Source organism: Homo sapiens, chromosome 8 (genome assembly GCF_000001405.40).
Source record: "Homo sapiens chromosome 8, GRCh38.p14 Primary Assembly".
Lineage (NCBI taxonomy): Eukaryota > Metazoa > Chordata > Mammalia > Primates > Hominidae > Homo > Homo sapiens.
The window spans coordinates 26,456,482-26,743,481 of NC_000008.11; the positions used below are offsets into that span (position 1 = coordinate 26,456,482).

Here is a 287,000-nt window from a genome sequence, read left to right on the forward strand (position 1 = left end):
GAGATGAGATCTCGCTTTGTTGCCCAGGCTGGTCTTGAACTCCTGAGCTCAGGAGATCCTTCCACCTCGGCCCTGCAAAGTGCTGAGTGAGCCATGTGCTCAGCCCAACACCTGCATTTTTATTTTGTCATTTGGCAGAAATGTATCAGAGACCCAGGGACCAGAGTAATCCAGGAGGAGTGGGTGAGAGTGGTAGATATATCAAGATGGGAGTCTGGGCTGGGTGAGGTGGCTCATGCTTGTGATCCCAGCACTTTGGGAGGCGAAGGTAGGTGGATCATCTGAGGTCAGGAGTTTGAGACCAGCCTGGCCAACATGGTGAAACCCCATCTCTACTAAAAATACAAAAAGTTAGCTGGGTGTGGTGGTACACACCTGTAATCGCAGCTACCAGAGAGGCTGAAGTATGAGAGTTGCTTGAACCTAGGAGGCAGGGGTTGCAGTGAGCCAAGATCGTGCCATTGCACTCTGGCCTGGGCGACAGGGTGAGACTCTGTCTTGAAAAAAAAAAAAAAAAAAGATAGGACGCTGATGCCTCTTTCTTAAGAGAATGAAGACACTCATCATTATATTGACTAAGTTAAAATATATAAGTATAGAGAAGCAACTAGAAGGAAACACTCTAATATGTTAAGAGTGGTTATCTCTTTTGGTGGGATTATGTGATTTTAAAAAAGTTATGTGTTTTCTGAAATTTATGAAATGAATATTATTCAAATTTAGGAAAAAAATTTTGTTTTAGAAGGACGCTGGTTAAATTCAGTGTAACTCATTGAAAACTGCTCTGCACCTCAGCAGTTGGTGGTGCCTTTTTCTCCTGCCTGGATTCAAACCCTGGCTCTGCCTTTTACCAACTGGGGTGATCAGGGACAAGTTAATTAACTTCTCTGTGCCTTTGCTTTTTGTTTTGTAAAACAGGAGCTTACAGTGCCTAATTCAGGCTAATTTAGCAATTAAATGAGATACTGCTTATAAAGTACCCGGCACACATAAGTACACAAAAATGTTAGCTACGTGAGGTGCAGTGGCTCACACCTGTCATCTCAGCACTTTGGGAGGCCGAGGTGGGTGGGTCACTGGAGGTCAGGAGTTCGGGATCAGACTGGCCAACACGGTGAAACCCTGTCTCTACTAAAAATACAAAAAATTAGCCAGGCATGGTGGTGCATGCCTGCAGTCTCAGCTACTCTGGAGACTGAGGCAGGAGAATCACTTGAACCCGGGAGGTAGAGGTTGTAGTGAGCCGAGATCGCACCACTGCCCTCCAGCCTGGGCGACAGAGTGAGACTCTGTCTCAAAAAAAATAAAAAAGAAAAAAGAAAAGAAAGAAAGAAAGAAATATTAGCTACAATAGTATTGTTATTGCATGGGAAGGTCTGGAATGTAGTGACTGTTCCAGACCTTCCTCAGCTCAGGTATCTCAGAGGAAGAATTCTTCCTTCTCTGAGTGGCCTCAGCTATGCTGCCTCCTGGATTACTATCCTATTATTCACCCAAAGATTGCAGGCAGCTGGGCCTCCCGTGGGACAACAATCTGAGGCAAGGGTGACAAACCAGGCAGAGGAAGTGTTTGTTTTCCTAACTTCTTGAGCGGGATCCAAAGACATCAGTTGCTTAGCTGACTCAGCCTCTTTGCATTAGGAGACCATGAGTGGCACCCACAGGGCAAACGATATAGCTCTGTGTCTGAGTTGGTATCCAGTTTGGGATTTGTTATTTCATTCATTTGGTTGTTAAATTCACACATGTGTATTAGATGCCTGCTATATGTCAGGCACTGCTGTAGGCAATGAGAGACAATTAAAATGCAATGAATTAAAAATTAATTAATAAGGGATTGAACAAATATTTGTACACTTATGTTCCTAGCGACATTTTTCATAATAGCCAAAAGGCAGAAGCAACCCAAGTGTCCACGGACAAATAAATTAATAAACAGAATGCAATCTAGATATACAATGCAATGGTATTTAGCCCAACAAACCAAGGAAATTCTGGCCGGGTGCAGTGGCTCACACCTGTAATCCCAGCACGTTGGGAGGCCGAGGCAGGGGATCGCTTGAGGCCAGGAGTTTGAAACCAGCCTGGTCAACATAGCTGGCCCCTGGCTGTACAAAAGGAAAAAAAAAAAAAAAATAACCAGGCATGGTAGTGTGCATCTGTAGTCCCAGCAATTCAGGAGGCTTAAGTGGGAGGACGGCTTGAGCCCAGGAGTTCAAGGCTGCAGTGAGCCATGATTGCACTCAAGCCTGGGCGACACAGCAAGATTGTCTCAAAAAAAAAAAAATGAATAAATAAAAAAAGAAAGGAAATTCTGACACATGCTACTTAGAACATGGATGAACCTTGAGGACATTATGTTAGGTGAAATCAGCCAGTCACAAAAAGACAAATAACTGTGAAATTTCACTTATATGAAGTGCCTAGAGGAGTCAAATTTATAAAGACAGAAAGTAGAAAGGTGGTTACCGGTAGCAATGGGAAGTAGTGGAGAATGGTTGTTTAATGTTTACAGAGCTTTAGTTTGGGGAGATGATAAAAGTTCTGGAGATGGGTGGGAGTGATAATTGCATGATGCGGGTGTATGATAGGAGACCAGAATATGCTATCCCAAAATATGCCTCTTTGACATAAGGATTATTTTGAGCTGATTATTTTGAGAAACTGCAGACACAGGAGAAATTCTGAAAACAGAGTAGAAGTTACTCTTTGTAAGGGGAATTTACATCTATAAAGGAAATCTTTATTGTAAGGGTGTCTCAGTACCCGGAAGAGACAGGTGACAGGTAATTCTAAATCACTAGACTCTTATCAATGGCCAAGATGTGGATTTAAATCTGCATCACAAATCTCATCCTTGTTTACTGTACTTTTTCCTGGGCATCTTTTTTTTTTTTTTTTTTTTTTTTTTTTTTTTTTTTTGAGATGGAGGCTTGCTCTGTCGCTCAGGCTGGAGTGCAGTGGCATGATGTAGGCTCACTGCAACCTCTGCCTCCTGGGTTCAAGGGATTCTTCTACCTCAGCCTCCCAGGTAGCTGGGACTAGAGATACACGCTTACACCCCTGGCTTTTTTTTTTTTTTTTTAGTAGAGACAGAGTTTCACCATGTTGGCCAGGCTGGTCTCAAACTCCTGAGATCAAGTGATTGGCCCGCCTCAGCCTCCCAAAGTGCTGGGATTACAGGGATAAGCCAGGGCGCCTAGCCAACATCTTCTTCTAATGAGCCTTCTCCACACCCTTCTTTCTTTGTTTCAGTTGAAGATGATAATCTCGGCCTGATTTTCTAAGCCATCTCTTTGATATTCACTCATTTCTTTGTGTATCTTCCATATATACAGAAAGTACACGTTATTAAACTTTTGTTTGCTTTTCTCTTAATAATCTGTCTTTTTTTTCAGGGGTCAGCCGCAACTAAGAAGTATGAAGGGTAGAGAAAAATTTCTTCTCCTCTCCTACAGTTCTTAATTGCCACTGATCTGTACACTTAGCCAAGGTTAAAATGATAAAGTTTATATATATATATATATATATATATATATATATACACACACACACACACACATATACAGCACCATGATTTTTTTAATGTGAAAAAATCATAATAGCTTTAGATAGTGAAATCAAGCACAGAAACTAAGCTCATGGAAAAATTTACAGAACAGATTTAGCTTTTGCAGTTTGTTTTTTTTTGAAACTTCTTTTGAAGAGACAATTTACCAAACAAGATACACGGATAACAAACAAGCACGTGAAAAGGTACTCAGCATCCTTAGTCATGAAACCATCAGAAGGCTCCATGACACACCTCTCACGATGGCTGAAATGAAAAAAGATTGACCTTACCAGCTGATGACAAGGATGCAGAGCAAATAGAACTCTCATGCACTGCTGGTGAGAATGTAAAAGGGTACAACCACTTTGGAAAATAATTCAGCACTTTGTTGAAAAGTTAAACAGTACTACCCTATGATCAAGCCATTGCATTCCTAGATATTTACCCAGGAGAAATGGAAGTTCCTCTTGGTAGGAACACGATGTCCATCAACAGGTAACTGAAAAAAACAAACTGTGGTATATGCATACAGCACTATGTCACTCAACAATCAAAAAATAAAAATAAAAATAAAGAACTGGCCAGCCGCCGTGGCTCACGCCTGTAATCCCAGCACTTTGGGAAGCCGAGGCAGGCGGATCACTTGAGGTCAGGAGTTTGAGAGCAGCCTGGCCAACATGGCAAAACCCCATCTCTACTAAAGATACAAAAATTAGCTGGGTGTGGTGGCAGGCACCTGTAGTCTCAGCAACTCGGGAGGCTGAGGCATGAGAAGTGCTGGAACACAGGAGTTAGAAGTTGCAGTGAGCTGAGATGGCACCACTGCACTTCAGCCTGGGTGACAGAGTGAGACTGTCTCAAAAAAACAAAAAACAAAAAAAACAAAAACAAAAACAAAAACAAAAAAACAGGTAAACTCTGGTATATGCATACAGCATATATGCGTATGTGATTTCAAAAATGATTTAACGATTAAAAAAATGAACTGTTGCCACTCTACAGATGAATCTCAAAATAATTATGCTGAATGAAAAAAGGCAGGCAAAAAAGAGTATATGCTGTATAATTACACTTAATGCAAACTAGTATATGGTGACAGCCAGTCAGTAGTTGCCTGAGAAGAAGGAGGGGAATGAAGGAGGAAGAGATTACCAAAGGGCACAAGGAAGTTTTGAGGGGCAATAGATAAATTCATTATCTTGATTGTGATTTTTTTCATGGGTGTGTGTCTGTGTCACAATGTGTAGAACTGTACACTTACGTGCAGTTTACTGTATGTCAATTATACATTAATAAATCTGCTAAAACCAAAATGAAAAAAATGTAAATGCACACACAAAAAGTGCAATTAGGCTGGGCATGGTGGCTCACGCCTATAATCTCGGCACTTTGGGAGGCTGAGGCGGGAGGATCGCTTGAGGCCAGGAGTTCAGTACCAGCCCCACAAGATATTAAGATGTTGTCTCTACTAAAAATTAAAAAAAAATTAGCCAGGTGCGGCGGCATGTGCCTGTAGTCCCAGCTACTTCGGAGGCTGAGGCAGGAGAATTGCCTGAACCTGGGAGGTCAAGGCTTCAGTGAGCCATGATTGTGCCATTGCACTCCAGCCTGGGCGACAGAGCAAAACTCTGTCCCAGAAAACTTTAGAAAGCTTTAAAAAAGCTTTTAGAAAGCCAACCTGGCTGTTAGGAAATGAACTGGAGAAAAACTAGGGCACAGGTAAGAACTGGAGGGTCTAGGTAAGAAGAAGGGAGGACGTTAACTGGTGGGGGAATGACTGGAGTCCAAAGCCACATGGATATGGTCTGTTCCTATGCCAGCCACTTCCCTCCATTTTCAAGACCCTGGAGAGGTAGGAAATTTGATCCCAGCTTTACAGAGAGGAGGGTGACTAGGAGCAGTGAAGCAACTTGCTCAAGGGCACACAGCTGCTGGAGAGCTGGGGTTTCCAGTCCTGTGGGTTCTGAGTCCAAAGCCCATGCTCACAAGCCCCTCTCTAATGTAGATAAAAGCCATCGGGGAAGACTCTTCCTTGTCTTGCTGTCTGAAATTTCTCACCCTTACGGGGCTTTGTTGCATGACCATCTTTCCTTGGGAGGAGGCGGGGTGCCATGGGTGCATGAACAGAGGTCGTAACGTCATCTAGGCAGTCAGGAAGGGAAGGCTTCCTGGAGGAAGGGACATTCCAGCTGAACCACAAAGAATGTGCAGGAAGGGGAGGAGCTCAAAAATGAGCAAGGTTGAGGGTGGGTATGAGAAGGGGGAGAAGGCGTTCTAGAGTGGAGAGGAGGGGGTGAGGTGTGACTGCATGGAAATAAACCAGGGCAGGGCCCGCTTGAAGATCTGAACTTCAGCATCGCAAAGTGGTGGCGTGAGATGCAGAGAGAGGCACCAGATGCTGATGTTTGTTCTCTGTGTGGCGGCTTAGAGAATGGAGTGGATGGGAGGGAGGCCAGGTGAGATCCTGCCTGCCAGGCAACTGCCTATTGTGGTTACCATGGAAACATTAGACTGCAGACCCAGCAGCCTCTAGTTCGGCCCCTCTTATTAAAGATGACGAGACTGAGGACCAGACAGGGGAAGAGATTTGCTCTTTCCTGCTGGTGGCCTGGAAACCTCTGTCCAAAAATACTGCAGTAAAACACACTTAAGATAAAAGTCACTATTTACTTTGCAACCATTTTTATTTATTATTATTTTAGACAGAATCCCTCTCTGTCACCCAAGCTAGAATGCCATCTTGGCTCACTGCAACCTCTGCCTTCTGGGCTCAAGCGATCCTCCCTCCTCAGAATCCCAAGTAGCTAGGACCACAGGCACACGCCACCTTGCCTGGCTAATTTTTGTATTTTTTGTAGAGACGGAGTTTCAGCATGTTGCCCAGGCAGGTCTCGAACTCCTGGGCTCAAGTGATCCTCCCACCTCAGTCTTCCAAAGTGCTGGAATTACAGGTATGAGCAACTATGCCTGGATAACCATTTTTAACCATCTCTAGAATGCTTCTCATCATTCTAAACTGAAACTCTGTACCCATTAAATAATACCCACCTCCCCTCCCCCCCAGCTTCTGGCAACCATCACTTTACTTTCTCCTCCTCCTCCTCCTCCGTTCTCCTCCTCCTCCTTCTCCTTCCTCCTCCTCCTCCTTCTCCTTCTCCTTCTTCTTCTTCTTCACAGAGAGAGAGAAAGAGAGAGAATCTTGCTGTGTGGCCCAGTCTGGACTGTAGTGGTGTAATTATAGCTCACTGCAACCTTGAACACCTGGGCTCAATCAATCCTCCCACCTGGGCCAACCAAGTAGCTAGGACTACAGGTGTGTGTCACCACACACGGCTAGTTTTTTAATTTTTGTGTGTGTGTGTGTGGAGACAGGGTCTCACTATGTTGCCCAGGCTGGTCTCAAACCTCTTGCTTCAGGTGACGCTCCCACTTCAGCCTCCCAAAGTTCTGGGATTACAGATGTGAGCCACCACACCCAGCCTCTACTTTTTGCCTCTATGAATTTGACTTCTCTAGGGACCTCATGTAAGTATAATCACTTGATATTCATCCTCTTGTGTCTGGCTGACTTCACTTAGCATAATATCCTCAAAGTTCACCCATGTCGTGGCATGGGTCAGAATTTCCTCCCTTTTTAAAGGCCAAATACTATTCCATTGGGTGGGTAAACCACATTTTGTTCATCTATTCATCTGTTGATGGACCTAGGGTTGCTTTTGCCTTTTGGCTATTGTGAATGAGGCTGCCATGGACATGGTGTATTGGAAACCTCCTTCATAGACATCAATTGTTGGTACTTAGTGAAGAACAAAGACTTTTGTTAAGTTTTAAATATTAGGAAAAGAGCCCAGGAGTTCAAGATTAGCCCTGGTAACATAGTGAGATCCTACCTCTACACAAAATAAAAAATTAGCCAGGCATGGTGGTGGCGCCTGTAGTCCCAGTTACTCGGGAGGCTAAGGCAGGAGAATGGCGTGAACCCAGGAGGCAGAGCTTGCAGTGAACTGAGATCGTGCCATTGCACTCCGGCCTGGGCGACAGAGCAAGACTCTGTCTCAAAAAAAAAAAAAAAAAAAATTAGCCAGTGATAGTAGCATGGGCCTGTAATTCCAGCTACTAGGGAGGCTGAGGTGGGAGGATTGCTTGAGCCCAGGAGTTGAGATTCCAGGGAGCTGTGATCATGCCATTGCACTCCAGCTGGGGTGACAGAGCAAGACTTTGTCTCACAAAAAAAAAAAAAAAAATCTGTCAAATGAGTGAATGACTAACTGGACCGTCCATGGGGTCCAAGACAAACTTCCTTAGCTCAGGAAAGGAAGAACGCCATGGAGGGTCCAGTTAGTTATTCATCCGTTTGACAAATTCTTTTTTTTTTTTTTTGAGACCTAGTCTTGCTCTGTCGCTCCAGCTGTAGTGCAGTGGCGTGATCTCAGCTCACTGGGTAAATGACTCGGGCACTTACCCAGGCTCTAATTCTAGCAGGACTCTTCCTGTTTTCTTATCGCTCAGCTGGTGGAAATGACACCAGCTTGAGCCAACCTCACCAGGTGTCATGAGCAGGAGCATCCAGGGGACCATGTAAATAAGTGCTGTCCCAATGGATGTCATGATTGTCCCTTACCGTGACCTCTCCTCGCAGCACCAGCCCTGCATCTACCAGTAACCTCCCACCTTTGGGCACCTCTCAGAACTCAGAACCTCTCTGTGAGCAGCCCTCCTTTCTGCCTTCCTCTTTCCTTTCTCCTTATTAAATCACTCTTTTCTCAGTCTTTTGTGCTGGAAACTCAAGTCATATCTAGCTTTTCTCTCTCCATGGCCTCCCCTTTCCTGCTCCAAGTCTGGCTGCTTCTTTCCTTTCATGGCCCTCATTTCCTGGGCCGTCACCTCTAGGCAGGAGTCCCTCCCTCCCGTGTGACCATTGTCAAGGCCTTGACCGTCTTCTGCCTCTGGAGTTTCCTGCCCCACCTCACCAATGTGGCCAGAGAGATCTCCCAAAGTGCAGCTCTGACCTCATGCCCCTAATTCAAAAATAACTGATGGGCTGGGCACGGTGGCTGACACCTGTAATCCCAGCAATTTGAGAGGCCAGGGCAGGTGGATCACCAGAGGTCAGGAGTTCGAGACCAGCCTGGCCAACATAGTGAAACCCCCATCTCTACTAAAAATACAAAAAATTAGCTTGGCATCGTGGTGCGTGCCTGTAATCCCAGCTACTTGGGAGGCTGAGACAGGAGAATTGCTTGAACCCAGGAGATGGAGGTTGCAGTGAGTCGAGATTGCGCCACTGCAGTCTAGCCTGGGTGACAGAGTGAGACTCCGTCTTTAATAAAAAGAAAAAAATGACTGATGGATGAACCAACTGCACATAACCTCCTCTCTGGCTTTCCAGGGCCTCCCACCCCCTGGTCCCTCTGACTATTAAGAGGGACCCTCTTGGCCCCTGCATTTCTTCCCTCCAGCCGCAGTCAGCCCCCTGCCTCTCCTGAGCGTGTGCTGAGCATCTGCCTCCCTGCCTGTGCACACTGTGCTCCTCTGGCTGGATCATCAATTCTCTCTCCTCCCTGCTCTGCTGAAATCCTTTCTATGCTTTAAAATGCAGCTCAAATGCCCCACTGTGCTATTTCTATGCTAAATCCACACTCCTCTCACTGTACACACCACGTCGGCTCAGAAGTGTTTGTTTGCATTCCTTCCTTGGCTTCCTCACTAGACTGAATTCCTGAGAGTGGAGAGGATGTGTCTTGTTTCCACTCCCAGCACTGTCCGGTCCAACCAGCGAGAAGTGATTGCTGGTTTTGGGAGACTCCTTGCTCTCCTTCCTTCTTCGCCCGGGTCTTGGGTGCTGACCTTATGAAAGGGCAGCCTGGGGTTTTTCTTGGCATCACCAGCACATAGCTGGGTTATGCACACAGCACGTTGCCCAGTTCCTGGCTTGGAGGGAGTGTGCTCATGTTTGATGGTTACAACAATGGATGGGAACCCATAGCCAGTGGCTTCGATGCCTCTGTCCTGATGGGAAGCTGAGAAGGAATTGACGGTACCCTTCTTTCTTTTGGGTCACTACCGTCCTGCAGCTTCAGCGTTTCTTTGTGCTGGAGCAAGTGCAGTTGCCAAGACCGCAGAGGAAGGGGGTGGAGGAATGGCCTCAGCCATCTCAGAGGACGGCACTTGTTGCCCCCAGTGCCACTGGCCAAAGACCTTTTCAATTACACCAGACGCATTGGCTCTAGGCAGCCTCAGCTTCCTGTCACCACGGACTCTGTTTAATGTCTCAGCTGGACTTGGCTGCATCAGAGATTGCAGGGAATATGGCTGGTCCACTTGGGTGGATTTGCACATGGCCATCCTGTACATGTGCCCTTCTGCCAGCCTGGCAGCCTCTCCCTTCGTCTGCCTTTTCCTTGGAAGTGCATCAGCAGGGGGAGCTGGATCTATCCTCAACCTAATGGAAAGCAGACGTCCCCGCACGCAGAGGAGCAGGCTGCCTTGCAGGGTTTTTCTGGAATAGCTCAGATGGTTGTTATTTTATTCATTGGAATGGAGATGAATTGCTAAATGTACCAGTTAAATGTGATTTAAATTGTATATCTTTGTCAAGTTTTTCACATAAATTCACTCATTAAAAAAAAATTCTTTGCACAGACATTTGCCTTTATTTTTGTGTTCCATGAGCTGGGGAGACAAAATGTTCTAGCTGGGAAGACCATTTTCTGTTTCTAAACTACATGAAGGTTTGCCTTTAAGACATTAGACATAAGACACTAGAAGGCTAAAGTCAGCCTGTTTGTGGGCAGCCTTAAAGCATCCCCAGAGGTCCTTGTTAAAGAACTAGTAGGTCCTCATATAACCATTTATTTTATTTTATTTTTATAATTTATTTTTTAAAGGCAGGGTCTTTCTCTGTTGCCCAGGCTGGAGTGCAGTGGTGTGATTGTAGCTGACTGCAGCCTTGAGCTCCTGGGCCCAAGGTATCCTCCTGTCTTAGCCTCCATAGTACCTGGGACCACAGGTGTGTGCCACCATGTCTGGCTAACTCCCATATAACCATTTCTTCCCTTCCAATTTGCCAGCACTTTGACTATCCTTGTTTCATGATCCTCAGTTCCCATGTTGAACTGAAACTTTTGTATTCCTCACGTTGTTTTATTTTCTGTATTTGCTGATGATTTGGCATCTGCGGCCTTGCTGATCTTGGAGAGACCACCTTTCCCGGGGCCAGCTAATTCCTGGAGATGGTAACCACTTGCCTGCAAGTGTGCCTTCCATATTGGAAACCAGCCAATCCAAGGTCCACACCCCCACCTGTCTCTATGACAGAGGATGAAACTCCGGGCCTCTGCCCTAACTACCCTAGGGCCAGGTATGAGGAAACTAGGGGCAGCTCCTATGCTGCAGAGCCCACTGGCAGTCCTCAGCCTGCTCGCCCTGCCTTGCCTGGCCGTTACCATGGAAACCACAATAAAGGCTCTTGCTGGTGTTTCCAGCCTCTCTCCCTCCCCCTCCTGACCCACCCTGGTGCCTCCCCATGTGACCCTGCGTGGTGTGCCGTACTTCCTCTTTCTAGGGGTCTGTGAATATAAAAAACTTCTTCCCTCATGACAGCAATTTTCATGTTGCATGTTAAAACAAATCCTGGGTGTAATTTGCAACAACTTTTGACCTCTCTTCAGCTCAAATCTTGGTAATGACCACTCAAACTTACAACGGGACTTGGCTTCTTGTCCGTGGCCCTGACTCTTTAGCCAGAAAGTGAAGCTATCATCTTGTTAACAGAAAAAAGGTCCCGATCCAGACCCCAGGAGAGGGTTTTCAGATCTCACATAGGGAGGAATTCAAGGTGAATCACAGAATGCAGTGAAAGAAGCAAGTTTATTAGAAATTCTCCATTGCAGAGCAGGGTGACCTCAGAGAGCAAGCGGAGGAACGCACCATCTTTAAGTTTTTCTCATAGAGGGTCTTGTCTAAGTAGAGACTAAAGCTAAGCTGTGTTTAGGTGCAGATGGGCAGACAGCATGACAAAATGGATTCTTCTATTGACTTAAAGAAAACTACCCTTGACATTTAAGAGTGTAAGTACATCAAAGCATAACTCTAATTATCTTTTTTTTTTTTTTTTTTTTTTTTTGAGACAGAGTCTCGCTCTGTTGCTCAGAGAGTGCAATGGCACGGTCTCGGCTCACTGCAACCACTGCCTCTCGGGTTCAAACGATTCTCCTGCCTCAGCCTCCCAAGTAGCTGGGACTACAGGCACATGCCACCACACCCAGCTAATTTTTGTATTTTTAGTAGAGACGGGGTTTCACTATGTTAGCCAGGCTTCTCTCGAATTCCTGATCTCGTGATCCATCCGCCTCAGCCTCCCAAAGTGTTGGGATTACAAGCGTAAGCCACCCCGCCCAGCCGCATAACTGTAATTATCTTACAAGCACATATTGCTATGGGTATTGGGGCATGTGGACTTTCTGTTGTTATAGGGGTGTGTCCTTGCAGGTGTCTTTGACTTGTTTTCTCAGCTGTAAACATCTTATGACCATGTGACTGGCAAGGATGTGCCTTACTAGCTTTAAGATGGAGTTGATTGTAAAATGGTGTCTCTCTGGCTCTCCTAGACTCCTGCTTTCCTCATATCCTGACTCTGCAGGCTCCCTTCGTTCATTCCTCTCTGTCTAAGTGTCAAACCGGACACAACAAGCAGAGCTGAACTCATGCTTGGAAGAGAAGTTCACCTTTGTGTTATAATTTGAGTTGGCCTAAGAACTCTCCAAGACCCCAAATAAACTGGACTCTGATGCCTGAAAACTTCCCACAACAAAATTCCTTTTCCTTGAGTATAACCCTCTCCTTATTCTTTTTGAGACAGGGTCTCACCTGTTACCCAGGCTGGAGTGCAGTGGTGCAATCTCGGCTCACTGCAACTTCTGCCTCCCCGGCTCAAGCGATTCTCCTGCCTCAGCCTCCTGAGTAGCTGGGATTACAGGTGCGTGCCACCATGCCTGGGTAAGGTTTCACCATGTTGGCCAGGCTGGTCTTGAACTCCTGGCCTCAAGTGACCTACCCACCTTGATCTCCCAAAATGATCCTCTCATCTTTTTGTTTTAAAATGAGCTTTTCCAGTTACTTTCCCCTTATAATAACAGAATCGAGATTGGATCAAATTGGCAACCAAGACATCATGTACCTGTTTCTCCTCCCACCCCAAATCCCGTAAAATGAAAGAAAATACATCTTTAATAAGGAGGCCCTCCAAGCTCAAAGTCGTCAGTTGCCCACCACCCAGACTAAGAGTATTCAGTGGAATAATGTGTATTCTGATTAGCACTAGATTTTAACAGATAAAAATGAATTTAAAGGCTATCACACACAAAAAAATAGGATCATAATGTAGAATTCCCAAATCATTAGAAAACAACTGCAATCCAATAGTTGGAAATTAAAAAGAATAAGAAAGCATGGTAAAAAAAAAAAATTAGGAATAAAAGATAATTAGAAATAAATCTAAGTACACCACTACTCACAATAAATAAAATGGGTTTAAATGTTCTATTAAATGTCCCTCAGATTGGGTTAAGAAAAAAAAAACCCTCAAATCCAAGAATACACAGTATATAGGAGATCTTCCTAAACTAAAATGTTATAGGAGAGTTGAGAAAGAAAAACAAAAAAACATGAAAAAAGAATTCCAGCTGGGTGCGGTGGCTCATTCCTGTAATCCCAGTACTTTGGGAGGCTGAGGCAGGTGGATCACTTGAGACCAGGAGTTCGAGATCAACCTGGCCAACAAGGTGAAACCCCATCTTTACTAAAAATAGAAAAAAATTAGGGGTGTGGTGGCAGGCACCTATAATCCCAGCTACTGGGGAGGCTGAGGCAGGAGAATCTCTCAAACCCAGGAGGCAGAGGTTGCAGTGAGCCAAGATTGTACCGCTGTACTCCAGCCTGGGCGACCAAGTGAAATCCTGTCTCAAAACAACAACAACAACAAAAAAAAAACAATTCCATGATTTATACATGTATTGAAACATCACATTGTATCCCATAAACATATACAATTACTATTTATCAATTAAACATAAAATAAAACTTTAAAAAATTTGAAAAAAATATATTTTAAACAATAATAAAAAGAACATAGAGCATTATTTGTATCGAAAAAATAAAATTCAAAGTGAAACTTATCATAAGATAAGAGTGTGATTCTTAGTTATAAAAGTTCCAGTTTGCCAAGGAGTTATAATACAGTCATGCATTGCTTAACAAGGGGGGTTCGTTCCAGAAATGAGCTGTTAGGTGATTTTGTCATGCAAACATCATGGCGTGTACTTCCAAAAACTACATGCTATAGTCTCCTTCACATCTAGGCCATATGGTATGACCTATTGCTCCTAGGCTACAAACCTGTACAGCACGTTACTGTACTGAATACTTTAGACAATCGTAACATGATGGTATTTGTGTATTTGAATCTGTCTAAACATAGAAGAGGTAATGCATTGTGCTACAACATTATGATGGCTATGTCACTTGGCAGTAGACATTTTTTAGCTCTGTTATATTATCCACTATAATCTCATGAGGCCCATTCTGTGTATGCAGTCTGTCATTGACCAAAATGTCCTTATGTGGTGCATGACTGTAGTTACAAATCTTTATGTACCTAATAACAGCTTCAAAACAATAAGGCATAAACTGATAGAAATTCAAAGAGAAATGTATGAATTCATAATCATGGTGGGAAGAGTTAAAAAATTCCCCTTTCTCAGATATTGACAAATAAACAAAATTTAAGTGAGAATATGTAGGGTTCAAATCAATTAACACATTTTACAAATAACTCTATGTAGAATTTTATAGCTCCCAAAAGAGACTACATTATTTTTACACACTTAAGGTACAAGAATAAAAACTAGAGACCAGGCCATAAAGAAAAGCCGCAATCCAAAATTGCAGGATGTCCACAACAACAAAAATGACTGCAAAAGAGGAAATAAAAAATGAAATTATGCATATAGTAACTTAAGAAAGAGAATCCAAAACTATTAGTAGTGATTACTTCTGGGGAAGAGAGTGGGGGTGAACATGGAATTTTTACAATTAGCCACATGTATGAAGTATTTGCTTGAAGTTTTTATGTTATTTTATTATTTATTTATTTATTTATTTTTGAGACAGGGTCTCACTGTTGCCCAGGCTGGAGTGCAGTGGTGCAATCCCAGTTCACTGCAGCCTTGACTTCCCAAACTCAGGTGATCCTCCCACCTCACCCTCCCAAGTAGCTGAGACTACAGGCGTGTGCCACCACGCCTGGGTAATTTTTTTATTTGTTGTAGAGACAGGGTTTTGCCATGTTGCCCAGGCTGGTTTTGAACTCCTGGCTCAAGCAATACACCTGCATTTGCCTCCGAATATGGTGGAATTACAGGCATTAGCCATGGTGCCCAACCTGCTTGAAGTTTGTATTACTGAGTGTGTAATTTTCAATTGTTTAAGGTAACAGGTATACAAAGTAACAAATGAATATATAATAAGCTCCCTTTTCCAATTTACAAAAAAAAAAACACTGAAAAAATAAATAGTTTAGAAATAAAGTCATAAAAACCATTATATAGCAAAGCCTGTGGATGATGACAAAGCAGTAGCCTGGATAAACGTGCAGCTTCAAAGGTACTGATTAGACAGTAATAAACACAAATGAACTAAGCATTCAACTGAAAACAGCTTTTTAAAATCCTCCCCAAATTAAAGAAAGGCCAATCCAAATAAAAGGTACAAACATCAAAAAGAGATGACTATTATTTGCAGTTACTACAATTATCTACTATAAACACAACGTAGAGAATCAATGGAAACATCCAGTAGTCCAGTAAATAAGAATAAAACGAAGTGATACCTTTGCTCCTTATTTAGACAAAATTTAGATTTTCCACTGTTGCTAGGGATGTGGGAAACAGGCACTTGAATATAGTGTCGGTGGAGATATAAATTGGTCAACTTTTTAAAAGTTTTAGTTCTTATATATATATAATAGAGATGGGGGTCTCACTAGGTTGCCCAGACTGGTCTCAAACTCTAAGGCTCAAGTGATCTTCCTACCTCAGCCTCTCAAACAGTTGTGGTTACAGGTATATGCCACCACACCCAGTTAAATTGGTCTATTTTTGAGAGCAATTCTGGAGAATCTACCAAAGTTTCAAATACACTTATCCTTGGACAAATAACTACACTTATCGTTATTCTGTTAATTCTAGAGCAACAGTTCCACATCTGCTTGAAGAAACTTGTGCAAGGAATTTGGGGCAGCATTGTTTGAAATCACAGAAAATTAGGAGCAATCTAAATGTTTATCAACTTGAAACATATATTCTCGTCTGTTTATGCTATGGAATACCATGTGGAATGAAAAAGAATGATATCAATGTACTGACAGAGACTATGTAAGATATATTGTTAATTGAAAACATATAGAAATGAAAAAACAGATGTTTTGTCAGATACAGCTGTTGGCTGTCTGAAAAGCAATTGTCAACTGCCTTCTTTGATGTCGTTCCTTCTGGTGGTTGAAAGAGTTAAACACTGGCCTTTCTAGCTTCCACTGCATCTAGAGGTGGCCATGGGACACACCTGGCAAATGAAATGTATGGAAGTCTGTTGGTGGGCTTCTGGGAAATATTTTCCTGATGAAAGGCTGAATACAGCAGCCCTTTCCTCTTTTTCCTACATTGAACACACAGGAATGTAGCAGGTGGACTGTGGGAGGGGCCATCTTGCAGCCTCAAGGTCAAGAACACAAAGGAAAGCCCCTGAAAATCATTAAGACAGGCTGGGCATGGTGGCTCATGCCTGAAATCCCAGCACTTTGGGAGGCCGAGGCAGGCGGATGGTTTGAGGCCAGGAGTTTGAGACCAGCCTGAGCAACATGGCGGAACCCCATCTTTACAAAAAATAAAAAAATTGGCCCCGCATGGAGGTGCATGCCTGTAGTCCCAGCTACTTGGGGGAAAGAGGCAGGAGGGTCACTTGAACTCAGGAGGTCGAGGCTGCAGTGAGCTGAGATCGCGCCCCTCCTCTCCAGCCTGGGTGACAAAGTGAGATCTTGTCTCAATAAATAAATAAATAACAAAAAATAAAAAACAATCACTAAGACAGTGGGGCCACCTAATGTCACTGAGCCTCTGAGCTAACTCTCAGACCTATTTATGTACAGAATTCTTGGATTGTGAGTCAAATAAAAACACCATTTATTTAAGTCACTTTTAGTAAAAGATTCTAGATGAACGCATTTCTAATGGATACAACCCCTTATTGGTATAGGTACATCCATGTAAATGCATAGAGAAGATTTGTAACAATTCACACCAAATTGTATATGACTACAACTCAGGAATGAAATAGGATTGCCTTTTCACTCTAAATACTTTTATAGTATTCTGACTCTTTCTTTCTCTTCTTCCTTTCTTTTTTTTCTTCCTTTCTTTTCTTTTTCTTTCTTTCTCTCTTTCTTTTTCTTTCTCTTTCTTTCTTCTTTCTTTCTTTCTTTCTCTTTTCTTTCTTTCTTCCCTCCCTCCCTCTTTCCCTCCCTTTCTTTCTTTCCTTCCTTCTTTCTTTCTTTCTTTTTTTTTTTTTTTTTTTTGAGACAGGGGCTTGCTCTGTCACCCGGGCTGGAGTGCAGTGGTCCAATCAGCTCACTGCAGCCTCAAACCCCTGGGCTCAAGCGATCCTCCCACCTTAGCCTCCCAACTAGCTGGGACCACAGACACGTTCCACCATTCCTGGCTAATTTATTGTTTTCATTATTTATTTATTTTTTTAGAGATGCATGTTATGTTGCCCCGGCTGGTCTTGAACTCCAGGGCTCAAGTGATCCTCTTGCCTCAGCCTCTCAAAGTGCTTGGATTACAGGCTTGAGCCACTGCACAGAGCCTCTGAATTTTTTCAATAAGGAAGTTTTTATGTATCAATCATGTAATTAAAAAAATTTAGAAAACACAAAAATAAAACCTCACTGTTGGAATTTTGGGGTTATAGCCAAATAGAAACAAAAGAGTATCACTCATAGTTCCATCACAAAGAAAAAAAATTGTCAGTTTGCTCTGTCTTTTTTTAACAAAAAATAAAATAAAACATAAAATTAATAAAACAATTTCCAAAGCAGGAGTAAAAGTTCATTAAAAAGTTTTAGAACAGTAAGAAAAGGAAGGAAAGGAAAGAAAGGAAGGAAAGTGCACTAGGAAGAGGACCAAGTGAGCAGCTCGAGAAACCAAGCAAACAAGTGCATGGCGTGACCTCTTGACTCGTGGTTTTCTACATTGGCATATTTCTGGGGTCTTGCGTCACTTCTCCCCACTCCTGAGATCTTACTGGGAAGCTGAAGGTCAGTTTCACGTGAGGATCAGGTATCTGTTGGGAGACTGCCTTTCCCTGGGGCTGGCTGTGACCAGTTAATTAATAGATTTTATGTTTTGGGAGGTTTCGATTTATAGAAAAATTGAGCAGATGGTACAGATAGTTCCTACGTACTTCCTCCCACCAGCTTCCCTTGTTTATTAACATCTTGCATTAGTGTGGTACATTTGTCACCATCAATGAGCCAATATTGATACACTATTATTAACTGAATTCTATGCTTTATACCAAGGTCACTTTGTGTTATACTGTTCTATGGGTCTTGATAAATGCGGAATGTCATGCCTACATCATACAACATACAGTGTCACACTGAACAGTTTCACTGCCCTCAAATTCCTCTGTGCTCTGTCCACTCATCCCTCCTTCTCCCCACCCTCCATCCCTGACAACCACAGATACTTTTTTTTTTAAGACAAAGTTTCGCTCTTGTTGCCTAGGCTGGGGTGCAATGGTGCCATCTTGACTTACCACAACCTCCGCCTGCCTCAGCCTCCCGAGTAGCTGGGATTACGGGCATGCGCCACCATGCCCGGCTAATTTTTGTATTTTTAGTAGAGATGGGGTTTCTCCACGTTGGTCAGGCTGGTCTCGAACTCCTGACCTCAGATGATCTGCTGGCCTCGGCCTCCCAAAGTGCTGGGATTACAGGCGTGAGCCACCGTGCTTGGCCAACTACAGATACTTTTATTGTCTCCATACTTTTGCCTTTTTTAGAATGTCATACAGTTGGAATCATACAGTATGTAGCCTTTTCAGATTGGCTTCTTTCAATTAGCAACACACACTTAAAGTTTCTCTGTGTCTTTTCGTGGCTTGAGAGCGCATTTTTTTTTTTTTTTTTTTTTTTTTGAGATGGAGTCTCACTCTGTTGCCAGGCTGGAGCGCAGTGGCGCGATCTCGGCTCACTGCAACCTCCGCCTCCAGAGTTCAAGCAATTCTCCCGCCTCAGCCTCCTGAGTAGCTGGGACTACAGGCCCGTGCCACCATACCCGGCTATTTTTTTTTGTTTTTTTTAGTAGAGACGGGGTTTCACCGTGTTAGCCAGGATGGTCTCGATCTCCTGACCTCGTGATCTGCCCGCCTCAGCCTCCCAAAGTGCTGGGACTACAGGCGTGAGCCACCATGCTCAACCACAACTCACTTCTTTTTAGCCCTGAATAACATTGCATTGTCTGGATGTGCTACAGTTTACCCATTCACCTACTCAAGGACATCTTGGTTGTTTCCAATTTTTGGCCATTACAAATGAAGCTGCTATAAACATCTGTGTGTAGCTTTTTGTATGGGTGTACGTTTCAACTCAACTGGGTATATATCTAGGAGCACAATTGCTGAGTTGTACAATCAGACTATGTTTAAATTTGTAAGACGCTGCCAAACTGTCTTCCGAAGTAGCTGTACCATTCTGTACTCCTTGCCAGCAATGAATGAGAGTTCCTGTTGCTCTGTACACATTTGGTATTGTCATATTTGGGGATGTTAGCATTCTGATACGTGTGCAGTGGTATCTCACTGTGGCTTTCATTTGCAATGATCTCCTGACATATGGTGTTGCACATCTGTTCATATGCTTATTTGCCATCTGTTGCTCTCTTTTCAAAAAGTGTGTAACCTAGGTAACAGCTGGGGTCTTCCAGCCCCTTGAAAATCAGATAAGATTTATTAAATTCCTTATTCCAAGCTCTGTGAAGGTGCTAATGCCTATTCCAGATACATGTAGACTAGATTAGACAAGGAAAGACTCATAGCAGTGGATGAATTTTTAATACTTAACATTCTTTACACATGTTAAATATTGAGTGTTTTACAAATGCCTTCCCTGCACTATCTCATTTAGACTTGGCAATAACCTTGTCTCAGATAGGCGTGGCAGGTATTATCCCATTTTAAAAATCAGAATGGGGACCAGGTACAGTGGCTCATGCCTGTGATCCCAGCACTTCAGGAGGCAGAGGTGGGAGGATCGCTTGAGATCAGGAGTTTGAAACCAGCCTAAACAACATAGGAAGACCCCTTACCCCTACAAAAAAATGAAAAAATTAACTGGGCTCGGTGGCATGCACCTGTACTCCCACTTACTTGGAAGGCTGAGATGGGAGGATTGCTTGAGCTCAGGAGCTGGAGGTTACAGTGGGTATGATTGTGCCACTGCACTCCAGCCTGGGTGACAGAGCGAGACCTTGTCTCTTAAAAGAAAATCAGGGTGAATTTCTGTGAAAATTCGATGAATTTTCCCAGCTTATAAAACTCTAAGTGGCAAAGCTGGGACATGAACAAAGTCTTTTTTACTCTGAAGCTAGAGGTCTTTTCACTATGCCCCTAAATTCCTTCAGGAGGAAACCCACTTTTATCCCAAAAACCTGGGAGGGCAGTAGCTGTCATTATCTCCTGCTGCTGTGAGGGTCATTGACATTTCCAAGTCCACACAGCCAGGAAGCAGTGGGAAGTCTGGGTTCTTTACTACTGCATCCAGGAACTTGATTTGGGGTAGAGCTGGGGTGTGGGGTCTTAGTCCCTCCCAGAGGGGCTTTGATTGCATCCGGCTTTTTGTTGATCGGGAAGGCTGGACGTTCAGAGCAGGGTGTGGGGCAAGGGGTAGTCACCAGTTAGTGAGGGAAGAAGGGCACTAAAGCATGTTTTTCTCTCCTGATACTTTGACATCTTGGGGCCTTGCTGACACTTGGGGGACTGCCCCTCCCAGAGCTAGCCAGTTCCCAGAGATAATAAAGGACTCCTGCTCAGAAGCAGGCCTTTCATGTGCAAACCAACCAATCCAGAGCCCACACCCCACCAAAACCCCAAAGCACAAATTATAAGTGAACACATTGATGGATTTAAGCACATCAAAAATAACATCTTTTTTTTAAGCAAAGGACAACATAGGTAGGCATTAGTAATATAAGAGACTGAAAAAGTTATCTCTAACATTGAAAACATAAAGGCTAATATCCAGATTATATAAGCAAACTGCAGATCAAAGACAAATCAAATAGAAAAATGGGCAATGCTTATGAAGAGAATAATCACTGAAAGAGAAAATGGAATGACTAACAAGTCTGTGAAGAGATGCATAAATTCATTAGTAATCAGAAATTCAAATTAAAACAACAATGAATGCCTCTTCACAGTCATCAGACTGGTAAACTAGTAAATGGGATAATGCCAAGTGCAGAAAAAAATGTGGGAAAACAGAGGAGTGGAGACATGAACGGGCACTTCAGAGAGATTACCACCAGTACGGGGCAATGGAATATGGATATATTCTGTTGGATGGCTAACTTTATGAGTCAACCTGATCAAGCTATAGTACCCAGATATTTGCTTCAACACTTTATTCTACATATTGCAGTGAAGGCATTTTTTTAGATGTGATGAATGTTTAAATCAGTGGACCTGAGTAAAGCAGATGATCCTCGTTTAAGGTGGGTGATCTACTCAGTTGACGGTCTTAAGACTGAGGACCTGGGGAAGAAGGAATTCTGCCTCCAGATGGCCTTTGGAATTGAGCTGCCATATCACCTCTTCCCTGGGACTACAGCCTGCCAGCCGGTTGGCCTTCTGATATGATTTGGCTCTGTGTCCCCACCCAAATCTCATCTCGATTTGTAATCCACACGTGTTGAGGGAGGGATCTGTAATCCCCATGCGTCAAGGGTGAGAGGTGATTGGATAATGCGGGTGGTTTCCCCTATGCTGTTCTTATGATAGTGAGTGAGTTCTCTTGAGGGCTGGTGGTTTTATAAGTGCTCGGAAGTTCCTCCTTCGCTCTTCTCTCTCCTGCTGCCTTGTGAAGAGGGTGCCTGCTTCTTTTTTTTCCATGATCGTAAGTTTCCTGAGGCCTCCATAGCCATGTGGGACAGTGAGTAAATTAAACCTCTTTCCTTTACAAATTACGCAGTCTCAGGGAAGTTCTTTATAGCAGTATGAAAACGGACTAATATGCCTTCCATGCAAATTTTAGGTTTGCTAGTCTTCACAATCATGTGAAGGAATTGCCATTCATTAAAATCAAACTCCCTCTCTCTCTCTCTCTCTACACACACACACACACACACACACACAATAATTTGAATGTGTCCCCAAAGTTCATATGTTAGAAACTTAATCTCCAATGCAACAGTGTTGAGAGGTGGGACCTTTAAGAAGTGATTTATGTCAATATCTCGAGAGTACATTTATTATAAAAGTGAGCTTAACCCCCTCTTGCTCTAACCCTCTCTTGTATTTCAACCTTCTGCTCTGTTACAACACAGCAAGAAGATCCTTGCCAGATTGTGGCACATTGATATTGAACTTCCCAACCTCCAGAACTGTGAGCTGAATACATTTTTATTGTTTATAAATTACCCAGTCTGTGGTATTCTGTTACAGCAGCACTAAGGCAACACCCAGTTGGTTCTGTTTCTCTGGAGAGCCCTGACTAATAAACTTGTGTTGCTGAAATCTCCCTTCTCTGGCCTGGCTCCATCCCAAGGCAAGAGAGTAAAGGTTCTCTCTTTGGAGGAAGGGGGCAGTTTGAGGAAAAAGAGCTCCAAATCCTGACACTGGCTGGGTTCCCTCTGTGTTCCACACGGTGAAGCCCATCAGTCAACAGGTCTCGGCAGTGCACCAGAACATTCAGTCAGTGTTTTTGTGCCTCATTCTTAAATGGTACATACAGAAGGTCAAGATTTCTGGATATTTGCAGAATGCATCCGGCATGAAAAACAGAGACCAAAACAAACAAAGAAAAGGGACTCAGAGGGAAAAGAAGCAATACTCGGAGGAAAAGACAAAGAAATAAAAAATTACCTACCTCCTCAGATGACAAAAGGAATGATCAAATTCATGGAACAAAACCAGGAGGACTTAAAAGAAATAAGAAGAGGTTTTGGAAATTTAAATATGAGAGCAGGAATTTTTTAAAATGCTAGAAGAGAAAGTTAAGGAAGTTTCCAGAAAGTATAACAAAAGATAGAGAGAAAGGATAAAAAAATGAGAGGGTTAGTCCTGGAGAATAATTTGTGTGTAGTGGAAATTCTACAAATAAAGAACAAGAAAAATAAGAGGGAAATAATTATCAAAGAAATAGCACCAGGCATGGTGGCTTACTCCTGTAATCCAGCACTTTGGGAGGACAAGAGAGGAGGATCACTTGAGCCCAGGAGTTCGAGACAAGCCTGGGCAGCTTGGTGAAACCCTGTCTCTACTGAAAAATGGAAAAATTAGTTGGGCTTGGTGGTGCACGCCTGTAGTCCCAGCTACTTGGGAGGCTGAGCTGGAAGGATTGCTTAAGCCTGGAAGGTCCAAGCTGCAGTGAACTGAGATTGCACCACTGCACTCCAGCCTGGGCCACAGAGCAAGACTCTGTCTCAAAAAACAAACAAACAAACAAATAAAAAACCCACCGACAACTACAAAAAACCACTCTGGGCCCAGGATAATGAATGAAGAGAAACAGACTCATACCAGGGCACATCTTCATGAACATTGGGGATTAAAGAAAAGATCCCAGAAGCTTCCTGAAAAAATATCAGGTCAAATAGCAAAGGATTTGGGAATCACAAAAGCAACTGACTTCTTGACAACACTGGTAAATATTAATGCCTTCAAATTCTGAAGGAAAATTATTTCAAACACAGTATTCAATAGTCGGGCAAACTATCAATCAAGTAGGAGAGGAAAATAAAGACACTTCGATACCTGCAAAGCCAAAAAAAAAAAAAAAAAAGGGACTTCCCATTATCTTATCTCAGGAAGTAAATGAAAGATTTGCTCAGTTAAAGGTGAAGAAAACAGGGACTGTGTTACATGAACGAGGTAAGGGGACTTCCCAGGAGAATGAAGCAGGCCCAGAGGAAAGCCAGGAGGAGGAGCTTGCAGGGTGTGTCTAGAGCAAACAAAACATACATGTGACAGGTTTCTAAATATCTTGGACCATAATGAGAGGAGTTTGAAAGTTGTATTGGAGAGTTTTGGGCCAAAATTAGTGAGCAGTACATATTTAATAAAAAGCTAAGCCAAATTGGCTGGGCACAGTGGCTCAGGCCTGTAATCCCAGCACTTTGGGAGGCTGAGGCAGGCAGATCATTTGAGGTCAGAAGTTCAAGACCAGCCTGGCCAACATGGCGAAAACCCACCTCTATTAAAATACATAAAAATTAGCATCACTTACACTTTTTGTGTGTTTCCTTCTATTCCACACATTTCTTAACCAAGTTCAGTCTAGCTTTCTGCTCCTCATGCCACCAAAACAGCCTCTGATAAATTCATCAGTGATCCCTACGTTGTTAATGGCAACTCGTACTTGAGCCTCATCGGACTTGAATTCTTGGCTGCATTTAACTCTATGGACCACTCAACCTCCCTTCTTGAGAGTCTCTTTCCATTGACCTCAGTAATCCAGAGCTTGGTCTCCTGGACTGCCAGCCATGGAGACGTTCCTTCAGGCTTTGCTGCCTCTGCTTGGATACCACATGCTGCTTTTCCTCAAGGGGTGGGGGCCCTAAGCTCTCCTATCTCTCCATGCTGTCTCCTAAGCCCATCTTGTTCAGTCACGTCTATAATCTGTCTACTACAGATGATGTAGAAATTGTCTCCGGCCCAACTTGTTCTCTGAACTCCAGGTCAGTGTCACCCTTTTGAACAGCTCAGAGCTTCCCTCAATGTGAACATGCTCCAAACCAAACTCCTGACTTTGACCCTAGTCCTGGTCCTCTTCCAGCAGCCTCTGTCTCCTTCACCATCCAGATGGGCAAGCCAGATGCTCAGAGCCATTCTCCACCACTCCTCTCCCTCATCCCCTTACCCAAGTATCATCAATATTAGTTCGAAAATGTTTCTCAAATCTGTTCACTTCCCTCTATGGCCACCATCACCACCAAAAACAGTAGCAACCTTGTTCAGACTGTTTTGTCTCACCTGAACTACTGCAAATGGGACAGCAGGCAGTGACCTCATCAACGCGGAAATCTCATGTCATTCTCCTGCTTCCAGAATAGGTAACGCCCCTAGCGTGGCCCCTGCACCACCTCCACTCACTCTGCTCCATTCACCTTGGCCTTATTTGGCTCCTCCTACCTTCCGTGTCCCCTCACACCACAGACCTTTTGCACACTCAGTGTCCTCCTGCCAGAATCCTTCAGCCTTGCCTCGATTCCTAGCAGTGCCTGCTCAGTCCTCATATCTGGACTCATGCATCACTTAGCAAGGAAGCTGTTCCCTGGCGGGGACAAAGCTCCTTATGACAGCACAGGCTCTTTCTCCTGTGAAGCGTCTGTCACAGTCTCAATTTTATACAGCATGTGCCTTGCATTTAGTGCCCGCTTTCACCATTAAATTGTGAGCTCCACGAGGTTGGAGATTATATCTGCTTTTGCTCACCATTTATCCCCAGGACTTAAAACACTGTCAGACTTATAACAGGCACTCAATAAATATTTGTCGAATGAATTGGTGACTACATAAATCACTTTGCTATGGGGCCCTCGACACAGGACTGACCCTCCCCATCGCCTTCTCCTGAGGCTGGCAAAATAATGCAAATTGTAGAAAAAAATAGCCTGAAAACCTGAGTGAGTCTAACACAGATGAATCCTATTAGACTCTGCTAAAAAGAATGGTTTTTGACTTTCTGGGAAAGGATCCAGTACAAGGAAATAGTGTTTCTTTCTCCCAGCACACGGCTGTGTCCAAAGTCCAGCTTGTATTTGACATCATCCCCGTTTCCTTAGAGCTCAAGCAAAGCTCTCGGTATTTCAGATGCCAAAGTCTGGACACATTTGTGAGGTTTGAATTTCTGCACCTTACTTACGTGACTCACAGGAGGAAAGTGCCTGGACTTGGCAGTGGCAGCCTCCTCTCCCATGTGGATCAGGTCGCCATATGATGGGCTCAGATGGGGACCTCTGTTTCTCCCAGGAGCCCACAGCCTGTCTCATCCAGGACAGGGCATGCACTGGGAGCATGTTTGGACCACAGACCCTCCTGCTGAGTCATCTGCCTCCAAACTTTGAAACAAATCCATTAAGGGCAGCTTTGGGGAACGACGTAATATTTTTAGGTGCCTGCTCACTTCATGCCCCCTTCTCCTGAGAATCCCTTCTGCAGAAGGGCAGGGCTCAGCTAGCACCATCTCAGGTCACAGTTGACGGGACCATGGCGGGACAACCCATGGACTGCAGGTAAATGAGATGATCCTCCTGGAATGGGCTGGCAGGGAGACTCTCTCGTAGACAAGTCAGGAGTCCACTTGGAGTCAGGGCTGGCATGATCTTTCCTTCTGCATGGACAGAGAGACAGGGCAGGCTGACATGCAGAGAGACAGGCAGGCTACAGTACAAGGAGACCACTGGGTCGCAGTAAGGTGAAGAGCATAACCTCAGTCCTTGGCCTTCTAGTTCTGGATTCCAGTCCCTTATGAGGCCTGGATGTGTTTCCTACCCTGATATTCCATGAGATACCCCTGAATCCTTCCAGTGGATTCTAATGTGTGCTGGAGCATGTTGCATGCAAACAGAGACAGAGATGAGGTGGGGAGAAGGGGTGCATTGAGGGACATTTCTTTTCTTTGCTTTGCTTGTTTTTTTGGACAGGATCTTTCTCTGTTGCCTAGCTGGAGTGCAGTCGTGTGATCATAGCTCACTGCAGCCTCGAACTCCTAGGCTCAGTCTATCCTCCCATCTCAGCCTCCCAAGTAGCTGGGACTACAGGTGTGTGCCACTATGTCTGGCTAATTCTTTTATTTTATGTAGAGATGAGGTCTCACTATGTTGTCCAGGCTGGTCTTGAACTCCTGGCCTCAAGCGATCTCCCTGCCTTGGCCTCCCAAGTCCCTGGGGAGAGACATTTCTAAGGAAGAAATGCCAGTTTTCCTGACACACTGGAAGTCGGTGTGTAAACGGAAAGAGAAGCAGGCCCTGCCATTGGCTGAATCGTGCCTGGTACTGTGTTAGGAACCTCCCAGGGAGCACCTCTCTTTTGAATTATAAGAACTTTCTGTGGTATATCTTATTATCCTCATTTGACAGACAGGAATCAGAGGCTCAGGAGGTCAGCCAATGTCTCTAGTTTCTAGGTCAGACAGCTAGTAAGTGACATGGAAATGGATGTGGAGCTGGCACTGGAAGCAAACACAGCAACTCTAGTGGCTCTGGCCCAGACTGAACAGCCGATGAGAAGTGGGGGGATGGCTGGAGTGGCCATCGTGTCCCTGTCCACGGAAGCAGCAGCATTTGTGTCTCCTGTCCTGGTTACACCTGGTCATTGTTTGTCCACGCTGCAGAATGCATCAAAGACATTGCCCTGTGGAAAACTCCTTCTCTGCCCCTCAGCCTTGTATCATTTCCTTCTCTGACATGACAAGGTGAAATTAACATTCTAACCTCCGCAGGCAGATGCCAGTCTGACCCATCACTCAGAGCAGCAGAGGTCTGTGCTCAAGTGACTGAGGGGCTGACATATTTCCCATTGTGGGTGGCAGGAGGGAGATGGGAGCAGGAGGGAGGAGGAGGATGGTGTGCGTTCTGATTGTAGGGGGCAGGCAGTTTGCTTTTCCCTCCTGACGCCTTGTCTGCAGGTTCCTACCTGAGGCCCCACATTCTCTCAGGAGCCAGGGCTGACTGTGCTACAAGCTGCCCTTTGGATGAGCAGCACAAGCCTGGTTTCCATGGTAACATCTCAGGAGGAGGATGCGGATTCCAGGCTCTATGTGGCCTTGGGTAAACAATGCGTTGGATGTTTCTGAAAATCTCAGAACCTTCCCTCTACCTTCTCTAACACTGCTTACAAAAAGCAGCTGAAATGAGAAATTAGGTCCATGCGGCTTTTAATATGTAAAAGGAAAATCCCATGTGTTTATTTAACAAACCAAATGTGAGTGGGGGGTTTCAAAAGATTTATGTCTGTCAACATGCTTAGAGAGTACAAAGAATTCTAGGAAGGAATTCTAGTGAGGTGCTGCTGGGTTCCTCCAGGCGTCTCTCTGACACCTGTCTGCTCAGTCACCACCTGACTTAGCAGCCTCTGCAATGCAGCTCGTGCCAGAGCTGGGGCAGTTTGCTCCTTAGCTAAGGGTTCATTCATTCATTCATTCATTCATTCATTCCCACATTCCACCACCACTTATGGACCACCTACCTGGTACCAGGGACTGTACCACCAGTTGGGGACATGAAGAACACGAAAGGAATTCACAGCCCAGCAAAGAAGACAAATAGTGGGAGAAGTGTAAATTACAGATGGATTCAGATCCAAGGCTGAAAAGATTCAAGCTCCAACTGTTACAACTCAACTGTCAAGATGTTTTTGTTAATGGTCAGCCCTTTACTTCCTGCCTTGGTGACTCCCGAGTGCTTTGGTGCCATAGTAAGAGGAGAACAGCCTTTCTCTTTTGATATGGTTTGGGTCTCTGTCCCCATCCAAATCTCATGTCAAATTGTAATCCCCCATGTTGGAGGTGGGGCCTTGTGGGAGGCGATTGGATCATGAGGGTGGATTTCCCCTTTGGTGCTGTTCTTTTGATTATGAGTGAATTCTTATGAGATCTGGCTGTTTAAAAGTGTGTGGCACCTCCCTCTTCGCTCTCTGTCTTCCTCCTGCTCTAGCCATGTGAAGATGTGCCTGCTTCCTCTTTGCCTTTCACCATGATTGTAAGTTTCCTGAGGTCTCCCCAGCCATGCTTCCTGTACAACCTGCAGAACTGCGAGCCAATTAAATCTCTTTTCTTTATAAATTACCCAGTCTCAGGTACTTATTTACAGCAACGCAAAAATGGACTAATAGATCTTTTTACACCACCTGCTAAAGATTGGAGCCCTGTTGTGGAGCCCCTGTGGTTCCCAGGACCTTGTTTTCAGCTGCCTTTCGGATGCTTTAGTATGGTGGGGCAAGACTGTGGGCTTTGAGTCCAAGATCTGGGGTCAAAACTATCCCTGTAATTTGCCACGGTGAGTGACGTCTGAATCTTGATGTCCTCATCTGTAAATTGGAAACATCTCATAGGGCTGTTTGAGGGATAAATGAAATATGTGCAAAGTTCCTGGCACTGAGCTTTGGCCTATGGAAAGAGCTAACTATTAGTCTCCTTCCCTTATACTTTGTCTCAGATTCCCATCCCTTTCCACTTGTTGCCAACTGTTGCCTGTGACCTGGAACTGTTGCTATCTGGGGCCCAGGGTTACTTGCAAAATGGCACCTTCCTTCTAATGGAACCTGCAATGGTTAATTTATGTGTTAACTTGACTGGGCCAACGGATACCCAGACTAAACATTATTTCTGGGTGTGTGGATGTTTCTAGGTGAGATTAGCATTTGAATCAGTGGACTCAGTAAAGGAGTGCCGTCTGCAGTATGGGTGGGTACCATCCAATCTGTTGAGGGTCTGCATAGGACAAAAGGAAAAAGAAGAAGGAATTCTCTCCTTTCTTTACTGCCTCACTGCTGGGAGCTGGAGCATCTCTTCTCTTCCTCTTCTGCCCTTGGAATGGGTTTTATGTCATCGGCTCCCGCAGTTCTCAGGCCTTTGAACTTGGACTGAGCTGCACCACCAGCTTTCCTGGGTCTCTAGCTTGCCAATTGCAGATTGTGGGACTTTTTAGCCTTCATAATTCCATGAGTCAATTTCTATAATATATCTACACATCTCTCTATATATATCCTATTAGTTCTGTGTCCGTAGGGAACCCTGACTAATACAACTCCAAAGCAGAGTGAGATCCCCCCAGCTTCTGGCTGGTCCCCATAGATAAATTGTTTTCTGCACCTTAGAATGTTCATGACTCCCCTGTGCTCTATTCAGTTGTAAGAGAATAGGCAACCACGAGGTTCCTATGAAGGAACTTAATGAAATAAAGTATGTGGGAAAAAGTGTGTTGAAAAGACACGCCCAGCCAGCAAAAGTAAGGTGAAGTTCTCCTCCTCTGTGCATTTAATTGATAATTTATGTTTCTCTTATTCCCTGAATAATCTCATTGCTCCACTTCCCTGAGTCTCAGTGCACAGAAGGATAAAAGTATATACCATATAAATATAAAAGTATATACCATATAAATATATAAGCATATAATTTTATCCATCCATGTTCACTGGGAGGCTCTGAAGAAAGCAAGTACGAATTCTGGGTCAGAAGGAAAAGTAGGTGGGGACTCTGGCTCAGAAAGCTGGGGAAGGACAGGAACAAAGAAGGACCCTAGGCACACATCGGGCCATTCAGATGCTTCCTTCCTCAAAGATGCTTGCCAGGGATTGGCTTTGAACACTTTCACTAGAAATGAATGAATTACTAGACCTCCTTCTATTCTAATTACTGCAGGCTTCTCTATGATTAATAATGTTGCACTTGAACAGTGCTCTTTGGGCCTTGCTTTCTCTAAAAATGGCTTTTCATATTCAAAGTTCCTTACCACCTCATGAGAAAAATTCACTTCTTGTAATCCAAAGTCCCTTCATTCCTGAATGTTTGTTGTTATTGTTGTCTTTTTTGTTTTTGAGGCAGAGCCTCACTCTGTTGTCCAGGCTGGAGTGCAGTGGTGCTATCATAGCTAGCCGCAACCTCAAACTCCTGGGCTCAATCTCAGCCTCCCGGCCAGCTGGGACTACAGGCATGTGCCACCACACCCAGCTAATTTTTTCTTTTTTGTAAAGATGGGGTCTCTTTATGTTGCCCAGGTTGTTCTCAAACTTCTGACCTTAAGCACTCCTCCTGCCTCAGACTCTCAAAGTGCTAGGGCTGACGTGAGCCACCGCATCTGGCCATTCCCAAATTATAACAGGTTCTCAGTCATAAAACAACAGGTACCATCTTGGGATAATTTATTAGAAAGGGAATTGAGTATGGGAAAATGGGGAGCTTGCTGACTCTCTAGGAGGGCTGGAGAACCAGGTTCAGAGGCTGTACATCCAGAAACAAATCATGCCACAGTCAGGGGGACTCCTGGGCTCAGACGTGATTTCCTTCTTTTTAAAGGCTGGATCATAGTCCTTTGTGTATATACAATGAATTTTCTTCATTCATTCATCCATCTGTGGACATTTAGGTTGATTCCATAACTTGGCTATTGTGAATAGTGCTGCAATAAACATGAGAGTGCAGATATGTCTTTGACATACCGATTTTATTTCCTTTGGATAAATACCCAGAAGTGGGATTGCTGGATCTTATGGAAGTTATATTTTTAATCTTTTGGAGAATCTCCATACTGTTTTCCCTAGTGTCTGTCCTAATTTATATTTTCACCAGCAGTGTGTAAACATTCCCTTTTCTCTACATCCTTGCCAACACTTGTTATTACTTTTCTTTTTGATAATGGCTATCCTAACAGGTGTGAGGTAGTATCTCATTATAATTTTGATTTGCATCTCCCTGATGATTAGTGATGTTGAGCATTTAAAAAATACATCTGTTGGCCATTTGCATATCTTCTTTTGAAAAATATCTATTCCATTCCTCTGGCCATTTTTTATCTTCTTTTTTTGAGACAGGGTCTTGCTATCACCCAGGATAGAGTGTAGTGTTGTGATCCTAGCTCACTGCAGCTTTGACCTCCCAGGCTCAGGCAATCTTCCTAGCTCAGCCTCCCACGTATCTGAGATCGCAGGTGCATGCCACCACACCTGGCTAATTAAAAAAAATTTTTTGAGATGGCGTCTTGCTATGTTGCCTAGGTTGGTCTTAAACTGCTGGGCTCAAGCGATCTTCCCGCCTCAGCCTCCCCAAGTGCTGAATTTACAGGTGTGAGCCACTGTGCCCAGCCCTTCTGTCCATTTTTAATGGGGTTATTGCTTTATTGCTGTTGAGTTGTTTGAGTTCCTTATCTATTTTGGAAATTAAGCCTGGACCAGACCCTCTCAAGGAGGGTCTAAGCAGTGCCTTCCCATGCCTGCTGTGCTAGCTTTGGTCCCAAGCAAAGGGGAACACTCCCTCAAGAATGCAGAATCTCTGCATGAGATTCTACATCCATCCTAGGCAGGAGTGCACACGTAGACAAGGGCATCTTGATAGTAGCTGCACAAATCCATATTGCGCGTTGGCTTGTATGATTTCTCTTATTCTGTGTGTGTTGGTTCCACTTCCCCAAAGAGCTTGTTAGCTCTCCAAAGCTACAGATTATGCTGAACTTTAGCAAACCCACAGAACCTAGCACAGGGCCGAGCACATAGTAACAGCCTCGGGAATGCTGAGCACTGCATCTGAAGGCTCCATGAGCACAGACCATCCCTTAAGCCAGGGGCCCACTCTCAGGGCGAATTTCCAACAGATGAGTGCTTTCCTCCCTGCCCCCATCTCTGATCATTCATTGTTCTTGTCACAGATTGAAGAGGAAAGCAAACAGCACTTAACAAAACCTGCAGCCCCGCTCTTGACACCTCCCGCGCAGAAAAGCGTTTGACAACTGGTTCCCATGGCAACAGTCTTTCTTTGAAAGAATGTCTTGTTTGGTGCACCAGACCCCCACCTCTCTCTTCTTGGGAGTAATGGCCAGTGTTGACAATGAGACAGATGCGACAAGCAGAGAACATCCGAGAGGAAGCCAGCGGGCGGGCAGGGGGCTCTCCTTGGCTCAAGGGTGGGGACAGCACTCTAGAGCCCTCTCCTCAGGGGCACGCTGGTGCTCACCAAGGGGTTAAAATACACCAGAAAGAGGTCTGAGAAAAACTGACGGCTGCGTCAACAGGCGCTATTTAGAGCAACGCAGTAGCACAGAGTGCGCTAATTTTGGAAAAGGGCCCTTTTTGCACATTCTGAGCGGCAGGGCCTGCCCTGGAGGCTGCCGGCTTCCTTCTCTTGTTTGGTGTCAGCTGTGACACATGGGCAGAGTTTTTCCCTCAGACAGGAGTGGACCTTGTCCCTTGCCTCTCATCCTTGTCCCCACTGTGGTAAGCAGTGGGAGTCCCAGGCTTGACTTCTGCTATGAGCAGAACTGTGCTCCTCAAATTTCTTTTCGTTTTCTTTTTTTTTTTTTAGACGGAGTCTCGCTCTGTTGCCCAGGCTGGAGTGCAGTGGCGCGATCTTGGCTCACTACAACCTCCATCTCCGGGGTTCAAGTGATTCTCCCTCCTCAGTCTCCCAAGTAGCTGGGACTACAGGCGCCTGCCATCACACCCGGCTAATTTTTTGTATTTTTAGTACAGACAGTGTTTCACAATGTTTGCCAGGTTGGCCTCAAACTCCTGACCTCAAGTGATCTGCCTGCCTCGGCCTCCCAAAGTGCTGGGATTACAGGCGTGAGCCACCACGTCTGGCCTGTGCTCCTCAAGTTTCTGTGTTGAAGTCCTAAACCCCAGTCTCTCAGAATGGGACTGTATTTGGAGAAAAAGGCCTTTAAAGAGATAATTATGTTAAAATAAGGTACTTAAGGTAGGCCCTACTCCAATCTGATTAGTGTCTTTATAAGAAGAGCAGATGAAGACACACAGAAAGACGCCAGAGGTGCACACGCTCAGAGGAAAGAACCTGTGAAGACACAGCAAGGCGGGGACTGTCTCAGTCTGTCCAGGCTGCTTTAACAAAATAGCATGAACTGGGTAATATTATGCCTGTAATCCCAGCACTTTGGGAGGCTGAGGCAGGCAGATCACTTGAGGTCAGGAGTTTAAGACCAGCCTGGCCAACATGGTGAAACCCTGTCTCTACTAAAAATATACTATAAACAGCAGAAATGTATTTCTCGGGGTCCTAGAGGCTGGGAAGTCAAGATCAAGGTGCTGGCAGACTCAGTGTCTGGTGAGGCCCTGCTTTCTGGTTCATAGACAGAGCTTTCTTGCTGTCCTCATATGTGGAAGGGTGATGAGCTCCCTTGGCCTCTTTTATAAGGACACTAATCCCATTCATTAGGGCTCCGCTGTCATGACCAAATCACCTCTCAAAAGCTTCCTCTCCTGATAGCATCACCTTGCGGATTAGATTTCAATTCATGAATTCTGAGAGCTGGGCTTGGTGGATACTGCTGGTAATCCCAGCAACTCAGGTAGCTGAGGCAGGAGGATCACTTGAGGCCAGGAGTTTGAAACCAGCCCGGGAAACATAGCGAGGCCCCATCTCTAAAAAAATATTGAAAAAACTTAGCTGGGGATGGTGGAGTGCATCTGTAGTACCAACTGAGGTGGCAAGATTGTTTGAGCATAGGAATTTCAGAATTCAGTGAGCTATGAGCACACCACTGTACTCCAGTCCAGGTGACAGTGCAAGAGTTAGACCCTCTGTCTATAAACAAAGTAACAGGTTGGGCACAGTGGCTGACGCCTGTAATCCCAGCACTTTGGAAGGTCGAGGCAGGCAGATCACTTAAGGTCAGGAGTTCAAGACCAGCCTGGCTAACATGGTGAAACCCCATCTCTACTAAAAATACAAAAAAATTAGCTGGGCGTGGTGTTGCATGCCTGTAGTTCCAGCTCTTTGGGACGTTAAGGCAGGAAAATCGCTGGAACCCGGCAGGCAGAGGTTGCAGTGAGCCAAGATCACACCACTGCCCTCCAGCCTGGGTGACAGAGTAAAGTTTTGTCTCAAAACAAAACAAAAAGAAGGAACAAACTCCCCCAAAACACGTGAGTTTTGGGAGAGGCACAAACATTCAGTTATAGCAGCAGCCATTTACAAAGCAAGGAGAGAGGCCTCAGGAGAAAACTGCCAACACCTTGATTTCAGACTTTCAGCCTCCAGAAAAGTGAGGATACAAATTTTTGTTGTGTCAGCCACTGCGTCTGTGCTATTTTGTTACAGCAGCTTGAGCTGACTAATAGAGCTCCCCTCTGGGCTGCAGAGGCTCCCTTTGTCAGGCTGAGGCTCCAGAAAGAGCCTGAAATGATGCTGTTCTGTGGTCATATTCAGAGAGGGTTGGGCTTGGTGAACCAAGCAAGCTGGCCAAACCCACTCCCCTCACCTCTTGCTGTGGGATACCCTTGTGTCTGGACGTGCCTGGGGATCTGTTCTCTCACTGGATACTCACAGCATTCTGGGAAGTCACTGATGGAGGCCCAGCCATCCACCATCTACAGCAGAAAAAGGCAAAGACAGATCTGAGAGATTCCCCTTAGTGGGGCGTGGGAGGCATCAGTGGATGCGTCCTTGATTCTTCCACCAGCCCACTTTTACAACTAGAAAAGTAAATCAAATAACACTTCAAAGGATGTTGAATATCAGGTATTTTTAATGTTTGTGCCATCCAATAACAGGTTTCCCTGAGGTTTAGGATGCTATCTTGGGTCTCTTTGTATTTCAGCCACTGGGAAGGTTCTTGTATTAGTCCATTTTCATGCTGCTGATAAAGACATACCCAAATCTGGGTAATGTAAAAAGAAAAAGAGGTTCAATAGACTCACAGTTCCATGTGGCTGGGGAGGCCTGACAATCATGGTGGAAAGCAAAAGGCATATCTTACATGGCGGCAGGCAAGAGAGCGCTTGTGCAGGGGAACTCCCCTTGATAAAACCATCAGATGTTGTGAGACTTATTCACTGTCATGAGAACTGGGTCCCTCCCATGACACATGGGATTTATGGGAGCTACAATTCAAGATGAGATTTGGGTGAGGACACAGCCAAACCATATCAGTGCTTAAGATGAAGGTGCTTAATAACTGTTTCTAAATAAATTAATGAATTTATTCTGGCCAAAATTCAGGAAGCTTCAGATTTAAAGTTAAAAGAGAGCTTGCTGATCTTTTGTTCCTAACATTCTTTTGCAGAGGATGAGACAAAATCTCAGGGAAGTGAAGTGAGTTGCCTGAGGCATGCATGCTAAGACAAAACCAGGACCAAAACCAAGGTCTCCTGAATCCCTGTTCAGGATGTTTTGCTCTGCCATTCAGTAAACTTAATATAGATGGCAACTGTGTATAGACCCATAGGTCTATACAGGAGATCAGAAAGAACACTCACCTTTGGAGTTAAACATATTCTCTTAGAGACAGCAACAATTAAAAAAATCACATCAAATAACATTATAATCTAATTGTTGAAAAAAACTGAGAAAGAGAACATTTTAAAGAAACTATGAAGATACACTGTATATAAGAGAACAAAAATTAGAATTAACACAGAATTTTTGTCAGAAACAGTGCAAGCCAGAAGGTAAATGAATGCCATTTAACATGCTGATTTTTTTAAATGCCAACCTAGAGTTCTATATCCAGTAGAAACATTCTTTAAAAGTAGAGATAAAATAAGAACATTTTTCATACAAACAAGCTAATTCATTGCCAGAAGACTAGAACTACCAGAAATTATTTAAAGGGTTTCCTTAGACTGAAGGAAAATGATGCTAGATAGAAACTCAAATGTACACAAAAAATGAAGAGTGCAAGAAATAGTAAATATAAAAGACATTTGTTCTCATTTTTTAATCTTTTAAAAAGAAAATGGAAGACAGAGGACTTGTGGATTCAGCCAAGATGGAGTAACAAGGATTGAATTTACATTTTTAGGGGGTTTAAAACAACTAGAAAAGTAAATTAAATAACACTTTAAAAGATATTGAATATGAAGCAACAAAGGCCAGTGATCTCTGAGAATCAGGAAACAATTCAACTGACCCTCTGATTGCTCCACTTTACTCCCCAGGGAGAATTTCCAGACTGCAGTGCAGACAGAGGGAACCCTAGTAGAAATCAGAGGTCTCCCTGAGTTAAGGAGAGAATTAAAAAAGGCCAAGATAGCCAGAGTTCACAAGGTGGCTAGGGTTCACAGGCAGAGTACTGGAGATGAGAGAGGTTTTACTGAGAGAATTCTGGAGATCTGCAGAAGGTCCCTTCAGGTATTCAGCTAACTCCTGATTGGCTCCAGCGTATGAAGAAGATACATAATGCTGGGAAAAGAACCACTTAAAAGGATGAGAGGGAACAGTCCTTAGTGCTATTAACATGAAGGTGCTTAATAAATCTTTCTAAATAAATTAATGAATTTGTTCTGGCCAAGATTTAGGAAGCTTGGAATAGTGGTCTAGGAATAGTGCCTGTTCCCACCAGCCAGAGTGGAAAGCCTCATAATTCATGGGACATTGGGTAGAGTACTCAAAGATTGTGAGTCAGTATTGGGGCAAAATTTGGCCTAGATTAAATTCATATTTGTGGTCTCTAACAATGCTTAAGAGCAAAAATCAAAAGCGTAAAGTTGTTATCAAGTAACTTATCTGCATCAAAGAACAAAACTCAAGAATATTTATAAGATTTTTAAAATCTAGCAGGCAAAATTCACAATATCTGGCAAAAATCACCAGGCATGCACAGAAGTAGAAAAATATCACCTGTAATGAGGAGAAAAAGAAATGGAAACTGAGCCAAAAGCAACTCAGAAGGCAGAATTAGTAGAAGAGGTCATTAAGACAGTTATGATGACTGTATTCCATATGTCTAAGAAGCTAGAGGAAAGAGCAATGTATTATATGCTATATGTTTAAGAAGCTAGAAAAAAGATTAACCGAGTAGGCACATGAAAGATGTAAAAAAAGACCCTAATGAAATTTCTTGAAGTAGAAAACAATAAGGTCAGAATGAAAACATACACTGAATGAGATTAATAACAAATTAGATGTTGTAGAATAAAGTATTAATGAACCTCAGACATAGCAATAGAAATAAACCAAAAAGATAAAGAACAATTAATAAAAAAAAAAGATAGAGCAACAGTGACCTGTGGGATAACTTTATGCAGCCTAATATACATGTCATTGGAGTCACCAAAGGAAAAAGGAAACAAAAAATATTTAAAGAAATAATGACCAAAATTTTTCAAAATATGATGAAAACTATACACCTGCAGATCCAAGACACACAATGAACTCCAAGCATAAGAGATAAGAAGAATCTACACCAAGGTACATAGTAATAAAATTGCTTAGAACCAGAGCTAATGAGAAAACTCTTAAAAGAATCCATAGATAAAAGACCCACTATGTATGAAAGAACAAATAAAATAATGACAGCAGGGTTCTCACTGGAAACAATGCAAGCTAGAAGACAGGAGAGCATACATCTTTAAAGCTCTGAAAGAAAAAAATTGTCAACCAAGAATTTTTTACCCAGCACAGATATCTTTCAGAAAAAGAGTGTGAAATAAAATTTTAGACATAGCTAACGGAACTCATCCAACAGAATTGCACTGCAAGAAATAATAAACAAAGTCTTTAAAAGACTTAAAGCAGAAGGAAAATGATACTAGGTGAAAATATGAATCTCCAAATTAATAAAGGGTGCTAGAAAAGTGCCCTAAATACGTGAGTAAATATGTTGGATTTTAAAATTGTTTAAATTGTTTCAACAATAATTGACTAAATTGTTTGTTGTTTGTTTTTAAGACAGGGTTTCGCTCTGTCACTCAGGCTGGAGTGCAGTGGCACAATCATGGTTCATTGCAGCCTTGGCTTCTCAGGCTCAGGTGATCCTCCTGCTTCAACCTCTCAAGTAGCCCGAACTACAGGCACATGCCACTATGCCCAGCTAATTTTCAAAATTATTTTTAGAGATGGGGTCTCCCTACGTTGTCCAGGCTGGCCTCAAACTCCTGGTCTGAAGGGATCTTCTCATCTTAGCTCCTGGGATTACAGGCATGAGCCACCACGCATGGACAATAATTGACCGTTTAAATTTTTTTTAATTTTGAATTTAAAGTATTCTATTATAGCACCAATAACTGATTGTTTAAACAACAACAACCACAGAAACCAACATATTTTGAGTTTATAACATATGTAGAAGTAAAACATATGATAACAATAGCACAAAGGCTAGGAGGGAAAAATGGAAGCCCATTATTATTGCAAGATACTTTAGTTATATGTGAAATAATGTAATATTTGAGGGTAGAGGGTAGTAAGTTAAAGATGGATGCTATAGACCATAAAGCAATTATTAAAATAATGCAACCAATAGTTGCACATAATAAGCCAACAAAGGAGCTAAAATAGAATCATTTAAAAACCCAAAGGAAGGCAGAGAAAGAGTGAAAGGGAAACAGAAAACAGATGGGCCAAATAAACACAAATAGCAATACCAATAATTACATTAAATGTGATCATCACATTAAATGTCTGAACACCTTAATTAAAAGGTAGAGAGTGCTAGATTAGGTAAGATCCAACTATATGCTGTCTACTAGTAAGTAACATACATTAAATAAAAAGATGCAATAGATTAAAAGTGAAAGGATGGAGAAAGATATACTACGTTAGCACTTATCAAAGGAAAACTGGATCAAAGTGGATTTCACAGGAAAGAATAATTCCGGAAATAAAGACAATAATTTTATAATGATCAAGTAGTCAATTAGTCAAGACAATCTTATATGTGCATGAATCTAATAACAGAGCTTTAAAATGTGGAGCAAAAACTGATAGAACTGTAAAGAGAAATAGATAAATGTACAATTTCAGTAAAAATATTTTTTAAACTCTCTGAAAATTAATAGAAAGGTAGATTGAAATTCAGCAAGGCTAGAGATGTCTTGAACACTACCAACTAACTTACTTTAATTGACACCTATAGAACACTTCACTCAAAAAGTGCAGAATTCACATTCTTTTCAGGAACACATGGAACATTTATATGTGGTGGGACATAAAACTAATCTTAATAAATCTGAAACTATTTTGATCACATAAAGTTCTTTCATTATAAAGAAATTCAATTGTAAACCCAAACCAGAAGATATATAGAAACACCCATATTTGGAAATGAAACAGCACACTTCTAAATATCCCATGAATCAAAGAAAAACAATCAGAAGGGAAACTAGGAAGATTTTGAAATGAATGAAAATCAAAATACAACACATCAACATTTATGAGATGCAGCTAAAGCAGTACTGAGATGAAATTTTATAGCACTGAGCAGCTATATTATAAAAGAAGACAAGCCTCAATGATCTTTCTGCCTCAAGAAAAGGAAAAAAGAAGGGCAAACAAAACTCAAGGTAAGCAGAAGAGAAAGAAAAAGTCAGAAAGATTAGAAGAGAAGTTAATAAAAGGGGAAACAAAAATTAGCGAAATTAAAGATGTTTTTTGAGGAGAGTGACAAAATTGATAAGCCTCTTGCTAGACTGGTCAGGAAGAGAGAAGAGAACAAATTACCAAGGAGAGACAGAGGAACAAGAAAGGTGATGCCACAGATTTTGCAGATATTAAAGGAACAATAAAGGAAATTACCAAAAATTGTGCCAATAAATTAGGCAACTTCGATTAAGTGGAAAAAACCCTTGAAACCCCCAAACTTACTCAAGAAGGTATTGATAATCAAGGTAGCCCTATATGTATTAAAGGAATTGAATTTATACTTAAAACTTTTCCCATAAAGAGAACTCCAGTCCCAGAAGGCTGAACTGCTGAATTCTAGGAAACATTTAAGAAAGAAATAATAACCAACCACTTCCAGAAAAATGAATAGGAGATACTACCTGCCCTCATGCTGTGGGGTCTGTATTACTCTCATTCCAAGACCAGACAATGATGTTACAAAAAAGAAAACTAAATACCAATATTCCTCATATACTCATATGCATAAATGAGAAAATTCACTTTTTTTTTTTTTTTGAGACAGGGTCTCACTCTGTTCCTGATGCTGGAGTGCAGTGGTGCAGTCTTGGCTCCTTGCAGCCTCAATCTTCTGGGATTTTAAGTAATCCTCTCACCTTAACCACCCAAGTAGCTGGCGCTATGGATGCGCACCACCATGCCCAGTTAATTTTTGTATTTTTGGAGAGATGGGGTTTTGCCATCTTGCTCAGGTTGGTCTGGAACACCTGGGCTCAAGCGATGCTCCTGCCTTGAGTTAAGAAAAAACCGGCAAGAATTATAGGGATTAATTGACAATTATACAATTACAGGAAGGAATTTTAATATAGCTGAATTAGAAAATGATGGGTAAAATAGTGAAAAATTAAAATATACAGGATTTGAACAATAAATTAACAATTAGGAATCCTACAACCAATATATAGAAAATATAGATATTTCTCAACAGTACATGGGGCATTTACAAAATTGGTCACATGTTATGCAACAAATGAAGCATCAACACATTTCAGAAAATTAATATGTTCTCGTCACAATGCAATTCCTTGGAAATATCATAAAATAAAGTACTTATTTTAACTACTTTATTCCCCCCCAAAATTAACTCACAGTTTAAAGAAAAAAAATCACAATAAAAATATTTAAAATATTACATATAAAATTGTGGGATGTAATAAACATAGTACTTGGACATACATACATTTCTATGCTTAAATACATTTATTGAAAAATCATGAAACAGAAAACAAGGAACTATCTTCAAGAAGGTAGAAATGAAATGGTATGTTAATTCTAAACATGGTGAGAGGAAAGAAATAAAAATAAGAATAGGAATTAATGAAATAATGATTCAGAGGATTAAAAAACCTAAAAGCTGATTGTTTGAAAAAATAAATAAATAAAATGGCCAACTTCGGCCGGGCACAGTGGCTCAAGCCTGTAATCCCAGCACTTTGGGAAGCTGAGGTGGGTGGATCACCTGGGGTTGGGAGTTCGAGACCAGCCTGACCAACATGGAGAAACTCTGTCTGTAATAAAAATACAAAAATTAGCTGGCTGTGGTGGTGCATGCCTGTAATCCCAGCTACTTGGGAGGCTGAGGCAGGAGAATTGCTCAAACCTGGGAGGTGGAGGTTGCAGTGAGCCAAGAGTGTGCCATTGCACTCCAGCCTGGGCAACAAGAGCGAAACTCCATCTCAAAATAAATAAATAAATAAATAAAATTTTTAAAAAAATGTCCAACTTCTGGATATATTTACCCAGAAAAAAAGAAAAAGAAAAACTGCAAATAATTAACATTTGGAATGACAATGGAGCCATAACTACAGAAGTATTAACAATTTAAAACATCTGAAGAGAACACTGACAAATTTTTGCCTATACATTTGAAAACTTAGATAAAATGAAAAAATTAGAAAATCTGAGTTATTAGAATTGATTATAGAATAAGATAGAAAACCTAAATACTTCAATCACCAGTCAAGAAATTCAATCAGTAGTTAGAAGTTTCTCCCCAATTGCCCCAGCTCACTTCCTACTTCCCTCTACCAACTACTTTCACATATTCCAAGTTCAGATAATTTTAAAAGCACATTTTTACTAAACCTTGACTGAACAAATAATCCCTACTTATCCAGTGGTATGAAGATGTTATTGCCTTTTGGTCTTTTGGTCTCCATATTTCTCATGATATGTGAGCACTAATTCCTATTGTTATTCCTTAGTATGTAATATGTCATTTTCCTCTGGCTGCTTTTAAGGTTTTCTCTTCCACAAAAAGAATACAACACCTAAGAATACAGCTAACCATGGAGGTGAAAGATCTCTACCGCAAGAATTACAAAGCACTGCTCAAAGAATTCAGAGATGACACAAACAAATGGAAAAACATTCCATGCTCATGGTTAGAAAGAAAATGAAACTGAAAATGGCCATACTGCACAAATCAATTTACAGATTCAATGCTATCCCTATCAAAGTACCAATGACATTCTTCGCAGAATTAGAAAAAAGTATTTTAAAAGTCACTTGGAACCAAAACAGGGCTTGGATAGCCAAGGCAATCCTAAGCAAAAAGAACAAAGCTGCAGGCATCACATTCCCAAATTTTAAACTATACTACAGGGCTACAGTAACCAAAACAGCATGGTACTGGTACAAAGACACATAGACCAATGGAACACAATAGAGAGCCCAGAAATAAACTCACACACTTACAACCATCCAGTCTTTGACAAAGTCAACAAAAATAAGCAATAGAGAAAAGACTCCTTATTCAATAAGTGGTGCTGGGATAACTGGCTAACCATATCCAGAAGACTGAAGCTGGACCCCTTCCTTACACCATATACAAAAATCAACTCAAAATAGATTAAAGACTTAAATGCAAAACCTAAAACTATAAAAACCCTGGAAGACAGCCTACGAAATATCATTCTGGATGTAGGCCCTGGCAAAGATTTTATGATGAAGATACCAAAAGTAATTGTAACACAAATAAAAATTGACAATGGGACCTAATTAAACTAAAGAGCTTCTGCACAGTGAAAGAAACTATCATCAGAGTAAACAGACAACCTACAGAATGAGAGAAAATTTTTGCAAACTGTGCATCCAACAAAGGTCTAATATCCAGAATTTATAAGGAACTGAAACAAATTAATAAGCAAAAAACAAACAACCCTGTTAAAAAGTGGGCAAAGGACATGAACAGACACTTTTCAAAAGAAGACATACATGCAGCCAACAAGCATATGAAAAAATGCTCAACATCACTGATCAGTAGAGAAATACCAGTCAGAATGGCTATTATTAAAAAAAAAAAGATGCTGGCAAAGTTGCAAAGAAAAGGGAATACTTATATACTGTTGGTGGGAGTGTAAAATAATTCATCCATTGTGGAAAGCAGTGTGGTGATTTCTCAATGAACTTAAACAGAAGTATCATTAGACCCAGCAATCCTATTATTGGGTATATACCCCAAAGAATGTAAATAACTCTACCATAAAGACACATGCACAGGTATGTTCATTACAGCACTATTCACAATAGCAAAATTATGGAATCAACCTAAGTGCCCATCATTGGTAGACTGGATAAAGAAAATGTGATATATATACACCGCGGAAGACTACGCAGCCAAAAAAACACACGATCATGTCCTTTGCAGCAAAAATAATGAAGCTGGAGGCCATAACACTAAGCGAACTAATGCAGGAACAGAAAACCAAATACTGCATGTTCTCACTTATAAGTGGGAGCTATACATTGAGTACACAAGAAGGGAACAACAGACTCTGTGGCCTACTTGAGGGTGGGAGGAGGGACAGGATTGAAAAACTACCTCTCAGGTACTATGCTTATTACCTGGGTGACAAAATAATCTGTGCACCAAACTCCTGTGACCATAATTTACCCACATAACAAGCCAGCACATATTCTCTTGAACCTCAAATAAAAGTTGAGCAAATTTTCTCCTTATCTTTGGTTTATAGCAGTTTGACTATGCTATGCTTGTATGTGATTTTCTTCACATTTATTCTGCTTCGAGTTGTCTGTTCCCATCTTATGTCTTATTCCACTTCTGATTTAAGTTTTAATTTCTTTCCTTTTTTTTTTTTTTGAGACAGAGTCTTACTCCATTGCCCAGGCTGGAGTGCAGCAGTATGATCTTGGCTCACTGCATCTTCTGCCTCCTGGGTTCAAGCGATTCTTGTGCTTCAACCTCTCTCATTCTCCTGAGTATCTGGGATTATAGGCATGAGCCACCATGCCCAGCTAATTTTTGTATTTTTTAAGTAGAGACAGGGTTTCACCATGTTGGCCAGGCTTGTCTAGAACTCCTGGACTCAAGCGATCTGCCTGCCTTGGCCTCCAAAAGTGTTGGGATTACAGGTGTGAGCCACCGCGCCAGGCCCTAAGTTTTAATTTCTGTTGCTTGATCTTTTGTTTCTGATGTAGGGTGGAAATGCCCACAGTGAGTGTTGGGGGAAGGTGTTAGGTATGATCTCCTCTGCCTCTCTTCTTATTCCTTCATCCATATTAATTACCATCTTACCCCTGGGTCTGAGTGCTCTAATCACCTCCTAAGTAGATGCCCAGTTTGGGTATAACCTGCCCATTCCTGGAAAATACTATATCCCCACCCTGGTAATAGTGGAAGTAGATGTGCCCAGCCTTACCCCTGCACTACAATTTTGATGGGGTCTTAAGTTGAACCAAAATATATCCTGGTTACGGGAGGTATACATTTCAGACCATGCCATCATGAATTCTGAAGCATCAGAGAACTTGTGGGCAAGCCTGGTCAAGGAGGAATAGCTCCTAAGTGGTTCAGCTACTGATAAACCTGGAGGTCCCAGTAGAAAAATATGATCTATAGATTCCAGGGGGCTGCCAAGCAGCCCCTTTAGTAATTTATGAAAACCCATACAAGGTCTTGGGTACAGCCTGTGAGACTCATACAGCTTTCTTTCTCATCCCACATTGCCATTTGTAGGCCAAACTCAGACCAGTGACAGGGCTTGTGAATCCTAAGAATTACTACCTTAGCTTTAGACCCATAAATCACCTTGAACTTGGAAATGGCCTTGTCCATTCTAGATTGACAGATGTTATTCCTAAGATGGCAGCACACCTAGCTCTAGACATTTACAGTTATCTTAGGCTCATACAGAAGATTTTTATTTTGAACATAGAAATGTCCACTGACCAGTACTTGGAATAGCGAGCAGGGTCGCAAAGCTCCACAAACGTGATCAGAGGCTGACACCTTTGTATGGGATGTTGCCAGGCAGTGCAATGCCACCGCTGGTCAGCAGAACCCAGTCTCCCGTACTCACCAGCCTGGTTTCCACTGGCTTGCTTATGCTCACTTACAATATAAAGTTTACTTTTGCGACAACTGCTTGTTAGTTCCAGAAAGCTTTTATTTTAGTTAATTGTGTTCATTGGGAAAGCTGTTGTGCCCAGAAGCCAGGAAAGGCCTTCAATGGGACTTTCAGGCAGGGAGCATCCGGTGGGATGGGATGGGGACCCCTTCCTGCTGTGGGACTACCCGCAGTGGCGCCCAGCCCCAGCACCCTGCACAGTCTGGTAACTCTTCCCCTTTGGTAAATTTTCCCTTCAAGTGGGAGGAGGGCACTTTGGGAAAAAGCCTCAGCTGCTGCTTCTGCTGCTTAAAGCAGTCCAGACGATTAATGGGCAGCTCCAGCTGCTATCCTGAAAGTGAGACTGAAATCTTACACCTTTTTTCCTTATGATAAAATTGATTTTGGCATACACTTTTGGAGTTGCTGTAATTTTTAGGAAAGTGCCCATCTGGAAGGTCAAGGAGCATTTGGATACAGCAAAGGAGTTGTGTCACACAGGTTAGGACCAGGACAGCTCCAGGACCTGGTACATGGGAAGGCTTTCTTTCCCTTCCCTCCCCTCCCTTCCCCTCCCCTCCCCTCCCTTCCCTTCCCTTTCCTCTCCTTTCCTCTCCTTTCCTTTTTTTCTTTTCTTCCTCCCTCCCTCCCTCCCTCCCTCTCTCTCTCTTTCTTTCTTTCCTTTTCTTCTTTTTGAGACAAGATCTCACTCTGTCACCCAGGCTGGAGTCCAGCGGTGTGATCATGGCTCACTGCAGCCTCGACCTCCTGGGCTCAAGTGATCATCCTGCTTCAGTCTCCTGAGTAGCTGGGACCACAGGTGTGCACCACTATGCATGACTAATTTACTTTAAAATTTTTTTGTAGAGACAGTGTCTTGCTATGTTACCAAGGCTGGTCTTAAACTCCTGGCTCAAGCGATCCCCCTGCCTCAGCCTCCCAAAGTGCTGAGACTACAGGCGTAAGCCAACCACACCCAGCCTGGAAAGGCTAGCTTCCGAGAAGCCTACTTATGGGCACCATCTTTCTCTCCACAAGAGCATCTCCATGAGCATAAGTCTTCTCTGAGCAAACTCAAGGAATTCCTGGCCCACCCTAACAGACAGGGGGTAAGTGAGATGTCTGCCCTGATCCTGGGCCTTCAGACCATTCAAAGATTCAGCTGGTGGCTAACATAAAACAAGCCTGCAGCACGTTCAACAACACTTGTCTCAGATCTTCTTACCTAGCTTCTGCATTTCATTTCAGGCTCCACTCCTTCAAAACGCTAGCTTCCAACCCTCTTTGCTATTTCAGTCTTGTAGGACTTCCTTGGACATGTCTCACGGTCATTGTATTTTTCTTCCTAGTCTTTGTTGCTTTAGGTAACACCAGGCCACATTCAGCCCTAAAGGGACCCCTCTGCCTTGACTCATTTTGTCATTGCTTTGTCATTGCCATCATCCAGGCCTGTCAGGGACACTCCACAGCAGGTGGTGGGACACAGTGGGTGAGCTTATGCCAGGAAGGAACAAATGTATTTGCAATGACAATGAGCTAGGAGGAATGCTACCACCACCTTCCAGCCTCTCCTGAGCTGGGGGAGACTGAGCCCCTTCCCCTCCAGGGGCTGCACAGGGAGGAGGACCAGAGTTCAGTGCAGGAAGATGGTGACAAGGTATTCAGTAAGGACTCTGATGTTCAGGCTGGTTTGTATAGATACCGTGGAATGTCCAGAAGGTAAGTTGGAAGCATGGCATAGCTGGGAAAGGAGAGCAAAGCCGAGAGCTGCTGAGCAAAGTCTTGCATTTAGGATGGGCAGCAGAACCCAAGAGGAGGGGTGGCCTAGTGGACATGGTGGGTGCAGGTGCATGGCAGGTGACACCAAAGGCCTAAAAAGGCAGGAGGCTGATGGCCTCAGTCTTCACCAGACAGCACTGGTGGAAAGTTATCCTCAGCAGTGATTCAAGAATCTTGGGGCCTGTATTTGAGAGTCAGGACTGGAGAAGTATGAAGTATAGGATGAGACCACCCCTTGGAGAGTTTGCTTGGGTGAGTGGGAGATGGCGTTGGGCCCCCTTGGGACATTCCTCTTTAATGGGCTGGTCTGCAGGATGTATGGCCCAGTGAAAGATACTCCCCCATTGCACTTTAGAAAAAAGAAGGAGAAGCAATTTCAAGAAGGCCAAAGGCAAGAGGAATTTCCCCCCATATACCTCCATAGAATAAAAGGTGACTTCAGGCTGGGCACGGTGGCTCATGCCTGTAATCCCAGCACTTTGGGAGGCCAAGACAGGTGGATTACCTGAGGTCAGGAGTTCGAGCCCAACCTGATCAACATAGTGAAACCCTGTCTCTACTAAAAATACAAAAACTTAGCTGGAACGTGGTGGTGCACCCCTGTAATCCCAGCTACTCGGGAAGCTGAGGCATGAGAATCACTTGAAGCTGGTAGGCAGAGTTTGCAGTGAGCCGAGATTGTGCCACTATACTCCAGCCTGGGTGACACCTTGTCTCAAAAAAAAGAAGAAGAAGAAGAAGAAAAAGGGTGACTTCAGCCCAGAAAAGCAATATTCGACCTTCAGGGTCATTCACCCTTGGCAGAATAGAGTCTGGGAATTTATCTGTACAGTTACTTTCCTAAGCAAATGAGCTGGGGGGTCTCTGAGGCAACTGACCTCCATCTGTTGTTTCTGTATATTTTAAAAGAGAAATCGATAATGGGTGGACCGAGCTCTCCCTTGTCCCCAGAGACATAGTTCAAGTATTCTTGTTCAAGCATTTTTTTGCTTTCAGGTTTTCTTGCCTACAGGATTCTAAGACCTTTTGGCTTTAGCTTGATTTTCTCAACTTATCTCTCAAAATTTTTCAGTAACAAAGCTCCTTCTTCAAGCAGTACTTTATAGAGACCACGATATAGGAAACAGAAAAACTCAGGATTTTATTAGCATATATTTATTTTATAACTTCACATTTATAACATTTTACTTTGTATACCGCCAATAAATGACAATGAAACTATTTTCATAAATACAAAAACACATGAAATTAGGGTGTCATGGTAACCACTGCATCACTTTGGTGGAACAGTATTAAAAATAGAATTTAGAAAGATAAATGATCACAAGTGATACCTTTTAAAAAATGCTTTTCTTACAATCTCAGGATATTCTTCAGTTAAACTGAACCACAATCAGAAAAAATAAGTAATTATTTAAAAGTCAAACCTCTAACAATTGTCAACAACTGCTGGAAGAGTCATCACAAATATAAAAAACAACAAGCACTCAAATTTACAATAAGAGATGAAACGGTTTCTAACACCAGGGTAGACTGGAAGTCAACTGGAAGCATATTAGCTTGTTACCACACAACTGTCAGAACAATAAAGAAAGCATGCATTGAGCAGACAGGAACATCGTGAAAATCCTAAGAGCTTCAATGTATTGAGGGCTTTCTGTGTTCCAGATGTCATGCAACGTGCTTAAAAAGCATTAAGTCATTTGTTCATAACAACCGTGTACTCTCATCTTCTTATTTTTCAGATGTGGAAACTGATGTCTAGAGAAGCTAAGCAATTTGCTTACAGTATGCACAAATCTACCACAAGACTACACATCAACTGTGTTGGAGATTTGCCTAGCACATATAACTAAATGGTGCTCATCTGCACTGCACTCACACACTTACGTGATACACAGGTCTGATCTAAATACACAGGTCTGATCTACACAACCATGTGGTGCTACCGCTTTTAAAATCTGTGAACAATTAAAAGAAGTTTGGATACGTACACAGATACCATAAAGGAAACTTTGCTCTAAGGTCTGCACAAAATGAGCCAATCTGAAAATAAAAGTAAACCTGGTGGTGAATGCTGATGTGTTAAAATTTGGTTATCAGCCCATTTGAATCTAGCTGCATTTACTAGAGACTTAAAGAGTTTAGCCCAGGCATGGTGGCTCACACCTGTAATCCCAGCACTTTGGGAGGCCGAGGTGAGTGGATCACTTGAGGTCAGGAGTTCGAGACCAGCCTGGCCAACATGGTGAAACCCCATTTCTACTAAAAATACAAAAATTAGCTGGGCGTGGTGGTGGGTGCCTGTAATCCCAGCTACTCGGGAGGCTGAGGCACGAAATCGCTTGAACCTGGGAGGCGGAGGTTGCAGTGAGCTGAGATTGCACCACTGCACTCCAGCCTGGGTGATAGAGCAAGACTCAGTCTCAAAATAATACTAATAATAATTAAAAAAATAAAGAGTTTAAAACACATTTTGGAGATGGCACTGCTAGAAAATCTGCAGAACTGCAGAGCACAATTTGAAAGTCATCGTGATGGTAGAGGATGGACTAGTGTGAGTCAGAAAGTTCTGGGCTTCTGTCTAGGCTCCATCACTTCTTGGCATTTTGGTGTTGAGGAGACCACTTAACTCATCTGAGCTTCGGTCTTTCTCTTTATAAAGAGCAAAATTATACCACAACAGGGTGGCTGTATACATTCAATGAGATATACATGAAACACTTTGCACACAGTAGGCCCTCAATAAATGTGAGTTCCTTTTCTCTCCTCTTCATCCTTTGTTGCCACTAAAAGCCTTCTCTAAGCAAACCAGCCTGCTCACTAAATCCAAACCTGCCCTAAACAACCCTGCTCTCAAGCATGCAGTCCCCTCATGTCCCCCTTTCTTTGGGGACACCTCTCAGGCTGTGGACCTCTGGAAAGTAAAGCTTAGGTTGAGTCATCTGTGTCTTCAGGGCCTGACACAGCACCTAGCTCTGGGACCATCTATCTGACACCTAGCAGAAAGGCAGGAAGAACACTTCCCAGGTTAAAACAACAACAACAATGACAACAACAACAACAAAAATCTGCAGGCAGAGGTGGTCCTATTCACTGGGTGATGACACTTTTACTGGGGTGATGAACTTATTTACACAAAGGGTTAGTTAGCCTTTTACCTGTCTAGATCAGCTCCTCATCTAGACTGGAACCTCTCTGAGGGCAGGGCCCATTTTGTAGGTTTATAACTGCTCAACTGCAGGTTATAGCTGTAGTCTTGTAACTCCTTGTACAGTGTCTCACAAAGCCAGGCACTCAGAGAGAATTTGCTGATTTGAGAAAGGAAAACACCTGACAAGTCAAACAGCTTTATTTTTCAAACATTACAAAAGGTATTTTTTTTTTTGACTGCCAATTCTTTCTTCTATGGTATGGGCCAATTCTGGTCTATTTGGGATTATTTAAAGAAAATTGGAAGTACAAGTGTTTCAGATTCCTTCAGGCTTACTATTTAATATTTGGAGTTTAATCTTTTGTTCATTAATAATCTACATAGGGTCTAAGAAACTCCTAGATATTTTTTTCTTAAAAAGAAAAATCAAGGGCCAGGCATGGCGGTTCATGCCTGTAATCCCAGCACTTTGGGAGGCCGAGTTGGGCACATCATTTGAGCCTAGGGGTTCCAGACCAGCCTGAGCAACACAGCAAAACCCTGTCTCTACCAAAAATACAAAAGAATAGCTAGGCATGGTGGTGCGTGCCTGTAGTCCCAGGTACTTGGGAGGCTAAGGTGTGAGGATCACCTGAGCCTGAGCCTGGGAAGTCAAGGCTGCAGTGAGCCGAGATTTTTGTGCCACTGCACTCTAGCCTGGGTGATGAGAGTGAGACCCAAGAAATAAAGAAGAAAGAGAAAAAGAAAAAAGGAAGGAAGGAAGGAAAGAGAGGAGAGGAGAGGAGAGAGGAGGAGAGAAGGAGAGAAGGAGGAAGGGAGGGAAGGAAGGAAGGAAGGAAGGTCAATAATTGGCTTTCATGGTTTGATTTCAGTCCCATACATTAAAGAAAAAAATTTTTTAAAGGTCTTAGCCCACTGGCTGTGGGTCCTGCCCCCAGGTGGTTTTCAGTCGTCTCCCTCATGATTCCAGCGGCCATAGCCATCTCGTTCCTCTGGCTCTTCGATACTCTCATTCTCAAAGGAGGCCTCTTCCTCCTCTTCTTCCCGTATTACCTTCATTAGCTCAAGGAAGCTGGGGGGCGGGCCCTGATCCTTCAGCTCCCTAAGCCGGCACCACAGCATCTGGTTAAGAGTGGCCCCAGCCATGACCTGCTCCAGGCGGACCTGGTCCGCAATACGCCGAGGGATGGCGCGTTTCTCCACCGCTCTCCGGAGCAGGGTTTCTAGCCGTAACACATAGGCTGAGACCTTCTCTCCTTCCTCCTGATAGGTCTTCAGATACCTCACCTGGGCTGTCCTGCGGCTCTCTAGGCTCCCAAACACTTGCTTAAAGGCCTCCAAACACTCTTCTACACTGATGGACGGGTTGTCTGCCTGCACTATGTGCATGAGGTCCAGGGCAGGGCCCCGCAGGCTTTCCGCCAGCCACCTTTTCTTTTCTGCCTCTGTTACTGGCCACTCTTTGACTATCTCCGTGGCCTGTTCCAACCAGACCTCAAAGGACTCTTCCTCTGGGGCTGGGACAGCACTCCCTGAGAATACTCGCAGTTTCCGGTATCTCATGGGTAGCAGGGGCTGAGGCGCATGTGCCATTGCCTGTCCCAACAAATGGGCCAGTAATTCTGGTGAGATGCAGGGCACTGTGGCTGGAGACACGCCCTCCTGCCCCAGGGCTCGAAACATACCCGAGACCGTCTGCCCCTCTTTTTCTAGAAACAGGTTCAATCTTTCAAGAAACTCAGTGTCCTGATTAGGGGTCTTAAAGATCACCTTCCAGACACCCCCCTTTCCCTGGACCTCACTGGGAATGGCCGAGACATCAGTATCTTCCAGAAGCTCTAGTAAGACAGCATTGGCATTCTCCTGCTTCCGGAATATCTTGCCAAGCAGTCTATACCTGCCCAGAGACTTTAAAGTCTCCTGAAGGACCTCCTGAATCTCAGCCTCCTCAAAGTCCGCCGGTATCCCCGTAACCATCAGTGACTTCTGCTCATCCACACTCATTATCCTGCACCAGTCCTCTAACAGTGCCAGCGCCATTGTCCTAAGAATTGACCCACTCTGACTCTACAGGCACCAATTTGTTAGTGGTGCAGCTATGCACTGACTTAATATTGAAAATATCCTGGATGAGCTTCTAACCTTAGAACCCACCAATGAATGGGTCCCAGACTAGGTCACTCAAAGACAGTCACAAAGTTTTCTGGACAAATGACCCTGGCCTACTCAGTGGCAAGAACTCAGGACTTCTTGTCTTTAGGCCTGACCCAGGTGGGCAGGTCGTATCTCAGTTCTAACCACACCTGTGCCCGCAGCTCTGAAGTCCGATTGCCAGTGATTTTCTCAAAGATGCTGGCAGCCACGTGACGCTGACCCTTCTCTGATAGTTGAGGCACCTGGGACAGCTGCTTTCTCCACAGCCTCCTGGTCTCTGATGTTTCGTCTCTCTCCAGTTGATGGGAAAATGCCTTCCACTCTGGGACCCAGAACTCTTGAAGAGAAGCCTCCCAGCAGGGCGGCTTGGACCCCTGGTGAAACAATGTTCAGTTTTACTACACAGCACTCTCTTTCCTTGGAAGCATCCATACTCTAATCTGGAATGGAACTGGGGGCAGATGGCGGTTCTGCTTTACACTGCGCTTGCATTTGTCCCACTCTGTCAGACCCCTTCTTTGCTCACTGTGACTTTTTTTTCTCTTGGGGACTCCAATGAAATCTGGTGTCCCCACCATATGCTCATCAGACCTGTTGATTAATGTCTGAGCCCCAGTTAAGGACAGGATTCAAGGTCTTTGCCATTGAAAGATGAAATCAGGAGATGTGGCTAAATACCTGTTGATGTGTTCCCGAGTGTTCCGCGAGAGGTGAGGAGCTTATTTATTCACCTTTTAGCACAGGAAGACATCACCCACCTCCACACAGTGGTGTGTCTGGCTCTTAGCTCCAGCCAAGCCAAGCTGCTCTGTTACACATAAACAATAAGAACAGGTATTTATGCTTCATTAATATTCAGTAGGAAGACCGTTAATGCACTTATTCAAAAATATGATAATCCTTCACAATACTACTCAATATTAAGTTGCTTTACCTCTTTGATTAACAAAACTAATGAGGAATCACTCAAACGTTTAAAAATAGTTTAATCTAGGTATAACAATTCAGGGAAAAAAATCTCAGGGCCGACTAAGTTAAATCGGGAATTATGAATTAATTCTCTTTTGTTGTGTCTGGAAGGCTTTGCAAACACACATTTGGGCTTTGCTTTTGCTATGAATGGTAAGTGAAATAGTTTGAAGGTTTGTCCCCTCCAAATCTCATGCTGAAATGTGATCCCCAGTGTTGGAGGTGGGGCCTGGTGGGATGTGTTTGGGTCATGAGAGTGGATCCCTTATGAATGGCTTGGTGCCATTCTTGGGGTAATGAGTGGGTTCTTGTTCTATTAGCTTCCTCGAGATCTGATTGTTAAAAACAGACTGCCACCTCCCTCCCCTCACTCTTGCTCCCTTTCTTGCCGCATCTGCTCCCTCTTTGCTTTCTGCTATGACTGGAAGCTTCCTGAGGGGTCACCAGATGCAGATGTCAGCACCATACTTCTTGTACAGCCTGCAGAACTGTGACCCAAATAAACCTCTTTTCTTTATAAATTATCCAGCCTCAGGTATTCCTTTATAGCAACACAAAATAGACTAAGACAATAAGTTACTAACACAACACTCTCCAAGCATTTGTTTCTGTTTCTGTTTTTTGAGACAGGGTCTCACTCTGTTGCCGAGGCTGGAATGCAGTGGTGTAAACACGGCTCACTGTAGTAGCCTTGATCTCTCCTGGGCTCAAGCAATCCTCCCACCTCGACCTCCTGAGTACCTGGGACCACAGGCACATGCCACCATGCCTGGCTAGTTTTTTAAATTTTGTGTAGAGACGCAGTCTCCTTACGTTGTTCAGCCTGGTCTCAAACTCCTGGGCTCAAGCAATCCTCCCGCCACAGCCTCTCACAGTGCTGAATTACACACTTGAATCACCACACCCAGCCTTTCCTAACATTTGAACTTTAACCCATCATTTGAGAAAAAAGAAAAAAGGAGGAAGCACACCTATCAAGGATTTTGTTCTGGAGAACCTGTGAGGATTAGAGAACGTAAAAAAGTTAGAGTTGGCCAGGCGTGGTGACTCATGCCTGTAATCCCAGCACTTTGGGAAGCCAAGGCGGGTAGATCACTGAGGTCAGGAATTCGAAACCAGCCTGGCCAACATGGCCAAACCCCGTCTCTACCAAAAATACAAAAATTATCTGGGTGTGGTGGCACGTGCCTGTAATCCCAGCTACTTGGGAGGCTGAGGCAGGAGAATCGCTTAAACCTGGGAGACGGAAGTTGCAGTGAGCCACGATTGCACCACTGCACTCTAACCTGAGTAACAGAGCAAGACTCTGTCTCAAAAAAAAAAAAAAAAAAAGTTAGAGTTCCTAATACCTCCCAGTTACTGCTGCGGAGTGTGTGTTAAGGGGCTACAACCATTTCCCCCTTGGCCTAAACATCTTCATCAATTCGAATGGGGGCCATACGCCACAGTGCTGTCCTGTAACTCTATCAGCAGTGCTCCTGCTGTGGGAAGATCTCCTGAGTCTTCTGGGAAGTGCTGAAGGCACCAGGGGTGCCAGAGAGCCAGGAGGGCAAAATGCTGCTTCACCCCTGTGCCCAGGAGCCCCAGAGACCTGAGACTGCTGACTTCTCCATGCCTGACTTTTCCTTTCTAAAATGTGGGGACTGTGGGGGAGGGCCAGGTGCAGTGGCTTACACCTGTAAACCCAGCACTTTGGGAGGCCAAAGCGGGAGGATCACTTGAGCCCAGGAGTTTGAGACCAGCAACATAGTGCGACCCTGTCTCTACAAAAAGGAAAAATAAAAAAATTAGCTGGGCGTGTGGCACTCGCCTGTAGTCCCAACTACTTGGGAGGCTGAGGAGGGAGGACTGCTTGAGCCGAGTGGGTCAAGGCTACAGTGAGTTGCGTTTGCACCATTGCATTCCAGCCTGGGTGACAGTGTGAGACTCTGTCTGAAAACAAAAACAAAAATAAAAAAACCAGCTGGGGGCAACCTTCCTCCCCACTGGGATATTTAGAGGAAACAGGGAATGTAAAAAGACACTGCCCAGGAAAAAGCATCTCTATGGTCTACAGAATGACTGCTATGCTGAAGTTAGGCTATCTTCAGATGACTCTTCCTCCCAGTGTGACCTGCAGTGTTACCTTCAAATAAAAACATGGCAAGAAACACCCTTGATATACAATAGGGCCATGGATGGAAATATCTGGATACGGTAGAAATAGAAGAACCTTGTATTTTCTCACATAAAGGGGGTCACAGGACAAGCTGGAAAAGAAGCCAGACTTTGAGGTGGAAGACTCCCACTGGAATTGCTGGATCATTTAACTAAATACCCAACCTTGGCTATGCGCCCCAAGCTCTCTAAATCTGTTTCCTAACCTGGAAAGCAGTGCTGATAAGGCACGCATCTCACAGTGGGGCTGTGAGTAGGAAATGATGTAATTCAGTTGGAAGCGCTTTTTTCAAATGCTTTATTCAAATGCAAAGCACATCTGCCGCTAAGTCCAAAATGCCCCCTCCGGTTCTCTCAGCCCCTCCACTCCTATATTCTTCTTCCCCAGTCTGTTTCTCATCCGGAGACGCCTTTCCACCTATCAAGATGGGCTGATCTTCAAATTGCGACTGATTGTCCAGCAGATGTAACTATATTCACCAAACTATCTCTCACAATTGGACTGTGGGGGTGGTTGGTAACCGCATTTAATCCTGGGCTGACAATGGGACTGGATCCCTGGTTACACGGCCCTACGCGGTGGCCCTGCGGTAAACGGCCTCTCAGCCCAAACCCACCCTGGTTACTGAGCATGCCCAGAACTCCCTCCCGGGCCACCAAAGGAGGGGCACCATTTCTGCAGGATTTTGCCACTGTGGAAAGAGAGGCGGAGCTGTCATCGCGCAGAGGCAGGGACTGATACGCGGAAAGGACGTGGAGATGGGAATAAGCAATGAAGGACCAGCATTGACCGTGTTAGGCACACAAATCTAATTGCCCCCTGGTTACTTACCAACCCGGTGGCCGTGGCTCAGCTACTGCACACACACACCAAGTTCCTACACACCTTTCCCCTGCTTGGCCCCACACAATTCATGGCACTCACAGCCCACATCCTACCTCCTACTCCGCACCAGATGCGCACCCGCACTTACTCCCCAAACACGTGGCATCTGGTAACCCGGGAAACGCTGCGACTGTGGCGCAGTGCGCAACAGGGGCGGGGGAACCAGGCGGGGCTCTGGGGCGCAGGGGAAAGCTGGAGATTTGGGAAGGGGGTTTCAGTTTGTTTTTTCTCTCTTTTTTTTTTTTTTTTTTTTTTTTTGGTGGAGGAAGCAGAATAAACCAAATCGCGACACGTTCCTGCGCCCTTCTTGGCGCAGTGGCGCAGACACGGTCCATGGCGCCTTGCGCAATAGAGTCGGTCTGCACCCCGTCTTTAAGTCGTGGCCCTGGGCTGGAATTCCCGACTGCACTCTTTGCTACACCCCCATAGACCGCAGACCTGCGTCTCTCTCTATATTCCTCTCCCATCTGCTACGCCCCTCTGAATTTCTTCCCGCCATGTTGTGTGCCCCCCCCCCACTCCCCCGTCACCCCAACCACACCAAAGTGGATGCACGAAGCGGGAACCTTCTCGTTTCAGTCTCTGCTCCCTGCAGCCTGCCAAGGCGAGTGGACAAACTGAAGCTGGGGTGTCCAGCGTCTTGGCTGCCCCCCTCCTGTCCACCCTGCCTGTGCTATCCTTGCTCATCTTCAGTGCCATCCCGCTTCCCACACCCTGAGTAGCCTGGCGCCCGGCTTGTCCCCTTTTCCCATCCATCAGCTCACACCCAGGGTAACGGGGCGGGACCCCTATCCACAGTGCGCCCTCGCCCCCGGCCCACCTCCGCCATGCGGCGGGGCAGAGGCGCCTGGGCCAGGCAGGTGGAGGAGAGGGGCACTGGGGCTGGGGGCTGCGTCCTCCGGTCCTCACTCCGCGTGCCCTGCCCGATACTTACCCAGGCGCGGAGAGCGGTCAGCGGGCCCTCCGCTCCGCATCCATTAGCTGGTGGTCTGGCCGCTTCACTTCCGGAGCGCGGGGCTAGGGGCGGTGCCGCCCTCCCCTCTCTCTCTCCTTCCCTCCCCTCCAGCCCTCCCCTGAGCACCGCTCCCCTCCCCGGCGCCGCGCCCCGCCCGCGCCTCCCTCCTCCCAGCGCTGCCGGGAACTGGCAGCCTTTCGGCTCCCGCAGCCGCAGCGGACGCCCTCCCAGATCCAACTTTGCCGCTTCCCCGAGCTCGCGCTGTAGCCGCGGGGGGCGTGGGCAGGGAGGGGAGAAGCGGGGTCAGGGGGAGGGACCGGGAGGGTGGGTCGCCGGCTCGCCAGCCCTCCTTCCTTTCTGTGCACCTTGCGGTGGGCGGCGAACGGCAGCCGCGGCAGCAGCTAGGGGGCTTGTGCACACAGCGAGGGAGACTTAGGGACTGGCAGACGGACGGACGGACGGCGAGGACCCTACCCGAGCCCCCGAGCCATGGCCGAGAGAAAGCAATCCGGGAAGGCGGCAGAGGACGAAGAGGTCCCTGCTTTTTTTAAAAACCTGGGCTCCGGCAGCCCCAAGCCCCGGCAGAAATTCTGTGGCATGTTCTGCCCGGTGGAAGGGTCCTCGGAGAACAAGACCATCGACTTCGACTCGCTGTCGGTGGGCCGGGGCTCGGGGCAGGTGGTGGCTCAGCAGCGGGACGTCGCCCACTTGGGCCCGGACCCGCAGCCGCCGTACTCGCGGCAGGGCCGGCGCGCCGGCGGAGAGCCATCTGTTGAATCGGGCCGGAAGGTGGAGATCCGGAGGGCCTCGGGCAAAGAAGCCCTGCAGAACATCAACGACCAGGTCGGTGTGGGGGTTGGGGGTGGAGACGGAGGACGGGGCGCGGGGATCGCCCCTCCCTCGCCCCTGAGCCCGGCGCGCCCGCCTTCATGCCCCGCCCTGGACCTCGCCTCCCGCATCTGCACGCGCACCCCGCCCTACCCGCCCCTTCTCCGCGCAGGGTGCGGCGAGGCTCGGGCTGGGCGGTGGGCGGCCGTGCGCCCACAAAGGCTGCCCGCGTCTCCTTGAGCTTGAGAGGTGGGGCGTGGGCATAGGGAATGGGCTGATCCCCTGCTGGGGCGGGCGGTGGTCGTCTGGGAGGGGGTTGGCCGCGGTTCCATTCTTCTGAAACCCTCCCGGGCGGCTTCCGATTGCAGCTGCGGCTGGGTGCCCCACCCTTTTTTTGAGCGGCTCAGAGCGTGCGGTGGAGGCTTTGCGTGAAGGCCCGCGGCTCCCCGGTGGTCGGGAGGGGCGGGGGTTCGGACGGCCGCTCCCTACAGCCTCCGCCCGCGCCTTCTGCGCTCACGTCCCGAGCTCCGAGGCCAGGACCATGGTCAGCGCCCCCCGGACCCCCTCCGAGCACCGCACCGCCCTTGACTCCTGCTCGCAGCGTGAGAAGAGCCAGGAAGGCTGTGGAGTCACCCGAGGAAACCGAGACGCTCCTAAATAGCCTATGTGGGGAACAAAGTTCCAATAAGTGTCTCAGCCGGGGCTTCACAGAGCGCTCCCCAAACCGCTATGTGGGAGGCGCTTTAGGAAGCGGGGAACTAAGTGGATTATGTTCAAAGGGTCAAAAAGACAAGAAAAGGGGGAAAACCCCTCGCACTCGAAATAGACTGTCGAAGAAGACTAAACCCCCTTTTATTGTGTTAATGGGGGAAACAAAGGCCAATTTGGTCACGCTTGATTTTAGAAAATGTTTGTCACTTTCTGACAAATATGAACAGTGAGCATTTTCAGCGCAGTAATAATCTCACACCACAATTCTTTCTTTATCTGAGTGATCCTTACACTAGTGTAATTCTTTTCCACAGCCTTAATTTCTTAACTGATAATTTACAATGCAAAATGTTTTAACACGTTTTCCGTTTCTCTCCCATGCCTGCTGGTAAAAATAATAAGTCAATCAATGAATGATTGTTGATTGAATACCTATTGTGCGCCTTGCCTTGTAGGGCAGAGGGAAGGTTAGTTATAGAAAGTGCAAGAGGTTTCTTCTTCTCAGAGGGCTTCCAGAGTAGTTGGGAGTGGTCTATACATATTCAGCGAGGGATTCCACAAGCATTTACATTTGTGTACTTACAGTGACAGCCTTTGAGAACAATTCAGAATTGGTGATGATGGTTGGGGCATGATTTGACTGTTTGCTGATGTGACATAGAGTTTTGCAGCTTTTGACTTTTGTAGGGTCAAGTCTAGGAAAAACAAGGCATTTGCTGTCATTTGTAAAAGGTGACACAACTAATAATTTATATCCAACCCCAGCCCTGCCCTCTAATTTATTCATATAAGGGAGTGTCTCATATCCATATTTCACTATGAGTCAACCAGAAGAAACTAAATCCAAAAAACTTGCTTTGTTCCAAGTGATCAGACAATTGAAGTAAAAGTTTCTAATAATGTAACTTATACTGAAAGCTGAGTGAGTGTGTGTGAAACACTTCCCTGTGTGAGTACATTGAGTGAGGGCCAAAATCATATAGCATCTTGGTTGAGTGAGTAGCCTCATGCATGGCGAGTTGTGCTGGTGATTGTGATGTCCTAGAGAAAGCAGAAAAACAACTGGAGAATAAAGAAGAAATCATGTAAAAAGTGGCAGATCAGAGGATAGGGGTTGAAAGTGGCCCACCCCTATCATGAATTAGAACTCAAGTTTGAAAGGCATAGTTTTATCGGGTTGAATAACACTTCTTTTTTCTTGGCCATTTAGAAGCTTAGATATATGAAATTCTAAATTGTAAAACTAAGGCACGCAGAGGGGGAGATTTGAAGAGAAAATACTCAAACAAACTGCAAGGGAGTTTTAGATTGCAATTCACATTGATTTCAGTTGCCCAGTTATTAGTAACAGAGGGCGATTCTAGCTTGGCCTTTCTGCAGCACCTTCCCCTGAATTTTCATGTTTAATCTTGCCTTATCATATAAGGCCTACTCAATGAGATTTTGTCATTCACGACTAAGAGCATTTACCTGGATCAGTACTTGCAATGTTTCAATATTTCATGTCTTTAGAAAAGGGGAAAGGCTGTGGCTATACATGTGTTTATATTTATAACAATGTGACTTCCGAAAAGCTCAACTGGCCCACCATTTTGACTGAGTTGACTTGTCATTAGTTGGTTTTCAACGAATGAGTTGGGTGAGTGCCAGCATCTCTGTGCATTCTAATTGGAAGCCCTGACGCAGAGAAAGGTGGGGGAGATTGAGAATGGGTGGATCCTGGGACCCTGACTCACACCATCCCTCCTCTCTTGCAGCTTTATTTATGTGTTACTAATGTATGGTCAGATGTGGCTTTGCTCATCTGTTGCACTAAGAGGCCTGCTGTTCCCCTAACAAGGCTTTGGGAAGGGAGAGAATAGGCTTCCTTGACCCACATGCCACATGGCTCATGGAAGATGAGAGATGTTGGACATGTGCATTTGCAGGAACTAAATGAAATTATATTCAGAGTATGAGCCAGACAGCACCAGAAAGCGATGGGTGTGGCTTGACTCGGCATGTCAGATTTTGGCGGAGGAAAAGAGCTGGCATAGTGGTTGTGAATGAGGAAAGCCTCTATCTTGTTACTCTCTTTTTCCTATAAGTCCACTTTGGGCTTCAGTGAGGTTACATTGATCACCACTGTGAAAGACTCTGAGCCTCTTGGAAGAGAGAGAAGAAAGGCATCTCTGTTGGCCCAATCCCCCCTTGTCAGTGCCCAGGGGTCCTTCAGCCTCTTCCCTTCCTCCTAGGAACTTCCTCCATTCCACTCCAGACACAGCGTAGCCAGAACCAGTGGCTCCACCAGCAATACTGGACCATAAGAATGCTTTTCAAAGGGGCCTCTAGGCCCTTTTCCCAGCAGCAAACAACCTATGCAGGCTGGAGTGACAGGGAGTGATTCTCCTCCTCTCCAGGGCAGGTGCCGCTGAATGAACTGCACAGTGCTGCTGAGCTTGGCAATGTTACTGAGTCTGTGAAGTGCTTTCTGGTGCTCCCTTCCATCTGGGTCCCCATCCCTTCTGCCTGTGTTGAATCTCTTCTGGCCCTGGGAGCCCAGTGCTGTGCTGCCCTCTAACTGTACAACGTCATCCCTACTCCATCCCCATAGCATGCCCCTTCTAGACCTTTCTTCTTCCAAAGGGCAACAGGTTCTAAAATCAGTCTTGGCTTCCCTTCTCCCATTCAGAATTCTTAACTTGCATTAATCTTAGTTAAAGAGAAATTCCAATGATTAAAGCCATCTGCTCCTCAGGCAAACAACTGATGCCCAAGTTGTCCCCAGAGATCCGTGTCTGATAATAGACTAGCCTGTTAAACAAAACGAATGTGTGGTTAGTGGGGTGTGTGGTGGAGATTTGGAATAAAGGCAATACCTTGATACTTTACAGGTCATATTGGTTCAAAACAGGAGATACAAGCATTTGTGTGTTCAGGATTCCAAAAAACCTAAGACCCACCCGGGTTCAAAAGGAGGAAAGTGGGGGTGGGGGATAATTGGAGAGGGGAAGGAAAGGATGAAAATCCATAATTATTATTTGCTCTTGATTTCCCAGCTGGTTATTGAACTAATCATATAATTAGTTAAATTAAAATAATTTTTACATAGCCTAAAATTTGCCACCTTACCCATTTTTAAGTGCAGCTCAGTGGTGTTAAGTGTATTCACATTGTTATGCAACCAATCTCCAGAACTTTTTCATCCCCCAAAGCTGAAGTTCTGTACCCATTAAACACCAACTTCTCATTCCACCTCTTCCCAGCCCCTGGCAACCACCATTCTCTTTTCTGTCTCTGCCAGCTTGACTACTCTAGACTCCTCATATAAGTGAAATGACACCGTTTATGTTCTTTGCGACTGGCTTACTTTACTTAGCATAATGCCCTTAAGGTTCATCTGTGTTGTAACATGTGACAGAATTTCCTTCCTTTTTATGGCTGAATAATATTTCTATAATTAGTTAAATTATAACAAGTCTTTAATGATTTAAAAAGTTGCTATTCAATTAATTGGCCTGCAATAATTAATTGTGGCAGGAAATAAGAAGGATTAGATTTGGGATGAAATAGGCTTCCCCAGGTCTGGGGCCTATAACCTAACTAGAAGAAAACTCCTACCAGCTAACCAGCATCTACCATCTTTCTCCTTGGAGCTCAAGGATAGAGAGGAGAATTGCTGTCATTGGACCGCCAGTGACAACTTCTGGCCATGACCTTTGCATATTGCATATGCAATGTTATGTGGTTCACAAACTCATGGCTCTATACCATGGAAATCAGGGTGAGGCTGGGGAGTTTTTCCAGCCTGGTAAAGACAGGCCACGTATTCCAGGGTCCTTTGATGCAAGCATCCCTCTTTACTTTCTTGAGCAAGAAGGGGAAGTCAGAATTGATTATAGATTCAAATGTGTACTATCATTGAATGTCAGAGCTTGCAAGAGACCTAATGATTGTTTAATTACCTCATTCTAGAAGTGAAGAAAGTGATGTCCTGAAAACTACTTCATTCCTTGGAGCCCAGGTGATAGTCCCAGGACTGGGAGAGAGGTCTCTTGTTTTCAGTCCCACTGCAGTCCTCTATCAGTAAAGCCATGTGATTTATGTAGCATTATATAACTCTAGAATGTGCTTTTAAATTCTAGATTCTACATTTTAGAATGTTTAGAGTATATTATTCTATTAATAAAACCTTGCCCCAACACTGTCTGATACAGGCATTATTTACTTTTTGTAAATAAGGAAACCGAGATTTAGTGATATTTACTTAGCCAATTCCTAAGGTCTTGCTATTTAGTAAGTATGTAAACTAGGATTTGAACTAATATTTCCTAATCTAGTATCGTATTTCTTCCAATAGTCAATTACGTGGCTCAGTTACACTGCCAGAGATATGTAGTAAACATAAGGGTACAATTTAATTTTGCAGGCAAAATATGTTACATCCCATTAAACTCCATATTTTCTATGGTGTAGGTCATGTGCTAAATGCTTGGTATGGACGATTTTGTTAATTCTAAGATGACTCTATTAAGTAGATGTTACTCTTATTCTTATTTTGCAAATGAAATATATAAAGGTAAAAGTAAATTGTAAAATGATATGGTTTGGCTGTGTCTCCACCCAAATCTCATCTTGAATTGTACTCCCATAATTCCCACATGTTGTGGGAGGGACCTGGAGGGAGATAATTGAATTGTTGGGGTGGTTTCCCCCATACTGTTCTTATTGCAGTGAATAAGTCTCACAAGATTTATAAGGGTTTTCCCCTTTTGCTTGGTTCTCATTCTCTCTTGCCTGCTGCCATGTAAGACATGCCTTTCACCATCTGCCATGATTGTGAGGCCTCCCCAGCCATGTGCAACTGTGAGTCCATTAAACCTCTTTTTCTTAATAAATTACCCAGTCTCAGGTATGTCTTTATTAGCAGGGTGAGAACAGACTAATACATAAAGCAACCTACTAATGAAAAGCCAGAGGCAGGGCCTGAACCCCGGGGATATGTGACTAGAGAGCTTTTTCTATCACTCTAATATATACTGATTTGCTTTTGATATTAATTATTTTTTCTCATTTTATCTCCAAATAATGTATTCTTGCAAAAAAGTTCTGAATGCCTGTTTTTTTTTTTTCAGTGTACTCTTTGGAGCCATTTATAAAATGGACTGTTGATCTGTCTTTATGAATGTGCCCTAAATTGCTGACATTCTGTCTATCATTTTTTAAAACACAAGAAATGTCTTCAAATATCCCTGGGACAAAAGCCAACTGTGATAGTATGAATGACATGCTTTTCTAAGATTAGAAATTAGAGCAGTGAGATGACAGTGTAATTTTTCTACTTGATGTAAATCATTGTCTTAGGCTGTGACAACAAATTACCATGACCAGGTGGCTTGAACAAGAAACATTTATTTCTCATGGTTCTGGAGGTTGGGAAGTCTAAGATCAATATGCTGGCAGATCTGGTGTCTGGTGAGGACCCACCTTATGGTTTCCAGATTGCCATCTTCTCCTTGTGTCCTTACATAGTGGAAGGGGCCAAGGGAGGTCTCTGGGGTCTCTTTTATAAGGTCACTATCCTGCTTATGAGGGCTCCACCCTCATGGCCTATGTTCGTCCGAAAGGCCCTACCTGTTAATACCATTCCACTAGGGGTTAGGATTTCAACACAGGAATTTTGGAGAAGGGAACACAAACACAAAGTCCATAACAATCATGAAATACAAGCAAATGAAACTAATGAAAGAGTCATCAATAAAAGCATTGGCAGGTGGGACTGATGGACACTTGATTTAGTTGGTTGCAGCTGGTGGTAACCTAGTACCATAGGTACTGCACACAAATACTGTCTTACGTGCAAGTGCCTGGTCTTAAAGGTGGTTTGTGTTTGTTTTTGAGAATATGCAGATAACCTGCATGGGCTCTGATTCTGAGGGCACTCTGCAGAAAGCACTGAGTGAAGCCAGCTGGTAGTCCTGGCTCTGCCATTGACTGACTGTGTGACCTGCACAGTCATCTAACCTCAGTGGTCATTGGGCTGTCCTAGGAATCTCTAATGCTCCTTCTATCCATTTCCACTGAAGGCTCTGAAAGAAAGCTATGCTGCCCATGGCTGTTCTTTTTTTTTTTTTCTTATAATCGAGGCAAAATTGACTTAACATAAAATTCTTATTTTGGCAGGTTTGAAATGCACAATTTAATGGCTTTTACTGCATTCACAGTGTTGTGTAACCATTGCCACTGTTTAATTCCAGAACATTTTCATCACCCCTCCAAAAGAAACTTTGTACCATTAAGCAGTCACTTTCCTTTTCCCATTCCCCCCATCCCCTAGCAATCACTAATCTGCATTCTGCTTTTTTTTTCCTGAGTGGATTTGCCTATTCTGGACATTTCATAGACATGGAACCATACAGTATATGGCCTTTTGTGTCTGCTTTTGTTTTTCACTTAGTATAATGTTTTCAAGGTTCATCTATGTTGTAACATGTATGAGTGCTTCCTTCCTTTTTAGGGCCAAATAATGTTCCATTGTTTTGTATGTATCCTATTCATTAGTTTTTCCAATTATTTGATGGACATTTGGGTTGTTTCCACCTTTTGGCTATTAGGAATAATACTGCTATTAACATTTTTTTACAAGTTTTTGTTTAAACATATGTTTTTAAGGCTGGGCACAGTGGCTCATGCCTGTAATCCCAGCACTTTGGGAGGCCAAGGTGGGCGGATCACTTGAGGTCAGGAGTTTGAGATCAGCCTAGCCAACATGGTGAAACCCCATCTCTACCGAAAATACAAAAATTAGCCGGGCACGGTGGCACACACCCGTAATCTCAGCTATTCAGGAGGCTGAGGCATGAGAATCGCTTGAACCCAGGAGCCGGAGTTTGCAGTGAGCCAAGATCACACCACTGCACTCCAGCCTGGGCAACCGAGTGAGACTCTGTCTCAAAACAAACAAACAAACAAACAAACAAACAAATGTTTTCAGTTTTCTTGTGTTCTGCCTAGAAGTAGAATTGCTGGTCATGTAATAATTCTATGTTTAGCTCTTCGAGGAACTTCCACACTCTTTTCTGTAGAAGCTGTACCATTTTGCGTTGCCACCAGCAACATTTGAAGGTTCCAACTTCTGCACATCCTAGCCAACACTTGTTATTTTCCTCATTTTGGTTATAACCATCACGTGGGTGGGAATTGGTATCTCATTGAGGCTTTAATTTGCATTCCCTAATAACTAATAATGTTGAGCATCTTTTCTCCTGCTTTATGGGCCGTTTGTGTGTCTTCTTTGGAGAAATGTCTGTTCAAAACTTTGTACATTTTTTTTAGCTGGGTTATTTATCATATTGTTAAATTGTATGAATTCTTTATGTATTCTAGATACTAGGCCCTTATCAGATCTATAGTTTGCAGATATTTTCTCCCATTCTGTGGATTATCTTTTTACTTTTTTGATGGTATGCAAAAGTTTTAAATTTTGATGAAATCCAATTTATCTATTTTTTTCTTTTGTTGCTTATGCTTTTGGTATTATACTATCCCCGGCTGTTCTTAAAAACTGCTGGATCATCTGAAATCTACTGAAAGAGTTCCAGTACCTAATTTCCTAGAATCATGTAACTAAATCCTTGGGGAGCTTTGAAATTCATTTAGAATAGCATTTGTAGTAGCTCAGTATTCTTGAGTGTTTTGTGCACTGAATAAGCCTGATTCTTCTATCTGAAGATCTTGTTCATATGTAAAAAACTCCTTCTTTGTGTGTGCATATATATGTATGTATACAGACATACATGTATATATATATATATATTTTTAAATAATATTTAAAATTTGCTTTCTAATCCAATGATTTGGGAGTGGCAGGGATGGTGTTGAGGAAGGCAGCAACCAACAAGCTGAGTTTTAAACTAATAAATTTGGGAAAATAAATGAGTTCAATTAAAAAAATTATATTGTAATAACTACACATAACATAAAATTTACTGTCTTAACAATTTTGAGTGTACAGTTCAGTGACGTTAAGTATATTCACATTGTTGTGCAACCAATCATCAGAATTATTTTCATTTTGCAAAACTGAAACTTTGTACCCATGAAGCAACAACTCTTCATTCCCCTCTCCTCCCAGCCCCTGGCAATCACCTTTCTACTTTGTGTCTCTGTGAATTTGACTACTTTAGGACCCTCATGTAAGTGGAATCAAAGAGTATGTGTCTTTTTTTAACTAGTTTATTTCACTTAGCATAATGTCCTCAAAGTTTGTTCATGTTGTAGCATGTGTCAGAATTTCCTTACTTTTTTTTTCTTTTTTTCCTTAAGAGACAGGGTCTTGCTCTGTCACCCAGGCAGGAGTGTAGTGGTGCCATCATAGCCCACTGTAACCTCAAACTCCTGGGCTCAAGCAATCCTCCTGTCTCAGCTTCCCAAAGCACTGGGATTACAGGCATAAGCCACTGCCCCTGGCCCAGAATTTCTTTCCTTTTTAAGGCTGAATTTAAAAAACAAGACTGAAGATATTCTATTGTATGTATAGACCACATTTTGTTTATTTGTTCATTTTTCATCAGTGGACAATTGGGTTATCCATCTTTTAGTTCTTGTGAATAATGTTGCTATGAACACGGCTATGCAAATATCTATCTGAGACCTTGCTTTCAATTCTTTCGAGTGTGTACACAGAAGTGGAATTGCTAGATAATTTGATAACTATTTAATTTTTAAAGGAAACTACTATATAGTTTTCCACAGTGGTTATACCATTTGACATTCCCAACAACAGTTCCCAAGGTTTCCAGTGTCTCCACATCCTCGCCTATACTTATTTTTTGGTAGGTTTCTTGTTTGTTTGTTTTGATAGACATCATCCTACTGAATGGGAGATGGTGTCTCATTGTGGTTTTGTCTCATTGTTGAGCATCTTTTCACAAAAGATTATGTCCTTTGCTGAACAGACATTCTGATTTCAATTTTTATTTTGTTCTTTTTTAAAGAAATAATAACAAAAGTAAGTACCATGTTTATTGTAGATGACATTGGTAAACAAATTTTTAAAAAGAAAAAAATCATCCATAATCTTACTGCGTAAAAATAACCATGGATAGTATTTTGTTGCATTATATTTTCCAGGCTTTAAATTCCCATTAAAAATGAATGAGGGCCGAGCGCGCTAGCTCATGCCTGTAATCTCAGCACTTTGGAAGGTCAAGGTGGGCGGATCACCTGAGGTCAGGAGTTTGAGACCAGCCTGGCCAACGTGGCAAAATCCCGTCTCTACTAAACATACAAAAATTAGCCGGGCATGTATGGTGGCGTGTGCCTGTAATACCAGCTACTTGGGAGGCTGAGGCAGGAGAATCGCTTGAACCTGGGAGGCGGAGGTTGCAGTGAGCTGAGATTGCACCACTGCACTCAAGCCTGAAGGACAGAGAGAGACTCTGTCTCAAAAAAAAAAAAAAAAAAAAAAAAAAAAAAAAAAAGAGAGAGAATTACTGTTTTTCAATATTCCTGACATCACTAGATATTATAGTTGTTGGAGCTATTTCCCAAGTTTATAGGTGGCAAATAGTATCCTATTGTTTGACGGTTTTCCTATCTGTGTTCATATTTCAGACTGTGATTTGTAAAAATTACATGTTAAAATGTATTCATTTTAATGTCATCTGCTACATATTTTTTCTTAGTTTTCCTCTAATTTTTAAACGGCTTTGATCTCTTGACATGCAAATTTAAAATTTACAAATTAAGTTGATCCATTTTTTCTGACGTATTTTTTGCCTTTGTAGTCATTCTGACTTTAAGATTATATAATTATTTACCTGTGCTTTCTCCTAAAATCTTTTTGAATTTCATGAGTTTTTGAAATTGTTGGGTTGTTTTTGAGACAGGGTTTTACTCTGTCACCCAGGCTGGAGTGCGGTGGCATCATCATAAGTTCACTGCAGCCTCGACCTCCTAGGCTCAAGCGATCCTCCCATCTCAGCCTGCTGAGTAGTTGGGACTACAGGCACATGCCACCATGGCTGGCTAACTTTTAAATGTTTTTGTAGAGATGGGATCTCACTATGTTGCCCAGGCTGGTCATGAACTCCAGGGCTCAAGAAATCCTCTTGCCTTTGTCTCCCAAAGTACTGGGATTACAGGCATTAGTCATCATGCTCAGCCTGAATTTCATTTTTATCTACATTTTAATCTGATAATTAAGTTTTGTCTTTAACTTGAAGTAACATGTAAGTTAATTTTTCAAGTAGACAGTTTTTCCAATGGCATTTATTGAACAATTGATGTTTTTACCACTTATATTTTAATATGCTGAACCTCTTATATACACCAGGATCAGTTTTTTAGCTCTCTATTCTGTTTCATTGATCCAGTTTACTAAATCCACGGTGGTTCAATACTGCTTTAGTTACTGTAGCTCTTTAATATCTTTAGTTTTCGTTTTCCCCGTCACTCAAATGTGCTTTCCATTGCAGATATTTTTAGTTACAGAAACCTGATATGATTTTTTAACCAGAATTATATTAAATTTATATATTGAGTTATTTTAAGACACATGTATTTTTAAAATAGTCTTTCTATTTAAGTTTATATTATGTCTTACCTCTTATTCAGATATTTCGTTTTATTTCTGTGACATTTCTTGTTAGATTTATTTCTAGATGTTTTGTTACTATAGTGAACGGGAAATTTCCCTGTTATATTTGGTAGTTTATTTTCTGGGAGACTCTGGGGTTTATTTTATTTTATTTTTTCGAGATGAAGTCTTGCTGTGTCACCCAGGCTGGAGTGCAGTGGCATGATCCTGGCTCACTGCAACCGCTGCCTCCTGGGTTCAAGCGATTCTCCTGCCTCAGCCTCCCAAATAGCTGGGACTACAGGTATGTGCCACCATGCCCGGCTACTTTTTGTATTTTTAGTAGAGACGGGGTTTCACCATGTTAGCCAGGATGGTCTCCATTTCCTGACCTCGTTATCCACCCACCTTGGCCTCCCAAAGTGCTGGGATTACAGGAGTGAGCCACCTTGCCAACTCTGGGGTTTTATATTAATTAGCAATAGGTCATGTTATTGAACTCACTCTTGGTTCTAATAGTTTTCCATTGATTCTTTTTAGACAGTTTTATTATCTGTGGCTAATAATAGTCTTGTGCGTTTTTTGCCAAAGGCTTTATTCATTATTTCTCTTCCTTGTCTGATTACATTGACTATAACTTCTAGAACCATGGTGATAATATTAGGGTTCCCTGTTTGATTTCTGACTGATGAAAAGGCCTCTTTTGTCATTGTTTGAAAGCGATGCTCTCTATCATGTTAAAGAATCATCTTTTAATTGCTACTTGAGCATATTGTCAATGTCCTTCAGTGAGTGACTACCAGGAACACAACTGTAGTCGATCCAGTTGGGTTTGTGCCTTGTTGCAGTGACCCCCATTGGTGTGTTCCACGGGGGATCCATGGGGCGCCTCTGTCCAAGGGTATGAGAAGGATCTGGGCTTTGGTTGGTTGATTTTGGAGGCCCAAGGAAGTGAGGGTGTCCTCTGGGTTGGGTGATATCAGAAAGTGGGGACAATCCTATGACTGGGCATCTCAGTGCATCTTCTGCAGAGCAGGGCAGATGAGACTGAGGCTAATGCTGTAGTTGACAAAGAAGCAGTGATCACTCCTATTAGTTAGAATGGGGGAGTTTGGCATTTTGTGGCTTGAGCCAATATTCAGATTTTATTAAATATGACTGGGGAGTGGGCTAGTTTTGTCTTGGTCCATCCTGGACAAGAGTGGCCTGGCTGCTGCTGACGGTCCCTGAAATCATTTCTGTTCAACAGGAGAATGCCCAACCCTGCTGTGACTGGCAGGTCAGCTCTTGGTGACTCTTTTTGTTTCTCAATATGCTGTTAAAATCAGGGATTGATGTGATAAGTTATATTCTCTGGTATTTTATTTTTGTTTTAGAGATATCTTCCTACCCTTCATTGAAGATGCTAAATAATTTCCTGAAAATTTTTTTAAGGATGATCTGTCCTATCCCTTGTGGTGTAGTAATTTTTCGTAAGCTTATTTTTTTCCTTTGTATTTATCTTCAATTCAGGTGAAATCCCTTTGGAATCCATGTTTTTGGCAGAAAAGTGTGTAAATTGTCTTTGGCCTCACTCTGATAACATACATTGGTCATTTCAAGCACCAGGTCCTTGTCCAATTCTTATTTTCTGGTGCAGAGATTTCTGGTTTGGGTTTTTACACGCACATTTCAAAAATGAATTGGGGGGGCTGTTGCCAACTTTTTATGTTGCCAAATAAAGACATTAAAAAATTATCACAATATTATTTCATAAAATAAACAACATCTTAGCACTGAAATCATAAAGGGAAATTAATCCCAGAATTAAAAAAATATGTATAATTTGGGCCTTATAAAAAACTGAATGTATGGTTCTTATTTGTTTATCCTTTTTTTTTTTTTTTTTAGATGGAGTCTTGCTCTGTCACCCAGGCTGGAGTATAGTGGCGGGATCTGGACTCACTGCAACCTCTGCTTCCCAGACTCAAGCAATTCTCTTGCCTCAGACTCCTGAGTAGCTGGGATTACAGGCACGCGACACAGCACAGAGCTAATTTTTGTATTTTTTAGTAGAGACGAGGTTTCACCATGTTGGCCAGCCTTGTATTGAACTCCTGGCCTCAAGTGATTCTCCTCGACCTCCCAAAGTGCTGAGATTACAGGCATAAGCCTCCATGCCCAGTGTCTCATTTTGACCCAGATTTGTGAACACTGCCTCACGCAACCTGGCATCAGCTGCTAGAACAGCACTGGTGAGGTGGCACCTCTGCCTCTCCTTGTCTGCCCCTAATCCCACTTCCTGCACGGTCCCTTTCCAGGAGTTGTGACTTCTGTTGAATAGAGAGACAGGGCCCCTGGCAGACCAGTATGGGCAATTGTTTCAAAATGCACCTGGGATCAGGTATGGTGAGACACACAGATATGTAAATGACTGTCATAAAGAAAGAAATGGGCCGGGCGCGGTGGCTCATGCCTATAATCCCAGCACTTTTGGAGGCTGAGGCGGGTGGATCCCGAGGTCAAGAGATCGAGACCATCCTGGCCAACATGGTGAAACCCCATCTCTACTAAAATCACAAAAATTAGCTGGGCATGGTGACTTGCGCCTGTAGCCCCAGCTACTCAGGAGGCTGAGGCAGGAGAATCGCTTGAACCCGGTGGGTGGAGGTTGCAGTGAGCCAAGATCGCGCCACTGCACTCCAGCCTGGCGACTAAGGGAGACTCTGTCTAAAAAAAAAAAAGAAAGAAAAGAAAAGAAAAAGAAAAAAAAGAAAGAAATAATACTCACAGATCCCTGGAAACAGGAGGCACTGAAAGCAGTGCAGCGCCACTCTGGGAAGCACCACGTTGGGCAGGAGGCAGAGGGAGCAGGGAAATAGGTGGCCAAGAGCCTTTATTGTGGTTTCAGGGAAGGAATAGGAGAGGAAGGGTAAACAGGTTTAGGGAGGCCAGTTTGGATAACATTGATGGGCCCTGGAGCATAGTGGCTGTCCCTAAATGTCTGGTTCCTGACCCTGGGGTGATTAGGGTAGGTGGATATTGGCCCTGAGTTTAAGAGCTTCCTGAAGGAGGAGGATGGAGTGTGAGCTCTGGATTAGTTGGTTTGCATATGAAAGACATGCCTGCAGGAGAGTCATTTTACTATCTCTAGGAATTGGTTAGCTTGGGAGGTGCAGTCTCTCCAGGATCGGCAAGGCCCCAGATGGCAAAGCATCAGAAAAACAGAATAGAAAGGCATGATTCATATGGCACTACTAGCTGGCAATAGTAGGCCTAAGATCGTTATAAGATTCTGGCCTCATATATATATAAATTTAAATCTATCTATCTATCTATCTATCTATCTATCTATCTATCTATCATCTATCTATCTATCTATCTATCTATCATCTATCTATCTATCTATCATCTATCTATCTATATATATATTTAGAGACAGGATCTCTCTCTGTCTCCCAGGCTGCAGTGCAGTGATGTGATCATAGCTCATTGCAGCCTTGAACTCCTGGGCTCATGTGATTTTCTTGAGTAGCTGGGACTATAGGTGTGTACCACCACACCTGGCTCATTTTTTAATTTTTTGTAGAGACATGGCCTCATTTTGTTCTCCAGGCTGGTCTCAAACTCCTGGGCTCAAGGGATCCTCCTGCCTCAGCCTACCAAAGGGCTGGGATTATAGGCATGAGCCACTGTGCTGCCTATAATTTTTCTTTTAAAAACTTGATGCATGTTCAGAGTTATAGTCACATCACTAAAACCAATGGAGTCCAAAACTGCCCATCCAACTGCTGGATTTTTAAATTTTAACCGTAATTTTTTTTTTTTTTTTTTTTTACAAATGAATTATATTTCTGACAGGACATATGATTGTGCCAAAGCTGGTGGTGAAGATGGCTGGAAAAGAATTAACTGGGGCCGGGCACGGTGGCTCACACCTGTAATCTCAGCACTTTGGGAGGCAGAGGTGAGGGGATCACCTGAGGTCAGGAGTTCGAGACCAGCCTGGCTAACATGCTGAAACCTCGTTTCTACTAATAATACAAAAAACTAGCTGGGCATGGTGGCCCGTGCCTGTAATCCCAGCTTCATGGAAGGCTGAGGCAGGAGAATTGCTTGAGCCCGGGAGGTGGAGGTTGCAGTGAGCCGAGATCGTGCCATTGCACTCCAGCTTGGGCAACAAGAGGGAAACTCCGTCTCCAAAAAAAAAAAAAAAAAAAAAAGGAAAGAAAGAAAAGAATTAACTGAAAAGAAAAAAAAACCAACAACTATCATCTACAACTCTGTTCACTAAATCTCCTCCAATTTCAGTGACGTGACAGAATTAGCAAAGCAGGATTTCCAAGTAGGGTCAGTTTTACCTTCCTCCCATGAGATCACCCTGTGACGCTGAGCACTGTAGTCACTGTGTTGTCTTGGCTGTCTTAGCTTCATCACAGCACACCAGCAAATGTATATCTTTGACATATGATTTCTTGTGATAACATTCAATTGGTCCATGGCATTTCCGTCACATCTTAATTGGATGTGGACTTTGAAATTGTCATGGAGCATTCAGGAATTAAGCCTGCATGAAGTTATCCAGGCTTAGAACCATAGAGAGAAATGTGCAGACATTCTACAAATTCCTCAATTTCCAATAGGACTCTGGACTGTTTTTAGGACCCTTTAAAAAATTTAACATGATCACCAGTCATTTCTTTGTCCTTCCTTCTGGCCATTTAGTTACGTAAGATGTACTTCTGTGAGGAAACCGTTCCGATGCTGTTTTTCAAACTTCATTCTTGAGATTTCCTGGAAAGTCACTGGAGAATGTGGTGTGCAGAAGATTAGGATGAGTTTCACCAGTTATAGTGAGCTCTTATGGTATACCAGATGGTGGCTTTAGCAAATCACCTATTTCTTTTAGATCTGCTACCTCCTTTGCAAAGTGGGTATCATGACCAGTTCCTTATATGCTAGGTCTTGACAGGGAGGTCTTGCTACTGAATGACTTCCCAGTTAGGTGTGGTGGCTCAGGCCTGTAGTCCCAGCTACACAGGAGGCTGAGGTGCGAGGACGGTTTGAGCCGAGGAGTTTGAGGCTGCAATGAGCCCTGATTGTGTCACTGCACTCCAGCCTGGGTGACAGAGCAAGACCTCGTCTCAAAGAAAAAAAAAAAAAAAAGGTGATGAGGGAGCTCAGCTGCTATGACCTAAGCACCTCTCCAAAACCCCCACCTCTTAACATTATTGCATTGGGGATTAGGTTTTCAATACATGAATTTTGGGGGACACATTCAGACCATAGCAAGGACAGAAAACAAAATAAGGAAACAGCAGAGGAAATTGAGGAGGCCCACAACGGAGGTCTGAAGAGAACACAGGGGCATTAATCCCTGTGGAAGGGCAGCTCGGGGGCTCATGGAAGTTCCCACAGGCCCAGCAGTAACACTCCTGGGTATGCAGAGATCACCTCTCAACCTCTGCAACCAGCTGGAAGTGAGCTCAGAAGAGATTTTAGGGCTGGAGATAGAGATAGGGTGCCATTGGCAAGGAGGTGGTGTCTGAACCCATGAGGTGGATGAGATCAGTCAGGGAGAATGTGCGAGGTGGTAGAAAGAACATGGATGTTGGAGCCATCTAGAGCTGGGATGAATCATTTATTCTGGGCCTTAGATGTAACTGATCTGGGCTCCAGTGCCACATAAGACAAATAGACAGAACCTCTGTTCCACAGCATTGTTCACACTGGCCCAGAGGACTGGTGAAAGTACAGGGCCTGGTATTAGCAGGTGCTTAATAAAGGGCGATTTTATGTTAATGAATATTTAAAAGTCAAGCCAGGGAAGAGAGACAACAGCATTTCAAGAGGTACATGATGGTCAGCAGTATTAAAGGCAGAAAAAAAATGAAGTAGGATGAAACCTGAAAGGACACCACTGGTTGGGCTTAGGTGCCGGTCTTGGTGGGAGCAGGCTTGATGGCGGGTGAGTGGCAGCTGCCATGTGCTGTGAGGTTGGGAGAGTGGTGGGTACTTGGGGAAACTCATCTTGGTGTCCTTTGGGAAGACAGGTGGTTTGCCAGGGATATGGGCACAGGGAGGGCACTTGTGCCTTTTGAAGGTCTTTTGCTTTTGGTAAGATGTGGAAGCCATGATCATGTTTGTGTAGAGAGAGGAAGGCCCCAGAAGGGAGAGCAGGACTGATAGAGATAGGAGGCAGGTGTGGTTCCCTGACAGGAAAGGAGGGATTGGCTTCAAGTACAGAGGAGGACACAGTTGCTGGAGGATGATCAGGGCTTTCTCTTGTGGCAGGGAACTTCTGTGAACCCAGGGATGAGGTCAGAGTTGGATTTGAGGGACTTTATGTCTGGTGGAGTTAATTTTTAGGTAAAAGAAGAGGGGCAGAGTTTCTTCCAAGGGCAAGTGGTAGCAGGGTCTACTTCAGGAGAGGAATGAACTTTGGTACAAGTATTTACTATTGAAATATTTTTCACATACCATAAAATTTGCCCCTTTAAAGTGTATAATTCAGTGGCTTTTAGGATATTCACAAGATGTGCACCCATTATCATTGTCCACTTTCAGAACATTTGCATCATCCCCAAAAGAAACCCAGTAAACAGTCGCTATCCATTTCTTCCACCCCTAGCCCCTGACAACCATTGATCTGCTTTCTATCTGTATGGATTTGCCTATTTTCACATTTTATATACATGGAAACATATACTATGTGGTCTTTTGTGACTGGCTTCTTTCTCTCAGCACAATGTTTTCCAGTTTCATTGGTGTTATAACATGTATCAGTACTTTGTTCCTTTTCGTGGTGAATGAAATTCCATTGTATGGATATAATACCTGTTTTTAAATTCATTCATCAGTTGACAGGTAGTTGGGTTGTTTCCACTTTTTAGCTATTATGAATAATGCTGCTATGAATATTCATGGTAGAATCTGTGTGAACATATGTTTCCATTTCTCTTAGTTATGTATCAAGGAGTAAAATTCCTGGGTTATTTGGTATCCCTAATTTTTTGAGGAACTGCCAAACTGTTTCCCAAAGTGGCTGCACTACTTTACATTCCCATCAGCAGTGTATGAGGGTTAGTGTATGAGGTTTCCAACTTCGCCGCATCCTTGTCTACACTTGTTATTGTCTGTCTTTTTGATTCCAGCCATCCTACTGGGTATGAGTCAGTATCTCTTGTGGCTTTGGTTTGTATTTCCCTGATGACTTGATGCCATTGAGCATCTTTTCATGTGCTTATGTCATTTGTATCTCTTTGGAGAACTGTCTATTAAAATTCTTTGCCCATTTTTAAGTTGGAATATTTGCCATTTTGTGGTTGAGCTGTAAGAGTTCTTTATATATTCTGGATACTACATCCTTAATATATATTATTTTTTTCTCCTGCTCTGTGGATTGTTTTTCACTTTCCTGATAGTGTCCTTGACGTATGAATGCTTTTAATTTTGACAAAGTGTAACTTATCTATCTTTTCTTTTGTTGCTTGTACTTTTGGTATCCTATTTAAGAGCGTATTTCCTATTCCAAGGTCACAAAGACTTACCCCTGTGTTTTCTCCTGGATGTTTCATAGTTTTTGCTTTTACCTGTAGATTTTGGATCCATTTTGAGTTAATTTTTCTATGTGGTATGAGACAGGGGTCTAACTTCATTATTTTGCCTGTGGATGTCCAGTTGTCCCAGCTCCATTTATTGATTAGCAAAAGCATTTTAGGAGATGGCAAGAAACTAGAGACAAAACATTGCCACACAGCATTAGAGAAACCACTGGTGCCAAAAAGGCTGCATCGGGAGTGAAGTCAATGACCACAGCTGTCAAATGTTCTCAGGTGAAGAGGTTGAGAGGACTCCTGGAGATCCCAGATGGAGAAAAGATGGTAGAAGAATTGAGGCTTGCAAGAAGTGACGTGCTGCTGCGGTGGCAGGGACTGATGGGGGAACCCAGTGACAGCCTAGTGACAAGAGGGTCTTAATTAATGCAACTGAAAAGCAGGTCTGGTGAGAATGAGTAACAGTGTGGGAGGAGAGGAATGGAAGAGCTTAGGAGTTAGGAATTGGGAAGAAGCTGGGAAGTCCATGGGCTTTGAAGGTCCAAGGAATGAAATGGTAGTGGGCTGTTAAGGATATTGAAGATCTTAGGAACAGAGGAGTTCAATGAGCAACAACAAGACTGGTTATTGGAATTATTAGTGACAACTAGTGGGTGAATCCTTCCTAGATACCAGACACCGTGCTAAGCCATTTATATGGACTATTTCACTTAATATTTTTTTTATTTTTGAGACTGAGTCTTGTTCTGTCACTCATGCTGGATTGCAGTAGTGCCATCTTGGCTCCTTGGAGCCTCCATCTCCTAGGCTCAAGTGATCCTCCCACCTTGGCCTCCCAAGTAGCTGGGACTACAGGGGCATACCACCACACTTGGCTACATTTTGTAGAAATGTTGTCCAGGCTGGTCTCGAACTCCTGGGCTCAAATGATCCACCCCCCTTACCCTCCCAAAATACTAGGATTGTAGGCATAAGCCACCATGCCCTGCCTCTCATTTACTTCTTACAGGATTTCCAAGATAAAATTGTGAGCTCTGGAGCCAGTTACCACTGCTAACAGCTGTGTGGCTGTGTGGCCTTGGTCAACTTACTTATTTTTTCTATGTAGGGTTGCCACTTTTATCAAATGAAAATATAGGACACACTGTATTTTTTTATTTTATTTATTATTATTATTATTATTTAAGACAGGGTCTCATTCTCACCCAGGCTGGAATGCAGTGGCACAATCATAGCTCACTGCAGCCTTGAACTCCTGGGCTCAAGTTATCCTCCTGCCTTAACCTCCTAAGTAGCTAGGACTACAGGCATCGGCCACCATGCCAGGCTAATTTTTATTATTATGTTTTGTTGAGATGGGGTCTATGTTGTCCAAGCTGGTCTCTAACTCCTGACCTCAAGTAATCTTCCCACCTCAGCCTCCCAAAACACTGGGATTATAGGCATGAGCCACCACAACCATCCCAAATCTTGTATTTTATCTAGCTACAGCATTTCTATGACTGTTTCCTCATCACTTAAATTAGGGTTAGAACAGTGTCTACATCATTATGTGTCTTAGTCCAAGCTGCCATAAAAAATTGTCATAGATTGGGTGGCTTAAACAACAAATATTTATTTCTCACAGTTCTGGAGGATGGCAGTCTGAGATCAGGGTGCCAGCATGATTGGGTTCTGTTGAAGGACTTCTTCCACATTGCAGACTTTGTACTTCTTTTCTCCTTGTGTGACAGAAGGAGTGTGAATTAGCTCTTTGTTCTCTTCTCACAAGGGAACTAACTGCAGTGTGAGGGCCCCACCCTCATGACCTGATCACCTCTCAAAGGCCCTACCTCCAGATACCATCACAATAGGGATTAGATTTGGCCATGTGAATTTTAGGGGAACATGAAAATCCAGTCCATAACATGAGGATTGTTTAGGGGATTTAAATATGTCATACATATAAAGTTTTGGAGCACGGGCTGGCACATAAGAAAAACCCAACTAGAGATTTTCCATAGAGGTCATACTCTGATGTTTCATGACCTTTTTCTGCTCTCATTTGAAACTTGAATTCATTTCACGGAACGTAAGTACAGAGATTGCAGTGGAAACAATAAACAGAAAAGCATGCTATGTTTGGGCCCGTTTATACAAAACAGACTGATATATATATATATATATATTTTTTTTTTCAGTGTAGGGAGCATGTGCAACAGTGTTATGAACTGGGATGCAAACTAATTATTATCTACTTAGATGAGCTGGTCAAGATGATATTGTTAATTTGCTGACATTGCTTTGAAATGAACGTGCCAGGACATAGTGCAGTATATTCTGTGGCAACAACAGAAACTCATGTTAACAAACAGTGGCGTTGTCCTTGTAAAGTATTGTTACAAATTAATACGACTTTCTTCCCATCAAAATTATAAGCTCTCTATGGGTTGTGTGTGTGTGTGTGTGTGTGTGTGTGTGTGTGTGTGTTTGAGATGGGGTCTCACTCTGTCACCCAGGCTGGAGTGCAGTGGTGTGATCATGGCTCACCACAGCCCCAACTTCCCAGGCTCAGGTGATCCTCCAGCCTCAGCCTTCCAAGTGGCTGGCACTACAGGTACATGCCACCATGCCCAGCTAATTTTTGTATCTTTTTCCTTTTTTTTTTTTTTTCTAGAGACAGAGTCTTGCTAAGTTGCCCAGGCTAGTCTTGAACTCCTGGGCTCAAGTAATCCTCCTGCCTCGACCTCCCAAAGTGCTAGGATTACAGGTGTGAGCCAATGCACCCAACCTTAATTTTTGTATTTTTGGTAGAGATGAGGTTTCAGCATATTGCCCAGGCTTATCTCAAACTTCTGGGCTCAGCCTCCCAAAGTGCTGGGATTACATGCATGAGCCACTGTGTTTGGCTCATAATGTGTTTTTTAAAAAGTAAATTATAGGCCAGGCATGGTGGCTCATGCCTATAATCCTAGCACTTTGGGAGGCTGAGGCGGTTGGATCACCTGAGGTCAGGAGTTCGAGACCAGCCTGGTTAACATGGTGAAACGCCGTCTCTACTAAAAATACAAAAATTAGCCAGGGGTAGTGGCACACACCTGTAATCTCAGCTACTCAGGAGGCTGAAAAGGGAGAATCGCCTGAACCCAGGAGGCGGAGGTTGCAGTGAGCCGAGATTATGCCACTGCACTCCAGCCTGGGTGACAGAGAGAGACTCCATCTCAAAAACAAACAAACAAACAAACAAAACAGTAAATTATTAGGTGGGCATGACATGAATAGTGAATTTATGAAAGGGAATAAATTGTGTTTGAATGAAGAGGAATCTGTAAGTAAGTCTTAAGGAAGCATACCAGAGACAAAAGAGAGACATTTGCAAATTATAGAGAAATAATGAAGGGCAAGATTCTGAATTGCAGCTGTATTGATGGGAAAGGCAGTGAGAGAATGGTGAGGGTGATGCAAATGAGCTACATCTTGACTCGGCCACCAGAGGGACTCTATTTGGGAATAGGTGAGAAAATGTCTACTGAATCTGACACTTCCTTCCCAACTGACAAGTATATAAATGGAGGTTATGGTAAATAATACGGATTTTTTTTTTTAAGTAGAAAGCCTTAAAAATTTGATTTTCTGATGAGTGACTTAAATAGATTAGTTTATGGCTAAATTAATGTCAAAGGGCTATTAGGAAGTATAGGTAATTCCTACAGAGTTGGTTAGGTAATATTATTACTGCCATTATCATTATTACTGCCTAAATATTTGGGTAATGAAATCAAAGTCAAATGTTCTGGGAGAAGCTGAGGAATGGCTTTGACCCTCCACGTTCCTATTTAGTGGAGCCTATTCTGGGAAGGCTGCCTTCGCTTGCTGCAAAATCAAGACAAGTTCAGGAGCTGCAGGATGATTCAGCATGGGGTCCCAAACTCCAGTCATTTGCTAGTTTTTGTCATATCTACCTATAACGTTTGCTATTATTTATCCAATATTGTGTAGAAAAAAATTGCTTGTGCTTTTAAAGCTTTTTAAAAACTATCTTTTGGAGAAATTTAAAATATAAAGAAAAGTTACAAAAATGATGCAGAATTTTTGTAGACCTTTCACCTAGTTTCCTGCATTGTTGGCATTTTACTGCATTGACCTTACTATCATTCTCTCTCTACACACACACACACACACACACAACTGTATATTTTTTCTCATTCGAGAGTAAGTTGCAGATATGATGCCCCATTTCCCCTTAATACTTCAGTGTATATTTCATAAAAGACAAGATTACTTTTCTTCATGACCAAAGTGAAACCATCAAAATCAGAAAATTCACATTGATACAATACTACCCTCTAATCCCCAGATTTTGTTCAAATTTCACCAATTATCCAATAACATTCTTTAGTAGGTCCAACATTCAAGTCAGGATTATCATTTACTTGTCGTGTATTTTTTCCTTCTATCTGGAAGCGTTCATCTTTCCTTGGCTCATATAACCTTAACACTTAATGAAAACTACAGGCCAGTTATTTTGTAGACTGCCTCTCAGTTTGGAATCATCCGATGTTGCTTCATGATTTATACATTTTTGTCATGACTATATCTGAAGCAATGCTGGATCTTCTGGGAGAATCCTATCATGAAGTGCAGGATGTCAATTTATCCCATTACTTGTCATCTTAACTCTGGTCACTTGATAAAGGAGGTAGCTGTCAGATCGATTCACTGTAATGTCAATTAAGAAAAATTTTATACTTATTGAGGAGGAGTGATGTCAGCAAGATGGTGGACTAGGAGGCACCAGTGCTTATCTCCCCAACAAAAACAATGAACAAACAGCTACTTGCCAATGAAAATAGTTATGGGAGAGCTCTGGAGTACAATAAAGGAACTATAGTAACCCAGTGGAGCATGAAAACTGAGGATGACCACATAGAAAAGTGTAGGAAGCATTTTAACCTATGCTACCCCTCCCTCAGTCTGGTATAGGTAGGTACCAAGAGCGATCCCTTGGCATGACCTCTCCCTGTGGGGGAAAAAGGGAGCGGGAGGACCTCAGTGGTCCTCATCACTGCCAAGGAACACTAACAGCTTTCTCCCCATGGTCTTCAGTGATGTTGAGCCCGTGTAATGAAGCTTCCTGGAGTCTACAAAGATGTTCCTGCCTTGAGGAAGGAGCTGCTATTATGTTTCCACAGGAGTAAGAACCACCACTGTGTCCTGCCCTCCTTCAGGGCCAAAGCCACTACCTCCTTCCCACAATCACGTGCATGCTCCAGAGCCTAGCTCTGTGGCTACTGTGCATGTTCCATGCCTCAGACACCAGCACAGTCACTGCAGTGAGTGTATTTACATGCCAGACCTGTTGCAAAGAGGGATTTTCTTGGGCATGACATTCCCCCAGTGAGATAAAAGAAGACCACTGGGCCCCAGTAGCCTTTAACACCAAGGACCCCAACAACCCTCATCACATCAACAGCCCTCTGCAACCTTGGCCACTAAGGACCACTATAGAATCCAACAATGTTTTTCAGCACTTGCTCCCCTCCATCCCTCCCCCTTCTAGTAGTTCCCAGTGTCTGTTGTTCCCATCTTTATGTCCACTTGTACTCAATGTTTAGCTCCCACTAATAAGTGAGAACACACAGAATTTTGTTTTCTGTTTCTGCATTAAATTGCTTAGCTACCTCTACTTTTAACATATTTTAGGCATTAGGACTTGCTTAGCCTTTAATACACAGGAATATTAACTAAAATGCACATATAAAACAATTGGTTAGACAATCTGAACTAATTTAGCTTATGGGTACAGAACCCTTCTCTCTGCATGGTTCCCTCTCCCCCTGCCCAGCACCACCCAGTGAATAGTCAGCATCAAAACATCCAGTTTCACAATTCCTTTCCCAAATTCAACCACTCCTGTGAGATAACAAAAAAATATTTAAACGGTGTTACTGTAGCCCTCTACTTTTAGCATACGTTGTGCACTTTTAAACATCTAGAAAGACTAGATTTTTCAAATAGTGCCTAAGTTTTCCACTACATACACAGTAACGTTGAATAAATGGTACACATGTAATAAAGGCTCTAATTTGAAAGTGTTATTTATTTATTTATAGACAGAGTCTCACTCTGTTGCCTAGGCTGGAGTACAGTGGTGTGATCTTAGCTCACTGCAACCTCTGCCTCCTGGGTTCAAGTGATTCTCCTGCCTCAGCCTCCCGAGTAGCTGGGACTACAGGGATGCACCACCACGTCCGGCTAATTTTTGTCTGACCTCAGCAGACAGAGCTCCATGGAAACTACACCACCATGCCCTTCCTGAAGGCAGAACTATTGCTACCTTCCCCGCCCTGCCAGAGTAGGATCGCTACACTCCACCCAGCCAACACCCTCACACCCACCTGCAGGTGTAGGTCTTTCCCCACTGAAGCCAGTCTTAAGTCTGGAAGAAGTGACTGTTTCCACAAGTGCATAGACACCAACACCAACATATGGCTATAAGAAACAAACAAACAAAAAATCAAGGAAACATAAAACCACCAAAAGGACACAATAATTTTTCAATAACTGACCCTAAAGCAATGAAAATCTACAAATTGCCTGACAGGGAAATCAAAATAATTGTTTTAAGGAAGCTTAGTGAGCTACAAGAGAACACAAGTAGACAACCCAATTAAATCAGGAAAACAATGCACAAACATAATGGGAAGTTCAACAAAGAGATAAAATAATCTTAAAACCTCAGAAATTCTGGGGCTGAAGAGTGCAATGAATGAAATGAGAAATTCAGTAAACAGCTTCAACAGTAGACTTGATCAAGCATAAGAAAAAAAAATCGGTAAACTTGAAGACAGGCCATTTAATACTATTTAGTCAGAGGATAAAAAAATGAAAAAAGTGAAAAAAGACTACAGGATTTATAGGACACCATTAAGTGAACCAATGCACATATTATAAGAGTTCTAGAAGGAGAAGAGAGAAAGGGGTAGAAAGCTCATTTAAATAAATAATGGCTGAAAACTTTCCACAGATTGTTGGAGGGAAATGGACATCCAGATTTCTGAATCTCAAAGATCCCCAAATAGGATCAACCACGGAAGACTACAAGTGCTCCTTAACAATGGATGTCCTGATAAACCCATTGTAAGTTGAACATATTGTAAGTTGAAAATATATTTAGGCCAGGCATGGTGGCTCACACCTGTAATCCTAGCACTTTGGGAGGCCAAGGCAGGCAGATCACCTGAAGTTGGGAGTTCGAGACCAGCCTGGCTAACATGGTGAAATCCTTTCTCTACTAAAAATACAAAATTACCTAGGCATGGTGGCACATGCCTGTAATCCCAGCTACTCAGGAGGCTGAGGCAGGAGAATTGCTTGAACCCGGGAGGCAGAGGTTGCAGTGGGCTGAGATCATGCCATTGCACTCCAGCTTTGGTGACAGAGTGAGACTCTGTCTCAAAAAAAAAAAAAAAAGGAAATATATTTAATACCCAATAAAGCCATCAGGAAGTCAAAAAATTGTAAGTTGAACCATCATAAGTCCAGATGCTCCTCAATTTGTGATGGAGTTAAGTCCAGATAAACCCATCATAAAGTCAAAAAATCTTAAGTCAAAACACCATGTTGGGAATCTTCTGCACACCAAGACACATTTTATTCAAGTTGTCGAAAGTTAAGGACAAATAAAGAATTTTCAAAGCAGCAAGAGAAAAGTGATTTGTCATTTTTAAGAGAATTTCTGTAAGAATATTAGTGGATTTCTTGGCAGAAACTTCGCAGACTAGGAGACAGTTGGATGATATGTTCTAAATATTGAACAAAACACAACTTTTAATCAGGAGTACTATGCCAGGCAAAATTATCCTTTAAAATTGATGGAGAGATAGTTTTTCTCAAACAAACAAAAATGAGGAGTTCATTACCACTAGACCTAACTTACTTATCATTTACTTGTCATGTCTTTTTGTTTCTTCTATCTGAAACAAACAATGCTTCAGAGACTTCTTCAAATTGAAATAAAATTATCCTAAACAGCAACACACACACATAAGCATATGAAAGCATAAATCACACAGGGAAAGGTAAATATATAGATGCAGACAGATTCATGTAACACTGTAAAGATGGTATGTAAATTACTTTTAACCCCAATGTAAAAGTTAATAGAGAAAATGTCGCTAATGGATATATGATATAAAAAGAAGCATTCTTTGTCTACAAGAATACAAAGTGCTTGTGTGGGGGAGTAAAATGGTAGTGTTTTTTTATACATTTGAACTTAAAATAGAAGGTTAAAAACTGTAAGATATTTTACACAAGCCTTTATCTAATAGCAAAGAAAAAAACCTGTAACAGATACACAAGAGATGAAAAATCAAAGCATATTACTACAAAAATCATCAAACAACAAAGACAGCGAGAAAACAAGAGTTAAAACAATGCAAGACAAATAGAAAATAATTAACAAAATGGCAATGGTAAATCCTCATTAATAATTACTTAAATGTAAATGGATTAATCTCACCAATCAAAAGGTGTAGAGGCTGGGTGTGGTGGCTAATGCCTGTAATCCCAACAATCTGGGAGGCCCAGGTGGGAAGATTGCTTGAGCCCAGGAGTTTGAGACCAGTCTGGGCTCAAACTATGTCTTTAACATAGGGAAACCCCATATCTACAAAAAAATTTTAAAAATTAGCCAGGTGTGGTTGTGCATGTCTGCAGTCCTAGCTACTAGGAAGGCTGAGGTGGGAGAATCGCTTGAGGCTGGGAGGTTGAGGCTGCAGTGAGCCAAGCTAGCAACTGAACTCTAGTCTGGGTGACAGTCTGAGTGACCTTGTTTCAAAAACAAAACAACAAAAAACCCACAAAAGGTATAGAGTGACTGAATGTATAAAAAACAAGATCAAGTCATATGCTGTCTATAATAGATACACTTTATTTATTGTTTCCAGGTTTTTAAAAATTCCCATATTAAAAAAATTTTTTTTTTTTGAGGTGGCAGTCTTGCTCTGTTGCCCAGGCTGGAGTGTAGTGGCATGATCATAGGTCACTGGAACCTCAACCTCGTGGGCTCAAGTTGTCTTCCTGCCTCTGCCTTCTGAGTAGTTCGGGCTACAGGCATGTACCACTGTGCCCAACTATTACAATTTTTAATTTTTTTGTAGAGATGGGGTCTCACTCTGTTTCTCAGGTATGTTTTAAACTCTGGCTTCAGGTGATCCTTCTGCCTCATCCTCATAAAGTGTTGGGATTACAGGAGTGAGCTACCACACCTGGCCTAACTTTTATTTTTAAAAAGTTAATACATGCATTATAGGAAAGTGAAAAACACAAGAAGCAAAGAACAAAGTTGTCCACAATCACAAGCAGCTTACAGTTTGCTGTGTCCTTCTAGGTCCTGTGTGTGTTTAGACACAACATCCAGTTTTATTGGATTGAGAGCATACAGTATGTATGTATCATGCTTTTTCACACATCATGAATATTTACCAATTTAAAATTCCAAAGTGATATGAATATTTTGATAACTAAAAATACATGACACCAGCTCAATCTGTTAGAAAAAAGTATAATCCCACCTCTTTTGGGACAAAAATTTCATAGAAGACAAAAATGGCAACGCTCCTCTAGATAAAGGTATTGGCAGAATTCCAATTAAAATACTGCATTTCCTTAATGTTCAATTTAAACTGAAACATAAAGCAACAGAGTACACCAAGTATAGTGTCTAAGATAATTCATTATCAGATCTATACCATTCAAATGTTAGCAAGGAGGTATATTTCCATTGAATTACTCAATTTACTCTTGCAGTTCAGCCAAAGAGATGCACATACGTCAGTTGGCTACAGTCAAAATGTAAATATGAACACATCTGCATACATCTCTCCCTTCACACTTCCTTCTGCTCCTCTGCTGCCTACCTAACAAGTCCTGATATACACTGCTCAGGGATAGGTTAACAATTCTGTATCCAAGCTTCATTTTTTGTATCAATTATAAGAAGATATTTATGAATTGGCTAATTCACTGGCTCTACCTTGGTTTTTTTTTTTTTGAGATGGAGTTTTGCTCTTGTTGCCCAGGCTGGAGTGCAATGGCAGGACCTTGGCTCACTACAACCTCTGCCTCCAGGGTTCAAGCGATTCTCCTGCTTCAGCCTCCCAAGTAGCTGGGATTACAGGCATGTGCCACCACGCCCAGCTAATTTTATATTTTTAGTAGAGACAGTGTTTCACCATGTTGGTCAGGCTTGTCTCGAACTACCGACTTCAGGTGATCTGCCCACCTCGGCCTCCCAAAGTGCTGGGATTACAGGCGTGAGCCACCGCGCCTGGCCACTAGCTCTACTTTTTATCATACATTGTTTGCTCAGGGTGTTCCTATTTAAAAGATACTTTCAGGCCGGGCTGGTCTTGAACTCCTGACCTCAGGTGATCCACCTGCCTTGGCCTTCCAAAGTGCTAGGATTACAGGCATGAGCCCTGTACCCAGCCTGAAAGTATCTTTTAAATAGGAACATTCTAGCCTAGAACCTTTTTCCTTCCTACTTCTGTCAACCCAATGGACAGATATAAGCATCTATAGTACTTAGCAGGGATTTTCACAAACAAAAGAACAGTCTTTTCTATGAATTTTAACACAAAACAGACTCAATGTATTAGTTTACTAACCCTACTTTTGTCATATGCTGGCGACCTCTTTAACATCTAGAAGGACTAGATGTTTTAAATCAGGACTTGCTTGTCCTTTATGTATGGTATAAACATAGCCAAGTAAAAGACAATGCATGGACATAAGGGACAGTAGCCAATTGTGCCTCACCATACACACACTGGTATCAAACCCTTTGGAATTCCTTCTCCTCCTTTCTCCCTGAACCAGCATGAATATAGTAATGTGTACTGCTCAGAGAAGTGGTGTGATCATTCAATTTCCAAAAGACAATATTTCATATGAATTTTACAAAAGGATATTTACAAAGTGTGTTCTTTATTACCACTACGTTTAATATACTTTGTGCACTTCTAAACACCTGGACAGACTAGATGTTTCATATAAGGACTTAAGTTCGTCTACTATATACACAGTAGTATTGAATAAGCTACACATGTAACAACGGTTATATCTGAAAGTATCATCTATATTGTTCTGGTCTAGAATCCTCCATTTCTTCCAGTTCCTCTCCACCGCCAATCTGATGGATATAAGTACATGTGTCACTTGGACGTGATGTTATCATTTTACTTCTAAAAGTCCTTTTGAGAAGACAGCTTTTCTGTGAATTTTAATACAAAGTGTACAAAATGAATAGATACACTTTAGAATTAAAGACACATGTAGGTTGACAGTAAAGGGATAGAAAAGGATATTTTATGCAAATAGTAACCAAAAGAAACCAGAGGGGGCTATACTTATATCAGACAAAATAGACTTTAGGTCTAAAACTGTCTGTAGACACAAGGAAGATCATTTTATAGTGATAAAAAGGTCAGTTCTACAGGAAAATATAACAATATAACAATCATATACACACTCAACATCAGAGCACCTGAATATATAAAGCAAATATTGACAGATCTGAGGACAGGAATTGACAGCAATACATTAATAGTAGGGGACTTTGATACCTCACTTAACAATAAGTGATAGAACATCCAGACAGAAAATCAATAAAGAAACACTGACTTGAACAACACTATGGAAAAGATGGACCTAACCACCATATGCAGAACTTCTTATCCAACAGCAGAAGTATGCACATTTTTCTCAGGCACACACAAAACATTCTCTGGGATAGATCACATATTAGGCCACAAAATGAGTCTTAACAAATTTAAGACGTTCAAAATAATTCTAAGTACCTTTTTCAACCACAATGAAATGTAACTACTAACCTATAACAGCAAGAAAACAGGAAAATTCACAAATATGTGGAAACAAAACACACTCCAGAACAACCATTGGCTCAAAGAAGGTATCAAAAGGGAATTTAAAAAGTGTCTTAGCGAGGCGCAGTGGCTCACGCCTGTAATCTCGGCACTTTGGGAAGCAGGTGGGCAGATCACTTGAGGTCAGGACCTCCAAACTAGCCTGGCTAACGTGGTCTGGAGTTCAAGATCATCCTGGCCAACATGGTGAAACCCCATCTCTACTAAAAATACAAAAAATTAGCTGGGCATGGTGGCATGCACCTGTGATCCCAGCTACTTGGGAGGCTGAGGCAGGAGAATCACTTGAACCCGGGAGGCAGAGGTTGCAGTGAGCTGAGATTATGCCACTGCACTCCAGCCTGAGCAACAGAGTGAGACTCCATCTCAAAAAAAAAAAATAATCTCAGCATTGAATTTCCCTGCTCCTTTATCAAAGATAATTCGACTATATTTATGTGTGTTTCTTTCTGGGCTCTCTGTTTTCTTCCCTTGATCTGTTTGTCTTGACAACCATAGCTTTATAGTAAATCTTGAAGTCAGGAAGTATCTGACTTGTTCTACTCCTTCAATTTCACGTTGCCTATTCTGGGTCTTTTGGCTTTTCATATAAACTTTAGATTTCATTTGTTGATATCCACAAACAATTTGCTGGCATTTTGATTGGGATTTTGATTGTGTCGAATGTATAGATCCAGTTGGGAAGAACTGACATCTTGACAATATTGTCTTCCAATCCATGAACTTGGGAATATTTCTTCATTTATTTAGCTCTTCTTTGATTTTGTTCATCAAAAAAATTGTAGGTTTCCTTACATAGATCTTGGATGTGTTTGTTAGACTTATACCTAAAGATTTCATTTCGTGGGTGCTCATGTAAATTGTATTGTGTTTTTAATTATAAATCCCACTTATTCATTGTTGCTATACAGGAAAGCAATGGACTTTTGTATATTAACCTTGTATCTTGCAACTTTGCTACAATTGCTTATCAGTTCCAGTTTTTTTGTTGATTGTTTTAGACCTTCTACATAGATGATTACACCATCTGCTCAACAAATATCAAAAATATTAGCATTTTGGTGTATATCTTTCTAGAGTCTTTTAAAAATAAATTAGACACCTTTATATTTATTGTGTGTATATACACATAATTGTATGTAACATAAATGTTACATAATTGGGATTCAGTGAGAAAGCTTCTAGTTTCTTATCTGAGATGCTAGACTTTTATTCTCACAACAAGAAAAATCCTGCAGAGGCCGGGCGTGGTGGCTCACGCCTGTAATCCCAGCACTTTGGGAGGCCGAGACGGGTGGATCACGAGGTCAGTAAATCGAGACCATCCTGGCTCACACGGTGAAACCTCGTCTCTACTAAAAATTCAAAAAAAATTAGCCGGGCGTGGTGGCGGGCACCTGTAGTCCCAGCTACTCAGGAGGCTGAGGCAGGCGAATGGCGTGAACCCGAGAGGCGGAGCTTGCAGTGAGCCGAGATCGCGCCACTGCACTCCCAGCCTGGGCGACTGAGGGAGACTCAGTCTCAAAAAAAAAAAAAAAAAAAAAAAAAAAAAAGAAAAGAAAAATCCTGCAGAAACTGAAAATCAACAACTCTTTATCAGTCAGATGATTGAGGTCACAAGGCAAGACACTTCACCTGCAATTGGTGAGACAAGCCCATACACAGAATCAAAGCTTACTAGAGGCCAGGAGCGGTGGCTCATGCCTGTAATGCCAGCACTTTGGGAGGTCGAAGTGGGTGGATTGCTTGAGCCAAGGAGTTGGAGGCCAGCCTGGGCAATGTGGCGAAATCCTGTCTCTACTAAAAATGCAAAAATTAGCCGGGTGTGGTGGCACACACCTGTAATCCCAGCTACTCGGGTGGCTGAGGCAAGAAAACTGCTTGAACCCAGGAGGTGGAGGTTGCAGTGAGCCAAGATTGTGCCACTGCACTCCAGCCTGGTTGACAGAGAGAGACCCTGATTGAAAAAAAAAAAATTGCTTACTGGAGCAGAAGCCCACTGCAGCAGCAAGATGCAGATTCCTTTTACTCAGTACATTGTATCCACCCTTCAACAAAAAATTACACGGCAAATTGAAAGACAAAAAACAATTTGAGGAGACAGAACAAGCATCATAACCAGACCCAGATATTGTAGAGATTTTGGATTGCTGACAGGAATTTAAAATAACTATTTAACGTGTTAAGGCCTCTAATGGACAAAAGTGAAAAACATGCAAGAACAGATGCATAATATAAGCAGAGAGATGGGGACTTTAATAAAGAATCAGGACTAGCCAGGAGACCAGAGATGTAGCACCTGGAGCAGCATGGCCCAGCCTTGTGGAGTGCATCTGAGCGGGAAGGCCTGCAAGCAGGCGGAGGTCTTCAGGCAAAATCTTTTCCAGGAGGCTGAGGAATTCCCCTACAGATTCTTGCCACAGAAAGTCATATATCTGAATCAGCTCTTGCAAAAGGAGTCCTTCAATGTGGCTGATCTGACCTCCCTCTGAGTGCCACTGAAATCCCCATCCCAGACCCTCTATCCAAGGATGATGAGTTGGAAACAGATAAGCAGGAGGAGAAAGAAGTCTCCCTGGCATGAGAAGGTCCTTTTCCTGTTCCCCTGGATAAGACAGAAGTCTGGACTCTCAAAGAGAAATGCATTCTGGTGATCACATGGATCCAGCATCTGATCCCCAAGATTGAGGATGGACATTATTTTGGGATATCACTCCGGGAGAAGGTGCTGGAGAGGATAAAGGCAGTCAAGACCAAAGTGGTTCCAGACAACCACGTCCAAGTACTTCTCAGAACATGGAGATGCTGTGGCCAAGGCCTCCAAGGAAATTCATGTAATGGATTATTACCAGGCCTTGGTGCACAGGCAAGATGAGGCACCTATGGGGAGATCGGGGACACCGTGCTTGAACTGAGGGCTTTCTATGCTGAGCTTTATCATAATTTCAGAAGCAACCTGGAGAAAATTGTTAACCCAAAGGGTGAAGAGAAGCCGTCTATATACTGAGCCCAGGGCTAGAAGAGAAATAAATGACTTATACTTTGTGTGGATTAAAAGACAATAATCAAGGCCTTTTCCTCTCAGAAGTCCCCTCTCTCACAGTAGACAGAGAGCTGTTTTCCTATTTTTTTACCTATTAAACCTCCACTCCTAAACTCCTAACAGTAATAATAATAGTAATAATAATAATAATAATATTCAGGCCATGTGTGGTGGCTTATGTCTGTAATCCCAGCACTTTGGGAGTCTGAGGCAGGAACATTGTTTGAACTCAGGAATCCAAGACCAGCCTAAGCACTATAGTGAGACCTCCTCTCTTAAAAAAAAAAAGTCACCAGACATGGTAGTGCATGCCTGTGGTCCCAGCTACTTGGGAGGCTGAGGCAGGAGAATCACTTGAGCCTGGTGGTCAAGGCTGCAGTGAGCTGTGATTGCGCCACTGCATTCCAGCCTGGGTGACAGAGTGAGACCTCATCTCAAAAACAAAACCAAACCAAATAAAAAATAGGCCGGGCGCAGTGGCTCACGCCTATAATCCCAGCACTTTGGGAAGCTGAGGCGGGCAGATCATTTGAGATCAGGAGTTTGAGACCAGCCTGACCAACATGGGGAAGCCCCGTCCCTACTAAAAATACAAAAATTAGCTAGGGATGGTGGCAGGTGCCTGTAATCCCAGTTACTCGGGAGGCTGAGGCAAGAGAATCACTTGAACCCAGGAGGCGGAGGCTGCAGTGAGCTGAGATCATGCCACTGCACTCCAGCCCAGGTGACAGAGGGAAGACTGTCTCAAAAAAATTAAGTTAATAATAATAATAATAATAATAATAATCAAAAGGATATGCTAGAAATAAAGAAAACACTATACTAGAAATGAAGAATGCCTTTTATTTGATTGATCAAGAGGCAGGACCCAGCCAAAGAAAGAATCAGCGAGCTTGAAGAAATGTCAGTAGAAACTTCCAAAATGGAAATGAAGAGAGAGAAAACAATGAAAATGACGGAACAGAATATCCAAGAAATACGAGAAAATTACCAAAGATTTAATATATGTATAAAGGTGATATCAGAGGGAGCAGAAAGACAGAAAGGGACAGGGGACATACTGGAAGCCATAATGACTGCGAATTTCTCAAAATTAATGATAGCATACCACAGGTACAGGAAGCTCAGAGAACACCAAGCAGGATCAGTACTACAAAAATCTATCCCTGGGCATATCACATTCAAGCTGCAGAAAATCAAAGACAGAAAGAAAACCTTGAAAGAAGTCAGAAGTAAAAAGCACTTTATATATAGAGGAGCAAGGATAGTGTTATACCGGATTTCTCTTGAGACCCATACAAGCAAGAAGAGAGTGAAGTGAAAGATTTCGTGCTGAAAGAACAAAAACACCAATGTAGAATTTTGTATCCAGCAAGATTGTCCTTTAAAACTGAATGATAAATAAAGACTTTCTCAGACAAATAAATGTTGAGAGAATTTGTCACTGGTGACATTGCAAGAAATGTTAAAAAAAAAATCTTCAGAGAGAAGGAAAATGACATAAAAAGAGAGTTGGATCTACTTAAAGAAAGGAAGAGTGTTAGAGAGAAATAAATCAAGGTAAAATAAAGTAAATAAAGTATTTTTAAGATTCTTAATTGACCCAACAGATACCTGTTTGTCCAAAATAACAATAGAAACAACAATAATGTATTAGGTAGTTATAGCTTATGGGTAAATTAAATAAGGAAAAGTAACATTACAAGGGATGGGAGCATTGGGAATACTCTGCTGTAAGGTATGTGCATCACCTGCGATGAAGTGGTATAGTGTAATTTGAACATGGACTTGTTGTAAGTGTATACTGCAAACTCAAGGGCAATGACCAGAAAAAGCTAAAAAGGGACATAATTGATTTTTTGAGAGGTGAGAAAATGGAGTTACATAAAGTAATCAATTAAAATGACAGAAGGCAGAAAAAGAATGAAAGACAAGAAAGAAACGAAGAACAAGGACAAAAATATAAAATAGTAACAAGCATAGAAGATATTAATCCAACTATCAATAATCACTTAAATCTTAATGGTAAATACACCAGTTTAGAGATAGAGATTGTCAGAGTGAATTAAAGCAAAATAGATGTAACTATATGCTGTGTACAAGAAACCCACCCTAAATATAAAAATACAGATAGATTAAAAGGATGGAGAAAGATATGTTATGTCTTTTAGTCAGGGTTCTCCAGAAATGCAGACTGATGGGAGATAGATAGACTGATAGATGACAAGTGGCTTATTAGAGGAATTAGCTCACTCTGTTATGAAGGCTGAGAATTCCCATGATAGACTGTCTGCAAGCTGGAGAACCAGGGAAGCTGGTAGCTGGCTCAGTGCAAGTCTGAAGGCCTCAGATGCAAGGATGCCTATGGTATAACTCTCAGGCTGAACCAAAGGCCTGAGAGCTGGTGGGGAGAGGGGGTCTGGTGTAAGTCCCAGAGCGCAAGAGCTGGAGAACTCAGAGTTCTGACACCCAAGGGCAGGAGAAAATGGATATCTTGCCTCTGGAAGTGAGAGAGTTTACCCTTCCTCTGCCTTCCATCCAGGCCCCCAGTCAGTTGGATGGTGCCCACTCACATTACATCTGGATCTTCCCCACTTTGTCCACTGACTCACACACTAATCTCCCCCAGATACACCTTCATAGACATACCTGGGACAACCCAATTATTCTAATCAAAAGCCAAACCCTTTGAGCAGAAGAGGGATGGTCTCAGTGCCTACTGACGCGCTGAGAATAATTGATCCTTTACCAGCTATCTGAGTATCTTTTAATCCAGTCAAGTTGACAGCCCCAATCTACTATCACACCATGCTAACAGAAATCAAAGGAAAGTTAGAATAGGTATATTAATTTATGACAAAGTAGACTTCAGAGCTAGGAAAATTATCAGGGATAAAGAGGGGCACAACGTAATGATAAAGAAGTCAATTCTCCAAGAAGATATAACAATCTTTACTGTATATGTGCCTAACAACAGAGCATCAAAATACATGAGGCAAAAACTGATAGAATTTCAAGGAGATATAAACAAATCTGCCAGTATAGTTATAGACTTCAACACCCCTCTGTCAGTAACTGACAGATCCAGCAGACAGAAAATCAGTAAGGACATAACAGAACTAACACCATCAACTAAATGGATCTAATTGAAATTTATATTATACATCACCCAGCAACAGTAGAATTCACATTCTTCTCAAGCTTACATGGGACATGGAACATTCACCATTCCAGGCCATAAAACACACCCTTAACACATTTAAAAGAATAAAAATCATACAAAGTAAGCTCTCAGACCACAATGAACTTAAACTAGAAATCAGTAACAGGAAGATAGCTGGAAAATCCCCAAATATTTTAAGAATATACTTTTATTGTATTTTATTTTTAGAAATGAGGTCTTGCTCTATCTCTCAGGCTGGAGTGTAGTGGCATAATCATAGCTTATGGCATCCTTGAACTCCTGGGCTCAAGCAATTTTCCTGCCTCAGTCTCCTGAGTAGCTGGGACCACAGAGGCATGCTACCATGCCTGGCTAATTTTTAAATTTTTTATAGAGACGCGGTCTGACTATGTTGCCAATGCTGGTCTTAAACACTTAGGCTCAAGCAATCCTCCTGTCTCAGCCTCCCAAAACATTGGGATTACAGGTGTGAGCCACAGCACACAGCCTAAACAATATATGTTTGAATAGCACATGGGCCAAGGAAGACATCTCAAAAGAAATTTTAAAAATATTTTTTAACTATGAGAAGATGAAAATACAACTTATCAAAATTTGTGGACCGCAGCAAAAACAGTGCTTAATGAGAGATTTATACCATTAAACGCATATATTAGAAAAGAAGAAATATCTAATATCAATAATCTAAACTTCCACTTTAGGAGACTAGACAAAGAAGAGCAAATTAAATTCAAAGTAAACAGAAGAAAAGAAATAATAATAATTAGAGCAGAAATCAATGGCATTGAAAACAGGAAATCAAAAGAGAAAATAAAACCAAAAGCTGATTCTTTGAAAAGATCAGTACAATTGATGTCTCAGTCCATTTACTGTTGCTATAAATGAGTACCTGAGACTGGGTAATTTATAAAGAAAGGAAAGTTATTTCCTACAGGTCTGGAGGCTGGGAAGTCCAAAGTCCATGTGCTATTTCTGGTGCGGGCCTTCTGGCCGGTGGGTCTTCTCTGCAGAGTTCTGAGGAGGTGCAGGGCATCACATGTGAGAGTGCTTACAAGAGACTGCCAAACTGGCTTTCATAACAGACCCGCTCTTGTGATAAGTAGCCCACTCCCTCAATAACCCATTAATTGGTTAATCTGTGAATGAATTAATCCATTCATGAGTGCAGAGCCCTCATGACCCAGTCACCTTCCAAAGATTCTACCTCTCAACACTGCTGCACTGCGGATGAAGTTTCATGTGAGAAGGGACAAACATTCAAACCATAGCATTTGATATAACTCTAGCTAGGCTAAGAAAAGAAGAGAGAAGACACAAGTTACTAATATCAGAAATGAAAGACAGGCCATCACTGCTGATCCCATGGACATGAAAAGGGTAATAAAGGAAGATTATGAACAACTCTATGTCCACAAATTTGATAATGTAAATGATATTGGCCAATTCTTTGAAATTCACAATCTACCTAAACTCACACAAGAAGAAATAGATAATCGGAATAGACCTATTGCTATTAAAGAAATACAATAGAAAATAACCTTCCAAAACCGAAAGCACCAGGCCCAGATTCATTCACTGGTGAATTCAACCAAATAATTTTTTAAACTTTTATTTTAGGTTCAGGGGTACATGTCCAGGTTTGTTATATAGGTAAACTTATGTCGTGGGGGGTTTGTTGTACAGATTATTTCATCACCCAGGTACTAAGCCTAGTACCCAATACTTATTTTTTTCTGATCCTCTCCCTCCTCCCACCCTCCATCCTTAAGTAGGCCACAGTGTCTGTGGTTCCCCTCTTTGTGTCCATGTGTTTTCATCACTTAGCTCCCACTTATAAGTGGGAATATGCAATATTTGGTTTTCTGTTCCTCTGTTAGTTTGCTGAGGATGATGTCTTCCAGCTTCATCTATGTTCTTGCAAAGGACATGATCTCGTTCTTTTTTATGACTGCATGGTATTCCATGGTATATATACACCACATTGTCTTTATCCAATGTACAGTGGTCATTTAGGTTGATTCCAGGTCTTTGCTATTTTGAATAGTGCTGCAACGAATATACACATGCATGTGTCTTTATGGTAGAACAATTTATATTCCTTTGGGTATATACCCAGTAGTGGGATTGCTGGGTCGAATGGTAGTTCTATTTTTAGTTCTTTGAGGAATGACCACACTACTTTCCACAGTAATTAAACTAATTTATACTCCCACCAACAGTGCACAAGTGTTCCATTTTCTCTGCAACCTCATCAGTACCTGTTATTTTTGGGCTTTTTTTTTTTTTTTTTTGAGACGGAGTCTCACTCTGCCACCCATGCTGGAGTGCAGTGGCACGATCTCTGCAACCTCTGCTTTCCGGGTTCAAGCAATTCTCTGCCTCAGCCTCTGAGTAGCTGGGGTTACACATGCCCCCCACCACACCCAGCTAATTTTTGTATTTTTAGTAGGGATGGGGTTTCACCATCTTGGCCAGGCTGGTCTTGAACTCCTGACCTCGTGATCCACCCGCCTTGGCCTCCCAAAGTGCTAGGATTACAGGCATGAGCTACCGTGCCTGGCCATTTTTTGGCTTTTTAATAATAGCCATTCTGACTGATGTGAGATGGTATCTCATTGTGGTTTTAATTTGCATTTCTCTAGTGATCAGAGATACTGAGCTTTTTTTCACATGCTTTTTGGCTGCCTGTATGTCTTCTTTTGAAAAGTGTCTGTTCATGTCCTTTGCCCAGTTTTTAATGGTTTTTTTTTTTGTAAATTTGTTTAAGTTCTTTATAGATGCTGTGTATTAGACTTTTGCCAGATGCGTAGTTTGCAAATATTTTTTCCCATTCTGTAAGTTGTCTGTTTACTCTGTTGATAGTTTCTTTTGCTCTGCAGAAACTCTTAAGTTTAATTCCATCCCATATGTCAATTTTTGCTTTTGTTGTGTTTGCTTTTGGCATCTTCGTCATGAAATCTTTGCCCGTTCCTATGTCCAGAATGGTGTTGTATAGGTTGTATTCCAGGGTTTTATAGTTTTGGGTTTTACATTTAAGCCTTTTATCCATCTTGATCTACCAAATAATTAAGGAGTAAATCATACCAATTCTCTATAATCTTTTCCAGAAAACAGAAGCAGTGGGGATACCTCCTAATTCATTCTATGAGGCCAAAATTACCCTAATACCAAAACCAGACAAAGGCATTATAAGAAAAGAAATCCATAGACCAGTATCTCTAATGAATATAAATGTCAAAATCCTCAAAAATATTAACAAATAAAATGCAACAATGTATACAAAGAGTTTCTACATTAGAACCAGTGGGATTTACTCCAGGTTTACAAGAGTGGTTCAACATTCAAAATCAATTAGTACAATCACATCAGCACGCTAAAGAAGAAAAAAAGATCACATGATTATACCAATAGATGCAGTAAAACTATCGACAAAATTCAACATCTATTAGTGATAGATAGAAAGCTAAGTATATAGGGAAACTTTCTCAACTTGATAAAGAAGATCTGCAAAAATGGCTAACATCATATTTATGGTGAGAAACCATAAACTTTCCTGCTAACAATAGGAAAAGGCCAATGATTTCCCTTCTCAGCACTTGTATTTAACATTGCACTGAAATCCTAGGTAATACAAGAAGCAAGAAAAGAAAAAAAAGGTATATAGATTAGGAAGGAAGAAATAAAACTTTGTTTGCATATGACATCACTGCCTATGAAATAAATCCCAAAGAATCAACTACAATAAAAACTCCTGGAACTAGTAAATGATTATATCAAGATTGTAGGATATGAGGTTATTGTACAAAAGCCAATTGGTTTTCTATATACCAGCAATGAACAATTAGAATTTACATTAAAAACATACTATTGTTTATGTTAACACCAAAAAAATTAGATATAAATCTAACAGAATATGTATAAGATCTGTATGAGGAAATCTACAATTCCCTATGCACAAAATCAAAGAAGATCTAAATATATGGAAAGGCTTGGTGCAGTGGCTCATGCCTGTAATCCTAGAGGCCGAGGCAGGTGGATAGCTTGAGTCAAGGAGTTTGAGACCAGCCTGGGCAACATGGGGAAACCTCATCTCTACAAAAAAATACAAAAAATTAGCTTGGTTGGGGGGCGTGCACCTGTAGTCCCAGCTACAAGGGAGGATGAGTTGGAAAGATTGCTTGAGCCTGGGAGACAGAGGTTGCAGTGAGCCATGATTGTCAGCCTGGGTGACAGTGAAAAAAAAATTATATATATACTTGTATATGTAGTACTTGTATAGGTAGTTATATATATTAGCATATATACACATATACTATATATACATATACATGTATTATATATTATATATAGTATATATAGTATATATAAATATATAGTATATATTATATATATAAATATATATATAAGTATATATATAGTTTATAGTATATATAAATTATGTATATACTATATATAGTATATACTATATAAATTATATATAGTATATATATACTATATATATTATATATACTATATATAGTATATACTATATATAGTATATACTATATATAGTATATACTATATATATTATATATACTATATATATACTATATATAGTATATATAGTATTTATATAATATATATAGTATATATATACTATAGTATATATAGTATTTATATAATATATATAGTATATATATAGTATATATATACTATATATATAGTATATATATAGTATATATATATAGTATATATATATAGTATATATATATAGTATATACACACATACATGCACACACATTTTTATATGTAATTGTCTATGTAATAAATCCCGAAGAATCAACAACATTAAAATCTCCTGGAACTATTAAATGATTATATCAAGATTGTAGGATATAAGGTTATTATACAAAAGTCAGCTGCTTTTGTATATACCAGCAATGAACAATTAGAATTTATATTAAAAACATACTATTGTGTACAAAAAATACTTAGTTATAAATCTAACAATATGTATATATGTACAGAAAGATTTTTTGTGTTCATAGATAGATGGATTGTCATGATCTTCCCGGTTTGATCCACACATTAGATACAATCAAAATGCCAGCAAGTTGTTAGTAGACATCAACAAACTGAATCTAAAGTTTATATGGAGAAGCAAAGGAGTTCAGAATGGGCAACATGAAATTGAAGGAGAAAAACAAATTAGATACCATCTGACTTCAAAACTTACTATAAGGCTACAGTTGCCAAGACAGTGTGGTAGATAAACAGATCAAGGGAAGAGAGCAGAGAGCCCAGAAGGGGACCCACACAGATATAGTTGACATATCCTTGATAAAGGAACAAGGACAATTCAGTGTTGAAAATACAGCCTTTTCAACAAATGATGCTGGAACAACTGGCCAACCCCATGCAAAAACATAAATCTAGACACAGACCTCACATCTTTCAGGAAAATTAACTCAGAATACATCATAGACCTAAATGGAAAATGGAAATCTATAAAACTCCTAGAATATAACATAGAAGATGACTTTTTAGATACAACACCAAAAGCATGGTCCATGAAAAAAATAATTGATAAGCTGGACTTCAAAAGTAAAAAACTTCTGCTCTGTGAAAGACACAGTCAAGAGAATGAAAAGATAAGCCAGAGACTGGGAGGAAAAAAATTGCAAAAGACACACATATGGTAAAGAACTGTTATCCAAAATGTACAAAGAACTCTTAAAACCCAACAACAAGAAAACAAACACCCAATAGAAAAGTGGGCCAAAGATCTTAAGAGACACCTCACCAAAGAAGATGTACTCACGGCAAATAAGCATGTGAAAAGGTTCTCTGTGTCATATGTCATCAGGGAATTGCAAAGTAAAACAACAATTAGAACAGGCATGGTGGCTTATGCCTGTAATCCCAGAACTTTGGGAGCCGAGCTAGGTGGATCATTTGAGGCCAGGAGTTTGAGACCAGCCTGGCCAACATGGCAAAACCCTGTCTCTACTAAAAATACAAAAAAAAAAAAAAAAAAAGCCAGGCATTGTGGTACATGCCTATAATCCCAGCTACTCAGGAGCCTGAGGCATGTGAATCATTTGAACCTGGAAAGTGGAGGTTGTAGTGAGCCAAGATCACACCACTGCACTCCAGCCTGGGTGACAAAGAAGACTTTTTCTAAAACAAACAAACAAACAAACAAACCCAGCAACAATGAGATACCACTACACACCTGTTAGGATGGCCAACATTCATCCTGGATTTTCATGTGTAGTGGCATCTCATTTCATCCTCACCAGCAATGGAGAGTTCCTGTCGCTCTACATCCTAACACCAAATGCTTGTGAGGATGTGGAGCAACAGGAACTCTCATTCATTGCTGGTGAGGATGCAAAATGGTACAGCCACTTTGGAAGACAGTTTGGCAGTACATTACAAAACTAAATATTATCTTACCATATGATCCTGCAATCATACTCCTTGGTATTTATTCAAAGGAGATGAAAACTTATTTCTAACAAAAATCTCTACAGAAATGTTTATAGCAGCTTTATTCATGATTGCAAGAACTAGAAATCTACCAAGATGTCCATGAGTAGGTGAATGGATAAACAACCTGTGGTACATTCAGACACTGGAATATTACTAGGTGATAAAAAGAAATGAGCTACAAGCCATTAAAAGAAATGAAGGAACCTTAAGTATTTATTGCTGATTGAAAGAAGCCTATCTGAAAAGGCTACATAATGTGATTCCAACTCTATGACATTCTGGCAAAGGAGTCACTAAAAAGATCAGTGTTTACCATGGGCTTGGGGAAGGGGTGAGTGGAAGAGAGCAATAGTAGGTAGAGCACAGGGGATTTTTAGGACAGTGAAACTCTTCTACAAGATACTGTGGTGGTGGATACATCTTATTACCTTTTTAAAACCATGGAATATACAAACTCCCAAGAGTGAGCCCTAATGTAAACTGTGGACTTCAGTGAATAATAATGTAACTATATTGGCTCATCACTTGTAACATATGTATCACACTAATGCAAGATGTTAATATATTAGTAATAGGAGAAACAGTGTTTGCCTTGTGGTGGAGGGAGAAAGGGATATATGGGAATCTTGTTACTTTCTGCTCTTTTTCTGTAAACCTAAACTGCTCTAAAAAATAAAGTCTATTAATTTAAAAAGATGGGATCCTAATGTATAAACTCTGTTGTATCTTGCTCTTTGTATTTAATACTATGTTGCACACATTAAAAAATTAATAGTTATATGGTTAGATAAAACATGAATTTAAACAATTCTCCATTGTTTTTACTATTTTTAAAACTATTTATTTATTTATTTATTTTTTGAGACGGAGTCTCGCTCTGTCTCCCAGACTGGAGTGCAGTGGCGCCATCTCAGCTCGCTGCAACCTCTGCCTCCCGGGTTCAAGAAATTCTCTGGCCTCAGCCTCTTGAGTAACTGGGACTACAAGCGCACGCCACCACGCCTGGCTAATTTTTTGTATTTTAGTAGAGTTGGGGTTTCACCGTGTTGCCCAGGCTGGTCTCGAACTCCTGAGCTCAGGCAACCCACTCGCCTCCGCCTCCCAAAGTGCTAGGATTACAGGTGTGAGCCACCACGTCCGGCCTAAACTATTTCTAGTAGTGCTATGAAGAACATTCATAAACATGAATATTTGCCCATTATTTCCTTACAATAAATTTATAGAAAAGAAACTTCTGTATCAAGAATTATGCACATTAAAAATTTTAATCATATTTCCTTCCACAAAGATTGTACCAATTTACATTCTTGCGAAAGAAATGAGAGAGCCCATTGCTTCACACTTTGGTTAATACTTAGTACAGTATTTTCAATCTTTTCAGCCTCCATCTATTTAACATCTAAAATATAAGATCTCAATTTTTAAAAATTGTCCTTTAGTAAAGTTAAACATATTTTCTTGTATTTATTGAGCATTTAATTTCTTTTTTTATGAGTGGCTGGTTCATGTGCTTTTCTTAGTTCTTTAAGTAATTTGGAATGTTCATCTTTATGATTCATAAACAATTAAGGATATTAACTCGTAGGTTTCAAATATTTGTTTCTTAATTTATCGTCTACTTTTAAATGTTATGTATATTAAGACATTTAAATTTTCTATATCATCAGCTCTATTGATCTTTTCCTTGATGGTTTCTTGCTTTGAAGTCATGCTTCTCAAGGTTCCCTCTAACTACCCCAAGATCTTTTATACTCTGGCTTGCATTAAATTCACAAGTTTCAGTAGGAAGTCAGGGTTGCAGGGAGGAGCCCCCTGTGATGTCTCAGTAATCCCACTGCTCATTCCTAAACTCATCAACCACACCTGGAGACCACGTTCCCATCTCATTATGCTGAGCTGAAACATTGCACAAAAGTCCTTCCTCCACTTTCCTTTGCCTCACATCCCAGCTCTGCCATGGCTAGTCCATGGGAGATAATCTGTTAAAAGAAATAATGCAGATATGCTAAGCAGAGTTGGTTTAGCAGAAGACAGGGTGTAATAATTAATCAGGAGCAGACGCGACCATTCCCGACGGCCTTGGCAGCTCACTCTGCCTGAACCTGGGTGGCAGGGGCTGCATGTTTAGAACTTTCACAAAACAGGGTATATTTCCATTCTCCAGGTCAGGCCTTCCATGGATTATTTACAGAATGAGGAATAAGACAAGCCTTAGAATACTTTTAGACAGAGCCCAATCAAAGGATTTATTTTCACTTTATTCTCTATTTAAGATAACATTTAGCTTTTATTACAATGATTGCAGCCCTCTGCTGGTGGGATGCACCTATCTGCAGGTCTGGGAAGGTCTGGACCTCCATTTACTCGATGTTGAAGGCAGACATAAATGAGTTTGTCCACAGCTCACAGCTCACAGCTCACAGCCAGGCTCTGTGGGCTGCACCCCATGAGAAATTCTAGGTGAAGGATTTGAGGGCTTCCTCTCTCCCAAGCAGAAATAATGGGTCTTGGTGATACCCAATATCTCACTTGAACCAGGTTCATCTCTATGCTTTAATAGAAGCATTAAAACAGTAAGCAGCCATCATTTTTGGGCAGAGGGAGATATCCTACTGGTATTTTCCAATCACTAACATCCTCTGTCTTTGCAATATGTATAATTTTATCCTTTTAGTAAAGGTGCATGTGGACATTAGTATGATCTATGTAAGTATAATCACCAGCAGTTACAAAGTGCTGGTTCCACCCATTTTCCAACCAGAAAGGAAAGAAACATCATTAATCATATGATGAGTGTTTGTCAGGCCTCCAAGTCTAAAGAAGAATTTAAATTGAGCTAGGGGAAGGGAAGTTGTAAGAGAGCAGCTGTCCACAGTTATTAATGGTACCTTACACTACACAGTTGCTGCCACATCCATTATCTCACCCTCTACCTGCCGTCAGCAGCCTTGAAAGAAGCAGGGGGAGGGATGGGAGGGGGGTGAGTATGAGAAATGCAAGACTCTACTAGGGTTGGTCATTGGGCATTTCTGAGTTGATGCCCATCGGATGTGGGAGTGGTTATATCCAGTTGCCTCTCAGCAGCCTCAGACAACCACTCCTGCTTTCTTGAAGTACTCTCCATTCTTGGTGTCCAATACATGCTACTCTGCCTCTCTCTGGCCACTCCTGAGTCTTCTTTGCAGACCACCCTTTCTTTAGTTGAATCAGAGGTATCAGGACTGACCCTCTCCTCTCCATCTTTACCTCCTCCTCAGCTGGTGTCGTAGAATTATTTGACTTAATTACCATCCATGAGTGGATGTTCCTAAATTCACATCTTAAGCCCCAACTTCTCACTTGAGTGCCTTATTATTTCCACTTGGATATCTTAAAGGCATCTCAAATTACCATGGCCCCAATGGAAACCATCCCCCTAACCGAGTGGAAATCCTGATCAGCTCCCCCATAATCCCACACCCCCACTTCACCCCGCTACTCACTTGGTCTTTCTTACATCCATTAATACAGCAGTCCCCAACTTTTTTGGCACCATGGACCAGTTTCATAGAAGACCATTCTTCCATGGAAAGAGGGACTGGGGCATGGTTTTGGGATGAAACTGTCCCACCTCAGATCATCAGGGCCTTCGTCAGATTCTCGTAAAGAGCATGCAACCTATATCCCTCCCATGTGCAGTTCACAGTAGGGTTCGAGCTCCTATGAAGATCTACTGGCTGGCTGATCTGACAGGAGGTGGAGCTCAGGCGGTAATGCTGGCTCACTTGCTGCTCACCTCCTACTGTGAGGCCCAGTTCCTAATAGGCCATGGACGGGTACTGGTCTGCAGCCCAGGGGTTGGGGACCCCTGCGTTAATATACCACCATTCAACTTTGAATCAATTTCCAAATCTAGAGTTCACACTTGATATTATAGTTTTATTTACATACCACCATTCACCTTGATTCAATCCCCCAATCTAGAGTTCACACTTGATAGTTTTCTCCTACTTACTCCACATCCAATCTATTAGTGACTTTTATTGGCAGCAGAAACAAGAGTGGATAAGAGGAAGGACACACACTGGTCAGACTGCAGGGCTTGATTCCTGGCTCTGCCACGTGTGAGTTTTGGGTCCTGGGGAAAGTTCCTTAATCTCACTTTGTTTCCACTCTACCTCACAGAGTTGTTGTGAGGATTAAATGTATTATGAGGCTTAACCAGAGTTAATACTTGCAAAGCACTGAGAACAATGCCTGGCCCAGTAATTGCTGCAAAAGTGGTAGCTGTTATTATTGCCTCCAACATAAATGACACATCTGTCCATTTATCTCAAGTGCCCTTGCCCTGGTCCTAGCCACAATCCACTCTCACCTTCTTACTGGTTGCCTCTGTTTGACCCTTGCACCACCACACTACAGCTGGAATAATATATAAAAAGTATTGGTCAGATTTTGTTGTTCCCGATTAGAATGCTTAAATGGTTTCGTTTTAAAGACAGAATAAAATCCGAATCTGTTTCCATGGCCCACAGTCCTGTAGATGTGGTCCCTGCCTGCTGCTTTAACTTCGGTTGTACAAAGCAGATGTTACTGTGTAACAAATAGCCCCAAAATATAGTGGCAAAGACCAACAACACTCTTACTGTGCTCATGGATCCTGTGGATCAGGGATTTGAACACAGTAGAGCAGGGATATGTTGTCTCTGCTCCACGATGTCTAGGGCCGTATCTGGGAAAACTTGAATGGCTTTGGGTGACTTGAACAACCGGGGTGGAGTCCTCCAGAATCTTTCTCACTCATACGTCTGTCACCTTGGCACCATGGCAGGAAGGCTGGGCTTGGGGGGACTCTGCTGGAATTCCTATATTGGTCTCTACATGGCTTCAGCTTCTTTACAGCATGGTGGCGTTAGGGTAGCTGGATTTCCCACACCTGTGTCTGAACTCAGACCATGCTTTCTGTGACCTGTCCTTGGAAGGCATCTCTTCTGTCATACTCTACTTGTTAAAGCAGCCAGAAGCCCACCCGAATTCAAAGGGAGGGCATGTAGACCCCACCTTTCATTAGGAGGATGCCAAAGAATTTGTGGCACTGTTTTTAAAGGGCCACGCTCATGTCTATCACTCTCTCTTGCTCACAGTTCTCCAGTCACACTAGACTCCTTTCTGTTCCCAAAACATTCCACCTCATCCTAATCTCAGTCTTCCCATGTTTTTGTTTTCTCTTACATAAACTCTCTTCTCCCAGATGGCTTCCTCCTTCTCATCTTTGTCCAAAGACTAAGTCTTCCCTTTTAATTAACACATTGAGTCAGAAACTTTGCTGCAAAAATTGAATTGAAGCCCCAATATCTTTTTCCAGACATGAAGTCCTGAACTTAGCTCCCAGACACCACGTTCTGCTACTTCCTCCAGAGGCTAAGTCTAGAACTCTGCTGCCTGAGGCTAAGTCCAGAATTTTCCCTCCAGAGGCAAAGTCAGATTTTTGCTCTTGGGACTAAATCTCTACCTAAATGTCAGCTCCCCTTCCTAGACCTTCCTAGACCACTCTGTCTAAAGTGCCTTTCCACCTCTCTATCCTCTGCTTATTTCCTTGATGGCACTGACTGCAATCTGAAGTTATCCTTTGTATTTGTTTCTTTCCCCATTAATTAAATGGCTACCCCCTTGTAGAAGGTAACTTCCATGAGGGCAGAGGTGTTGTAGGTTTTTTTACTATCATATCCCTTGGCACATAGAAGGCACTTAATGTAACCTTGCTGGATGAGTGAATGAATGAATGAATGAATGAATGAAGTGTGGAAAGAGTCAGGAATAAAGCTTTGGAAGTTAGAAACGTTTAGTTAGTTGTTGAAACCATGACAGAGAAAGAGGCTTAGGAGACAACCTAAGGGATCATTGATATTTAAGACTGGGTAAGAGGAACTCAATGAATGTTTAGAAAGAAGAGTCATAAAAGCGTGAAAAGAGCCAGAAAAAAAGGCATCACAGAAGCGAGGGAGGGGAATTTGGAAGAAAAAAGGTAGAGGCAATAATGTTAAGTATCACAATGAGCTCAGTTAAAATAAAGATCACAAAGTGCGCATTAGCTTCCAATTAGCATGCTGTTTGCCCAAGCTTTTCTAATGGAGTCAGGCGAAGAGGCCAACTGTAGTGGGTTGAGAAGCAAATGGGAGTGGAAGTTGAGGAAGTGGAGGCCAGGAGTGTACGCTACCCATTCCTGAAGCTTAACCATGTAGGAACAGCAAGGCAGGGCAATCGTGGTGAGGAGCACAGGGCCAGGGAGATGGGAACGGCTGGAGGAGTTTTCCAAGCTCAAGGGACTGAGAGGTGGAGAGGAAGACTTTGAGATTTGGGAGCAGGCCGGGGTGGGAAACAGCATGGATTTGGGAATAATCCTTGAATGGGCTGACGTCTTCCTGTGAGACCTAGGGAAGGAGAAAAGAGGGGTGTGTGTGATGCTCTGCTACAAATCCTTATTCCATTTGTGATTCCTCATTCAGCACTGGGCTCTCCAGCCAGACTGAGCTCATGAGAACACGATTGAGGATGACCCAGGAAGCATGGCAAAGGTGGTGACAGCTGCTGAGAGGTGTGAGAGGGTGGCCAGATCAAGGACCAGTGGGAAGTCTTCAGGGGAAGCTCTTCTGGAGTGATCTGTCCCAGTTTCTTTTTAAAAGAATTTTTTTTTTAAAAAATTTCAATAGCTTTTGGGATACAAGTGGTTTTTGGTTACATAGATGAATTGTATAGTGGTGAAGTCTGAGATTTTAGTGCACCCATCACCCAAGGAGTGTACATTGTACCTAATGTGTAGTTTTTTTTTATGCCTAGCCCCATTCCCACCCTCCTTCTTCTGAGTCTCCAAAGTCCATTATATCACTCTGTATGCCTTTGTGTATTCATAGCTTAGCTCCCTCTTATAAGTGAGAACATACAGTGTTTAGTTTTCCACTCTTGTGTTACTTCACTTAGAATAATGGCTTCCAGCTCCACCCGAATTACTGCAAAAGATATTATATCATTCTTTATCATTCTGTTTTATGGCTGAGTAGTATTCCAAGGTGTATATGTACCACATTTTCTTCATCCACTCATTGGTCAGTGGGCACTTAGGCTGGTTCCATATTTGTGCAACTGTGACTTGTGCTGCAATAAACATAGGAGTGCAGGTGTCTTTTTGATATCATGACTTCTTTTTGTCCCAATCTTTAATGCAGTATGAGTGTTCTGTGGCTGCTCCCACAGAAGTGGTTAGGGAATAGTGAATTTTAGGGCTGCCCCAGGATTGGGAGGTTGCAGGGTAAGAGTAGCAGAATGATGCTGCTGGTGAGAGTAGTCCAGGAAATGGACCATGGGGGCCCAGCTGTGAATGAAGAGGTTGACTCATCACATCTTGATGATGTGGTTAGGGGATGAGGGCTCAGATAGCCCTTGGAGTGAATGGCTAAAGATAAGGGCAGGCCAAGGTCATGGGTCAGCAAAGTGAAGGAACTGAGGGTATGTGTGTATTTCACACAAATTTTAAATTCAAACAGGATTAAGTTAGGAGTTGTGGTAGAAAGAATACTGCTGCTATGATAAATAGACTCCACTATGTATAATGACTCGAGCACAAAAGGAGTTTATTTGTATATCACATAATAGTTCAAGGTGGGTGTTTCTGTTGAGTGGGCAGAGAAAGGTACAGGGTCCCCGCTCCATGCAATTAACTGGAAAGTCAAACTGCTGGTGGTTCTAACATCTTCAACACACAGCTCCCAAGGTTGTCTGGGCAATCATCATCCCGTCAGCTTGGAGAAAAAGCCTGGAGGAGGAAGAGGGAATTGTCTATGTCCTAGGCCTTGAAGAGATGCACTGCGTTGGCTAGAACTCTGTCACATCTCACTGCCGATGAGGGTGGGAAATGTAGTCCAGTTGTGTGTCCTAGAAGAAGAGGAGAGCCTGGATTTCATGAAGAGCTAGTGGCCTCTGCTACATCTCAGTGCCAGATAGACATGGAAGGACCCAGCTGATTATGTCCTGAATAAATGTGCAGAAGTGTCTTGGAGACAGAGATGAGGGTACACAGAAGGGCAGGGCTTCTGCAAGCTGCTGAGAAAGTGATGGTCTGGAAATGACCTTGCAGGGTGGGCAGATGGAGTACAGAGAAGTCAGACAGATCTTAGAGGAGGACCCGGGGTATGAACAGGCTCTGGTTGATGACTCTTGGAAGGGGCCTGGGCTCAGATACAAAAAAATCACGGGATCCCCCTCCCTAAAGGGGCCCTGCAGGAGAAAGGAGGGAATTGGAAACCTGAGGGAATTATCCCGTTGCTTACTGTGAAATGCTGAGTAAATGCTCAAAGAGTAAATACCTAATACTAACTCTTGGACTATAGGGCTTTGTGGCATGCATGTCCTCTTTGGACTTGATTACAAACTGAACAGAGTGTGGTTGACAAAGCGGTGGGGCTCATAGGACTGAAGGGCAGGAAGGACACTGACAACAGCCTTAAGGCAAACCTCTCACAGGCTTGACAGGAGGGAAAGGAGTAGATGATGAGAAGAAAGAGAATGGAAAAGAAGACACCCACAGTCCTTCTAGAAACTTTAACTAAATGGACGAGGCCTAAGACAGGACCTGGTTGTAAATTTCATGCTTTGGAAGGTTATTTTAGACTCAAGTCCCAGTGAGTCTATGTTAGACTCAAGTCCCAGTGTTTGGGCTGTATTTTATAATGGGGACATTTGTGTAATGGGTTTATTCATCTATCCATTGTGCACCCGCCTACCCACCCATCTATCCATCCATTCACCCATCATCTGTCTATCCATCTACCTGAGCATCCATCCTGCCATCATACATCTATTCCATCCACTCTTCCACCCATTCACTTTTCCATCCATCCACCCGTCATCTGTCTATCCATCTATTCATCCATCATCCATTATTCATCCACCCACCCATCCATCTATCCACCTACCCACTCAGCCATCCATCCATCCATTTGTCCACCCACACATCCATCCATCCATCCATCCACCCATCCACTTATCCATCCATCCATACAAACATACATACATACATCTGCCCATCCATCCATCCATCCATCCATCCACCCATCCATCCACACATCATCTGTCTGTCCATCTACCCAAGAATCCATCCATCCATCATCCATCTATCCATCCACCACCCATTCATTTATCCACCTACCCATCCATCCATCCACCCACCACACATCCATCCACCTATTCATCCATCCATATGAACATACATACATACATCTGCCCATCCATCCATCCATCTGCCCACCCAACTATCCATTCATCCATCCACCCCACCCATCTACTATCCATCCATCCATCCATCCTTTCAGAATTTGTTTGCCTATTACAGGCAAGGCCTTACGGTGGGTGATGAGGAGAGAGAAAGTATAGTCTCTGTCTTCAAGATGCTTACTGTCTAAGAGAAGGAGACACTGTATAAGGAAATAGTCCAGGAGACTGTTTTGGCACTCTGCCAAGAGTCTGTACAGCCCCCAGTGGGGGCATAAGAGAAGGAGTGGTCAGCTGGACCTGAGGGCTCAGGAATGGTTGCACAGAGGAGTGATGGTGTGAGGGGTCCAAGAGGGCCTGGGCATGCTGGGAGAGGCAGGCATGTGAGCACAAGTGTGGAGCTGCAAACAGCCCGGCACGCACAGGGAATGCGAAGATGGTGCCCCCGGTGAGGTAGTGGCCTTAGATGGGGAGAAGAAGAGATGAAGGGCATCAATTCCCACTTAGTCTCTCCAGGCTCCAGTGTTATTTTCTTCCATCAGTGCCCTGTCCCTTTAAAGTGGTCTTTTTACTATCCTACCTCCATTTCTAATTCTCTGAAGAAACAGAGAGAACTCCTGAGCCCCGAGGGACATATGCAGGCACTCATTCCTCCACTGGTTTGGCAGTGCCCACAGGAGTTACACACTGCCCACAGATGTAGAATTTAGTTTAAAGCCCACAAATGAGACTGATGGTTACTAACAGCACAACTGCATTCGGCTGTTTATTCTTTCAATGATTTCCTTATCTGCTTGATAGGAAGATAGGAAGAATTCTGTCTGGTTCCTCAAGACAGTGGAAGTGCCCAGAAGCTGGAGGGAGACCAGTCGTTGGGTTGATGACACTGTGGGGGTGGAGAGCCCCCAGCCCAAGCCTAGGTAGAGGGGCACAGTTTGCCTGGAGCTGGTAAAGCATTGGTAAAGCATCACGTGCCATTCACCTGTGACCTCTCTTTCTACAGCGTTGTACTACAAGAGGGGGACTGTGTATGGGGAACTTGTAAACATCTCCTGATCCCCCTTGGTCTCCTGAGAGCTGGCACACAAGGTCAGTAATAAATTCTCACTCCTTGAAAACAAACAGGGTGGGGGAGTAAGGAGGGCAGAAAGAGGACCAATTTATTTACAGGAAAGGTCAGAATTTTGTTAAATCTTTACAATATCCAAATGGACTACTTTCAAGCATTCACAGACTAAGCTAATAAATTGCCCCAAAGTGTCCTCTAGGGAACCGAAATGGACAAATGGCCAAGAACCATGGCGTGTTTTTGGATGAGTGAGCAGTTTTCAGTACATTGATCATGGCGGATTCTTTTAAGAGATGAAAACTCCTGAAATGTTATTTACACTTTCAGAGTTCATAGTTACCCCTTTTCCTTGGCCGTTTTCAGAATCGACACAGATTCTGAATCAAGGAGGGCCCAGTTGAGGGAGATCTGCGGTATTTTCTGGCTGTGGTGAGTACAAGCCTGAAGTGCGGGATTGAAAAGAGGAACCCGGCTGCAGTTATCATGATTGGACCTCCAGGCACAGCTGAGCTTTGTGAATGTGAGGCTTGATGCTTCCCAAGGACAGATCCCAGTAGAAAAGGAATCTGCTCGCTCTGCCTTGGATCATTAGAACCTAGGCCATGAGACCTCATCCAGTCAGGTGAATCCTCACCATCTGGTCTTTTAAAAGCCTGGGGTGAAGTCTAGGCGTGAGGGCCCCCAACTGTAATCCCACTGCTTTGGGAGGCCGAGACAGGAGGATTGCTTGAGCCCAAGAGTTCCAGACCAGCTTGGGCAACATAGCAAGACCCTGTCTACACAAAAGATAAAAAGACTTAGCCAGGCATGGTGATGCATGCCTGTAGTCCCAGTTATGTGGGAGGCTGAGGCAGATCGCTTGAGCCTAGGAGTTTGAGGCTGCAGTGAGCTATGCTCATGCCACGGCACTCTAGCCTGGGTGACAGGGCAAGACCCTATCTCCAAAAAAAAAACAAAAACAAAAACAAAAAAAAACCAAAGAAAAACCCAAAGCCTGGGATGAATCAGGATTAGAGAATGGCAGGTGCATATCTGGGAGGCAACAGGTGGAAGATGAAGCCTCGGTCACCTGGGCTGAAGAACAGGTATCTTTAGAAAGGTTCTCCTGTTCATTTGTCATTTAACTCTTGTTTGTTGAGTGTTGTGCGGTCACTGTAAGGTGGAGTGGAGGACTAGGTGGTTTAGGGGCTTTGCAATTGAGAAGTAGAGACAGACTGGAAATACTCAAGTAAACAAATGCACAAAAATACTTCCAAATTATAATTGTTGCTATTAAAGAGATAGTGCTGAGACAAGGAAGAGTAGGAGTACATGGGCTGGCATCAGGAGGGAGGTCATGGAGGGCCTCCCTGAAGCAGGGATGCATGGGCAAGAAGGAGAGATGGGAGAAGAGAGAACAGCAGCCACAAAGGGCCATTGCAGGGAAAGGAAGGACATCAGTGTGCTATGGCATGAGAGAGCTTGGGGACGTAACACAGGATGAAGCTGGAAAGGAATAGAAGGGTAAGATCAGTCGGGCGCGGTGGCTCACACCTGTAATCTGAGCACTTTAGGAGGATCAGTTGAGGCCAGGAGTTTGAGACCAACATGGGTAACATAGTGAGACTCTTGTCTCTACTAAAAATAAAAGTAAAAAATTTAAAAAAGAAGGGCAAGATCACACGCAGCAGACTTGATAAACGGTTTGCATTTTATTTATGCAAGCAGCCTGGCTTGGTGTCTGAAATTCTACTAACCAGGGTCTTCTCTTTTTAGCAGAGGAGTAGCACACTGAGCATTTATCATTCATTTAAACCTTTATGTTCGTCTGTCATGTTTCCTATGAGGGGAGGGCCAGAGCCACTGAGTGAAACTGAGTTACACTGGGTTATGAGGAAAGAAAGAGATGGAGAATTGATTTCGGGAGAAGGGGAAACATCTAAGGAATGTGGACTGGGGACAGTGGAAGGAGTAAAGAAAGACAGCCGATCACCTGTGCCTACCTCTTGCACAAGGTGGGTCCCAGTTTCTACTAAACAAGTACCTTACCATTAAAAGAACTAGCCTTGGCCAGGCGCGGGGGCTCATGCCTGTAATCCCAACACTGGGAGGCTGAGGTGGGCAGATCACGAGGTCAGGAGTTCGAGACCAGCCTGGCCAACATAGTGAAACCCCATCTCTACTAAAAATACAAAAATTAGCCAGGTGTGGTGGGCACCTGTAATCCCAGCTACTTGAGAGGCTGAGGCATGAGAATCACTTGAACCCAGGAGGCAGAGGTTGCAGTGAGTTGAGATCACGCCACTGCACTCCAGTCTGGACAACAGAGTGAGACTCAGTCTTAGAAAAGGAAAAAAAAAAAAAAAAAAAAAAAGAACTAGCCCCTTGGGCTTTGGGGTCACACAGACCCAAATTAGAATCTGGGCCTGGAACAAGAGGTTTCTTTGTGCTTTTCTCTCCTCGTCTATAAAATGAGGATCTGAAGATTTACCCAGTAGGATTTTGGAGAAGATTAAAGCAGATGTATTTAAAGCACTCAGTGCTATGCTTAGAGCATGGTAGGTGCTCAATACATGTTAATTTCCTCCTCACTGACAACATAACAGTATTTTAGAAGATTGTACTGTTTCCAGAAGGCAGACAAGTGGAATGAGAGGGATAATATTTACCACTCTTTCATAATGTTCCCCCTGGACAAAGAGCAGACCAGTGATGCCCTGTGGTGAGTGGACCCCTCACTAGGTAGGGAGTGAGCCCTTCCTCCTAGTCCATGTTTTCCTCCTTCTATAAATAGAGGGTGGAGTGGGCTGGATCTGTCGCTAAGTGTCCAGAAGTAGACTAGTTTAAAAACCTTCCTGGACCTTACCTCCGGATATTCTGTTCAGGATGTCTGAGCTGGGGCCCAGGGTGATTCTGATGGAGGGGAGTACTTGGGCACACCAACGGAAACAAGTGATCTCCAAGGCCCTGCCCTGGCTTGGAGACCAGCACGCAGGGGACCACGTGCACACTCTTTGTTCGCCACCAGAGGGCAGGCCTGAGGCACGATGGCTGAGCTAGGTGCCCTTTGTCCCCATCAGGGATAGAAAGACCCCAGGGAACATCTGTAGCCACCCAGAGAATGAGGTGCAGGGTGGGCATTGCAGGAGTTCTTCAGGAGGTGTGTGCGCTAACTGGGGATAAGAGAAAGCCCGAGTCGACTAGATTCTGTGAAGTGCATGCTTCCTCTGTGCCCTCTTGTCCAGCAGGATTTGGACAGATGAGCTTCTTGTCTTCCTGCAGGGAGGATGTGTCCTCAGAATCCTAGCAGAGCCCCCATGCTGGCCGGCAGTCTGTACAGTTCTAGCCAAAGCAGCGTCTGTTTCGGAGGGCCAGTCACTGCTGACCCTCATTTGTCACCACTGTCACTGCTGCTAAAAGGATGCAGCCACAGGGGAAGGCAGTGGGCAGGTTCCGATCCAATCTGCAGTCTCTGACCCTTCAGAGCTACACACACAAAGAAAACGATCGTCATTGCCTGATTCCATCTGCAGTGAAGAAGGCATCACTTCCAGCTCAAGTGTCCTAGTCAATGCCCTTTGTTTTGGCAAAGAAGGATTCCAGTACCTTCTCTTTACTGCCGCATTCATTTCAACCTTCTCTGCAGGCTGTGTTAGAGGCCACAGCCCTTGGCATCCAATTGCAGCACTCTGGGCATTGGGGATTTTCTTTGCCACCTCTGGGCTCTGTTTTGTCAGCAGTTTCTGCTCTGGAGTTCCCCTACTCTGTGAAATTCTGAACATTGCACTAACGCAGAGACCCAGGGCGCCACAGAAGCAGAAATGGCTACTCTAGCTCCCCAAAGGGGAACATGAAACCAAGAGCAGCAGTGGGCTAGTCAGGGAGGGAACACGTTCCGGGCAGATGCTGAGGAACTGAGAGCAGCACAGCCGCCCGAGGCACTGGAGTTATGTCTGCATCTCCCCAGCCCCACTTCCCTGCAGTTTGGATGATGCAAACATGTGCAAAGGGCTGGCTGGGTGCCTCCACTCATACCTCCCTCCCTGCATTCAGTCCTGCTTGAGCCCCCAGCCTTGTCAGGCCCTCTGTAAGGATAAGGAATGAGTAAGACTTTTTTGTTTGTTTTTGAGAAGGAATCTCGCCCTTTCACCCAAGCTGGAGTGCAGTGACGCAATCTCGGCTCACTGCAACCTCCGTTTCCCAGGTTCAAGTGATTTTCCAGCCTCAGCCTCCTGAGTAGCTGGGATTACAGGCGTCCCCTACCACGCCCAGCTAGTTTTTGTATTTTTAGTAGAGATGGGGTTTCTCCATGTTGGCCAGGATGGTCTCGAACTCCTGATCTCAGGTGATCCGCCCACTTCAGCCTCCCAGGTGTTGGGATTACAGGCATGAGCTACTGCGCCTGGTCAGGAATGAGTAAGACTTTTGAAAGAGTTTTTCTTCCCTGTGAGCTCAAACCTTGAATGGAAGAAAAATCACACTCACCTAGTTATGGTGTCGGTGAGGATTGTATTGTGTAGGTGGTTTACTGCGATGAATGGGATCACACAGGGATGTACGAAGAATAATGGGAGGATGGAGTAAAGGACAGTTTCAGAAATTGAGAAAAAATTACTAGAGACACCTTGTATGACTTCGACCTTCATTTTAGGATTGGGTGCTGTCTCCGTGTTCTACCAGGCTTGCTGATACACAGCAGTTTTGTTAGTGGAGGCGGAGCTTAAAATCTAGGCAGCTACAGCCCCGCAGAGAATAATAAGCTGTTAATAATAACATTAGGTCTTCCTGGAGTTTCAGGGGCTTGGAGAAGGGGAGGCTGCCAAGAAGGAAGGCCCGGCAAAGTGATATTCCTGACTGGGTGTGGTGGCTCACGCCTGTAATCCCAGAACTTTGGGAGGCCGAGGCAGGCAGATCCTGAGGTCAGGAGTTTGAGACCAGCCTGGCCAATATGGTGAAACCCCCATCTCTACTAATAATACAAAAAGTACCTGGGCGTGGCCGGGCGCGGTGGCTCACGCCTGTAATCCCAGCACTTTGGGGGGCTGAGGTGGGTGGATCACGAGGTCAGGAGATCGAGACCATCCTGGCAAACACGGTGAAACCCTGTCTCTACTAAAAAATACAAAAAATTAGCTGGGCGTGGTGGTAGGCACCTGTAGTCCCAGCTACTCAGAGGCTGAGGCAGGAGAATGGCATGAACCCAGAAGGCGGAGCTTGCAGTGAGCCGAGATTGCGCCACTGCACTACAGCCTGGGGCAACAGAGCAAGACTGTCTCAAAAAAAAAAAAAAAAAAAAATTACCTGGGCGTGGTGGTGGGCACCTGTAATCCCAGCTACTCGGGAGGCTGAGGCAGGAGAATCACTTGAACCTGGGAGGCAGAGGTTGCAGTGAGCAAAGATCATGCAACTGCACTCCAGCCTGGGCGACAGAGTGAGACTCCACCTCAAAAAAAAAAAAAAAAAAAAAGTGATAGTCCTAAGGGAAAGGCTTGCTTGCATTGGGGATTTTTTTTTTTTTTTGACATTAAAACTCACCTTGGTGGAAGAACCTTTGTCCTCGTCATAGCAATGATGGCACTTATTTATGCACAAAATGTTAAGGGCACCTGCCAGAGACAAGGCAGTGTGCTGGTAGCTGGGAGAAGAGGGGGCTTTTTGCTTCTAGGAGTCAAGGCCTGATGGAAGAAATGTGCAAGTCATTATAGAGTGATGGTGTTATAGCAGAGCTGAACACAGGAAGGAGTGCTTAAGGCTGTGGGGGTAGGATGGGGAAAACTTCATAGACATGGTAACATTTCAGTTGTTTCAGAGGGAAGGAGGGGAAAAGAACGGCTTAGGGCAAGATGTAGATTAGGGAGGGCACACTGTTTTCAGGGGCAGTGAGAAGTTTGCTCTGACACTGTGTGCGTGCACCCATTGAGCATGGGGACAGAGTAGGTGTCCAGGGAGGGGAGTTGAAGCTGCGGAAAAGACAGGGATCAGACTCTGATACAGCACCTGGTTAAAATGCATTCTTCCCACTCATGGATCTGCTCAGGCAGATCCTCCCTTCCTGCACACCATGCAGAATGCCCGGGATGTTACCATTTCACTAAACCATTGTCTAATTTAGTTACTGCATCTGGCTCTTTTATGGTGCTGGGAGAAAAGTATGGGAAAGTGGAGGTTTGGGAAGGGGCTGTGATTGCGGAACAGGCAATTTTACATTGCTTTCTCATGTTTGGCATGAATTTAATGTTTAAAAATTCAGAAAAGTCATGCCTGACAAAGGGTACGAATATTAGATTCACAAATAATAATTCATAATTTTACAGGAAATTTTCATTGAGTGTTTTTCTACAGAAAGTATAAGAAACATTTATTTATTTATTTAGACAAGGTCTCACTCTGTCACCCAAGCTGGAGTGCAGTGGCACGATCATGGCTTATTACAGCCTCAGCCTCCCAGCCTCAACTGATCTTTCTGCCTCAGCCCCAACCTTCCCCTGCCCCCAGTAGCTGGGACCACAGGTGCCCACCACCACACTCAGCTAATTTATTTTGTTTGTTTTTGTTTTTTTGAGATGGAGTTTCGCTCTTGTTGCCCAGGCTGAAGTGCAGTGGCGCTATCTTGGCTCACTGCAACCTCCGCCTCCCGGATTCAAGTGATTCTCCTGCCTCAGCCTCCCGAATGGCTGGGATTACCGGCCCCAGCCACCATGCCCGTCTGATTTTTGCATTTTTAGTGCAGACGGGGTTTCACCATGTTGGCCAGCCTAGTCTCTAATATTTGTATTTTTTGTAGAGACGGGGTTTCTCCATGTTGCTGAGGCTGGTCTCCAACTCTTGGGCTCAACTGATCTGCCTGCCTTGGCATCCCAAAGTGCGGGATTACAGGTGTGAGCCACTGTGCCCAGCCTCTCATTTATTTTTACAAGGATCTCTGAAGTAAAAGTGTGAGGCCTGTTTACCTGTGGTTTTTTGTTTTTTTTTTCACCTTCATCAGTGCAAAGCAGGTGGAAGATTCTCCTCGGCCCTTTTTTACTTTTCCTCATTGCGCTGAATGGTAAATATGGTAAGAAATGCAGGTTGCAGACAGTTCTCTTCCTCGGTCAATTTAAACCATTTGTTTGGTATCTTTTATGTGCCAAATACTCTCTTAGGCTCTAGTCAGAACAGACAAATCAGTTTATACCTTACATTTTTGGATATTTACGAGTGGAAACGTCAGTTATTATGGACTAAGAACCTCATAGCAATGGCTATACAATTGAAGCCAATGAGACAGACACAAGCTCTTGGAAGCTTTTATTACAAAACAAACGATTCTATGGTAAACTGGTAAATAACAAGATATATTTAAACCCATTACGCTCAAACAACAGGGACGGGGGTAGGGAATACAACAAGAATACAAACAATATAATTATAGGTTACTTTGTTTTAAATTAATTTGAGTCTCTTTATTTACTCCCTTGCCAAGTAGTTTTTTTGTGAGCTAATAGGACACTCCTCTCCACTGCCCTGTCCTCCGCAAAGCTGGGACTGACTGTTGGTTTTTCACAAGTAGAGAGAGGCCAAGTAGAAAGGCGTATTTTAAGCTTTCTCAGACTCGTGACTTTAACCATTACCGGTTGACAGCAATACTTGCCGACATCATCTCACCTTGCTTGCGGCATATCAGATTGCTGGAGGGGGAAGTGCTTCACTTTCTCTTTCAGATGCACAGCTAAATTGAACTTGGATGAATTAACCATCGGTGAAACTTTGTGCGTGCCCTACGGCTACTTTCTGGGACTTCAGATTTTTAGAGATATAGGAGTGAAAAGGAGAATTTTACACCTTCTCTGAGTCTGGAAGGACAGACATTCCCCTAAAGTGGCTAAGGTGGTGAAGGGCAGAAAGATTGGAAGTCAGGCCCACAGCAGCTCGAATTATTCCGTATTTATCTAGCTAAGCTTTGCTGAGCAGGTGTGAGCCAATTACATACTCTTTCTTCCCCCACCCCCCAGCCCATGATTACGTAGGGATTCTATGTATCCTTCGACCTCAAGCAGAGAAGCCCGAGCGCTACGAGGGCTGGTCCAGATGTTTTAGTTATTGTACCTGCCAGGGCAACCTCCCACGGGGGTTGGCCTCGGTAGATTCCTGAGGATCAACTGGATCAGCGTTTTTCTTTCCCACGGACCCTGAAGTTAGAGCATCCCAGCATGGCTTGGACAGGCAAAGCTAAGGGGTCCCAGGCCTGCTCAATTGCTAGGACCACGAAGGGGCCTTGAGTGCCGTTTGAAGTGACAAGGCTCTGCCTGGGCAGTCAGGACACTCTTGATTTTAACTCCGATTCAGTAGGTTTTCCCCAAGACTCAGTTTCCCTTTCCTGTGGGATATAAACTCTTCCTTTCTTGCTCCTCCACAGCTCATCTCCTCCTCTCCGCCCCACGGTGCGGTGTGGGTCCCATCCACTGGCACTGTAAACCCTCAGGACCCCGGGGCGCTGGGATCGCAGCAGCTGCCCCCGACAGCGCTGCAGGCACCAGCGAAATGCGCTGCGCCCCCACGCACCCCTCAGGGAGCCGAGGTGGGCGTGACTGTAAAGCGGGCGCACAGAGCGCAGATCGCGCCACATCGGCCTCGGCGGGCTGCGGCTGCTCCCCATTCCTCCGCCCTACTAAGTTCCTCGCGGCCGGAAGGCACAAAAGGATGTTTCAGGGCGGGGTTTCCCATACCCCGCAGCCTTCCCCGGATGCCTCCTTCCCGGCTCGGAGTTGGAAGGGTTTCCTCAGGGCTCTCATTTCCTGCAGCCCGGCGCCTCCACGCGGGCCAGATCCCGTCTCTGCAGCCTCCCCCCGGCCCGCGCCCATTCCCCGCCCCCAGGAGCCGGGCCCGGACGCTCCCGGGAAGCAGCCGCCCTCTCCGGGGCCGGGCGTGGCCGGGCCCTCCCCGCCGGGTTCCCGCCCGCCGCCGTTCCAGTCCTCAGCCGCGCCAGGGCGGGGGCCAGGCGAGTTCAGCGCCAGCAACGGCGGGGGAGGAGGGCCCGGGAGCCCTCCCGGGCTGCGCGGCGCCGGCCGGCGGTGCAGTCGCGCGCTCGCCGCCAGCGAAGCCATTGGCTCGGCGCAGTCACCCCACGCGGGGCTGCCGCGGCGGCCTCCGCGGATTGGCGCGCAGGCGGGCAGGGACCGGGGCGCGCGCAGGCGAGTGCGTGCGGCCCCGAAGCCCCGCCGTCTCGGGGTGCCGCCCCTCCCCCCGGCCGCGACGACCACCCCTCCATTGTCCCCGCGTGGCCCAGGCCGCGCCTGGGGCCGCCGCCAAACCCGGTCCCCACCGCCCCGGCCCGAAGAAAGCGCGCGAAAGGCGCGCTCCCAGCGCGGGCGCTCGCGCCGCCTGCCGCCCCCGGCCGTTCACTGCCGCATTTCGCGCTCTCGCGCCGCGCCCCGCCCCACCGGCCTAAATTTGCATATCCCAGGATCGCGGCCAATCGCTGCTCGTCTCTCTCGAAGCGGATGGCTTTTGCCTGAGAGGAAAGGGAGTGGCTGGCGGCGCATGCGCCACGGTGGCCGACTTGAACCGAGGCTTTTATTGCTGTAGTTTATTTCCACCCCCTTCCCTCCTGTTTCTCTCTCTCCTTCTCTCTCTCTCTCTCTCTCTCTCTTTTTTTTCCGCCCTAGCTGGGGCTGTGTTGGAGGAGAGGAAGAAAGAGAGACAGAGGATTGCATTCATCCGTTACGTTCTTGAAATTTCCTAATAGCAAGACCAGCGAAGCGGTTGCACCCTTTTCAATCTTGCAAAGGAAAAAAACAAAACAAAACAAAAAAAACCCAAGTCCCCTTCCCGGCAGTTTTTGCCTTAAAGCTGCCCTCTTGAAATTAATTTTTTCCCAGGAGAGAGATGTCTTATCAGGGGAAGAAAAATATTCCACGCATCACGGTGAGTTTGGTACTTGGGAAATCTGCGGTCGGCCAGCCACCTTTTGTAGCACAGAAGGTCTAAGGAATTTTTAAAAAGGAGGGGAAAGGAGAGGGACCGAACTTTTTTTTTCCTTTCTGTTGCTAACGGAGGCGATGGTGATGGTGGTGGTGGTTGTGGGAGATGCAGTGATCCAGGATTAGAAGTCGCATCGTTTGCAAGGCATTAAACAGGAGCGCGAGTGCACGAAGGTAGCCTTAGGTAACGCGCCAGACCCGGTCTATCTTTTATTGTCAGTGAGAGATGCTGCAGCGTCGGCCCGCGGGGTGCAAGCAAATGGATGCCAGATTGAATATGCATGCCTGGAGCTCGGATATTGTTCTCTGGGCTGCGTGCTGCGAGGCTGGACTCCTCCAGCAGCGATGGGGAGATGGGGACTTGGATCCTCCCCGGGTCTTCCGCCCCCACCCAAAAAGGGCTTTCTGGAGCCTTCTCCGGGTCCTTGGAAAAAGGAGCGGGTTTGAGCCCTAAGGCGTAATGACAGCAGAGGGATGCTGAAAAGGGCAGGGTGTACCGGAATGGTGTGGAAACGGGAAGGAAAAACAGGGACGAGGTGATGAGCAGAGGAGGAAGGCGGGGGGCAAGGCGGGGGCTTCTTGTTGGCCAGGAACCGGTTTTGGGTGCCCCCCCCCCGGTTTTCTCGCCCTGTAGTTCGGGGCTGGGGCCCTGGCGGGGATTCGGGCTCTTTTTCACGTCTCTTTTCCGCCCCTTCTGCCGCTCAGGAGGCGTCCGTGTTGGTGCATACAAAGCGGACTGCAGGGTGGGCGCGGGGACCGCGGCGAGCGGCCGGGCGCTAATGGCGCTGCGCGACGCGGGAGCAGATGGCCCGGCCCCGGCCAGACAATGATCGCGGCGGCCGGAGGGCTCGGCGCAGTGCTGGGGCCTGGACTTGTTGGTTTGCAAACCACGGGGAAAACGTCTGTGCCGTGAATTAGCGATGCCTCAGAGATCAGCACCAGTCTTGCTCCCACCTCTCCCCTGCTCCCTCCCTCTCCCCATCTTTTCCTGGAAAAATTCGTTCGTCCTATTCTTTCCATCCCCAGTGAAATCCCAGGGAGGGGGGAACACCAGGGAAATTCATTGTTATATAAGGATGTGCAATTGCAACCGGCCAGCTGATTCCCGGGTAGAACCTAGGACTGAGGCAGAGATCGAAAGAGCCTTTTAAAGCAGTCAGGATGTGTTTTTAGGGCTGGATATAAGGACGCTCTTTGGTTCTGGTTTTCCCTTTAGCCATGGGCACCCCGGCTTCCTCTCCGTGCACAAGGGCACACCCATCCGCGGGAGAGAGAAGGGGAGCAAATGCATAGGGGAGGGGGCGTGTGCTCGGAGGATTTTCTAGGATGATCTGAAGAAGGGCGCTAGCTTCTTCTTGAAGGCAAAAGACCCAAGATCCCAAAGGGCCGGGCACGGGGCACCCACCCTTGTGTGTTCACTGTGCAGGAGGAAGGAGTGGTGACTCTGGGGAGGGAGGATGGAAAGCAGATTTGCAGCAAGCCTCAAATAATTTGCTGTCTTCGTGAATGAACAAGGCAGCTTCATTTTGACAGTGTGGGGAGAAAAAAAAATTAAAAGCAAACGATCAACAAGACTTTTTTTTTTTTTTTTTTTTTTAAAGAGCGCCCCCCCCCCCACACCCTTTAAAAAATCTGGTTGCATTATCATAGGACCTATAGCATGGTATTCCTCCCTCCCTCACCACTGGCAGCCTCTTATGTAAGAGCCTTCTGGAAGGCACTAGAGTGAACGGGGGTGTGGTGTTTCACTTTTTTTCATGGCATCATGTTGGCTCGGGATATTCGCGGTGATGGCTGGGGCAGGTACCACAGTGACTGTGGAGGCAGGAGGTGAAGGGGGAGGCCTCTCCTTGCCTTCCAGGTGATATTTATTCCATGGAAGCTTAGAGATCTGGGAGAGAAGTGGAGGTCATTGTAGACAGAGGACAAGTGCACTGATTTGAGTGACCTGGGCAAGTGGCCTAACCTCTCTGAGCCTCAGTTTCCTTATGTGTCATGGGAATAGAACCTGGCCTCATCTACCTCACAGATTTCTTTCGAGGCTCTGATGTCATGATGTGCACGGCTTTGTAAAGGTCTTTACACTTACCTTATACAGGTGCAGGAATTATTGTTGGCTATTCTCCTTTGACTTTCCAAAGTCTACGTGAGGATCAGGGACCCTGCAGTGTACAAAATTAAAATGATCTTATTGGTTTTCAGTATGTTAGAGAGACAATAAATACTTTCTGAACCAAGGTGTGTGTATTTATGTGTAAAATTATCTTTTTTCCTTGCTCTCTAGTAGCTTATCTCTTTTTTAAAGATTTTCTATGATTTCCTTTTCTTGGTAGCTGCTAAAGAGAGGTAGCACTTGCTGAGAATATTGTTTTGTAACTGAATTTTGAGTTAACTATTGCCAAAAGAATGTCATTCTTTGAAATGTGTTGCATATTAAAAGGGCAATGTATGGTTCAGCTTGCCAGGTTTAAGCCCATTCTGTATAATACAGGTGCATATTTACTGAACACTCGATGCCAGCATTCCTTCCATCAGCAGCATTTGCAATAACGATGAGTCATAATGTAGCATTTCTGTCACATTCTCAGACTTTATCTGCTGCTTGTCCTTTATTTTTTAGCATAAATATCACCGGTTAAAATATAAGTGCATCAGCAATCTGTAGTGCATTGCATCTTAGAATTTGCTATCTCAGATACTTATTCGTGGGAGTTTACCTTTTTCTTAACAGCCTAGTTAAAATGGCATCAATGGCGTATTTTTTGTAGTCTTTTTGCTATACTTGCTGTGATTTACCTCAAAGATAAATGCAAATATAAAGGACATATTGAATGGAAACCTTGCTATGGTTGAACCCAGTGTATTTGTGTGGTATATCCCGTGACAGCAGACTTTTTGGTCAATTGTGCTTGCTTGACACAGTCTTTCCAAGACATGGCTTTCCTATATGTAGGTGGTTTTTTTTGTTGTTGTTTGTTTGTTTTTAAATTGAGGTTTAGCCAAAAGCCATTTTAAAAAGTACTATCTTCTTTTTTTTTTTTTGAGTTGGAGTCTTGCTGTGTAACCCAGGCTGGGGTGCAGTGACGTGATCTCGGTTCACTACAACCTCCGCCTGCTGCTTCAAGCAATTCTCCTGCCTCAGCCTCCCGAGTAGCTGGGATTACAGGCGCCCACCACCATGCCCAGCCCATTTTTTGTATTTTTTATAGAGATGGGGTTTCACCATGTTGGCCAGGCTGGTCTCAAACTCCTGACCTCAGGTGATCCGCCCATCTTGGCCTCCCAAAGTGCTGGGATTACAGGCATGAGCCACCGTGCCCGGCCCTATCTTCTTTATATGAAATAATTTTCACTGCTTTTTTTTTTTCTTTGGAGTCCAAGGTCTAATTGAAAGAGATGGTTCGTTTATCTAGGATAAGCTGTCCCTGTGTGTTCTGACTCATCAGGTGATGAATAGGTTGCCACATACAGGCTTACCTTTGTCACTGAACCTTTCCAAAATGGGCTTATTTTGAACATCACTTTTGAACAGTGAAAATGTATCCTTAGCTCACATATCTTAGCACCTGTTTCTCATAGGTCAGTTACGCGTTGTGACCTTACTGCCTCTTTGTTTCAGAGCGATCGTCTTCTGATCAAAGGAGGTAAAATTGTTAATGATGACCAGTCGTTCTATGCAGACATATACATGGAAGATGGGTTGATCAAGTAAGTGTAACTCATGATATACAGATGTATTTGAACACTTTCCAGACTTCCCAAGTATTAGATACCATTCGCATCCAAAGTATCAAACTTCAGGAACATCAGAGAGTGACCAACTTAGTATCTGTTTTAAACTGGTTTTGATTGGTGGTAATTAGTGAATTTGAAAACTCAAATTTAGGGAATTCAAAGCAACAATTAATGTACACCCGTTGCATTAGGTATTATGTAATTTACTATTTTTAACTGAGGTGATATGATATCTTTCTGTTGCCAGCTCAAATACTTGGTTTGTGATATGTTGAATATATTAAAGTTTTGCCTAGAATGTCATTGTTTGGGTTGGATTGCCCAAAGGACGCAAACGTGAAAGACAGTCTCCTCTATTGAGACAGCACATCTGCTTTCTTCATCAAGAATCCAAGTTGGAGGGGCCAAAGAAAGATACCAAGTTAATTACTAAGTAATACAGACAAATTACTGCCTAAATCCTGAGGGAATTTTAGGTTTTATTCTAAGTGGCAACTAGTGCAAATAAGACTGCCCTTGTGTTTATTGTGTTAATGTTACAAAGGAGAAGCAACAGGGCAGTTCCTGAGTTTGGGTATTTTTGGACGCCAGAGGGTTAAGGAAGCTGAGTTCATCCCAGTATCTGCCTGCCCTTTCTACTGGGGTAGCTCCCGGGGCTCTGGAGAAATAGCACATCTGTTTGAAGACAAACACTGCAGCCAGTGACAGCTTTTAAATAAGCAGCATTCATCAAGGGATAGCTGTAAACCGGTCCAGAGGAGTGGAAAACTGGAGTGGCTGTGACTGTTGCCTGGGAGCTCACACCCAGATTTATGAACCTAAAATAGATTTTAACATTTCCACGTTTAATGTTTTCTCCATGTGTGTTTGCTGTGACAGTCTCAGCTCCAGGCTCTCAAATGCCATGACTTTGATGTTCCATTTTCCCCCAATTATAAGATGGCACGATCTGGTCTGGTAGAATGACACTGGCCCAGAAGTGTGCAGGCCTGTGTGCTGTTTTTACTCATCACTGATTTGTTCTAGAACTTTATCAACTTCTCCTAGATTAATATTCCTTTTAAAAAATTGGTAGAAAGATATAAAAATATTTTTTAAAAGTTGGAAATGAATCATGTCTCCCAACATAATGAATATTCATTTTTCTGCCTTTTAAAATTATATTTCAGCTGTTAGCTTTTTCATTATCTGAATAACTAAACACACGCTTCCAAAATTTTAAATCATTGCAATCATAGTGTTCACTTTTTTTTTTTTTTTGCTTTGATTTGTTCTACCTCACCCTTCCACCCCTATTTTCCTTCTGGTGAAAAGGATATGATAAAAATAAATGTTTGGAAAGTACGGCCAGGTCTGGAGAAAATTGCTATAGGATAATTAGCTCAATTGCAAGTGCTGTAAAGAAAGTTTAATGACAGTTCTTAGAAATATCTTGGGGCCTTGTTATCATTTGATCTTAGGGGGTTTCTTGGGAACAAAACGTCTTTGAGTGGGGCCTCTGGTGCCTTATTTAACTTTTGCTTTCTAGTATACTCTGCATTGCCTCTTGCTGGGGGGTAGGAGTATATAGTGTTTTATTATGAATCGTAACAATGATCTGAAAAGCCCACGGCACAGAGCGGAGGATAGTTTATAGGTTAGTGAAAGTAGCTGTCAGATCCCATTTGAGTCCACATTTCATTTACAACCCTTATCACCAACCCTGTTTATTTAGGCAAATAGGAGAAAATCTGATTGTGCCAGGAGGAGTGAAGACCATCGAGGCCCACTCCCGGATGGTGATCCCCGGAGGAATTGACGTCCACACTCGTTTCCAGATGCCTGATCAGGGAATGACGTCTGCTGATGATTTCTTCCAAGGAACCAAGGCGGCCCTGGCTGGGGGAACCACTATGATCAGTAAGAAGCTTAAAAATCATCATTGTAGTGCTTAGGAAGTGTGAGAGTTTGCAAATAAGTCTATTGTTTGATTCTCTCCTTCTAAAACTTGCTGTCCTGAGCCACAGTTCAATCTACCAAATAAGGGGGTGAGGATGTGTTAACCATTTGTCTTATTTATTTATGCTCATTTTCTGTCAAATTTTAAGTTCTCCCATTGAACTAGAGAATATGGTTCTAAGGAGTTTGGTAAGATGAATGACTTCTTGCTTTCTCTCCATGTGGACTTTTGTCTTCCTTGACCCTAGAATGTGATTTGGTTTTGAAAACACGGCATTTGAAGTCATCTTCAATGCCACCAACTTTAAGCCATTGAGCATAAGTATTTGATTGAGATTTTCAGAAAAATTCCTAAGAGTGCTTCTTTTTAGAATGAGGATGGGCTGCAACAAATGAAATGCTGAAGCAGGAACTCCTGTTCCTCTGATATGAAAATCAAATGGAGACGATACTCTCTAGGCTGAGTTTAACATAAAAGGAATTGGGCAGCCCTGTCTGGAGGGGGACCCACAGGTAATTGTCTTTTAGATATGAAAATTGCTGACACCCACAGCTGGGTGCCCCTTACGTATTGCTCCAAGGGCTTTGTGCTTTTTTTTTTTTTTTTTTTTTTTGAGACAGAGTTTCTCTCTTGTTGCCCAGGCTGGAGTGCAATGGTGCAATCTGGGCTCACTGCAACCTCTGCCTCCCCGGTTCAAGTGATTCTCCTGGCTCAGCCACCCGAGTAGCCGGGACTACAGGCATGCACCCCCACGCTTGGCTAATTTTGTATTTTTAGTAGAGACGGGGGTCTTCCATGTTAGTCAGGCTGGTCTCGAACTCCCCACCTCAGGTGATCTGCCTGCCTCGGCCTCCCAAAGTGCTGGGATTACAGGCATGAGCCACCGTGCCTGGCCGCTTTGTGCTTTTTGTTTAACTAAATCTGAACTGTATTCACAGCACTGTGACACAGCACACATAATATTAAGAGTTTGCTTGTGAACTGCTAGATTCCAGCATGCCCACTGATTGTCCTTTTGAAAAATGTCATTTTGTTTTTGAGGAGGTGGGCAAGCTGCATAGTGGCCCGTCAGATACATATTTTAAAAAACAGATTGCATCCAAGAGTGACAGTCAACGTGGAGTCTGTCATATATGAAAAGATAGCAGTTCAGTTCAGAAGAGGGTCTAAGTAGAAAGAACTTAGCTGTTTCTGCTATAGAAAAACCTTTCTTACTGGTTATTTTTCCGAGTGGTGGTCTTTTTGCTTGTGGCTTTGGGGTCTATCTGGAAGCTTCTTTTCTATCTTGCCTGAGCTAGAGGAATGTTGCCCTGCCATCCCCTCCTAGTCTGAGTTGCCCCGCATTTTAAATCACAACTCATCCTCTGGCGTTCTCTCTGTCCTGGCCCTCAGGGTCTGAAGCATCAGGAACAGCTCTCTCCTGTTTCAGCTTTCTTGGCACCACTGAGAAAAGCCTCCAAGTGTAAGCCTTGCGACTTGTGTCTTGCTGTACATGTTGCCCTTTAACCTAGTGGGTGCCATTTTCCAGGGATGTCGGGGGGAGATTTCATGCACACCTAGGGAGAGCAGAGCCTGCACCTTGTCATTTGCTGGGGAATCACTGGCACCTGTGGGCGTTTCTGCCTCTCCTCCAGGGCGGACTGTGGAGAAACACTTGAACTTGGAGAAGCTTAGACTATTCGGGTGTCAGCCGGGAAGGCCAAGTCAGGGTGATCATCTGCCTCAGTTTGGAGTTCACAGGGAGACCCTGCAGGCCCCTGGATTGGTCACAGACAGTCAATAAGCCATTAAAAACAATATTTCTCTGGCTGGGCACCATGGTTCATGCCTGTAATTCCAGCACTTTGGGAGCCTGAGGTGGGTGGATCACTTGAGGTCAGGAATTTGAGACTAGCCTGGCCAATATGGCGAATCTACTACAAATACAAAAATTAGCTAGGCATGGTGGCATGCTCCTGGAGTCCCAGCTACTTGGGAGGCTGAGGCAGGAGAATCTTTGAACCTGGGAGGCGGAGGTTGCAGGGAGCTGAGATTGCACCACTGCACTCTATCCTGAGCAATAGAGTGAGACTCCGTCTCAAAAAAAAACAAACAAAAAAATTCTCGAGTGAATGGTCAGTGTCATCTATCATTGGAGAGGGAAATGCCCCCAGCCAGGAGTTAGGAGTCTGGAGTGCTGGCCCCCTTCTGACACTGACTTGCCGTGTGACCTTGAGTCACTACCCTACTCTGTGTTCTAGCTGTGTGTCTCCAGTGAGGGATTTGTGCTACATGACCCTGGAAGTCCTTTCCAGCCCCCTACATTTGGCCATTCACTGAAACTCATTCACTGAAACTCAGAGAGATTTTGCCTCTCATCAAGTACATGTTGCTCAGCAGATACAGAAAGTCCCTGTTTTCTCTCACACTTGCTGGAAAGAATCCCTCAGCCCACCATCTCCTGTCCTGCATTCCTGGGTCTGCCTCTTCCCTCCACACGCTCGCCCCGTGCTTAGGCCCCCACTCTTGTTCTTGTTTTTGACTCTTTCCTGCCTTCCCTTCCCCACCACAGGAGCATCACCTTCTTGCCACCACCCCGAATTTCTCTTTCGTCTTCCCCCTCAGAGGCTGTGGCCTTTTTTCCATTCATCCAGATGGGTTCCTTCTGTTTAGGGACGAGGGACATCCCCCTCTGAGTGCAGCACCTGGCCCAGGGAGCTCAGAAGAGTCAGCAGATGGCCTTATGGGCAGGTGGTCCGGAAAGGGGAGTGAGGAGTCTGACCGCCTGCTCTGCTTCCTTGGCCAGAATGCTATGGCATTTGCACGGAGGCTGTGTGATGCGATCTGGCTATAGAGTGGGGCATCCAATGAGCGAACCTCAAGGAATAAAAGTCATCAGAGGGGGCAGTGTATGGTTAGCATTGTGACCCCCAAATGCCATTGCTTTTATAGCCTGAGAAAAGTACTAACTACTTTTGCAAATAACCACCTATGTTTACTGACCTCTGTAGAATTTCTACTAGCCTGCCTTTCCCCGGGGGAGGGAATGGTAATAATACAGGTGAGGAACTGAGGAATTTTTATCCTTTTTCTGTTTGCTGACCAGACGTTCTGCATTGCTTTAAGTGAGTGAGTGGCTGGGATTTGCTTTACAGAGAAGGAGGCCTTGCAAAGAGAAATAGCTTAATGCCACTTCATTGGCACCTAAGACCTGCTACTTTCTTTGACTTAATATATTGAGTCCAGAAAGAAATGCCTGGGGCACTTTGAAAACTTCACAGGCCCACTGCTGCTTGCTGAAATAAAAAATTGAAGTGAATTGGTACAAAAATCTCCCTCTTCCTCCCAACTCCCCGCCACCCCGCCCCTGGGCACTCCACCCTCCTGGCTTTCTGGCCTTCTCCAGACCATGTCACCATGTCACCTGCCCTCACGGGTAAATCCTCGCCTGCCTCCCTGCTGGCTCTGCGTTTCCCAGGTCACAGGCCCTGGAGACTCCTTTCTGTCTGAAATGGCGCCGCATGTAGAGGAAAACACAGCCAAATATTCTCGGTTTAAAAAAGGAGATGGCATGTCAGCAGCAGAAGATAATATTATTGCCATTAAACAGAGCCTGCTATTGAGAATCACACAATGAGATCTTTATGAGGCGGACTCAGTGTGGAGCAGGGGGAACGCCCTTTGCCCTTTCCACCCAGTGGTGGGTGGGCAGAGACTGCAGACATACCCTGCAGGCGGCATCCAGACCGGCTGAGGGGTTGCGGGGGCGGCCGCATTGCTGCTTGGGGAAAACCCTACGGACTTCCCAGGGCCTTCATGGTCATTTGAGTTCAGGATCTCAGAGTTTCTAGGAAGCAGCTGGGAACAGTTACCTCTATTTTATAGAGGGGAAGACTGAGGCCGGAAGGACAGACACGACTTGCCAACACTTACCCTGTGCGTCGGTGCAGGTGGCCAGGTGTGGAACATACACCTGTAGCTCTGGCCTCACCGCTTGCCCTGGGGCCACCTTTGCTCTCAGCCTCAGTGGCCTCATCTGCAAAATGGGGCAAGTTTTGACAAAGGTGGACTGTGGTGGCATCACAACAGCATCTGCCCAGTAGTGAGCACTCCCATGTGGTAGCTATTGTCATTCCATCCTTGCTGGGTACTGACACCCTCCCATCTCTTGTACACTGAGCTCTACTCTCCCCCGCATGGCCGGAGAAACAGGCTGAGCTGCCGTAGGGCTTGACCTGAGTATTCACTGAGAGCAGGCGCTGTCTAGGCGTGGCTGGCGGACTGTGTGCTTTGTGTGTTGCTTCTGGGGGCGGCATCTTGAAACATTACACTTCCTGGGTCCCACCTTACCTGGTTAAAGTAGCAAATCTGCTGGTGGGGTCTGTGACTCTGTATTCGAATCTGGTGCTTGGGGAGCTTTTTGAAAGCATGACTTTCAGGGGTGCATGCCGGATCTGCACACTCTGGATCTCCAGGGCTTGGGAACCACTGCTCTGAATGTCATTTCTGCTCACCTGAACTCCAGGCTCTCTCTAGAGGAGGTGCACCCTCAGGCACAACATACCCAGCAGGCTTCCTGGTCCCTGGGTAGCACCGCACAGCAGAGATGGGGACTGGACTCTAGCAGGGAGGAGGAGGGGAGGTGCTGCTGCCGCAGGGCTGGAAGGGGCCCTCCCTCCTGAGTACCAGCCTTGTCACTTCTCCCCTGGCTGTGGCTCCCTGGATGTGCATCAGGCACCTCCATCCAACTGTCCCCAGTTGGACTCCCTGTCTGCTCCTTGCTGCTTTTCCGGTGCCCAGTCCTGGAGAGGGCTCGCTGGAGGTTGTGCTGGCGGTATCTGCAGAGTCATCCTAGCATCTTCATGTCCTCGTGCTGCCTTGAGTTGCTTTCATCTCTGTGTTACCTCTTGCACTCATTCCCTTACCCACACAGATTTGACTTTTGTCACCTCTTCCTGGATTTTGGCCCTGTCCTCTGAGGAGTCTTACTGTCTGTCCCCCACCTCCTGCCTCTCGCCAGGCTGTTTTTCTGGTGCAGCTTTCATTGTGCCGCCTTCTTCCTCTGAAGCCTTCAGTGACTCCCTCTTGCTCAGAGAATCAGCCCAAGTGTCAGAACCCTCCACGACGCGGCCTATTCCTGCTGCCCCAGCCCAGACTTGCATTGTCATCTCAGCCAGGGATGCCCTCCCTTTCTTTCCCTGCTTCTAGAAGCTTCATCACCCTTGGTGGCCCAGCCTGGGTGCTTCCCATTCACTGATCTCCTGTGATCTGTGGCTGCTGTGTGGCCTCTTCGCAAACGTTGGGCTTTTATCCCACAGCCCAGGTGGCATTCAGCCTTGCGTGTGGTTCAATCAAGGCCCCTCTGTCTCTTACATTTTCCTATTTCCTGCCGCCTGGGCAGCCTCACTCCTCAGAGGCACTCTGTTAATGCCCATGGGTGAATGAATGAGTGAGTGAATGAATGAATGACTGAATACACTGACGATACTTGATATCCTGCTTCCTCTGAGTGATGCCAAGAGACTTAGTGTCACAAGGAGGGAGGAGGGTTTAGGTATCCGACGTGGACTGTGTTCACCCTGATGGAAGCTGTCGCTTGCTCAGCAGTGGCTCCCTCTGCAGCCCCAGCTCCCTGAGTCCCTGTGGTCAGATCTGGTCATGGTGGGGGAGGGTGGCAGAAAGAGGAAGCCGAGAGCCCAGGCATGGCCTGTGGTTGTGGATGGGACAGCTCCCTCTGTCTGGGCTGTTCTTCAGAAGAGGGTGGGAACAGCAGCTCTCTCATTGGTCCTCTTGCGAGAAAGCCTGCTCTCCAAGTACAGAGGGTCACAACATGGAGAAATCACATGGTCCCAGCACCACAGTGGACCCAGCAGTCATTCCCCCAGTGCCTTGGGCTTGTCCCGGCTCTTCCTACTGAGCCTCCCCATGGAGGCAGGAGGGCTGGGAGGAAGGTGAGGTGGCTTCCTGAAGGGACGTGGCTCCTGAATGTCACTGCGGTACATCCACGGCTTGTCATTTGTTCATCCATGTGGCATGTGGGTTGCTCCCTCCTTATGGCGAGTACACACGTGTGAACGCATGCACACACTGTAATATGGATGTGTCTGTAATTGATACTTTGATTATTCCCTTTGCAGCACTCATTTGACTCGGGTTAGAAAGTGTTTACAAAAACGCCCGACCACATCAGACCCAAGTTTCAAAGTCCAGGACCAAAGTTGTTGCCACAAAATCTGCCTGTGGCCTGGCGATTAGAAAGCCACGTTATCCAATGGGCCATTGGTGTGGGCTGGTTCTCTGTGCTCCTCCCCTTGTCCCCTCAGTCTCCACATGGTTGAGGTCACACATTTCTCCTAAGGACACGGGTGCCCTCTGCAAGCAGATGCCGGGAGCCTGGGTCCACTCAGGTGTCACTGCGTGAATCTCGGCCTTGAACGGCTGGACTGGAAGAATCCATCCACCCTCAGGTGTCACTGCGTGAATCTCGGCCTTGAACGGCTGGACTGGAAGAATCCATCCACCCTCAGGTGTCACTGCGTGAATCTCGGCCTTGAACGGCTGGACTGGAAGAATCCATCCACCCTCAGGTGTCACTGCGTGAATCTCGGCCTTGAACGGCTGGACTGGAAGAATCCATCCACCCTCAGGTGTCACTGCGTGAATCTCGGCCTTGAACGGCTGGACTGGAAGAATCCATCCACCCCCTTGGCATAGTTTGGGCCGATCTAATGCCTGGCACTGAGCAGAGCGGAGGGATCTCCTAATGCCTGGTGCGGTACAGGGGAAGGATGGCGGAGCATCCTCAGAGACAGCACAGCTCTTCCCAAAGGTCCAGCACGCACACTTTACCGAATGCTTTTCTTGTGAAGGGAGTCATTGGGTTGGGCTAGCCAGGTAGGCTGGGTAGGCCTGTGGGGGTTAGGAACTTCTAGGCCCTTCCAGAAGCAAGGGCATCCCCAAGTGGGTGTCTAGACTCTGTTTCGTGGACATTGTGGCAGTTATCATACTGTCCCAGGGTTTCTTGCCCCCACCTGGCCCTGGGAGCTGGCAGTTACAGTGCTGGAAATGAGCCTGACTCACTGGGGTGGTGATCTTCCACCCCTTCAGGTGCCCTCATCCCAGTTCCTACTCTGCCTATGGGTGTTTTACATGGAGAGTCACAGCACTGGGGGTTTCCCAGAGCCTAGACTCTGACTTGCCCTAAAGCTGGGTCACACAGACTATTGGGAACTTCCTGTCGATCCTGCTGGCCTGATTGACAGCTGGAACCGGGAGTGGAGGTGGGGCCCATGGGAATGCTAGGCTCCAGCAAGTTCTGCCTGACCTTTGGATGTGAGGGTCAGGCATTCAGTGGTCGGGTCTCAGGGTTCCTTATTGCTAGATGAAAGCTTCCACGACACACATGTGTCTAAGTGTGCCCTTGTCCTATGTCCTGGCTGAGTGAGTTGGGCAGAGACTTCTGAGGACAGCGATCGTGGCCTCTCCATTTTCCTAAGGCCCCTGCATGCCTGGAGCTGGCTGTGGGGGCAGCCAGAGAAGCTGCCCAATGAGTCTGATGGGAGCCAGACCCGTTACTCCTTCTACTCATGATAGCTTTAGCATTGTTGTCCCGGGGCAACCCTTTCTCATGTGAAACCTTGCGTGGAACCCCCTCCACCTGAGATATGAGACTGATGAATGCAGAACTGCTCTGGTTGGAATGGTGGGTGGCAGGTGGGCTGTGGGGGAGTCCAGATCCTCTCCGCTTTCTCTTTGTCATCCCCCCATGGCAGCCCCTCTGCCTCTGGAGAATCCCAGAGCTTGGGGAAGCACAGGATGGAAACCAACCCATCCTGGCACTGCCTCCCCCTCTGCCCACCTCCCCTGCAAAGCTTGCAATGCGATTGGTCCTGGTGTAGCCTCCGTGTTGAGTTGTAGGGGAAAGGGTGTTTAGTAAGCAGGCATATACCCACGGAGTCGCTTAAGAAAACACCTAACCACACTGTAAGTTTTTAGTAGTTTCGTTTAATATCCCTCTCTCTGTTCAAGACAGGAACCAGGGTAGAGCACCTGTTTCATTTTCCCTGCCTAGGTTTGGGTTGGTTTTCTTAGCTTTTTATGACAGCCCATAATAGGTGAGCATTCTGCCCTTTTTAAAAAAATTAATGGTGCAGAGAGTTTTATTTATTTATTTTTTAGAAACGGTGTCTCACTCTATCACCCAGGCTGTAGTGCAGTGTTGCGATCATAGCTCACTGCGGCTTTGAACTTCTAGGTTGAAACAATCCTCTTGTCCCAGTAGTTGGGACTGTAGGTGTGCACCACTACACCCGGCTAATTTTTTACTTGTTAGTAGAGATGGGGTCTTGCTATGTTGCCCAGGCTGGTCATGAACTCTTGGCCTCCGTTGATCCTCCTGCCTTGGCCTCCCAAAGTGCTGGGATTACAGGCGTGAGCCACTGTGCCTGTTTGGTACATTAGTTTTTTTTTTTTTGTTTTTTTTTTTTTATTAAGACGGAGTTTTGCTCTTGTTGCCCAGGCTAGAGTGCAATGGCGCAGTCTTGGCTCACTGCAACCTCCACCTCCCAGGTACAAGCCATTCTCCTGTCTCAGCCTCTCAAGTAGCTTGGATTACAGGCATGCACCAACATGCCCAGCTAATTTTTTTTGTATTTAGTAGAGATGGGGTTTCACCATGTTAGTCAGGCTGGTCACGAACTCCTGACCTCAGGTGATCCACCCGCCTCGGCCTCCCAAAGTGCTGGGATTACAGGCATGTCCCACTGTGCCCGGCCGGTACATTAGTTTTAAAGGGAAGATTGACTGTGGGTGGCCAAGGGATTTGTGTTTTCTGACTTAACCATCCATGGCTCTGACCCCAAGTCACCCATTAAGGGCTGTTTCTCCCTTTTTTTTTCCTCTTCCTCCCCAAGCTGACCTTTCTCTCTTCTTAAGAAGTGATTACTGATTTCTTTAGGTTTTGAGGGTTCTGTCTTTGACTCTCCGTGATTGTTGGGTGAAGCCATTTGCTTAAATTCCTTGCTTTTAGAGCGTCTTAACTGCCATGGTAATGATAAAGGGGAGTGACAGTGAGTAGAAATTAGAGTTCTTTCTGGTTAACCCATTTGGGAGGTAGCTTTCTTTGAATATGACTAAGTGTTCCCCCTAATGACAGAGAGGATGTTGCTGGGGGTTGGGTCGCGGTGGCTGAGGCTGCTGTCCAGTTAAGAGAATTTTGCAATGAACTAGGGCAGTGGTTTAAAAACCTTGACTGCACATTAGAATCCCCTGGGGAGTTGTAACAAAATGCAGAGACCAGACCTTCTGACTTAATTGTTCTAGGTGGGCCTGGCATTGGTCGTTTTGAAAGCCTCAAGGTGATAGCTGGGATTAAGAATCATGGATCCCAGTGCTTGTTCTGATAGTTGGACTTCTGTTGAAACCGAATGAATGTCTGCCAAGATTTTCCGAAACCCAGAGCTGCCCTCTGCTCCCTGCTTTGTCCTGTCCTCTTCACGAAGGGAGTGGGATCACACTGTTGCTATCTGGCCAGGGTGGAGTCTACAGCCAGATGCTCCCCAGAAGCTTAACCATGGAGGGGCTGAGCTAATTGTCACCAGAAAGAGCCTCCTCCTTCAGTTGCTGTCCTTGGTGTTCGGGAAGGTTTTACTTGGCTAATTCCCTAAAAGGGCACTGGTTAGGACTTGGAGTAAGTGGTGATGAGCAAGAGCAGGGCTGGCTGGTGGGACAGGGTGGGTGCCGGGGGCAGAGGGGAACTGGAATGTGGACTGCTGTCCCCAGCCTGTGGCCACCTGCTGTGCTGGTTTCCCTGAGAAAACCCTACTGTCTTTAGGTTGAATCTGTAGTGTTTATGACCTAATCACTCTCTAATGATAGGTCAGGACTGGAATCTTTCCTTGTGGGGAGCCTGTGAGACAAAAATCAAAAGGGCCTGATAATAACATAGAATCATGGACTCTTAAGGCAGCCATTCACCTCCTTCCCAGCCCCGCTCCCACAGCTGGGCACGGTTTATTGGACCAGGCTTCAGAGGATGGGATTGTAAGTAACTCAACAGGACAGGATGGGAGCGCTCCAAGAATCAGATCTAAGTTTAACTTCCCTTTCTAGTGCTTTCTGTCTGAGCGTGATCATCCTAATGTGTTTCTAGATGGCTATTTCCACATGTGTAAAGTGGAGACAATCAATTCTTATGTCTTACGACTATGGAAAAAGTGAGTTTTTTTGTGCCATACTATTTGAAAGTAATCATTGTGACACCTTTGGAACAAGTGTGAAAAGATCTCCCTCTCTCTCTCTCTCACACCTGTCTGTATCCATCTTTATCTTTTTATCATCTATCTCTATCTATCTATTAATATATATTTATCTATCTAGCATGACCTGGGATAGGTGAATTCTATAGCCAGGTGGCCTCCAGAAGCTTACGAAATGATCGTCTACCAAATCTACCATCTATCTATTTCCCTACCTACCTATCATTTATCTAATCTATCTATATATTGATATATATCTATCTGGTCTATATCTATCTTGATATGACATCTGTCTGTACCTATGGTCTATCATCTCTATTTAATCCATCGTCTCTATATCTATTGATTATCACTTATCTGTTTTACTTATCCTAATCTATCATTAATCTATCATCTTTCTAATCTATCTGTATATATCTATTGTTTATCTAATCTATCAATTGACCATTCATCTGTTCATCTTTCATATACCAAAGATGCAGTTGCATGCCACCTGATTCCAGATGGGTTATCTCACTTCACTGTCACTTAGTGAGATCAGGAAGAAGTCTCAAGGATTGTTTCAACTTCAAGCCTATGTACATGAGTTTGCGTTTTGAACATAGCAGGAAAAACAACGATGTATAAGAAGCTTTCTTATTGGCTGGGCATGGTGACTTATGCCTGTAATCCCAGCACTTTGGGAGATTGAGGTGGGAGGATCACTTGAAGGCGCCAGGAGTTCAAGACCAGCCTGGGCAGCAAAGTGAAGCCTTGTCTCTACCAAAATCAATCAATCAATCAATCAATCAATAACTAAAAATAAAAATAAAAAATTAGCTGGGCGTGGTGACACATACCTGTAGTCCTAGCTGCTTGGGAGGCTGAGGTAGGAGGATTGCTTGAGCCCCAGAGTTTGAGGGTGCAGTGAGCTATGATTGTGCCACTGCACTTCAGTCTGGGAGACAGTGAGACCCCATCTTAAAAAAAAAGGTATAATGTAGCTTATAGGGCTTATAATCCTGTAAGAAGACTTCTTATGCAAGAAAATAAAAATTTTACTTTTCGCTATTTTTTTTTTCCTCCTCCAAATAATCTCTGGAGAATTTGGAGCCTGATTTTCTTGACAACACATCTGGCCCTGCAGATGTAAAGCAGTGTTCCCAGAAAACAGCCCGTCAAATCAATAACTCTTGCTATCTTTGAATTTTCAGCCTTTTTTGGCATTCAAATGAGGCCAACTTTATAAGTGGCCATTGCTGTGCTGTTGAATTCAAGCCCCTCCGTTTTTCATGGTGGATTCCTTGCATTGTCTGCTAGGGGGGTTGCATTCCTCGCTGAACCAGACCTCTGCCCTCTTCCCCGCTGCCTTGCAGTTTGCTGAGCTTCCAGGCAGGGCTGCAGGGTCGTGCTGCTGGAAGTATTGGTGACAAATTCTTCCCCAGTGGGTGTTTCGGCTAAGGAAGCATTTAGTCATGTAGGGCCTACCATGCCCAGCAGTGCAGCGTGGGAGAGGCCTGGCAGAGGGCAGAGCTCTCTTCTCTCCAGCCGGGTGTGGCTGGTGGCTCCTTCCTCTTTTGTAGTGTCAAACCAAGGGATAGTATGGACCCAGCAGAACTGAAAGCAAAGGGAGGACCCATTATTAGCCAGTTCTGGCAGAGGCGAGCAGCTTCTTTGTGTGGACAGGCATATCTCATGCCTTTTTGCTTCAGCTGGGAGTTTGTTTTTTTTTTAATTACTGTTATTTATTTATTTAGTACCTTAGCTCATTAGCTGCAGAAATCACAGGGGATGAAAAAGCAGGTAGGATGGGTCCATCCTTAAAGCAAGGAGAGAGTTGAATGAGGAAACTGTCCCTGAGGCCTTGACAGATATTTTGGAGCTAACTCTGAGCCCAGTGAGGGAGGACCTAATCTTTTGGAGGAAGTGCAACTTTAGCTTCAGAGTTTTAAATGGAAACTGGGCAGAAAGCCACAGCTTGGGCACAGCATTGGTGGCGTGTTGTTGTGTCACTTTGCACAGTTAGATGGGGCTTCAGCCCTCTTTGTAGGATGAACGTTTAGGTTCTTGTCCAAACGAATACACTTCTATATCCTACTAAAAATGATTGCAGGACAGCAGTGCAAACCAGGGCTGTCCTAGGCAAACCCAGGCATCTGTCACTCTAAAGGACACAAGGACACGTGTTGAGTCCTCTTGTCCTCCAGTGAGCTCGGGAAGGGGATGACCCTAGCAGTTGCTCTCTGGACCTCTCCACAGACCTGCCGGGAGTCATGGGTAGGAGTTGTGTGATTCTGTCCTTTTCACAAGAGATGGTTAGAAGAAAGTGAGGAGTTTGGAGGGAGCAGATAATTGATATCATTTATCGGGAATCTGTGGGACGCAAGCCCTGCATACACCATTTCTAATCCTTCCATCAACCCCGAAGATAGATAGGCTTATCCTCCTGTTATAAATGAAGTAATGAGCAGTCCAGAGAAGTGAAATGACTTGCCTGAAGCCACAGAGCCTGCAAGTGCGAGGGCTGGGATTCCAATCCAAGCTCTGGGCCAATGGCCCTTGCATATCCTAGAATGCGAGAGGAACGTTTGTTTTGTAGCAGTTAGACAGCCTGCTCATGAAAGCTGCTTTGTGCCCAGCCTTGTGACAGGTGCTTTACAACAATCCCAGACACAGCACCCACCTTGAGTTTGCCCTCAGGTACAGGGCTCCTATCCATCCTGGAAGAACAGAAAGATTTTGGTGTTCAAGTTTTATCCTGCCCTTCCATCCACCTGTTATTTAAAAGTACTTTTTCTGTAATATATAGGCAGAAAATGATCAGATATCATACGTCTCCTACTAAGTGGGAGGCTGCACCCAGCATGGAAGATGCTCACCAAGACGGTGGTATATTGGGTGTCTCTTCTCTCCTACAGAAGCCCTGGGTTGATGCCCTAGATCTCCCCTTGCATCCCAGAGGGGGATTTGGAGAGCAATCAAGAGGAGTAACTGATGCCATGCATTCATCAACTGAACTTAATCCTTCTTCTGGGAGGCCCGGGAGCCTTCTTCCATGCGGGGCCAGATTGAGCTGATTTCTGTCACGTAGGCTGCTCCGAGGTTGCCTTGCCCTTGCCTGGCACTCATCTTTTGCATTTCTCTGAATCGCTTTGGCGTGGGCTTTTATGAGGTTCATTAGGCTCAGCACCTCCCATGTCTGCTTGGGAAACACCACGGGCAGATGGCATTTTTCTTTTCTTTTCTTTTTTTTTGGATACAGAGTCTCCCTCCGTTGCCTAGGCTGGAATGCAGTGGCTTGATCTCAGCTCACTGCAAGCTCCGCCTCCCAGGTTCACGCCATTCTCCTGCCTCAGCCTCCCAAGTAGCTGGGACTACAGGCGCCCGCCACCACGCCCAACTAATATTTTGTATTTTTAGTAGAGATGGGGTTTCACTGTTTTAGCCAGGATGGTCTCGATCTCCTGACCTTGTGATCCACCCGCCTCGGCCTCCCAAAGTGCTGGGATTACAGGCAAGAGCCACCGCACCTGGCCTCTTTTTTTTTTTTTTTTTTTTGAGGGGCAGAGACAAGGAGGAAGATCAGACAATTTCTCAGAGTTGGAATTGTGTTCTGGGTATTGTTTTTCTCCTTTATGGAGATAATCCAGGGAGAAACATGAAGTGTAATGGAAAGAATTTGAGGCCCAACCTTCTTGATGATGCATCTTCATGGAGCTGGGAGACCTTCGTGCCAGGGTCGACTCTGCTGCTTATTAGCTCAGGCTCGGTGCCCCACGGCTTGGTCCTGGTTTTCTGAATCGTCAGATGCACCTGGATCAGCATGTCTTGCATAATAGGGTTGCTTTGAGGATCCAGGGAGGTGGTGGCTATGGCAGGGCTTGGACAAATTACATGTATGGGGGAGTAGCCCCTTCACCCCAGTTTTGCTCCTGACCGTTGAAGCTTTTTATATTGACCCGTGGCTACTGTGGTATTCGAAGGGCTAAATTTGTTTTGTGACTTTTGCCTTCAGCAGCCATCGCATTACATCATCTACCTTTTCTTGTGTTCTTCTGTCGTCGAGAATCAATTAAAATGGTCAGCATTGCTATGAAATGGTTTATTTTTTTGTGGATGTTTTAGAGCTCCTCCTCTCCATCTCCTGAATTTCTTTTCTTGCTAAGCCTATTCAGCTCTGTTTTTTAGAGAGTTCTTTTCCCTCCTGCTCTATGAAAACGTATTTTCCATGTTAAAAAAGGAAGATCCATGTTGCTGTACTTAATGCTTCATGTTTTAGAATGTTAGTGCCAGCAGAAAGCACCAGGAGACACCCGATGTGCCCCCACCTTGGTGAGCACCTTTCCCCCCAGGCACAGTCCCTGCTTACGGGAGATTTGAGGCATTTGATCATTTTTTCCCGTTAGCTTACAGCACAAAGTACTTTGAAATAAAGATTGGCTCGCAGGGCAGGTTGAAGCTTCAACACCAAAATCTCTCTGTTCCTTGTGGGTGGATGGGAGCCTGACACCTGATTACAAGCTCCAGGTGAAGAGCAGGTTTGAGACTTACACCTTGTTTATTGCAATCTTTCTTTCATTTTGCAGGCGGTGGGGGTGGGGGAATGAAAGCCCAGAAAGGGATGTGGCACTCGGGCAGGACGGGGGCTGCTTCTGTGCCTTTTCCCCACTGTGCGTATTCTTAGCTGCGCAAGTGTCGTGCATGTGCGTTTGGCTCACACCCAGCGGGAGTGCCCTTCTTGTGAAGGAAGCTCGTTCTCTACCGAAAAGCTCACTTTTCAGAGAAGAGCTGGAGAAGGCCTGTTGTCCATCTTAGTCCTGAAATATGAGTTTTCATTCCATGGCAAGTCCTTTTAATGAAAGATGGACTGGAGAAGCTGATGCATAGAAAAGAAATAGGTTCTTTTATGTAGAGGGGGAAAGTGTCCACTCTGCGGTATTTCCTGGGTCCTGTGGCTTGTAGGCATTTGAACTGTTTTGTCTTGGTTCTGAGAGAGTCAGATGATTCAGAAGCTGTGTTCTGCTGAACATTCCTGCCTTCTTGACAGAAATCCCCTATTTTTGTGGTCCCCCTGGCAGGTAAAGGTGGCCCCTACTGACTTGTAGGATTTCTGTCCATGATTGTGTCTGAAATGTCATTTTTTCTGGTTGTTTTCCCTCTTCATGTATTAGCTTGGCTCTTTCTTCTCCTCTTTGTCTTTAAGGTAATTTGCAAAGGTCACACTATTCTTGCTTCTTCTTAGAAATGTCATAAGGGATTTTCAAAGAAAGAAAATTTCTGAGTAAGAGTATCTCCCTCCCCTCCCCTCCCCTCCCTCCACTCCTCTCCCCTCTTTTCCCCTTCCCACTTCCTCCTTTCCTTTCTTTCTCTCGCTCTCTCTCTTTCTCATTTATGTTAGCTTACATGAGTATACTGACTCTAAAAATTTTTGATTCTACTACTGCACTCCAGCATGGGTAATAGAGCAAGACCCTGTCTCAAAAAAATAAATAAATAAAAATAAAAAATCTTAAAAAAATTTAGATATGATTTGTATACCCTCAGATTCACTCTCTGAAAGTGTATAACTCAGTGCTTTTTAGTATATTCACAGAATTGTGGAAGCATCACTACCATCTAATATCAGAACATTCTTACCACCCCAAAAAGAAACCCTACCAATTATCAGCTGCTCCCCATTCCCCACCTCTCCCCTTGCACCCCTAGCCCATGGCAACCACTACATTTCTATAGCGTTGCCTGTTCTGGACATTTCATATAAATGGAATAATACAATATGTGGCCTTTTATAGCTGGCTTCTTTCCCTTAGCATAATGTTTTCAAGGTTTATCCAAGTTGTAATATGTATCAATACTTCATGACTTTTTATGGTCGAATAATATTACATTTATGAGTAGACCACATTTTGTTTGCCCATTCATCGATGGATGGCATTTGGGTTGTGTCCACTGTTTTGGCTATTGTGCATGAATAATGTACATTTGTGGGCAAGCATTTGCGTGGGCGTGTGTTTTCTGTTCTCTTGGGTATATACCGAGGAGTGGAATTGTGGGGTCATGTGGTCATTCTATGTTTAATTTTTTTTTTGGCCATGTTACTGGCAAATATATTTAACTTTCTGAGCAACAGTCAGACTGTTTCCCAAAGTGGTTGTGCTATTTTACACTCCCACCAGCAGTGTGGGAGGGCCCCGGTTTCTTCGCATCCTTGCCAACACTTGCTATTGTCTGTCGTTTTGATTATAGCCATGCGAGTGGGTGTTAGGTGCTGTGTCATTGTGGCTTTAATTTTAGGCTTTATTTTGAGGCCCGTGTACTCATTCACTGACCCCTAGTCACATTTATCTTGACCTGTGATGTGAGAACTTGGTTTGGGTGTGTTTTCCCTACTCTGCACTGGCTCATCTGGTGTGGCAAGTGCAAAGATGTTTGCAGAGATGAGAATGAGTACCTGCAACCAGGGGTCCCCAGAAAGGCAGCCCTCTTAGCTCTCCCCACTGAGGACCCTTGAGCCCTCCCTCTAGGGCTCACCATTTGTGGCTGGCTGGAATGGCTACCTCCATTCCCTTGAGCCTGGCACCGCTCCTCGAGATTTGCTCTGATCTCACCGCATGGCTGAGAGTAAATCCTGTTTTGCTCCCTTTTGTGAGCCTTCTTCTTTCTGCTTCCTGATGGGGTGGGCAGATAGGTGGTTCCATGCTGGGGAGGGAACTTGGCAGAGGCCCTGTTAGCCTCTTCCTCCAGTGTCACCCTTCTGACAGCACACAGCCTGCGGGGTCCAGGCACTCTCAGCCATGATATGGACCATCTCCAGGGCCAGTCCATTCCTGCCGCTGATGGAGATTCCCTCCTGATCTCCAGAGGGCAGAGGAATCAGAATAGTTTCCTTCTACATTTGTAGTTTGCAGGAACCATTGCTCACAGCTGCTCCCTCCTTGGATGCTATACCCTCACTCTGTAAGATAGGGTGGGAAATGTCGCCTACTTTACCCATGAGAGCATCGCAGAAGGGAGAGGCTGAGGGACTTACCCAACTAGTATGAGGCTGAATGAGGACTCAGATGATGGTCATCTGGCTCCGGGGCCAGCACTTAATCCTGCTGGGTATGTTCCTGGGCCCTCTCTTTTTTTGTTTTTGTTTTTGTTTTTTTTTGTTTTGAGACAGAGTCTCGCTCTGTCCCCCAGGCTGGAGTGCGGTGGCGCCATCTCAGCTCACTGCAAGCTCCGCCTCCTGGGTTCACGCCATTCTCCTGCCTCAGCCTCCCAAGTAGCTGGGACTACAGGTGCCCGCCAACATGCCCGGCTAATTTTTTGTATTTTTAGTAGAGATGGGGTTTCACCGTTTTAGCCAGGATGGTCTCCATCTCCTGACCTTGTGATCCGCCCGTCTTGGCCTCCCAAAGTGCTGGGATTATAGGCGTGAGCCACAGCGCCTGGGCCCTCTCTTATAGGAACTTCAGGTGCTAATGTTGCAGGATTTAGGAGGACGAGAGAGACCTTGGGTTGAAACAGGAGAATTTTTACTGAGTGTACTCAGGCCCAGCTGACTTACGTTTAAAAGACTGGGCCTGGAACAAAGACAGTACTTGACATTTATATATATTTTATAAAAGGGGGTGGGCTAGCTTGAAATAAGCTCATAGTGGTGCGAAAGCAGGGATATTGAGGCAGGACAAAGACAGGATTGTATATGACTGTTGCCAAGCAACCTAGATGTTTGTTATTTAGGTTTGCCTGGGCAAAGGCTTATTTTATAACCTTTATTATGGTGCCCAGGCAGCTGTAGTTTAGGCTTATTTAGGCTTTTTATGACTTTTGTTGTATTTTTTAGATAAAACAGAATACTTGAAGTTACTAGTTATAGAGAACAGGAATTTATAAATTTTATAAAACAAAGGAAATTTTTTTTTTTTTTTTTTTTTATGTTGAGGGAGTGCTGCGAGAGTTTTTAGGAGCGTATTAGATAATATTATTAAGACTTTTTTGGGTCTGGGCCATGCCTTTGCTGCCTTTGGGACAAGTTAGCTTAATACAGGAAAACTTATTTTTTTTTAATTTTATATAAAAATTCTCCTGTTTCAACCCGAGATCTCTCTCGTCCTCCTAAATCCCGCAACACTAAGTGTGGTTCCCTTAAGTGCACTGGATTCAAGGTGACTTTGTCCTTGCTTTTGGATGTTTTGGATGTAACAGCGATGAGATGGCCCCTCCCAGAGCTGAGAATGGAGAGTATTATGCTAGACACCTGAGGCTGCAGTGATGTGGGCTGATGGAGGGGTGTCAAGGAGAAAGCATGTGGTCACCTTCATGGCACCATCACAGCCTTTGGTTTGTTTAAACAAAGTGAATTAGTGTTGTGGTTTCTGCTGCTAAGAAAACCCTGTTCGTTTATTCATTCACCTATTCATTCCTTCATCCGTTCATTTATTCATTTATTCATCCATTCATCCATTCAGCTGACATTTATTGGCCATCTGGCAGGTGCTGATCTGGGCATTAGAAGTACAGATAAGGTCCTCTTTGCAAAAAACTTCTTGTCTATTGGGAAGACCTACAAAGAAAAGATGAAAATGAAATGTGAAGATTGCTGTACTAAGGTTCCAGTGGAACAGAGAAGAGAAATCTTTAAAATCTGCCTGGGAGAGCCAAGAGAGGCTTCAGCCAATAGGTCCTATGTGAGCTGACCCTTGAAAGCCGGCTCAAATTTTACCCTGGGGTGGATTTCACCCATGGGGTGGGCAGGAGAAGGGAGTGTCCACCCAAGAGAGAGATGTGTGCAGAAGAATTTGGTAGATGAGTCTGGTGTATTTTAGAATTTAGACTCCGGATTTGACCATAGGATGTTTGAGTTCTATCTTCATGGCTTGCTAGCTGGGCAAGTGACTTTTCATTTCTCGGAGCCACAGTTTTCTTTCTTCTTTATTTATTTGTTTTTATTTTTATTATTTTTTTTGAGACAGGGTCTCGCTCTATCTCCCAGGCTGGAGTGCAGTGGCCCGATCTTGGCTCACTACAACCTCCACCTCCCGGGTTCAAGCGATTCTCCTGCCTCAGCCTTCTGAGTAGCTGAGACTACAGGTGTCCACCACCACACCCGGCTAATTTTTGTATTTTTAGTAGAGACGGGGTTTCACCATATTGGCCAGGCTGGTCTCGAACTCCTGACCTTGTGATCTGCCTGCCTTGGCCTCCCAGAGTGCTGGGATTACAGGCGTGAGCCACCGCGCCCGGCTCTTTCTTCTTTATTTTATAGTGGTAGCATACATAACACAAATTTTACCACTCGAACTATTATTAAGTGGGCAGTTCAGTGGCATTGTGTATTCGCATTGTTGTACAGTCATCACCGTGGTCCACTTCCAGAACTTTATCATCATCCCTAACTGATCATCATCCCTAAACTGTTGCCATTAAACACTAACTCCCCATTCCCACCTTTCTCTAGCCCCTGGTGGCCCCTATTCTATTATAGTTGTTTCTATGGATTTGACTGTTCTAGGAACCTCATGTAAATATATATGCTTATGACATTGCAGAATGGCCCCAAGTTCACCTATGTGATAGCCTGTGTCAGAATTTCCTTTTTTTTATGGATAATATTTCATCGTATATATAGACCATATTCTGTTTATCCATTCATCCATTGATTGATAGATACATGGGCTGCTTCCACCTTTTGGCTATTGTAAATAATGCTGCTATGAACATGAGTGTGCAAATATCTATTCAAGTCCCTGCCTTCAACTCTTGGGTGTGTGCCCGTAAATGGAATTGCCGCATCATACGGTAATTCTGCACCACAGTTTTCTGATTTGTCATATAATTTCAGGGTTACTGTGCAGCTTAAATTTGATTGAAGGTACAAAGTACTGAGCATTGCCTGGCACATAATCAGTATTAAGTCCCATCCTGAAGGGCCCCTTCTAGCCTCTCCTGAAAAGTGAACCCTTTAAAGCAAAAGGACTTTTAACTATTTGGATGAAAAAATACCTCTTCAAATGTAGTTTATGGTTCTTAAATGGAGGTCCTTTTTGGCACTTTTGTGGAGTTTGGGTGAGGAGTCAGATGGCCACATTTGCATAGTGAGGTGTGATTGGGTCCTGGAATGTCATGCCAGGGAGCAGGTGAAAGCCAATGAGTATTCTGCCAGGTCCAAAGGCCCAGTGGCCAGTTTCCATCTGGATGGGCCTGGAAGGCTTCCTGGAGGAGGGGGTAGTGGCCCCAGCTGGGGAAAGAGGAGGTAAAGGAATGGGTGAGAACCTGCCTGCCTCATCTTGAGAGAGGCTGAGGAAGCACAGAGCTGGGAAGGTAGCCACTGGTCTCCATGGCCACTATGCTTTGAACATACCTTTGCTGCAGGGCCGATGAAAAGTTGGACGTTAGCTATCTTCATCTCAACCTACTCCCTGTCAAGTCTTGCTTTTTTTTTTTTTGAGACAAGAGTCTTGCTCTGTCACGTAGGCTGGAGTGCATTGGTGCTATCTCGGCTCACTGCAACCTCCACCTCTCCTCCTCCGGGGTTCAAGTGATTCTCCTGCCTCAGCCTCCCAAGTAGCTGGGATTGCAGGCACATGCCACCACACCTGGCTAATTTTTGCATTTTTTTTTAGTAGAGACGGGGTTTCACCATGTTGGCCAGGCTGGTCTCCTGACCTCAAGTTATTCACCCACCTCGGCCTCCCAAAGTGCTGGGATTACAGGCTTGAGCCACTGTGCCTGGCCACGTCTTGCATTTACCATGGGAAATTGTTAGCGTGGTCATCATTTGGTCTGCTTTAGTAGAGAGTATCTTTTATGTTTCTCAAAGGCGTTATGTTCTGCATTGTAAATGTGCGGAAATCAGTCACCCAGTCACCTGAACTTCCATTTAACATCAGGTCCCTGGCCATGGGACTTGGGCAGGAGCACCAGGGCTGGCCCATCAAGTACCTCAATATATTGCTCCCTGATGAGGGAGGGGCCAGAATACATGTTATCACTACTGTTTAACATGGTTCCGGATATGTTAGCCAGTGTAATAAGATACGAAAAATAAGAAGTAATAATAATGGGGAGAAAATATAAGATTATTACTATTTTTTTTTATTGCCCAGGCTGGAGTGCAGTGGTGTGAACTCGGCTCACTGCAACCTCCAGCTCCCGGGTTCAAGTGATTCTCTTGCCTCAGCCTCTCAAGTAGAGTAGCCAGGATTACATGCACCCACTACCACACCCAGCTAATTTTTATATTTTTAGTAGAGATGGGATTTCACCATGTTGGCCAGGCTGGTCTTGAAATCCTGACCTCAAGTGCCTGCCTCAGCCTCCCTAAGTGATTATTACTATTTTTAGATGGTTTACTTTAGCCATTCAAAGGAATTAAATGAAGAAATATTTGATCTAAGAAGAAAGTTTATGAAGATGACTGACTTAAAAATAATGTATTAAAAATTAATAGCTTCCCTGTATGTCATAAATAACCAATCAGAAAACATAATTTAAAAAATCCATACACAATAGCAACATAAAATATAAAATTACTAGGAATTATAAGAATACATTCTTATATATGGAATCCAAGAAGAGTCTTAAATAAATTAAAAGAAATGCTATGTTAGTGAACAGAAAAACCCAATACTGTAAAGAAGTGTATACTTTAGATTAATTTTAAAATTGAAAACCTCAAAAGGTGGTTGAGTTTTTGTTTTGTTTTCCATTTGACCAAATGATTCTTAAGTACAGGTGAAAGATTAAACAGGTGATAAGAACCAAAAAATATTCAAAAAGGTCATAATGAATAAGGCTGGGAGACCACTACTGGCTAGATATTAAAACAAACTGTAAAAATATAATAATTAAAGCTGTGTGGTACTAGCTCCAGAAGAGACAGCTATATAAGCAGGTTAAAGTAGAAAATCTGCAAATGTGACTAACTGTATCTAGGTATTTAGTATATAAAAAAGGCTACATTTCACACTCATGGTAAAATTGTAAAATATTCATAGTATTATATTAGAAGTTAACTATTTTGAAAACCAAAGTAAACATCTTACCTTAGTTCGTATACCAAAATATATCCCAGATGGATTAAAGAATTACATTTAAACAGTAAAGTCAGAAGAGACCAGAAGAAAATACAGATGAAAAGCCATATAATTTAGATATTTCAGCAAAGGCAGAAATCAGAAAAGATGGAGATGCTTGACTACATAGTAATTAAAAACATTACTAACAGTTTAATAATAAAAGGATAACGAAGTAGGACATTCGACTTGCAATATATGATAAAGGGTTGATGCATTTAAAATATGAAATTTTAACATTTTAATAAAAAAAGCATGCTTTAATAGAAAAGGTAAATGGTATGAGCAAGGTATTCACAAAAAGGAAATAATTCCACCATTGAACTATAAAAAATATTCAACTGAATGAGTAATAAAAGAAATACAAATTGAAGTTTCACTGAGCTAAGTTTTTATCTACTAAACTTTCAAATATTAAAAGGGGTTAAGTAAGCTGAAAAAAATGAAACTATGTTGGAGGATTCACTTTTATCTGTTTTATTTAATTTCTTTTATATAAATAATACTTCAGGCAAATATGATAAACTTAATAAATGTCAATTCTGAGGGGGGAAGAATAAAGGAGTTAAATAAGTAGAAGTTGTAATACCCAGTGTTGGCTAGGTTGTGGTTAAATGAACACTCAAACTGCGGATAGGTATTTACATTGGCATGGCCCTTTCTGGAGGGTAATAAGACAGACAGTATCTAACAAGAGCTGTAAAAATGTGTAAACAAAAAAATTCATACGCCTTGACCTAGAGTAATCTATATGTAAACATTTAGCTCTAAGGATGTTCATTGTAGCATTATTTATAATGAGGAAAACAGGAAATGAGCTGAATGATGAAAATTGGTGACTGGTATAGTAAATTAAGGCCATCCCTAGAAAATAGTAGTATATAGTCATTAAAATTTATTTTGGGGGCCGGGTGGTGCCTCACGCCTGTTATCCCAGCACTTTGGGAGGCTGAGGTGGGTGAATTGCCTGACATCAGGAGTTCGAGACCAGCCTGGCCAATATGGTGAAACCCCATCTCTACTAAAAATACAAAAATTAACCGGGCATGGTTGCACGCCTGTAGTTCCAGCTACTTGGGAGGCTGAGGCAGGAGAATCACTTGAACCTGAGAGGTGGAGGTTACAGTGAGCTGAGATTGCGCCACTGCACTGTAGCCTGGGCAACAGAGTGAGACTCTGTCTCAAAAAAAAAAAAAAAATCATTGTGGGGCTGGGCGTGATGGCTCACACCTGTTATCCCAGCACTTTGGGAGGCTGAGATGGAAGGATTGCTTGAGCCCAGAAATTCAAGACCAGCCTGGGAAGCGTAGGGAGACCCTGTCTCTACAAAAAATTTGAAAATTACCTGGACATGGTTTTGTGTGCCTGTAGTCCCAGCTACTTAGGAGGCTGAGGTGGGAGGATTGCTTGAGCCTGGCAGGTTGAGGCTGCAGTGAGCTATGATCCTGCCACGAACTTCACAAAGCAAGACCCTGTGTCAAAAAGAAAAAAAAAAATCGGCTGGGTGTGGTGGCTAATGCCTGTAATCCCCACACTTTGGGAGGCTGAGGTGGGCGGATCACAAGGTCAGGAGATCGAGACCATCCTGGCTAACACGGTGAAACCCTGTCCCTACTAAAAACAAAAAATTAGCCGGGCATAGTGGCACGCACCTGTAGTCCTAGCTACTCAAGAGGCTGAGGCAGGAGAATCGCTTGAACCTGGGAGGCGGAGGTTGCAGTGAGCCTAGATCACGCCACTGCACTCCAACCTGGGTGACAGAGCAAGACTCCATCTCAAAAAAAAAAAAAAAAAAATTGTGGAAAATATTTATTAATATGACCATGTTCACAGTATATTGATGGAAATAAGCAGACCATGATTTCATTATGTCTGATTTGATACTTTTTTAAAAAACAGCTTTTTGAAACATAAAAACATTATGATGCTACTTTTGTAAAAAGTGTATATGTGTATAATAAGTAGATAGGAAAAAGATTGTCTAGACATACATCAACATAGTAATAGTGACTTTTTTTGGATGATTGGATGAGTCATGGAAGATTTTATTTTTTTTCTCCATTCTTTCTGGTGTTCCAGGGTTTTGGCATTGAAGTACTTTTGTACTTAGAGGAGTTTTATAAAAAACAAAAGTTCCCTTTGAGGGATACTTTGCATCTGGACTGTTATCTCTTACCCACATCATTCTTGAGGACGAAGAGAAAATACCTGTGAGGAAGTATTTACATTTGTTACGGTGGTGCTGGGCTGAGTTTGTGTGGACCCTGGACTCCCAGCTGTCCACACAGTTATAAAGAGTAATTAAAAGCTCCCTGAACAACAGGTCCCTTATCAGCCTTAAACCTTATTGTTCAGATACATTGGCTTTTATTCATAGTCTTACTAATCAACTGGGGACAAAAAAGACCCATTGAACCATTAGCCCTCAGCCCGAGATGAGAAGCGCATGATGGTACAATGGCCGTGGTTCAGACTCAGATGTTATGCTATGTTTTGAATTCAGTCCAGGTTCCTAGGAGGAAAACACCCATCAAATTATGTTGGCTTTAGAGCGATCTCAGTCAACAGATGACATCACCGACTTTTCCTTCCCTGCTGGTCTTTATTTGGAGGGGATGCAAGAATTGTGCAACCTTGGAATAAACAGAATAGAGACCCGACTCCTCACTCATTGTGTTTCTGAGTTTAGTTTCAATCCAACAGCGGATCTGTTTTTTTACTCCATGTAATGGGACTGTTGCTGCAGCTTTTGTACAAGGGTGGAGTGGGTGTCCATTTGCTGACGAGCACCCTGTGTACACGCTAGTTTTTATTTGAACGAGGTGCTCTTGTCTTTATTATGTATTGTCTGCCCATAAATGATGTCTTGAAATAGAGGGGTGAGCATCACCTCATTTATTTCAACCCATATTTGTACAGAAGGATTTTTGTAATCAAATCATGGGGTTTGTGTGTAGAACTCAGTAAGAAGTAATCATGACCCTGTCCGTTCATTTGCTCTTTGTTCTTTCCTGTTATTAACAATGGCTTTGGGGCTTTTGGGGCGCATTTAGTTCTGCACGTTGTGTATGTAAGTAGATGTTCTTCTGTGGGGGCTGCAAGTCCTTAAGTTATAGTTGGATTCCCTTCCCAGCAAGGAACCAACAGGAAGGAAAACGAAGTCAAACCCAGTCTTTGCACGTGGAAGCTTGTGGCGTGACTGTTATTTTTTTGTGATGTTCTGTACAGCCCTGTAATCTCTTATTTTTGGCAAGCCAACTCTGAATCTGTGGTCCCGTAGCCCCAGGCAACCAAAAGCTGAGACAAACAGAGGAAGTGTCGTTATTCACATGTTTCTCTGGCCACCTCATCGGGCTGGACGCTGCCGGCTGCCACCCGTCGCTGAGCTGGAGCTCCCCAGAGTGCAGCCTGGCCAGGCAGGGACTGTTGACCCTGGCCCCTGTAGGAAGCACCTCTGGCTTGTCCCCCAGCCCCCAGGGTCCCTGCCACTCATTACTTCTCTGCACTCTTTCTGTAATTTGTTCATCGCCTGGAATTTATTTCTGGCAGACTTTGTGGTCAAAACTGGGAAGTGTCTGTTTCCTTAAAACAGCCTTTCCTCAAACCCAGGAAGTGAAGTAGGGAGCTATCCTTCCTCACCTCCTCCCTGTCACATGCACATGGGCATACACACACGTACACACTCACCCATGTGCACACACACAGGCACACACATGAGAAAGGGACGGGGAAAGCTAGGGTGTCCACCCCAGCCTGGGCTCCTGGTATCCCTAAGGGTTTTGGAAGAAGAGTTTCAGTTTTTCAAAGCCTGCTGGAGATGTAACTGTCGTGATGTTTCGTGGGATCTGCAAGAGCCTGTAGCGTCAGGTTTCTTTCCTTTTGATTGGGATGACATGAAGTCTGTTAATGCGGGATCGTTTGTGTTATCTGCTCTGATAGGTGGTTTTACTTGCATTTGATTTTTGATAGAATGAGAGATGAATTGATTTGTTCCTGATACATTCTGTTGGGATACAGTCCATTTGATAGGAAGGTTGTTTACATCACAGTGTCCTGTATTTGGGGGCTGCCCTGGGATGTGAAAAGTCTGTTTATGTCTGTTGACAGAGGGTCTCTATGCTTCTTCCTTTTCTAGCATTTACTCTTATGTTACAATTAGTGCCTGCTTGCTGTGTGAACAGGACAGATTTGTCTTGTTTGTTTGGGTCGTATGCAGTTTCATGCAGAAGACTTAGCTAGATGAGTGACTCAAAGTTCCATGCCTGGGGCCCTCCACCCTCCTTCCCTCAATCACGCCTTTATCCAGTCCCTTCCCACGCCCTGTTCCTCATTGGAATCCTCTGTCCTAGCCTATCCCCCCTGCTCTCCCCTGGCATAGAAGGGTGCATCTCGTCTCCCCACAACAGCACTGGAAGGTGCTAGAACACTTGGAGAAAACTAGTTCTGTACCAGGGATTATGTTCAGCAGGTTTATCTCCTCAAGGCACCCCTAAAGTATGTTTTTACTATTTAACACACGATTTTGTAGGCCCTACTGTTGTTAGCTGTTCGTAGATACTATTTCAGAACAATGCTGTGAGTAGATACTATTATTAGGTCCATTTCACAGATAAGAAACCTGAGGCCCTGACAGGGTAAGGAGTCCTAAGGTTCTGTAGCTAGCCATGGTAGAGCTGGGGTGTAAACTCAGGCTTTCTGACTCCAAAGTTCATATTTTTAATCCCTATACAGTGAAGTAGGCACTGTTGCCATTTCTATTTTGCAGATGGGGAAACTGAGGCACTGAGGAGTTAAGTACTTTGCCCAGGGTCCTAGAACTAGTCAGTGGTAGAGCCAGGATTCTACCCAGACAGGTGAGCTCTGGAGCCAAAGCCCTGAGCATCTGTAGTAGATTCCTTGTGGCTTTCTGTCCTGTCCTTGTTCCGAGAAAGTTCCCAGGGGACAGTTACGGAATCACTGGGTGCTTGCTGTTCTCACACGCACAGTTTCTACTGGCTCTCTAGCATTTCTTTCATTAGTGAGAGAATGTTTCAGCCCAGCTTTTCAGATGGTGGAGTTGAGGCCCCCTTGTCTGAGCTGGGTATTTGAGAGCCAGCAGGCTTGAGGGCCTGTGAGGTCTCTGGAGGACACGGTGGTGGTGGGGCCAGGAGAAGTCACTTCTTGGGACTTTGGAAAGCCTAGAGGAATTCCAGAAATGAAACACCACACACTTACTGGAAGCCAAGTTCGTGTTTCTCCCACTGGTGGAAGGGATATGAGGTGCTGTAAACGTGGCCTTTTTTCAGATGCAGAATGCCTGTCTAATTACAGGAAACAGAGATGTCGCCCCACACTGAGCCAAGGATTTCAACATCTCTTGGAGAAATTCTGCATGGACCTGAAGTTTGAAGCTTTGCATTGTAACCAAGTTGGCTCTCCTTGCCTTCCCCCCAGGCCACGATTTCGTCATCCTGCTTTACGGATGGCATTTCCTATTAAGTGTCTGTCTGTGAACATAAACATGGAGCTGAGACAAAGCACAGCTTCTCCCTGGACCCGGAAAGAGGGACTCAGGCGCCTGGGGCTGGGGCCTGGCTCCAGACCTGCTGCTGCTGCCTGGCCTGGTTCGGGGATGCCTAGCCTAACAAGGCAGCCTGGGCTGGGAATCGCTTAGGCCTCAGGTTGATGAAGCTGGGAGAAGGGTTGAGAGGGCACCAGACCTAAGATGGTGGCCAGAGCCATTTAATCATGTGGTTGTAAAATTGTCAGTAACTTCTTTGTATGGCTAGTTGATCTGATCTCTCATGTAGGACTCAGTCCCCCAGTTGGATCTTGGAAGGTAGACATTTATTTGAAACAGACAGCCTGGTAGAGTGAAAAGAGCTTTGTGTTTTACCCCCTCAGATAGTAAGCAAAGAAAATGGAAAAAGCAGCGCTGTCTGGGGTGACATCCTGATGCATTGCTGGTGACAGAGTGAAGAGGTGACACATTTGGAACATAATGTGGCCATCTGTATGAAGAACCATAGTTCATCCAGTCATCCCAACCCTAGGACTCTCCAGAGAAAACCGTTTAAAATAGGGGGAAAGTTATTTGCATGAATATGTTCATAAGAACATTATGTATAATAGAGGAAATTTGGAAGAAACCTATAGGTTCTTCCACAGGGAAATTGTTAAGGAAATGATGGTAGATTCTCCGCAAGAATGGCTCCCATTAAAAATTGAATTAGTAAGACTCTAAGATAATGTGGTATTAAGAAAAAAACTCCATGATTAAAAATGAGCATGGGCCAGGTGTGGTGGCTCACGCCTGTAATCCCAGCACTTTGGGAGGCCGAGGCGGGTGGATCACTTGAGCTCATTATCTGATGCCCTGAATTGGCTTTTTCTCATGCACATTAGGTTAAGGTCAGTAGTTACTCACTTAAGTTACCCATTGCATGTGTTTCCAGTGACAGAAAAGGATTTAGGGATGGATCGTTGAGGTGACTGCTATGCATAGAAATGCCTAGAAGGAGGCGGTGGTTTAAGCTGTAGAAGGAGGCAGGTGCCAAGTGCTCCCAGTTTGGGGTTTGAGCTCCCACATTCTGTCTGCACAGCAGCAGGCAAGTCCCGTGGCCTCCAGGCTCTGCATCTGTGATGTAAGATCGTAAACCTGTCCTGCCTACCTTGTTTGAGCATCAGATGAGATAAGGTACGTGATAACACTTTGTGAATCACTTAAAAACACTATGTCTATGTGAGGTTGATATTATTGCTATTCAATAAATGCAAACGTGTAGGAAATTATAAAATGATTCAACTGTTCCATTCCTGTTTTTGAAACTTTCTGAAGAGAGGTGGATATGTTTCCCTGAGGTGGGGAGCTAGGGTTGTGCCTGTGTTCATCCAGGAAAATGGGATGAAAAGCCCAAGATACATCTGCGACATCATCTTCAGAATGTGAAATTACAGTGGGTTTGGAATCTGGGCCTTCTCTCTGCCTGCTCCCTGCCTCTCCTTCCCTACCCACAGTCTCCAGCTCTGACTCCTGGCCTCCCAGGGTCCTCTCCCAGCAGCCTGGAAGGAAGGGACATCCTCATTCCAGGGCCCAGGCCATGAGGAAGGAAGCAGTGGGCAGGGATGCAGGCTGCAGGTGTGGGCAGCTCCAGGTGCCCACTCTAGGCTTCAGGATGAGTGGCTCCCTTCCTGCAGTGGGTGCCCATCCTGGCAGGTACAGTCACCAGAGAGGCCCGCCTGCTTCAGCTGCATACCATGGGGTTTTTCCTGAGACTAAAGAGGGTCCTGCTCCTTATATCCATTGACCAGTGAGTGATGAGGAAGACTGAATGCTGACGGACGGGAGGAAGGAAGTCAGGAGAAAGGGAGAAGGGCTGGCCAGGAAGGAGGAGAGAGGAAATGACAGAGGAGAGGGAGAGATCAGGAGCCCCATGCCTGCCAGCCAGGGAAGGCCCTGCTGTTGCACTCTTCAGAACCCCAACTTGGGACATTTTGAATAGATGTTAGGAGTGTGAGTGGAATCTAATGAGTGGGACAGACCTCCCAAGTGAGCATTGAATATGAGGGCGGGTGGGGCATGGTAGCTCATGCCTATAACCCCAGCACTTTGGGAGGCCAAGGTAGGAGGATCATTTGAGCCCAGGAGTTTGAGACCTGCCTGGGCAACATGGGAGACACTTTCTCTACAAAAAATTAAAAATTAACTGGGCATGGTGGCACGTGCCTGTGGTCCCAGCTACTCGGGAGGTTGAGGTGGGAGGATCGCTTGAGTCCTGGAAATCAAGGCTGCGGTCAGCCAGATTGCACCACAGCATTCCGGCTTGGGTGACAGAACCAGACCCTGTCTCAAAAAAATAAATAAAAGATAAAAAATAAAGAAAATGAGGGTGGAGGAAGAAGAGCCAGCGGAAGATTCTTCTGAGACATGGGAAGTAAATTTGCAAGATTGCTGTCTGGGAGCTGGACAGACAGGAAGGGAACAGAACTGGGATGTGGCAGGGACAGGTTCCAGGCACTGGCAGGATGGGGGCCAGTGTGCAGTGGGCCAAGAGGGAATGGGAGCGAGAAGGTGGGGCGTCAGCAACATTCAGCTCCCTCCATAGCTCGATGAGAAGAGAGGGGTGGGGACAGGCGGTAGCTGGAGGGTCCTTCAGGATCATTTTATCCGTATCCCTTTCGTATCTTTTAGTGAGTTTTTGTTTTCCCTAACTGGATTGTTGGCATTTTAAGGGCACAGTTTGTATCTTCTACCTCTTTGTTTCCTCCAAAGTTGGCCGATCACCAGATCACTTAAAGGAGGTTGTTTGTTTTATAAGCGTTTTACCAGATCTTGGCTTAACACTTCCCCCAGAGTTAGTCATAATCATTCTAGCAGGGCTTCTAGATGCTGAACAATGACCGATGGTGCCACTTGATTTATATGAAGATACTGGTTTAGTTTTAAAAGCAAACTTACATTGAACAAAGTGTAGGAAAGAGAAAGGAGAGGGCTACTCAAGTGCCTGAAGGTCCGAGCAGTGAAGAACATGTTTCCATATGCCTGCCACCCTTAGGCTAAGGACACGGTTTTCCTATCTGTTTATTGAATTGGGTCACTTGCTTTAGTTATAATATATGAAGGGATAAGACTGAATTTCACTTCTCAATTAACTAGCCCTCTTGCTCTCTTTTGATCACACGTTCTGGGGTCAGATTCCAGCTCTGCCAGTCAGTGGCTGCACTGGCCAAGGCCACGTGGTTGACCACCATCCAGAGTTCTGCCAAGAGCCTTACCTGCCAGAGGCACGGGAGGTGTGGCTGTTGCGCAGCTTCTGTGGCCCAGGCCCTCTGCCTGGCACATTTTAAGTAATGTGAGCGGATTACTTAATCTTACTGTCTGTTCAGCTGAAAACTAGGGCCAACCCTGGCTCAGAGCTCAGGGGGCCGTTGCGAGGATTAAATGAGAGAATCCATGGAAGATGTTTAGAGTCGTACCAGACACATAGGAAGTGCTGAATAAATCAGAATGGTTTTTACTATGACTCTCACCTTTCAATGTTTGTGACTTAAACTTATGTTACAGTTAGTCATTTCACTGGCGTGTGCTAACCAAAGGTGGCCTGGCCCCTCCGCATCCATTAGGAGGGCTTGAGTTTAAAATCCAGGCCCTGTGAGTCTGCAGGGAGGACCGACGGGAGAGCTGGGTACTCCTGGGACTTCAGTGTCCAGTGGATGCTGGGGTTCTCAGGTTGGTATATTGAGTCACATAGTTCCATGACTCCCTTGGAGGAAGAGGCTAAAGTTGTCTAGAGGCAGGTGTGATGTTTGGTCTGTCCTGTGTGCACTGAGCACCTTCTGTATACCAGTCCCCCTGCTTGCTTCTTCCAGACAGAAGAAAACACAGATGGCAATTGGTCATATTTGAACAGTGCCTCTTATAGCTTACAAATACCATCTTATTGAACACTCATGAAAAATGCTGGGATGTATGTTATTTTTACTGTTTCAAAGATGAAAAAACTCAGGCACAGACATTCTAAATAGTTCCAGCTCTTAGGAAAATGCTTCTTTAGCATTGCGGGAGAAACAGTATATTTGTACAAGGCAAGTAGTTCACCCTGTAAGGCAGCACGTGCTTTGGAGGCACCTAAATACTACACAGTGTTTTATGCATGGGCGTTTTTCTTACAAAGGAACATAGCTTTATCTTCCTGGGGGTGTTTATCAAACCACATCTATGTAGCAGATGCTCTTCAAGCATTTCCCATATTCCCTCGTTTACAACACCCTGGAACCCTGAGTTAATTATTAGTCCCATTTCATGGCTGAGGAATCTGAAGCTCTGAGAGTTTGAACTTCTTGTCTAAAGTCACATGGTGAGGAAGTGGTAGAACTGACCTGGACCCCAGGTATCTGGCTCTGGTCTTTCCAATAGTGCCTCTTCAGTGGGTATCCCTTAAATTCTCAGGGGCAGGTGCTTTCTCCTCCTTTTATGCCCTTTTTTTCAGAGCAAAACCACGTTATCCTAACTGCCAAGCACAACCCACAAAGGCTCTTATCTCTCCTTCAAAAAAAGCCATTCCCTGCCTGGTTGATGAGGTCACCTGGCATTTTGCAGGGCATTTTGCAGGGTAGATGCCAGCTCGGGAAAGCCACATAGATAAGCCAGTGGATGGCTTGTGTTACTGCCTCCCTGATGGTTTGCTTTTAATTCAAGTCGATTCATTTATCTGAGATGAAAAAGGGAGAGGCTGATTCACACACATTGAAAAGCAGGGAATGGTGCTGGAGAATGAGGCCGTGACTATTTGGAATAAGATCCTGGAGATGGGCAGTGCTGATAGAGTAAATATCCAGGGAGCAGGGGAAGGTGTGTGCACTGACAACAGGAGTTTTAGCATCTGCCCCTCCTTGCTTCAAGGGGCTGGCGGGTACCCGAGGCGGGGTCGGAGGGCTGAGTGATGGCTCCCATCCTCCCTCTTCCCTCCTGCTCCACGGGTGTAACCTTGAGGTGGGATTGGAGGGCTTGGTGACCTCTCTCCTCCCTCATGCTCCATGGGTATAACCCCAAGGTGGGATCACAGGCTGAGTGAAGGCTCCTCATCCTCCCTCCTCCCTTCTATTCCACGTGTGTAATCCCAAGATGGGATCAGAGGGCAGGGTGGAGGGTTACACATCCTCTCCCCTCCCTCCTGCTCCACGTGCGTAACCCCCAGCTGACTTACAGACTGTGGTACCTGCTCAACTGCTTCAATTCCAGAACTGGAACTGCAGGGAAGCTGTTTCTGACATCCCTGGTTTTAATTACAAAGGGCCCCTTGAGACCTTGTCAGAAATACTGCCAGCCTAGCCCTTTAAAAACTCATGATATTGGGTTCTCTATCAGTGTCGCTCCCTGGCTGTAATATTGTACTATAATTAGGCAAGATGTTTCCTTTGGGGGAAACGGGGTGAAGGGTATGAAGGTTCTCTCTGTGTCATTTCTTAAAACTCCATGTGAGTCTATAGTGAGTTTTAAAAAGAAAAAGTTCCAGCCTGGGCAGCATAGCGAGACCTATTGTCTCTACACATAATAATAATAATAAAATTAGACAGTGTGGTGGCGCACGCCTGTGGTCCTAGCTATTTGGGAGGATGAGGTGGGAGGATTGCTTGAGCCCAGGAGATCAGGACTGCAGTGAGCTGTGATTGCACTACTGCACTCCAGCCTGGGTGCCAGAGCGAGACGCCTTCTCAACAAAAGAAAAAGGATAAAAGAAAAAAAAATTAAAAGTAGGGTCATTTAAATATGGCAAACTCCAAACGGGTCTTCTCTTTGAAGTTTTAGGGAGCAGCTTATTTACTTTGTGTCTCACACTTTGCTAATATCCAAAATGCAGAACATTAGGGAACCGCTTGAGGCAGGAGGGGAAGGAAGCACTGATTCTCGCTGCAGCATGGATGAACCTTGACGACATGATGCCAAGTGAAAGCAGACAGACGCACAAGACTACATCTTTTATGATTCCATTGATAGGAAATGTCCTGAATAAACAAATCTATGGAGACGGGAAGTAGATTGATGGTGGCCAGGGTTTGGGAGTAGCAGGGGTAGGAGGGAATGGGGAGTGACTGTAAGTGGGTACCAGGTTTCTTTTTTGAGTCATGTTCTAAAATTAGATTATTGCAATGGTTGTAAAGCTCTGTGAGTGAACTAAAAGCCACCGGGTTATACCCTTTAAATGAGTGATTGCATAGCATGTGAATTATACCTCAATAAAACTGTTAAAAAAAACAGTAGGGTCCTTTGATAGTTTTAATAGAAGTCATAATAAGAGGAATAGTCCTTTTTCAGAGACTGCTTGTAACTTGCAAATTCAGGCCACTGTCCTGGGGCATGTTCCTGGCTCTCATAAACCAGATTCACAGGCCCACCACGCAGACCATGAGGGTGTTTCCAGTCACTCATCTTGAGGGAAGGAACACCCAGTGTGTGCCAGGCATTTTGCCAGGTGCTTTTACCTACGCTTTATTATGTAAACTTTTTGCAGCCCTGCATGGTATGTGGTTTTACGCCTTTTTTTTTTTTCTTAATAGACAGTCTTTATCTGTTGCCCAAGCTGAAGTGCAGTGGTGCAGTCATAGCTCACTGCATCCCCAAACTCCTGGGCTCAAGTGATCTTCCCCACTTAGCCTCCCGAGTAGCTGCGACTACAGGCACATAACACCATGCCCGGGTAATGTTTTTTTTTTTTTTTTTTGTAGAGTTGGGGTCTCACTATGTTACCCAGGCTGGTCTTGAACTCCTGGCCTGAAGCAATCTGCCCACCTCAGCCTCCCAAAGTGCTGAGATTACAGGTGTGAGTCACTGAACCCAGCTCATGCCTATCTTTTTATAGATGAGTAAATGGAGGTTCCTGGCTGGGTGCGGTGGCTCATGCCTGTAATCCCAGCACTTTGGGAGGCCGAGGTTGGGAGGAACATCTGAGGTCAGGAATTCGAGATCAGCCTGGCCAACATGGTGAAACCCCATCTCTACCAAAAAAAAAAAAAAAAAAAAAATACAAAAATTAGCCGGGCATGATGGCGCGCGCCTGTGATCCCAGCTACTCAGGACGCTGAGGCAGGAGAATTGCTCGAACCCAGGAGGCGGAGGTTGCAGTGAGCTGAGATCGCGCCACTGCACTCCAGCCTGGGCAACAAGAGTGAAACGCCATCTCAAAAGAAAAAAAAGAAAAGAAAAAAGAAATGGAGGTTCCAAAAGGCTAAACCACAGTAAGGGAGTACTGCAGCAAAAACTAGAATTTGGGGGCTCCTTGACCCCCAAGCCTATTCTCTTTTCACTGCTGGTATAGTCGGGTTGCCAAGGCTGCCCTCTTGGAGGGGCCGATAGCTCAGGGAGGTCACCAGAGGAAAGGCCTGTGAGCTCTGTGCAAGTCATTTTCAGGCTTGTGTCCTCAGTGGGGACTCTACTCCCTCCGGAAGTGAGTATGACATTCTGCCCTATTCCCTTGGAGCAGCTCTTCCCAGGAGAGCTTCAGTGGAAAGAAAACTGTGGGAAAACATTTGGAGGCATTTCATGGACACGTTTCTGAGTGTTATGAGCTCTTGAAGGAAGCATGTTTATTTCCCCAAAGTGCTCAGCTGTGTCCGGGTCCTGAGTTTTTCAAGGGTTTATAACCCCCGGAGCTGAATTTGGATATGCAAGGAAGCCATGGGATTGCAGCCAGGGAACATGCTATTTTTTGTAAGTGATGATGCTGTTGTGTAGTAAACAGGCCCCTCGTGGTAAATGGAGAGCAGTGAATGGAGGTGGAGGGAGAAGTTTTGGGAAAAGATTTGCACTCAGTTAATGATGCTCAAGGTAGTTCAAGGCAGACTCAGTAGCTCCCGGGTTGCTTAGTAGAAATGCAGATTACTGGGTCCCAGTCTGGACCTGCAGCGTCAGAAACTCTGGGGTAAGGTCTGGGAACCTGTGTTTTATTTTTATGTTATTTTTTTGAGACAGGGTCTTGCTGTGTTGCCCAGGCTGGTCTTGAACTCCTGGGCTCTAGTGTTCCTCTTGCTTCAGCCTTCCAAAGTGCTGGGATTATAGGCATGCGCCACTGCACCTGGCCAGAACCTGTGTTTTAAGGAACACTGGAGATCATTACTGTGCACCCTGAAGTCTGAGGAGTCTAGCACCAGATGATCTGACGACACATCATTGGGATGTGGAGTCATGGTTCCAGTCACCAGCCTGAAGTTGTCCTTGTCTGTCACCCTCCCCACTTTGTCTAAGGGTGAGTGGAACAGACAGAAAGTAGACTAGTGGTTGCCAGGGGCTGGGAGTAGCAGGCTAGGAGGGAATGGGGAGTGACTGCAGGTGGGTACAGCCTTTCTTTTTTGGTGATGTTCTAAATCTAGATTGTGGTGATGGTTGTAAGGCTTTAGATGGCTTGCTTGAGCCTTGCAATGGGAATGAGTGCCTTGGCCTAAGGAGAAGGGAAGAAAATCTTGTGGAGGAAATGAGCTTTTATTTTTTTCCTTTTTTTTTGAGGCAGTCTCTTGCTCTGTCACCCAAGCTGGAGTGCAGTGGTGCAATCTCAGCTCACTGCAACCTCCGCCTCCTGGGTTCAAGTGATTCTCCTGCCTCAGCCTCCTGAGTAGCTGGGATTACAGGCACCTGCCACCACACCCAGTTAATTTTGTATTTTTAGTAGAGACGAGGTTTCATCATGTTGCCCAGGCTGGTCTCGAACTCCTGGCCTCAAGTGATCTTTTGCCACCAGATATTAAAATGTATCAAAAAGCTGCTCTATTTAGTACTGATTGAGATGAATGGAGCAAAATAGCCCAGGAACAGAACCTGGTATTGTCTCTCTGTAAAGTATGAGTGAATTTAAAACATTATTAGATATGTTATCTAGTAATAATAATGATAAAGTATTTTTTAAAGTCATCATGAATCAATAGAAGGAAAGGATTATTCAGTAACTATGAGCATGTGGGTCTTAGTGTCACCAGTACTTATCCTTCTTCTTAGGAGGGATTTGTTTTTTTAATCTTAAAGGAAATAGATATGTTAAACCTATCAGGCTTCCTTATTTACATTGGCTAGAGAGCCTAACTCTAAATTTAGCCAATGTATAAGACTAAATGTCAAGTATTTATCTATACAAACACACACATATGTACACACTTGCATCCACATCTACATACACATATTTTACATACACATATACACATATAAATACACACGTACATACATACACATACATACATGCCTCTTTCCTGATTTTATTTTACCATTATTTTTCTTCCGCTTTATCTTGCATTACTCTTTCTGGTTTATCACATTTTCTTGTATTTTATGTATCTCTATAAACCACTTTAAAACTTTTTGGGGGAAGAAAGTGGACTATAGATAAAGAAATAGAATAAGGTATAATATATAGAAAAAAGGCAGTAAAAATACACCCAAATTTGAATAGGTTGATTTTGGGGTGGTGGTGGTAATGGGATTATTAACTTTCCCTAAAATTTTCTGTATTTTTGAAATTTTCTACTCAAAGAATCATATCATCAGAAAAAAATTATTATTTCTGCTCATTCCCTTTGCTGGCCAGTGAAAGGAATGCATTTCCATAAGTGAGGGTCTGGCAGAGCAGTGTTGAGGGGAGGGGTCTTTGCCGCAGCAAAAGCTGGTCCGGTTCCCAGGAGAGCCCCTCCTTTGCTGCTTGACCTGATTGCAAGTGGAATGTGAGAGCCAGAAGGAAATATTCCATCACTTATTTAGAGCATTCATTTGGCTCTTCCCTGATCTAGGCGTTCAGTACCTGCTCAGAGGGAGTTTACATTCTAGTCAGGGGTCAGAGAGTAAATGAGTGAAATGGATTCAGAAACGATGCCACCCTGGGATGGTGACATATAGCCCCAGTGAGAAGGATGAGGAGATGCCCAAGTCAAGAGCGAGGGGAATGGGTTTCCAGAGAGAGAGAGGGCTGCTTGTGCACAGGCTTGGAGTTGCCCAGGGGTTGGGCAGGTCAAAGTGAAGAATGGCCGGGGTGGCCATTGTGGGTGAGCAGGTCAGGGATAAAGAGTACCTTGGAGAGATCAACTAGGACCGGATCTGACTGGCCAAGAGAAAGAGTTTGAATTGGACTCTAAGGATGGTAGACAGCTACTAAAGGATTTAATAAGGGGAATGGCAGTGTTTGATGAAAGGTTTAAGATCCTTCTAGCTGCTTCTGAAGGGTGATTTGTAGAAGGACAAGAGATGAAGCCAGGGGAGTGGGTAGGGAGATTCTGCCCAAACTGATTGCTACACAGTGATATTTTTATGCTTTTCTTTTTTTTCTTTCTTTCTTTCTTTCCTTCCTTCCTTCCTTCCTTCCTTCCTTCCTTCCTTCCTTCCTTCCTTCCTTCCTTCCTTCCTTCCCTCTCTCTCTCTTTCTTTCTTTCTTTCTTTTATTTTTGTTTTGGGTGTTGATGAGGGGACATACAACTTAAGAAGAAAAATTGGAATTATTTTGTCAACTTTTCTACATCAGCATTTTACTGATGGAATAAGCTTGCATTTGAACTGGACATCATTTTTGTTTTTATTAGATAACATTATCTGTATTACAGATACCAGATATGTGTGTACCCATTTATTTACTAATCACTAATACTTACAAAAAAGTAAATTTTGTCAAAAGAAAATTCAGCTTAGATGGCCATATTGTATGTGTGTGTGTGTGTGTGTGTGTGTATATGTGTGTGTGTGTGTGTGTGTATATATATATTTTTTTTTTTCTTGAGACAAGGCCTTGCTCTGTTGCCCTGGCTGGAGTGCAGCGGCACAATCTTGGCTCACTGCAACTTCTGCCTCCCGGGCTCAAGCAATTCTCCTGCCTCAGCCTCCCAAGTAGCTGGGACTACAGGCATGTGTCACCATGGCCAGCTAATTTTTGTATTTTTAGTAGATACAGGGTTTCACCATGTTGGCCAGGCTGGTCTCAAACTCTTGATTCATGTGATCTGTCTGCCTTGGCCTCCCAAAGTGCAACGGCTATATTTCTGACATATACAAATCCAAGCCCAGTTGATCAGAATTTAGCAGTATCTGCAAGATTTGAACCATTTCAGAAATCTGAGCTCTCTAGCATTACATGGACTGATGTTTTCTTAGCTCAGAACTGCTTACCTGTGTGTAGAAAATCTAATATTTAGGAAGAATAATTCATTGCTTTAAGTGTTCAGTCCTGGTTTTTATTTCTATTGTTGCACAAGTTTGATTTGACCTTGGACAAATCATTTCAGTTTGTATTTTAGTGCTTGTGTGCAGAAGATGGGTAGTAATAGTCCTGGTAATCCTCCTGCCATCATGTTAACTGGGTGAGAGCTCTTCAAGACCTAGGAGAGATAATAGCAGGTGCAAAGTCCCTGTGGTGGGAGGCAGCAGGTAGATATTTTAGGAGCTGAAAAACGGTCTGTGTAGCTGGAGAGCAGGGTACAAGGGAGAGGTGGTCCAGGGTCATGTTATAGAGGTAGGCCAGGGCCACACTGGTTGGGGTTTTGCAAACCTTACTGGGGACTTGAATCTTTATCTGAAGAGCAGGGGGAAGTCATTGGAGGATTTAAATCAGGGAATGACATAAGATTGATGGATATGCTATCTCCTTTAATCCTCATAACAAATGTATGTGCTAGGTAATATCCCCGTTTTAAAGCAGCACAGAAATTAGGGCAGTGGAGATTAAGGAGTTTACCCCAGGACACCATGCAGGTGAATGATGGAGCCAGGAAACCAACTCGGGTCAGCTTGCATCCAAAGTCCTCAGTCTTCCAGATCAGCGTACCTCCATAGTAATATAACAATGACTGCAGTTTTAAAACACTTTGAACTCTTAAGATGAAAGATTTCCCTTAAATTACAAAGTGGTATTATGCTGCAGAAATGTGAGCGGTAATGAGAGAGCAGGTAATGCCCGGGAACTTTTGAAAGGCCCGGTCCGTGTGGCTCTGCTCCAGCACCTTCAAGTTCCCTGCCGTCTGGCGGGGGGCGTCTCATAAGCTGCTTTCAACACAAAGAAGGGTTTGGCTGCTCCCCGGCCATTTGACACTGCCATTGTCCATAAGGACTCGTTGTCCGTGAAATGCACCCAAAGCTTGAGCTTTCAGGGGTTTTGGGAAATCAGATCTGGGCAGTGCATGTGTGGTTTCGCTGGAGACATCATCCAATGCCAAGTTTCTGCTTTCTGCTTTCTCCCTCTTGGATAATCAGCTGGGTTACATGGATTCTTAGAAGCTGGTTGTAGAGATCACCATCTCGATTTTGAACCCAAGAAGCCTTATTCAGGGTTCAAGTGGGAAAATACCTGCTGGCCCACGGCCCTTGAGGCTCTTGGTGATGATGACATATGTCTGTTTCTTTCTAGTTGACCACGTTGTTCCTGAGCCTGGGACAAGCCTGCTCGCTGCCTTTGACCAGTGGAGGGAATGGGCCGACAGCAAGTCCTGCTGTGACTACTCTCTGCATGTGGACATCAGTGAGTGGCATAAGGGCATCCAGGAGGAGATGGAAGCGCTTGTGAAGGATCACGGTAGGTTGCACTGAGTCAATGCCCTCTGCAGATGTTTCCGCTTCAGTCCATCAACTGGCACAGCCCTGGGAAGAAAGTGATAATGCTTCCAGATCCCATTTGTGCCTCATGCCCATGCCTGCCCCTGGGAAGGAGAGAGGGCTTTGGGCCGCAGCTTATGCTGTTTGGAGGTGGCCTTACCCAGTGCAGTAACATGAGCCTTCATTGATGATAAGAGAAGATGAGGCTTACTGCTGGGACCTGTTCTTAGGTGACAGCTGCTCACAGCTTATTGGTTTGTGAGCACCGTGCTCTCTAGCCAGGGTGGGGAGTTGAGGCTGCTGAGAGAGAGATTTACCCTCAAAAGATAACAAATACATATCTCAGTGAGGATTTGACAGTCTCAGGAGAGTGTTGGGCAGCCCCTTCCTACAAACCTGGATGGATCTAGGATAGATTTGAGGGCTATGAGACACTTCAAAACTGAGTGACAACCTGAGAGGGCTTTTCCTTTCCCTAGAATTATTTTGGAGAACAAATTTCCAGGGATTGGGAAGATTCACAGAGAGGCAGGAGGAATCTTTACCACCTCAAGGTGCCTCTGGGACTCTTGTCAACAAGAACCTCGGGGGTTTGCGGGGAAGAGCCAGGCCACATCATCTTCCTGGGTCTCGCTGGGCTTGGCTAGAGACCAGATTAACTTCACTGGATCTTAGTGTTCAGGGAAACACCTATTGCTTTAGGGTTCTGGGGACTTCCAGGCTTAGAAACACCATGTGCTGTGAGTGACATGGCAAGAGGGAAATCTCTAGGTACTAGAATGATAGAAAATGCCCCGGAATGAAAAGCAAGAGTCTTGGGTTTATTTCTCTGATCTTCCACAGACTAACTGTGTGACCCTGGGTAATTTGCTGAAATTTTATGGGTCTCAGTTTTTTAAACATTTCTCATATATGAGGGTCTTGGACTAGATGTCCTCTAAGATTCTTTCCAGCACAAAGCTTCCACATAAAAGAAAATAGGTAAACTTTGACTTTTCTCACTTTTGATCATGCGGAGACTCCAAGTGGTTTAACTGTGGATACTTAGACTGAATCTGCTCCAAACCAGGCAGGAGGGTTACCATGGTAACTGTTGCCTGGCAACGGGAGAAGGGCCAGGATGTCCAGAGGCATTTAACTCAGGCAGCTCCCAGCACCCCCCAGGTGGCTTGAATTAAACTCCAAGGCTGCGAGGTTGTCAGGACAATTGTTTAAAATTGTGATGAATGTTGGGCAGGGATGTTTGGTCTGGTGCCTAGGGAGGCAAGAACTCCAAGACGCCAGGATGAGAATTGCGACATCTGCTTGTTGAACTAATGGACCTTTTCTTACTTAAAAAATCATTTGCTTAAAAATCAGCATGGAAGGCAGTCTGTCTGCCAAAGAAAAGACATTTATCACAGTTCTTCATAGGCAGAAACTTCTAATTCATTTTCTTGTTACAGTCGCAACAGACTTGTTTGGTAGAGGCAGCTTAAAAAATTAACTGTGGTAAAATAAATATAACATTCAAGTTACCATCTTAACCATTTTTAAGTGTGTGTGCAGTTCATTGTTTTAAAATACACTCATAATGTTGTTGCAACCATCACCACCCTCCATCCACAGGTCTCTTTATCTTGCAAAACTAAAACGCTACACTCACTCATTAAACACTAACTCTCCACTGTCCTTCACCCCAGTCCCTGGCAACTGCTGTTGTACTTTCTGTCTGTGAAATTGACTTCTAGGGACCTCATACAAGTGGAATCATATAGTATTTGTCCTTTTGCAACTGGCTTATTTCATTTACCATGATGTCCTTAAGGTTTCTCCATGTTGTAGCATGTGTCAGGGTGTCTTTCCTTTTTAAAGGCTGAATAATATTCCATTGTATGGATAGACCACATTTGGTTTATTCATTTATCAGTTAATGGAGGCTTGATTTTTGCTTCCACCTTTTGGCTATTGTGAATAATTCTGCTATGAACATGGATGTGCAAACACTGGCAACTTTTAATTTTGATATACTTGTAAACTTACAGGAAGATTATAAGAATACTAAAAAGCATCCTTGTGCCTCTTCCTCCCACATTCACAGGTTATTTATATGGTACTCTGCTTCCTTTACCATTCTGTGTCTCCATTTCTCTCCTCTCTCTTTCTCTGTACTGAAACACACACACACACACACACACACACACACACACACACACGTACACACACAGACAGTATTATCACTTTCTTATCCCTTATTTGGTTATTTGGTTTATCTATTAAAAGTCCACTTCTCTATTTTGTCCGCACTAGGGGTAAATTCCTTCCTCGTGTACATGGCTTTCAAAGATCGCTTCCAGCTAACGGATTGCCAGGTAAGAAAGTCGGCTTTTCGGAAGAGGCACCCTGACATTTGGTACCTTCAGGCTGTGGCCGTTTGGGAAAGCAGTCTCCGATGTATGCATGTTTCCTAGCTTCCTGGGAAGTGGCTGGTGGATGCAGTTACTGATGTAACTGAGCCTTGGAAGAGAGTATGAACGCAGTGCCCTGGCCCCCAGCACTGCCACTCCGCCGCCCTGGATCTGAGGCTCTGCCCCGCACGGCGTGTGTGGGAGCGGCACTCAGAACCTCCTTAGCAAACCTGGTGCAGAGCCAGGTGTCACCCAAGAGCTTCTCACTCCCGGTCCACGTCCTGCTAAGTTGTACTGCCTCTGTTAATTTCTGAGGGGTCTTTCTCCATCAAATGTGGCCAGTAACATTGCCCTCATCATATCAAAAAAAGTCAGGCTAATAGAATCGCCTAGGTGTCCTGTTTCTCATCCCAGAAATGCCTCTGGTGGGGAGATGATTGTCTTTGTGAACAGGAAGATGGAAGTCCCTGTCTCTGATCCCACCCTTGTCTCTCTCTCAGATTTATGAAGTACTGAGTGTGATCCGGGATATTGGCGCCATAGCCCAAGTCCACGCAGAAAATGGCGACATCATTGCAGAGGTACAGGGCTTTCTTTTTCGTCATTTCTTCATCACCTGGAGGGTGAGAGGCAGGCTCAAGAAAGGGAAGCTGCATCTGTAGCTTAACACCAAGGTGGAAAAGCAGAGGGACCTGGTGTTCCCTTGCTGGAGCTCTGCTCAGTCTCACCCATGGCATGAATGCCAGTGACACACGTGCCTCTCCGTGTGTGCCACAGAACATCTAAGTCAGTTACTATTGCAGAGAGAGGCCATTTCTCTCGGTGCTGTAACGCAGCTGCCTTGGGTGGGGTACGGGAACCCTCACGTCACACACAGGCATTTTACACCGTGGCTGAGGGTTGCAAATGCACCAGTCGTCAGCATCCCAGGGAACAGCTGAATGGGTTTTGGGAGGCTGTAATTGATCCATCCTGCTCAGGCGGGACTGGGAACAGGGCAGTGAACCCTTCTCTTCATGAGGTCTTGGGATGAGGGCAGAACGATCGGCAGTGGTAATTTTCCATCTTGCCCGGATAACTGCATGCCCGGGCCTCTGCCATCAGAGCTGTGCAAAATCCACTCTCCCTCACAGCCTGACTTTCTCTAAACATTGCAGGAGCAGCAGAGGATCCTGGATCTGGGCATCACGGGCCCCGAGGGACATGTGCTGAGCCGACCTGAGGAGGTGAATGTTCACCAAGCGGAATGCGTGAATCAGTGTCCCTTGGGCACTGTGCAGAGCCTCAGGGAACCTGCTTCCTGCCTGTTGAGAAGGGGGCTTCTCTGATGCTGACTGTGGTCTTTCTGAGAAGCTGTGGGTCACGTGTGTGTCTGTCTGTCTACGCAGGCAAAGTGAAGTGTTAGATTGCTCCTGAGGGTAAGGTGGTGTGGACTGTTTCGCCAGAAGATTCTTCTTTCTGTCTGTAATTCTTCAAGCCCTTGCTTGTATAGACACAAACAGTTCTTCATTGGCATCCTGCAATGTAGATTTTAGTGGTTCACAACTTATGGTCTCCAATATCTTACCAAAATTCACCAAAACGTAGTTGGAAGGATGGAAAAGCTCTTCTAAATGCCTAGAAGGCGTGTGGGGAATTGTTTTTCCAAGGTAACCCTGCACAGGATATCACATGATATGCAGAGTTTGGTAGACAGAATCTTTTAAAATTATGGAGGGAAGATTCAGAGCAGGGGCCTGTGCTGGCTCAAAGGTGGAGACTCACCGTCTTGGTGAGGTGTGTGAGTTCGAAGGGAGGGTGCACACGTCTTAGGTAATGGAGAACCTGTGTTCATCAGTTAGAATTTGTGGCTGTGAAATACTTTTCAGAAGTTGGTTCCTTAATGACAGGCTGGATGTCAGGCTCTAGGGGCCCTGACTAGGGAGCAGCCTGCAGCTTCGAGTGAAGCGTGCAATCAGGGAATCTCCAGGGAACCACCAGGATTTCCCCTTCATGGGAGGAAGTGGCAGAAAAGGGACTGGCGCCGAGCAGTGGGGGAAGATCACCAAGGGCCTGAGTGGAGGCTGACAGTGAGGAGGCTCCAGAAGCCTGGGAGGGAGGAGCTTGGCAAGAGCTCCCTGCAGGGCTGTGGCCACTGAGTCACTGAGTGTCAGCACCGTGCCACCACCCTGAGTTTGGGATGTGGTCATGTTCATACCAGTGTGGGAGGGGAGCCGGTCCCTGTGATAAGGAAGTGGATTCAGGAGGGCTTGGAAGCAAAGGCACCATCTGTGTACTGCCTCGGGTGCAGGAGGGGGTGGTTGGGATCCTTTCAGACTTGAGGGGAAGGGATGAGGCTGGAAGAGGAGAAAGGAGTCAAGACAGGCAGAAAGACGAGAGTGGGAGCCACTCGGAATGCTTTGCACACAGTCAGGGTCCACGCTTTGTTCTATCCTTCTTGCTGCATGCATATGCACACATAGACACACATGTACACACAGACATAGGCACACGCAGACAGGTAGGCACACAACAGACATAGACACACATGCATACACATAGTAACACACACAGACACATAGACACACAGACAGCTAGACACAGCCATAGACACCTACACACACACACATACACATAGACACACAGACACATACAGACACAGACACAGACATACACAGACACATACACATGCAGAGGCAGATACACAGAACTGCATGCTCCAAGACACTTTCAGTAGCATTTGAGGCCCTGAGGACATTTTCCTCTCCCCAGATGACAGAATGGAAGCCGTGACATTTTCAGGATTGCACGTTCCTGCTTCAGGCCAGGGATGCAGGCCCTTTTGTAGCTATCAACCTTCTCATGCGTGCTAAAGGCTGAAAGGGTGGCCTGGCACAGGCCCGAGGATGAGGGAGGCAGGCAAGCCCCTGTGTCAGCTGAGGGAAGCCCCATGCTGAGACCGTGGCTGGTGGACAGTGATTGCAGGGGACAGCTTGCAGGCGAGAGCAGGCTAAGATCAGCCGACCATAAACATGCCTGAGGCTGATTTTATTTTATTTTATTTTATTTTTTTTCCTTTTTCTGGAGAACGGGGTCTCACTATATTGCCCAGGCAGGTCTCGAACTCCTGGGCTCAAGCTATCCTCCCACCTCTTAGCCTCCCTGAGAGCTGGGATTACAGGCGTGAGCCACCGCGCCCGGCCGAGGCTGATTTTATGCACATTTGTGTGCACACAGATCCACGTGCACAAGCACACACACGTGCACACACTCACGTTCACACACATATACATACACACACGTCCATAGGCACAGACATGCACGTGTACACACACAGACACATTTTAGCATACGCACATGTGCACAGGCACAGACACGCACATATGTGTTGTACCCACGTATTTTCACATACACATATACACATGTACAAGCACAGACACGCATAGGTGTACACACACATTTTCACACACACATGCACATATGCGCTTGCACACACCTATGCAGGCACCATCCCCCTTTGCAGACACCGCAAGGGTTCGTTTCTGTGGTTTCACTTCTCCCTCTGGGCCGGCTTCTGTGACTGCCCTCGCCAGATTCCCCAGGATCCACCTGTCGGGTGGTTTAAACCATGGCAGCATAAGCCATGGTTGCTCTCAGCCCTGACCTCCCTGGAATTGGGCTTTGTTCCCAGGGCTTTGTTCCCAGGGCTTTGTTCCGCCCTGAAACAGTCTTGGGATTGGGCCTTGGAAATGCACAGAGTCCGGGAGAGGTGGAGGGCTGACACAGTTCTCACGTGAGCCCTGTTCAAAGCTGCCTTCATTTAGTGCTCACGTGTGCTGGACACTGTGTTCCTGGCCCACATTTCAGTTTTGTAACTGTCCTGTGCAGGAGGTACAACATCTCCTTCCCACAACTCCAGGGATGCCATTCATGCAGGCTGCATGGCTGTATTCAGGGAGCACCATTTACATTCTACTGCCCATGAGTGGTGGTACCAGAGCTGTGCTGCAGTGGGCTCCTTGGTTATCTCTCTTTAGATGAGGACACTCCAGAAGCATGAAGTTAAGTGACTGCCCAGTTATCAAAGCAGAGAGCTAGAAAGTGCAGGGTCCTGCCTGCTACCCCAACCCCTCCCGCAGTGTACACATACTCAGCTTAAAGCCACACCTGGACCTGGGCTTTATTAGAAAGTTTCCTCCTGCTTTCCTCCCGTTTGGTGACTGGGAGCCAGTCCCTCTGCCTGCCATGTACCAGCTGTACAAGGAGGTGAGAAGATGTCCTCTGAGAAAAGCAAATGCCACTTCTGCAAATGCTACATGAGGCTCCTGCTGAGACCCTCACTCTTCAAGTTTTAGAGCCTTCTGAGGGGCTTGCATTCCTTCTTTCTCCTGCTTTCTGCAGAGAAGTACACAAACACAGAAAGAAAGGGCCCTGGCTTTGCTGAAGAGGAAAATGCTCTCAGAGAGTTGTTATTCTGGTTGCTTGTATTCATCCATTTTCATACTACTGTAAAGAAATACGTGAGACTGGGTAATTTATAAAGAAAAGAGATTTAATTGACTTACAGTTCTGCATGGCTGGGGAGGCCTCAGGAAACTTATAATCATGGTGGAAGGTGAAGGGGAAGCAGGTTCCGTCTTATGTGGCGGCAAGAGAGCGAGTGAGCAGAAGGCAAACTGCCACTTTTAAACCATCAGATCTCGTGAGAACTCACTCATTATCACAAGATCTGCATGGGGGAAACCTTCCCCATAATCCAGTCACCTCCTACAGGTCCCTCCTTCAACATGTGTGGATTACAATTTGAGATGAGATTTGGGTGGGGACACAGAGCCAAACCATGTCATTGCTATTTCAACCAGAGAAATTGAAACCATTTTTACGTGATTAGGCCCAGCAGCTGTTGCCCTGAGAACTTCAGAATCCCCAGCAACTGATTATGGAGTCTCCTTGAGGGCTGGCAGATCCAGGGATGCACCAGTATGGGATGCAGTTTTTCAGCTGATTTAGAGGCCCCTCTTGTATGCCAGGCCCTGAGTCCTTTTAGCCATATGACAGCCCAGTGAGGCGAGGAGGGGGGATGCAGGGGGTTTGAAAGGCTTGGATAGTGGCAGAGCGTGATTAGAACTCAAGCCCACAGGCACCTGCCGGCTGACGTCTCCTCTCATGGTGAGTTTGTCAAGAGGGATCTGTTGTGTGTTAAACCCTGTGTGGGTGATAAAGAGAACAAGTATGGAACAATTTTGTGTGAATTTTAGCTTCCCAGTCTACTTGGGGAGGTGCTGCTGATGGAATGAAACACATCCCAGTGTAACTTCTCTGTAGTTTGGTGACCTATCCATCACTAGCATGATGGTTCTCTTGGATTTGAACTTTCCAAAACATGTTCCTAACCCACTAGGCCTTTCTTCCCAACCCACCATGTGAGACCACCCAGTAGGATTTTCCCTCGTTTTCCACCCAGAGGATTGGAAAGGACACTAGGGAGTGCAGACATCTGGAACTGAACCATCTGTGGCTGAGAGGAGTGGCGACTGAGCCTGCGTGACAATCCGGGCAGTGCCTGGCATTGTGGGGATGCAAAACAGATAAGAAAGTGATCCTTTCTGAAGGGACTGTGGACAAGGCGAGGAGAAAGAGGTAGACAGAAAGTGAGTGTAGAGATAGAATTTGACAGTGGCTCTGAGCTGTAAGACTGATGTCTGGGAAGAGAGTGGGGACTTGGAGATGAGGATAATGAAGAACCCTTCACAGGGACGGGCACTTTCCAGCAGGCCTTGTAGAATGACAGATGTCCTGACACTGCTCTGTGTCCCTGGACAGGTCATTTCCCTTTCTGAGTTACCTCATCATTAAAATCAGAAGATAGGCGTAGTGGCTTGTACCTGTCATCCCAGCACTTTGGGAGGCCGAGGTGGGAAGATTGCTTGAGCCCAGGAGTTCAAGACCAACCTGGGCAACATGGCGAAACCCCGTGTTGGGACAATAAATGGAGTAGTCACCTGTATCTCTGGGAGGTGCTGAGGGTTCTAGTGGAGTCCATCTCACACTTCACACCCATGCAAGACGTCCCTGTCCCCGCCTGGTGCTGCCGGGCCACAGGCATCTCTGCTGTAAGTGGAGAGAGAGGGCTTCTCCTTCAGCTGTCTTAGGAATGAAAAACATTTGGGTGTTTAATATGCTTTTTCAAGAGCCCTTTGCTTGGATTGTGGATTTCTAGACATCCCTTTTCACATAGTTGATGCCTGAAAGGCCAAATGTGAATGAAGTTGTCTCAGCTCTGCTAAATTAGATTACCAGTTAATGCAATTACAGAATTTAATCTTTTGGCCAAGCTCTGGTGGAGACAAGGTAACCAATTCAGTTATAGGGGCTCAGTTATTTCTTGTGAAAAATAACAGTGTTCTGTGGAGCAGCCTAGACTGAAATACCATGAACATAAAATGAAATCATTTATATGCTTAGCAAACATTTTTGAGCACCTGCTGTGTATCAGACAGGACATTGGGAGCTATTGGGGGCAGGGCATGGAAGATACTAAGCAGTGAGTAAGCCCCAGTCCCTCCCCTCCAAGAGTTCAAGCCAGAGCCCTTTTGCTGGGATGGAGAGGGAGCCAGTGATGTTCTGAGATCTGCCTTCCACAATTTCACCTGCTCCTTCCCTTGCTGATTGGTGATTCCTCTGTAGGATAGAACTTGATCCAGGGAGTCTTGCCTGATCAGATATTCCACAGTCATCATGTGGGATTTGAAATATCATTCATCTGAACATCCGATGTATTTATTTATTTATGAGATGAAGTCTCTCGCTGTCACCCAGTCTGGAGTGCAGTGGCGCCATCTCAGCTCACTGCAACCTCCGCCTCCTGGGTTCCAGCGATTCTCCTGCCTCAGCCTCCTGAGTAGTTGGAATTACAGGCATGCGCCACCATGCCTGGCTAATTTTTTTTTTTTTTAATTTTTAATAGAGACAGAGTTTCACCATGTTGGTCAGGCTGGTCTCGAACTCCTGACCTCAGGTGATCCACACTCCTCAGCCTCCCAAAGTGCTGGGATTACAGGTGTGAGCCACCACACTGACTGGAACATCCGATTTAAAGCGCCAGATTATTTACTCAAGCAGTTCTTCAATCTTGTGCTGAAGGTCGTACCAGGCTGTGGCTGGCCATGTCTGTGCTTCACACACAGGGGGCCATTGGTGTAGACAAACGGGGCCCACTCCGTTCCTAGAGCCCTGTGAGGCTGCATTGTTTCGTGGGTGATGCTGACTTCATTCATGAGCATTTAATGGGAGCCCAGCACAAACTCCACATCACTGAATATCTTGACTCAAGACCCTGGGAGCAGAATGAATATATGGAATTGAGAGCAATCAGTGTCTGTGTGTGGCGGTTCTCAAACGTTAGTAAGTGTGAAAATCACCCACATTGCTGGGTCCCGCCCTCAGAGTTTCTAGCCTGTGAGTTTCTAGTCCAGGGCAGAGCCAGAAAATCTGCATTTCTTACAGACTCTGGGCCAGTGCTGATGTCACAGGCTTGCTGCCTGCACCTGGAGAAGGGTCAGAAGGGAGTTTTCTTTTCTTTTTCTTTTGAGACTTAGTCTCACTTTGTTGCCCAGGTTGGAGTATGGTGGTGCAATCTCAGCTTACTGCCACCTCTGCCTGCTGGGTTCAAGTGATTCTCCTGCCTTATACTCCCAAGTAGCTGGGATTACAGTCACCTGCTGCCATGCCCAGCTTTTTTTTTTTTTTTTTTTTTAATTGTATTTGTAGTAGATACGGAGTTTCACCATGTTGGCCAGGCTGGTCTTGAACTCCTGATCTCAGGTAATCCACCTGCCTCAGCCTCCCAAAGTGCTGGGATTACAGGCATGAGCCACTGTGTCCAGCCACAGGAGGGAATTAGTTCAACCAAACCAATGTTGAGAGACACAAGGCAAGTCATACTCCTTTGAATTGTCCCCTGGGGTAGGACCTTGGAGACCAGCAGCCTCGCCTTCATCTTAGCCTCTCTCTGGGGTGGAGGATAAAGGTAGCGGCTCGTGGGGTGGGCTGAGCCACATTCTCATGCTCTGCTGCTGTTTTGCAGGTCGAGGCCGAAGCCGTGAATCGTGCCATCACCATCGCCAACCAGACCAACTGCCCGCTGTATATCACCAAGGTGATGAGCAAAAGCTCTGCTGAGGTCATCGCCCAGGCACGGAAGAAGGGTGAGTGCTGTGGCCGGACTGGCTGATGGCAGGTGGGGAGGTTTGGAGGGGAGGGGGGCTCCTCACTAGGGAGGGCTCCTTTTCCAGACCCTCATGCCAAGTGGGCCACTTGCACCATGTTCTGGCATTAACCTAATTACAGCCGGGCAAGGCAGGAGCTCCAGTTTCCTCCTCTGCTCCACTGCTGCGGCCTTGTTAGTATCTATTTAAAGCCATGTGCACGCCAAGGCGGGGTGGGCAGGCACATGTCCCCCAGCCCCCGTGCAAGAGCTGGACTTACTTTGATGTGGTTGAAATAAACTAGGCACATACACAGATTACGTCAGTTTCCATCCGCCCCAGAATCCTTGGTCACATCATGCACCTCCCCTCCAAGGCTGGGAGTGATTTCTGCCGGGGTATGTAAGGCAGCTTTGTGGGGTGTGGGGATGCATTTTGCCCCAGACACTATCACATCCAGATGTTTTGGTGCTTGATAAACTCTCTTGATGCATTCTGAACTGGGGCTGGGTCTCTGGTATTACTAGGGTGTCCACTGTAACTAACTGATGAAGTGCAGCTTCCAGTGCTTCCTCTAGAGGACGCCCCATGAGGCACCTCATGCATTTTGAATGCAGCTGAGCCCTGTTGTCACCCACCGCTGACAACATGAATTTCGATAATCACACTGCATCTTTTATGCTTGGGAGTTCTCTCCTCGTACAGAAAGCCTGAGGGCATGTCGTTCATTTTGATGGTGGATCTTAGGCTGATCTGAAATGAACATTATAAAAGGGTCCCCTTCTTTCTTCCTTCCTTTCTCCCTTTTATGTTCCCTCCTCCCCTTTGCCTGTTGGGATCTCTCCATCTCTGTGTCTCCACTTCTCTTCCCTTCTTTCCTGATTTCTGTTTCATTTTATCTTTCATTTGACTCTTTCTCAGTCCCTCTGTCATTCTCTCTCTGTGTCTTTCTTTCCCTGTTAGGAAGGGAGCCATTTGACCTCTATGGCTTGGTTTCTACTTCCCTGCATCATGCAATCCACATGGATCAAGGTGGGCTGTGGGATTTTTTTCACTGGCGGGTGACTTGCTGCAAGCCCTGGAACAAATTGCTCAATGATGACTGAGTCATCTTGTCCCAGAGATGATGACTTCCAGACGGACCCAGCGACTCCTGGCCCTGGTTCTTTGGAGTGCTCCTGGGGCCTCTGTCCTTAGGCTACACATCAAATGGTTGCTGCCTTTCTGTCTTCTCCTGGCACCTTGAAGGAATTGCCTTTTAGAAATAAGAAAGCATTCACCTAAAATAATGTAACCTACTCAGAATGAGCTTTGAGTTGTTTTCTAGGAGATATTGTGGATGACGATGGAATCGGTGGCCTTGGGCCACCCAGACACGCATTTGCAAGAAGGCAGCGCATTTGTGGGAATCAGCCTCTGTACAGAAGGCCGGCCACAGCACTGCTGCCCCCACGTAGTGTGGGGATGGTTGGCATAGTGTCTGAAAGGGGGAAAGAATGAGACGGCTTATTTTCTGTATTTTACTACTGCGCTGTACCTAGATGATGATGATACGTGAGTTAGGCTAACATTTCAACGTAATTTTGGATAGAGACCTTGTCTAAAGTTTACTTCATATTCAAACCTGTCCAAATGAGAAGACGGAGGGGTCCTACATGTCCCAGACTTTAGTTGGGGGAGGTGGAGTCGTGGGCCAGCCCTGCCGCAGGCCTCCTCCTCTCTGTCCCTCAGGGTTCTTCTCAGGTGGAGTTGCGGAGCTGGAGTGTGTTGTTGCGGTGCCCAGTTTGGACCTATTACCCCAACTCAGTGCCTGGTAGCCCCCGTTGTTGTTTTTTTTAATTTATTTTATTTTATTTTTGAGATGGAGTCTCACTCTGTCGCCCAGGCAGGCGTGCAGTGGTGCCATCTCAGCTCACTGCAGTCTCCGCCTCCTGGACTCAAGCGATTCTCCCGCCTCAGCCTCCTTAGTTGCTGGGATTACAGGCGCCCCCCCATCACACCCATCTAATTTTTATATTTTTAGTAGAGACGGGGTTTCACCATGTTGACCAGGCTGGTCTGGAACTCCTGACCTCAGGTGATCTGCCCGCCTCGGTCTCCCAAAATACTGGGATTACAGGCATGAGCCACTGCACCTGGCCACCCCTATTGTCTTTATAACCTTGACACACTGTGTGTCTTATGGGGTGAGCAGTAGGAGGGGACTTTAGTCTGTTCCCTTCCAGAGCCTTCTGAGTGTGAGTCCAAATGTGCCCACACCATGGTTCCCAGGATGGCATTTGCATTCAAACTGTTACCCATTAATCTGTGAAAGCCTGAGCTTTAGACAAACCTGAGCTGCCAGAAAGGAATTTCCAGTGCATTCAGGTGCTAATGAGCAGGAATGAGAAGTCCTAGCTAACTTCCTAGGCTCTTAGGCTCTTTCCCATCTTGCTGGAACTTCCTAGCAACTTTGGGAGGCAGCCCTGGCAGGAATTTTTATATTTTGTTTTACTTTGCAGCTGAGTAAACTGAAGCTCAGAGCTCATGTATAGTGGAATTGGGGCTTGACTGTCAGGCATCTAACTTGAGGCCACAAATATCCGTGTAAATGTTTGACTGACTTACCTTCATGCTTTGAGATTATTTTAATACGGTGATGCTTGTGACCTGTGTCTGTTGGGGCTTAGTTCCTTAAGAATCCTGATTGAAACAGTGGCCTGACACCCAGCAGAGATATGGGTAATGTACACACAAGGATTCCCAAATGACCAAGAAGGAAAGCTCTGTAAGGGAGTATTAATTGTTTGCCTCCAGGATCAGTATTCATTCTTGGATCAAACCCCAGCTCCACTGTACACCAGCCACGTGATGCTGGGTGCTTCCTCATCATCTCCACATGTCCTTTTGCCATCTGCAAGGGGAGGATAGTAACCATGACTCATCTCACAGGGTGATGATGATGTGTACATGAGATATTGCAGGTAAAGATGGAGATGAGAAGCGTGACCAGTTATTGTGACTACAGGATGAAGGGGCTGGTCTAACCTTGAGCTTGCGAGGAAAGCAGAGTAAAGATGCCTGCTGACCCTGGACAAGGGTTTTCTGCTCAGAATTGTTTGTCCACTTCAGGTGGGTTCTTCTGGCCCCCTGAGGCAAGTGTGTGCACTGCCACAGCCCCCTTTCTGATGCTGCATTTCTTCCTCTGTGAATGGAGAGATTCTGAATTCATTGAATGCATTTTCATGATGTGATACTTTAGGCCTGCGTACCAGGAAAATAAATGGTCCCAACCACAGTTAGCTCCTCGACTTGCAGGGGAAGGATGCTGAGTGGAAAGTCACATTGGGAGGTAGTCGGGGCTACAAAAGGGGTACAAGTCAGGAGAGGTTGAGCCCAGAAGGGAGTCTCAGAGAGGTCAGGCTGCGTAAGCAGACTCGAAATTTTGCTATAAATGTGAGCTTTGAAAAATGATAATCCTGCCCTGGGAGGAGTAGTAATGTCTCCTTCTCTTAGTGATCCACATGAACCTCCCCAGCCAAGACCTGCTGGTCCAGAATCTAAGACAAGAGAAGTTCGGGGAAGTGAGGATATGAGGTGAAACGAATGAGAACTGTTTTCACGTGCCTGCTTGAGCCAGCACGACTGCATCCTGCCTTCCCTGAGAGACACGCTGAGAGACACGCTGCTTCCATCAGCCGCTCTGTGGCTGTTCAGCAGGATGGCGTGTTCAGCCGGGGAGTGGTGTGTCATCAACCCAATTTGGCAGCTGAGGCAATGAACACAGAGCCAGGACCAGACGACCTGGGGGCATTTTTACTCTTGAAAAGAACTTAGACATTGATCAACTTAATAGGCTCATTTCATGGAAGAAGTAGAAATGCAGAAATTGAAAATCTTGCCCTGGTTCATGTAGCCTGTGGGAATTAGAAACCATGATTCCAGGCTCCTGGCCACCTCTCTTTCCATGGAGGGCCCCTTGTGGGGATTTCTTCTCTAGAATGGGCTCCCTCTGACCACATTTTGTCCATGTGTGAAATCCAGCATGACTGCTGATGCCTTCCATGTGTGAGTGGTGGCCGTGGGCAGTGCCTGATGACCTCATCTGATGGACATTCTTTTCCGTCCTCCTCCTCACCCCTCTCCCATAACCCGGGTGCAGAAACATTCAGGACATTAAACCCTGGGAACCTCAATTTGAGATAAGACCTCTTATGTCCTGTGGGTCAATAGGAGTGACTCAAACGTTATGAGAAGCACATGGTCGCAGGGCCTGTGAGGACCACCTCAGCTTGGGGATGAGTCCTTAGTTAAGCTTATGCTTGATGTTGCAATCTTGAACAGAAAAGGGGGATGAGAGAGGAGAGAGGACAGTAGAGAAAGGGGGAAGATTTATTTTAAAGAATTATATTTAAGGAATCAACTCACACGATTGTGGGGATGGCAAGTCTGAAATCTGCAGATCAGGCCACAGACTGGAGAACCAAGGAAGAGCTGATGTTGGCATCGGAGTCCAAAGGCAGAATTCCTTCCCAATCTATGCCCTCACTTTTAACGGCAGATGGTCTGCAAGGTTGGGAATTCAATTTGCATTGTAATTCAGCCACTGCCAGGATGAGATCCTACTTCTGGTTTTCAGCCATCTCAGCTCTGCATCTATGGGACATAAGGGCAGACATAGAAACTTTTGATTCATTCATGTGGTGCTTGAGCTGGGAATTTGAATCCCTGAATTCATTCTTCTTTTTTCCCCCACTTTGTCTAGTACAATTAGGAGCAACCAACCACTCTCGTTATACTTGTTAATTTTACAAAAATGTTTAAGGTATCTGCTACACACCCACCTAGAACCTTGCCTCTTAGAAGCCTTTGGGAGTATTTAATAATATTTTCTGTGTCTCTATTGTCCCATCATGCCCTGTACTCTCCTCTTTTTACTACTGGACGTAGAATCATTAGTGCCTTTCAACCCAATCAGATCTGAGAACGAATTTCAGAAACCTCAGAACCCATTCAGAAAACTCATTTTTAAGATGATGTTCTTCTAGAACCACTCTTGCTACGAAAACCTGACAGCACAGTCCCCAGGCTGTTTGTTAGGGTCTGGCATAAATTCTTGGAAAGGCAAAGGAGAATGGTGAGAGCGTGTGTAACTGTCTGTCTGTCTGTCCATCCCAGTTGGTTTTCACTGTGCTTTGGTGGCTGCATATGGAGCTACAGATACTGATTTCCCACAGTTCCCACTTTGGATTTGTTCTCCTGCTTCTCGTCCATGGGAAATGACTGCCAGAGCTGGGAGCTATCAAGCATATTTAAACCGCAGCCTTCCATTTATTCTTCATGAATGCACACGGGCCCCAGACTGGTTGTAAATAAGCACCAGCTCCCATCCCCTGCAGTTCTTGGCCTTATAGAGAGCCTGCCAGAGGCTGGCTTGGTCACATCCTTCAGTTTAGACTTTACCTGGAGAAGAAAATCACAAAGGTCTAACGGGCACCCAGATAGCATCAGCAGTGTATTTAGAGAAGTGCAGAAGGGCCAATTAAGCCCATTTCGTGGTTTATTATTATTAGTGGTAATTATTTCTGGCATGCAGTTCAAGGGTGTCTGTGGCCTGGCTGAGCTCCGGAAGTGCATCCACAGCACCCTCCTGTGAATGTTTATAGACCCAGGAGGGGAGCCCTGGGTTGGGAGCTCCAGACCACTGGGGATGGGAGGCAGAGACTCTATGTATAGATCATACTCTTGTGGAGGTAGAGGCCTGGAACATGATGGCTAAACTCCTGTCGCTGATTCTGGGCTAAGAAAGAAAGAAAATCCAAAAGACAGCAAGGACCTCTGAATCCCTGAGGGAAGTTGAACAGAGCAAAGTAGAAATGAACCACAGGATGGCTCCATCCCTCCCCTGGCATCCACTGCCCCTGCCCCTGAATGTCCCTATCTTTGCTTAGCTGTGGCCCAGAAGTCCACTCAGCCTTTGTCTAAAGAGGCAGGTTCTGCTCAGCAGTGGCGTTGAGAGCTCAGACCCCATTTTGGGTTTTCTAGAGGCAGAAGGCCAAGTTCATTCTCTTGAAGTGAGGTAGATATTCCTGTGCACAGAGAGAAGGGGAATCCAGCTCCTCATAGAGCAGCTCCCCACCCCAAGCTGAGTTGTGTTTCGCAGGGAGAGATAAGCCTGTGGTCAGCAGCATTCATCCCCATGGTATTCAGGCCACTTTCCAAGAACCAGCCCCTCCTTGTACTTAAGTTTCTAGAGGCAGGGCCGAGGAGCAGGCACAGGGAGAGGATGAGCGTCGGCAAGTTACAGGAAACTCAGGAAAATGTTTATGTGTGTCCAGGGATTTTCAGAGACTATCCAGCCATTCTTTATCTCCAAGTGCCTCTGCTCTCATGAACTTCTTCATGTGGACAAAAGCAGGAAGCCTTTAGGGCCACGCATCTCTTGTTTTCCTGTGACTTACACAGCCCTCACCTTTGTGCTTAGATGGACTGTGGCCAGCGGGACCTCCAGGCCTGGCTGGGTCAGGAGAGTTTTGCTTAACCAGATCTGTTTGATCCTTGAACCAAAAGCGGGGAGCCAGAGAGATCCTTTGAGAACTGATGACTGCTGCTGGGTCCTGCCCAGCCATTTGCATTTTATAAAGGTCTTTGGCAGCGGCCAAGGCCTTCTCATTATGTGGTGTTTTTCCACTTCGGGATGAACCGGAGTGGTTTGTGCAGCCACCTGATAGCTCTTTGCACCAGCTTCTGCATGGGAGACTTTGAGCAGGCCAGGAGCCAAGGGGACCCTCCTAGGCCTTCCGAGCACCTAGCACTGGCCCTTTTCTTCCTTGGGGCTTCCTTCTGGAGGAGGTTTCCCTGGGTTTGGAGTCCTCCCTCCTGCTGGGGGTGGGGGCGTGGTTGCTGGTGGCCTGGAGTGAGCTGCCTGCTGTGGCCTCCAGCACTCCCCAGCTGAACAGCGAGTCCTTTGTGAAATTCCTGAGGCAGGAGGGGGCAGCTGTGCAGAGCCAGCTCTCAGAGTGGCCGACAGGGAGGGTGTTGTGGTGTATCATCAAGTGATAAGGCCTTCGGAAAGGCTGTGGAGAGGAAGGAAAACACATTCCTGACTGTGGTGTGTTTGCCCTTGAGGGCCCTGTGTTTGGGGAAGTAGAGAAGCTTGGCTGCATTGTTGTGGGGTGGGAGTTAGCCCTGTGCTGGGGGGAGCTAGTGAGAGATGAATTCAGCTGACCTGGGATCAAATTCCAGCTTGGATGCCTTTAATTAATAACATATTAGACCATTTAATCAATTTAACACACGTTTTTGGAGTGCCTACTATGTGCAGGCAGGTAAATGATCTTCAAGGTGTCTCCATCAGGTGGAAAGTCAAAAATTCAGAACTGGGCAATGACTGGAGGGGAGGATGGGATTCTCAGGTGAAGGGTGTGAGACCCGAGTTGTGTTTTGGACGATGTTAAAGGAGGAGATCAGCTTCCAGTAGTGAAGAGCATCTGATGCTTTGGTGAGGAGGATTTTCTTTTAAGTCCTTGAATGCAGAAGGGCTCCTTTGGAAGATTTTATGCAAGAGAATGCCATGGAAAGATTATATTATAGTGGATCACTCTGGAAGTGTCATGCGGAATGAATGGAGAGGTAGGAAGCGGGGTTGGGAGAGCAAACGTAAATCTAAGGTCCAATTGGGAGGCTCTGTTGGAATGAGCTGGCGAGAGATGATGAGGGCCTGATTTAAGGAACGATTGTATTGAAGGCACTAAGGTATTGGCATTCAGCGAATGTACATGAGTCTCAACTTTCTGGTTTACATCTGAATGGACAGAGAAGAGGACATGATCTGAGCATCAGGGAGTTGATGTTTGTCTTGGACATTGCATTAATATAGTTAGGCTAGGCTTCCAGAAACTCTGAAATCCCAGTGGCATAATGTCCAGTTTGTTTCTCTCTCACAGAGTCAGCTGTGAAGATGGTGGCTGTAACGGACAGCTTCTTCCAGGCAGTGACTCAGGGATCCAGGCTGTCTCTTGAGGATATCTGGGGGGTTATGTATTTGCCCTGAAATACTTCGCCCTGGTGATGTCATGTGTGATTTCCTCCCGCAGACCTTTAGTCAGAGCTAGACACTGTGAAGGGCTAGGAATTGTGAAAAGATTGTGTGAATGAACAGGAAGGTTAAATTTGAGGTGCCATAGGCCATGCATAAAGAACAGTCCAGATGGCACCTGGGACCGGATGCCTGGACACCATCCGAGCAGGAGATTAATGGAATTGAAAATCAGCAACGTAGGAGACAGAAGCCTTCAGGATGTCTGGGATCCTATAGGGAGGGTGTGTTGTTTGAAGAGCAGGGGCTGAAGGTGGAATCTTGGGGAGCTCATGACAGGCTGGCAGAGGTACTGAATTTCTCCAAGTCTCAGTTTCCTCATCTGCGAGATGAGCCTGATATTTCCTATAAAGGGATAGTGAGTGCACTGGGTGCTGCTGGGCAGGCAGTGGCTCCTCATAGGGGTGGTTCCCTTCCCCCTGCATTGTGTTGGACTGAACCTTGTGTGTTCTGTTTGTCAGGAACTGTGGTGTATGGCGAGCCCATCACTGCCAGCTTGGGAACGGACGGCTCCCATTACTGGAGCAAGAACTGGGCCAAGGCTGCTGCCTTTGTCACCTCCCCACCCTTGAGCCCTGATCCAACCACTCCAGACTTTCTCAACTCCTTGCTGTCCTGGTGAGTCCTGGCGACTTGTTCACACTTCACATTCTGTCTTTCTTCAGACCAGACTGACCTGTTAGGCGAAAACAACATGGTGGCCAAGAGCAGCCATAAAACTGGGAGACCCTTGTTCACCAAACTAGGTTGGCTACATGAGTACAGGGAATTGTCATTCTAGCACCATTTTGGGAGGGGATTCTGGATAAAAACCTGGGCCATGTTGAAAGTCAAGCCAAGAAGGGAGAGGAGGCGTCAAAAGGACTCCACTTGGGTTGGTGTGATGCCATTCATGAGACAGCCCACCAAATAGGTGTAGGCGCACAGCATCTTGACGAAGCTGCAGCACCACGTTATGCATTTTCTTTGCAGTGGAGACCTCCAGGTCACGGGCAGTGCCCATTGCACGTTTAACACTGCCCAGAAGGCTGTAGGAAAGGACAACTTCACCCTGATTCCGGAGGGCACCAATGGCACTGAGGAGCGGATGTCCGTCATCTGGGACAAGGCTGTGGTAAGGAGCGATGGCCTCACTCCTTGGTGGCTCTCAGCCTTCCTTGTCCTCCTCATCTGGGGGCCATGGGGCTCATGGAGGCCTTGAAATGACAGACAGTGGAGGACATCCTAGAAGCCAGTACTTATATGACAATATTTCTGAGGGTTGGAAATCTAAGACCTCTTCTAATAGGTCATTTCTTCCTAAATATTACATATATATTTCTTTTTAAAACAATTTTTAAATTTTTTTCAGACAAGGTCTTGCTCTGTCACCAGGCTGGAGTGCAGTGGTACAATCATAGCTCACTGTAGCCTCAAACTCCTGGGCTCAGGTGATCCTCCCATCTCAGTCTCCTGAGTAGCTAGGACCACAGGCTCAGACCACCATGCCTGGCTAATTTTTTTTTTATTTTTTGTGGAGATGGGGGTCTCACTATGTTGCCCAGGCTGGTCTCGAGTTCCCGGGTTTAAGCAATGCCTCGGCCTCCCAAAGTGCTGGGATTACAGGTGTGAGCCACCACGCCTGGCTTACCTGTATATTTCTTATCATTATCATCAATGGAACAGTAAAGACTGAAAACCTACACAGCTTTAGATGTGACTCTGGGTCAGTCAGGAACAAACTTCCTTAGCAACCAGGTGACTTACTCAGTTAATCCTCGTCTACTCTTGGAAATGGGCTCAATTTCCTTAAAAGTGTCTTTTAGGGCTCTCTGGACTTAGCATGTCTTCTACTGCCAGCTTCCAGTAGGCCTGCTATGAACATACACTGACCTTTAGAGGATCTTTGGGCTTTTTCATTTTAATGTTTTAAAATATATTAACAGAATAGGTTTTCTGTTTTTTAGTGAATTGTTTAGATTATATGAAGAATATATCCTTATTTCCAGAAGAATAAGGAAGTAAATAAAAGTCACTGTGTTTCAGATATAACCACAATTAACATTTTGGCAAATGTCTTTCCATTTTTTGCTACTACACAGGCACACACATGTATATGTGACATGCGTGAGTGTGTAAATAATATTGGCATCATACAGCTGGGCCCACTCCCAGGTTCATGCCTATAATCCCAGCATTTTGGGAGGCCGAGGTGGGTGAATTATTTGAGCCCAGGAGTTCAAGACCAGTCTGGCAACATGGCAAAACCCTGTCTCTACTAAAAATACAAAAATTAGTGAGGCATGGTGGCAGGTGCCTGTAGTCCCAGCTACTCGGTGTGGGGGAGGCAGGAGGATCACCTGAGCCTTGGGAGGTTGAGGCTGCAGTGAGCCATGACTGGGCCACTGAACTCCAGACTGGGGGACACAGTGAGACCCTGTTTCAAAAAATAATAATAATAATAATATTGGCATCATACATACTATTTTGTAGTCTTTTTTAAAAAAAATTTTATCATGGAAATATCTCCACCTGCTTAAATATACTTGAAAAAGTTGATTTATAATAACAGACTCTTCCATGTGAGTGCTAAACTGGGACTCATTTATTTATTTATTTATTTGAGATGGAGTCTCACTCTGGAGTGCAGTGGTGCGATCTCAGCTCACTGCAACCTCCGTCTCCCGGGTTCAAGCGATTCTCCTGCCTCAGCCCCCTGAGTAGCTGAGATTACAGGCGTGTGCCACCACACCCAGCTGATTTTTGTATTTTTAGTAGAGACAGGGTTTCACCATATTGGCCAGGCTGGTCTCAAACTCCTGACCTCAGGTGATCCACCTGCCTTGACCTCCCAAAGTGCTGGCATTACAGATGTGAGCCACCATGCCTGGCCAGGACTCACTTATAATTCTTTTTTTTTGGCTGGGGGAGACAGTTTCACTCTTTCCCCCCAGGCTGGAGTGCAATGGCGTGATCTTGGCTCACTGCAACGTCCGCCTCCCGGGTTCACGCAATTCTCTTGCTTCAGCCTCCTGAGTAGCTGGGATTACAGGTGCCTGCCACCATGCCCGGCTAATTTTGGTATTTTTAGTAGAGACGGGGTTTTGCCATGTTGGCCAAGCTGGTCTCAAACTCCTGACCTCAGGTGATCCACCCACCTCAGCCTCCCAAAGTGCTGGGATTACAGGTGTGAGCCACCACGCCCAGCCACATTTATGTCTTTGGTTGAACATTTATGTTGTTTCTGGTTTTTTTTTTTTTTTAACTTGAATGACATTTTTATAATAGACACATTCTTGATTATGTTTGTAGGAGAAATTTCTACAAGTGGCATTGCTGGGTCAAAGGATGCATATATTTTTAACATTTTTGGTACATATTGTCAAAGTTCCTTCCAGAAAGTTTGTACTGCTTTATACGCCACCACCAATATATGTCATTCCCCAGTGTCTTCTACCACCTGGGTGTCATCAGCAAAGATCCATTGTTTGCTGATTTGATAGGTGAATTTTGTGTCTTATTGTTTTACATTTAATTTATTCAATTACTGATTAGAGTGAAAATTTTTTCCTATGCTTAGTGGCCATTTGTACTTTTTTCTCCCTCTTAATACCAGCTTATTTCCTTTGACCAGTTTTTTACTGGATTTAGAGTGGGTTTGGGAGGGGAAGCACTTGAGGAAATGTGATTGGCACCTAAAACCAGATGTGGGGCGGAGACTTCTAGGTTGGCTAGACTAGAAGATGACATCTGGCCAGGCATGGTGGCTCATGCCTGAAATCCCAGCACTTTGGGAGAGCGAGGTGGGAGGGTTGCTTGAGCCCAGGACTTCGAGCCCAGCTGGGCAACATAGTGAGATCTGTCTCTTAAAAAAAAATTAGCCTGGTATGGTGGTGCATGCCTGTCTTCCCAGCTACTCAAGAGGCTGAAAGAGGAGGATTGCTTGAGCCTGAGAGGCCGAGGCTGCAGTGAGCTGTGATCACTCTACTGCACTCTAGCCTCAATGACAGCAAGACCCTGTCTCAAAAAAAAGATTAAAAAAAAAAAGGAAGCCTAGATCTGTGGCTGTATTTTGTTGAAAAGGACAGCCAATTGGGCCAAATGATATTTCCTAAAGAGGGATTGCCACCCCTGCAAATTAAACGAATTTTTTTTTGTTTTGAAATAATTATAGATTAAGAAGCAGTTGCAAAGATAGTACAGAGAGAGGTCCCGGGTACCCTTCACCCAGTTTCCCTCATGGTTACATCTTATATAAATGTAGAACAATATCAAAACCAGGACACTGACAGTGTCACAATGTGTGGGTATAGCTCTAGGCTGTGTGGCCACCTGTGGAGTCATGTGACCATCACCACAATCAAGATGCAGGTCTAGTCCAGCATTTCAGAGACCAACCTCTTGCTGCTCCTCCCCTCCACCCTCCCTAACCCTGGAAGAACCCATCTAGCCCCTCATCTGTTCTCCATCTCTACCATTTTGTTATTTGGAGAATGTTATAGAAATGGAGTCATACAGTGTGTGACCTTTGAGACGGTTTGTGTTTCACTTGGCACAACGCTCTTGACATCCATCTAAGCTGTCGTGTGTATCAATAGTTTGTTATTGAAAAGTAACTTTTTAACTCGTTTCTGCTGTGTGCCTCCTGTGCACACCTATGCTGTCTCCCTCAGGTCACTGGGAAGATGGATGAGAACCAGTTTGTGGCTGTGACCAGCACCAATGCAGCCAAAGTCTTCAACCTTTACCCCCGGAAAGGCCGCATTGCTGTGGGATCCGATGCCGACCTGGTCATCTGGGACCCCGACAGCGTTAAAACCATCTCTGCCAAGACACACAACAGCGTAAGACCTGTTAACTGTGCAGACCCCATCCAAACGAATTACAGTCACAGAGACACAGACGGAGGGAGAGCCCCAGGGTTTCTAAAAAGAACTTGCTGTGATGGGAATGCGCTCGACTGAGGATGTTATGATTTGCAATTTGCTGGGAAAAGAATAGTTATTTCATTTTCTTTAGTGAGGTCAATAAGATTGTTACTCTCATAATCATTTTGGAATACCACAGCCTCTCTATCTATAGACCTTTAGAGCCTCTAAAGTGATGTCAGGATGTGCAAAGCTTCCAGAAGTCAGGCACCGCTCCATTTTCATAGGTTGGCACAGCACTTCTCATGGCAGTACTTGGTGCAAGGGACCTCAATGAAGCAGTGAGATGTCCTCTCCTGAGATGCCCACTGGGGACTTTGATCCTCTTAAGCCATTGTTTTCTCAGGCCAGTATCCATGCAGAAAACTGGATGACAGCCATTCTTATTATCTTAAAGGAATTGATTGACTGACTTCTCCCTAACAGAAGTACCCCCCAGCCATTTGATTGTTGTTTTAGGATCTGCCGCTTTGGGTATCTCTTCCCTCTGGGTCTGGGCTTTAGAGCTTAGAGATGTCCTCTCTTGTTAACAGGACCCAGGGCAAGTCTGTTAATGTCTTACGCTCCTCAGCTGAGAGTGAGGGGTTCAGACGAGGTCTCCAAGTGTCCTGTGATTCTGTGAGGTCAGCAGACATTAAGCAGAGTTGTTAGACACTGCCGATTCCTCACAAGCAACATGGTATAGGCAGAAAAACTGAAGGAATATGCCCAGAGGGAGAGCTTTGGAAAAGAAATGGGCCTCGGGCAGAAGAGTTTCGTGTCAGGAACTCATTTGAATCTTGAAGACAGCTCAGGCCAGCAAGCACTGACACCTCCCCCACACACCACGACAGCTTAGGGCAGGTTTCTGGCATTTCTCCGGGACAACCCTGGGACTTTGCCCTGTCCCAGTCCTCTCTCATTTGCACACACAGAGGTGTTTGGGCTGCAATGGGCTCAGGCTCAGCTCTGGCTTCTGCCACCTGTGAGGACCAGGGTGGTGGGTGTTTCTCAGAAGACTGTTCAAGTCTGTGTTTAAAGCTGTCTTTCTCCCTCTCCCACCACCACTCACTGGCTCAGCCTGGCAGCGCAGCCTTATGATCGCGCCCCTTACAGCCCAGATCATGACTTCTTGGGTGTCCTGACTGGCTATTTTATGGTCAGGGATCCTAGGGCCCTGCCCCATGAACCTCCCTATTCATGTGCCTGTAACTTCACATTCTCATTGACTCTTTCATTTGACCTTCTCAATAAAGGGACTGGTATTATTATCCCAATTTGGGAAAATAAATAAACGGAGGCTTAGAGAGCTTAAGTGACCAGTCTAATGTTACATAGCGATTTTGCGGTTGAGCCAGAATTAGAACCCAAAATTGTTCAGGACTCTTCCCTGCCAGACTGCATATGCAGCCTCTTGGTCAGGCTTAGACGGGGAAAATGCTTCCCCTCTCTTGCAAGGTTGCTTCCCCCAGAGGTGCTATAAATGGCTGGCTGGGCTCGTTATTTAAGACACAAATGACCTAGCTGGGGAACTTGCATTTGGAGTTCTTAACCTAGAAGACGAGACAGTGGGAAGGAGAGAAGATTTGGGAAGACAGATTCTGCCCTCCAGACATTTTCACCCCAACCTACCCTGCTTTTACCTCCAGGTGACCTATGGAAGAAATGTTGACTTTCAAAGCGGTGCTTTTCCATCCCCACCTGTTTTAAAGAGCCAGCACTAAGCATGTGCCTGTTCGTTCATCTTCTGGGAAAATGCAACCAGGAGACTTTCCCTGCATAGTACAGTGTTTCCTACCATGAGGCTAATTAGCTTTAGTTCAGAGCATCTAGCTAACTATTATCGACAGCCCTGTTGCTAAGCCTTTGCTTGGATTTTCCAGGCATCTGGCCCGATGAGTAATTTTAGGGAGCCTGTGTGGATGTAGGTTAAAAATGTCTATGCATGGTGAGTGAGGAAGCCTCCCTGCATCATGGTTTGATGGAGAGTAGGCTCTGAGTATCTGGGAATTGTGATCTGACCCTTGGACTTGTCAATGTTAAGTCACTGAGAGTCATGGGGCTGGTTCTTCCATCTTTTAAAAATGATAGATGGCCCCAGAGGTCTTCTAGGTGCTCATTTATAAGCAACAAGACTCAACGCATGCATTGTGTGAGATCTTGGATGCTGCAGGGCTGGCAAGTGTTAGCAAAGTGCAATAAAGAGCCAGACAGTGAATGAGTGAAGATTTTCTAAATGCCTACTGTGAGCCAAATAGTGAGCTAGATGCTTTTGTTCATTTTATTTCATTTGATTCTCACATGAGTCCTGCAAAGGGGGACCTACTTACCCCTCACAGATGAGGAGGTGGAGGCTCAGGGGTGTGAGGGATGCATCCAAAGTCACATAGCTGGTGAATGGCATACCTGGGGTGTGAACCCAGGGCAGATGTCTCCATGGCCGAGGCTGCGCCCATACTCTACCCAGTAGGGCACAAGAGGAGGTTGTCAGGGCATAAACTGTTAGCTGTGGAGTGATGTGGAAGAGATGGCTCTTGATCCAGGCCTTAAAGGATGACTCACACCCTTTCAAAGGTTGTTTCTGAGATGACCAGGGATGAGGCTTTTTGTATTGTCATCTTCACATACACCTCGGGAGGGTGCAGATGAAGAAACTGAAGCTGAGACAGGATTAAAGCAATCTCCCCAGAGTCACACAACTTCTGGATTTTACCGTATCTGAGATGCCATCGATTTTAAGATATTCCATTAGGTTATGTACCACGATGAAAGAAAACATGCCCAAGACGAGGAGTCTCATAGGAGACTGGGCCACCAAGGGCCAGCGTGTGCTTATTATGGCATCTCTGGGGAGACCATCTGCTGTGCAGACAGGGGTGGCAGAAAATCTCGCAGGCCTCGACCTTGGCATTGGTTGCCAAGAGGGAAAAATGTCTCCCCCAAGAATTGGAACTGGAAGTGGGTGCTTGTCCAGCCTTGTGGTCTGAATGCATGCCGCCTGTGTGGTCCAGAACAATGTCAAGCTGAGAATTTACTGTAAAATGCCCTCAGTGGGGTTGTCCCCCAACCCAGTGGCACAAACAAACCCATATCCCCCTAGAAGAACTTGGATTTAGTCTAGGCTGGCAGTACCCGCGTGGCTCCGGCTGCTATAAGACACATTCTGACTTCAGGGATGAGTGTCTTAGAATTGATGAAAGACAATTTTAAGTCTTGGGTCTCAGTAATCCAAGTGCAGAGTCCTCTTCCCTCCCTGCTGGCGCCTCTCTGCTATGGTTCCTTTGGTAGCTTCTGCATGACTGCTTTGAGACTCAGAGCAATGTACTGACAGCCCTCGTGGTTGTTTTCACCCAACATTGTATGCGGGGCATTGTGCATTTACATGCCTGATGTGAGCTGCTGAGCTGGCCGAATCCGTGTTACCAGCCGCTGCACTAAGCAGAAATGTCATCTTGAACTGCAGGGTGCTAGCACAGCTCTCTGTTCAGAGGCCAGCTCCCTGAGTGCTGATAACCTGGTCTGAACTTTCCCAGAAGCCCAGGGTGCTTTTTATGGTTGGAGCAACCTATTAATCCTCTAGTCCAGACTCAGCCACAGCCATTGGTCCCCGTGAACCAAACAGGCAGGAAGAAGCGGGAGGCATTTGGGATCTGGGAAGTAGCACTGGGTTAGCAGAAGCTGCAGGATGGAATGACTCCTGTGCAATGACTCCTGTGTTCTGTTGCTTCATTACCAACCACAAACTCACATCCATATGGAGACCCCACCTATTTTCCAAGAGGGCACACAGATATGTCTCTGTTTTACCCGGAAAAACTTGAAACCAGAAGGATAGCTACATAGCTACATTGTTCTGGAAATTAACTAGCCCTCAATCATTTTATCGGAGGCATGTCTCTTCAGTGACCACAATCCTTTCATTTAGGGACTTCAGTTTAACCACACCGCAAACAGACTAGAAAACCAGGCTAGCCAGTGGGAAAACCTACTTGTGGATGGCTCATTTCAAGATTAAATTTAGAACTTGGTCAGAGAAGGCCTTTGGAATTCAACCGGAATGGAGCTGGAGATGGTGGGAACACAGTCTCTGTTAATAGGAAGAATCATTTTCTTTATATTTGTGTAGCATTTACAAACATGCACCCTTTTCACACAATTATTCTGTTTAATTATTTTTCTTTCTAATGTGGAGAGGTAGAAAAAGTTATTTCATATTCTAGACAGGGAAATGGAGACACAGCAAGTAAGTGCCTGCTGGGGTGCCCAGTTGGGACAGGATCCCTGTCTCTGAGTCTCTCTTTTGTCTCTGTGGGGTTGGGGCAGTGGGTGCTGCCGGGTGGATTGAGTCCAGCCAGAGTGGCCTGTTCTAGAGTTTACTTTGCCTTCTTCTCAGTCTCTCGAGTACAACATCTTTGAAGGCATGGAGTGCCGCGGCTCCCCACTGGTGGTCATCAGCCAGGGGAAGATTGTCCTGGAGGACGGCACCCTGCATGTCACCGAAGGCTCTGGACGCTACATTCCCCGGAAGCCCTTCCCTGATTTTGTTTACAAGCGTATCAAGGCAAGGAGCAGGGTGAGTAGTTTTGTTCTGATGAATTTTTTGTTAAATCACGAATTAAGTTCAAGGCCACAAACATTTATTAAGCACCTTGAGACAGAATATTAAGATGAATTTAGTGGATTCCAGGGATAAGAGGGAGCCTGAATTTTTTATTCCTGGCATTTAAAATACTGGAGAAGGAGTCAGTCGTGTCCACAGAGAGCCCTAGCAAAGTGAGATCATGGTATATGCTATGATAAGGAGTGTGGAGTAAGGACCCAGAGGAGGGAGCCACTGCTGTAGTTGGGGAGAGTGTCATGGGGAGAGGACATTTTGAGTTGGGCTTTGAAGGTTAAGTAGGAGTTTGTCAAGTCAAAGAAGGGAGATGAGGGAATTTGATAAGAGTATCATGAGCATAGAAAATGTACAGTGTATTCAGGGCATGTGAAGCAGGAAAGAGATGGAGCTATAAGGGAATTAAAAGGAGAGAATGCAATTGGAAAGAAAGTTTGGGGCCAGATCTTGAACATGATACCAGATCCGCCTCACAGCATGCTTAGGGGATTCTTACAGGGTTTAAAGTTGAAGTGTCTTGGGGGAAAAATTGTAAGGTGTGTTAGTTTTTGTAGAGTTAACCAGTTACTGGACCTTGTGGGGAGTTTTGGCCTGGCATGGTGGGAGCTGGCCCCACACAACACCTGTCCACCTGTCTGTAAGGAGAGCCCTCCATCCCTAGATCTCACAGGCCCATCCTCCCTCCAGGAGGGTTTCTAGAGAGGTATCCTCTGTGGCTGTGGCCTGAGCTGGGGGGACTCTTGTGTTTTGCAGCTGGCTGAGCTGAGAGGGGTTCCTCGTGGCCTGTATGACGGACCTGTGTGTGAAGTGTCTGTGACGCCCAAGACAGTCACTCCAGCCTCCTCGGCCAAGACGTCTCCTGCCAAGCAGCAGGCCCCACCTGTCCGGAACCTGCACCAGTCTGGATTCAGTTTGTCTGGTAGGGTTGGGGCTTGGGGAGGGCACAGTTCTGCAGGGCCAGCTCGCTGGTGCTGGCGAGGCTACAGTTGCATTTGGAAAGGACACAGAAATAGAAGTGAATGATATTCCCTTTCTCTCCAACGTGAGAAATACAGTGGACTCAGATCTCTGGAGATGTATTTTCTTTTTCTTTTTTTTGAGGCAGGGTCTCGCTCTGTTACCCAGACTGGAGTGCAATGGCACGACCTTGGCTCACTGCAACCTCCACCTCCTGGTTCAAGTGATTCTCATGTCTCAGCCTCCCAAGTAGCTGGGATTACAGGCATGCACCACCATACCTGGCTAATTTTTGTATTTTTAGTAGAGACGGAGTATCACCATGTTGGCCAGGCTGATAGAACTCCTGACTTCAGGTGATCTGCCCGCCTCGGCCTCCCAAAGTGCTGGGATTACAGGTGTGAGCCACCGGGCCCAGCCTAGCTTGGCCTGGAGATGTATTTTCATAGTTAATGACTGGTTGGGTTTCAGAATCTTGAGATCAGTTTGTGTCACACAATGCCCATACTGTGTTTTACCTAATATATTAAGAAGACATTTGTTCAATTTATTAGGTCCATCATAAGAAAGGACACTGTGGTATTTCAGGACTTCTCTTCTCTCCTACAGTATATTGTAGTTTAGCTTGTGGAGTTTGGAGTTTCAACAGCCTAACTTCAGGGCTCAGCTCTGGCTGTGCTTCAGTCTCCTCACCTGTATAATGGCAATAATAGTAGTTGCTCCCCCGTGAGGTTGTTGTGAGGGTTAAATGGGTTAATATATATGTACAGTGCTTAGAATGGGGCCATTTGAGAACTGTTAGTTGTATTTGCTTGGGTAATTTGTGTGATATCCCCTTGGTGAGAGGAAAGGGTTCAGATTTTTAAGTTTCCTTGCTTGAAACTTCTTTCCCATCTTTCATTTGTCCCATGACTAGAACATTCCACTCTTCCAGCTCCCTGGGCCACAGATTCCTATGGCGTATTAAAGAAATTGTTAAACCAGAGAGAATTTTTTTTCTTGGTGGTTGTATGGGTTTTTAGAAAGTAACCTATGTCCCATATATGGATTACCAGTTTTCAAAACATTTAAAAATAAGGAACTTTACTTTGTTGTAAGTAAAACGTGTATAATCATGTCTGTGTTTTCTGATCTCTCAAAGCTGTTCCAATATAAGGTGCCATCGTTCCTCCTACTTGTGATTATATGTGTAGGATTAGGGGATTAGAATGCCAGAAGAGGGCTATGTCCTCAGAAAAGCCACAGCCAATTTGACTAATCAGAACAGGGGACAGGACAGAGTCTAAGATGTAGTGATATTTTGTATATAGTTTTACTTTCTCCAGTAATAGATCCAACAACCTTTATACAGTGTCTGATTCTTTGGTTACCTTAGGCTCATCTCCTTTTTAAAAAGTTTATTTTTATTTTTAGAGATATAATAGTATCTCACTGTGTCACCCAGTACCCAGGCTAGAGTGCAGTGGTGCAATCACAGCTCACTGCAGCCTCGACCTCCTGGGCTCAAGTGATCCTCCCAGCTCAGCCTCCCCAGTAGCTGGTACTACAGGCTTGCACCATCACGCCTGGCTAATTTTTTAATTTTTTTTTTTTGTAGAGATAGGCTCTCACTGTGTTGCCCAGACTGTTCTCAAACTCCTGGACTCAAGCAATCTTCTCACCTCAGCCTCTCCAAGTGCTGTTAGTAGGATTCCAGGCATGAGCCACCATGCCTGCTCTCCACCTCCCTTCTGTAGTCTAAACTTCAGTGAGGTTTTAAGAGAAGAACAAAGAATGTGAGGCCGGGCAGGGTGGCTCACACCTCTTATCCCAGCACTTTGGGAGGCAGAGGTAGGAGGATTGCTTGAGCCCAGGAGTTTGAGACCAGCGTCAGCAACATAGCGAAACCCCTCTTTACAAAAAATTTAAAAATTAGCTAGGTATGGGGGCCTGTGGCTGTGGTCCCAGCTTCTTGAGGGGGCCGAGTGGGAGGATGGCTTAAGCCCAGGAGATTGAGGCTGTGGTGAGCTATGATGGTGCCATAGCACTTTGGTCTGGAAAACAGAGCAAGACGCTGTCTCCAAAAAAAAAGAATGCGACTAGCACTTTTCCTCCTGAGCTGTGAGATTTCACCTTCAAGCAGGATCTTGTGTGACTGTCCTGGCCCCTCACCCGCTCCTCTCTTCTCCTCTCCCTCCAGGTGCTCAGATTGATGACAACATTCCCCGCCGCACCACCCAGCGTATCGTGGCGCCCCCCGGTGGCCGTGCCAACATCACCAGCCTGGGCTAGAGCTCCTGGGCTGTGCCGTCCACTGGGGACTGGGGATGGGACACCTGAGGACATTCTGAGACTTCTTTCTTCCTTCCTTTTTTTTTTTTTGTTTTTTTTTTTAAGAGCCTGTGATAGTTACTGTGGAGCAGCCAGTTCATGGGGTCCCCCTTGGGGCCCCACACCCCGTCTCTCACCAAGAGTTACTGATTTTGCTCATCCACTTCCCTACACATCTATGGGTATCACACCCAAGACTACCCACCAAGCTCATACAGGGAACCACACCCAACACTTAGACATGCGAACAAGCAGCCCCCAGCGAGGGTCTCCTTCGCCTTCAACCTCCTAGTGTCTGTTAGCATCTTCCTTTTCATGGGGGGAGGGAAGATAAAGTGAATTGCCCAGAGCTGCCTTTTTCTTTTCTTTTTAAAAATTTTAAGAAGTTTTCTTTGTGGGGCTGGGGAGGGGCCGGGGTCAGGGAGAGTCTTTTTTTTTTTTTTTTTTAAATACTAAATTGGAACATTTAATTCCATATTAATACAAGGGGTTTGAACTGGACATCCTAATGATGCAATTACGTCATCACCCAGCTGATTCCGGGTGGTTGGCAAACTCATCGTGTCTGTCCTGAGAGGCTCCACAATGCCCACCCGCATCGCCATTCTGTAGTCTTCAGGGTCAGCTGTTGATAAAGGGGCAGGCTTGCGTTATTGGCCTAGATTTTGCTGCAGATTAAATCCTTTGAGGATTCTCTTCTCTTTTACCATTTTTCTGCGTGCTCTCACTCTCTCTTTCTCTCTCTAGCTTTTTAATTCATGAATATTTTCGTGTCTGTCTCTCTCTCTCTCTGTGTTTCCTCCAGCCCTTGTCTCGGAGACGGTGTTTTCCTCCCTTGCCCCATTATCTTTTCACCTCCCAGGTCTACCATTTCATGGTGGTCGTTGGGTCCGCCTAAAGGATTTGAGCGTTTGCCATTGCAAGCATAGTGCTGTGTCATCCTGGTCCATGTAGGACTGGTGCTAACCACCTGCCATCATGAGGATGTGTGCTAGAGTGTGGGACCCTGGCCAAGTGCAGGAATGGGCCATGCCGTCTCACCCACAGTATCACACGTGGAACCGCAGACAGGGCCCAGAAGCTTTAGAGGTATGAGGCTGCAGAACCGGAGAGATTTTCCTCTGTGCAGTGCTCTCTGGCTAAAGTCACGGTCAAACCTAAACACCGAGCCTCATTAACCCAAGTGAACCAACCAAAGTCACCAGTTCAGAAGTGCTAAGCTAATAGGAGTCTGACCCGAGGGCCTGCTGCTTCCTGGTTAAGTATCTTTTGAGATTCTAGAACACATGGGAGCTTTTTATTTTCGGGGAAAAACCGTATTTTTTTCTTGTCCAATTATTTCTAAAGACACACTACATAGAAAGAGGCCCTATAAACTCAAAAAGTCATTGGGAAACTTAAAGTCTATTCTACTTTGCAAGAGGAGAAATGTGTTTTATGAACGATAGATCACATCAGAACTCCTGTGGGGAGGAAACCTTATAAATTAAACACATGGCCCCCTTAGAGACCACAGGTGATGTCTGTCTCCATCCTTCCCTCTCCTTTTCTGTCACCTTTCCCCCTAGCTGGCTCCTTTGGACCTACCCCTGTCCTTGCTGACTTGTGTTGCATTGTATTCCAAACGTGTTTACAGGTTCTCTTAAGCAATGTTGTATTTGCAGGCTTTTCTGAATACCAAATCTGCTTTTTGTAAAGCGTAAAAACATCACAAAGTAGGTCATTCCATCACCACCCTTGTCTCTCTACACATTTTGCCTTTGGGGATCTGGTTGGGGTTTTGGGTTTTTTGTTGTTGTTGTTTATTTGTTATTTTAAAGGTAAATTGCACTTTTAAAAAAATAATTGGTTGACTTAATATATTTGCTTTTTTTCTCACCTGCACTTAGAGGAAATTTGAACAAGTTGGAAAAAAACAATTTTTGTTTCAATTCTAAGAAACACTTGCAGCTCTAGTATTCACTTGAGTCTTCCTGTTTTTCCTGTACCGGGTCATGGTAATTTTTGGTTGTTTTGGTTGTTTTCTTAAAAAACAAGTTAAAACCTGACGATTTCTGCAGGCTGTGTAAGCATGTTTACCTGTTGGCTTGCTTTGTGTGTCTGTTAAATGAATGTCATATGTAAATGCTAAAATAAATCGACAGTGTCTCAGAACTGAATAACTGCAGTGACTTGATGCTCTAAAACAGTGTAGGATTTAAGAATAGATGGTTTTTAATCCTGGAAATTGTGATTGTGACCCATGAGTGGAGGAACTTTCAGTTCTAAAGCTGATAAAGTGTGTAGCCAGAAGAGTACTTTTTTTTTTGTAACCACTGTCTTGATGGCAAAATAATTATGGTAAAAAACAAGTCTCGTGTTTATTATTCCTTAAGAACTCTGTGTTATATTACCATGGAACGCCTAATAAAGCAAAATGTGGTTGTTTCAGGGGTGTGTCTGTATTGAGATGTTCGGGAGGCGGCTGCTTGACTTGGGCCTCCAACCAGACTTCCCCTCCACAAGCATTCACGGAGCCCTCGGCTTCAGTTTGGTGAATATACCAATTCAAGAGTTTTCACTCCATGTCACAGGCTGCTACGTCCAGGCCACGGGATTCTAATTCTAAGCAAAGATGCAGCCTGCGGGTGCATGGCAAACCAAGTGTCAGAAATTCACAGACTCTATCCTGGAGAGCCCTCCAGAATCAAGCTGCATACTGAAGCTTGAAACTGGGAATGGGGTGGGACCACATGCTTTCATGTGGGTGACCCCTCTGGGCTCTCTGCTTCCTTCCAGCTTGTTTACCCCGGAAAATCCTCCAGCATGAAAGATAAGAGGCAGGTGTGTTGGCCCTTATCCACACCTCAGTCCGGAAACTTGTGGGAAACCAGGTTATAAAGGCTTGGTCTTCCACTTTCATGCAAGTGTCAAGAATGCACTTTGGCCAGGAGCCCCGCCCACCCCAGCAGTCCAGATGCTTGGTTTCCGTGGTTACCCTGATAACTGGCACTCACATTATTGATTCTGAGAAGACTGAATGAAGAGAGTGTGTGCCTTGGGCCCCCCAGGCCTATCATAGGGTTGATGAAGTCATTATCTTTTTTTCCCTTCCTCCTCCCCTCTTTTTTTTTTGAGACAGGGTTCCACTCTGTTGCCCAGGCTTCAGTGCAGTGGCACGATCTTGGCTCACTGCAGCCTTGACCCCTTGGGCTCAAGCGATCCTCCCACCTCAGCCTCCTGAGTAGCTGGGACTACAAGTTGCACACCATCATGCTCAGCAATTTTTTGTTTGTTTGTTTTGTAGAGACACGGTTTCATCATATTGCCTGGGCTGGTTTTGAACTCCTAGGCTCAAACAGTTCACCCACCTCGGCCTCCCAAAGTGCTGGGATGATAGATGTGAGCCACTGCAGCCAGCCCATTTTTATTTTCTGTCCAGCCCTGTCCAAACAGGATATGAGGTGACTTATACAAACACATACACAGTGCCACAGTTTATAAATAAAGAGTGTTTGGGTAAAGGGAAAATAAGAGCAAGAAAAATAAGATAAGGCCTTGCAGGGGTTAGCGTGTGACACCTGCCACGAGGCTGTAAACTTGTTAGCGAGCTCCGAGTGTCCTGGCAACACGTACACAAAAGGGAAGTATGGCCACTTACAACACTTACAGTGACCAGAAGGTAAAGAAGATAAATGAGTCCTTCATAAGGAATACAGCAAATCCTGGGAACCACAGTGTTGAGCGTCTGGGGCTGGCTCTTACCTGCCTTTCACTGCATGCTGATGGCAGAGCACTGTGAACCAGTCAAATCGAGTCTGTCCACAAGAAAGGGACAAAAAGTCTCACCTTAACATTGATGGGACCTGGGACAAGAGTTAACATGAAGCCTCCAGGCCCACAGCCCATCCTCCTATTCTCATAATGGCTTCATCTCACACCAAGATGGGCCTCATGCCCATACCTGTGGACACTGCAGCCCACGTGTCCAAGTTCCATCCAAGCCCAGCAAACAGCTGCCCCGTGAGGTGTCCACAGCAGCTGTGAGGTCTTCCCTCCAAAGAATAGAGCCAGCACAGAGTCCCTCTTAGGTCCCTTTGAGCAGGGACCCAGGTACCAAAGCTGGCCTGGAAGGGCTCTGGTTGGCAACATCTCACTGACCCTTGGGAACTCCTCACTCTGTGGTGAAAGGCATGCTGGAGGGGGCCCAGAGAGAGGGCTTCTACAGGTAGACCAGCCTCGAACTCCTGGGCTCAAGTGATCCTCCTGCCTCAGCCTCTCAGTCTCCAGAATAGCTAGGACTATGGATGCGTCCACCACCACTCCTGTCAATTTTTTTTCTCTTTGTAGAGCTGGGGGTCTCACTATATTCAGGAGTTCAAGACCAGCCTGGGTCTTGAACTCCTCCTGGCCTCAAGCTGTCCTCCTGCCTCAGCCTCCCACATGTTTTTAATGACTATTATTCCACTGTCTCTTAGAAAGCTCCTATTTAGAAGGGTGTGAGCAAAGGGGACAGGGAGTGTTAGAGAATAAGACTGAGCAGGTAGTCAGGCAAGCCCACAGGAGAAAAATGTGGTCAAATGAGAGCTTTGCAGAAAAGAGTATAATGACCTCAGGAAGCCAACACAAATTTGGAAATAGTGGGGATCTAGTTAAGAAGAAATGAAAAAGCCTATAAAATAGACAAGAGGAGGAGTCAGGAGAAAAATGGCCTAGAGGAGGACGAGACAAGTAAAGGAAAGCAATAATAATCTGAGTGCATTACATTTTTTTTTTTTTTGACGGAGTCTCACTCTGTCACCAGGCTGGAGTGCAGTGGCACGATCTCAGCTCACTGCAACCTCCAACTCCCAGGTTCAAGTGATTCTCCTGCATCAGCCTTCCAAGTAGCTGGGACTACAGGCACGCGCCACCATGCCCAGCTCATTTTTGTATTTTTAGTAAAGACAGGGTTTCACCATGTTGGCCGGGATGGTCTCGATCTCGTGACCTCATGATCCGCCCGCCCGGCCAAAGTGCTGGGATTACAGGCGTGAGCCACTGCGCCCGGCCAAGTTTTATAGATAAGAATTGAGAAAATTGTGTTGATTTGGCAAAAAAATTACAAATGTGTGTCTATACACAAACGTATGTATGTAACTTTTATAAGGATCTCAAAAGAATAAATAAAATAGGCCGGGTGTGGTGGTTGATGCCTGTAATCCCAGCACTTTGGGAGGCCGAGGTGGGTGGATCACCTGAGGTCAGGAGTTCAAGACCAGGCTGACCAACATGGCGAAACCCCGTCTCTGCTAAAAATACAAAATTAGCCGGGTTTGGCGGTGCATGCCTGTAATCCCAGCTACTCGGGAGGCTGAGGCAGGAGAATTGCTTGAACCTGGGAGGTGGAGGTTGCGGTAAGCCAAGATCGTGCCACTTAACTCCAGCCTGGGTGACAGAGCAAGACTCCGTCAAAAAAAAAAAAAAAAAAAAAGAATAAATAAAATAATGTCTGAAAATTCTTTGAGGAGTGACAAAGGGACCTAGACACAAATGCATCATCATTTTACTAAGCCTTGGTATCAGGACAGGGCTTGGGCAGACAAGAAGACAACAGGCAGGTTGTCTAGCAGTAAGTGTCTTGTTGAGGCCATGAGGCGTGGGGCCTCCACTCAGGGCGGGACAGAACCTGAGGGGCCCGTGGGAGAAGCACTGGGGGGTTGACAAAGACTAAACACAAGAGCTTATAAAGTTCTACGGTTCAAACAACTTATTACATTGAGTTTATTCACGTGATTAGCTTTGGCAGCTACACCTCATCCCTGCCAGGGATCACACACAGTCCTCGTCCTAACGAACATCTCTGCACCACACAGGACCATCCAGCCAACCTGGCAAGTGCAACGGGAACAGGGTTGTGATCACAGAGGATGAAGGCGAGGTCTCCCCCAGCTGTGACCTTGCCCAGTACCAGCTTTTTGCAGCTTTATCCTGGGACTCTTGGGACCCCAGGGACCCTGGAAAACCCAGTGTGGACCCCTAAGGAAGAAGTGGGCAGGGAGGGGGGAACTCCCTATTTCGCTGCCTACAGCTCCTTCAGGATCAATGCCTCCTCCTCGAAGTCCAGATGTGCCGTGGCCTTGACACTGAGGCTTCCCGTTACTGGCGGGCGTGTCTCTGGATTTTTCCTGTCTCTCCAAAGCTGTCCATCTAGTCCTCGGTGAGCCTCTCCCCAGCGGCCCCAGGGAAGCGGCCCACTTGGTTCAACTTCTCCGTAGGGCTGAGCTCCCTCTGCTGGAGACACACACCTCTTACCTTTTTTTTTGTTTTGAAACAGGGTCTCTGTCGCCCAGGCTGGAGTGTAGTGGCGTGATCTCAGCTCACTGCAACCTCTGCCTCATGAGTTCAAGCAATTCTTCTGCCTCAGCCTCCCAAGTAGCTGGAACTACAGGTGTGTGCCAACATGCCTGGCTAATTTTTTTTTAATTTTATTTTTAGGAGAGTCGGGGTTTCACCATGTTGGCCAGGCTGGTTTCGAACTCCTGACCTCAAGTGATCCACCCGCCTCAGCCTCCTAAAGTGCTGGGATTACAGGCATGAGCCACTGCACCTGGCCTTGCCTCTCACCTTTTATTATGGATTCCAGCAGTTAGTGAGGAAAGCACCGCATGCTAGTCCAGGACTGCGCCATCTCTTGGTTGCATCCAAGACCCTATCTCTCAGGAGAACAAGGAGGAATTGTGAGAATTCATGCCCAGGCCTAGCTGCCTAGAGGCAGAGAGAAGGGCTCTCAGCCCGATCCCCAACTCTGGCCACTTTTCTCACCCACTCCCTCCCACTGCGCCCACTTTTGACATCCTGCACCACCAGTCTCTTGTCCGTTCGGTTTTCTGGTCGTAAACCTCCACCTAGCCTGTCCTCCGCACCCCACCAGGACCCCATGGCAGGTACTTCAACTCTCTCGCGAGTTCCCTCAGTTTCCTTGAACCCATGTCTTCCCACTGTGAAACCAAGAGGTGAATCTGATGAGGTCCCCCACTGCCAGCCTGCCCTGCTTGATTCGGTCACTTGCATATTGTTACTTTTTTCCCCAGGTAGCTGAAGGCTGCACTGCAGAACACTGGAACTTAACCCTGCTGGCTTCCTTAAGGAAAACATTTATATGTCACCATGGTAATGGCCGCTTAAGTTATTTTTCAGGAATCTGGGGCTGCTCCTGTCCAGTTCAAACCAGCTGAAATCACTTACTGACCCTTCAACTGGGCCTGTGCAAGTGCCCAAGAGGTGGCTTTTTGATGTCAGAAGGACAAAAACTCCATCCTCAGATATGCTAATACCACCGTTTTCTGAACATGTGTTCAGTGAAGTGCCATGAACCCCAACTACACTTGTGCAGAGCACTAATTACTTCATTCCCCCAACTACCAGTCACCTCTGCCTATGCCTTAGACCATCCCACTTTGCTAACCCACACATATCCCTAAGCCTTATTTTGGGGAGGTGAATTTGAGAGCTGTTCTCCCACCTCCTGACTAGGCTGCCTTGTGAATAAATCTTTTCTCCTTTGCCAAACCTGCTGTCACAGTGATTGGTTTACTGCTCAAGGGCAGAACCAACCTGGTCAGTGTCAACTGTACCTGTACAACAACTCCCCCAGCCATAGTAGGTTGCAGGTCCTGCCTGCTCTGTCTTAATCCAGAGCACCAACTCCAAAGGACAGGGACAGCCTGTACAGCGAAGAATCTTCTGACTCTTGCTTGATTGCTCCCTGGTGCTAGACCTGTTGTGCCAGAACATGAGGAATGGGAATTCATGACCCAGCCCCAGGGCCTGGCCTCCCTCCTGGCCATGGCTAAATTCTGTGAGGCCCCAGTGCCACTGGGGCTCTGGAAATCCAGTGATTGCACCTTGTCTTCTTTTCTCAGTTGTCATCTACATATTGTCCCTCTGGGCATCTGTCCTCCTCTGTGCTCCTTCCCCTTGACAAAACCTCCCACTCTCAAACTCTGTATGTTTTGTGATCAATAAATGCACTCGTATTATTCAATAAACTTCCATCTTCTCTGTTCATTCTCTCCCACCTCTTTGCCTTAAAAAACCCTCATCTTTTTTTCTAAGACATAATTCATCCTTAGTTCTCTCAGTGGAGGTTTCTCTGCATCTCACTGTCCACATTCTTCAGGGCAGGGGAGGTTGACATGTTGCTCAAGCCTCCATCCTTCCTTTGTCCTCTGCCATCTGGTTACACCACTCTCACACTCTGCACCCGGCTGTTATCTACTGATGTCGGGGGAGCTGCTGCTCATTCATGGAAGACTTTGGTATCAAACCATGGCATAGGTTTCCTCTCCACCATGTCTCTCATCAATTCATCAATAGAAGTTATTAATACTTCAATACCTATTAAAGGGTGGATCACCCAGTCATTAGCCTTTCAATTTTGGGATGCATTCTTTTTTTTTTTTTTTTTTTTTTTTGTGATGGAGTTTTGCTCTTGTCACCCAGGCTGGAGTGCCGTGGTGCAATTTTGGCTCACTGCAACCTCCGCCTCCCGGGTTCAAGCAATTCTCCTGTCTTAGCCTCCCGAGTTTACAGGGATTACAGGCACAGTAATTACAGGTGAGTTTACAGGGAGTACAGGGCGCCGGGATTACAGGTGCCCGCCACCACACCTGGCTAATTTTTGTAGTTTTTAGTAGAAACGGAGTTTCACTATGTTGGCAAGGCTGGTCCTGAACTCCTGACCTTAGGGAATCCACCTGCCTCGGCCTCCCAAATTGCTGGGATTACAGGCATGAGCCACTGCGCCCAACCTTTTGTTGTGATGCATTCTCTACGCTGTCTCAGCTATCCACTCCCTGTGTTCTATTCCCCGAGATGTTCTATTTGCTGAAATCACACATGCAGGCACCTTGCTCTCTGTCAATCCACCAGTCCTGTTGGGTTTGTTTGTTCAAGCACTTCCACTATGTCTGTGCTTTGGCAGCCCCAGGACCTCTTGTCACTGTCCCCTCTGTGTTCCCCCTGCTCACCAGCTTCCTCCTGTCTTCCCTTTCTGCCCTCTTTGGATTCCGTGGGACATCATTTCATTCACTCTCATACCAAGAGCCCAATCCCTTGACCCTTTGTCCTTTCATTGTCTCTTCTTTGTCAAACTGCAGTCATAGATGAACCCAACCGTTCTCCACTCTAGCTTGGGCGTGAACCACAGAGTTCTGCTTGAGAAAATGGCAGAACTTGGCAGGTTGTTCTCATGACAAAATCATGGTCACTGACTTCAACTTAACACTGTGCCCTGAACACGTCCCAGGAATCCTACTGTGTTTTCTTCATAGGCTGCAGTTCTACTCTTTATATTTTGAATCTCTGTCCCTCTTTTCCTCATGTCTCCCTCGGGAGATGTCCTTGCCTCCCACTTCACGAGGAATATGTAAACCACCAAGCAGAAATGTCTTCAATACCCCTCGACCAGGGATAAAACTATTTGCAGCAACACCCACCCAACCTGTCCTCTCCAATTCCACCTGTTATCCAAGTCAGAGCCTCCCACCTTCTCAGAAAAATTTCTTATCTCTATCTTCAGTCCATTCAGCCCCTGTCTCTGCTGGCTCCTGGCTAATTTTATCAACACATAAGCATCTTTGAAAATCTTTTTTTTTTTTTTTAATCTTTTTTTACAAAAAGCTGTCTCCTGAGTCTGCTTTTTTTTTTTTTTCTTTTTTTTTCCTCTCCTCTTCAGAGCTAGTTTTCATGGCTGAGGTGTTTACATTCACTGGGTCCATTTTTCCACCTCCCTTTTACCACTTAAGCTATTCAAATCCTGAATAACCACAAAATGACCTTCCTGTTACTAAATCCAAAGAACATTTTCCATCTTTATCTTACCTGGCCTTTTAGGGCGCTTGGTACAGTTGACTTCTCGCTTTTTTTTTTTTTTTGATTTTCACATTACTGGTCATACTTTCTTCCTATCTCTCTGATGATTCGTTAGTGTTCTTTGCCAACCCTTTCCTCTCTAGTAAACTTGATATTTGGAGTCCTTTGGGGCTCTGTCCTTTGGCCCTTCTATTTCACTTCACTCTACATCTCTTCCTAAGCAATTTCCTCTACTTTCACAGCTCTTTTCATCTGTGCGAATAACTCCCAAGAGGTCACTAGGTGATAATGACCTCTCTTCCAAGGTCAAACCCACATATCCCCAACTGCTACTCAAACCTCAGTTGTGTGGTTTATGGTCACCCCAAACACATGTGAAATATGTAACTCTTTGTCTTCTTTCCTTCACCAATCTGTTTCAACTTTAGTGTTTCATAAAGTGGATAGCACAAGCCATTCAGTTATTCCAAACCAAGAATCTAGTGGTCATCATCAATCCCTAGCTGTCCTTCACTCATTCTACATAAACTATCTCCAAGGTCCATTCATTCTGCCTTTTCACTAGTTCTCAAGTCTATTATCTTTTCTCTGTCCTTACTATTATTGTTCCTTCTGCTCCTCTGCCATTACTTTCAACTACCATTTTCTAGGTAACTAAAGAATCTCTTAAATTGTTTTATTGCACCCATTTGTTTGTTTTGTTTAATTTTTTTTTTTTTTTGAGACAGAGTCTTTCTCTGTTGCCCAGGCTGGAGTGCAATGGCACAGTCTTGGCTCACTGCAAACTCCACCTCCCGGATTCAAGCCATTCTCCTCCCTCAGCCTCCCAGGTAACTGGAACTACGGGTGCCCACCACCATGCCAGGCTAACTTTTTCTTTTTTTGTATTTTTAGTAGAGATGGGATTTCACTATGCTGGCCAAGCTGGCTTCAAACTCTTGACCTCAAGCGATCTGCTCAGTTCAGCTTCCCAAAGTTCTGGGATTATAGACGTGAGCCACTGCACCTGGCCTGTTTTGTTTAAGTTTTATTGGTTGAGGTATAAAGACAAAACATTGTACAGGGTTAAGGGTACAATACAATGAACTTTCTAGATGTATGGACCCACGTAAACAGTACCCCAATTAAGATATAGAACATTTCCATCACCTAGTAAGTTCCTTGTATGCCTTTCCAGTCAATCTCTGCCACAATAATTCTAGATCTATTCTGGGGTAACCAATTTTCTGATTTCTAGAGCCATAGTTTAGTGTTGTCTGTTCTAGAATTAGCAGTTTATTTTTCACCATGTAAATTCCAGCTTAGGAGGCTCCTCTCCCCTGTGCATCTTTTCTCAAAGTGCTAACCATGACCCTGGCTCCTTCCATTCTCAGAAACCACTGTCCTCAACACATGGCCTTCAGCATTACCAGAAGAGGAAGAGAGAAAGAGATTTTTTTAGCACAGGTTTGGAAATATATTCATCATTTTCGCTTACCTTCCATTGGTCAGAACTCACTACATGATCCACCTACATGCAAATGGCTTGGGAAATATAGGCTTCCTGTGTGCCCAGGAGGACAATGAAATTGCCTGGTTAGCACTGAGCATTGTCTCTATCACAATAGAAGAGGGGTGATTCCCCAAAGGAAAATCAGTGTGAAAGAACTGTCAGAGGCGTTTGAACCAGAGCGACTCCATCTTGAATAGGGGCTGGGTAAAATGAGGCTGAGACCTACTGGGCTGCATTCCCAAGAGTTTAGGCATTCTAAGTCACAGGACGAGACAGGACGTTGGCACAAGGTACAGGTTACAAAGACCTTGTCGATAAAAGGATGTGGTGAAGAAGCTAGCCAAAACCCACCAAAACCAAGAAGGCAACGAAAGTGACCTCTGGTAGTCTTTATTGCTCATTATACGCTAATTATAATGCATTAGCATGCTAGAAGACACTCTCGCCAGTGCCATGACAGTTTACAAATGCCATGGCAACATCAGGAAGTTACCCTCTATGGTCTAAAAGGGGGAGGAACCATCAGTTCTGAGAATTGCCCAACTCTTTCTCTGAAAACTCATGAGTAATCCACCCCTTGTTTAGCATATAATCAAGGAATATAAAATATAAAAATAGCCAACCAGCAGCCCTCGGGGCTTCTCTGCCTATAGAATAGCCATTCTTTAATCCTTTACTTTCTTTCACTTTACTCTGTGGACTCTCTCCGAATTCTTTTTTTGCGAGAGGTCCAAGAACCCTCTTTTGGGGTCTGGATCTGGACCCCTGTCATAACAGAACCACTGATAGAAGGCAACCCAGAGAATAATAAAGAAAATCTTGCACGAGGTGTATTTATAATGAGCTGACTCTGTAAGACTGAGTTACTTCTTAAAATAGACTGAGGCTGAGACGACATTTGTGGGCAGGGTTACGCATCTTTGTATATTTCCACCTCAGCACGCATGGATGCTGGGCATGAAAACACTACTGATGTCACTACCTTTGTAACTGCCCAATGAGTTCCCCCTGCCCGCAGCGCAAAGACCACAACACTGCAGTAAAGAGTTTAGTTGATGAAAGGCTGGCCACACTGATACAGGAGCCAGAAATAAGTTATTTAGGCAGATACTGAGGGTAAAAGAGTCCTTGGCAGGGCTTCCTTCCTAACAAAAAGCAGCCCCCAAAATTATTTTTTCATAATTAAAAGTAACCTGAAAAATCGAGCTGCAAATATAGATAAGCAAGCTGCAAGTTTGCACGGGGGAATGCAGGCAGCTGCGTCAATAGAAAAGGGCTACCTGGGAACCAGGCATATCCAACATGGAGCCTCCATCTTCCCTTTTCTTTGTTACCACGTGTACAGTAAAGAGGGAGGCAACATGGCACCGGCCAGGTAGAGAGCCCATCTGCATAATTAAAGATTAAGGTGGAGGCAGCTAGCTTTTCTCGCCCTAGGCGTATGGTACACTTAACCGTAATCAGTTTTTCCCGCCCTATGCAAGTAGCACACATGGTCTAACCAATCTTTCATGCCCTATGTAAATCAGACTCCGCCTCCTCAAGCTCATCTGTAAAACCCCCTGCATTTCACCGAGGACTGGAAAACTCATACGGGATCCCTCTCTCTGCAGCAGAGAGAGCTATTCTCTTTCTTTTGCCTATTAAACATCCGCTCTTGGCTGGGCGTGGTGTCTCACGCCTATAATCCCAACACTTTGGGAGGCCAAGGAGAGCAGATCATGAGGTCAGGAGACCCAGACCATCCTGGCCAACATGGTGAAACCCCATCTCTACTAAAAATACAAAAATTAGCCGGGCGTGGTGGCGTGCCTGTAGTCCCAGCTACTCGGGACGCTGAGGCAGGAGAATGGCTTGAATCCGGGAGGTGGAAGTTGCAGTGAGCCCAGATCGCACCACTGCATTCCAGCCTGGTGACAGAGACTCCATCTCAAAAAACAAACAAACAAACAAACAAACAAACACTTCCGCTCTCAACCTCACTCTTGGTGTGTCTGCCTCGCAGTTTTCTGTGACTGTGAGACAACGAATCTCGGGTACCACCCCAGACAACGAAGCCGCTTCAACGACATATGGGAGACAGAATTATTACTCAAATTAATCTCATTAAAGGCTTGTAGGTTAGGGGTCTTTCAAAGGCAGCTTGGGGAAAGGGACGGGGGTGGCTAGACAATGGGTGCTTGCTGGTGATTGGTTGGGTTGGAGATAAAATCAGGCAGTCAAAGCTGTCTTCTTGAGCTGAGTTACTTCTGGGTGGGGCCACAGGAGCAGTTGGCAGGTCCAGGTTGAGTCAGGGTGTCAGACATACAAAATACCTGAAAAGACATCTTAAAAGGCCTTTCTACAATAGTGATGTTATTTGCAGGAGTAATTGGGGAAGTTACATATCTTATGACCTCTGGAATAGTGACTGGCAATCCTTTATGTCTACACCTTAGCAGAATTCAGGCTCCTCTCTTCCTCCTAGCCCTGTGGTCTCTCATTAGCTTTACATAGGTGGCTGAGTTCTAGGGAAGGGCTATTATCATTTAAACTATAAACTAAATGTCTCCCAAAGTTAGCTTGGCAGCTTGAAGGCCAAAGGCAAGAGGGGGGCTGGCTAGATCAGATTTCCCTCATTGGCACAGTTTTATCACTGATACGATTTTTGCAAAGGCGGTTTCATCTTCAGATTAATTACAAAATTATGTACAAGGTCCAAGTGTCCCCCCACTAGATGATGATCTTAACACTTTCATCTTATGAAAAATGGGGAATAGATTCCCAAAGTGTTGCACTTATCTACGCCAGGCTCCATGGATTCTAGCTGCATTTGAGGGCTCCCTGGCTCATGGCCTCAGCTCCTGACTCAATTGTCCTCAGTGTTTCATTGATAAATTCATAAATTTGAGACTGTCTCAAAAAAATTCTGATAAGTGTTGTGATAAGCTATAAACCATAGATACATAATTAGGAGGATGCAGCTAACTGTGGGGATGAAAAAGACTTCCCAAAGAGTTCTCAAGCCTTCGTGAAATTGAATAAAGACAAAAACAGGGAAGTCTGAAACTGCAGCACGATGACCCACAGGCCCGTTCCATATGTGTCTTGGGCCTAGTTCATCTCCAAGGGCACTGATCTGGTCCTTGAACGTCAGCTTTTTATGTAAACTGTTTGAGGACCAAGGTGTGTGTGGACCTGCTGTTCATTCCCTGATGAGCTGATAGTGATAGTGCGTTCTATCAGTTTTTAGTGGCTTATTTGCACATCTGATCTTATTGAAATGTTATAAAGTTCATGGAGGGCTACTCCATTGGGATTATTATTGCTCTTTCTCTCCCTCATTCCTTGTTCTCCATCTTCCCCTCCACGCCCCACCCTGCCATGAGGGTTCCAGCCATTCCCAAATGAGTATTCTGTCCTTCAGGTCCTTATTTAGAAAAACAGTCATTGGCCTGGTTGCCTTTCAATATTTAATTCTACTTTCATAAGTGGAAATAAAGCCTGCTCTTGCCCCTTTCCTCCTAGATGACAGTAGTTAGGATAATATGGTGACCTAATTAATGGTAGTCTTGGTTGACAAAGTATTTGTCAGGTAATTTGGAATGACAGCTGTGGAAAGCTTACCTCTGGCGGCTTAGCTTAGTTTGTCCAGTAGGTGGCAGTAGTGTACAAGCTGTGCGAGAGCAAGTTCTCAAGAAGACAAAATGCAACTTCCGTTCCTAAGCAAGAAAAGGACAGAATGCAGTATCTGTTCCTAAGCAAGCACCCAGCCAGCTGTATCTGGATGTGGACCTGCATTCGGTCCATGAGGAGACCAACAGGTGACTCTGAGTTTAGAAAGCTACGTATTAAACATAATGGTGTGTAGATTTAGCAAGAGACACTAAAAAAGTTGATTATTAGGGGCCAAAATCTCAGATCCCCTTATTAAGTAAATTGGTTTTCCTGATAGAGGCGCCCTGTGTTCAGATAGCGTTTGTGTGGCAGAGCTGACTGCAAGGAGACAAAGGCTTGCTGGGGCTTTCATAGGATGGTACTGTGCTGGAGTGGGCTATGTACACTACGATCACGCCGAGGCTGCAGGGAGCGAGCTTGCAGGTGTCTGGTGGTATAAGTCGGGCGCAGGAAGATTGTGAGTTATTTACACAGGAGGGCTGTGTGTCCTGGACCATGAAGAAAGGCAGACTTGTAGCTTGTTTGCTTCTTTTTGCTTTCCCCTGCTCCCACCAGCCTGACTTTTTCCCTAATGAGGACTTCACAGTTTGCAGCGTTGTCAAATTAGCTAACCAGATGCAATAGGAGTCAGGCTTTCATTCCCTCTTGCAGCCTGTTTCGGTGCTTCATGTTAAAATCCTGTAGTTACTCTCTCTCTCTTTCTTTCTCTCCCTTTCTCTCTCTCTCTGTCAACAGAGGCACTGTAAATTACCAGTGACTGGTCAAATTTGTGACCATTCTTTATCTCCTTCCCTCCTGTCCCTGAATTTGGCTCTCGTACCCAAGCCTGGCTTTCGTATCACACTGGATGTATGGGGAATGAGGCTCAGCACTGTCACTGCATTTGTGTTATTTCATCTGATCAGTGTTGTGATGAACTATAAACCACAAGGACTCAAGGGATCCCCCTGCCTCAGCCTCCTGAGTAGCTGGGATTACAGGTATTATGATACCCGAAATAGGTAATATATTAGCTGCCTATATACTATTCATGCTGATTCATTTATCTGTACTAATTAAGACTTAGCACCTTAGGTGAATGGAACATAGACCAAACAAGCTTTTTAAAATAACGATTTAAAACAAAAGAAAAGTAATGTATGTTAAATGTAAGAACATATTTAAAAAGTAAAGTATCAGCATAATATTGGCTTCCTATAATGATTTGGGATGTGTTCTTTCTTTTTTAATTTAATGCAAGAATGTATTCAATGTATTATTTCCTCCTTAACTGCTTGACTGGTTGAATTGACCATTGAAACCATTTGGACCTAGAGTTCTCTCTGTGGGAATGTTTTTAAACTACAAATTCAATTTCTTTAATAGGCATAGGGCTATTTAGTTTATCTGTTTCTTCTTGAGTAAGCTTTGGTAGTTTGTGTCTTCCATGGAATTTGTCCATTTCGTCTGAGTTGTTGAATTTATTGGCATAGAATTGTTAATCATATTTCCTTATTATCTTCTTAATATTAATAGAATTTTCAGTGATGTCATCCTCTCTTTCCCAATGTTAGTAATTTGCATCATCTCCCTTTTTCTCCTTATCACAATGGTTAGTTTATCAATTTCATTGATCTGAAAAAACTAGCTAATAGTTTAGTTGATTTTCTCTATTGTTTTACTGTTTTGCATTTAATTGATACTTCACTCTGATTTTCATAATTTCTTTTCTTCTATTTAGGACGAATTTAATTTGCTCTCCTTTTTCTAGTTTTCTGAAGTGGAATCTGATGTATTTTTTCTTTTCCAATGAAGGCATTTAGTGCTATAAGTTTCACTGAAGTTACCGTATTCATTTTCTTTTTACCCATGAGTTATTGAGGAATATGCTATTAAGCTTCGAAGTATTTGGGAATGATCCAGAGATTTTTCTGTTACTGACTTCTAACTTAAAGTCATTGTAGTTAGAGAACTTACATGGTGTGAACTTAAATAACCTTAAATTTATGGAGACATATTTTATGAGCCTAAATATGATCCATCTTGAAAAATGTTCCAAATGCACTTGAGAAAAATGAGTATTCTGCTGAGAGGGAATGGAGGGTTCTATAAATGTCGGTAGGCCAAGTTGGTTGATGGAGTTCTTGAAATATCCTAATGTCCACAGTGATTATTCATCTACTTGTTATATCAAGCCATACCAGCCTATTAGCTGAGAATGACTGGATCTGAAATTTTAGGACAGTGTCAAAGTGGAGCCAGCAGCATCATTATTTGGTTTTCCACATTGTTGGGAGACCATCCCTGTAACATATTCCAAAGCAAATTTCTATAAAATGCCAGTCTGGGGAGATGCTCTGTGGAAACAATGTGATATAGGTCAAATGGGTATGAAGCACTTGGGGAGTTAGAATACATATATGAAATCTTGTTTAATTTGGTTAATTATTTCTCAAATTTATTTTATCATAGCATCATTTTTTTACGTGACACTTATAAAATCCTTCAGAACTAAAATTATTTGGGATACATTTAGAGAAATATGTAGATATGGCTAGTATCTAGTAGGTACTAGATACATTTCTAGCTTTTGTGGTCACATAGATACTTTTTATTTGTAAAAGTATTATTACATTCCTATTTTAGTAAGTCCTTTTTTTAAAGAGCAGGTACCACATTTTAACAAATCTTAATGGGATGAACTTGTGGTTTTCATTTGCCACTACTGAAGTGACAAATGATATTAATTCATGGATATTATTTTCTAATGAAGCTGATATCAATTTGTGTAGAGTTGTATTTAGAATGTTAGATCAATATCTATAGTTGAGACAGGTCAAAGGGTTTTTGAATGTGTATGTTAGTTTTGTCAGGCTTTGACACTTAAGGCTAGGGTGGCTTCTTAAATTAATTAGGATTGTTTCCATGTTTGTGGGCTGCAGAATAGTTTATATAACATAAAAATTATCTGTTTGAAAGCTTAAAAAGACTTGCCCATAAAACTGTCTGAGCCCAGAACCATAATTAGATTATAAATACGTGTAATTAAGGGAATGTTTGGTTTGTTTTATGTGTAAAGAGTGGAGGAGAGTTAAATACTTGACATGTGGGAGAGGCTTCCTTAAAGTAATAGAGCCCCTTGACACCAATTACAAGGAAACATGTGCTTCCTCTGTGTTCCCTCCCTCCCTTCCTCCCTCCCCTCCTCCTCCCTCCCCTCCTCCTCCTCCTCTTCCTCCTCTTCCTCCTCCTCCTCCTTCTTCTTCTTCTCTCTCCCTCTCTCCCTCCCTCTCTCTCTCTCTCTTTCTTTCTTTCGTCTCACTCTGTCATCCAGGCTGGAGGGCACTGGCACGATCTTGGCTCACTGCAACCTCTGCCTCCTGGGTTCAAGTGATTCTCCTGCCTCAGCCTCCCAAGTAGCTGGGATTACAGGTGTCCCCCAAACATGCCTGGCTAATTTTTTGTATTTTTAGTAGAGAAGGGGTTTCACTACATTGGCCAGGCTGGTCTCGAACTCCTGACTTCAGGTGATCCACCCGCCTCGGCCTCCCAAAGTGCTGGGATTACAGGTGTAAGCCACTGCGCCCGGCCTGACTTAGGGTTTTCTTTCACCAGGGAGATAAACACAGGATTGATCAGGTATAGCTTTATGTAATTGATCTAAGCAATACTTTGACCAAGACAGAAGCCCCTGGCTACATCTTTACCAGCAACAGAAGAAATTAAACCCTTCTTAGTCAGGACTAGAGAACTTGACACTGTCACAACGTGAGTAAAACTGAGAGAGGCTGATGGGAGCAGAGCATCCCATCTATGCAGGAGAATCCCTGTCCCGGAGCAAGCAGGAGGCTGATGGGAACAGAGTATCCCATCTATGCAAGAGAATCCCTGCCTTGAGACAAGCAGGACCAGCATGCACCAAGGTGCATGAAATTCCTGCGATAAACATCCAGTTATCCATGTTAAGACGAGCACCTTGTCATCACCCAGCCAAGATGTTCTTCTTTACGGGCAAGTCAATTCCTGTTGCCTGTTTCTTTTCTTCCTTTCTTTTTTTTTTTGAGACAGAGCTTCACTCCTGTTGCCCTGGCTGGAATGCAATGGCGTGATCTCTGCTCACCACAACCTCTGCCTCCTGGGTTCAAGTGATTCTTATGCCTCAGCCTCCTGAGTAGGGATTACAGGCATGTGCCACCAAGCCCGGCTAATTTTATATTTTTAGCTGAGACAGGGTTTCTCCATGTTGGTCAGGCTGGTCTCGAACTCCAGACCTCAGGTGATCTGCCCGCCTCGGCCTCCCAAAGTGCTGGGATTACAGGCAAGAGCCACTGCGCCCGGCCTCCTGTTGCCTGTTTCTTAGGGTCCCCTTTGTGTATTTGAAAATTAAAACATGAACCTGGGGCCTTTAGAGTGAGAATATCTCCTGGCTTCAGGGTTGTGACTTAACCTCTTAGTAGCCATCTCTATTTTATTTTATTTTTAAGCATGTCATCACTTTTAGGTGTGCAGTTCAATGGCATAAAGTATATTCACACTCTTGTACAACCATCACCACCACCCATTTCCAGAACTTTTTTCATCTTGTGAAACTGAAACTCTGTCCTCATTAAGCACCAGCTCCCCCTTCCCCCTGGCCCCCATTCCTGGCAATCACCACTCCACTTTGTCTGTATGATTTTGACTACTCTAGCTATCTCATATTAGTGGACTCATGCAGCATTGTCCTTCTGTGATTGGCTTATTTAATTTAGCATAATATCTTCCAGGTTCATCCATGTTATAGTATGTGTCAGAATCTCCTTTATCAAGGCCGAATAACATTTCATTGTGAGTATACACCACATTTTGTTTATCTGTGCGTTGGTCAATAGACACTTGGGTTTCTTCCACATGTTGGCTATTGTGGATAATGCTGCTATGAACATGGGTGTATAAATATCTGTTTGAGTGCCTTCTGTTAAATCTTTTGGGTATATACTTAGATGAAATTGCTGGATCTTATGGTAATCCTACTTTCAATTTTTTGAGGAACCACCATACTGTTTTCCATAGCAGCTGCACCATTTCAAATTCCCACCAATGGCACATAAGTTTTCCAATTTCTCCACATTCTTGCCAACAGTTGTTATTGTCTTTTTTTTTTTAAATTTATTATTATTATACTTTAAGTTTTAGGGTACATGTGCACAATGTGCAGGTTAGTTACATATGTATACATGTGCCATGCTGGTGCACTGCACCCACTAACTTGTCATCTAGCATTAGGTATATCTCCCAATGCTATCCCTCCCCCCTCCCCCCACCCCACAACAGTCCCCAGAGTGTGATGTTCCCCTTCCTGTGTCCATGTGTTCTCATTGTTCAATTCCCACCGATGAGTGAGAATATGCGGTGTTTGGTTTTTTGTTCTTGCGATAGTTTACTGAGAATGATGATTTCCAATTTCATCCATGTCCCTACAAAGGATGTGAACTCATCATTTTTTATGGCTGCATAGTATTCCATGGTGTATATGTGCCACATTTTCTTAATCCAGTCTATCATTGTTGGACATTTGGGTTGGTTCCAAGTCTTTGCTATTGTGAATAATGCCGCAATAAACATATGTGTGCATGTGTCTTTATAACAGCATGATTTATAGTCCTTTGGGTATATACCCAGTAATGGGATGGCTGGGTCAAATGGTATTTCTAGTTCTAGATCCCCGAGGAATCACCACACTGACTTCCAAAAGGGTTGAACTAGTTTACAGTCCCACCAACAGTGTAAAAGTGTTCCTATTTCTCCACATCCTCTCCAGCACCTATTGTTTCCTGACTTTTTAATGATTGCCATTCTAACTGGTATGAGATGGTATCTCATTGTGGTTTTGATTTGCATTTCTCTGATGGCCAGTGATGGTGAGCATTTTTTCATGTGTTTTTTGGCTGCATAAATGTCTTCTTTTGAGAAGTGTCTGTTCATGTCCTTCGCCAAGTCAATCCTAAGCCAAAAGAACAAAGCTGGAGGCATCACACTACCTGACTTCAAACTATACTACAAGGCTACAGTAACCAAAACAGCAAGGTACTGGTACCAAAACAGAGATATAGATCAATGGAACAGAACAGAGCCCTCAGAAATAATGCCACATATCTACAACAATCTGATCTTTGACAAACCTGAGAAAAACAAGCAATGGGGAAAGGATTCCCTATTTAATAAATGGTGCTGGGAAAACTGGCTAGCCATATGTAGAAAACTGAAACTGGATCCCTTCCTTACACCTTATACAAAAATCAATTCAAGATGGATTAAAGACTTAAACGTTAGACCTAAAACCATAAAAACCCTAGAAGAAAACCTAGGCATTACCATTCAGGACATAGGCATGGGCAAGGACTTCATGTCTAAAACACCAAAAGCAGTGGCAACCAAAGCCAAAATAGACAAATGGGATCTAATTAAACTAAAGAGCTTCTGCACAGCAAAAGAAACTACCATCAGAGTGAACAGGCAACCTACAAAATGGGAGAAAATTTTCGCAACCTACTCATCTGACAAAGGGCTAATATCCAGAATCTACAATGAACTCAAACAAATTTACAAGAAAAAAACAAACAACCCCATCAAAAAGTGGGGTTATTGTCTTTTATTTACTTATTTATTTATTTATATTTGTGATAATAGCCATCCGAATGGCTATATCCGATGGTATAATTTATTGTAGTTTTTGTTTGCATTTTGTGAATGATTAGTGATTTTGGCATGTTTTCCTGTGCTTATTGGACATTTGTATCATCTCCACATCTTAGAGATGATGTAGATTTCTACCCACTTAGAGGCGAGTAGATTTCTACCCACAATGACACTCCAAGACCTATGCATGAGGCTCTCCAGAGACAGAAAACCCTGACCAAAATCTGAAAAAAAATCTACTCTTTTTAAAAGACTTTCAAAACTTGAACAGAGAGGCAAAGAGTTTGAAAGTTACTGGAGTTCAGCGATGGCGTACAGGAAACAGTTTGGTATATTCCTGCTTCTTATGCCCCTGGAATTTATCTTTCCTAACATTTAACTCCATAATTCTTCTTTTGATTCTAAAGTTTGTTTAATATTTCCCAATAAGCTTCTCTGTACTCTTGCTTTGAAAAGTTAATCAGAATGTGTTTCTCACAATAGATGAGCCTTAGCTACTCTAACCTAGGATACATTTCATCCAGGGAGTGTCACTGAAATTGATCACCACCAACAAGCTAGCATCGTTGTTTTTCATGGCTAAGAGTAGGCTGCTGTCCAGATCCAGGCAGATAATTCACACCTGAAATGACTGTGTAAATTGAATACATGCTTCACTAAACAGTGGCTTGAAATAAGCAAGGAAAACTATACTGCAATAGGATATTACTCACGAAAAATTTTGTTGAGATGGGAAGTCTTTTTACCCTATGATGGACAAACACTAAAAATTCAGAAATGACATAAGAATACTCAGCTTTTAAAAGTTATGTTTTAAAGATTCCTTTTTCTTTTAAAGAATTGTGAGAATCAGGAAAAATGAGCAAAAGGATTTCTGAAAATATGTAATTAGCGGAGAAAGACTCAGAAGAGAAAGGAGGTCAAAAGAAAGACACTAAATTATGCTAAGTGTAATGGTTTTATTGAATAGACTGACTGCCACAGGGCCCAAACAGAAAGTAACTTTGTGTTTCCTCCAAGACCGGCTTCAGAGATAGCAGTTCTGAGGGTCTCCTTCCTGCTCTTTGATGGAATCTTCTACATCAGTGGTCCCCAAACTTTTTGGCACCAGGGTCCAGTTTCATGGAAGACAATTTTTCCATGGACAGGAGATGTGGAGAGATGGTTCAGGATGAACTGTTCCACCTCAGATCATCAGGCATGAGATTCTCATAAGGAGTGTGCAACCTGGATCCCTCGCGTGCATAATTCACAATAGGGTTCATGCTCCTGTGAGACTCTAATGCTGCTGCTGATCTGACAGGAGGTGGAGCTCAGGCAATAATGCTTGCCTGCCCACTGCTTACCTCCTGCTGTGTGGCCCAGTTCTTAACAGATCACTGACCAGTACCAGTTTGTGGCCCAGGGATTAGGAACCCTTGTCCTACATGACATGTAATACTTAGGCTGCTTTAAGTACCAAAACCAAATCCCATTTTGATAACTACCACCTAATTTTACAAATGAAAAGACCAGCCCCAAACTCCACATTCAACTTCACATGTTAACTTCCCTCCCAATTCCAGGCTGATCTCTGGCTTGCAAACTGTCTTAGTTTGCTCAGGCTGCCATAACAGAGTGCTGCAGAGTGGGTGGCTGAAAATACAGAAATTTGTTTTCTCCCAGTTCTGGAGGCTGGAAGTCCAAGATCAAGGTGCTGGCACGGTTGGTTTCCTCGAGGCCTCTATTCTTGGCTTGCGGATGTCTGCCGTGTTCCTGTGCCCTCACTTGGTCATCCCTCTGTGTGTGCCTGTGACCTAATCTCCTCTTCTTATAAGGACAGCAGTCATATTGAATTGGGGTCCATCCTAATGCCCTCCTTTTCCATTAGTTAATTCCTTAAAGGCCTTATCTCCAAATGCAGTCACATTCTGAGATACTGGAAGTTAGGATTTCAACAAAGGAATTTTGGGGGACACAATTCAGCCCCATTATAGGATTCACAGTGAGGAAGGGGGCATGGTCACATTCTCTATTTCTTCTTTTTTCCCTCACTTCCTTTTGTCTCTGTTGTTTTCAAGGTCAGAGGAAGGGAAAGGGAGGCTAGAGGAAAGGATCAAAAAGTATTTTTTTTTAACTTAAATGCTATAGTGCTATAGTTTGCTTTTGGCTAACACTGGCTTAGGATGGTGGAGACATTCTCTGTGGCAGGCATTTAAATTCTGGCTCATCCATGGGGTGCAGGTGTGGCTTCTTCAGAGACTGACCTGTGGGCTGGGGGAGATACACTGTTGATGTCCCTGAATGAGGGGTACACTGTGTGGCTGGTATCTTGGACACTCAGCCCCTGTGCTCTGGCGTACACCCTACAGTCTCTTGGCTTGCATCCCCCCATGACAACTGGCCCCTTCTTGGGCTGGGTACCTTCTGCAGTGTCCACTGGAACATAGAAAACATATATCCCTGGGCACTGCTCTGTCCTTTGTCCTGCAGCTGTGGACTGCTCCAGAAAGCCTCCAACGTCAGAAGTATTTAGGCAAGAAGTATGTGTGTCTCTATGTTTCATGGATCTCTTAAACTTTGAGAGACACCCCTCAGTCACCCCAGGAGTTCCCTACTGTGCTGTGCTCTGATGCAAGCAGATGGGCATCAGATGCAAGAATTGCAAGTTCTCACAGCTTAGCAAGTATCCTAGGCAGTGAGGAGAACCCATTCTCCCCCTACAGGGCATCTGATCTTTGGGAAGTGTTCTGGGTCTCTGCCTTGGTTTGGAAGGGGGTAGAAGGATGGAGCACACAGGAGGAAGGGAGGAAAAATTCCCTGGTGCTCCATTCCAGGCCAACAGCTCACTATTCCTGGGAGCCCTTACTCCAAGGAAGCTGATTTTAAAGCTTGTGTTCTCCTAGGACTCCAAGGCAAGGACATAAAATTTGGCTGGGCTTCATGAAAACTGAGACTCTCTTTCTTTCTTTCTCTCTCTCTTTCTTTCTTTCTTTCTTTCTTTCTTTCTTTCTTTCTTTCTTTCTTTCTTTCTTTCTTTCTTTCCTTTCCTTCCTTCCTTCCTTCCTTCTTTCCTTCCTTCCTTCCTTCCTTCTTTCTTTCTTTCTTTCCTTCCTTCCCTCCCTCCCCCTCCCTCCCTCCCCTCTTCCTTCCTCCCTCCCTCCCTTCCTTCTTCCTTCCTTTCTTTCTTTCTCTCTCTCTTTCCTTCCTTCTTTCTTTCTATCTTTCTTTCCTTCTTTCTTTCTTTCCCTCCCTTCCTTCCTTCTTTCTCTCTCTCTCTTTCTTTCCTTCTTTCTTTCCCTTCCTTCCTTCCTTCCCTCCCTCCCCCTCCCTCCCTCCCTCCCTCCCCTCTTCCTTCCTTCCATCCTTCCTCCCTCCCTCCCTCCCTTCCTTCTCCTTCCTTCCTTCCTTCTCCTTCCTTCCTTCCTTCTCCTTCCTTCCTTCCTTCCTTCCTTCCTTCCTTCCTTCCTTCCTTTCTTTCTTTCTTTTCTTCCTTTCTTTCTTTTTCTCCCTTTTCTCCTTTTCTCTCTTTTCTTTTCTTTCAAGGTTTAGGGCTTTGCTGTGTCTCCCAGGCTGGAATGCCATGGCACAATTATAGTTCACTGCAGCTTCAAACTCCTGGGCTCAAGCAATCCTCCCACCTCAGCATCCTGAGTAGCTAGCACTACACTTATGTGCCACCAGACCTGGCTAAGTTTTAAACAATTTTTGGTAGAGATAGGGTCTTTCTGTGTTTCCCAGGCTGCTCTCAAACTCCTGGCGCTCAAAAGATCCTCTCACCCTGGCCTCCCACAGTGTTGGGATTATAGGCTTGAGCCACCGTGCCTGGCCTAGGGTGGGGACACCTCTCCTGCTCTCAGAAATCATGCATCTCTGGCTCTGCCTCCCTCTCCCCAGGTAGACCATTCTCCTCTCTGAGCCTAGTTTCCTCTGTGACACACTGGTAGTTTGGTTTGCAGGTGGCTTTGCCTTGGTCTGACACAGACCTCAACTCTTCATGACCTGACTGTTGGATTCCCTTCAGATCAAAGTCTTACTTGATGTGTCCCTAATTCCAGATGCTAAGACCAGGGCTTTATCTGGCCTCACACGGCCCAGATGCTCAGGTGTCCACATGTCCTATCCTCCATGCCCAGGGATGGTGTGTGCTTTGGTCCAAATGTTTGTGTCCCCAGAATCCATATGTTGGAACCACACAAAGTGATAGTGTTAAGTGGGGCCTTTGTGGGGGCGGGGGTGGGGGCAGTGATTAGGTCATGGGCCCCACCCTCATGAATAGGATTAGTGCCCTTACACAAGAGGCTTGAGGAAGCCCTTTTGCCCTTCACCATGTGAGGATGCATCAAGAAGGCGCCATCTTCGAAGCACAGAATAAGCCCTCACCAGATGCTGAATCTGCCAGTGTCTTGATCATAGAATTCCCAGCCCCCAGAGAAATACATTTCTGTTGTTTATAAGTCTAAGGTATTTTGTACCCTGTTGTATAGCAGCCTGAATGAACTATTTATACATCACACAATACAAAGTGATCACCTACTAGATGAAGGATACAGGTCACTGTAGAAAGTTCTCTGTATGCCCCCAAGTCGAGGGTGAGCAGAAGGCTTCTAGTTCAAAAATCTGGAAAAGGAGAGAGAAAGAAAATTGAAATGCCATTGACATATCAGAAATAGGAGTCCCTCCACCCTCTTCCCACTCCTGCCTGCTTGTCCTAGGATTTGGTTGTGTTGTTCTAGTGCAGGTTCTAGGATTGAGGAAGCCCAAAAAGTGAAGGAACATGGCTCCAGGTCATTAGATTGAGGCCAGAGAGCCTGGAGCAAAGGCAACAGTTCAGGTTCAGGTGGGGTCTTCACATGGAGGATCTCAGCCAGAAATACTCTTTATTCATGCAGCAACCAAGGGCAGCATAATGGTATTTAGAACATCGATATGTGGAGGAAACAGTTTCCTTTTAAGGTTTGTAGACTTACTATTTGATCTTCCATTTGCTATAATTAAGCCTTCTTATGATGAAAGTTCCTGCATATGGGGAGTGTTAGAAGGGCCATTGTATTTGCCCAGATGTACTGAGAAAGAGACATGTTCATTGATGTATGCTTTTCCCAAGCATAGAACTGGGGTTGTGTGGGATTAAGCCAGCATCTGCATGAGCCTAAACCAGAAAGCCTGACAGTTCTCCTTGTCATAATCCTTAAGTCACTTTGCAGAAGAGACAGTCAAGCCTTTTCCTGGTGAACCCTTTGACATCCCCCGAATGCTGGACAAGCCCTTAGTGGACACACTGATTGCTGTCTATGACCACATTTCCATTTGCTATATTGATTGCCCAGATCTTTGGCCCTCATGTAACTGAATATCCCCCTACTTCCCCAGACTGTGGGTGTGAAAGAGGTCACTTTAAAATGGACACCCTCATTTTGCCAACTTCATATTCCTCATGTGCTGGTGTGAGACTTTAGCCTCTTCCAACGCTCCCTCAGTTATTTCTGGGAGTCTCCGAGATTCCTCCCATGGGTTCTGGTGCAAGTCAGCCCCTCTGTCTCTGGCAGAGTTCCAGCACCCATACTGGAAACCACCTGTTTTCAGCACCTCTGTCACTGGCTGCCACCTCCAGGACTGCCTGGTGTCAAAGTTGCCCATGGTGGGGGGGCACCGTGGGGCTGCAGGTGGAAGAATTACCTTTTTCCCCAACTCCTTCACTCTTGCATGGTGGGAATTTATCAACGAAAATGGCTCTCCACCTCAGCTGCACGTTGGAATCACCTGGGAAACTTTTTTTTTTAGTATTTATTGGTCATTCTTGGGTGTTTCTCGGAGAGGGGAATGTGGCAGGGTCATAGGATAATAGTGGAGAGAAGGTCAGCAGATAAACACGTGATCAAAGGTCTCTGGTTTTCCTAGGCAGAGGGCCCTGTCGCCTTCCGCAGTGTTTGTGTCCCTGAGTACTTGAGATTAGGGAGTGGTGATGACTCTTAACGAGCATGCTGCCTTCAAGCATCTGTTTAACAAAGCACATTTGCACCGCCCTTAATCCATTTAACCCTGAGTTGACACAGCTCATGTTTCAGAGAGCACGGGGTTGGGGGTAAGGTTATAGATTAACAGCATCCCAAGGCAAAATAATTTTTCTTAGCACAGAACAAAATGGAGTCTCCTATGTCTACTTCTTTCTACACAGACACAGTAACAATCTGATCTCTCTTTCTTTTCCCCACATTTCCCCCTTTTCTTTTTGACAAAACCGCCATCATCATCATGGCCCGTTCTCGATGGTCGCTGTCTCTTCCGAGCTGTTGGGTACACCTGCAGAAAGGCTGTCACTTCACACTTGGAAGACTGCACAGCGGCCAGGCAGAGGTGCTCCTCACATCCCAGATGGGGCAGCTGGGCAGAGGAGCTCCTCACTTCCCAGATGGGGCAGCCGGGCAGAGGCGCTCCTCACTTCCCAGACAGGGTGGCAGCCAGGGAGAGGTGCTCCTCACTTCCCAGACGGGGTGGCCAGGCAGAGGCGCTCCTCACTTCCCAGACGGGGTGGCAGCCGGGGAGAGGTACTCCTCACTTCCCAGACGGGGTGGCCAGGCAGAGGCGCTCCTCACTTCCCAGACGGGGCAGCCGGGCAGAGGTGCTCCTCACATCCCAGACGATGGGCGGGCGGGCAGAGATGCTCCTCACTTCCCAGACGGGGCAGCCGGGCAGAGGTGCTCCACACTTCCCAGATGGGGCGGTCACCTGGGAAATTTTACAGATACTGATGCCTGGGCCCTGGGAATCAGTGTTCTGACTTAGCTGGTTTGGTATATTGCTGGACCTCAGGATTTTCAAAAGCTATCCAGATTCTAACATGGCTGGGGTTGAGAACTACTGTCTTGTGTCTTAAAGTATGGTTTGCAGTTCAGCAGTACAGGCATCCCCTGGGAGCTTGTCAGAAATGCAGAGTCTCAGGCCCCACCCTGACCTATGGAATCAGAGTCTGGTATTCACAAGCTCCCCAGGAGAGTTGCATGCATGTGACAGTGTGAGGAACACTGGCTTCGATCATGAGGACTGTCATCCCAAGTCACAAATCAGCTGACAGCGATCAGATGGGTTCTGTTGGAGTAACATAAACACCTTAATGTGTTTATGTCTTATTGTGTTGAAAAATACCACTCGAGTCTCTCCCCTCTGGAGGAGTGGTGGCTCAAAGCTGAGGGGACTTCCTGAGAATTCTTGGCTCCCCTGACTCTGCACACTTCTGCACTTGTTATGGAGTGAATTGTGTCGGCCTCCAAATTCTTATATTGAAGCCCTACCCTCTAGTACTTCAGAATGTGACTATTTGGAGATAGGCTCTTTTTAAAGGGGCAATTAAGGTAAAATGAACTCATTAGGATGGGTCCTAATCCCATGTAGCTGGTGTCCTTATAAGAAGAGAAAATTTGGACACAGACACACATATAGGGAAGACCATGTGAAGAGGCAGAGAGGAGAAGATGCCCATCTACAAGCCATATAGCAACCTCAGAAGAAACCAACCCTACCAGCACCTTGATCTTGGACATCCAGCCCCCAGAATAGTGAGAAAATAAACTCCTGTGGGCCAGGAGCCATGGCTCACACCTGTAATCCCAGCACTTTGGGAGGCCGAGGTGGGTGGATCAAGGTCAGGAGTTTGAGACCAGCCTGGCCAATATGGTGAAACCCTGTCTCTACTAAAAATACAAAAATTAGTCTGTCTCTACTAAAAATACAAAAATTAGTCAGGCGTTGTGGCGGGTGCCTGTAGTCCCAGCTACTTAGGAGGCTGAGGTAGAAGAATCGCTTGAACCTGGGAGGCGGAGGTTGCAGTGAGCCAAGATGGAGCCATTGCACTCCAGCCTGAGTGACAACAAGACTCTGTCTCAAAAAAAGAAAAAATAAATAAAGGAAATAAACTCTTGTGGTCTAAGCTGCCCAGGCTGTGGGCCCTTTGTCACAGCAACCCTAGCAAACAAACACAAGGCCCCTAAGAGCTTCACAAACCCTTCTCTGGCTGTGGCGTGATCTCCTGTTCTCCTTACCACCCTCTTTTTACTTGTTTCCTTACAGCTAAAGTAAGCTTTGTTGGCTCTGCTTGTGCTCTTAGGAGTTCAAGGATTTGCATCCAATCTGACAAAAGTGCAGATTTGCTCTGCTCTGTCGCTTGGGCCCCACTTCTTCTGTCTACAAAACTTTCATATTTGGCCTTTGTATCCAGCTTCTTTCACTTTGAAGAAAGTCTTCAGTGTTCTTCTGTGTTGCAGCATCAGTACTTTATTCTGTTTATATCTGAACAATATTTCATTGTATTCATCTATTACATTTTGCCCGTTCATTTATCAATCAATGGGCATTTGTGTTGTTTCCATTTGGGGGCTATTATGAATGAATAATGTTTATTCATGTACAAGGTTTTGTGGGGACATATGTTTTCAGCTCTCTTGGGGCATATCTAGTAGTAGGGTTACAGGAGCATGGGGAGTGACTGCTAATGGGTGCATGCTTTCTTTTTGGAGTGATGAGAATATTCCAGAATTAGAGGTGATGGTTGCACAACTTTGTAAATATGTTAAAAGCCACTGAATTGTACATTTTAAGGGGTGAATTTTATGGTATGTGAATCATATCTTAAGAAAATGTATGAGAAAAAACAGGTGGAGTAGTGGTGGCAGTGGCTGGGGTTTTATGAGCGTGGGAGTGGTACGCACTATTGCTAGGGCCACTTTGGGAAGACAGGCAAGTGGCTGAGGCTGAGGGGGGCAGGCTATTTTAGTCTGGGCTGGCAGCTCATTTGGAAGTATCACGCTGTATTGGATGCAACAGTACTGTATGTGCTGATAGCCTTCCTCATGGTGCTTTTGTAGGCCCACTTTATTTATTTGTTTATGTGTATCTATTTTCCCTTTCTTTGTTAGGATATAATTGACAAATTAAAGTTGTGTATCTTTACAGTGTACATGTGATATTTTGATACATGTATGCCTCATGAAATGATTAAATCAAGCCAATTACCATATCCATCATCACACACACTTATTTTCTTGTGGTGAGAACACTTAAGATCTAATCTCTTCGCAATTTTCAAGTATATAATACAACCTTATTAACTATAGTCACCCTGCTGTACAATGGATCTCCAGAACTTATTCTTCCTGTCTAACTGGAACTTTGTACCTTTTAACCAGCACCATTTACCCGTTTCCACCGTGAACGTGATAGCCATACACTTGACTTAGCCCTTGAAGTGAGTTTTAATCAACCTCAGTCACCACAGGATTTTTTAGTTTTAGCTTTTCCTGTTTGAGATTGAAAAGCAATAGGTTTTTTAAAACTCTCTAAGTCCCCAATTTCTGAACTTCCTCTTTTCCCTTTCATGCTTGTAAACAGTCAAATGCTTTCTGCGAGCTCCTCTATTTCTTGCTGTCCATTGTCAGATGAAATGTGCAGAAACCAACATATACAACTAATGCTTTGGTTTCCACCTCTTCTAGACCTTAAAATCCATTAGGCTCATTGTTGGCTTTCCAAGTTACTGAGGGCAATGTCATGTTTTGCTACTGCTGAACATGGATCACTTTCTTTCCATTTTCCATGAACAGTTTCCTTGGTACCAATAATTCGACTGCTAAGTTAGTGCCACATATTTTTAAGTTTTTGTGATGGTAGCAACCCTCTTCTAGGTACCAATTTCTTTATTAATCAAGAGAGGTTTACTGTAGTTGCATTCCAACATTATCAGTATTTTAACACAAAAAATGTTTATTTCTCATGCGTCCATGAGCACCACATATGGCAAATTGTGCCCTTCCTCTTAAAGTGAATGCCTTGAAATGACACACGTCACTTCTGCTTACATTTCACTGGACAAAGCAGGTCATATGACCACACCTAACTTAAAAGAAGTAGAGAGGCAGCACTGCACATCACATGTGTGACTATGTCTTTACCTTGAACCATAATATATATAATATATATTTATATTTTTATATAAATAAAAATATACTTATATTTTTATATAAATAAAAAAAGTATATATTTTTTGAGACAGAGTCTTACTCTGTTGCCCAGGCTGGAGTGTAGTGGCACAGTCTCGGCTCACTGCAGCCTCCACTTCCCAGGTTCAAGTGATTCTCCTGCCTCAGCCTCCTGAGTAACTGGGATCACAGGCGCCTGCCACTACGCCTGGTTGATTTTTGTATTTTTTTAGTAGAGATGGGGTTTCACCATGTTGGCCAGGCTGGTCTCGAACTCTTGACCTCAGGTGTTCCACCCGCCTTGGCTTCCCAAAGTGCTGGGATTACAGGCATGAGTGACCGCGCCCAGCCTCATGACTGATATTTTGACTGGTGTATTACTTTGCTGGACTGTGATAACAAAGTACCTCAGATCAGATGGCATAAAGGAATCCTGGGCATAGAATTCTAGTTTTAAAATGACTTTTCTTCAGCATTTTGAAGACATCACTCCACTACCTTCTAGTTTTTAGTGTTGGTGTTTTACAGGCTCCAATGCCATGCTGATTACAGATAATTTATCTTAATCAATCTGTCTGGAAGCATAAGATCACTACGTGCCTGGTGTTTTGAAATTCCACAATGATGCAAATCCATTTTCAACCACTGGTCAGGCCTTTCATTCTTGCTTCATGGTTGTAATGCCCTCAAATCTCTTTGAGGGTCTTAATGATTACTTTTTCAGGCTTTCTTCTTCTTGAATAGTATCTGTTTCTTCTATATTGATCTTTTTCAGTTTTTTTTAATCTTTATCTTCTATGTTAGAGGCTTTTCTCAGATGCTTGGCAATCTTTGCTTTTGGTCATATTTAAGAGGTACTGGAATGTTTGCTAGAAGCTTTGAGGTCATACGTGGGACTTGTCAATCTGAGTGTCACTCTAAAATGACTGAGCTGGGCTGTTTAACTGACGGTGCTCTTATGAGAGTATCTTTAATATTTTCCTCTTTAGCTGCTCAAATTCATGCCTGGAAACTAAGGGGCTGGCTCTTTCCTTAATCTTGCTGGCCTGAATTATGCCTTGTGTCCCACAGTACAGAAACACTGTGTCATCTTCTTCAGTCTTTTTCTAAGGAAAGGGAGGGCCAATTGCTCTGCAATGCACAGGGAAGTAAGAAATCAGTATTTTATTGCTTCTTAAATAGATTTTCAACCAGCCCTCCTTTTTCTCTCTCACTTTTTTAAAAATTTAAGTTCTTGGATACATGTGCAGAACATGCAGGTTTGTGTATATAATTGCCACGGTGGTTTGCTGCACCTATCAAACCATCATCTAGGTTTTAAGCCCTGCATGCATTAGGTATTTGTCCTAATGCTCTCCCTCCCCTTGTCCCCCACCCCTCGACAGGCCCCCGTGTGTGATGTTCCCCTCCCTGTGTCCATGTGTTCTCATTGTTCAACTGCCACTCATGAGTGAGAACATGTGGTGTCTGGTTTTCTGTTCCTGTGTAAGTTTGCTGAGGATGATGGTTTCCAGCTCCAACCATGTCCCTGAAAAGGACATGAACTCATTCTTTTTATGGCTGCATAGTATTCCATAGTGTATGTATGCCACATTTTCTTTATCCAGTCTATCATTGATGGGCATTTGGGTTGGTTCCATGTCTTTGCTATTGTAAATAGTGCTGCAATAAACATACATGTGCATGTTTTTCTTTTCTTTTTTTTTTTTTTGAGAGACAGATTCTTGCTCTGTTACCTAGTCTAGAGTAGTTCAATCATAGCTCACTGAAGCCTTGACCTCCCAGGCGCAAGATATCCTCCCATCTCAGCCTCTTGAGTAGCTGGGACTACAGGCATGCACTACCACGCTCGGCTGATTTTGAAATTTTTTGGTGGATATGGGGTTTCACTATGTTACTCAGGCTAGTCTCTAATTCCTAGCTTCAAGAGATCTTCCCGCCTCAGCCTCCCCAAGTACTAGGATTGCTGATATGAGTCATCATTTCTGGCCAGGCCTCTATATATTATTGCCCCCTGAACACACAGCATAAACTTTTCTACCCCATGGTGCATGGGCTCGTGCACACACACAGATGTGTACATAAGTCTAGAGCAGTGGTTTTCAACCAGGGAGTAATTTTTGCCCCTTCTTGCTAGGGGCGTTTGTGACTTCCGGATATAGTTTTTGGTTGTCATAACTGGGGGTGGACGCTTTTGACTCTAGAAGGCAGAGGCCAGGGATCTGCTAAACATCTTACAAGGCACAGGACAGCCTTCCACACAAATAATTATCCAGTCCAAGATGTCAGTAGTGCCTTCGTTAGGAAACCATGATGTAGAAACCATGTATCTGGGGCCTCTTTCACTTCCAGCCAAGGTACAGTACAGGAACAAGATGTGTACTCCCACCTGAAAAAGACTTTCAAATTAGACAAAATATATGAAACACTGGTTTTCTTGCTTTCTTTTTTTTTTTTTAAAGAGATAATCTTACTCTGTTGTCTAGCTTGGAGTGTAGTCGTGTGATCATAGCTCACTGCAGCCTCCAATTCCTGGGTTCAAGCAACCCTCCCACCTCAGCCATTACTTAGGCCCATGAATTCATTATCAGGAATAATTCTATTCCCATAAAACAGAGTAAAAATCTCATAATTCATATGCCATCAGATAGAATATTCAAAAAATGCAGGTTCACCTCAGTACTGAGACAAAATGTGGTATATACATATGGTAGAATATTATTCAGCCATAAAAGAAATGAAATTCTGATACACGCTACAACATGGATGAACCTTGAAGATAGTCATGAATAATGAGTGCAATAAGCCTGTCACAAAAACATAAATATTGTATGATTCCACTCATACATTATGAATGTAAGGTATACATACCTCATTATGAATTGCATTGCTGAACTTGCAGATGGGGGTAGGGGACACCTACTGAAGGGTGATACAAAGATTATGTCAGTTTCAAAGGTAGGAATCTGCGTAATTACGGGACTTTTTAAAGCTGGGCCCTAGGTTAATCAAGGAAGGTTTCTGGAGAAGGCGACTTTCAATCAGACACCTGCCTTCTCCGCATCTTTTAAGGTAAAGAATTAACATTTATTTAGCGTTAGGTACTGTTCTAAGCACTTTGCATGTATTTACCCATTTAATGATCACAAAACAGTATGAGGTATATAGATTAGGAAACCGAAGCACAGAGAGTTTAAATAATTTGCCTAAGTTTCTACAGCTAGAGGGTGACTTTGCTGGGAGTCAAACCCAGGCTGTCTTTAAATCTTGTGTTCCTAGCTACTAGGTTGTTTTTAAATCCTGCATTCCTAGCTACTAGGTTGTCTTTAAATCCTGCGTTCCTAGCCATTGTGCTACTTTAATAACATTAAATACACGTAGCAGTAAATTTTGGAATAGATGTAAGTATACCTCATTTTATTAGAGTTTTCAAATGGATTTAATATAGTTTTAAAATAGAGTGTTAAAAAAATTACGATTTCATAGTTTTTAGGGCAGTTTTGCAGACACCAACAGTCAGCATTCTGTTTGTCCACCAGAGGGCGCCTCCAGCACAAACTCCAAGTCCACAGTTAGCCTCCCCGTGATTCCCATAGCGGGGGATTGGGTCTTTGCAGGAAGCTATCCATGAGAGTAGCCAACCTCACACACACAGACAACTGTTCATCTTTGACAAAATTCACAGGTACCCAAACATGCACAAAGGAATTGCTACTTCCAAGTAGCTTGCATATGCCAGAGACGCTAGAAAGGAAGGTGTTCTCTCACTAGAGTGTTTTGTTTGTGCCTTTTCTCAAGAGGAGAAAACTGGGCAGGGAAGGGGACCCAACTCTGACCCTCAGTGACGATTGTGTCCTATGTCCAGATGTCCTTCTGTGCTGCCTAAACGGATGTCTTATAGGCAGGCGCACACTCGGCTGGGGTGATGGGGGCCCAGGAGGCAGGTCAGGCAGGGATCTCCCAGCATAAGGAAAATGTCAAGACATATTTGGGGCTAAGAGTGTGCCCCTTGATGAACACCCCCAGTTGTTAATAAATCAACCCTCCACGCCTGTGCAGTGCCTCAGGTGGGGAAGGAATTTCCCATGATAAGCCAAAAAGGGTGGGATTTGGAAGGGCTGCCTTACTGTGTTGGAGACTGTTGAAGGAAGCCGCGGAGTAGCTATTGTTGGCCTCGCTCTCTCCCTGTCTCTCTCTCTCTCTCTCTCTCTCTCTCTCTCTCTCTCTCTCTGTGTGTGTGTGTGTGTGTGTATGTGTGTGACTTTATTGTATCACCAGGCAGGAGGCAGTCTGTGAAAAATCTGCTCCAACAATAGTAAAGGAACGTGAAGGAGCTGAAAGAGTAGAATTTGCAATGCTGCAAGCATACAAATCAAAATAAAATAAGGATAGTTCAACAAATATACCTTTTCTGATAATTGTTTATAGCACTGACCATTAATTTATAGGTCTGAAGATATATTATCCAGAGAAAATGAACATTAAGGCAGCTTGGAGAGACTTTAAAATCCCAGTGCATACTTTCTTTCTTTCTTTTTTTGCTTTTTGTTTTTGAGACAGAGTTTCACTCTGTCGCCCAGGCTGGAGCGCAGTGGCGCCATCTCAGCTCACTGAAACCTCTGCTTCCCAGTTTCAAGTGATTCTCCTTCTTCAGCCTCCTGAGTAGCTGGGATTACAGGCACGCACCTCTATGCCCAGCTAATTTTTGTATTTTTAGTAGAGACGGGGTTTCACTATATTGGCCAGGCTGGCCTTGAATTCCCGACCTCAGGTGATCTGCCTGCCTCGGCATCCCAAAATGGCGGGATGACAGGCATGATCCACCATGCCCAGCCTCAGTGCATACTTTCAAAAGTTGTAGGGATTGAAAGGGAGTTTAAAACACACGTTCTCCAATCTCTTTTTGATGCCTGAGTTGTCTCTGTGACAACACCCTCCCATAGATTCTCTGGCCTATGCCTGAGATCTTCGCGGTGCCCACCTGTCATACCTACAAGGCATTTCCTTCCATTTTGGGTAACTCCAAACCCTAGAAAATAAAGTCACCTTTCATTTGTATCCACTAGTCTTAGATTTTAAAATAATCATCACTAGTATACACTGAATACCGGGAGCTGGTTCAGGTGTGTTTTATTTAATCCCCTATATATTTACCCCCGTAGGTGCATGAGTCAGCTCTGGTTGCCATCCCAAGCTACTATAGACTGGGAGCTTCGACAACAAAGAGTGTATTTTCCCACAGTTCTGGAGGCTGGGAAGTCTGAGATCAATGTTCTGGCTGATTCTATTTCTGAAGGCTTGAAGGGCAATAATCCTATCAGATCAGGCCTCCTCTACCCCAGCCCTCACTTAATCTCATTTAACCTTAATTACTTCCCTAGATGCCCCTTCTCCAAATACAGCCAGACTGGGAGTTAGGGCTTTTTTTCGGGAAGTGCCTGTAAGGGATTGATTTGCCCTCTCATGCAATGAGTGCTGTGGTTAGGACTGAAACCCTATCTGCCTGATTTCCCTGTATGCCAACTGTCCTGTGGTCCTTATTCTTGGAAATAACCTTGGACTTGAGACGACCTGGGGCCAAGTCCTTGCAGTGGGTGCTTTTGTCCAGCCCAGTTCAGCAGGACAGGAGACCCGATGGGGATTTGGGGACACAGCCTTATCTAGAAACAAAGTATGCGTTCTTTTTTTTTTTTTTTTTTTTCTGGAGTGGGGTTGTAGCAGGAGGGGCTGTGGCCAAAGTAATCAGGGACTCAGAATATGAGTTTGCTCAGACTGCTATAATAAAGTACCACAGACTGGGTGGCTTAAACAACAGACATTTGTTTTGTCACAGTTCTGGAGGCTGGAAGTCTGAGATCAAGGTGCCAGCAGGGCTGGTTTCTCCTGAGGCCTCTCTCTTTGCTTTACAGATGGCCACCATCTCCCCGTGTCCTCACGAGGTCATCCTTCTGTGCATGTCTGTGTCTTAATCGCTCCTTTTAAGGACGTCTGCCATATTGGATTAGGTTCCATCTGAATAACCCTATTTTAACCTAATTATATATCTAAAGACTTGATCTTCAAATAGAATCACATTCTGAAGTACTGGGGGTTAGGACTTCAACATATGAATTTTTTGGTGAGGGGAGTGGAGGGGTCACAATTTAGCCTATAACACTTAGGGAGCTGCATTTTCACAGTCTTGGCCAACAGAGGACACCAATGCTTGTATCCCCGCTCCTAGGAAGGGGCAGGTGAGATCTGTCTCCCTTGCAGAATGCTCCTGGACGCACAGCCTGTTCCGCCTGGGTATCCCTGTTTGCTTGTGTATCCCATCTACTTCCATACGGCAGGGAAAGAAAAACAACTTTTAATACAATAAAAGGTTGTGCTCTCTTTGAACCGTGGGGTTGTTTTTCTGTTACCAGAAAACACTTTTTCTTTCTATCCATTAGATAGCATCTTCTCTGTGTGCTATTTACCTTTTCTTCTAGCCCTTGCCTTCTCTCTCCTCCCATCTGGCAATTACCAGTGAAGTTACATAAATTGGTCTCCTTACCCATCATTATACACAGGAGTCGTACACAGCCTGCCCTGGGTACATGCTGTCCTCTGAAAAGGAAGTGGACTTACAAAACTGCATCACTACAGGACTTTAGAAATATTTGAAGAGAGATAAACAAGCAGCCATGAACTTGCCACACCAAAACAGATGTCCTCATTTTGCATATCGCTGGCTGTTTCTTAGTTGCATGCTTATAAATAAATTTTGCTTCAATATCTGTGAGGATCCAGTCAGGGAAACAGAAGCTAAACTAGTTGTTTTAACAGAGAAAATTTAATACAGGGAATTGCCCTAACAGGGGCTGGAGAATTGAAACAGCAGAAAGCCATGAAGGGAAGAGGTGAGATGATCGAAACACAGAGCTTGGTGGAGGGTCTCTGTGCAGCTGGGGCTCAGATCTTTGAGAAGGGGGTCCTGCCCAGCAGCTGCTGGTGTCTCTGAGGTGGCACATGAGGCTGGCTCTGGAAGTCTGGAAAGAAGGTAGACGCTGTAGTAACTGCTGCCACCGCAATGGAGTGCCATGTTTTCTTCTGATGCTACGTTCTAGGAATTTTATAGTTTTGCATTTATATTTGGGTCTATAATCCACTTTGAGTTAATTTTTGTGAAAGATATAAGGTCTGTGCCTTTTTTCTGTAGCATAAAAAAAAAACATGGCACTCCATTGCGGTGGCACTCCATTAAACATGCATTTAATATACATAACCTACTGAACATCACAGCTCAGCCTAGCCTGCCTTAAACACGCTCAGAACACTTACATTAGCCTGCAGCTGGGCAAAACCATCTAACACAAAGCCTACTTTATAATAAAGTGTAACTTTCTTTTTAACTTTATTTTTTTCATGTAACTTACTGAATACTGTGGTAAAAGTGAAAAACAGAAGGGTTATATGGGCACTTGGAATACAGTTTCTACTGAATACCTGTCACTTGTGCACCATCATAAAGTCGAAAAATCCTAAGTCAAACCGTCATAAGTCAGAGGTCGTGTGTACAGAGCAAGAACTGGGTTGCTGGGAAGGGGGTCAGCTCATATCCACCTAGTTATTAAGAGCCTCCACTGCAGTGGATGTCCTAGAGTGAGCATTCATACGGGGCATGCATATCTCCACTACCTCTGCTTATTCTCAGAGATCCAGCCACAGATGCCCTTGTCATTAATTTTCCAATCTTGTTCTCTCCAAGTCCCTAACAAACTGCCAAACCACTAGCCACTCCCCATGAGTCAGTGTAACTGTACCTTTGGCTACCTCTTCTAAGAGGACAACAGATGTACTGATTGAAGTTCCTCCTTCTGTCTTTTGGGGCACTCCTGATTGGGCTACAATAAGCAGCAGTCCAGTTCCCATATTGCGCAGAGCTAGATGTAAGAAAGGTCAGAGCCTTCCTCCCTCCTCAATCAATGAGTCGGAAGGAATTCCTCATGAGGTTGTAGGAGTGGACTGAGGGAGAAGATGCAAGAACAGAAGCAGCTGTCAGGGAGTCCGAGATAGATGCTCATGCAGGTCACCTGTGCTTTCTGCACCTGCTTGAGCTTCATTCATTAGCCATTTCTACCTGGAAGTGTCCAGCTCTGGTCCTGTACATCCCCTGCTTTATGAGTCACTGTGTCAGACAGCACCCCATTTGTGATGAGACGCTCAGGCCACATAACCATATGATGTCCCATGGTCAGGTATTCAGTCCCTATCAGGTGTGTTGCAAGGCAGGAGCCACTTCTCAAAAGGAGAATAATTACCTGAAGAAGAGGGCAAGGCTTTGCTCCTAAACCTTAGATCCCTGCATGACAATTGCCCTGCTGCAGCTGTCAGAGGCTTCACGCTGCATTGCTAGTTTCCATAGAAACTTCAAGCATTGTGGATATTCTGGGTCATAAGGCCCAAGTGACAGTGCGGTTTTCTCTGAAGGCTGAACCTGCTGCAGACACCTTCTCGCCTCTGGTCCCTGTTCAATACTGGAAGCCTAATGGGTAAACGGGTCAAAATAGCACATTTAATGTGATATGTTTCCTCCAAAATTAAAAAAGGAGACCCACCAGGTAGCAGCAACTTGTTTTCAGTGATAAGAGGAGAAAGGTACAACAATTTTCACTTTGAATAGGATACCCCAATATGCTCTGTTTGGACTCAGGACTCATCTCCCATCCTCCAGCCTGCATGTGTCTTCTTCCTATGGTATCTAAGGAAGTCACTATTTCCTGTGCATCAGGTCTCATCTGCATAACACTGCCAATATAGTGGACCAGTATGATTTTTGTAGGATGTAAAGACTGTTAAGATCTCTACTCTGAGGCAAAAAAAAAAAAAAAAAAAAAACCCAAAAACTTGAAAGTGTACTGTTGATTCTGCCAGTTAAAACAAATGGCTTCTGATGCTCCTTGGAAATGGGTGGAAAGAGAACTAAGCACCTGGCACATTGGGTGCTACACACCAGATGCAATGAGTTGTGCTGATTTGCTCCAGGAAAGTGTTGGCATCTGGAGCAGCAGCTGCAAGAGAAGGCAGCATCTGCTTAGGTTTACAATAATCCATGTTCTCCAAGATCCATCTGCTCCTGACAGACTCAACAGATCTGTAAAATGAGCAAAGTGATAAGTATCACCACTTCTTCCTTCGAGTCTTTGATGGTGGCCTTAATTTCTGCAGATTCTCCTAGGGATATAGTAAAGCTCTGGGTTTCTATCCTAGCAGAGGGGATGTTCCAAGGCCTTTCTGCTAAGATAGAAAGTAGTGCTCATCGTAGGGATCAGAGAGCCAACGTGGGCATTCCTCATACCACATTGAGTGTGGTGACTCTGTGCATCCGGGACATGGAGAAGTGATAGTAGGGATGTCCTTGTACCTACTGGGCCTGCTGTGATTTGGACTTGAGCTAAAACTCCATTTGTCAGCTGACTATTAGACCATTCCTCCCACTTTGACTAGTAGATCACATGGATGTTTTGGGTCCCTGGGAGCAAGCATCAGTTCCAAGCTAGGGTCTTGTAATGCACAAAAGGTCCAGAGATTCTTCTTTCTAGTGCATGATCACCATTTCTTAAGGTTGCATACCCTTTGGGAGAAGGCAAGGAGCAGCACATACTTGTGACAGGGTTGCAGGGGCCTTCCTTAAGGTGACTTGGTCTCTTCAATGAAGGGTCTGTGAAAGGGCTTGTGTCTAGAAACTGGAGGAAAGTTTTTCCATTGGAGTGATGCAAGACTCCCCATTGTGGCGACTCTGCAGACCAAGAGCTATGTTAGTAGGCTGTCCATGCACTGCATTCCCAGGGACACTGTGATACATGAGCCACCTTGTACCAAAGATCTGTGCGGATCCCATTCACCAAGTCGCTCCTGCTGCTCGTCACTCTAGATGTGCCCACCTTGTCTCTGACAGTTAAGTGCTGCCTTTGGCCTCTGTTGGTCATCTTCCTCCCTGAAATCAGGGAGCCCATCTCAGTAGAGGCATCCTACAGGGTCACACTGGGATCCGGGAGATGGGCCCCAGAGAGCTTTGCTAGGACACTGCTGCTTTGCCCACTGCTATGATTCTCAAGGTCGTAGTCAAGAGAATGCCCTCTTCGGGGATGAAGAAGGGGTGAGGCTTGGTGTACAGGTTGCGTATGATAAATCCAGCCCAACATTACCATATCCATAAGCTTTTGAACTCTGTCCTTTACATTATACCAGGAAAGTTCTGGAATCCCAACCTTGGTGAATATAGGCTACCACTAAGTTATAATCTCCCAGCCAAGCAGACCATTAGAACTAATCTCAATTACAGTAGCTAACATGTTCAATCCCACATGTCCAGCGGTTTGACCCCTATGTACTGATAGGGGTCTTAGTACTACTTAGGGCTACTTAGTACTTAGTACTTAGTACACTTAGCCCTGTCTCATGCTGTGTCCTCTCCCCCTTGGTCCACCATCCCTACAGTTTACTCCTACACACGTTGCAAAGTTTAGAGGAGCACAATTTGCATTCTATTCCTTGGCCAAGAGAAAAAGGCCGGGGAGTCTTAGTTGGAGTCCACGAGGCTGCTGGCTGACGACTAATCGAGTAGCATGGTAATCCTTTGTTTTACTGCCTTATATATGTTTTGCGTTTATAAGTCCAATTTACAGAAATGCCTCACAGGGTGAATGAAAGTGAATTTCTTGGAGGTCCCATGAGGACTGAGTGAGCCACCTCCTGCACCTGTGCTCTCTGCCTGGCCGGCGAGAACAACATCTAGAGGCTTCTTTGAAGGCTCACCTTAGTTAGGGCTGTTGGACAAACAAAATATGTCAATGTCTTCATTTGAGAGGCCACAGAACTTTGAAAACAATTTTTTAAGGAGACTTGAATGGAGTAGCTGGTGTGTACTTTGCAAAGCTTTGGAGAAGCTTTGAAGCTGGCCCTAAACAGTGCAGGCCAACACATTGAAGGCTTCTTTGAATGCTGGGTGTCCAGGGCTGTTAATGCCTTACTTGCACCTGCTATGAGGCTCAAAATAAAAACAACAACAACAAAATGAAAACAAAAAGTAGATCTCTTGATTAAAGGAAAATGGAAAGCCATTGGTGTCAACATGTTGATTTCAGTCCTCATATCTGACAGTAATATTTGTATACTTCTGTCTATACTTGTTAAATCTCTAATAAATACATTTTCTTGCTAAAAACTTATACATAGCAAATTCTTACCAGTTTATTAGTTAAAATTGGACTTCCTGTAGGCAAAGGTAAGAATTCTTTGCAATGTCAAGGAGAACCGAGACACTTCACCCCTCAAAATGTGCTATTGCATTAATGCGGTCAGGTTGGAAGCATTTGAGAAGCCTATTGCAAACCTCAGCTTGTTTATAAGAATTTTACAGAACTCTAGTTCATACAAGCTCATACAAGTCATACAAGCTCTATTGCTTAATTCACTTCCTAGACAGTGAAAGTGAAGTTTGTAACCATCTGTCAGAAAGTGATACAGTTAGGAAAATGTAGTTATATGTCAGCTAACTCCATTTCACTCAACAAACCGTATGATTAACACAGGTGTGTTCACAGGAAACACAGTGAGTGTTGGTCTTTGCTTAATGGAGTCTCAAGAAGACATTTTCAATGCTACAGGAGGCCTTTTCTTTCCCCTGCTAGAAAATTCATAGTCTTGTGACATTTTTTGGCAGTATGTGAAAATACAAGGAATTGATGGTGTGGATTCCTTGACACTTTAGGGAGGACTGCAAAGGGTTCAGAGCTTTGCTTCTAGTTTTTGATGGCATGAGATCCCATTTAGAAGCTCCTCTGAATGCTCACTGTAGCCAGCTTTTAAGTACAATGAGTTTGTTTGCTAACTATTATTATTTTGATATTAAAAAAATCAAACGGCTACTATTGGATTGCTTGCTTCTGTGGATCGCTAGGACTTTCAAGTAGAACTTAAATTCCAGTTCTAGAAATCCAGATAAATATTTAGAAGCTTCTGTGCATATTTGTGGAAGTCAGGGATGCGTTCAAGTTGGAGTGCACCAACAAACTCCTCCATTTCTTCAGCCAAAAGCCCCTGCCTTCCTCATAGAAAGTACACCTCCATGGGACACCTGAAATGGATTCCTTTCAACTTGAAGCTCTGTGAAATCAACGTTTGGAAGTGTCTGTGCTTGGTGACTATGCTTATGGCTGAAGTGCAACAAAATATTATAGTAATTTTTGTCTGCTTTACTGACACTTACACCTCTGACAGCACTTAGTTTGTGAGAACTGGAGTTGGGGGCTCATTAATAAATATTAACTGTTGGAGGAGAGTTCAGAGTTTCTCTCTACGCTCTCTCAGCTTGGTAAGGGCTGATTAGATTTAATGATACAGACTGGGCCACATTTGCTCTCGGGTGGCTTTCCTCTATGTTCATAGAGTCTCTCTGGGGTGAATCCTATGACCTGTCTGTGAGAACCAGTTGAAAGCACAAGAGATTCCGGTACTAAACATTGATAACAGTGTCAGCAACCTTCCTCTGTCAATGCTGTAAGGCCAGGGTTGAAATTTAGCCAAGTTTTATGCTTGTTGATTCCTGCCCCTCACTACTTACTCCAATTTCACTTCTTAAAAATGTGGTCACTATCCAATATTCTTTTTTTTTTTTTTTTTTTTGAGATGAATCTCGCCCTGTCCTCCAGGCTGGAGTGCGATGGTGCGATCTTGGCTCACTGCAACCTCCACCTCCTGGGTTCAAATGATTCTCCTGACTCAGCCTTCCCAGTATCTGAGATTACAGGCACCCGCCACCATGCCCAGCTATTTTTTTTATTTTTTATTTTTTATTTTTAGTAGAGACGAGGTTTCACCATGTTGGCCGGGCTGGTCTCGAGCTCCTGACCCCATGATCTGCTCGCCTCAGCCTCCCGAGTTGCTTGTGAATTGCCTTTGTTCCTGGTTTAGGTGGCATGAGGCATTGAAGCTGTGCTTTCACTTCCTAAGATTAGAACTAGGACACTGGAGACTGTGTCTTTTGATTCTTCTTTCTGAGAATTCTTTCAAATAGCTTCAGGTCCACTTCCTGTAAGCAAATTAACGTTTTGACTGTGAGATTTGCACTGGCCTTAACGAAGTATTCATGATTCAATTGAAAGCAATTTAGCGATTGCTGTAGTGAGTACTGACAGAAATCTTCAAAATGTCTAGCCCTAAACTACAAGAGTTTGTTTGGAATGGTTATCTATAGCATGTCAACGAATCACAACAGCTACTTGTTTCAAGTTCTATTTTTGAAAGCAAAGTACAGCAGCCTTGAAAGTCCTGAACTGGAGGAAGAAAAAGGAATCAGAAGAGTCAATAGAATGACATTTCCTGGCTTTTCTAAAAAAATAATAGGCCTCAAAAAAAATTAGCCGGGTGTGGTGGTGGGCACCTGTAGTCCCAGCTACTTGGGAGGCTGAGGCAGGAGAATGGCGTGAACCCGGAAGGCGGAGCTTGCAGTGAGCCAAGATCACGCCACTCACTGCACTCCGGCCTGGGCGACAGAGCAAGACTCAGTCTCCAAAAAAAAAAAAAAAAGAAAGAAAGAAAAAGAAGAAATATCCATCCATCATTTTCAATACCTAGGATATGAATTTAATCACATGGGGTGGCTTAGTTCTCCCCAAAACTTGAAGGAATCCTCACCAGCATCTCCTACATGTGTATTTCCTGTGAATAAAATGGTAGCAGCACTTAAGCAGGGAAATGAAGCTTTGATCATGCATCGGCTTCAGTACCAGTGACAGCAAGAAACAACACAGGTACACCCCAATATTTCTCTTGTTGTCTGCTATTGGTTTCTGAATAACAGCATTTAGTTTTTTTTCTCAATCTTGAAAGCCTGAGCAGCAGCTCTGCAATGTGAATCTAGCTCTTAAAGTTTTTGTAAGAAGCAAAAAGTGACTATAGCTGATGAAATGTATTTAAGTGTGTAGCAAACTCAAATGCCCTCTAGGTGGAGTATTCACAGACACTGGCAGAAATCTCTAATGGGGCTGACTTTATTTATAAGCAGGCAGTGCATATTGAAACTGATATCTTGGCTCTCTGTGCATCTTTAGGGGAGCAACACCAGCTGTTCTTTGGAAATTTGCAAACAAACTTGCAGTTGTTCTCAGTAGTTCATAGCAGGTGAAATAAAGGAGATATCACCAATCGGATTTGGGGGAGTTATGTGCTTTGGTTCTGTTGAGCTTGTTGGCAACCCAGTCTCCTGAAATCTTGCAACTAGTACATTTGGAACATACTATACTATTGCAGCAATAGTCTCTCTTTTTGATGTTGTAGGCTTTCTTTAGTTGTCTGGTAAACTCTGATTGCTTGTTCATATTTAAATATGAGGCAATAGAAAGACTGACCTGGATCTTGGTGGGAGAGGACGTGGCCTGCTAACTGGGTGAGAGGGCAGGGGGACAGTCATCACATAAGTGCCCTCAAACTTTGTCATTGTCCTTACAAGGCTGTAGGCAAGGTAACTTGTGTCCCCTAGTTGATGTTTTTCTTTTTTTTCTTTTGCCTTTCCCTGTCATGTATGTGTGAGAGGAGACTGTAGACATCTAGTTTCTCTGCTGCTTTGTGGTGGGGTGGTGAACTTGGGCATACACAGACCTTCCATTAACGCCCTGTCTCCTGGCCTACCTTTTCTGCTTTCCCTGCACTCTGAGCCCAGTCTGCTGGGTAGGTCTGTGGCTTCCAAGGTTGGGTTCAAAGCCACGCATGCTCAGCTTTCCTTCACTGGCCACACCCCTCCATTTGTATCCTGTCCTTCAGAGGTGTATTGAGGTGCCTTATTTACTGGTGAACTTCTCCCGTTCTCTCCCTAATGCTTTAAAAATTGGCTGTAAGCCTATTAGTAGCAGGATGGTGAGTTTCTAAGTAAGTAAAATGAAGGATTTATCATTCTGCCACATTTTGGGTGATGGCTCAGTTACTTCAAGGAATCCATGCCAGCTATTAATAGCAAACATAGTTCATTAAAATCAAAGTACAGTCAGGGCATGGTGGCTCAAACCTGTAATTCTAGCACTTTGGGAACCTAAGGTGCTTGGGAGGCTGAGGCAGGAGGATTGCTTGAGGTCAGGAGTTCAAGACCAGTCTGGGCAACATAGTGAGACCCTGTATCTAAAAAAAAAAAAAAAAATAGCATAACCTCACCATGGTATAGGTGAAATGGAAAGGTTAGCATATAGAAGTAGCCTTCCTACTTTTGTTTTTATTATCTTCCTGTAAATTCATTTTTTCCTACTCAATTGTGCAATATAACAACCTTATTTGAAACAGTTCCAGCTGGGATTCTGATGCTTAATAGGTGCTATGCTTTTTTTTTCCCCCAGCAGATAGCCACTAACAGAATTGCAAATTAAAAACTTAAAGTAAGATTAATTATTATCCTCTGTTTTATTCACTTGAATTAGTTATGTTAGTGAATATGAGGCCCTATAGATTTGGAAATTTATGTCTTTAAAAAAAATAAAAATAGATCCCTGACCAGCATTTCTTTTAATATGTTAATTAACTTAAAAATAAATACCTTTCAGTAAAATATAAGAAGGAATTCTAGACGGCTAAGAAACATATTAAAATACATTTAAGCTCATTAGTAGTAAAATGCAAATTAAAACTAATAATAATGAGGTATCTTTTGCCTATAGAGTTAGCATCAATTTTATAGAATGATAACACTCAGTGCCACAAGGGAGCAGACTGAAAGGAGTGGAAACAGATGTTTCTGGGGGAAAATTTGGCAATAAATATGAAAAGCCTTAATGATGCATATGACTGTATCAAACGATTTTGCATTTAGGAGCTTATCCTAAACAAAGAAACACTCATGTTTGAAAAAGATATAACTGAAAGAATGTTCTAATAGTGCTATTCATTCAGCAGAAGTCGGGACCAACCTAAATATCAAAAAATGGGAAACTGCTATAATCCCTTATGGTATACATAAATGGAAATCAATATAGCCAAAATAATGTAGAATGTTTACTAACTGGAAAAATTCTCACAGTACATAGTTACAAAAAAAGATAAAGCCTATGGGAGAATATTGATAATATGATTTCATTTTTGCCTATTTAATTATTCATTTATGCAAAAAAAAATCTGGAAGGTTGTGCAGGCAAAGTTTATTGTCAGAAAGAAAACAAAATTTTGTTGATAGATTTTATGTTTTCAGAGCAGTTTTGGTTTATAGACATGTGAACAGGAAATACAGAATTCCCATATATCTGTTTACCTCCCACCCAGTTTCTCCTATTATTAACATCTTGCTTTAGTGTGGTACATTTGTAATAGCTAATGAGTCAATATTGATATGCTATTATTAAAGTCCTTGGTTTACAGTAGTGTTTGTTCTTAGTGTTATATATTTTATGGACTTAATAAATGTATAATGACGTGTATCCACCATGATGGTATCATACAGAGGAGTTTCCCTGCCCTAAAAATTCCTGTGCGCCAACTGTTCATTCCCCACTCTCCCTAAATCTCTGGCAACCACTGGTCTTTTTACTGTCTCCATAGTTGTCTTTTCCAAAATGCCATAAACTTGGAATATGTAGCCTTTTCAGACTGGCTTCTTTCACTTAGCAATGTGCATTTACGATTCCTCCATGTCTGTTCATGGCTTGATAGCTCATTTCTTTTAACCACTGGCTAATAATAGTCCATTGTATGGATGTCTCAGTTTGTTTATCTATACACCTGTTGAAGGACATCTTGGTGACGTCCAAGCTTCACAACTATGAATAAAGCTGCTACAAACATTAATGTACACTTTTATGTATGTGGACATAAGTTTTCAACTCATTTGGGTAAATAACCAGGGAGTGTGATTGCTGGATCATATGGTAAGAGTATGCTTTATTTTGTAAGAAACTGCTAAATGTCTTCCAAAGTGGCTGTATCATTTTTTTATTCCCACCAGTAATGAGTGAAATTTCTTACTGCTCCACACCCTTGCCGGCATTTGGTGTTGTAGTATTTTGGATTTTAGCCATTCTAATGTGTTATGTAATGATATCTCATTGTTGTTTTGATTTGCAATTCCCTAATGACATATGATTAAGCATCTCTTTATATACTTATTTGCCATCTGTATATCTTCTTTGGTGATGCATCTGTTCATATCTGCTGCCTATTATTTGGGTACTTGTTTTCTTATTGTTGAGTTTTATGACTTTTGGGGGTCTCTTTTGGATACCAGTTCTTTATCAGATATGAGTTCTGCAAATATTTTCTCCAGGCCTGTGGGCTTTGTTGTTTTATTCTCTGAACAATGTCTTTTGCAGAGCAGTTTTTAATTTTAATGATGTGTAACATAACAATTTTTCTTTTACAGATTGTGCTTTTGGTATTATATTTAATTATCATTGCCAAACCCAAGGTTATCTAGATTTTTTTCTGATGCTATGTTCTAGGAATTTTATAGTTTTGCATTTTATATTTGGGTCTATAATCCACTTTGAGTTAATTTTTGTGAAAGATATAAGGTCTGTGCCTACATTCATTTTCTTTTCTTGTGCCTGTCCAGTTGTTTCAACATTGTTTGTTGAAAAGACTACCTTTGCTTCATTTTATTGACTTTGCTCCATTATCAAAGATCAGTTGACTATATTTGGATGGGTCTATTTCTGAGCTCTCTATTCTTTTCCATTTATCTGCTTGTCTATTTTTTCACCAATACCACACTGTTTTGATTAGTCTAGCCTTTTAATAAGTCTTGAAGGGTAGTGTCAGTCCCACTTAGTTCTATTTTAATTTTGTGTTGGTTATTCTGGGTCTTTTGCCTTTTCATATAGACTTTAGAATCAGTTTGTCAAAATAACTTGCTGGGATTTTGATTGGAATTGCATTGAATCTATAGACCTAGGTGGAGAGAACTGACATCTTGACAATATTAAGTCTTCTTATCCATTGCTATGATTTGAATATGTCCGCCATATTTTCATGTGTTGGAAACTTAATTGCCATTGTAATAGTTTTAGGAGGTGGGGTCTTTCAGAGATGACTAGAATGGATTCATGCTGCTATGTGGGAGCAGGCTTGTTATTGTGGGAGTAGGCTCCTGATAAAATGATAAGTTTGGTCCCACTTCTCTCACTGTTTTGTGTGCTCACTTGCCATGTGATGCTTTCTGTCATGGCATGCCCCTCACCAGATGCTGGCGCCATGCTCTTGGAATTCCCAGCCTCCAGAACTGTGATCCTAATAAATTTCTGTTCTTTACCAATGGCTCAGTGTGTGGTGTTCTGCTATAGCAGCAGAAAATGGACTAAGACATTCATATAAATGGAATATTTTTCCATTTATTTAGATCTTTGAGTTCTTCCACCAGTATTTTGTAGTTTCTTCACATAGATCCTGTATGTTAAAAAATTTATAGCTGTTTCATATTTTGGTGCTAATATAAATAATACTGTCTTTCAAATTTTAAATTCTAATTATTTCTTGCTCGTAACAAACTTATTTCTAAGAGATCATAACCATATCAGAGGATGGGAACAGACATCTTCTCTCTTACCTATCAAGTTGTTAAATAAAATATTTTGTAGTAGTTGAATTAAAATATGTGTCAAAGTTTCATTTTAACATTAATGTAAAGGAAAAAACATTAATATATTAAAAAAACTCACTTTCAGAAGGCACATTTTAGGGGAAAAGAGAATTATCAGATAGTGATTTTTAAACTATATACTAAAAAGTTATAGAAAAAATAAAAGAATATTTGTCCTAAGAATTTATTGTCCCAACTGGCACACCTTTGAGGGAGCAAGGGCACACTATTAATGATTACACTGAGACAAACCTGGGACTGTCCCCTGCACCCAGTGATGTGTGTCCACTAGAATCTTGATGGACAGTCAGTGCAGATCATGATTCATGATTTCCCAGAACAGGTCTTAATCCCATTAAAGTTTATCAGAAAATTGTGTAAGCATTTTTATCAGGAATACTGTTTTTCTTTCACAATGAACTGTGAATTACACCATACAAAAAGGTTCTGTCCCATGCTAGGCTTAGCATAATTTTTCTTTGACATTGCCTTTTGATCCTTATGGAGTCAGCTTCTGGTGGGTATCTAGGAGTCCCTTCTCTCTCTGGTTTCTCTTCCTCTCCTTCTTTTCCCCATGTCTCTCTGCCCTCTTCCTCAAGTTTCAGATCCTTGCTAGTGGTACTCCATCTTAGGATTTCTTAATAGTATTAGGAATAATAACAGCAAATTCTTATAGAGAGATTAACATATAACAAATATTGTTCTAAATGCTATCCATACACTTACAAGAGTCTTTTGAAGTTGATACTGTACGTATCTCATTTTCGTTAAGGAAACTTACGCACAAAGAGGTTAAACAGCTTGTCTAATATCACAGAGCTAATAAGTGGTAGATTTAAACATAGCAGCCTGGAGCTCCTACTTGTAACCACTTTGCTATCCAGAGGAGCATCTTTCACACAAACGTTTCTCTTTCTCATATGGAACGCTTCTCACCTGGGCAAGGTAAATAAGAAAGGTGGGAGTGAAGAGGGATGGAAAACCATTGGTGCACATTTAAAAAGATACACCTATCTTTGTCTGGTTGGGTTGCTAAAACAAAATGCTATGAATTGGGTGACTTGTGAACAACAATAATTCAATTTTTCCCAGTTCTAAAAGCTGGGAAGTCTAAGATCAAGGTGCGAGCCGAGTCAGTTCGTGGTGAGGGCCCACTTCCTGGCTTGTAGATGGCAGCCTTCTCTCTGTGTGCGCACATGGCCTCTTCTTTGTGTAGCAAAATTATAAGGGGAAGCTGGACTGGTGGCTCATGCCTGGAATCCCAGCACTTTGGGAGGCCTAAGCAGGCAGATCACTTGAGGTCGGGAGTTTGAGACCAGCCTGGCCAACATGGTGAAACCCCGTATCTACTAATAATACAAAAATTAGCCAGGCATGGTGGCACATGCCTGTAATCTCAGCTTCTTGCAAGGCTGAGGCAGGAGAATCGCTTGAACCTGGGAGGCGGAGGTTTCAGTGAGCCAAGATTGTGCCACTGCACACCAGCCTGGGTAACAGAGCGAGACTGTCTCAAAAAAAAAAAAGAAAAAAACGTATAAGGGGAGTCCTAGTGTCCTTTCTTTAATTATAGATACAGTAATCCCATGAAAAGAGCTCTACCCTCATGACCTTCATCTAAATCTACTTATCTCCCAGAGACCCTACATCCCAATACTATCACATGGCAGGTAGGGTTTCAACATATGATTTTGGGGCAACATAAACATTCAATTCGTAACAACACCTTCACATATGATGTATCAAAAGAAGGTATGTGAATAAGTTAGCACTGGTTGTCTCTGTGTAGAAAAACAAAAGTTATATGTTTTTGTCCATTTGTATTTGTCTTTAAAAGAGATTTTACTTTTATATAGGAGAACACATGTTATTAGATGTTATAGTTTAATAATTACTTAGAAGTTGCTTCTCTCTCAGTTTTGCATTGAGGTATGAAACATTCTCTCTGAATTCCAGAACAAAGTACTTACAACAAGCACCTTCTTTTAAAGTAGGTGAAGTGATACTGTGGCATTCAAATCCACACTGTGTTGGCTGTGGCCTTTAGGGGAATTACAAACCAACTGAGCTAAGCTTTCATCCCAGGCGGGGAAGTTTCCTTCATATGTGCAGAGCATAATTATTGAATGCCCTTGCCATCCATTATTTCAGGTTCACTCCAGGACAAAGCATAATTCATCCCCTCTCCTATTAAAGAACAAGCAGAAGAGGCTCCTGGGAATTGCAATTAAGAGCAGCATAAATCAAACTGGAAAATTGCCCACAATTTCAACCATTTTGTTCAGATACTTTCCCCATCTCTCATTTTTGCCTGCTTTTTCTTAATTCTATTTGTTTTTGTTAACACCAGATTCAATTATGGAGGGATGCTTTATCTTTCTTTTATGAATGTAATAAAAGAAAAGAGAAAAGCTATAGAGCTAAAAAAAAAGCTGCATTAGGAGCCCACATATACCTAAAGAAAAAGACAAGCAATGAGGAAGTTTTCACAGAGGACAACAGCAGAGATGGCTGAAGCTATTCCCCAAAGGTTGCCAATCTCTATGGTGTTATTGGTGTCACCTCAGAGGTTATTGATTTTCCTAGACACTAAGACACATGAGCTCAGTACACAAAAAGTAGAAGTCTCATTTGGTATTGATTAAGTCTACTTGATATCAAAATAACCATTTACACTTTGGGAGGCTGAGGCAGGCAGATGGCTTGAGTTTAGGAGTTCAAGACCAGCCTGGGCAACGTGGCAAAACTTCATCTCTACAAACAATAAAGAAACAAAAAAACCATATAAATTATTAGAGAATGTAACTCAGCTCTGTGCACAAAACCCAATCCAACTAGTTTTGGGATCTCGACCTTCTGTATCCTATGTTCAGTAATTTTATTTAAGAACTTGGATCTCATGCTTACAGGATGGAAACCAAAGGCCATTTTCCCAAGAGGATCATTTTCTATGTTTTAAAGTCCTCTGTTAATACCTGAGCAGTCATTACATTTCTCCCTGGCTGAAGACCAAAGAAAAAAGAGGAAATCTAAGCGTTTCACTTCTCCATCAGTAGCACTGGGAATGTGTTGACATAGAATTTAGATCTTTTAGTTGTGACAAGTCTCATCACATGGAGACCTGGAGTTTTCAGGTTTCCCTTTCCTGAGGTGGAGTCTTCATGCAAAGTAAACAGGATCAGAAAATTATAAATGGTTTCTGTGTCCTAGAGAATCAGGCCCAGTCTTCTCGCCTAGGCTTTTTTTATTCAACTGGCCTTGTTCTACTTCTCAGCTCTTTGTTTGTCCCATCCCTGGAGTCATCACCATTGTTCTGCAGGCCCTCCATGTTCACTTCTGTCTTTACATATTCTGTAAGTGAAGAGGGGAACGGCTGTGTTTCTTGTAGGCATTCCTATAAAATTCTACTATCCTTCAGAATCCAGCAAAAATTCCATAATATGTTTTCTTTTTCTTTTTTTTTTGAGATAGGGTCTTGCTCTGCCGCCCAGGCTGGAGTGCAGTGGCATGATCACAGCTCACTGCAGCCTCAACCACCTGGGTTAAAGGAATCTTCCCAGCTCAGCTTCCCAAGTGACTGGGATCATGGGCACACATCACCATGCCTGGCTAATTTTTAATTTTTTTGTAGAGACAGGGTCTTGTATGTTGCCTGGGCTGATCTTGAACTCCTGGGCTCAAGCAATCCTCTTGCCTTGGCCTTCCAAAGTGCTGGGATTATTATAAGTGTGAGCCACCGCACCTGGCTGCCGTATCATTTTTTTTGATCATTCTAGTTTACACAATTCCCTTATTATTCAGAACCATGAAAAATTGTATTTGGGGGTTCATTACTCAGAACAGAATTATTTATTTATTAATTATCTGATTTATTTATTAATCTAAGAAAATGATATGAGCCCCTACTGTCTGCTATGCTCAAAAGTGGATGCAAAAATGAAAAAGATGTAAATCTTCTCCTCAAGAAGTTTGGAGTCTCACTAAGGAAAGAGGAAAAGACAGAAAAAGGTATAAAGTAGTGTGGGGGTTTATAGGAAGAAGACTTGAGTTTTTTAGGGAATGGGAGGGGCCAAAGATAAATCAGTGGAAGAAAATATGACATCACGACTTTGGGATTTTTATCATGACTCCGCAGCTATCCAGCTACAAGGTATGCCACTTGATGTTTATTTGTGAACTTCTCAGTGCTAGCTAGAAAGTAGCACTTTTATTGTAAAATATAATACACACAGAGAAGAGTACATAAAATGGAACCACATGGCTTAATGAACTATTGAGGTGAACATCTATGTAACTACCACCTGGGACAAGTAATTGAATGTTCCTAGCCACCCAAAGGCTCCTACATGCCCCTTCTAGATCATGTTAGTCAGGATTTTCTAGAGAAACAGAACCTATAGGACACACGCACACACGCACACACACACATGCACACACACATGCACACACACACACAGATCAAGAATAAAAAGAATTGGCTCATGTGATTGTGTAGGCTGGCAACTCTGGAATCTGCAAATAGGCGTGCAGGTTGGAGACTGGTGGAAGAATGCCGCTAGAGTCTGAAGGCAATCTGGAGGCAGAATTCTCTCATCTTCTGGGAACTTCAGTCTTTTTTTTCTTAATGCCTTCAAATGATTGGATGAAGCCCTCCCACATTATGGAAGAGAATCTGGTGCACTCAAAGTCTACTGCTATAAATGTCAGTCACATCTGAAAATAGCCTTCACAGCAACACTTAGAATTGTATTTGACCAAATATCTGGGAACTTTGTGGCCTAGCCAAGTTGACCATAAAATTAACCATCACAGAGATCACAATTCCTTCCCTTCTTTCTTTGTTTTGCTTGATGTTTTCTTGAAACATTTTTTTTTTTACTTTTTAATTTTTGTGGGTACATTGTAGGTAGATATATTTACGGGGTACACGAGGTATTTTGGTACAGGCATGCCATGGGTAATAATCACATCTTGGAAAGTTGGGTATCTATTCACTCAAATATTTATCCTTTGTGTTACAAACAATCCAAGTATACTCTTTGTTATTTTAAAATATACAATTAAATTATTATTGGCTATAGTCCCTCTGTTCTGCTTTCAAATACTAGGTCTTATTCATTTTTCTAGCTATTTTTTGTGCCCATGCTTTATAGTTTTATCACCTATGTATGCATCCCTAAAATTTGCTTAACTTTTCCTGATTTTGACCTTTATATAAATATAATTATTCAGAGTAAATATTTTTGTGTCTGGTTTGTTTTGTTGAACATTTACTTTTTTTTTTAACTCTTTAAAGTTTGGGGGTACATGTGCAATTTGTTATATAGGTAAACATGTGTCATGAGGGCTTGTTGTACAGATCATTTCATCACCCAGGTATTAAGCCTAGTACCCATTAGTTATTTTTCTTGATCCTCTCCCTGCTCCCAGCCACCCCCCTCTAGTAGGCTCCAGTGTCTGTTTGAACGTTTAGTTTTTAAGATTCATCCATGTTGCTGTATGTAACAGTAGTTCTTCATTTTCATTGCTGTATAATATTCCATTGAATGAGCACACCACAGTTTATCCATTTTTTTTGGCCAGTCTATCTATTCTTCTGTGGGCATTTTGTTTTCACTTTTGTTCTATCCAACCGTAATGCTACTCTGACCATATCTTAGAGTGCATAAACATGCATTTCTGTCCAGTAATTACTTAGGAATAGAATTGTTAAGTTATAGGGAGTCTGCATCTAAAACTTGGTGAGATAATGACAGACTATTTTCCAAAATAATGGGATCCATTTACTGTCTCACTGGTGGTATGTGAGAGTTCATCTTCCTCTCTCTTCTCCTTTTCCTTTTCCTCCCCCTCCTGTTTGCTCACTTGTCCACCGTGAGTCACATACTGTACCCTCTTACATACTTTATTTCATCTCAAGCAGTAGTGATATTTTTATAATAGATGGTCAGTAAATATATTGTCAAACCGATTGAGAGACTGAATTAGTGACTCGAATATTTTTCATGTCCATTAGGGTGGTAGCTTGAAATAAATAAAATATCATCATGCATCCCCATTATTTTGGGGAACGTGAACATTTTCAGGCAGATTTTAATTCTGCTTGAGAACTGCCTAAGAGAATTGCATATGTGTGACAGTGCATGTGTATGTGTTTGTGGGACAAAGTGTGTGCAGCACTAGGTCACGTCCTGTGCCCGGGGCACTCCCATCCCTAGTTTATGGAATGATAACAGAGACACCACCATCATCTGCAGTGCCCCTTCATCCACCTCTCCTCTCAGCTTCTGAGGCTCCTTCTTCCTTATTGCACAGATCCCATCTGCAGTAAAGCCAGGCTCCTGCTCTCCCCAAGAAGTGCTGCAAAATTTTCCATGTTCTGGAACTCTCTTGGTTCTGCATTTATCCACTTACTTCTCTTTAATTCATCTTGTATCCCACTCTTTCTGGGCCTTGATCTGCACTAATTAATCTGATGAACAATTTGGGTTCCAGTGCTTTGCTTGAGTCTTAAAACTCTTCTACAATGATTTAAAAGAAATATGGTCACATATAGGAATTTTTTTGTTAGTGGAGATTTCCAGTTTTTTCTTATTTCCTGAGCACTCATGATGTTAGTTACTGTTGATTAAACTGCTGTAATTTCCATAGAGTAAATGACAGCAAGAAGATTGGCCAATAATTCCATCCTGTATTTTAGGTATTCTTGAGAATGACAGAGAGAAAAATATGTAAATAAATGCAATATTTCATAAAATGAGAAAAAAGCACAGACCACAAATGAACATGGGTACAACGTTCAGGGGTTTCAAACATATTAATTTACATTGGTCTTTTTTCAGATGAGTAAGCTGTACTCTTTGAGTTCAAATGATTTGTCCAAAATCATCAGCCAGCAGTTAAGAAAACTAGATGTTCTAATTCTTTTTTTTTTTTAATGGAGTCTCACTCTGTCACCCAGGCTGGAGTGCAGTGGCGCGATCTTGGCACACTGCAACCTCTGCCTCCCAGGTTCAAGCGATTCTCCTGCCTCAGCCTCCTGAGTAGCTGGGATTACAGGCACATGCCATCATGCCCGGCTAATTTTTGCATTTTTAGTAGAGACAGGGTTTCTCCATGTTGGCCAGGCTGGTCTTGAACTCCTGCCCTCAGGTGATCTGCCCGTCTCGCCTCCCAAAGTGCTGAGTTTACAGGCGTGAGCCACTGTGCCCAGCCTAGGTCTTGTAATTCTAAATCCACCCTCCATTTAATATTCCTTATCTTAGCAAGAAAATGTGAAGAAATAACATTACACTATTGTGATTGTTGAGAAGTAAAGAATTAGAATTAAGGATTTAATTTTTTTGTTTATTCTCAGTGTCGGCTGCTTTACATACGTTTCTTATTGTCACTCAAGCCCTCACAATAACCATGTGAAGGAAGTCTTATTAGCCTCACTCTGTTTTTTATTTTCCTTCATAAACACATTTAATGACTGGTCATGTACTGCATATTGCATATTAAGAGAATTTCTAGTAAGACATGCAGAGACTAATGCTAGACCAAGTCTTGCTCAGCCCAATTCTAGTTTATTATATTATTATTTTTGTTGGATCCCAGGTGCACAGAATTGGGTTAATCATAATCTAGAATCATATTCTTTTTTTTTTTTTTTTGAGACCTGGTCTTACTCTGCTGCCCAGACTGGAGTGCAGTGTCATGATATTGGCTCTCTGCAGTCTCGACCTCCCAGGTTCAAGCCATCCTACCACCCCAGCCTCCTGAATAGCTGGGACTACAGGCATGCACCACCATTCCCGGCTAATTTTTAATTTTTTTTTAGAGATGGGATTTCGCATGTTGCCCAGGCTGGTCTTGAACTCCTGGGCTCAAGTGATCCAGTCACCTCAGCCTCCCAAAGTGTTGGGATTACAGGCATAAGCCACCACACCCAGCCTAGAATCATAATGCTTATAACTGGACCATACGTGGTCTACTTTTATTTACATGGTTGGCTATGTGATCTTAATGTGATAAACACCCTGAACCCACCACCGAAAACAAAAGCTAAGATCTTGATAATAACTGCATCTAGTGAGAAGGTTTCTACTTCCATCTCCCTAATTCCTCCCCACTGAGGTAGCCCCCGTGCTGGATCCTGTGTCCATCATTTGCTTGTGTTCCTTTTTATATCATCTCACTTTTTATAATGAATGTTATTTTGCTAAGATTCATCCATATTGTAGGTTGCTATAGTTCATTGATTTTATCTTCTGTTATATTCCATTGTGCAACTATGTCAAAGTTGATACACTCTCTAGTTGGTGAGCATTTGGGTTATGTCCAGGATTTTACTTTTGTGATGGTATTGCTATGCACATTGTTGTGTGTGTGTGTGTGTGTGTGTGTGTGTGTGTGTGTGTATGGTATTGCTTGTGTTTATCTCTTGTACATGAGTACATCTTCTCTTGTATATATTTCTAGGAGTTGAATTTCTGAGTAGTCACAGGTTATATAAATGTGCAACTATAAAAGAAATGCATCCAACAGTTTTTCAATGTAGTTGCACGCATTTATACATCTAGGACTGATTTATAAAAAGTTCTATGGCAATCGCTTGAACCTGGGAGGTGGAGGTTGCAGTGAGCCAAGATTGCTCCACTGCACTCCAGCTTGGGAAACAGAGTGAGACTTCATCTTAAAAAAAAAAAAAAAATCTATGGCTCCACATGCTGTCCAACACTTGCTATTGTAAAACTTCTATATATTTTTTTCTCACCAAATTGGTGTCAGTGGCATCTTATTGTATGGTTTAGATTTCCCTGAACAGGATGATGTTGAACATCTCTGCGTGTTTATTGGTTCTGGGTATTTCCTCTGAGGTGAAGTTTCTCTTCACTTTCATTTTACAGAGGGGGAAACTTAGGCTTAAAGAGGGTAAGGCCAGGTACAGTGGCTCGTGCCTGTAATCCCAGCACTTTGGGAAGCTGAGCAGGTGGATTGCTTGATCCCAGGAGTTTGAAACCAGACTGGGCAACACAGTGAGATCGTGTCTCCAGAAAAAATTAAAAAATTAAGTGGGCACGGTGGCACATGCCTGTAGTCTCAGCTACTGGGGAGGGTGAGGTGGGAGGGGAGTCGAGTCTGCAGTGAGCCATGTTTGTGCCACTGGACTCCAGCTGGGGTGACAGAGTGAGACCTTGTCTACACATAATAATAATAATAATAATAATAATAATAATAATAATAATAAATAAAATCCACTCCCTCTCCCCAAAAAACCAAAACCAAAACCAAAGAGGTTAAGTACCTTGACTGAAGTTACATTAAGTACCATGTGGTAGACCTGGACTTTAAACTCAGGTCTGTCAGAATATAAAACATTTGTTTTCTTCAACATCTGATATTGCTTCCTTCCATGGAACTGGTTTTTTTTTTTTTGACAGAGTCTCGTTCTTTTGCCCAGGCTGGAGTGCAGTGGCACAATCTTGGCTCACTGCAGCCTCTGCCTCTCAGGTTCAAGAGATTCTCCTGCCTCAGCCTCCTGAGTAGCTGGGATTACAGGTACCTGCCACTGTGCCCATCTAATTTGTGTATTTTTTAGTAGATATGGGGTTTTACCATGTTGGCCAGGCTGATCTCGAACTTTCGACCTCAAGTGATCGTCCGCCTCAGCCTCCCAAAGTGCTGGGATTATAGGTGTAAGCCACTGCACCCGGCCATGGGACTGGTTTTTAAATAAACATATCAGAAGTCACTCACTGAAATAAGTAATTTATCTTAAAGGACCCACTTTAGAAGTCTATCCCATTATTCCCAAAATGAGGTCATTCTTAGAACAATTTGTAGTTTTTTTTCACAATTTTTACCATTTCAAACTGTCAGTTTATAAGACTTGTAAGAAAAATAAATTAAAATTTTCTCACTTTCTTTGGAATCCAAATGATAGTTCCCAGATAGTTTATTCGCTTCAGGAACCAGGACCGTTCTGAATAACTATTAGTTGTTTCCAAAAGTCAAACCCACTCTCTATGGATGGATATTTACTACCACTGAAAATACTGAAAACACATGTGCCTCATGGGCTCATTTCAGTGGTTTTCCAGTTGTGTCCCTTGAGGTGCTAGCATTTGTGAACATAACTGAGGGTCCCCATGGGGTAGAAGCAGCTGTGTGCCTCATTTTAACTAGACATTTTCTATTTTCTATATTGGGCTTGCATATATTATTTATTTTGGAGGAAAAGGAGTTGCTAAAAATCAATTTATGAGATGACTTTCTTGAATCCTTCAGCCCCTTCCAGCACTTTCTCCCACTCCTCTGCTTGATGTCTCTTCATAGCATTTATCCACCTAATGCATTTCTTTGGCTGCTCATCAACTCTGTACCCACTAGAATATTACCTCTGTGAGTGGGGAGCTTTGTTTTGCTGTTGCAACCTCACACCTAGAAGGGTGCCAACATAGAGTAGATGTGTAAGAGGTATTCAGTGAAAGAAAGAATGAAAGATGTACTGAGTTGCCATTGCTTTTTGAAGCAGTGAGGGGGCTCTTCCACACCCTCATGTCATCTTTGCCAGTTGTTCTGCCTCTACTCACAGGTAGTAAGAGGAAGAGGGATGGTGGCAAGGGAGATTTCACCATAAGACCTTTAACCCACCCCCAACCCCGCCCCCTCTAGATTAAGCATTCTCTGTGGGAGTCAGAGACTAAAAGAACTCGATAGCAGTACATTTTGGGGATTGTAGTTTTATATGTTCTCCATCTATTCCCGCTATCAGAGAGCCAGGTGCTGGAAATAAAATTTTGATGACATTTTAGCTTAACAGAATCACATCGGATAAAAGCTTCCTAGACATGGAAATTGATCCAGAAGCTGAATATATCAACTCCTCACCAGCTGCATATTTGAGAATAAAATTCAGCCAGTACCCCAGTGGAGAGAGTTCAGGGACAAGGACAGTCCACACACCTTAAATCTTAGTAAACATTGAGTCCAGTTGGATATCTTCTCTTTATTGAATAAGTCAATAGCAAATATTTCATCATGGGGCTTATGAAATCCTACTGCAAAAGATGGGAAAGAAAACATCCTCCTGAAGATTCTGATGGAGAGGAAAATCTGAAACAACCTGCTGCAGAAGTAGAACATTTCAGGAAGTAATTTGCATAATAGGATGCAAGAAGACATGGCTTTAGTGACAAAGGGATAGAAATTTATAATGGGAAAACATGCTGCAATGAAAATCTAAGAGGATAAGACAAAAAGACAGGTGGATAAATTAAGGAATTACTGCAAAGAAATTAAAATGCAACAGCTGAATTACAAGCCACCCTGAAGGCAGATTGGACACGAAAACAATGGAACCACTGAAGTGGAGAACACATGTGCTAATCTCTTCTGGAATGCAGAGAAAAAGTACAAGGACTTTTAACCATGACGATGTGGGATTGGATAATAGCTATCGAGGATAGCAAAGTGAGAGTCAAGCTCAGAAATTTGGATATTCCCAAGGAGGAAACAAAACAACGGAAATGGAAGCAATCATCAACGATTTGAACTAACTCTCCTAAATTTGTTCCAAAGAGGATGTATTTATTATATTTGAGGAAAAATCAGTGAAATGTCTCCCTCCCTCTCCTTATGGTTCTTATGTTTGGAGCAGTGTGATGGAGTGAGGTCCATGTGCTGAGGGTCTCAGGTGGTACCATCTTGGAAGAGGAGTGCATCATAGACAAGGAATGTGAGCCGACCACATTCTCTGTAGTCTTTCTAGAAGGTCCAGTTCAATGGCTTCTTGTTTCTTTCTTCCTTTTTTTTTTTTTTTTAGAGACAGTGTCTCTCTGTCACCCAGGCTGGAGTGCAGTGGTGCGATCATGGGTCACTGCAGACTGGAACTCCTGGACTCAAGTGATCCTCCTGCCTCAGCCTCCTGGACTACAGGCATGTACCACCATGCCCAGCTAATTTTTAAATTATTTGTATTTTTTTTGTAGAGATGGGGCCTCACTTTGTTGTCTAGGCTTGTCTGGACAAGTGATCCTCCCACCTCAGCCTCCAAAATGCTGGGATTACAGGTGTGAACCACAACACCCAGCCAGTGTCTTCTTGTTACCTTTAAACTGCTACAGTTTAGTCCTACCTAAAATTCAGTCGCTATGAATTTTAAGAATCATAGGGTTCTCCAGAGAAATGGAAGCACAAAGTTATGGCTTTATCTATATCATTTATATTATAAGGAATCGACTCATGACATAATAGGAATTGTCAACTGCCAAGATCTGCAGGGTGAGTTGGCAGGCTGGAGACCCAGGAGAGCCAGTGGTGTAGTTCCAGTGTGAAGGTCAGCAGGACCAAGACCCCATGTTTCATTTTGTATCTGAAGGCAGGAAACAGCTGATGTCCCAGTGAAGGGTCAGGCTTTTGGCTCTATTTAGGCCTTCAACTGATTGGACAAGACCCACCCACATTAGCAAAGGCAATTTAATTTACTTAGTTTCCTGATTCAAATGCTAATGTCATCCACCCTCACAGTGATACCCAGAATAATGTTTGGGCACCCTGGGGTCCAACCAAGGTGACACATAAAATTAGCTATCATAGAGCCCTTTCCTGTCTCTGATCACATATGCCAATTCTTAATGCCTTTAATCTTCTGTGCTTGGGTGAGGGAAGGGACCAGAGTGAATTTGAAATAGCTTAGAAACACAGGGCCCAGGTCTCCTCTATGTCTCAGTGGCTATGAATTTTAAGAATCATAGGGTCCTCCAGAGACATGGAAGCACACATTTGTGATTTTCTCTATATGATATATTATAAGGAATTGGCCCACGACATAATGGAAATTGACAAGTCCCAAGATCTGCAGGGTGAGTCGACAGGCTGGAGACCCAGGAGAGCCAGGGGTATAATTCCAGCCTGGGGGCTGGCAGGCTCAAGACCCTGGGAATTGGCAGGGCTTCTGAGACACTGTTCATAAAGAAAAGCATCCCTTGGAGAATCAAATCATAAAAACCCACCTCCCTTCCAGACTCTGGCAGGTGGGCCCCGACTGATAGAGTTTGCCTCTGGGAAGTGTGGGCTGAGCTTCTGACACAGCAGCAACATTCAGGTCAAACACACAACACTGGCATAGACACCTGTTACTTAGCCTTGACTGCATGCTGAAACTCCTGAGGAGCCTCCGAAAATACAGATACCGGGGTCCCACCCAGAAATTCTGGATTAATTAGTCTAGATATGGCCTGGACATTGGAATTTAAAATAATTATAAACAGTAGTATTCACTTTTGTGAATGTCTATACATTTTATCATATGCACCGATTCATGTAACACCTGCCACAAACAGGATGCAGAACAATCCCAAGACTCCAAAGTTTTCCCCAGTGCTGACCCTTGGAGCCATTGTAGCTTGTTTCTTCAATAACATGAGGGCTGCTGCTTTCTTAACTGAACAAGAAGGAACATTGGATCAAGACCCAAGGACATTCCAACAGTAGATCCAGAAAGGCGACCCAGTGTGGAAAGAAGATAAATCATTTTTTAAAGAAAAACAGGTAATGCAAATGATTGAAAAGCTAGTCCAGATAGAAAATATCCTAAAATGGGAGTGTTCTACGAGTTTAAAAATAGGGAACAAGACTTTCTTGGCAGAGAGCAACATCCTATGACATGCCAGAGCCTCTAATGGCCGTACTTAAGGGTTTGCACATAGGGGAGGAAATAAGACACCATTCATTCAGTCCAAATGAGTTAAATTATGATTGCTGCCAGATGTCCCTAGGCAAAAACAGGATTTCAAGCAAATGAAGGCTGTCTCTCTCTGTGGCTCTTTTTTTTTTTTTTTTTTTTTTTTTGTAAAATCATCTCTGAACTAAGACTATTATTACAACAGCAGGATTCTAATTAAGGTGCTGTCGACCACAGAGCCAATTCACCATGGGGGGTTCTCAGAAAGCTTTGAGGGTAAAATTTATGGGACTTTATGGCATTCCTCTGTGTCAGGGCTTGGGGAAAGTTTCTCTTGGACAAATGACAGCCTCATCTCTCTCTTTTGGGAGCTGATTGTGAAGACAGGATTCTCTTCCTTCCCAGGATATGCCCCCCTCTTCCATCTCCTCAGTGCATATCCTTCTCTTGCTACCAACCCCAGCCCACAGGCAGCACCAGGAAGAGTGCTGAAATTAGGCATGAGTGGAGGATAATTGCTAGAAAGTCACTGGAGCTCATCAGTGTCCACAGCGCCATATGCAAATGCATTTCGGGACAAGATTCATAGTTGAGTATTCTCTAATGGAAGTAGAAGCCTCTCTGGGTAATACTAGGAGGCCAGCAATATGAAAACTAAGCTTCATAATTTAATTTAACTGCCTCTTTTGGACTGCAGAATGCATCAGGGAATTCTGCAATATTACAGTTTTGGGCTCACCTAAAAATAGCCAGACTGGGGACCTGAGACTGCACAAGTATCTTTCTGGCTATGGGGTGCTCGGCTACTTAGCCACCCACATTGTCAGTGGTAGGCTTGGGCAGGTACAGATTCTGTTCAACAGGCCGAGACTAATGTTTTTCCTACTCTCTGAGATCTGCAAACTTGTGTATCAAGAAGCAAGAAAGATTGCAGTCCTAAATGTCCATGATCGATCAAGGTAAAGGAACCGAGATCAAAAGCCAGAGCAAGGCTAGGTGTGGTGGCTCACACCTGTAATCCTAGCACTTTAGGAGGCCGAGGCAGGCGGATCATGAGGTCAAGAGATCGAGGCCATCCTGGCCAACACGGTGAAACCCCGTCTCTACTAAAAACACAAAAATTATCTGGGTTTGGTGGTACATGCCTATAGTCCCAGCTACTTGGGAGGCTGAGGCAGGAGACTTATTTGAACCCGGGAGGTGAAGCCTGCAGTGAGCCGAGATTGCAGCACTGCACTCCAGTCTGGGTGACAGAGCGAGACTCTGTCTCAAAAAAAAAAAAAAAAAAAAAAAAAGCGAGAGCAAGAAAAAACGGATCTGATGTTCTAAAACAGGGTTTGGTGTTCTCAGTTCTGGCACTTTTGGCGTTTTAAGTAGGACTCTCCCTCAGATTGCAAGATATTAGCATACTTGGATCCATGTCCTAAATGCAAATAGAAGCTCCTCCCAGTCCTTTTGACAGCTCAAACCTAACAAACCAAACAACCCCATTCAATCAACCAACCAGCCGCTCCACCAACCAACCAGACAAATTCTGCACCCATATGTTTCCAAAATGCCTTGGTTGGGAATTACTGAATAACAGAGAATTTCTGGGAAGGAAGACTTACAGGGAATGACCCAAAGTGATGATGGGCTTGGGTATCACATCTTCTTACAGGGAAAGTAAACATTTTTACTCATTAGAAATGTTGTATGTTCATTACAAAAATTTAAGCGATACAGGAGTGCATGAAGCAAAAATATCTGTAATTCCCCCAATAACCACATTTGTAACTATAAACAGTGAAAGACATATCTATATTTGAACTCAACAATATCATTTCAAGGACTTACCCTACAGAAATAGTATCACTATTTTGTAATGACAGATGTGTAAGACCATTTGTTTCAGACTGGCTTATAATAGCAAAACAGTGGAGACAACCAAAATGTCCGTTTATAGGGAAGTCATTGAATAAGTTATGGTGTGTGCATGGAATAAACACAGTGTGGCCATTATAAGTGGCCAAAGTTGATGTTCACATCTAAAAATTTATCCTTCATCTATTATTAAATGGAAAAGCAGTCTAACGCAGTGGCTCACACCTGTAATCCCAATTGGTGATACTGTTGGGATGCTGAGGTGGGAGGCTTGCTTGAAGCCAGGAGTTCAAGACCAGCCTGAGCAACATAGCAAGACCCTGTCTCTACAAAAAATTAAAAAATTAGCCAGGCATAGTGGCATGCATCTGTAGTCCCAGCTACTTGGGAGGCTGAGGCGAGAGGATTGCTTGAGCCCAAGAGTTTGAGGCTGCAGTGAGCCAAGATTGTGCCACTGCACTCCAGTCTGAGTGACAGAGCTGTCTCAATAAATAAATGCATAAATAAAAATAAGTAAATAAAAAGAAAAAGCAGGATATAGATAATTTCACATAGCAGATTTCCCTTTTCGCTTAAAAATGTGTGTAAATATTTATGTGTGTGTGTTTCTGTGTCAACTTTGGAGTCAGGAAGGAGAGGTAGCAAATGGAAATGGAACTTCCTGGGGTTGGGATTGAATGGGGCACGGAGGTGCATGGGGAAAAAGGATGACTCCTGCCTTAACACACTTTTTAAAAGTAGTAGAATTATTAATAACTTTCATTATTTGTGATTAAAAATATTGTTAATAATATTAATGTTTTTGTTAAATTATGTAATAGCACAGGAAGATGAATTTGTTATAAAGCAAAGTTGAACACAAGTGCTTAGCACATAGTAGATACTCAGTGACGTTTATTCAGTAAGTTAGAAACAGCAGAAATCAAGCTGTGCATTTTACCTGGGGCTCTTAAAAAAGTGACTTTTTAAAAAAATTAAACTTTTTATTTTGAGATAATTGCAGATTCACATGTAGAATCTAAAGAGACATCCCAGATACCCTTCATCCGGTTTCCCCTGGTGGTCCTATCTTGCAAGACTATAGCACAATATCACAACCAGAATATGGACATTGATCAAACTCATTAATCCTATTCAGATTTCCCCAGTTTTACCTGAACTCATGTGTGGGTTTAATTTCGTGTGTAGGTTCCTGTATCGATGACCACATTCCCATCACCACGGGGATCCCTTTGTTGTCCTCTTAAAACCACACCAATGTTCTTAGCAGCTTTATCTTTAATAGCCTACATTAGAAAAGGCCCAGGTGTTCTTCAGTAGTGAAAGGTTAAACACACCATGGTACATCCATACAATGGGATACTACTCAACCATAATAGGCAGTGAACTATTGATACATACAAAAACCTGGATGAACCTCAAGGGAATTATGCTGATTTAAAAAAGCCAATGCCAAAATTTACACACTGTGTGGTTCCATTCATATAATATTCTTTTTTTTTTTTTTTTTTTTTTCTTTGAGACGAAGTCTTCAGCTCTGTTGCCCAAGCTGGAGTACAATGGTGTGATCTTGGCTCACTGCAACCTCCATCTTCCAGGTTCAAGCGATTCTCCTGCCTCAACCTCCTGAGTAGCTGGGATTGCAGGCGTGTGTCACCAGGCCTGGCTAATTTTTGTATTTTTAGTAGAGACGAGGTTTCACCACATTGGCCAGGCTGGTCTTGAACTCGTGATCTCGTGATCTGCCCACCTCAGCCTCCCAAAGTGCTGGGATTGCAGGCGTGAGCCACTGCGCCTTGCCTATACAACATTCTTGAAATGGTCAAATTATAGGGGTGGAGTCCAGAATACTGGTTGTTAGGGGTTAGCAGTAGGGGTAGTGGGAGAGAGGTGAGTGAGATTATAAAAGGACAAAAGGAAGGGTCCCTGTGAGAATGGAACTGTTTTTAAGTATAATTATATTCCCCAGTGGATGTCTGAGACTGGATAGTACTGAACCTTATATACATATTATGGTGAATTTCTTTTTCCTTCTTCACAATTTCATGGATAGAAGATTCGTTCTTCCTGTGGGTCTTAGCAACCTCAGTAGATGATTTTTTTTCTTTTCCTGTGAAGTAGAGAACTTTCACCTTTGCCCTTAAAGGAAGCATTTTATGGCTTCTGTTTGGCATATCCAAATTTACAGCATCACTACTTTGATGCTTTGGGGCCACAGGAGCACAAAACAAGTGTAAAATGAGGGTGATTTGACCATGAGCACTATAATGCTGTGACGGTGGTTTCGATAACCTGGACGGCTCCTAAGTGACTGACGGGGTGCACGTACAGTGTGGATACGCTGGACAAAGCAACAATTCACATCCCAGCAGGATAGAGTGGGACAGGGCAAGATTTTGTGATGTTAATCAGAATGTTGTGAAGTTAAAAAGTTATAAATTTTTTATTTCTGGAATTTTTCATTTAATATTTTCAGACTGAGGTTGACAGTGGGTAACTGAAACCATGGAAAATAAATACACAGATAAGGGAGATGTTATTGTATTTTTAAAATGAGAATTTATAATATATATTTTTTTCATAAATTGGATTATATTATATGTATTCTCAGGCAATTTATTTTTCCACTTAATATGTATTAGCTATCCTTTCATGATACAGGGATATCGCCTTTAAAAAATAGTTACATAGCATTTCATAGAAACGCTGTATCATAACTGGTTTTTTTTTTTTTTGTATAGAGCCTTGCTCTGTCATCCAGGCTGGAGTACAGTGGCGCGATCTCAGCTCACTGCAACATCCGCCTCCTGGGTTCAAGAGATTCTCATGCCTCAGCCTCTAGAGTAGCTGGGACTACAGGCACGTGTCACAATGCCTGGCTAATTTTTGTATTTTCAGTAGAGGCAGGGTTTCACCATGTTGGCCAGGTGGTCTTGAACTCCTGGACTCAAGTGATCTGCCTGCCTCAGTCTCCCAAAGTGCTGGGATTACAGGCATAAGCCACCTCGCCCAGTTCATAACTTATTTAATCAACTCACTATTAATAGATTAGTAGTTTGTTCATATTACAAATAGTGCTGCAATAAGCATCTTTGTAAATATAGTTTTGTGTATTAGAATGACTTTGGGTATAGAATAAAACTGTATAGAAGTGGAATTGTTGGGTCTGGGGACAAGCACATTTTAGCATTTGATATAAATTTACCAAATCATTATCCAAAGTAGTTATGCTAATTGATGCTCCTACCAATAGTATACACATGTCTACTTCCCCACACTTACATATTAATTTTAAAAGGCTTGTTCATCTACAGAAGCAGCAAACTCTATTTACAAGTAGGAGCATGAATAGGACTATGTTCTTTTATACCGTGCCTTGTTCAATCAGTAGGGTCTTCTCCCAGCTGGATGAACAAAGCCTATGGGAACCCACCTCCAGCTTCAAGAATGATCCAGATTATGTCAGGCATTTTGTTTGGCAAACCCAGGGAGGTCTCAGTCCCACTGCAGAAGGGAGAGTGTGGCACAGGTAGAGTGGTAAAGTGCAGTGGCTGTCCTCGGTAACTTCCCACACCACATTCTGCTTGCTTTTGTCTTCTGCTCTGATGTGGTTTGGCTGTGTCCCCACCCAAATGTCATCTTGAATAGTAGCTCCCACGATCCCCACGTGTCATGGGAGGGACCTGGTGGGAGGTAATTGGATCATGGGGATGGGTCTTTCCTGTGCTGCTCTCTTGATAGTGAATAGGTCTCACAAGATCTGATGGTTTTATAAAGGGGAGTTTCCCTGCAGAAGTTCTGTTATCTCCTGCTGTCGCCATGTAAGAAGTGACTTTCACCTTCCGCCATGATTATGAGGCCTCCCCAGCCACGTGGAACTGTTAGTCTATTAAACCTCTTTTTTTTTCCCCCAGTTTTGGGTATGTCTTTATCAGCAGTGTGAAAATGGACTAATACATGCTCTGTGCTCCCCTCCCTGGCTCTCCGAGTCCTGGGTCCATGGTCCCTCAGACTCTCAATTGTTCCCTTTCAGATGTGATGACCAACTTCTCTCTCTGACTTACTGGGGTGGAGCCCTTGGCCAAGTCTCCGTTCTGCACATCCTCCCAACTTTGGTGTCCCTTGAGCCTTCCTTGGAAAACCCTCTCCAGCCTGCATTGGACACAGACTTTGAGTTTGGCATGACTTAGTTGGAGTCCCAGCTGTTCCCTTTGGTAGACAGTGTGAACTTTGCACAAGGTTTGCACAACTGAACAGGTCTCACAAGGTGGTATTTTCTGCAACAAAGAGAAGCTCTGTTTTGAAAATAATTTTGTCCTTCACTATAAAGTGCAGAAATAGCTTCCAGCATTCCCAAGGCCAGCACTGGGGCTTTAAAAATTTGGAGTGCCATTGTTGAGCCCCTGTGCTGACCAACTTGGTGGACTCCTGTGGGGAATGGGGAGGAGACTCAGGCACTGAGCCATGTAAACCACCCTGGCCTACCTGACCTTCATCAGTACTGAGAGATGAGGAGGTCAGGAATTAGTCGTGTTTCAAAGATGAAGAACTTGAGGTTCAGAGAACTTAAATGAAGGTTGCAAAGCCATTTAGTAGCTGAAGTATGATTAGATTCCAGGACTTCTGAGTCCTAGTCCCCCAATCCATCTCATAAATACTACCATTCAAGTCTTCCTCATACTATTTCTGGATTAATGCATTCATTGACCTCCACGATAACATTTTGGAGATTCAGTTGCCATCACCTCCTTTTGAATGAGTTCTGAACCAAACGAGAGATGGGGCCCAGGAGTTAGCCAGCCTCAAATGGGTTGGCTCATAGGTCAGTCCCAAATTAGCCAGATTTGCTCACATAGTCACAGGCAGCCCTGATAACCCCAGGTCCCCCTGTAGGGACCTACCTTTGCAAAATTTAGGGCATGGAGGAGCTGAGCAGAACCCCCACGGAAAGGCTAGAGAAAGAGGTTGAGGCTCCAATGTTGAGCTTCTTGATCCAAATTTACTGTACACTTCTGCAGCCCACAGCGGGGAGTGGTGGAGGAGGCCAGAATATTGCTCTAATGGCTACCCCAACATGGAGTCAGGAAGGAATCCCTTTCACCTCTCAGTAATACAGAACTTTATTGTCAGCTTCTCCCCTGTCCAAATCATTATATTAATGTCAGATTAACCTTTCTGAAGCATCTTTTTTTTTAAGTGTAGAATTTCTCTGAAAACCAAATATACATGTTTCCCCATTTTCTCTTACATCAAGCCAAATCTCTCTAGACCCCTCGCTGCCCCACATGCTGATTTACCACTGAATTCCAAGGGAAACCCTCTTCTCCTGCCAGGTCAGGTATCCTACTATCTCCACGTGGGCTCTGCTCATTCTTGCTTTTAAATATTTCCTCATTTTTTCACCCCACATGAAGTGCCTTTCTCCTATCTCCTGCCCTATCAGAGTCTTCTTATCTTTAGAACACTAAATGAGGGCCAAGTTCCCCCATGAGACTTCCTGGACTGCCCCAGATCACACTCATCTCTCCCTTCTCTCATACCTCTTTGGTCCTTTTACCTAGTTCTCTAGGGCTAAGGTCATAATTATTATTATTTTTGTTATGGGCTAGTACTAGCATTAAATCACTTTAAAGCAAAATCATTTTTTCATATCCCCCAGTGTGACCATTTGTTATATTTGCCTATCCAATAACTGAATCACTTGCCCTCTTATTTTGGGAGAAACCTTATTATGTGAATCTTAGTGGAGGGCAGGGATCCACCAATGGAAGCTGAAGGGGACAGAAACTCTTATTTTCCTTCTCTCCATGCCTGGCAGACAGAGTGGGCACACAACATAAGCTTAGTCATCCTGGAATTTTGGATTTGCAGAGTGAGCTGTCAAATTGTTCAGGGTGATGGTGGTAGCACTGTCAGTCTAGCACAGGGATGATTATCCACTGATAACCACTGTTAGTGGCAGCAGAGGAATTGGAGCCAGGAGTGGGGTCCTCCTTTGACGGATGTTGTGATGTGACTTCATCTACATTCTCCTCTGGACTCCCTTGATGGATCTGCTCATTTTCTTAGCCTGGTTGTCCAGCCTTCCTGCCAATTCTCTGAGCTTGGTGATAGCCTTTTAATACATTTTAAGTTAGAGTTGGCTTCTCTTGCTTGCAGTCAAGAATCATGCCTGCTACACTTCACACTGTCTGGCACATGCTGAGCTCAATTAAGATGTACTGACTTTACTTGGACCTGCATCAAATCGTCCAGCCCTATATTAGGAGCTGGAGTGAATTGTCAGCATAAAGTTGTCTAAACCATGGCACAGCAATTATTTGAAAAGTGAGGGATTCGACCAATGAATTCCCTCAAGTTTTCAATTTGTTTGAGGGAGTTTTCTTCTAGAGTTGATGGCATGACTGTACATGGATAAAAGTGCGGATGGAGGGTACTGATTGTTTAGCATCAGAAATTTTTATTGCATGTTTGACTTTGAAGGTTAGACTTGGAGGGCTGGTGGACTCTATTGCTTTGGGCTGCCCAAGGTCAGCTCTGGGATTCAACTCTTACCTTCCTTATAAGCTAGTAAGTTAGTCTGTTACTGCTTCATGGAATCTGGCAGAAGACACAAGACTTTTGGGTCAGAGACAAGGGATTGTATTACTCATGGCATGTACTTATACTAAAAAATTATTTGGGCCGGGCGCAGTGGCTCACACCTCTAATCCCAGCACTTTGGGAGCCCGAGGTGGGCAGATCACGAGGTCAAGAGATCGAGACCATCCTGGCCAACATGGTGAAACCCCGTCTCTACTAAAAATACAAAAATTAGCCAGGCGTGGTGGCATGCGCCTGTAGTCCCAGCTACTCGGGAGTCTGGGGCAGCAGAATTGCTTGAACCCGGGAGGTGGAGGTTGCAGTGAGCTGAGATTGTGCCACCGCACTCCAGCCTGGCAACAGAGTGAGACTTCATCTCAAAAAAAAATTATTTGTTGGTTATTGGAAATTAACACTTAACTGGACATCCTGTACTTTTATTTGCTAAATCTGGCAAATTTAGGCAGAGCATACTACATGTACATCATTATGTTTGTATTAGCTGGTGGTCAGGGCCTCTATCCTCGGCATACCAAGAAAGACAGACAGGAGCACAAGAGACCCAAGGGGCAGTGGTGGTGGCACTTAAGGCAGCTGAGAGACTGCAGGCATCTGTGGGCTCTAGCCAAACATGTGCTTTTCATTAGTGGGTGCATAGGCTCCTGGTGACCTGTGCTCAGAGCCAGCAGCAATGGCAATGCCTCCTTTGCACTCAGCACCTACTCTGTGCTTGGGGGTTCTAGGCAGGGATGAAGGCAATTGTCTGATATTTGAGTGACAAATGTTTTCTTTATTTTGGTTCCCCCCACACCTTTCTTTCTTTTGCTCTTCGAGCCATTACAAAACATTTAAAACCAATTCTCTGCATTACATTTCTCCTTGGATTATTTAAAGTGACATCTCTTTTCCTGGCTGGACACTGACAGATACAGGTACAGTGGCACATTCTTGATTTATAAGCCTATGAATTGTGGCCCACTTCTCAGCATGTAATGGATGAATGAGAAATGCTACTTAAAATGAATTAAATTTTTGGTGGAGATTCATAGTTACAGGCACAGGATAAAGTTATCCTAAAATGAATGGGAATCAAAGACACTAGGGGATGTCACAGGAAAACTTTTTTGAGCCAACTGTTAAAAAACTGTGGTATTCGGTGAGACATTATATACAGCTCAGAGAAGAAGGCAGTGGAACATAGATTATTATACCAAAAAAGTTTATTTTATTTTCAGTGCACTTCCATTCATAGTATTAATCACAGTATCAAAGTGTTATTCTCTTCTGTAAATCTCCCCAAATGATGAAATGAAATACAATATCACATTCATAGGAGATGAGTATTTCAGCAGTGTGAGCATAAAAGTAAAAATGGATATTCTACAGTCATTGACTCAACAGTACTTATTATGTGTTATGTGCAAAGCACAGGGTATAAGGCTTGTATTAGTAGAGTTAAAGTGACCTTCCAGATATAGTACATCAGCATAAACATAGTGATTCTCAAGGGAATCTCAAATCTTTTCTTTTAGAATCTATGAGCTTGATCTCTCAGATGCTCTCAAGCATAACTCGTAAGAGCTGCTTGCATCTGGGAAGTGGGTTGAGAACATAAGACACCAACTGATATTAACATTGCTACTAGGTTGGCTAATAAGTATTGCTTCATTCATTGCTCCTGTTTTAGCAGCTGCTAGAGGAAGAGTACTCCCCCCAGCCCACCTTCTGACTACCACCAATACAAAGGGGGATTCTGGAAAAACATCTCACCTAAACTATAGGTAGAGCAAACCTGCTTGAAGATTTAGTGGTTCCAAGTTTCCCAGTCTCTGATTTTAGGGGTCTGTGATTTTAGGGATCTACTCATTAGTAGAGTCAGGGCCAACTGCTACCCCTGTGATGGTTAATTTTATGTGTCAACTTGACTGAGCCACAGGGTGCCTGGACATTTTATCAAACTATCCTGGATGTGTCTATAAGGGTGTTTCTGAATGAAGTTAACATTTGAATCAGTAGACTGAATAAAGCAAATTGCCCTCCCTTGATGTATGTGGATCTCATCCAACCAATTCAAAATATACATAGGACAAAAAGGCTGAATAAGAGGGCACTCCTCCTGCCTGACTGATGAGCTGGGACATAGATGTTTTCTAGCATTCAGACTCTACTGAAACATCAATTCTTTTTGGGTCTCAGGCCTGCTGGCTTTCAGACTGGAACTTAATACCATCAGTTTCCTGGTTCTTAGGTCTTCAGACGTGAACTGCAACTACACATGAGCTTTCTTGGGTCTCCATCTTACAAACTGCAAATCTTGGGACTTCTTAACCTCTGTAATCACATGGCTAATTCCTTGTAATAATTCTTTCTCTTTCTGTATATATGCATCCTATTGGTTCTGTTTCTCTGGAGAACACTGACTAATATACTCCCTAAATCAAAGTAACACAGGTTCCTTGTGGGGGAGGGAGGATGCAAGGAGTTTATGAAAAGATCATTCTACCTTGAACTTAAAATATGGAGAGACAAAAAAGAAACATATGAAAAGTTAAATAATATAATTGAAATAATTGCTCAAATACAAATGAAAAAGGTATTAATTGTCAGTGCAAGAGTCCTTTAAATGGAAGGTACAAACAAGAAATACAAGTCCTTCATGCATATATCATCAGAGAAGGTGGGATTTGGAGAAAGTGGGATTTCAGATGCATCACAAAGAAGGAATAAACAGAGAGATGACATTCTAAGGGTGGATGTCACAGAGGAAATTGTAGCATGGCAATGAGTAGATATTAATAATTCTGGCAGAAGTGTTGATTTGACGTAGGGGGAATAATGTTCACAGATGCCTGCTGTCCCTCAGCCACCTGCTGATTCTGCCCCCACTGCCCCCACAAGTCTCTCATGCTCCTGTCTGCCTTTCTGGGTATGTCCCCAAAACAAGGCCTTGGCCAGGCGTGATGACTCATGCCTGTAATCCCAGCACTTTGGGAGGCTGAGGTGGGCAGATCACTTGAGGAAAGGAGTTCGAGACCTGCCTAACCAACATGGCGAAACCCCATCTCTACTAATATATAAAAATTAGCTGGGCATGGTGGCTTGAGCCTGTAATCCCAGCTACTTGGGAGGCTGAGGCAGGAGAATCACTTGAACCTGGGAGGAGGAGGCTGCAGGGAGCCAAGATCACACCCCTGCACTCCAGCCTGGGTGACAGAGTGAGACCCTGTCAAAAAAAAAAAAAAAAAAAAAAAAAAATGAAAACAAGGCCCTGACTACCAGCTAACACAAGTATGCTGAAGATGTTCCTGCAATGTGCTGGGCCTACATTTGCCAGTTTTAGCAAATAAAATAAAGACTACCCAGTTAAATTTTAATTTCAGATAAACAATACATAATTTTTATTTTTTAGTAAAACTATGTGCTATGAGTAATAAGGTCCATTGTCTCTGACCCAAGAGCCTTGTGTATTCTGCCAGCTTAAAGACTGAAATGCAGACTGAGGTCAGATTGTGGAGGGCTTTGCAATTAATTGCAAGTGTCTGAAATTAATATGATAGGCTCTATATTACTACTGAAGACTTGCCTTCCAAATGATACTTGAGAGAAATTAGTTTGGTGGATGTAGTGGGTTGATGGTATACCCCTAAAAGATGTCCCCATCTGGAAATTCAGAATATAACCTTATTTAGAATAAAGGTTTTTGCAGATGTTATTAAGTTAGGGAAGGGGTCCCCAGCCCGCAGTTCATGGCCTGTTCAGAACCGGGCTGCACAGCAGGAGGTGAGTGGTGGGCAAGAGAAGCTTCATAATTATTTGCAGCCTCTTCCCCTTACTCACATTACTGTCTGAGCTCCACCTCCTGTCAGATCAGTGGCAGCATTAGACTCTCATAGGAGTGCTGAACCGTATTGTGAACTGTGCATGTGAGGGATCTAGGTTGCACACTCCTTATGAGAATCTAATGCTTGATGATCTGTCACTGTTCCCCATCACCCCATCTAGTTGCAGGAAAATAAGCTCAGGGCTCCCACTGATTCTACATTATGGTGAGTTGCATAATAATATATTACAATGTAATAATAATATAAATAAAGTGCACAATACATATAATGTTCTTAAATCATCCCCAAACCATCCTTCACAACCTGTTCTGTAGAAAAGTTGTCTTCTGCAAAACCAGTCCCTTGTGCCAAAAAGGTTGGTGGCCCCTGAGTTAGGGATCTTGAGATAAGATCATAGGTTGGGCCCTAAATCCAATAACAGATGTCTTTATAGGTGACAAAAAAGAAGACACACAGAAACACAGAGGAGAAGGCCATGTGAAGATGGAAGCAGAGGTTAGAGTGATGCAGCCATAAGCCAAGAAATGCCAGGGAGGAAGTTCCTCTACCCAGGAGAGAGGCATGGAACGGATTCTCCCCAAGAGTCTTCAGAAGGAAACAACCCTGCCCACACCTTGACTTTGGACTTCTGGCCTTCAGAACTGTGAGTGAATAAATTTCTGTTGTTTTAAGCCTCCACTTTGGTGATAATTTCTTACAGCAACCATAGGAAATAGATGCAGTGCAGTGTAGGTAGGCTGTACATGGCAATGAGTCTGGTGATGGGCAGATAGTGAAGAGTAGGATATTTTGGCAATCCGAGTTATTTTTGTGAGTTCTATTTGATCAAGGACCATTGTTTCTCTGTGTTGATTTTTCATAAACTCCATCTACATAACATGAACAAGACTGGTTAAAAAATTAAAAAAAAAAAAAGCGGGGGGCGGGTGCAGTGGCTCAAGCCTGTAATCTCAGCACTTTGGGGGCTGAGGTGGGTGGATCACCTGAGGTCAGGAGTTCGAGACCAGCCTGGCCAACCTGGTGAAATCTTGTCTCTACTAAAAATACAAAATTAGCTGAGCATGGTGGCGGGTGCCTGTAATCCCAGCTACTTGGGAGGCTGAGGCAGAAGAATTGCTTGAACCCAGGAGGGAGAGGTTGTAGTGAGCTGAGATCCTGCCACTGCACTCCAGCCTGGGTGACAGAGTAAGGCTCTGTCTCAAAAATGAAACAAAACAACAACAACAACTTTAAAAAAATGCAAATAGTCCGAATTTTAGGTAACATGAAATCCAGATTGTAGTAGAATTTTTTTTAAAAAACTTCAATATTTGTAATTGTTGTGTTTAACTAAATTTATTGAGACTACAGTTGGCCCTTGAACAACATGGGTTTGAACTGCAAGGGTCCGTTCATATGCAGGGATTTATTTCCTCAACCAAATGCAGATTGAAAATACAGCATTTGTCGGATACAGTGGCTCACGCCTGTAATCCCAGCACTTTGGGAGGCCAAGGCAGGCAGATTGCCTGAGGTCAGGAGTTCGAGACCAGCTTGGCTAACATGGTGAAACCTCGTCTCTACTAAAAATACAGAAATTAGCCGGGCCTGGTTGTGCATGCCTGTAATCCCAGCTACTCGGCAGGTTGAGGCAGGAGAATAACTTGTACCCGGGAGGTAGAGGTTGCAGTGAGCCGAGATCCCACCACTGCACTCCAGCCTAGGCGACAGAGCAAGACTCCATCTAAAACAAACAAACAAACAAAAAAAAGAAAATACAGCATTTGTGGGATGTGAAACCCATGTACAGTGGGTTTTGCAAGGCTGGTTGGGTGACTTGAGTATGCATGGATTTGAGTATGCATGGGGTTGGTTGGGGCTGGAACAAATCCCCCACATATATTGAGGGCCGACTGTATCTCTTTAAGTGGATGAATCCCTAAAGCCTAACCCTCCACATTGTCGTATTTTGCCGCCTCTTCCTTCTTAATGTAGCCCACCCCCATGGTCATTCTGGAGGAATCTGTAGAGAGCTTCTGTATGTAACTGATATATAGAACAGAGGAAAGATGCTCTGTTGAGTGGGACAAAGTGATTCAATCCTGTAAGTGAAAATGGCCCAGGGCAGTGATGACACTGATGACATCCACAGTAACTACCTTTTTGAGAACTGGGAACTGTTGTAGACATTCTTATGCACCATTCTGTTTTATTCCCTCAGTGGCCTGTGAGGTGTGCTGTCATGCCCTATTGGAGAGGAAGATATGAAGAGGCTTTGAGGGATTAAGCAACTGGTCAGCATCACACAGCTAGTAAAGGGACTTCTAGAATTTGAACCTAAGTGTCTCTGACTCCAAATCTTTATCTAACTCGTAATCAGCACCCTATTCTCTCTCCTCCTTTGAGTAATCATATAATCACAGACCTGCAGAGCCTTCATGTTGGAAGTGCCATGAGAGATCGCCTAGATTAGGAGTGAGGTTTGTTTACATACCAAGGCCTCACAGTATGATTTTTATCTGATATGGGGCTGGGATCCAGTGTTTACCATGAAGACACCTTCCACAGCCCTTTAGTTTTGCGGAGGCAAAGATAGCCTCTGGTGATCTGCATGGAGAGGATTTAATTGCTTCCATTTTTCTTTTAAGAGCAAAGAGCTTTCTAGGAAAAATAGCAGTATTTCAAAGGTCAAGTCTGATGGCTTGTGGGAAGAGCAGGAGAGATTGATTTATGGGGATTGGAACAGAAAACATGGTGTCCGTATGGCAATGAGACAAATAAAATACCAGGGCTTGGCTGACTGTATTCAAATTCTTGTCTGTGTGAGCCCTGGCTAGGGAGGGCTCCAAATAATGTTCAAGTCATTTAGTTGGAGACTGAGACTGGCATTTGCAAGAAGGATAGAAAAATTTAAAGCTAGAGTGGACAGGAAATAAAGGATACTTTGGTTAGGATTAAAACTGGGACTCTACTTAATTTATTCATGCAGTCAACGGATCTTTTTGAGCCCTTGCTATGTGCCAGGCATTGTACTGGACAGAGGAGAAACAACAGGAATTCCAACTTATGTGGTCCTAGCCAGGCTGCATGGAGCTCACAGCCAAGTCAGGGAGACAGATATTGGCCAAATAAACACAAATTAGTTGTTTAATTACAATTTAGTTAGTGCTGCAAAGAAGTACAGGATGCTATAGGAATGCATATGAAGAGGCTGTGACCCAGTCTTGGGGTCAGGGAAGGGGTTGGTGATGCTTAGGCTGCTGTCTGAAGGATGTGTAAAAAAGGCTTAGCGTGTGTGCAGAGGGGGAGCTTTCCAGACAGAGAGGAAGGAGCAGCTAGGTTCAAGGAGTTGGAAGGCAGAGAGGGGTGGAGAGCAAAGAGGAGGGGATGAGAAGCTGGATCAACCGGGGTCTTGTATGGATTTTGGATTTTATCCTGAGAGCAATGAGAAGTCATTGGGGGTTTTAAGCAGGGACATGATTGATCTGGCAGGAGGCCAGGGAGGGATTTAGGCCAAATGCTCATTGGTAATGATGAGTTGTCACTTGCCAGGCCTTGGACTTTTTGCCTAAAATGGCTTGGATGCCAACAGGGATAGCTGTGGACAAAGTAGGATGTGGGGTTTCTGGGTCCTGCCCACCTGCTCAACAGAATTGTAACCAACCCTACCTTATGGGTAGCAGAAGTATCTGCCCCAGGGCCTGGAGTTTGTGCAGCAGAGCTTCTCTAGTTCCTGCCAGGGAGTGATCTGGATACTCTGTCTGTGGCAAGTTCCCATTGGAAGAGACAGGCACTTGTAGCAGAAGTTCTCAGAGGAAGGTCTGGGATTGCTGGAGATGAGCGGCCAATTCTAGGGCCAGGGCAGAACTGGTCTGAGCAAATCACCTACCTGTAGGCAATTTCCCCAGTGAAGCAGGCAAGGGCTGGTCTTGAGTTGAACAGAGGTTTCCTTCAAAGGCCACAGTGGACTCAGCTCAAATAGACAGCCCTTCAGTGCACAGGCTACAGGGTGAGAGATGTTGCTTCATTTCCTTTTGTCCTGTTCCTTAACCCAGCTGGTGGATTGCCGTGGTGCTCCATAAGAAATAGATTTAGGGCCAGGCGCAGTGGCTCACACCTGTAATCCCAGCACTTTGGGAGGCTGAGGTGGGCAGATCACTAGGTCAAGAGATTGAGACCATCCTGGCTAACATGATGAAACTCTGTCTCTACTAAAAATACAAAAATTAGCTGGGCATGGTGGCAAACGCCTGTAGTCCCAGCTACTTGGGAGGCTGAGGCAGGAGAATTGCTTGAACCCGGGAGGGGGAGGTTGCAGTGAGCTGAGATCGCACCACTGTACTCCAGCCTGGTAACAGAGTGAGACTCTGTCTCAAAAAAAAAAAAAAAAAAAAAAAAAAGAAAAAAAAAAGAAATAGATTGTAGATTTAGATAGATTTAGGTGGAAACTACTGTAATAGGGAAAAAATGCTCATGTTTCTAATAAGCTTGTGATGTTTATCCAAGGACTTGAATCTAGACAGTGGCATGGCTTTCTGAGGAGGCATAATACAGACTATAGATGCTCGAGGCACAGGCTTGGTGGTACCTAGAGCAGCAGAGGCACATAGTTTAGACAGATTTAGGGTTTGTTTTCTACTTAGAGACATAAGGGGAGAAACACTAACATGCATACAGTGCTTCTTATGTGTGTAAGCCCTTCTCATATGTGGTCTCATTCACTCTTTCTTTTTCTTTTTTTTTTTTAAAGTCTGGGTTTCACTCTGTTACCCAGGCTGATGGCATGATCACAGCTCATTGCAGCCTCGACCTCCCGGGCTCAAGCGATTCTCCTGCCTCAGCCTCCTGAGAAGCTGAGACAACAGGCATGCACCACCATGCCTGGCTAATTTTTTATTTTTTGTAGAGATGGGTTTTCACTATATTTCCCAGGCTGGTCTCAAACCCCTGAGCTGAAGCAATCCTCCTGGCTTAGCCTCCCAAAATGCTGGGATTACAGACATGAGCCACTGCACCTGGCCGTGTCATCTCCTTTAATCTCTGCAACGACCCTGTAAGGTAGATGCTATCGTAGCATCCTCGTTGTACAGATGAGGAAACCACAACAAAGAGTGGATACTTTACTGTGAGTGTCAGAACTGGGATCTGAACCCAGAGGTCTGATGCCAAAGGCCATGAGGTCACCACTCTCTAGAATAAAGAACAGGGCACTGGGCTTGGGGCCACCCATTCTGGAGAGTGCATCGTATAAATGGCAGAGGGACACTGTGTCATTAGCCAGAGCACACACCCTGGCCTTGAGGTACCAGGGACTCAGGGATCAAGAGGAAGACGGAGATTGAAAATGTAATTTTAAAGCCTTTGTTATATTTAGAAGACACAGAATAAGAGATCCTCAGAAATGGCCCGTGAACTAGAAGGGTCACTAAAAATTTTAAGTAATCACAATTATTTCAAATGCCCCTTTATGAGAGAGGAGTTAATTGATAGAGCTTCTGCCGCACACACACAAAACCCAAGCTGGGTACAAATTAACCCTTTATTGTGTGGTATATCTCAGATAAATTTTAGTTCACAACAGCAACCCTTTTAGATTTGCTGATAGCCTGGAAAGAGGGAAACCATGAATTATTTTCTTTTTTCTTCTCTCCATTTTCTGTCTACTTCCTTCTCTGAGAATCACCAATGGCCAGCTATGCTCTACACCCAAGACTAGATGTGTGCAGCCTGGGCCCCACTTATCTGTGGGATCTCCAGCCAAATAAGGGAGGGAGTGCTTGTTTTGGAAGCTGCTGCAGAGGTCACATCTAGTTCTGAAATTGCTTCTGTTTTCCAAATTCTGAGACTGGAAGGAAATGTGGAGCTTTGGAAATGCATGACTCACGGGCTGCTAGGGCTTACTGGCCCCAGTTTTGGAGGTGCTGAGGGAGCTTCACTGGATCCAGGGCCCACCTCTCAAGACCCAGGCACCAGGCATCTTCCACTGGGGCCGAGCAGCTGCAGCAGCAGGACACGGGACTGGGAGCTGTTCTGATCCATGCTGTGCAACTTACATGACAAGGATAGAGGGAGATTCATTTTGTAAAGCCTTGATTTCTCTATGAATATAAGGCACTGAATTGATAGAGGAGTGAGTTTAAAATTTTATATGGTGATGAGCTATTTTATATCTGGAGTACATTGAATTAGTTTATCTGCTGTGTCTAGTGAAATGAGACAACTGTGTATAATTGGAAGTGAAAAATAAATGAAGTGGCTTTTTGATTCAGTATTCATTGTGACATTGGGATAAATTTAATTAAAAGATTTCTGGGGACAACAGACAAGACATCTGTAAAAGTTCTAAAGACTGAACTCCTCCCTCATTCATTCCATGTGGATTTATAGAAGCAGTGGCAAGGATTGAAAGTCAGCCACCTGGATTTGCTGGAATAATTAGATATTAAAGAAATTTAGAGCTCTAATCTTACATCTTCACCAAACTAGATTTCAGATTGAAGAAAAGCGTTAAATATAACTCGTACACTTACAAGGATGAGACAAAAACACAAGTAAAAATCACATAACAACCCAGGACTCTAAACATAACCCAAATCAGAAACCATAGAGGAAATATTCACAGATTTGATTTCCAAAAAATTCAAAATAAAGCAAAGCAAAACAAAAGCACATTATGTCAAAAGACAATATAAACAAAATTCAAGGATAAACAAAACCCTTGGAAAATATTTGCAGCCTATGCAATAAAGGGTTGAATTCTTTAATATATAAAAAGCTCTTACAATATAACAAGGAAAGGCAAACACACAGTGGAAAGAGAGACAAAGGGTGTAAAAAGAGCTGAAGATGTACCTATTGTCAATAAGTTTATGAAGTGACGGTCCATTTTGCTAGTAATCAAATACGCTTAAATGTCAAGGTGTCTGTTTAGTCTATCAGAAGACAAAGAAGAAAATAGAATGATAGTATGCAATGATATGAGGATATGGGGACATCTGTACTAATTTCAAACATTGTTATTGGAAAGTTAAATTGACATAGGTTCTTGGGGATGGGGAGAGATTTGTTAAAGGATATAAAATTACAGCTAAATAGAAAGGGTCTAGTGTTCTATAGCACTCTAGGATGACTACAGTTAACAATAATATTTATCTAGTTCAAGTAGCTAGAAGGAAGATATTGAATGTTCCCAACACAAAGATATGATAAATGTTTGCGATGATGGGTATGCTAATTACCCTGATCTGATCACTAAGCATTGTATGTTTGGAAACATCACTATGTACCCCATAAGTGTGTACAATTATTATGTGTCAACAAAAAAATATTTATAGTAAAAAAAAAAACCTAACGTGTGTTCTTCTGGAGAGCAATGTGGCCATCTGTATCAAAGCTTACAATATGCGCATGATAAGTTTTACTTTCATTTATTAATCTTAAGGAAGTAGGAGTGGATATGTGCAAAGATTTAGCCATGAAGTTATTTATGGAAGTGTTTTATAATAGGCAAACATTGGAAATAGCCTAAATAAGCAACGATGGGCATTGGTTAAGGAACTCATGGTATGAACATATAATAGAAAATTCTATAGCTATTAAGAATTATTTCTGTGTCATTTTTGTTGATTTTACAATATGTGGATAATGATTAGGCATATAAGCTCTGAGGTCAGCCACCTGGTACTGAGCCTAGGCTCCAATTCTTGCTGGCTGTGTGCCCTTGAGCAAGTTACTTAACCTGTCTGTGACTTGGTTTCTTCATCTGTAAATTAGAGGCTTGTAGTAGTACCTACATCCTAGGTTGGTTATAAATGTCAATTTAACTAAAGCACTTAGAATAATATTAAGCCTATAACATTAGCCTGAGGAACATTAGCTATTTTTAGACTATTGCTAAGTGAATAAAATAAGCTACATTTTTGTTAAATATACTTTGTGTATGCAGAAGAAATTATTTATTCAGGAGTCTAATTGCTAGAAGAATTTTAAAAATTGCATGCTCTAAAAGATTTTTTTACATGTTTAACTATGTAATGGAACCATATAAAGTTACAGAGCTTGGGGAAAGAGTGATCTCATGGGCTGCAGATGATAATGGGATGCTGAAGGAATAGCTGTGCTGCAAGAAAAATGTGTGTGTGTGTTCTTAGAGATTACACACACGCACGCACACACAGGCATACACACACCAAACATGGGCCAAAATGTTCATCAAAATCACTGTATCTCTGTATTATTTTGGTATTTTGGAAATAAGATATCTAAACTCCAAAAAACATAAATTTGGAACAATTGGGGTTTGGGTAAGTGCCATTCTTCTCTAATATGTCTATATCTACATCTATATCAAATGACAAAAATACAGAGTTCATATATCCAAAGATTAACAGTGATTATCTCTGCATGGTGCTTTTAGTTTGTGTTTTTCTATGTTTTCTATTTTAGCATTTGTTTTTGCAAAGAAAAGCTATCTGATATGGTTAGGCTTTGTGTGCCCACCCAGATCTCATCTTGAATTATAATCCCCAGGTGTTTATGGAGCGACCTGGTGGGAAGTGATTGGATTGTGGGGGCAGTTTCCCCCATGCTGTTCTTGTGATAGTGAGTGGGCTCTCATGAGATCTGATGGTTTTACAAGCGTCTGGCATTTCCCCCGCTTGCACTCTTTTCTCTCTTGCTGCCTTGTGCGAAGGCCAAATCTTGCTTCCCCCTTGCCTTCCACCATGATTGTAAGTTTCCTGAGGCTTCCCCACCCATGCAGAACTGTGAGTCAATTAAACCTCTTTCCTTTAAAAATTACCCAGTCATATAGTTTGGCTGTGTCCCCACCCAAATCTCATCTTGTAGTTTCCATAATCACTGCGTGTCATGGGAAGGACCAGGTGGAGATAATTAAATCATGGGGGTGGTTTCCCCATCATGTTCTCATGATAGTGAGCTAGTTCTCACAAGATCTGATGGTTTTATAAAAGGCTTCCTCTTTCATTAGGCACTCATTTTCTCCCCTGCCACCCTTTGAAGAGGTGTCTTCTGCCGTGATTGTAAGTTTCCTGAGGCCTCCCCAGCCGTGCAGAATTGTGAGTGAATTAAACTTCTTTCCTTTATAAATTACCCAGTCTCAGGTATTCCATAGCAGCATAAGAATGAACTAATATGCCCAGTCTCGGGCGTTTCTTTATAGCAGTGTGAAAACGGACTAATACACTATCTTTGATAAAAGGGGAGTAACTTTGCAAAAGGTTCAGGTGGGTCTTTAGTGCACCTGTTGACATCTTCCCTCAATGAAAACCACAGCTTCTATCCCTGTTCAATTGGTTGTTTACGGGGCTAGGAGATCCTATTCATGCCTCTCTAACCTTTTACCCCACTCATTCTCTCTCACTCCATCCCCAGCAGGGGAGGCTCTAGTTTCTTCCTAGACCATGTGCCACTGGGTTGGGGGTGGTGGCTCCTCTGGGAGGGGTGGAGGGACTGTGAGCAGAGCTGGGCTGGATGCACAGCTGTTCTGGCTCTGGGCTCTTGGCCCTGCCTGGGTTGCTCTGTGTGGCTTTTCTCTCCCCTCATGAGGCTGCGGTGGTTAAGCATTTGGAAGGATGTCCACTCCACAGATCCCCACTGAAAAAGATGTTCTACAAAGCCTGTGCAGTTCACTTCAGCCTGCCTCCGGTCCTGAGTAAAGAAGAGCTCATTGTTCATGATGCACAGGCTGGGTTACAGGGAAGGAGGTGAGGTAGGAATAGGGACTGAGTCTTTTCTGTCCCTCAGAGCCCAGCAGAGACACCTGTGCCATGGCAGGGTGTGTCCTAAAGCATTCTATAGTCCTGGGTCTTTGTCAGAGACAGATCAAGGTAAGTGTGATGTTAAGGGGACTGGAATTTGGGAGATGGTTCTCTCCCAAATTCCTAAGTAACTGACTGCCTTCAGGAGTACTGTACTGAGCAGCACTAGCACCTAGGCAGTCACTGAGCAGACAGTACCATCCGCCTGCCTTTCAGGGTGTCTCATCACCCACTCATTCCAGAAGCTGGCAGGATGTAGTTCAGGTATCCACTGTGATGGACTTGGTGACCTTCTGGTCTTCTGGCCCCATGAACTTCCCTCCAGTTAAATCTCCCCTATCTCTCACCACTCTCTCACCTTCTGACACAGGGACCTAGGTCTTCTTTCTGACCCTCAAGACCTTGGTCAGAGCAGGCGTGGGCAACTAGAGTGACTTAAGAATGCTTGACTCTTGATGACACCATGGCCAGTTCTGGGATCTGTTGTCCTGGAAAGAGGTGTGAATGGTGCTGTGAAGTCCACTCAGACTCCCAGACCACTTTGTCATGGAGTGAGGGAGAGGGTGGTGTTGATGCTGGCTCCAGGCCACATGCAGGTATGTAGTGTCCTCCCTGCAATGGCCCCTCGTCACCTGCATTCGTCGCCTGCATTCCTCTCCTCCTCTGGACTCTGACCCCTTTGACAGCTTGGACCTACTCTCTATGCCCATCCTTATATTTGGATTCAGATTTGTTTCTATAACCTCTTTGTCTTGATGTCTGAAGCTTTCCTTGCGGGTAGTGGTGGTAGATGTCCCTTGTATGGGGACCCACACATGGATGTGCCTCCTGTTCTTGAAACAGCCCCTCCACATCCTTGCCTAGCCCTGGCTCCACTCCCAGCCTTGTCCCCTTGCCCAGGAGGAGAGGCCCAGAGCAGAGATACAAATTCCTCTAAATTAATGTATGAATCTGGCCAGGCATGGTGGCTCACACCTGTAATCCCAGCACTTTGGGAGGCTGAGGTGGATAGATCACCTGAGGTCAGGAGTTCGAGACCAGCGTGGCCAACATGGCAAAACCCTGCCTCTACTAAAAACATTAAAAATTAGTTGGCCAGGTGATGGGTGCCTGTAATCTCAGCTACTTTGGAGGCTGAGGCAGGAGAATCACTTGAACATGGGAGGCAGAAGTTGCAGTGAGCTAAGATTGTGCCACTGCACTCCAGCCTGGGTGACAGAGCAAGGCTCTGTCTCAAAAAAAAAAAAAAAATTTATGAATCTAATGCAATTTGAATCAACATCCTAGTTATTTCTTTTTCTGGGAATATGGCAAGCTAATTCTAACTTACTAAAATTGATCTAGTAGGTGAAGTGATTAAGACTAGTCAAAAGTTTTTCAAGACAAAAAAAAGTAATATGAGAACTTGTACTGCAAAGTCAAAATATCCTAGGAAGCCATGGTTTCTTGCTCATAAAATGGAGAAAAAAATGCTTCCCTGCAGGATTTTTTGAAAAGATAATAAGGCATAGTGTGTAAAGTTCATGGGAACTGATAAATGATGGTGGAGATTATTTTATTCTTGATGTAGCTTAGATAAATGTGTGGGGTTGGGGGCACAGTGAAAACAGCACCTGCCTTCTCATGTCTGCTGGTGAACTAGGAAGGACTTCTGGATGGGAAAGGGGAAGCGGTTGGTGTGGGATGCAGATGAGAAAGAAAAAACTCTAAGCACCCTCAGCTGACTTAATGGACCCCCTCTTGCCCAAGAGGACCCCAGATAAACCTTGGAAATTACATTCCCAGCCATGACATGATGAGAGGTTGAACACATCTCGTTGTCCCCCATCCCTCGCTAACCACCATTAGGCTTTCTTCCCCA

At 44.1% G+C, this 287,000-nt stretch overlaps 2 protein-coding genes, 1 long non-coding RNA gene and 1 pseudogene across 6 annotated transcripts, besides 24 other annotated features; 3 read left to right on the forward strand and 1 right to left on the reverse strand.

Moving 5' to 3' along the window:
• Window positions 11,122-11,171: an enhancer, noted in NCBI's record as "active region_27128". NCBI's record gives its function as "activates an Ori minimal core promoter by ATAC-STARR-seq in GM12878 lymphoblastoid cells {active_cell/tissue: GM12878}" and the evidence as "EXISTENCE:reporter gene assay evidence [ECO:0000049][PMID:35858748]".
• Window positions 32,106-32,629: an enhancer, noted in NCBI's record as "H3K4me1 hESC enhancer chr8:26346103-26346626 (GRCh37/hg19 assembly coordinates)". NCBI's record gives its function as "activates a minimal SCP1, AML or CMV promoter by ChIP-STARR-seq in naive H9 embryonic stem cells {active_cell/tissue: H9 hESC(naive)}" and the evidence as "EXISTENCE:reporter gene assay evidence [ECO:0000049][PMID:30033119]".
• Window positions 48,220-57,391, reverse strand: PNMA2 (PNMA family member 2). 2 transcript variants are annotated; one of them, NM_007257.6, is made up of 3 exons: window positions 57,335-57,391; window positions 53,067-53,196; window positions 48,220-52,762 (listed from the first exon to the last, which is right to left on the reverse strand). In NM_007257.6, the coding sequence occupies exon 3, from the start codon at window positions 52,272-52,274 to the stop codon at window positions 51,180-51,182; it is 1,095 nt and encodes a 364-aa protein (NP_009188.1). In that variant the 5' UTR covers window positions 52,275-52,762; window positions 53,067-53,196; window positions 57,335-57,391; the 3' UTR covers window positions 48,220-51,179. The 2 variants fall into 2 exon arrangements, with proteins under 2 accessions (NP_009188.1, XP_011542667.1); XM_011544365.4 differs by having other exon boundaries at window positions 56,347-57,391.
• Window positions 55,552-55,846: an enhancer, noted in NCBI's record as "tiled region #13991; K562 Activating non-DNase unmatched - State 22:ReprW". NCBI's record gives its function as "activates a minimal TATA promoter and a strong SV40 promoter by Sharpr-MPRA in K562 cells {active_cell/tissue: K562}" and the evidence as "EXISTENCE:reporter gene assay evidence [ECO:0000049][PMID:27701403]".
• Window positions 55,552-56,505: a biological region, named in NCBI's record as "Sharpr-MPRA regulatory region 13991".
• Window positions 55,633-56,505: an enhancer, noted in NCBI's record as "H3K4me1 hESC enhancer chr8:26369630-26370502 (GRCh37/hg19 assembly coordinates)". NCBI's record gives its function as "activates a minimal SCP1, AML or CMV promoter by ChIP-STARR-seq in naive H9 embryonic stem cells {active_cell/tissue: H9 hESC(naive)}" and the evidence as "EXISTENCE:reporter gene assay evidence [ECO:0000049][PMID:30033119]".
• DPYSL2 (dihydropyrimidinase like 2) lies at window positions 57,550-201,694 on the forward strand. Of its 3 annotated transcripts, none has more exons than NM_001197293.3 (14): window positions 57,550-58,198; window positions 125,488-125,576; window positions 127,318-127,502; window positions 167,662-167,826; window positions 170,136-170,197; window positions 170,734-170,814; window positions 171,391-171,459; window positions 178,299-178,419; window positions 186,958-187,114; window positions 187,469-187,610; window positions 191,149-191,319; window positions 195,776-195,955; window positions 196,751-196,916; window positions 199,134-201,694. In NM_001197293.3, the coding sequence occupies exons 1-14, from the start codon at window positions 57,845-57,847 to the stop codon at window positions 199,223-199,225; spliced, it is 2,034 nt and encodes a 677-aa protein (NP_001184222.1). In that variant the 5' UTR covers window positions 57,550-57,844; the 3' UTR covers window positions 199,226-201,694. The 3 variants fall into 3 exon arrangements, with proteins under 3 accessions (NP_001184222.1, NP_001377.1, NP_001231533.1); NM_001386.6 differs by lacking the exon at window positions 57,550-58,198 and adding an exon at window positions 121,464-121,812; NM_001244604.2 differs by lacking the exon at window positions 57,550-58,198 and adding an exon at window positions 121,924-122,052.
• Window positions 91,198-91,968, forward strand: PSME2P5 (proteasome activator subunit 2 pseudogene 5; annotated as a pseudogene).
• Window positions 119,636-119,805: an enhancer, noted in NCBI's record as "active region_27129". NCBI's record gives its function as "activates an Ori minimal core promoter by ATAC-STARR-seq in GM12878 lymphoblastoid cells {active_cell/tissue: GM12878}" and the evidence as "EXISTENCE:reporter gene assay evidence [ECO:0000049][PMID:35858748]".
• Window positions 119,904-120,601: an enhancer, noted in NCBI's record as "H3K27ac-H3K4me1 hESC enhancer chr8:26433901-26434598 (GRCh37/hg19 assembly coordinates)". NCBI's record gives its function as "activates a minimal SCP1, AML or CMV promoter by ChIP-STARR-seq in naive and primed H9 embryonic stem cells {active_cell/tissue: H9 hESC(naive and primed)}" and the evidence as "EXISTENCE:reporter gene assay evidence [ECO:0000049][PMID:30033119]".
• Window positions 119,904-120,605: a biological region, named in NCBI's record as "H3K27ac-H3K4me1 hESC enhancer GRCh37_chr8:26433901-26434598".
• Window positions 120,406-120,605: a silencer, noted in NCBI's record as "silent region_19043". NCBI's record gives its function as "represses an Ori minimal core promoter by ATAC-STARR-seq in GM12878 lymphoblastoid cells {active_cell/tissue: GM12878}" and the evidence as "EXISTENCE:reporter gene assay evidence [ECO:0000049][PMID:35858748]".
• Window positions 120,602-121,299: an enhancer, noted in NCBI's record as "H3K27ac-H3K4me1 hESC enhancer chr8:26434599-26435296 (GRCh37/hg19 assembly coordinates)". NCBI's record gives its function as "activates a minimal SCP1, AML or CMV promoter by ChIP-STARR-seq in primed H9 embryonic stem cells {active_cell/tissue: H9 hESC(primed)}" and the evidence as "EXISTENCE:reporter gene assay evidence [ECO:0000049][PMID:30033119]".
• Window positions 120,602-121,345: a biological region, named in NCBI's record as "H3K27ac-H3K4me1 hESC enhancer GRCh37_chr8:26434599-26435296".
• Window positions 120,646-121,345: a silencer, noted in NCBI's record as "silent region_19044". NCBI's record gives its function as "represses an Ori minimal core promoter by ATAC-STARR-seq in GM12878 lymphoblastoid cells {active_cell/tissue: GM12878}" and the evidence as "EXISTENCE:reporter gene assay evidence [ECO:0000049][PMID:35858748]".
• Window positions 121,601-122,495: an enhancer, noted in NCBI's record as "NANOG-H3K27ac-H3K4me1 hESC enhancer chr8:26435598-26436492 (GRCh37/hg19 assembly coordinates)". NCBI's record gives its function as "activates a minimal SCP1, AML or CMV promoter by ChIP-STARR-seq in naive H9 embryonic stem cells {active_cell/tissue: H9 hESC(naive)}" and the evidence as "EXISTENCE:reporter gene assay evidence [ECO:0000049][PMID:30033119]".
• Window positions 122,496-123,390: an enhancer, noted in NCBI's record as "NANOG-H3K27ac-H3K4me1 hESC enhancer chr8:26436493-26437387 (GRCh37/hg19 assembly coordinates)". NCBI's record gives its function as "activates a minimal SCP1, AML or CMV promoter by ChIP-STARR-seq in naive H9 embryonic stem cells {active_cell/tissue: H9 hESC(naive)}" and the evidence as "EXISTENCE:reporter gene assay evidence [ECO:0000049][PMID:30033119]".
• LOC124901916 (uncharacterized) lies at window positions 128,379-138,848 on the forward strand. Its single transcript, XR_007060865.1, has 2 exons — window positions 128,379-133,928; window positions 133,989-138,848. It is a non-coding gene; the product is annotated as an uncharacterized LOC124901916 (long non-coding RNA).
• Window positions 134,726-135,331: an enhancer, noted in NCBI's record as "H3K27ac hESC enhancer chr8:26448723-26449328 (GRCh37/hg19 assembly coordinates)". NCBI's record gives its function as "activates a minimal SCP1, AML or CMV promoter by ChIP-STARR-seq in naive and primed H9 embryonic stem cells {active_cell/tissue: H9 hESC(naive and primed)}" and the evidence as "EXISTENCE:reporter gene assay evidence [ECO:0000049][PMID:30033119]".
• Window positions 135,544-135,593: a silencer, noted in NCBI's record as "silent region_19045". NCBI's record gives its function as "represses an Ori minimal core promoter by ATAC-STARR-seq in GM12878 lymphoblastoid cells {active_cell/tissue: GM12878}" and the evidence as "EXISTENCE:reporter gene assay evidence [ECO:0000049][PMID:35858748]".
• Window positions 152,786-152,905: an enhancer, noted in NCBI's record as "active region_27130". NCBI's record gives its function as "activates an Ori minimal core promoter by ATAC-STARR-seq in GM12878 lymphoblastoid cells {active_cell/tissue: GM12878}" and the evidence as "EXISTENCE:reporter gene assay evidence [ECO:0000049][PMID:35858748]".
• Window positions 171,010-171,509: an enhancer, noted in NCBI's record as "H3K27ac hESC enhancer chr8:26485007-26485506 (GRCh37/hg19 assembly coordinates)". NCBI's record gives its function as "activates a minimal SCP1, AML or CMV promoter by ChIP-STARR-seq in primed H9 embryonic stem cells {active_cell/tissue: H9 hESC(primed)}" and the evidence as "EXISTENCE:reporter gene assay evidence [ECO:0000049][PMID:30033119]".
• Window positions 172,053-172,342: an enhancer, noted in NCBI's record as "active region_27131". NCBI's record gives its function as "activates an Ori minimal core promoter by ATAC-STARR-seq in GM12878 lymphoblastoid cells {active_cell/tissue: GM12878}" and the evidence as "EXISTENCE:reporter gene assay evidence [ECO:0000049][PMID:35858748]".
• Window positions 180,039-181,003: an enhancer, noted in NCBI's record as "OCT4-NANOG-H3K27ac-H3K4me1 hESC enhancer chr8:26494036-26495000 (GRCh37/hg19 assembly coordinates)". NCBI's record gives its function as "activates a minimal SCP1, AML or CMV promoter by ChIP-STARR-seq in primed H9 embryonic stem cells {active_cell/tissue: H9 hESC(primed)}" and the evidence as "EXISTENCE:reporter gene assay evidence [ECO:0000049][PMID:30033119]".
• Window positions 181,004-181,968: an enhancer, noted in NCBI's record as "NANOG-H3K27ac-H3K4me1 hESC enhancer chr8:26495001-26495965 (GRCh37/hg19 assembly coordinates)". NCBI's record gives its function as "activates a minimal SCP1, AML or CMV promoter by ChIP-STARR-seq in naive H9 embryonic stem cells {active_cell/tissue: H9 hESC(naive)}" and the evidence as "EXISTENCE:reporter gene assay evidence [ECO:0000049][PMID:30033119]".
• Window positions 186,944-187,854: an enhancer, noted in NCBI's record as "H3K27ac hESC enhancer chr8:26500941-26501851 (GRCh37/hg19 assembly coordinates)". NCBI's record gives its function as "activates a minimal SCP1, AML or CMV promoter by ChIP-STARR-seq in primed H9 embryonic stem cells {active_cell/tissue: H9 hESC(primed)}" and the evidence as "EXISTENCE:reporter gene assay evidence [ECO:0000049][PMID:30033119]".
• Window positions 204,638-205,139: an enhancer, noted in NCBI's record as "H3K4me1 hESC enhancer chr8:26518635-26519136 (GRCh37/hg19 assembly coordinates)". NCBI's record gives its function as "activates a minimal SCP1, AML or CMV promoter by ChIP-STARR-seq in primed H9 embryonic stem cells {active_cell/tissue: H9 hESC(primed)}" and the evidence as "EXISTENCE:reporter gene assay evidence [ECO:0000049][PMID:30033119]".
• Window positions 205,140-205,639: an enhancer, noted in NCBI's record as "H3K4me1 hESC enhancer chr8:26519137-26519636 (GRCh37/hg19 assembly coordinates)". NCBI's record gives its function as "activates a minimal SCP1, AML or CMV promoter by ChIP-STARR-seq in primed H9 embryonic stem cells {active_cell/tissue: H9 hESC(primed)}" and the evidence as "EXISTENCE:reporter gene assay evidence [ECO:0000049][PMID:30033119]".

What these genes read in the sequence shown, in the direction of transcription:
- DPYSL2 (NM_001197293.3), top strand. Translation starts at nt 57,845, where the DNA reads ATGGCCGAGAGAAAGCAATCCGGGAAGGCGGCAGAGGACGAAGAGGTC. An exon ending in TGGGGGAACCACTATGATCA is followed by an intron (nt 127,503 to 167,661) that starts GTAAGAAGCTTA and finishes GTTTCTTTCTAG; the next exon opens with TTGACCACGTTGTTCCTGAG. An exon ending in TCCAGCTAACGGATTGCCAG is followed by an intron (nt 170,198 to 170,733) that starts GTAAGAAAGTCG and finishes TCTCTCTCTCAG; the next exon opens with ATTTATGAAGTACTGAGTGT.
- PNMA2 (NM_007257.6), bottom strand. Translation starts at nt 52,274, where the DNA reads ATGGCGCTGGCACTGTTAGAGGACTGGTGCAGGATAATGAGTGTGGAT.